Consider the following 222,523-nt stretch of genomic DNA (forward strand, 5'->3'; position numbering starts at 1 on the left):
GGCAGATAATTAAGGAACTGCCAGGACCTCTTTTCTATTCACACAGCTGTTTTATTAAAGGGGATTCTGTGAGGAAGAATATTAATATGAACCACCGCCTGTGTGACTCAGACGAATATAAATGGGGGGGGGGGGGGGGGATTCAGGGAGTGTTTATCAGGAGTGCAGGGGGGCATGTGATCGCAGAACAGGCTGCACCGAAGCTTCGGCTCAGCTGATCTCCGGAGAAGAGCCGAACACTCGTCATTAGCACACACACACTTACACTGCTGTAGGAGTGTGTGTGTGTGTGTGTGTGTGTGTGTGTGTGTGTGTGTGTGTGTGTGTGTGTGTGTGTGTGTGTGTGTGTGTGTGTGTGTGTGCAGTTTGTACTTCTTCCTACAAGTTAGAGGGAAATACTCTACTTTTTACTGCGTTTACTGTACTGACTGCTGTGCTTTAGAGAAAGTATGTGGTCATCTTCTAAAGTCTGATTAAAGCATCAATAATACACTGATGTAGTAATACAACACTCTATCACTCGTATTCTGCAACATACGTACTTCACATATGATACTTTAAGTATTTTTTGTCATGATACTGATGTACTTTTGCTGAAGTAAAATTAGTATCGTGCTATTACTTGATCCTCAATGAAGGATCAAAGTACTGAGACTCAGATGCAGTACTTGCAGTACTCCCTTTGTAGTACTTTTAGCGCTGACCTGTGTGAGGAGCCTGGACTTATATCTTAACTTAGCTTTACCTTAACTTAGACCTTCACAGTCTACCCTTCATTTGTACATTTATTGACTTCTACTGATTTTTCCAGCCTTTTTTTTCTTCTTTAGCAGCTTTTGTTCCATGACATCTTCCTATACGACAGCTGAATCGATCGATTGATTTGCCGATTGGTAGAAAATCAGCTGTTGACTGTCGGTTGTTTCGTCCTGAAGTTCAGACAGAAACACGTTTACATTTCACTGCTTTCTTTGTGGAAATGGAAACGCAGACCTTCTGTCCTCTCTGGTGAATGCACACACATATAGGACAGGTTAATGAGCGCAGAGTGTCAAATAAACTGTCCATCTCTGAACTTCTCACAGAGGACAGTGTCTTATACTACAGTGATGATTGTTCAGAATAATGTTTATTATTTATGAGTTATCCTCTTAATTATTGTCTGGATTAACCGATGAATCATGTGGTCATTTTGCAGATAAATTAACGTCACAGGGTCCACGGGGACGTCTTCAAATGTCACATTAGCTTCACAGAAGACGAACAAAACCAGCAAATAATGATATAAAAGAAGCTGAATCTTTTAAGCATTTCTTGTGATTATCAAAGTGAATTAAAGTCAGCTGTAACTATGATGAAGTGGATGTTATATTTCAATTATTAGCTCTTAAACGGTTGGTCGATCAAAGCTACATATAAGTGATTTTATACTTAGAAAACGTTTCTAATGTGAGTCTTTGCTGCGTGCTTCCATTTGAACATGTTGTGCAGACGTCGTCTGGCTCTGAGAGAATGTTTCATAAATATCTGAAGGTGGATTTATTGCTTTTTCTGCATCCGTTGTGTCCTAAAATTGAATAACTTTTGGCTTCAGCTGTCGATCAGAAAACAATCTGCAGATGTCATGTCGATCTGTGGTGGGAACATTTCACTATTTCTGACATTTATTAACTATACAAGTAACCAGTTAATGACAGAAACAATGGATAATGGGAACAATCATTAATGCACATTATAGGTCACGATAATTAAAGTGATTAGAACAGTGATTATTATAAATTAGTGTCGTAATTTTGAGCCATTTGTCAAGCAAAACATTTACTAATTCCTCCTGTAGCCTTACCAATGAACAGGAAGTAGATATTTCTGATTTTAAAATCCAGTCATAATTGATCGTCTCCTTAGTTTTTTGTTGCTGTTATTATTATATCAGTTATTTTATTTTGTTGTTCAGAATAATGGAGTAATGTGAAGATGTCATTCGACTCTGGCTAATGGTGACGAGCACTTTAACTAATGATTAATCAAATAATCTGAAAACTATTCAGACAGATGAAAGTGAAAATGTGGCTGCAGCCGTACATACTCCAGCAGAGCAGGTCCAGATTCCTGAGCAGGTCCAGACTGTCGGTGGCGTTCGAACCATCAGTGAATCACACAGGAAACAGAGAGCAGAGCAGAGAAGCTGCTCTTCTGTCATGCACGAGGTTGAAAGTGGTCGGTTTTCATTATCAGTGGAAAAGGCTCATCTGATGTCGGGCTTCTTCACGTGGAGGCACCTCTCCACGTGGATTTCAAAGATAAGTGAGCGGCTTGGTGTAATTTGGAGCATCTTTTTATCCATCCCACGTGACTGAACCTGCAGCCATTTACATGTTAGAGATGGATTAGCCAGAACGCGCTGCCTCAGAGTGCGAGCTGTGCTGAGATGCTGGATGCGGTTTTAGCTTTGAAATCTTGTCTGAACACAGATCATTGAGAAGGAAATGAGATTTCATTAATGATCCATTCAGAGTTTGAATTTCAAGCAAATTAATTTGAGAAAATTTCAGAAAGTGAACATGATGAGTTGATTTTGAAACATTTCGTGTTCACGTCTGACCCTGAAGATTTTTTTCGGACTTCAGATTAAAGGTAAATACATCACAGACACAGAAAATACTAATTTCTGATTGGCGGCCAGGTGTCAATCACAGTATTTTACATTTAATTTGGCTAAAATGTCACAACATGGTTTCAGTTTGGGAAGTTCCTGATGCATTAATCAAAGGGTCTTTCTAAATTCTGACCTTTAAACACAACATGACGTCGCTTTACATAGAAAGTGTGATATTTAGTACAGACGCCTCAAATTAGCAGGAAATCAGCCACAGAAACAAAAACATGTTTGTACCAGGCTGTAAACATGTTTATTTCTGCTGTACAGTTTTAATATGGGGGTCTATGGGGATTGACTGGAACCAGCCTCAAGTGCTGCAACTAATGATTATTTCCATTTTCAATAAATCAGTCTTTAAAATAATTAATTTGTCTTTAAAATCCGTCCAAACCTCGAACGTGTTGCTAAATAAGCTGCAACCAACAGTTTTAGCAGCTCTGTGTCACCAGTTTTGCTTCTCTTCTGTAAACGGCCGTGAGAGAAGCCTGATAATTCAGAGTGTCCTGATTAAATTGGCAGGTCCTTAATTAATCTGCCAATTTGCTCTGACTCTGCTTCATGCAACATTTTCATGTATTTTTTTGTTTTATAGTCAGTGGTTTGAAATAACTAAGTAGATTTATTCAAGTCTTGCACAATTTTGAGGTACTTTTACTTGAGTATTTCCTTTTTAAATGCTTCCTTATGCTTCTGCTACACTTGACAAACAGCTGGTTACTTCACACGTGACCAGAATATTAAGTGATCCGGCCAGAAATCGCCCTCTTGGACTGAATGTAAAGCGGTTAAAATTAGTCTCCGCTGGGTCTTGGATATTTAATCACTTGCATCTTCTTTGTTTTCTTTTGCACTCTTCAGCAGTTTACAAGTTTACTTTCAAGAACAGACTTCCCGGTTTTGGAAATCAACCTGCAGTCCCAAAATTTCTTCCCACCTCAAAGCTGAGCTGTAAAATATCAAAATCTAATCATATGAGGAAAGATTGATAGCGCTGGACGTTTGTCATTTAGCCTCCAGGCAGTCGAATGATGTCCACGTCAGTCACTTTTTCCAAAAAGTGCAGAATATCACAGACTGTCCTCGTCATAGAAATAATTTTAACACATCTGACGACATGCCAGATCACTGCAAACATGCTGCTCTGCTTTCCCCTCAGTCACACATCTTTAGGTCTTACCATTGTATTTTCTTTCTTTGCTAATTATAATGACATGTTACACTGCATGCCTTACTGCAGGATAAATATACCCATAGGAAGCACACAGCCTTGACCTTGTTCTTGTAGCATCATAATTGGCAACAGGCTGCTTCCACTCCTAAAGGAAACTTGTCAATATGTGATGGTGTACCAGCATCTATGGCATCATAAAAGGTCGTTTTAATGAGGAAAAGAGACGATGTTCAACTTTTTTTTCCATGGTCTAGTTTTTATTATTGGGTAAAATGACAAGCGTGTTTTGTCTATATAAATAACAATCACATGAAGGAACATACAAGACATGGCTATGGTGAAAGCAGTGCTTGTGATCACAATGCGCTTGTGTACAGGATGTTGGTAATGACAGCTGTGTGTTTGTCTAATTTCTTAAAAAGGAGAGTGATTATTGGCTCGGAAAATGACCAGAACCGGCGTGAATCTGTACATCGATGGGGAACTAACGGACTCACAGTCAGCCGCTATGTACAGAACATAAATAGAGAGAAAGGTCAGAGGTCATCATCAGCAGTACAGTCGGGGTTAAAGGTCGGAAAACGACGCGGCGGGCGAACGAAAGAGGATGAAGTTACATTAAAACCAAAATACGTACGAGTAAGATTCAACAGGAAAGACGGAATGACTTTATATAATCTGTACACATCAAAAGTCTGTACTAAATTTGAGATACAGTTGCCCATTGTGATTCACAGAGTCATAGAGTGCCAGGGTGAAAATGCATAGAAATGTGTCCAGCTAGGAAACTCTCATTGACTTGCCAGCTATATAACTACTGCAGGAGAATTCAGAAGGAGTCGTTTCTTAAATTCAAAGCCTATCCTCAAAGACCCTCTACACAATACAGCCACAGCTACCCCACTCCCCAGCGTGCTAGCTCATCATTACTTCACATTAAAACAGCCTCTTGAAACATGCTGTCAAACAGAGCAGACAATGCATGTTTTCCACAGTTCATTCTATTACGCTCTAAGATGCTTTTCTTCCCGTTTGGTCCAGGAATATTGAAGTTATGATAGGATTTTCAAGCATGAGTGCTCTATTGACTCATGGCTAAGGAACATTTTAAATTTCACAATGTGTCGTGTGTAAAGCTGGTACAATTTAACTGACACTGCCACTGACTTTCATTATTCTGCTTTGGACTAAAAAGAAAATATATATGTAGATACAATGACATATATCTACATATATATTTCAAAACCTTCCAACGCTGGTTATAATTTCAGATCAAAGGTTACAAATCGCAACAACCGTAATGAACCACTCAGTCTCAGTCTGACTTCAAGCAGGAGGGGATCACAGCAAGGGCTCACTTTAATTAGACCGAGTCGGCGGCGTTGGACGGACAGAGAGACGAGAGCAGTGGAACTGTGAGGACCCTCGCTCACCACGAATGCAGGGGTCAAAGAAAGAGGTGGAGTCTGCAGTCACTCTAGGAATAATTACACTAATTCCTCTGATGGAGGGGAATTTTCCTTGAAGGCACAGGAAAAAGTTGGGGATGGGTAAACTTAAAGTACAGGAATTATTCCGGACATATACAGTATATATATATATATATATATATTTATTTATATATGTATACTGATTTCTGCCAATTCACTTAAATATTAGTTTTGGTCAGAGATTATCTACAGCATTCCCACACACTGAATACAACCGATTGTGAATAATAATGCAAAGTTGCACATATTTACGGACTCAAACCAATTTTCCTGAAACGTATTACCAGCAAGCAACTTTATGTTGAGTTTAACATGAATTATTTTAACTTGGCTTGAAGACAATATCGATCAATTACTCGCTCGTGTTTTTTTCTTTTGTGGGTGACAGCCCCTCATCCAATGGATTTACAAATGGTCAATTTGGTTTCTGAATCTGTGGTGTTCACGATTGCGCTCCCACAAAATTAAAAACTCTGCAACAGAATTCAGTGCAACAGTACCTTTGAGGAAAGGAAAGCTCATTGGGTCTTGATGTTACGACCTAAGACTCCCCAACCCACACCACCACGTTGCCTTTGAGGACATCGGTGATCTCACAGTTGAGCTTGTTGAGCCGTCCGTCCAGGATGAAGAGGGACTCTCTGGACGGGGTCACAAGGTACTGTCCGAACAGTCCGCTGCTCGCCATTACCCTGTTCCTACTGCTCCACGGCCACTCGAAGGACTTGGTGGCCTCTTTCAAGCTCTTGATCATCTTGACTTTGCCGGTGCTCAGCTCCACAAACAGAGCGTCAGTTTGGCGCCCGGAGCTGCCGAACACGTTGTACTGGTGGACTTCCGTGAAGGAGCGCTGGAAGGCCAGATCGGACAGATGGAGGTTGGTGTGGATGTCGAAGGGCTCCTGGATCTCCCCCCGCTCTGAGATCACCTGGATCCTCATCAGGCCGTCGCCGTCGTCAACAGTGACCAGGTAGTGGCCATCTGGAGACACGTAAGGAGTGCCGGTGACGTCTCGGTTTTGACCAATCACACCATCGGTCACGCTGTCCAGGATGAGCTGGGGCTGCGTGGCGCCGGTGGAGTCTGGCCTGCAGTTGACGAAGTAGTAGCCGCCGAGGTGGGTGTAGGCTACAGACTTGGGGACGCAGTTATACTCCCGTAAGCTGATGTTTTTCACATAGGACATCGTCTCCAGGTCGATCTTGTGGAGAACAGGCTCATTTCGATGAAGGATGAGGCCAAATCTGTGGACGACATGGAGAGAAAAACAAAGCTTTAATCAATAACACATTCTGTCTCTGTAGAGACGGCAAAGTCCGTCCACCCCTTCAGTCCATCTTTGTTTTACCCCACCTTACACTCCTGGTTCTACTCACATTATTTACAATTACTTTAATTATTTATCTATTATGTTTTTTTGTGTTTTTATGATGTACTTTGTGTCATGTTGCTATTTTTGAAAGGTCTGATTGATTGATGCTAACATGCTAAACTAAGACGGTGAGCATTATACCTACTAAACATCAATATGTTAGCATTGTCATTAGCATGCTGATGTTAGAGCAGCTAACATTTAGTGCAACACAAGAGAAGGCTGAACCTGACACAACAAGTAGAGCTGATTACACATTTTTCACCAGCATGTCTGGATGGTAAAGACGGCTCAACGCTTAAAAATATTGAGTAAAAGTAATTTTTAAAGGTAATTTAATCAGTCATCTTTTTAGTACTTTAATATGCTGGTAAAGAGTGTCGATTCCTCTCGTTTCCAAGGTTCATGAATTCTCAAGCAGATAGTGGTTTCATAAACTTAAAGCAGCACAATCCACACATCAAGATGTAGAAACACAAATTGATTTGTACGGGCTGATTATGGAAATTGAACCGGCATAATATTTAATGTGTTCGGTTTAAAAAAAAAAAAGTGTCTTAGAGGTCCATTTAACCACTTGAACAGCCAAATTCTGGTCCCTGACAATCTTCATATTGGCAGTGCAGCATCATCCACACTTTGCCCTGATAGAATTATAGTCATTTTATATGTGGGGCATTGATCAGTGAAAATGCTCGTCATTAAAAACCCAAAGAATCTGTTAATGGCACATTACATTTTAACAGCTCAAGCGGGAAGAGGGGGAATATGCAAGGAGCCGCCTCAATTAAATGTGAGCACCAGCTGATCGATGCCGACAGGCACTTCAATCTTGCCGCCATTCATCATCTTTTATGCCATCTGAACACCAAGCTGCCAGTACCTGTGAACAGAAAATGGCTGTTTGAAAGCCACGGAGCACATTATCAACCCTGTGGAGGGAATCATTGATCCAGGGATCGTTTTGTCCACTGGGTTCATGCGCTGAAGTCATAACAGACGAGATCTGTCTGGCTTTTTTTTTTCTAAAATGGAGGGAAAAACTAAAAGTTAATGCTCACAAATATAATATATAAATATAATATGTTGGTTAATATAATAATATATTGTTAAACAAGCTTTAACGTATGTGTAATGCTGGGCAGACACTGTGCAGGTTTACGCCAATTTAAAGCCAGACTAGTCTCCTCTGATGTAGAATTGAGCCACATTTCTGCTGATTGGTTGTGGTTTGACGTTTAATCGCTGTCAGACAATCAGGTGGACGTCTGGCAGAGTTCCCACATGTCAAAAGGTCTGTTTTAAACTACAGTGGGCTCGCCTGTAGTCTTGATTGAGACTGTTGTGAAAGAAATAAAACTGAACTTTGCTGAGAAGAAATGAGCTATATTGTTCGCATCCTGCCAGCGATCTGCAGCTCCAGGGTTTAGTTTTTTCTGGTTTTGTGTCTACGTTCAGTGCGAGTTTGCACGTTCTGCAGCATGCAGTATGAGGGATATATGCAGTGTGTGTATATATATATATATATATATATATATGTTTTTTACTGAAAACGTGTAGTGTTATATTTCACACTAACATTCTCACTTTGAGCTGTCATTCACATTTGAATGAATCAAATCTCACACAATTTAACTGTCAATAAACAGATGACAAAAAAATAAATACTTGGTTACAAAAAAGCCCCTTCAACAACCCTTTCTAAGGGATCAAAACAGGGTGATACGAGATAAAGTTACAAAGTGCACATCATTGTAAACTAGGACTCAGCCTATAGTGCAGGGAAACCATAGCTTAAACTTTCCTTTCTTAAGTTTCCTTTGAACTTAACAGCATCCACATGCCTCTGTCGAAAGCCATCCATTGTCACCTGGTTTTGACAAGGAGGCGGCGGAGAATTCGCATTCGCCGTGTGTTTGGCCATCAAGTGGCATTTCAGACTGGATGTGCTACGTTGTTAATTCAGTTCACACCAACAATACACACAGATAACTTTGGTCTTGTCAGTTGACCCATCTGGCAACTTTTTGAAACTAAACTTTCCATTCAGAATCTTGTTCACATCCATTTCGGTGTTTCGCGCTTGACATCCACACAAACTGGTAGCCTACTCTTTCACAGCTAGCGAGCAGACAAGACCAAACACATGCGTGGGGCGTGTCTATTGTTTTGTTTCCAGTTTACAATCGGATCCTGTAGTTTTTCTAACATTACTAGCAGTGGCCACAGCTTATAAAAAACTGTAAGTTCACTAGGTCACAAAGAACATTGATCTCGTGAAAAAAAAATTACACCTTTAAAATTGATTTGCGTTAATAATGCAATATATTTGACAGCACTAATATATATACGTCCACATCTCTTGTTCCAAAATCAAAACTGCATTAAGTCCAGTCAGTCCATTCACTCCTTGCTCCTCTGCATTAACAAGCTTCACTGTACAGCTAACCGCTAGCAGCCAAAGCCAACCAATGCTGCTGAAAACAATGTAGAATCACAACTGTATGAAAGAAACCTCAGCCTCAGTTTCTGCTGCTGCAGTACGCTGAATTTTACTTCACTGCAAAACGTGTCTGTGTTTATTCACTCGTACTGTTTCAAGGATTTTGAATTTAATGAAATGGTCACTTCATCTTGAATTTTTTACATATTGTCACTGAATTTATCTCCACTGGAAACAAAAGAAGTGAAATTACCTGAACCAGGGTGCATTAATTTTATCACTTATTCTAGAAATGAGTCTCATGAAGACTCAGTTCTAGAATGAGTCGTCTCATTTAACAGCTGGGAGATCGTAGACCTCAACGTTTGGGCTTCATGTGACATAGAAGGCTAAATTTGTTAGATTAAAATCAAAGGAAGTAAGAAAAGTCAAAACATTTTCCTGTATCATCCACTGGAGACAGAGCTGATGACTCACCGAGTATTGATTTAAAATATCACCACTGCCTGTCAAACACGGATCAAACTGTTTTGCTGTGGAGTGTATTCAGTTCTGTCGCTCTTGTGACAGATCAATGCACGCGCGCGCGCACACACACACACACACACACACACACACACACACACACACACACACACACAGTGATATATTGGTAACATACTTGGAAGCTAAAGGTCAATGGTGCATTTATCCTGCGATAAAAATATTTTCACTGCCAGCGAGATATTTTTTCATGTAGGATAAATGAATCAGACATTGTTTGGCCTCGCTCAAATGTGAGCACAGCTGGGCTGCTTCACTGGCAGGCCCAGATTGCTCTCAGCCAAACTGACAGCTGCTGTTTGTCGTTTGTACTAATGATTAATGCATTAAAATTTCTCCCTGGTTCTGCACAACAGGATTACGTTCAACTGCTTCACATTTATCGTATTATCTTCGTGTCAATATTTCCAGTTTGGAAGTGACTCGGTCTCAACGCTTTGCTCTGCGGTTCAGTTGAGGATCCTGAGGGCAAAACTCATGAACATGGAACAGAACAATGAGCGCTGCACAGTAAAAGGTATCTATAACACAGCAATTCTTGTTCACCCATCCTCCAGCACAAATACATCAAATCAACATCTCGCTCGGCTTGTTTTGCCAAAAGGCAGTCTGGCAGAGCACTGAAGATGTGAGTGAAAATAAGGAATAACAGCGTTTTTTTTTTTTGTTTTTTTTGCTGACTTGCAGTGTTGCCTGACTGCAAGTCGATGGTTTAATGAATGACAGCTCCCAGAAGTTCCTGCTTGCTTTACAGTAGCTGCTGAGGGAATCCCCAGTCATTAAACAATCCCCGGAAGTCGCTGAATGTATGTCGGCTGCTCGCACACTGCTCATGTTGCTAAATCGACTAATCAATGCTGCGTTCCTGCCGGCAGACAAATGGCTGTGCCTCTGCTGCATCTAAATAAATAAATAAGAATAAATACAATCTGAGCCACAAGGCAGCAGTTCATCTAAACATTCCTAATATCTGTCTGGATAAAAAACATCCACACGCATGTACTAACCAAAGCTCTTTGTGTGCTTCAGCTGTTTGCTGACAAATACTCACAAGACTACATCACACCACTGCTACAAGGCTGAGTTATGAGTGTGCAACAGAAGTACACGGAGAGCCAGCAGCATCTGCTCTCAACCAAATGCAAAGAATCCAAAAATAATTCAAGTTTGAATTCAAATTTGTCAGAGAAATATTGGACAAAATATTAGAAACACACAAACACTGTGCCATCCAATAAACACCAGTATAAAATATGCACCTTTAAAGGATTCAGTGGATATCTGTCGTACAGACCGCAGGTTAGTGTATTGTACTGCATCACTTTGTACAGGTGTCTATATTTTACTGGTCACTGCACATTTGCATTTCTTATTATTTAACTATTATTACAAATCACATCGTCTAAATAGCTGCACGCACAGCATGGACTCAGCATCAGTCTGTCGGCTGTCAGTGACGTTTGCTGTCCCTTCATTATCTCTGGCTGCAGGCAGTGCTGCAAATCAAACAGCACGACTGCTTTATGGCACTACTGGATTTTTAAAGGGCTTCTGCATCGAGGAGATGAAGCATCTTAATCTGCGTCTAATTTGCTGGATTAGCAAAAAACTTTTTGACTTTTTCAGGGTTTTCTTTTTATTACAGAAGTGTCACTGTATCATGATATACAGAATATTTATATCACAATCACAGTTTCAGGCTACTGGTGCTGAAACAGGAACAGAATATTATTCATTATTGTTCAGATGATTTGCTTTAACTTGTTTCTTCTGAAATTCCAAAATTAATTTCAGTATTTTGGGATACTTTGATAGTACTGCAACCTGATTTTATCCATGTTGTCATGTGCTAATCTGTGTCAGCCTCAGAGCTGCAGCTTTACATCGAGAAAGCATTTTACGTAGCTTGTGAGCTGCACTACCTGCAGGTAATTGTTCAGGTGTTGTGTTTCACATTTTCTCCGCGTAAACAACATCGAAACAAGAGGAGCTGGCAGCTGCACGAGCCTACAGTAAGCTTCTTCTTAAGAGCATCAAAATGGTCGAGCAACTATTTGGTAAAGATGGCAATTTTCAAACACTGCAAAGAAATGTGGCCTCACTTTCCTGCAATCTTCCCTGCAGGTCTCAGTGGATCTAATTACAGCTGTGCTAGCAACCCCCACCCACAACACACACGCACACACGCACACACACACGCACACACACACACACACAGCTTTCTCCTCCTCTCCAGGAGACCGTTAACATCCTGAAATCCTCCAGACCTCCTGCCTGTTCCTGGCCTCTCCGTGACATTAATCAAGCGTTTGGGACCAGCATTTTCTCCATCCACCTGAAGCCTGAGTGCGACAACTGCTCATGATTTATAAAAAGCGCATCAGCGTTTGGACACACGCTGCATTCAGCATCACTGTGCTTTGCTGCTGAGTAACTGAAGTGTTGGAGAGGAGGTGAAGTCCCAGCTGTCTCCCTCTGGCTACTGACTTTGCAGCTTTATGCAGATTTTTTAATCTTGGTGAAAACACATGAAATAAGAAGAATAACAAGTCATCCGAGTGCAGGTGCCCCCGTGACTTCTATGATGAGTGTTTCTGGAGGAGCCTCTGACCGCTTGACACAACGACTCAGAGACCGTCAGTCCTGAGGAGGCGGCAGTTGTGATTGAATCGATTTCTTTCTGATTTGTCTCTGGCATTGTCAAAGAGAAAATGTCAGCAGCTCTAAAAATTGGAGCTGATTCAGTTGTTAAAGTTCACGTGGACTCTGTCTTTTTCAAAAAAAGCATTGCACACAACCTGCACGGCTTTTAAAACGAGGCGAGCTGGGTTAAGGTCGCGTCTGCTGCTCGGTGCGAATGATGGTCGTCAGAATTTGTTCACCATTCTGGATGCTTAGCAACATAATTACGCTGCCAACCCTCGCTTCAGTGAGCACATTCTCACAGATGAACTGATGTCCATCCGGCCAGGTAGAGCTGGATGATACGACCAAACGTTCCAGCAGTTTTCTTCATATTAACTGATAGATAACACATCATGAGATTTCTCTTGAGCTTTAAATTCTCTAGATGTAGATTCAGAAACTAAAGACAAACACAGAAACATTATGGTTTGTGTTTGAGGCTGTTCACTGGATGATATGATGCATGTTGTAGTAGTTCATTCATATTTTACGAAGCCTAACGCCGTTCTCATTTTAACTGAAGCGATATCTGATGAAACTGCAGCAGTTTTGATAATTGCTCAATTTTTCCAATGCGAGGATCTGCTGCTTGTCTGTATATCATCTGGATTCGGCCAAATCACATTAGAAAATGTCACCTTTGACTTTCTCTTTCTCTTTTTTGTCACCTGAATGAGAAAATAAATGTGGCTTAAAGTAGCTAACGAATCAACACACGGCGGCACAAGGTTACAGTGACTGTTGATCCGCTGCTCTCTGTGACAACATGAGAAAGTTTCCCCAGAGGAAACATTCGTCTCTCCGGATCTAATTATCCGACTTCTGAGAGCAAGACAACAGCATGTGGTGCGTTTAGCTAACTGAACCAGCCGTGCTGTGTTTGTTAGGAGAAATGGGCCGGCCACTCCCAAAAGTTGGAAAGAGCTTTGTTTATGGGATGTGATGCGTTGTCAAGCAATGCAACTTGTTGACAATATATTCAATATTTGTTATCAGAGGTCTGATCTTTTAGAAATTCAATTCAGCGGCTTTTGTTTTTCTAAATTCAGATCTGAAAAAGTTAATTCCACATCTGATGGCAGGGCTTTATTTTTCGACCTGTTTCAGGTGATCTGCTGTGTTCCCTGCAGCACAGATAACAACCGGGGCCTTCCTCCAGAAACCTCCATTAACAGACAAGCACACACTCTCACAAAACACTCATCCAAATCATCGTTGTAGTGTTGAGTCTGGGAGAAAGAAGTGAATAAAACGCCAATGGGGTGAATTTAATTTGCAAATCAATTTGCATTAGGAGTGTTCTTGGATCATACTGGACGTACCTGATGTGGCTAATGATGAGGCTGGAGGCGGGAATGAAGAAGTCGTCCACCCTGTCGAAGCGCCTGCCGACCGGCTGTGTGTGGACGGTGTGGTGAGAGACTCTTCCACTGGCCTGATTGATCACCTGATGAACACCATTGGAGAAGGAGGTGGGTGTTAAACGTAAGCCTGATTGAGTGCTGCTGGTTTCTGCTCTATTACTCATACTTATTTGTAGCTTACAACCAAAATACTTGTAATTCACATGTTCCATTTCATTTTACAGTGCCCACTCAAATAAATAATAATATACTGTTAGTATCTCCACTCTGGTGCTCTGATTTGGGACACAACTCTTCAGCCTCTTCCTTATTGCTGCGATGCTGGACCTTCATAGTGGGAGGTGATGTGAGCTGTTGTCACTGGTGTCTAAACAATGCTGGTGCATGCATGGAAGCGTGCAGAGATGTGCTTGTGTGGAGGCAGGGTTTGCTTTGATTTTGCCACAATGCACAAAGCAAATTGCCACGGACCAAACTCCGCATTATGAGTTTCTGTGCAGGCGATGACAAGCGGGATTGTCGAGCGAGTAAAAAACACTCAAAGCTCGAGATGAAGATGACTCCCAGAGAAAACAAACGATATTTTTACAAAATACCATCGCATTACACATTTGATTCTATTTGTAGCATGCTCTTCAAATCTGTGTCACTGTGACATGAAGTGTAACCACTAACTATTTTGGCAGTGACACATTGTGCTGTGTTGGTTCTGTATGAGTGTCGGCTTTCTAGTCCTTTGATTGTCCTGCTGAAAAATTAGAAAATATTTCTAAAAGAGGCCCAGATACCTTCACTGCTCACCTTATGTACATGACCAGAACTACACCGATAAATTGGCTATGCTGATAATAACTATTCCAGACACCATAAAGTCTCCTTTCTTTAGAGAGAACAAGGCTTTATTCTTATTTATTCTGTTCCTCAGTTAATGCAAACTCCAAACTTTATCCATGTTTACCTGTACTCTTGATTAATTGAGTGCATTTCCACAGCACTTATTCCATCAGTACAGCAAGTCATGTCAGGCAATCCACTTTGTTATTGTTGTTTTAATGAATGAAACTCAAGACTTCCTCCACAATTTTCACATTAAAAGCCTGGCACCCTTCCCTTTAAAGGTAGGATTTAATTAAGAAATCGGGAAGTGTTAGCTTTTGTTGGTGGCAGCTTAGCATCAATCACGATGTTAAGATGAAACAAGAAATAACTGGAATTAATTCGAATATAAAAACATCATCTGTTAAAAAACAGCCACTGAGAACAGCCGAGTGGTTAGAATGATGACTGTGTTGTATTTTACTACAATACATTATACTACATTGACCAAGTGAGGAGGCTACAGGTAATTTTAGTCTTTATGAGCAAACAGCCTTTGTTTGTTTGTGTTGGCTTTGCCCTGCCATCTGATGTGTTATATATCTTTTAATTATAGTTTTTAATTGCCAGCATTTATGAATGCAGCTCTGTGTGCACGTAGGGCGTGTTAGGCGGCTGCTTACCGAAGGTGTTGAACAAACACCAGCTGGCAATATAGAAAACATATAAAACATTCAACAGGAGGAGAAAGCACTCGAATAATGACCTCATCTGCTTTTGACAGATGACCAGCTATTATTTGAGACCTGGCCATTATTTGAATAACAGGACAGGGAGGAACAGGACAAGTTGGAGGAATGGAAATCCATCAGTGTGAAACTGATCATTGTGGTTTTTATGCTCTTGCCTTAGTTGACAAACTTGAAACATCTGTGATGCTCAGTGCTCTTTATGAAAACCTTTCATGAATGATATTTATTGTTATCAGCGCCAGACGGATTGTTCCCATTATCGCTTTGTATTGATGGTAATCAGATCCAAAGATGAAACAATTAGCTAATCAATGTCACTATTTCAATCATCAATTGTTTGAGTCAAATGCCAAATGTTTGCTGGTGTCAGATTGTTAAATGTCACTCTTTCTGCTTTTAACAGTTTTCTATCATCACAGTTACATTGTGTGCACGGGCAACACAAACGCATGCGCTGACCCTTTGCTAACTTTGGACCAAATCCTGACGACGCCTGCATGTCAACAAGGATGAATCTCTGCAGAGGAGAACTCAAACGTGAGGGTAATAAGCAGCGAACTGTGGACTTACCTGGAGAGTAGGGAAGTTCTTCTCCATGTCCCCCCAGCTGAGCAGCCACACCTGGTCGTGAGATTTGTCGTAGTGAAGTTTCACAGGATAAGGGTCGGTGCTGACCGTCTGCAAGGGGATGCACACACAACCAAAGCAAACAGAGCCTTTAAAGGCAGCAGGGCGGCAGAATAACAATTCAAGGCAATCATATGTGCTTTTGAAGAGATCCCTCTGATGTGCAGTGGTAATGCTTTTGAAAAGTTTTCCTAAAGACTAATGCATCAGCGATTGACAGGAGCAAGTCTTCTTTTAACAAGGCGGACTGGAGGTGTGCTTTTTATGTATAAGGTGTTTTTGGTGCTGAGCTGCATTTCAAATCAAGTGGTGACAGACACAATTGCTTTACCACACTGAAGTAATTGCTTTCAGTCTTTATCCGTTCCTTGACACTCAGCAGCAATATTCCAAGTCAGAACAATAGATGAGTCGTATGTGACAGAAAAGCGCTCCACATGCATTATGTCCACCTGAGCGCAGATAGACAGCCAGCTCAAAGGGAATAGAGGAAGCACAGAGGAGCCGAATGCATGCAGTCGCTACACCCTCAACAACAGCAAGAAAAAGCAATCATCTTTTTTTTCAAGAAAATTATTGCAGCCCTGTATTCCCACAATCCCCTTTGACTGCAGCTTACTTTCTATACTATTTGTTTTGCCATGGAGCCCTAATAGTATTGTTTACCTAGACAAAATATATATTGTTTCACTGAGAGAGCAAACTGCTCCTGAGAGGGTTGTTGCAAATAAGATGAGAATATCTGTTGAATCCTAACTAATCTCTGAGCATGTAGTCATCGGAGAAACAGGTGCTCGTGCTGTTCTTTTTTTCTTGACTAACAACTTCTTTCTGGCTGAGGAAGATTATGAAGATCCTCAGCCAATATGCTCGCATAACTCCAGCGCTGATTGCAGATCTGTCAAGAGATGACGCACGGAAAACATTACAGCGGCTTCACACATTTATGCGTGTGTACTTTGCAATTAATTGGCTATATAACGCACAAAATACAATCTGCTCATTAAAAAGTCTTCAGTATTTAATTGGTAACAAATTTCAAATTGCAATTTGCTCATTATTATTACTTTACACACGTCAATCTTATTAATGATTCAATGAGAAAATGGAGAGCAGGGAAACCAGAACTCGTATCTCTTACTATTCGTGACGGGTTCAGGTGGTTAATTAACAACTGCTAATATAATGCAATGAAGCTAAACCTCCAGGCAACTGAATAATGAGCTTGTGACAGTCTCTGGGACACCAACCTGCTTACTGGCAGGTCCCTGAGAGGCTGGCGAGCTGTAAAGAGCCATCACGGTGTCAGAAACATCTGCAGGGATCTGAGCAGCCCTGGATTAACCTGACACACCCAAAAACCCGCTGACACTGTTGATTTAACTCAACGCCGTGCAGAAATGTGCTCAGTGTTGTCAGGCAGGGGCTGTGCTGTCCTCAGCCTGCCTCGCAAAAATAAAACTCCCTCAGACAAAAAAGGTGCTGCAGGTGAGAGTTGTGGAAAGACTGCCTCTTACACCATCTGTGAGGAAGAAACTGCAGGGTTGCCATGTTACTGTATCTGTGAAGGGTTGCCATGTTACAGTATCCACGAAGAGGTGGGCCTCAGGGTTACTTGGTCACCACATCAATGTAGCAGCTAAGTGCAGGTCTTGACTGTTGCAGTATGGATGAAATGGGTCAGGTCAGAGGTGAGCGGTTGAACCGAAGGTGAGAAAACTGATATTAAAGCTGAAAGAGCAGCTCTTTAGACGCAGTGCCAGGGCTCTGGACAAGAAACCGAAAGGAAGGCGTCATGTCAAAACAGCACATGAAGGCTTTAATCTACGCTCAAACTACGAACTTCTCTCAGAGCTGCATTCTTGACCATCCCTTTTTCAAATCTAATGTGGATTAGCAACATTTGCAAGTAACTAAAATATATATAATTCAAAGAAAGACTTGAAATGTGTAATCAGCTTTTGTTGGCTGAGAAGTGATTAATTTTTACAACCTGACAGTCTGAAATTGAGTTGAGCCGCAGAGCAGATGAAATGTTGATGATCAGTAATTGGACAAAACAGAATAATAGGTCTTACCTACTTACTTATTTTTCACAACCTACTCAATCCAAACAATAAAGGTCCTGATTCAGAACCAGTAAAAGTTGTTAAAGTTAAAGTGTTGATTTGATATTCATGAAAAATCCAATGGGACATTTTGCTGAAATTGATGTGACACAAACAGCAGCTTGCAGGGAGCATGTCTCATTTTCGCCTTTATAGAACTGAAGTTTATTAGTTGCGTCTGGTGACATCTGAGGTGGAGATTTGTTCGTGTTGGAGCTTAAACACGAACCCAACCTTGAACCAAACCTTATTTTCAGCTCCTGGCGTGTTCTTTCGCTGTAATCAGGTGTTCATCGTTAGCTTTTTATGTTTTAAGCAGCAGGTAGACTGCACCATTTTTCATCAAGATGGTCTGATTGTTGCTTCCAAAGTGCCATTGGAGCAATTTTACAAAGGCTGTAATCACACAACATTGTACACATACTGGCTGTAAATCTGACCTGGCATTGTGATTGGCTGACAGATATCCAGTATGTCTGTATTTCTTAGTCACATTGTGCGCCTGTTATCAAGCCATTAAGTGACTGATTCCCCCCGCCTAGTTGCTGTTGCTGTCACAGTCGGTAATGCACAAAGTCTATTCAATTTAGTCCTTTACTGCAGTTTAACATGCACTAACTGCAGGCAAGTTAACCTAATGTTAGCTAATGTTGATCACTTACACAGAAAATGTGACTTCTAATTTTGCTTTTGAACAGCTGTAGGTCTTAAGTGATGCTGAGCCGACTGTGAGGTCTCCCTTGTGGCTTAAGACATCATTGTTTTACATTACTGACACAATGAAGCATCATTCAGAGTCAGCCGCCTGTGGAACAGGTCATATGAAGCTGATCAGGACCAGTGCTGCACACCACAGCGCTCTTGTACAGCAGTGTTAGGTTTAAATAGGTCTAATACACAAGCTGTTTCCTGCACAAGTTTACATGCAGTTTGGGTAAAAGTGGCACTCCAACACTCTCTAATAACTGAGTTTCTTGATGAAGGACGATGTGTTGTATCAAACTGAATTATGAGTGGAGCAGGACGACTTAACAAAAAATGTGTCCTTCATTCAAAAAAATCAATCACAGAAAATACCCATAAAGTGACGTATTTATCAAAACTTCTCATGAAAAATGTTGTTTTCAATCAATGTGGGAACATGTTGGGTTTTTTTTCAGATGACTGGCAAAATTAGTCAAAGAAAAAACCCTCTCTTGCAACCTTGAGGGTGTTTGGCACAGATGGAAGCAGATTTTCTGTCCTGTGAGGAAGATGTTTGGCTAACAGGAAAGATAATTTTTTTGCTGCCCTGTGAAAAACTGTTAACATCATACTTCATTGTAATGTTGCAGGCAAAAGCGACATCAACCCCGTTTTCCAATTTAGCCTGAAAACTACCTGGACAGCCTTCTGAGACTGGATGTCAACTATGAGCACTCGGTCCAAGGTCGGCTGTGTCGCATAAATAAACTTGTCCTTGATGTTGACCGCTGATGACCACACACACCTCTGAACCTCCTCTCCTGGTGAGGTGGGGCACACCTCCTCCTGGAAAAAACAAAAGCAAGCACACACACACACACACACACACACACACACACACACACACACACACACACACACACACACACACACACACACACACACACACACACACACACACACACACACACACATTCTTTCTTAACTAATTGTTTTTCATATCACAGCAAAATAATTCACATTAAAAAACAATTATCTTCACCCTGTTGTTATCCTGTGTTGTTTACTACTTGCAGACTTATCAACTATGCTGATGTGAGTCACGTTAAGTCGGCAACCTAGAGGAATGAGCTTCGCGGGGTTCTGAAAATCTCTAATGGCTCCTATTTGTGCACACAGGCCACAGAACAAAGCCTGCAGACGACGTGCGGCTGTTCGGCTTCCAGTTCTGGCAGCTCTCAGCTTCCTGGCCAGTGGGAGCCCTGAGCAGCCTTCTGTCTCTGGAGCTTTCCTCCCCTTCGCCCCCTTCCCGGCCCTCCAAGCCTCCAGGCTCTGCCCAGTCGTCTGTTCCAGACTGTGTGGGACGATTTAGGGAGCTGCTGGCCTGCAAGGATGAATGAAGGGCTCCAGCATGGTGGGATGAACTCCTTCTCCCATATTTACAACCGCAGAGTCAGTCCATGACAGGCGCCTTCCCACAGGCCAACTTCCCTCAGAGGGGCATTAGGTAATGTATGAATTTCATTGAACTCTATCAAGGATGAGGGGGAGCTGCAGCAGCACTGACAGTATTTATCTCGTCTCTAGTCCAGGCCCCCACTCATCCTGTCTCCTGTACTTTATCTGTCGAAACACAGGTTAATTTGGGCTGAGCTGCAACAATAAAATCTAGTAAAAATGTCTTTTTGTGATGCAGGATGCTAAAACAGTGACAGCGCTTTGGCATTTTTGGCATCATAACAAGGTTTTCAATTGTTTGTAGCTGCAGTGTCTTTCAGTGTAAAGTTGCAGCAACATCTGTCAGTGTTTTTGATCTGAATCGGGTTGGGAAAGTCAGCTTTTAAAAGGCAGAAATGCCTGCACTTGCTGAAGTAATCGTTGAGTCATTGGTATTGAACCCTGTGAAACCCCTTCACAGACCCACACTGTGGTCACTTTGTGCTGCAGATGCTGTAAATATCTTACTTATTGCACCTTTAAGAGGTGAGAAATCGAACATCTGATGCCCAGCAGAGGGTGTGAATGGGGGCGGCTGTAATCCTCCCTGTGTTTGTGTGTTGCATATGTCTGTATCTGTGTGGGTGTATAGCATGTATGCGATTTCTGTAGTAACTGACAGCTTCTTAAGACTGCAGATATGTTTTTTTTTCCCATTTATTATGTAAATGCCTACACTCATACAGAACAGTATATATTTTTCATGGATTCACTAAAATACTTACTGCATAGAACATTGCAGCACTGGAACCATGCCAGAAACAATAAAATACTGTATTTCTTGAACAGAAACTGTAAAAAAAAATAAAAATAAAAAATACTACAGCAGAATATGTTTTAAAATGATTTCCACTCTTTTCACTTGTCAGTGTGGATGATGACATTTAAAGAGCTATGTTGAGAAATATGAGGGCTCTGATATTCCCCAGTTAAGCCACTGGATGATTTGTAGAGCTAATATATTTGTGACTCAACATCAGCCGTCTGTGGGGAGGAAAACAGCAGAAAACTGTGAAGCTGCAACATCCAAAGTGTCAAAAAGAGGAACTTTGCATGGAAACCTTGTTTCTCCAAGGTTTCCATCCATCTGCCGCACACTTCCAGCAGTTAATGGTAGATAACGCAATCAGGCCTTAAACATTTACACCTACTAAAATCACATTTTCAGACACTGATTCACCAAACGTGAGGCGAAGCACATCACATACACATGAGGCTCACTGCTTACAGATTTTCACACTGATTATCCCCTTTGCATCACAATGTGTTGATCATAGCAGTGCACACTAAACAAGGTCGGAAAAACTAAGAGCTCAGGAAATGCTTCTGGTGATAGAAAGTGAAGTGAAAAATGGAGACAAAGTGCAAAAGAGCTGTTGATTATACCCGAGTTGCTTTAGGTACGTAGAATACAGCGAATGCCCTGCTAATGGTATTTAGAGCACTCAGATTATTCAATTAAAATCAGCACAAAATAAACAGCCCTATACACACGGCACACTGCCAATACATACCATAAAATTCTCCCTATGTTTAACACTAAAGAAAAAAAACATTCCACAACACAGCCGCACTTGACACAAGACTGCGGCAGCGAGAAAAACATGGACACTCCCTTTCAGATTCCTCTGGGCTGCAGAGGGACGCAAAATAAAGACACCTCCTGGACTGACTCCACTACAATTGGACATCACAGTGTTTCCCCAACTACTGTGTGCATCGCAGTAAAACTCTATATATGGTAGTTAAAGGTAATGGATAGGCTGTGCGATTACCATAAACAAATCTATCAATGCCCCTCTGCAATGGAGAAAGTGTGAGCACCATGCTGGGAGCGGCCTCGTGTGTTCACACTGCAATCCCCCTTGACAGCACTGGATTGATGGATCCTAATACAAACACACCTCTCAGAGGAATGCTCGGCTGATTGCTGCACATTCATGGCTTCGCTTTATGCATCAGCCATCCAATAAGCGTGGAGTTCCTGCATGGAAGGCAGCTCTGTCGGAGAACACGTGTAAATCTAACAGGTATCTATCAGCAACCTGCTTTGAATATTTTGCTGCTTGAAAGCTTTGGTGGTAAACGGCGAGTCAGTGGGGGAGGCTGGGTGGAAAGAGTCCGCTGAGAGTTGAAACCAGCTCTGACTGCACTGCATGTGGTCTGTGAATGAGCTAAATTAAACATACTGGCTCAATACTGGAAGGTAGCCTCCGTGTCTACTGGGTATCATTGTATGTAGCTAGCAGTGCTAGCCAGAGAAACGTGTGACTATTGATAACCCCTTTAGGGCTGCACCGACCCATACCTGTATATTACCAATAGAAGCATGTATTTGGAATATGGAAAGGGTCAGTTGGCAGTTTCCCTCAACTCTACAGTGCATTTTAGCATCTTTCAGATAATCATTTTGGTTTTATGGCCCACAACTTTACTATTGTGGTGCAGTCTGACTGCTCATATCCGCACAGTTTCCAGGAGCAGCAGGCAGCGAAAAATCTCTGATAAAGCCAGTGTACAGCAGCATATTTCCCCAAGGAGTGGGTCAAGCCCATGAACATTTAAAAGGAGAGTGAAGTTTGGAATGAAGGACATAAACATGACTCCTGACGAATGCTAACATTGCTGAATGCTAATAGTGTGGTATGTCTATATTGATATGTCTGCACTGTGTCTGTACCTATTCGCGCCTTGCTTTTGTGGCCTAAAAAGAAAACAGATTTTTATTACACTACGCATTTTTACTCTATATTCTATATTCTTTGTCACTGTTCAATAAAAACCACGCATCTCCAAAATGTCAAGCAGCACCGTTTCTCCATTTCTGACGTATCACTGACAGGATGAGGCGATGACATCACTATTTATCATGCAGGTGCTCTTGCTAGGACATATAAACATGGGTGGAAATCATATCTAAGCTGCTGGTTGGAGGCTGTGTCCTCTAAATTTACAAGTGCAACAGCAAAGGCTTCTCTGGAGCAGAGCATTGAACTTTTATCTGCTGATTAAGGATGTTGGCTAAATCCCAGTACAAACTATATTGAGTGCTAACGATCGCTTTCTGTAGCTGTTACTGGGTCAGGCAGCAGTATGCTACTACTTGAAGGCCAGAGAATAATGTATCACGAGTTGCATATTACACATTATGCCATTAGAAAACACAAACACTTTCCTATTTACTCACATGAGTTCAGTGTAAAAATACTAACATCATAAATGTTTTAGTATTTATTGCTTCATGGTGGAGAGCGTTATAAAGCTTTGATTTATGCCTGCCAAAGACTTGCAGCAGTATTCAATGTTCCCTTTAAAATGTCTATTTTATTACATTAGAACATCTTGTCATAGAACCAGATAATGTCATAAAAAAGATGTGTAAAAGAGAGCAATCAATCTTCATTTGAGGTTGTGTTTCAGGCCACCTGACAAAGTAAGTCCAATATTCACTCTCCTTTTAGCTCCGCTTTGCTGCTCTGAGATAAGACAAGATAACACTTTATTAATGCCTGTGGGGGAATCCAGGCTGTTTAAATGTTTGACTTTCGTCACCAGCTAGTTGCAGAGTTTTTGTGTCTGCTGTTTGGTGTGAGCAGGTGGTTTCTGCTGCAGCTGGAAACCAGGTCGAAGAGAGCTGCCTGGTGGGCCATAAAACCAAAACAATGAGCCGAAAGATACTAAAACGCCTCATAGAGCCGAGGAGAATATTCTCTGTGAGTTTGTTTAGTCCATTGTTAATTTAAAAAGAGAAAAGCATCCAATCAGAGCTTAAAAGCCGGTCGTGTGCTCCACTAACACCGGGCAGAAGATAAAATGTGATTAGTAAAAACCTGATTACAAAATGAAGCAGTTTTAATCCATTATTTTCATATTTTAAGTCATCTTTACACAAATTCATGACTGCATTTTTTTAAATTTCCTGCAACTTGATTCCTCTGCATAGCAGTAACAGCTGAGGATCATGGGTATTGTTCCAAACCACACTAATTAATAAGAAAATGCTTTCTCAAATAATTGATTGATGACGCACAAATTTACATTTGGGGAAAAATACTTTGAAAATCAGCGACTCTAAGTACTTTGCAACCCCATAGTGCAAAGTAAAGGATGATCTGTGCCAACAGTTAGGCCCAAGTGCTCCTCCTCACAGCTTCAGCTCACACAGATGGCTGCGATGGTCCAGTCCAGCTCAGAATCAATCACTATAAAAGTGAGTCACTGTAGAAAAAAGCTGAACTGGTGTTTTCACTCACCTGCAGAGCCAGCAGCTTCTCACTGGGTTTAATGTGTCGCTGTATCTCACATGCCACCGGCTGAATGACTTTAATACCATCTTCATAGAACACATAGAACATGTTGCCAATGCCAAGACCTGGAGAGAAAGCAAAAACAGCCCTGTTACAGCACACGCCTAAAATAGCTTACGAGACTGCACAGTGCGAGCATATGCAATGGAAATAAGCCTACAACACTGCTATCTACTTTCAGAGCATCAAATCATTTAATCCTTCTCATCACAGTTCAGTAACCCTATTACAAGAATTCAATTAACTCAGTTTAATGAATGCTGTAGTGAAGCAGAGGCAGTCTAGACGTACCTTCTTCTCGCCACAAAATGTTTGCCACTGTGAGGGAGAAAAAGAGGAAAGGATGGTTGGAAATCAATGTGAGAATCAATGAGGTCCCTTTGTGAGAGTTAACACCCAAACACTAACTCCTATTGAGGCAAACAGGAAAGCAGACCGCATGAAACTTTTATGGAAACTGTCTCTCTGACACCTAGTGCAACAAATAATCGATAGAGCCCTCTGCCTGGAAATAATTTGATACCAAACGCTGGAAAACCGAGCGCATTCAACAAACTGCAAGTACTGTAAAACAGTTTATGATTTTTGGACCAGAGTATGCTTAAGTGGAGAGATGTGAAATAAATATTGAAGAATAAAGTCTTACACAGATCGTCATCCAACAATATGAGTGTATGAATAAGCCGCCTCAGACAGTGATGAGTAGTCCGCATGTTTCAGGCTCGGATGACAATCAGAAGTCATTAGAAGGAATTACTGTGCTCTTTCTTCAGTGGCAAAACCAGTTTTGGCTCCTAAAACAGGTAATTTTTCATTAAATTCGCTTAGCGGTGACAAATGACGTGGACTGTGGAATGAAAGCCACAAAAGACCCTGAGTGCTTTAATGGGCGACCTAAAACACAAAGCAGCTGTTGGCTTTCAAAGCAGCCACTGGGCACTCCCAGAAAAGATGTCATTACTTAAAATTACGTGACTCAAGAATGATGTGGTAAGGAGGAAATCTAGAGCCATTATAAAGTTATTTTTCATGCAAATATCAGAGCAAATTCTGCTGCTCAATCATTCTTATCCTGCAGCCCACCGGCAGCACTGCTATCCTCTCACACCGGCTTTTTATTTGTGACCTTCTCTCTCATTGTTCATCTGTCCCCTGGTCTTCCCTCTGCTTCCACCCCATCTTCCATTTTCAGGCATTTTCAGTCTACAAACCAATCTCCAGCCCAATTCACATCCGATTCTAATCTCGCCTCTATTGCGGCGCTCATTGCCGCGGCCCCTTGCTCGGGTGGACAGATGCGGAGAAAGAAAGGGGGCAGACAAAGCCAAACGAGACACCACTGTGCTGTTAGTCAGCCTTAATCTTTCAAAAGTGCTTTGTCAAGTGCTTCCTGTGCACTCTTGCATACCTTTCAGCTCATTAAAAGTTGCACAAAAGGAGTGGGGTGTATAGTTAGAGGGATGAGGAAAGGACACGAAGGACAAAACAAAGAGGAAAACAATACAATTTATTTGAGATGTGCCAAAAAAAATGGAAAATGGAGAAAATGGAAAAGAGGAGTTGAGATGAGATCTTGTGTGCCCCAGTCTTTTCCAATAGCCCACAGTATTGATGCTATTCATCACTTGGCAGAAAGACTGTGGCTGTTCTGCGCATACAAGGGGCCCATACATCAACTTCATCATCCATATAACAAAACAAGCTGGCTGCCACTGTAGGCGGTGAGTTCACTCTTTCTGGTCGTAATAACTGTGTTTCCACTGGGCCCCAAACATCGGGAACGCCACGCTCACCAGCCAGCCTGGACTGTGCAGTTCCTACCCGTCAGCAAGGTTACATAAATTCAATTTGTTTACGAGAGCACGCTACCGCGACAGTGAGCCAAACAGCCTGTGGTGCTCACCATAGTGGCATGGCGGAAGACAGCCGATGCATAATATACGTGGAGTAATTGGGTCACAGTAGATGGAAATGCAAAATTTAACTGTGCCTTGGGTGTGCAGGGTTTCGCTGCTCTTTCCAGAGATTATCCCAGAAGTTTCTTGGAAGCACTGACCCCTGCAGTAAGTTCAGTTCTGCTTTAATTATAAGCAACGCACAAATACTTTATTACTGACAAACTGCAAGTGTGGTGAATGAGTGAGTGAGTGAATGAGTGCCGGCTCTTTGCTGGAGGCGGTGACGATGGGGAAGCGGAACAGGAATGCTAACTAAAAAACGATCAGATATTCTTGCTTTTTTCCTTCATCTGCACTTGTACAAAATAAATACCATGATTGATAACATGCAGGGCAGGTACACCAAACATCCATTACTGCAGCTGTGCCAGAAAGATTTTAGATGCACCTGCCAAACTCACTTACAGTACAGCCAGGCCTGGATTAAGATGCCTCCCTGCTTTTGGTTTTAGTCAGTCTGTAAACCTGAAGATCAGCAGAAATTTGTCTTAATCAACGGCGCCTCTAATGCGATCTTCAATCCTGCTCTCTCAAATGTTCCCTTTTTTAAGTAAGACGCAACACAACTCACAATTAGACCTTGAAGACTGGGTGCTTGCCAAAAAGTCAAGCTGGAGTGCTGCCGTAGCCTTAATTTATTATTAATTAGGCAGAATTTAAGCAGTTCTCCCTTTTCTCTAATACTAACTCCAATTCTGCGACCTCAAATGTTTCTTCATTAAATTTCTTGCTGCTGTTTGTGTATAAAAACAACAAAAGTTGGCAAGAGTTAAAAGTTAAAGCATTCTTGCTCAAAGAGATTTATGTATTTTTGTGTTTTTGCTTTCCTTTTATTACTCGCTCGAAGTGGGCGGGGCTCAGTTGGAAAACGATAATGTAGCATTCTTCCATGCACCAATGGGGACTGAGCATTTTTGAACGTGAGCTCATCTTGCCGGGCCACTGTCAATCAAGTGTGATCAAGCCACACCCACACAGCCCCAATGAAGCTGATCAGCTGAGTTTTTGAGCCTTATGGATGTTTTCTTCTTAACTAAGTCATGAATATTCAATGTGTCACCAGCCTTATGCTTTACAACATGACTGAATAAATACTTTACAAAGGGAAAACTTTCATTGATTCATTAAGAATGATTCAAATGTCACATCTTTCTTTGCCTCAGCTCTAACGGAGACTGAGCTTATAACTCTAGTACAGGGTATATTTTTCTTGTGTGATCAGTTTATACAGCCGGGAAAAGTCACGAGAGGTCATTTTAACCACGGAGATAATTCATGCCTAATTCAAAACTGATGGCAGCTTGGCCTTTCTAGTGTTAAAGTGAATACTGATGAAAAGTCTCAGTTTCGGCACTTTGTGCTTCTCACTTGGCTTCTTCACTCTGCACTCGGCACAGTTGTGACTCACCTAGTGATCAAGTCCCACTTCTAACCGAGCAAGAAGTCTTTCAGCTTTGATATTTCACCCATCCATTCTTCAGACAGATTTCTGTTGCTTTTGGCAACTTTGTGCTGCATATTCAAGGGCACTTAAAGATGGAGGGCTAACTTGAACAGCAAGGCCCCTGCAGTACTATTTACATTCAGGTAGAATAAGAAAGCTTTCAAAATAACGGGACGGGCTGTACTAGAATTAGAGCTGGAAGCCTGTGGAGGACTGAAGGCTGTATCATCTCTTTAAGAAGAAAAGTATTGAAAAGACTTAATCCATGGAGAGAAATCCATTCCAGGAAAAAAACAAAGTTACTGGTGAAAGCTTGAAACACTGAAAAATAAAAATAAAATTCTCTCTCGGTGTTTGCACTCATCACAAACACATGGGGGGGACACATGGAGAGATAAATAACTGTCCAGTGAAAATGAAGTGATGGATTATGCCTCATCAGATTTGTAATGGGTTGTACAGTCTCTTCGGGTGACTGAAAATATATAACCTTTTAGTCTTTTTGGTTTCTTAAATGTAAAATAAAACACTGAAATGAATTAATTATACATTCTTTTAGGCTTTTTTCGTGTCCTTGCTTTGTCCTCTCTGTTTGGAATCCACTCATTTAAAAACATCAGTATTCTTGCTACTAGTATTACTATTACATCACTCTTTTACAGAATGCACCATCAGAAATATTCATAAGCTGTCATGTTGTAACGAGGGCTTAAGGTGTTTAAACTCTCCACTGGATTTACAATATTCATTTCAGAAAGCCTTTAGCATGAAACGCAGTCGACAGGCAGTCGGGCTGCTGACACCCTGCATAGCGTCACTGCCTGGTTAGAGCTCACTGCTGCTGACAGCGTGTCCAACGCTGTGTGAAGGCCCACAGCGTTGGGGAGGGACACTGCTGATGGAAACATGGACGCTACTTTGGCACGAGCTGATCTTCTCTATTCAGAGGATGCGGAGCACACAGCATGGCGGACCGCATAGAAAGAAACAGCTTTCTGAAGACTTCTGTGATTTTCGTCCATATGACGTTGCTGAGCTTTGTTCCAGCCAATCACTTTGCCAGGAGATTTCACTGATTAGATCTTCCTGTCTGCCTGGATCTGAGAAATCAACAGCGCCATGTTTGATTGGAACAAAAGCCTATAAACTGCTGGATGTCAAGAAATGGTTGTGAGAGAGTAAGTTGAGAGGGTGAAAGAGGGCAGTAAAGGGGATTCATTAGTGCCATGATTTGTCTTTGAGGGAGGTGAGAGAGTTGCTCACCAAACAATTATTTTGGAGTTTTGGAGAATCTGTTAAGTCAGTTTGTGTCATGTGTAAATGTGTTTAGAGAAGATGGTGCCAGTAGGAGGAAACTATCCCACACCACACAACGCATCACATTCGGTCTCAGTGTCTTGACAAAGACAACAACAACCTGATTCAGGATTGGTTTTAATTTTTAAAAACAATGTGATTTGTTTTGCAAACAGGTGAAATAAGTTCACCCCATCTGCAGAAATGTGATTTTCAGACTCAGTAACTGACTCGTGACTGAGCCGAGATGTTCTGCAGTGCAACGCTCAAAACTCACTTTCCAGCCCACTAGAGTTTCAAGACTTTGTGTTCCTGCTGAGATATGTGAAGGTCATACATTACTTAACAGACCTTTACAGTGAATCATGAAGCACAGACTAAAGAAACCTGAATACGGAGCCAAGCACAGTAAAGAGTACTTACAGGAGTTGTGAGTGGAGACCAGAGTAGGATATGAAGCGATTCGAGTAAACATTGTGATGGGCAGTGCTGTCCTCGCTCCTCAACCTGATGCTTAAGATGGTAAGACTTATTACACCCTTACTGTATGTTACCTCATTCAGAAATAGGCTATAATGTAGCGTAGATTGAGCTGAATGCCAGTTTTACAGCCCACTTTAACAAAGCAGCGTCACAGGTGAGGGTTTGTTCCATTCATACCTGTTGGCTGTCTGCTTCTTTGAATCCAATGTTGTAGATCACTGTGTCCCTCAGCTTTTTGTCTGTCTGCCTTTGTCATTTCTTTGTAAAGGGCACCATCACTGAAAGCAATGTGGATCCAATTACAAACTTTATTTATAGTAAGTTCCATTAGCCATAGATAACCAGTCAGCTATTAGCCCATTAAAATGTTTCACCAGCTATGAGCGCAGAGATGTCCAATGCTGTGTGATGAAATCAGCCCCCAAATCTTATTAAAGCCTTAATTATTTGTAAGGGTTCAACGGTAACTGTTACAGTAGAACAGCCACAAATAAAACATTGTGTCCTCTATGCTACTTACCTTTCTAACAAGAGCCAATGAGGGAAATGGCCACACAGTTAAACCTGCAAACTAAGCCTAACTGCTCAGTACATCACCTACATAATAAGAACAGGAAAACTGAAATTGACACAATCAATGCATGCAGATGATAAGAAAGAAAGAAAAAGAAAGGTAAGGATGGAAAAGTGACAAGTTCTTCCATATCCAACAGAAACGACAGCACCCACCCCAGCCACAGTCTGCTTGCCCTGCTGCTGGCAAGCGATACAGAAGTATCTGCTGCTGGACCACCAGACTACAGAGCAGGGGCCTCATCCAGAAAAATGTTCCTGATTTATAGTTAAACTTAGTTTTAAGCTCATTTCTGATGGTGTGCTTACATTTTTTAAGAATCCCATTTGTAATTTACGCACCTGTGATCTATAAATCTCTAATTACCTGAAATTGACGGCACCTGCCTTTCCTGCAATTTCCCCTTAAAAGCTGCCAACACAAATGAGTTTGGTCAGAAATCGACATGGATCAAAAGAAAACTTTGTGTGATGGCAGAGGAGATTAAAGCCAGGGAACAAACATTATTCAGTGGGCAGACAAACAGTTAAACTTGCAGCTTGGGAGTTTGTTGCCACGACAGTGAACGAGGTGGGGCAGAAAGACAGAAGTATGGATGATAAGGTAACCGGAGGGAGGGGGCCTGGCACATCGGGGCTTCATAGAACTCATGCAAAGTTCACAACAGGCCAAACTGCAAAACCCCTCCATACAGAAACCAGCAGAAAAGTCCAGACTTTGCTTTGAGATGAGATCATTTCCACGTCAAAGTAAGGTTTTAATAATAACTACCTGTACGTGGTTTTCTGCTGACGTCGAACTTTGGGTCCACACTGATCGTAAGCCCGTCTTATAAATGAGGGTTTGAGACTCAATTCATCCTGCGCACTGCACAATAAAAAGTTTTATTTTTCGGACTTATTATTCGTTCATCCATTTATATAATTTTTGTTTTGTGATTAGCATAAAGGGATGTTTCGTTATACAACCATGTGTTGTAAAATGATAAATAAATTCACCTTGTGAGACACAACTGGCAAAGACGATGAGGAATAATTCTATGATTATTTCTTTATTTGGTCCAGAAGAGCACTTCAGCTAAAGAGGGCGCAGCGAAATCTGCTTGAGCCAGTATATCCGCTATACAGTTCCTGAGATGTGACATGAAGTGCAGCATAATGTAGAGACATAAAGTGGAGAGACTAAAGCGACAAACACTCGTTCTGAGCCGCGCAGATCGTCTGACATTGCAGAAATAATTGGCACATTGTGAAGGGCAGATATTTATGCCAGTTTAGCAGCAGACTGTCAGAGATGGATGGTGCTCTGCCTGCTGGTGACAGACTCTGCGTTAAAGAGATCTCAGAATAGTGACTGCTCAGGTTTTCCCAAACAACGAAGCGCTTGGGTAAATTTGAGAGAAAAACAATTCACTTAAGTGCTGCGCCTGTGAAAAGAAGGTTCTGACCTTCAAGCTGCTCCGTGGTGAATTCATCTAAAGAAGATCATTCATGCCTGGCTCATAAAATCATGTTTTTTAGTTCATCTCCTGCTTAATACCTTATGCAGCCCTTTGACAACTGGCTTAGTTAGTTATTCCCCTCTCCCTCGTTTGAGTGTCTCAATGAGAAGCCTAAGGCAGGTCATAAACACAATGCTTGCGCAGAACGAGATCATTACTTTTCCCACAAAGTCAGATTTCTAAAATATTTCCAAGCATAATCACAACATGTCATTTGAATCCGCGTCTGTTTCAGATCAATGGTATAAGATCAAGGCTAGTCTGGTGCCACAGCATGCCCACCAGCATCTCAACTTCAGTGAGGAACTCTTGGTTGAAAGAGTCCTTGATTCTGCTACTTAAAGGCAAATGTCACCCAATTTTATAATGTGCATATCTCTGCCTGAGCCAGAAGACAATTAAGTCAGTGCTTGGGAACATCAAATACTTATTGCAAAAGCTGCATAACCACAAGGACTGATGTTTGAACATAAACTAGGGGGGCAAAATAACTACAAATGTGTTCAAAATCATCTGACAGATGGAAGCAGTTAAAGGCTTTTTGGGGTCTTGTGGTGCAATGATCTGGGGTTAGGATTTTTTTTAGAGATTTAGTTTTACAATGCTTAAACGTGTGTATTATGCTGGATGTGAAGAAGTTCAGATGCTTGGGTTTGATTGTCATTGATTACATTACTTCCATAATATTTGTCCCTGTGGTCTCTGCTGGAATCCAGGATGTCAAACCAGATGCTGATCTATAGACAAGTAATAACTGGGCCAATGACTTTAGAGAGCCTCTCTGGCCAGAACATGATGCCATATGGAGCTAATCTGCTTTCACACTCTAGTTACACTCCAGCCTGTTGGTGTGAATGAGGACTGACATGACTGATTTATGTGACATGAGTGGGGTACACAGATGTTCTAAATTTCTGATTACAGTCTTGATGGGTCAAAAATCTGCACGTTAATAAATATTTCTGCAGAATATATCTACAGATTTTAGAGTAATCTCATGTACTTTATTGCTTTTGGACAACTGGCCAAAATATGTCCAAAGCATCAAGTGTCAAAAACAGTCAAATATCAAAACTTGGCATATGATTCTCGATATGGTACAATGTATTGGTCAAGTTGTTGTGTGGCTGCTTATGCAAAGACTGATACGTTGAAAAGTTTCTTCAAGTTGAATTATTACTAAATTACTTTCCTGTGGCTGTGGTATCAGCAGTACTGTCTTCATGTGAACATTTCTTGTGACAGCGTTCTGTCACTGGTGGACATGCCGTAAAAGTGCACTTAGGGGGGCTACAGTATACAGGGTAAAGTGGGCTTTTCTTTCATGTCAGTGACTCACTCAGTCTTCCTGCCATCTGACAGTTACTGCTAGGAGAGGCAGGGAGTTCACGTGGACCACGCTCTGTAGTCCACGCTGGTGAAAAGCTCTTAAAGCCAGCTTTCACCTACTGGTGACGGCTAATTTGTCCTAGGTTTGTCCTCTACCACGGACCTCATTTTGGAAGGAGGGCTTTCTTATTTTAACCGTATCAGTGATGGAAGACGCTGCGTCAGTCTGATTTTTTTAATCGCTGTGTGCATCACAGGACAGAGGACAAACAGATGGACAGACAGAGTGAAGCAAATGTGTCCGACTTTTAAAAATGCTGAACGTTCAGCAGCAGAAACAGACTTGCGTAGACTTCAAGGGGCTAGTTTTCTATCAAGCTTCCCTAATTGCCTTCCTCAACTCCCAGGCTTCTTGTTTTGATGTTTGAGAAACTATATTGAAGAAATCATAAGTGCATGTAAACACACCGAGTGAAACGAGGTACAGTTTGTGGTCATGAGACAGACGGATGACATCCAGAATAGGTGAAGTCTGGCCGGCCTTCCAAACTGCTGATGTTTCTGACTCGGTCAGTGAACATCATCGCTGATACAGGAGCTAATTCTAATGTGATTTTGAGTGCGTCGGTCGCGTTTGGCATCTGCTTCTCCACAGAGGTTTTACAAACGCAGGTTACCTCTGCCTCGTCATGGCAAGGTGCCATTTCCAGGAGGGTAGCTCACGGAGATGAAAGACAAGTACTGTGGCAGGAAATTGACCAAGTTATGGAGAAGATGGAAAGAGTGATAGACGAAGAGAAGAAAGTGGACAAATAAGTTCAATTGTTGTTATTGGCAAACCTGAGAGCTGACCCAGAATAAACTGCATTCGACAGCGCTCGAAGAAAACAGGCGGAGATTCATTAAAAGGTGACCTCGAACACAATCAGTCCTCCTCCTCGTTCTGTTTGTTATGGTCAGGTCACCCTGACAAAGACGAACACACGTAGGAGGAATCTTTCATTTGGTTTTCTATTAACAACTGCTGGTAAGTTTTGAAAATATGGAAGCAGACAAACGCAGTCTCCCTTCTTTTCAGTATTTTCTCTTTTGTTTTAATTACTGCCTTATCTTTATTTATTTGCAATTCTAAGCTTTAACATGATTTTCTCTTTGTTCCTGTTGGTGGGAAAACATTTCATGTGCTATTCTGTTCATGTGTGTTTCTCTTGGTTTTATGTGGTCGACTGTCACACTTTTGACTCTACAAGGTTTCAAACATTTTGTGTTAATTTATGGAATAACCAATTTTACAAAAAGCTTTTTTTAATCAACCACACTTCTAATGTGAAAAGAACATAAATACATTGAATCTGGGGAAAATGTGCACAAATCATTTTAGTGTGAGCTTCATAAACAGCGTCTCTCAGCAGGGCGAGTGTAAACTGCAGACTCAGACTGTGCTCTTAAAAGAAACACATCCGACAACTTCAGCTATACGAACAGCGCTGCGTTCACTCATCATTTGTTTGCACTAAGCAGATGTACCAGGTGCTGATCGACTGGTGTTTTTTGTTCTATTTATAATGTTTAATAACAGCCGTTTGTTAAAGCATGTTAATGTCCTCTAACAAGATGAAATTACTCAGGTAAAAACAGCTGCATCAAACAATGCCACCTCTGCCTGATGAAGTTTGCTGTGCTGGCGGCTCAGGTTCTCCTTGTTACTCTCTTCTTAAACACTGATGTATTGACGGCAGCTGGCATTTTTCAGAGAAAATATCACCCAGCCGCCCCCTTATTGGAAAGCCTAATAAAATATCTGTCCATCTCCAGTGGATGCCAAGATAATGCAAACGACAAGAGAGGGTCAAAACTCCAACCCAAAGCCTTCGCACAGACTTAATGAGTTTCATGTTTGTTTGTTTGTTGTACCTTCTTATATGAGCTGTTGCACAGCCATAAACAAAGCTGCACTCAGGCTCTCGCCTCACAACACACACAATTACAGGAACGTATATACAGTGTGGGGAAAAAAATCCAGTTTCTTTTTGTCACGCCTGCGTACATGTGAAGTTCATTTGATCAAATATTTACCTCATAATTACTGATCAATAAATGTACAGCTATTTCAGACAAAGAAAGAGCCAGACATTTCCAAACACTACATTTGTGAGCATTTATCTACAAACTGAAAACTCTTCAGGCTCTGAGTGCACGCAATTTGCTAAATAGTTTACAGCCTGCTTTGTTTGTCTCGCACACGCACACACACATGCACAGTTGTTAGCTGTAAAGTACTTTGTGATGGACCCATGTTAAAAGCACTTTAGACAACTGCAGCACTTTAGAGATAAATTTGACTTGACTTAACCTTTTGTGGCTATTTGACTAATTACACTCGTAAAGCTCAACAATCTGATGTTCCTCTCTCTGTCTCTTTTCCCAGACCTCTTGTGATTTCTATGTGAAAAGCGAGAGTTGGTAAACTGCTGTGAATGCATGTAAGAAGTCTGGTTTTGTAAGTACTGGCCTTTCCAGCTCCGGCTGAGAGGGTTACCGAGTTGATCCTTCGTTATTCTTAACATATATTCTGCTGTTCTATACTTAACATAATTTACAGGTAAAAAAAGTGTTACAGAGGTGAGTTATTTTAAATTCAGTGCCAATTAACAACATTGCTCAGCTGATACAGAGACCTGAGAATAAGTGTCTTCTTTCTTTACAAGTTTTCACAGCAACGTGAGACATCTAAGCTCTCCAAAGAGACTGAATCACATGTGATCAATGCTGCAGGAGCGTCAGTCCAGAAACCGCCCAAACGAATGCTAATAAATTAAAAAGCTCATTTTAAGGTAAAGAAAACACAATGGATCTTATTTTCATGTGATTGTACACTCACGAAAACATACTGATACACACAAAACAGCATCAATAACGCCAGAAAAGCAGTTATTTTGAGTTGATCATATGCACCATGCATACTAGCAACTGCAGCTGAAAATAGTCTAGAATACACTCTTCAGGTGTGAGAGTATTAAGAGACAAGCTAGCGCACTGTTTTTAGTTAATTAATGAACCTGTCAATCAACATACTCTATTATCATTAACTGTTTTACTAATTGTAAAAATTCTGGGATCTGCTGTTTTTGTTTGTCTAATACTCTAAAATATTTTAAATTTTTGATGAATATAAATATAGGAATATACTGAAATTCTTAATATCAAGATAATGTGATGTTGTTTCAGACGTTCTGAGCTGATGATTGTCAGGGTGTCTACTTTCAGGAGCAGAGGTGAGGGTCTCAGCGGCCTCAGATTCACAGAGGCAGCCAATCCAGTGCGAATGCAGTCAACTTCCATTTTCTCACTTTACAAGTTTCTGAATAAAAGTGCCATTCTCACAGGAAAACTAGAGTGGGTCAAGTATATTTATGCCAGACTACAACCGTGTAGTAGCGTCTTTTTTTCAGTCTACCTCTCATAATGTAGTAGTGGAGCCACGTCCTGCTGTCTGCTGACATCCCTTTGAACTCCTCTCCTGTGGGGTTGCTCACTCTAAAAAGGAGCTGCAATATCCAACTCCTAGCACCATTTTGGCCTGCGGTAGTGCTTCAAAAGCTTCAAAGCACACAAGTGACTTCTGACCTGGCCGAGCATGATCCTCTGATGCATGACAGGCCGGGTGGAGGAAGTGTCGTACCGTGGGGATGACATCTAAACATGCCGGGTCTGGCAGTGTACACGTACAGATATGTGACTCGACTGCTAAGTTGCTAAGTGTGCTGTTTGGGAAACCTAATTACCCACAGGAAAGTACAGCAAACTAACAACTGGTCTTGAACCCCAAAGACAGATTCTGACATTTCTGAGAAGGTCAAAGTTAATTACCGTGTGAGACTCTATTCATGGACAGTGTTAGAGGAGACTGTGTCAGAAAGTGCTTCCACCTCTCAATAAGAAGGTTACACATGTCACAACTCTGATGTCACACGGTCACATATTGACAGTTGATCACTAATATCAAATACCAACTTAATCAGTTAGTATGCGTGCTAAAAATAACTGGTGTGGAGGAGGATAGAGAGGAAAGTTTGGAGATGGTAGTGTTGAACGAGTCTATTAATCAGTTGACAATAACGTCGCTGTCAGCAGTTCTGATAATCAATTAAAATGTCAAACATTGACTGGTTTCACCACTGAATTTATATAATCAGAAATTGAGTATCTTTGGGTTTTGGACTGTTTGTGAGACAAACAAGCATTTTTCTGTGTGGCCATCACAATTTGCCAGCGCAGGGTGACATCTTCAAACGCCTTTTTTGTTGGACTAACAGGCCAAAACCAGAAGATATCCAATTTATCAGGATTAAAAAAAAAAAACAGACAAAAACAGAAAACCTTCATATTTGAGACATTTTTGTGATTCACTTTATTTTCTCTTGACTGACTAATGAACTATTTAACTTATCATTTCAGCACTAATAAAAATAATTCTTATTTTCAGCCTATGTGTTTCCCAGCATAGAGGAGATGAAACAGGAGACTTAGGAGGAGTCCTCCTAAGTGGATGGGGGCTGGGGGGGTGGGGGGTTGCATGAACAATTGTTCCAGCTTCCAAACTAAGAGACGAGGAGAGTATAGATAGTATCACCATTACTAGAGCGAAGGCTCTATCAATGCATCACGGGACAAAAACTATTAAGACCTCGAGGATAAATTATTGAGAGCTCCATTTGCATGGCTCCATTATCCCTTGAATAAAAACAGAGACAGACATCATGACTTATACATACGAGTTTTGCGCGCAGAGTCCTCCACAAATAGCGAAGAGATGTCCTCGTCCACACCAGCCTCATTTTTGGCGATGCAGGTATACGCGCCAGTGTCTTCAAAGTGCACGTTGCTGATGTGAACCTCGCTTCCATTAGCTTGAGGAACAACAGAGAGAGCAGACAGAAAAAAGACAGTTTGCCTTCCAGAAAGAGATAAAAGGCGACTTCCACGCTACCATCCTCTGCTGCCATTACTGTGTTGCATAACAGTTCTCTAATATGTTAGGAAGGAAGGTAAGAAGTTTGTTTCAGGGAGAATTAAAAAAGGTACAAGTTCAAAGTCAGAATATGGCACAAGTCTGCCACATACTGCTTCTGTGTGAGCACTGGGACAGGCTTCTGGTTTAGCGGTTTTGTGAACAACCCCAAACAAAAAGCATTTGGCTCCACAGTTTATTGAAAGAACTAGAAGAAATGTCCAAACATTGCCTCAGAATATGATGGCTGGAGCTGGACATTAAGCCAAATTTATCAAATTACCAACATTATGAACCACTTGATGACCTAAATTTACTCATAATGCAATTTTCAGCCAAAATATTTAAACTGAAAATAGCCAGAACAACCATTGATGTCTAAGCAGAACTCCAAGCCACCAATAAGCTCACAGGCCACTGCTCAGTAATTAAGCAGGACAAACATATCAGAAGTCAGACAACATGAGAAAGGAAATGCACGCATGGATGGACAAAAAAATGTTTATCTGACCATTTATCTTGATATACAGTGCAGACTTTAGGTCGTATCGCCCAGCCCTATTTTACACATATAAAGTTAACTGTTATAAGCAGTTACGGCATTAGTAAGATTGATAGTGACAGTGACATTTATTTTAGTGGTAGAAGCAGCAACTGCGGGAGTAGATATAACAGTAAAAGCACAGTAAAAAAATAATGGAAGCAGTAGTAGCAAAAATAAAAATATTCAAGTGTACATGCAGCAAGCAGTAAACTCTCGACTCCTCTGTACCTTGCAGGGTGAGCTGTTTGGACAGCTTGGCTGTGATGTCCATGCCGTTCTTCAGCCAGGCCAGCTGAGGGCTGGGAATGCCCTCCGCGTGGCAGCGCAGGCTGGCAGTGACGCCCGGCTCCCTGGCTTGGCTCTCTGGGTACACTCGGATGACAGGAGGAACTGGAATAAGGAGAAAAGGGGCAGAGGGAGGCGGCTGAGATGGAGAAATAAATAAACAAAGTACATGCCACATTGTTGTTGTTTACACTGATGCCACTTGAGGAGAGAAGGCAATGTTATTGATGAGGAGTTTTCAAGAAGATGCCAAGTCCTGAACTTATGGTTTGGCATTAGCATACGCTATCAATAGGACCGAGTGTATTTCAGCATTGCTGAGTGCCTTTAGATAAGGTTAACGTGCTCTGTGAAGCCAAACAAATCAGATAGATGAATAAGCAGAGGACCTCTGTTCGGACACTATTGATTTTGCTTGGTTGCCATTGATTTTATGTAGCCTTTTGTCAGGAAGGAGATGAGGGGATAGAAGCAGAGAAAACAAAATGTGTGAAGAAATAAAAAGGCACAAACTAAATGTTGCTTTCATCTACAAACTGTTCCAAAAGCTGACTTTACACATTGCTGCACATTGTGCCACTGTCATGCTGGAGTTTCACTTCTTTACTCCACCCTGAAGCAAAAACAAACAAACAAACAAACAAAAAAACTCTCCTACATACTGGACTTGCAAGAACCATAAATCAACATAAATCAATAAAACACACAAATATATTAATAATATGCATTTATGCATTGGCTGAGAATATGCCACGACACCCGAGGGCTAACTTGTTAGAGTCTTGCTCCACAAAACACGGGAAATATCAAAAGACTGAATTTGAATAATCCTTTAAAAGCAAGAAGTCTTCTCAGAACAGCATAACAATGATAAACCTTTTAAAAGGATAGTCGTATATCTGAGGACACTCTCCCACAGAAGCGGTGACTGAAACTTGGACAGTGGCAGTGAACTGTTTACAGAGTGACCATAAAAGAGCAGCATGACTCATTCCACAACAGCCTGTCACATATAAGGATGACAACCTGGCAGCACTTTAAGTAGGGACATCAAATTTCTCTATCTTGCCATCTTGTTTTGAGCAATCCCTCATAGCCTCTGTGGCCCAAATCAGTGTCCTCTTTTTTTCTCCTTTCTGAAACAGACTTCAGAGACATGAGCGGAGGATGGAAGCGAGAGTCTTGGCAGAAGCAAAGAAGGCAGACGTGCTGTAGAGACCATTTCCTGTGGGCACTGGGATAGAGGAAGTCTTCACTCAGCCAGGTGAGTGAAAGGACTGAAGATTGTTGCCACGGCCATCTGGTAGCCACGGCACTCCCGGGCATCAGAGCACACATCAACCTGAATGCCAACACGCCATCCGCAATGAGCCACAAGGGCTCTTACGGCACCCAGGTTACTTTAGCAATTACAGTCACAGAGACACTCCAGTTACACCGATGCCCCTCTGTAGCATCAAAAGGCTGACTGAACAGAACCCATGGAGACAAATTATTTCATGCACTCTTTTGAGTCAAGGTGATTACTCACACTTAATGTCCTCACATATGTCCATACAAGCATACAAAAGCTCTGGTCCCATTTCTTTGTATGTGCGCAGCTTGTGTTCTCTCTCTGGTTTTATTATCTGTGTGTTTACAGTTAGTCCCTTTGTGACTGCTGTATTTGCTGAAATTGCTTGTTTTAATCTATAGCTGCATCTGTGCATCAGCCTTCACACAATAAGAGCAGTGATCACAGAATTTTTAAAGGTAAATACTTACAGGTAAAATCTGTGATTTGTGTAACTTTCCCCAACAATGATGATGATCCTGCTGGCTACATAAGGTGTGTCCTTGTTTCTAAAACGTAAGGTAAAGTAGTTGGTAAAAGAAAAATGTATGTTAAATACGAGACCATCCATTTGTCCTGGGGACAATAAATGTACAAACTGACATGCTGGTGCTGTTTATTTTTCTTGTGTTTTATCCATCGACTGTCCAACAAATCTGCAGTGTGCTAGATAATGTTAGCCATGGTTAGCCTGCCAAGTCAAACTGGGTTCTTCCTTGACGGTTGATGTAACTCAGTGAGTCCAAAAATCACAGATGCAGGATGTGGAGGAGTAAAAGACTAACCTGCTCTGACGCGGATGATCAGAGACCTTGATAATCAGAATCATGTATAAAGAAAGCTGAATAATTAGGTTACTCCATGTTAACTTAAAATCTCCAAATTAGGGTACAAGAGTGTATGTAAATGTGCTAATTACAAAGGCAAGGCAAACAGTCAACACTCCCGGGCTGAAGTTAGAAGAAGCAAATTATGCCCAGTTTTGAATAAATTTACTTAATCCTAGTGTTGTAGATTTTATTAAGCACTATTTAAGTTGACGACATGATCAGATGAAACTTCTTACTGTGTAATAAAGAACAAGATTCATCAAATGGATAAATACTGAACAAACTGAAGATTAACAATGTAAATTTGGTTAACAGATTTATCCACTTTGGGATCTTTTTGAGACTGAACAGCAGGTCTGTGTGTGTGTCATGGTGGTCAGGGGGGAGATTCTGGGGTCACGACACACATGGCGTGTACAGTACCTTAGCTGCTAATCCAAAACCACAACAATCTATTAATCAACAGCCGAATAGTGTGAGCATGGATCGACCAAGTTCCCTTGAGCACCTCATTTAGAAAACCTCTCAGGCAATTTGACAAAGCTGCGTCAATTAGTGTGTTGGAATGAAATCAAATTAGATCCACGTGCCTTTTTATTCAAAAACAGTACTACTGCCACAGCAGTCAGGAAAAGTGGAATCTAAATTCATTTGTCAGGGACAGACACTTGAGTAAAAAGTTTCAGCACTCACAAACAGTTCAGTATATAAAAGTATAAAAAGGCAGGAGAAATGCATTCTTTCTGCTGTGATATGTGCCCTATTGATGTGAATCTAATGAGATGGTTTTACACAAACTGAAGATGAAGAAACTCATCTTACATTCAACACACTAATCAACCAGTTAATACTGATTCTCTTTGAGATGGTGAAAGGTAATTAGAAATACCTGAAGCTTACAGTCATGGTGTTGTCATGTTTAACTCAATAATTACACTTAAAATAATTAATTAAATGTGTTTATCTTTTATATATTTCTCTTTGTGTGATTTAAAAGATAACCTTCTGGATAGTGATCTAATCTGCCATAATCAGGATTTTCTTTTGTTTGGAGCCAGTACAGAATACAGAAATTACTTCTGATGCTATTGAGACTGTCAGAAAATGGACAGAATGATGTCGAGCTCGCAGCTCATCTGACACACTTTTTGGGGCGAACAGTACGTGTGATTTGTCGGTTCTTTGTGCTGAAGATGTCAGCCTATGAGCCAATCGCAGCTGAGAACACCACTACAGGAATCAGGTTAGAGTAAAAGCGCATTGTGCGGAGGTGTAATTACAGAGTATGCAGTAGGTCTGATCAGGGGCGTGAATAGGTGAATCGAGGTTGCCTGAGGCAGTGCAGGAGCTGAAGTGAGTCCCCTGTAGCTTTCATGAACCTAATTCAACCAAACATCTGTGATGGGAGGGGCAGATTGTCTGCCAAAACCTTAATAACCCAGCCTAGTTTCCTCAAACATCTAAGTGAGGTTTGTAGGCAGGTAGTCACCCCAGTTCAGCACGCCTTAATTAACTAACTAACGAGGTTAGGAAACATAGTTTAAACACTTGTATGAAAACTGAGCAAGCAAAGAATGTCTGAACTGATTCTTATAAAGATTTGGTGTTAGGAAAAGGGTACTGAGTAATAATAATGTTGAATAAATTAATGTTACATCCAAAAATCTAACTGTTCCTGATCATCTGGTATGTATTTTGGGAACATATCCACAGAAGGACAGACGTCAGAGACTCAGTGATACAAACAGGTCTGTTGTTGTGCCTACAGACGGCTGCTTCCCATGATGAGAGGAGCAACTGACCAATCAGAGCTAAACTGGCAGGAATGAAGCAATATTAATGACAAATAGCAAAAGAAAAATGGAGATGGACAAAGCTGTAAAGGCTGCTATCAGTCAACTTACAGAGATAACTCCTCAATCAGCACAGCAGCACCACAGCTGTCCCGTCAAATAAAATATAATTGGCAGGTCGGATACATCACACGTTATTGATTGGTCTGATGTAGACTGTTCTGTCAATTTCTAAAAAGTCTGAAAATTAGGTGTATTCAGTAAACAGAATGGTGTTTAAATGGATTTTGAACAGACTGATTTATGAAAGGGACAATAAGTGACCTCACAGCGTGGAGTGAGAGCACTAACACCCAATTATTTCTGGTGGGAGGAGAAAATCACTGTTGATAAACGTCAATGAATAAATGAATAAATGCTATCTTCACTAAGGGCTGAGTTTCCGCCTTTCATAACTACTGCTTAACAATGGAGCTCATCACTTCTCACCTCATTCTTAAGCCGAGAAGCTATTTAAAAAGCTGCAGAACCACAGTTTGCATTGTATTAGCTCCTATAGATTTTTCTGTCAGGTATCCACTCTGAATATCTAACTAGCTTATCTCTACTGAGAAAATGTGACTGCTGTCTATCAGTTACTGGCCCCCACTGTTACTCCAGAGACGGGAGGAGTGGGGGGGCTGTCAGAGATTTGTGTAGGAGGAGCCAAGTTCTATCAATGTTGCTGAAATCCCCCCTGGCTGCCCATGGAGCTCAGTAAAGGTCATCCCTGAGTTTAAGTCCCGTTATTTGGGAAAAAGCCAGTCAGTGAAATCCATATGACCGTGAGTGTGGAGGAGAAAGCACATCCTCCCATCTACTCATGCTGCTGCAGTCTCAACTATTCACATAGAGAGGTTAATAAAGTGTTGTAAATTATTTAAAAGGTAGAATGAAAGAATTCAAACCAGTGACCTGGTAAGCCAGTAGTGAAAATCTATTTTATGTGAAGACAGAGAAAGGTGAGAAGACATCTGAATGACTGCATTTATAGCATTAGACATAACTGGACGTTACACTTAATGTATGTAAGCATGATCGAAACAAATTCAACTTCATGATCATCCCAGTTTCATTAGATGAGCCATTCAAAATATTTTCATATTTTCCAGGAAAAGAGGACTTTTTAATTATGAATGAGTATGTTATTATTGTTAGCACATGGAAACAGAACGAAAAGTGTTTCAGAAGGAGCTGAAGTTGTTGATGAGCAATCAATATTACATTGACATCATCAACCATTCTGATGCAACTGACCAATCACCTGGCACGCCTGGTGTTCGTTAGCACTTGTTTCCCCTCCACTTCCTGCTAATGACAATTTCAAAGTAAAACTTGAGGCTTGAAACTGAAAATATGCATCTGGCTTTGTTTGAAGTGACTCTACTCACATGTTAATATTTAATGCCATTACACGACAACTTGAAAGTACTGATCAAATTATTGAAAGCAGTCTAAAAAGCTTCGGTAGCATCCAGTGTTTTGAAGATGTCAATAAATGTTCTTCCTTCTCTCACAGTAAATCTGCATCTTCTGCCAGCTCTCTAAAAGCCTTATTAGCTACAGAGAACCATGAAAGTCTTCTTTTCCTTCTAAACAGGAAAAGTGCGTTCTCTGCTTTTTGAAAATACCTCACTTACACACTCATCCAATGTGCATGCGTAAACTCAATTCCTGCGTGCAAATCACCATTTCCTTTGCCTGGACAGTCATGAAAATGAAAGGATCGAGCCAGTCGGTGGGATTTTTCCACTCAAAACTCAATTCGGACAAGATGAGAGAGAAGTTGCATTCTGATGTGTTTCTGAGAGTGTCAGGAGAGCCACTGCCAGGAGAATGCAACACAGCAGGGCTGACAGCTCCATCATAAAGCTCCCCAGCCAGTCGTCAATCACTCAGCAAGGCTCCCGTCGGCCATGGTGCTCTAGAAGATGAGCAGACGTGCAGACACGCACACACACATACACACCAGAGCAAAGAACACACAAACACCATGCCAGGAGACCACTTGGCCATCACACTACTGGGAGATTTCCAAGTAAGCCTGGCAGACTCGTTACAACTCTTCAATCAAATTGAACTTGTGGCTCTTGCTAAAACACATTGCGGCTATAAGCACTGGATTTTGAGAGGTGACCAGGTACCCGTGACCAACTCACCCTCAAAAAAATCACACACAATCCCATGTCCTCTCTATCACATGTACAAAAACCCACTCGTAAACCACCGTAGCATATTGTACACACAGACGCTCACAGACACACACCATGACAAATGTACACACAGCAGGATGAAAGCTTCCTCTCTGAGTTGTGATTACTCTCTCACCTGAGCCTCATGCCTCCAAGGGAGATGTGGGAGTAATCCAGCTCAGACAACAGTCTGGTCCAGAGCCTGAGTCCAACGCATTACATGTACATCACATAGCTGATGGAAAAGTACTTTTCAAGGGTAAAACAAAAGTAAAAACATAAAAAAAATACTGCCACTGTTCCAAAAAGATCTGGGACAGAAATTAAGAAGCATATCTGATCTCCAGGGAATGCCACTGTGCCGCTTTTACATGCTCTTTCTTTTCTACCTGGAAAGAAGTGTCACCTAGTGTGTGTGTTCACAGGTCGGGCTCCTTTTCTTCTTTTTCTGTCTGTTCATATATAATTTAATATTTACTGCAAGACTCAGTAGTAAAATTAAAATTTAGGCAATTTAGTCCACTGAGGATATGCTGCTTAAGAGAATCAAGAGCACTGAGAAAATAACTACAGACCATAATGTGAAATATTAATCATGTCTAAGAGAACTACTGTCAGAAATTAATGTTTATATACAGTGTATATAGTGTATATTTTATGTATAAAATCAAGGTTATGATATTGTTAATTCTTAGTATTGTCATACTAATTAATCGTAGTATGTTTAGGTATCAAAAAAGTAAGAGGGCAGTGCAAGATATCGAAAAAGAAGACATTCAATTCTGGCCATTAGTGTTGAACTGGGTCCAGTGCAGCTGCTCAGTGGCCTGCAGACCAGACTGGTTTCAAGGTATGAATATGAAACTGCATGAATGTGAGTGAAACTCTTCTGTGAGAATAAACGTTAAAATAAATAAGTAAATTAAGTGTTTATCTAAAGTGAGGAGGAATTACCGGTATTATGAAGAAAAGTATGTTGAATTAAAAAAAAACTGACTGGCATGTCTGCTGCTAAATACTAAATGTAGCAATTAATCTAATAAACACAGATGTCTTTAGGGATTGATCTAACGTATGTATGTTTTTTATCACTTGCAGCAGGAACAGCTGTGGTTCAGTGTTCCATGTGGTGAACATCTGAACGTTTTCTCTCTTCAAACAATTCTCCATCACATGTGACTGCAGCTCAGATTAGGACCACTCAACAGTGGCCCAAGGTGTCCTGCAACAGGTACATTAATGAGCTGCTTTATGCTTGACATGTTGGTCAATATAGTGAGACCATGCCTGAAAAAAAAGAAAAAAAAAACAGTAACAACAAAACGAATCTTCAACACTCAAAGTTATTATCAGGCAGGCTGTTCCTGTGAGGGCTGCAACTAATGATCATTTTCACTGATGATCAAGCTGCTGATTATTTTCTTGATAAACCGATTCTACCTTTTTTTTGTTTTTTGTTGTTTTTCATCTATTGACAAATCAACTGAGAAGATCATTTTGGACCCTGGGCATGAACTCTCTAGAAGTGCACCCTGACTCTCCACGTCAGTGAACTCCTTTTTCGCCACCTACGCACATCAACAGTCAGAGCTGTCCTCTGTAAGATGCAGTCACATGTGGGCAACCCTGTCGCTCTCCGGGGAAAACTCCAGCATGTGAGCATCCCCACAACAGCCCAGCAACTCCTGAAAAAGAGACAGTCAAGTCCCGATCAATTCTGGTTCCAGAGTGCTGCGGTGCATCGAGGTGAGCTCAAATAGTGTTTATCCACTTGGATATATCTACTTGTAATGGCTCCACCTCTAGCCCCAGCCCCCTCTCACTAGAAATATGACATTCCAGGGTCCTGAAGGCCAGTTTTGTAGCCAGGGATCAGCAAATCACATCCTTTGCCTGCCATCTGCAGCTAACCTTGCAGGCCTACATGGTGGCCATCTCATATTACTTCCTAACAAGCTCCCATGGGTATAGGCTCGATCGCTGGGCGCATCAGGTCTTTGAATCACTCTTACTGTGTGCCCTCCTCTCACTTGGAAATTCCTACTGGGAGCAGTTAACCCCAACACCACCACCGCCACTGCCAGGGTCACAGAGACAGGATAAGGTGGTAATTCTCAGAAGGGTGTAATTAGATGACTCTCAACAACAGTGAGAGGGAAATAACAGAATGACATTGACAAAGAACTGTGCATGCATACTGCATCAGTAATTTATGTGTTATGTATCAGTAATAACTGCAAACAGCTAGAGCCACCTTGTGAAAGATGATGCTGCCAGGCATAAGCAGGACCCGTATTGTTACATCTTACCCATCACAAATACCTTTATTTCAAATTATATTTTCAAAGTGAATGCAGTTTTCGAGGGTGGAAAACTACATTTATTTTTTTCCAGCAGCAGAAGTGGTTGGTGTATTTGAAGATTCAACCACGACTTTCATTAATTTACCCCACACAATGATTTGTTTTCTGCTAAAGTGGCTGGGAGAGTGGACAAACTTTGCAGCCACAGTACAAATTAGATGCAACTTTATTGATTTGAGTGGGTAAAGTGGGGTCAATGCAACAAAGAAAGAGCTATAGATAAAAAAAAACAAGAGCTGGCGCAACATGCTGAAGTTAACAATCACAACAAAATGAACATCTTGAAGAGTATAGTGTAAAGCAAAGAGAACATTAAAGTGCCTTCATCAAGATGAGGCTGACAACACAAAGAGGCTGACATAAAACGCATGTGTACAACCCATGGGGAATGATGAGTCAGTTTGTGCGTCTAAGTAGCAATCAAAGCCAAAATCTCCCGAATGATCCTCCACATACATTTACAATACAGTAACCTCTGCCTGCTTCACAGGGAAATCATTACTTTCTCCAAAAGAACCTCCAGTCTAAATTTCATCAGCTCTAAAACACTGTGTTTCTTGTCATTCTCGTGTTGCCTTGGAGTGATGGACAGCATTCTGAATCCAGTTTCTCAGAATGCCTCTCTTTCAGCCGTTTCTTAATTGAGTTTTAGAAAATCTCAGAAGTCTTGGCAGGGTGATAGCTGGTCTGTGGAGACTTCAGCCCGCCTAAGAAAGCAAAATTCATTTGCAGTAAAAAGGTCATGTGGAAGTTTCAGTATCAATTACAACCAAAGGTAATCGGTCTCACGAGATTCACTCTGTTTCTGTAAACACAATACTTATTGTATAATCATAAGACTTGTGTATCATTGAAATTAACCTTGGAGTAATTTTTTAGAAAACTGATAATGAACTGTCTGTCAAGCATAATGGAGATGTGGAGATAATTCACATTCAACTCAGGAGAAAGCAGGCTCATTCACACAAGCTCAATGCAGACGCTGCACCTTTGCCCTCCCCATACAGTCTCTGTTTCTGCATTCACAAGGCAGGTTCACCAGACTTAAGAAACATCCCAAAGCAATTAGCATAAAGTGGAATATAAATCCCCTCATAGAAAATGAGCATCAAGGCTGATCTACTGGTTCTCCAATGGCATCTGTATCTATTGGTAATTCCAGTGGTTTCTGTGACCTGTTAAATGTGACCTGCAAGTCTACCAGAGCCAGCCAAGATCATATCAGAACAGGCACTGCATTTTTGAATTCATCAGTCTTTTGAGCTTAAAATAAATAAAATTAATATTAACATACACTGCTGCCAGTGTCTAGGTCACAGGCTGTCACTTGCTATTTCTGATTTCTTATCAATCTCAAGAGGGCTGGTCTTATGTAACATGAGCAGATGCAGAATGTCTCGCTTTCCAAGAGAAACGACAAATGATTTTTTTTTTTTCGCTGAAGTAAAAGGCCTGGCATGGGCATGTTTATGGGGACGAGCTTGCAGTGATGACAAAGGCTAATCTCAAGGGTCATTGCAGATTGAATTATGTTAAACTGGATGAGCTGCAAGGACAAATGCACCTGGACAAAGTAAATGCTCCACAGTGGAATTTGGGTGCCCAACAAGTAGCTTTCACAAGATTGCATTCTGACAGACAAAGCATTGTGCAGGCACGTTTTGCAGTGAGCAAGCTAATAGCTAAGAAGCTAAAACCTAATTCAGAAGGAGAATTTGTGAAGGAGTGCCTTGCAGCTGTGGAGCTCCTGGTACCAGACAAAGTAAAACCTTTCCAAAGTGTCAGTTTGTCTGGAATAATTCATGGAGAAACCTGACATGGAAACTCAATGATAGCAAGTGTCTGTGTGATCTGGCCTTCATAGTGGACATTACCAAGAGCCTCTCTCAGCTGAACCTAAAGCCAGCCAGTTTCTCAGCTCTCTGCTTTCAAATGTGAAATTATTTGAAATGAACTTAGAGCTGTGGTGAGTGCTACTGGAAAGAAGAAACTCTGCATTTTCCAACTCTGCAAGAACAAAAGCTGCTATGATGTCTGAATCTGCTGCTGATGAGAAAACTCCTTCAGACTTTTGGTGAGAGGTTTCAGGTCATGAAATTAAACAAAAGGAATTGAACGAATTTCATGGCAAGGCCATCCTGATACAATTGCTGCCCCCCAAGGTGTGCACCCCATCCCTCCCATCGCTTATACATAAGCTCTGTGCTGTAGTTATGGTGACAACTGTTTCCTTAGAGCAGCATGGTGTTACATAGTTCACCCATTTATTTATAGCATCTCCACTGCTCAGGAGTGTCATCCACAGCTATTCACAGAGACATGCTGCTCTGGTGCCGCTGGGGAGGGACCCTTTTGGGAAGGGCCTTCATGTCCCAGAAATAAATACTAAAAGTAAACAAACATGCAATGCACCAAACATGTCATGGCAGCAATGTCAACCAGCAATGGTTAGTTTGCCAGAGCTGAAGCAAGGAGCAACTGTAGTGACAGAATATGCTACAGCAACTATGGTGGGGCTCATGGCATCCTAAGCATGTTGGCACTATTTGTGTAATTACTGTCATTGCCAGAAGGGGGAGACAAAAGTTCCACACTACAGATTTAAGATTGGAAAGAGACTTTCTGAGTTCCCAGATCCTCTTACCATTCACTTGAAGAGTGTGGGTCTGATAAAGTTTCTCGTAGCCGTCAGCATGACAGGTATAGTTGCCCATGTGGGTCGTGGTCACTTTGGTGATGTACAGCGAGCCATCGTCTCCAAAGTCCTAGCAGAGGAAGAAAAGCGAAAGAGAAACAAAACTCTTAATCCCTTAAAGAAAGCGATGTTGGTCTTGCTGCTGCAGTGCAGCAGTAATGGTTGAATGTATTTAAAGCTGGAAATGAACAGTTTCAATGGGAATGCAACAAGCCTGCAATGCGCCGATGAGATAATTAAAGTTACATAACAGAGGGAATGAAAAATATAACAATAAGGCACATCGTTGAGCAATGTCCATCAATCTTAGTCAAAAGTTGGAGCATTTCCTGCCAGAGAAAACAACCTAGGAAAATAACTGTCAAAATCCCAGTTAAGAAAAATTGTTTTCTGCTACATGTCATTTTTCCAATTATAGCAAAGTGATCTGATGGAAAGGGACTTAGGCTATAATTGATCTGTGTCAAATTACACAGCGTTAGCTGCTTTAAAACAAAAACAAGGAAATACAGCGCTGCAGACACACAGTCAGTCAAAATAACATCTGCTGCTCATTTCAAATATCATTGTCCCTGAAAAGGCCAAACTGTGAGATGTCACCCTCTGGTTAACATGCAAGTCCCACAAATACACAAACATGTTGCACTTCAGTTCTCATGTGGCCTATTTAAAGAAACACAAAAGATGTAATTAAACCAAAACCTATCCACGATGTTAACTTATGTAGAGCCAACTGAAACATGATTAATTCATGCTGTGTTGTGATTATTAAGCCAGTGAACACAAAAAAAAATGGTGCTGGACACGGAAAGAAGAATAAATTACTCAGCTGTAGCACAGATAAAAGCCCCCAAAGCTAATGAGCCCGTTGACGGTGCGCCGGTGTGATGAATCTGCCTGGCAAAGAGCGAATGTCTGCCATCTTGTTAAGATCATGCTGCAGTTAAAAGTCATCCTGACAAGTCACTTCAATGAGCTTTTTTAACATATGGAGTCTTAAGGTCTTATATTCTTAAACAGAGAATAAACTGAATAAAAAGAGGGGGTTTGATTGTTTCCAATAAATCATCAACCTCTTTCCTGTTCTCGGTTCATATTTTTCAAATTGTTCAAAGTTAAATTTTGGACTTCAAAGATAAAAGTGAAAAATCTTTTGCAAAGTTTTGCTGCTATTTGTGAAATTGCCTGTCGGGTCCTTCAGAGACATGTTTTGGAATGACTATATAGCATTGTTCATGATGAATCATTTGTTTTCGGAAGTAATACGTAATTCAGCAAAGTAGGCCAGGTTTTATTTCACATTACAGTCATTTCTTCACACGTTAGACTCTATTTCAAATAGAAAATCATCTCTGAAGTTGAAATTTGTTTTATAATTGAGAAAAACTCAAATCTACATTACATTGTATGATGATAGTATTTTTAAGCACACTTAATCAGGAAATTAGAATTCTTCAGGGACATCTTCCAAACAAAAGAACTGCCTGTGCTCACAATAGGCTTTCTCCACTTTCCAATTCACAGCGGCTTTTCAGACGAGAACGTGCTCCGACACTCAGCCTTCATTAGGGTTTTCCTCATTGCCCACTAACTTGATGAAGGCCATGTGCCAGAACGTGTTCACTGCTGATTGCTGTCTTGCATTAAAAAATCATTCAGATATCTTTTGGTGGTGTGAACTTTCACTCTGAAGAATGTCCATGAGTCTGCCCCCGCACTTCTCACTTCTTATAAATGAACACAGCATTCTTTTATTAAAAGAAGACTGAGCCCTAATTACCAGTCCTCTTTCAGGAGAGTTCATAACAAGAAAAGTGCCTTTTCTCGTTAAATAGCTTTTAACATTTCAATCACATCTTTGCTGGCTGTTTACATCCTGGTATTCAGCCTTCAACAGACAAGCGAGGAGAGTCGGCCATCGTGTTTACAGGCATGCAGAGCGTTTATCAGTTCGCTCTGGTTTGCTCCGATCTAACCTACGAGCTCGGTAACGGCTCGGGCTGAGTGAAGCGTCAGAGCTTCACAATATGAGGGGAAATCGATGGTGCGTTTTGGCCCCCATGGGCTGAGAGCATATTGTGTCACCTTCTTAAATGAAAAATGAATGGGGGGAGAAATGAAACTCAGAGGGGTGGAACGAGCCACGGCGGAGGCTGTCGACATGATTCCTCCACCTCACCTCACCACCCTCAGCTATCAGCAGCACCCAGCACCCAGCTCCCTGCAGACAAAGCAGGCCAGAGTACGAATACTCAGAGGGAGGGGAGACAAGGGCAGGCAGAGGTGGATTTACAAATAGGCCATAGCCTTCAAGAAACTATAATTAATAAAGCTGTCAGTGCCGGGTCACCTCTGAAAGGACACTAAAGAGCCACCTCTTTGGATAGCTAACCTCTGCTCGTGACGAGGCATTTCAGAAAATGGTCTTTGAAGAAGTTTGTACCAGGGCCAAATGAAACTTTGAGAGAACTTTGTGAGAAGAACATAATACATAGGGTGAAAAAACCCTGCGGTGTGTGCAGAAAGTGAGAGAAACGTGTTCCCCCGTAATGAAAGCATATTGAGGCAACACAACTAGAAACAGAAGGTAGTTTGGCCTGTAAGGTAAAGGCTAGTTCACCCAAATTACAAAAATCACATTTCCTCATTTACCTCTGGTGGTGTAGGCACACAAATTCAGTTTGCCAATGTTTTTAAACTAAACATTTCTGCCTCCACACCAATATAATGGAGTTAAATGTACATTTATTTGTGGTGCTTACAGCTTGAAAAAGCTACATTTAACGAAATTCAGCAGCATTTGTTTTCCGAAAAACAATATTCCCAACTGCTCTGCATCATCCACACAATTCATTGTCAAGAGCTTTCACAGAAACTACTTTTTACCAAAGAAACAGTCCCAAAAAGTGTTGGATTGCAAGCATCTGCAGTGCTTTGTGACCACAAGAGGTAGATGAGAAAATGTTTTTTTCCCTGTAATCTGGATAAGTCAACCCTTTAAAATCCAGGGAGGATTATGGTTCTGATGGGCAGAAACATTTTCCTTTAACTCTCGATTCTCAACTCATGCAAGTCACTTTTGAATCTTTGTGTGATGCTTTAAATTCCACTGACAAAAGTTTTTTGTTTTCTGGTTTAACTTTTAATAAATGCAAACTTTAAAGTCTGGCGATAATTAAACAATAAAGAATAGGAAAAGGCTAAAACCAAAAATGTACTGATCTTCCTAACAATAAGGGTCCGTGTAGCTTATTTCTGTGTCATAGACCTCCATCATTGTACAGAGATTTTAAGAACAAATAAATGGTTGACATTTGCCTTCATTACCATGACCACAGCCACTTTGTTTATTTTGTCCTGCTGTTTAGGAAATTATTTAGGCTTTCTAAATAATTAAGTACATATTTGTGACCAGTGTTTGAGGATTTACATCTTCAATAGGAATGAATGCGCTTGAGGCTGAGAGCCACAGACAGACTGAGGAAGTCGAAGCATTGAGTTATGGGCAAACACATTGGTTTCGGCCTTTTCACAGGATTTATTGACAAAAACAATCGTGCATCTTTTGTAGGCATGACACTAGCTTTGTAGGCTTTTTTGTGAATGGAACAAAAAGTGAGTGAAGCAATGTGAGTGTCTTGAGACTAAAAACGAAGCGCAGCCTACCTGAGACGGGATCTGTTGGGCAGAAAAACAGGTCAAACGTTCAGAGGTTTGGTTCAATAAAGGCATTAAGGCACGAGAAACAGGTTTGAAAGCAGACAGGTGACAGCTTGCTGTAGTGCACATGATACCATACATACAGTGTTTGTGAGTGTGGTTCTGGACTCCCAGAATCCTCCTTAATTCAAGTTAAAGACATAACAAAACAGGCTACAGTGATTCAGTAAGATTCATGAGTTATCTTTTATAATGCTGCACAGCTTCATCTATTCATCCTCTGGACACAGCACAGGAAGCATCACTCCAGGAGGCACACACTGATCTAAACTGAATGTACATATTCTAAATAATGACACAGGTGTAATTTTACATGTGGTCTATCTCCACAATGCAGAGATACTGTGAAAGCCACCAGAATACAGTAAGTCAGCAGAGTATTATGGGAGATAAAAAAGCACCTATTCCAGTCGACAAGATAAGAAGAAAGATTCAGTCCAGATGAACTTCTTCCTACATTATACTTATTCCTGTGGAAGCTGCAGTGTTCAAAAATATTTTCTATTTTTAATAATTCCACATTTTTTCCATGATCAAATTCAAATATTTTTGTGCTAAATCAGATAGATTTTTATAGTGACCTTGCAACTTGACTTACCAACAAGGACATATTACCCCAAAAAGTAGCTGATGAACACTGTACAAACTTCACAACGTTTCTCCAAAATGCACTTTCAAACTTTTGAAGAATTGCAAAATATCAAATGCATTTTTCATCTTTCAAACTACTTTTGGGACCACAGAATCAGCATCCCCAAATGCAAACATGAATGTATACACACACACACACACACACACACACACACACACACACACACACACACACACACACACACACACACACACACACACACACACACACACACACACACACACACACACACACACACACACACACACACAAGACGGCTGTGTCTTTGGCTCGGCCACTCAGGGAGGATTGAAATACTGACAGCCTTGGATGATGATGATGCAATAGCCAGCAACTGTCAACTTCATGGAATTACAGTAAGCTGCTTTGTCAAAATTTAGAGAGGCTCTATTGAACTCCGGGATACAAGCGCACCACTGGGATTAATGCGCGATTTACTAAGTCTGAATGTCGGCAGAATTTCTAAAATAACCACATTCTAAACTGGGAAGACCTGCGAGATTAGAATACATAAACCTCCCATGTGCACTCACGGGAATATGAGTCTAATTAAGGCTGGCAGTGGATACTGACAAATATTAACAGCCAGCAATTATACAGAAATTGTCTGCAAGGCAATTTAGAATTAGTCTGTGGATGCCAGGTGCAGACGAAATCCATTCTCCTTTCTGGAAGGAACAACAATGATTGACTGGAGGTCTGAGAGCCAAAAATAAATCTGGTTTAAGCCGTCGTTGGTGTGCTGCTCGAGTTCCATTGGTAGTTTCTCTTGGTGCTGCGTGGTTTGCACACAGTTTTCTGATGAGCCACAAGAGACCGTTAGCACTGATGCTGATTCACTTGCTGGTGGTGTTCTGTGTTAGTGCCGCTGCTCTGGAGGTAATCTGTGCAGTGGCAGAGGTTGTAAACTCAGGCTTTGTTAGACCTCAACAAAAAATCAAATCTGACAATCGCAGACCTCCAGGGTCAAAGTACAGCTCTCTCAGTCTGGAGAGACAGATTAGTCCCTGCAGAAGAAGAACTCGGAGTCTTGCTTCATGAGGCTGCACTGGCATCAACCCAACATGCTGTATGTACCATAGAGACACAGGAAGTGTTATTTTATGCAATAACATTAAATAATGACAATATAAAGGTCCTGGGGGGTACCAAAGTGGTTCATGCTTAATTAAAATGCAAAGTGTTAATTGCATTCGTCTTTCTGCTCTGTTCTATCTAGGCTATGAGTTCTGTGGACTGAAATCTTATTTTGATCTTTTCTCCAGGAGGATGATGGTTGCAAACCACAAAAGGCCAAGCTTTGATTGCTTACCAAGACTGTTCTTCTTTCTACTGTCTCAACAAAGGGTAACATGAAGGCTGTGCAATTCCTCAGGGAAAGGTGAAAACAAGCCATTTCTAAAAAGTTCTGAAAATTATAGCAATGCCAACAACTTTAAAGGATAAGTCAATTTAAGTCCTTGCTGTATTAGCTGTCGTTATTCCAGCGAATTTCACACTAAGCTGCTTTTCCACAATGGATATACTGAACGGCATTTGGCAGCAGAAGCTTTCATCCCTGAGCTGACATCCGAATTGAAAATATACCTGTGCAAGATCTGATATTAGTCACCGGGAAACTGATGAGTGTGTGTGAAGAGCAGACAAAGACCACCCCTGGTCGGGACACTGAACTCTGCTATGTGTCTTCAGGCAATATCAGGAGATGAAACATAAACTACTTCTATTGAATCTGCAAAAAAAGAAAGAAGTAACACTTCTTGGAATAAAAACTACTTGAAAGATAGATCAAAGCCTCACTTGACCTTACAAGACCTCGCACCTTTTTTCCTCCCATAAATCCCCCAAAAGATATTCAGAGCATTCTCAGGAAGTAATCTGACTTGACATTTCTTTTTTTTGTCACATCCAGCACTTGCATACATCTTTTCAGCCACGAATGGCTTAAAAGGAGTCATAATATATGATGGAAAATGGCTAAAAAAAGGCAAACGGTGGAGGAGCTGTTACTCTCTTACGCATGGCCTAAAAACCGTCAGTGCTGCTCTTTATGGGAATCACACATCACCGACAACCAGAACCAGTGCTCTAGTTTAGAGCCAGTTGATGGTGCCAAGGATGACTGGCGACAGCTGGGCGCCTCTTACTCATTTTAAGGGTCATCAACATTTAATGTTACATTAGTGGCTTCGCTGGGTCTCCCTTTATCTACTGCGACAGTGTTGACTTAATTATGCACAGCAGTATCACACTCATCTCGGTCAGCCCTGACACACACAGAGGAAAAAGCTAAGGCAAGAGAGGTCTGCCTTTTCTGTACCTCGCCACACAAGTGTCCTTGCCCCTTTTGATGTGGATGAAAGTGACACAGAGGGCTGTCTGGGGCCATGGTTCAGCATCAACACACATACAGAGACACATAAGCACATACGGTCTTGCACTGAATTGTGAAAGTAGGTCCTTCCTCTCGGGCTGAACCCCTTCGGTATCCCCCTTCATCTTCTTTCTTTGTCTGAAATCCCTGTCCCTCCCAGCAGTCTCCAAACACAGACACCAAGAACACAAACTGACATCCTGGATTACTGTCAGACCTACAATACAAAGCCAGCGCCAACAGTCAAATAAAATGTGCTGACAATCTGAGCCACTGCCAAAAAAAATGAAGTGGAAATATGATGAGGAAGAAATATCGGATAAAATTATCTGGAATTTACAGTGATTGGGGAAAAAAAAGAGGACGGCTCTGAAACAGTCGTTAAGAATTGATGATGCTTCACAACCTGAAAACGCAATGATTAGACCTGTGTACTCCAAGTGTCAGAGCCATTCTGCCATCAGTCCTATGTATCTGTGTGTCAACTACATATCTATCTATTCATCTCACCTGCCAATAAAGCTACCAATAAACAATGAATCAGACAGTGAAGACTGTCGGCTCTTACGTTGATGTCTTCCAGGTTCAAGGAGTTCAGATACTGATGGTTTCTCTTCCACAGGATTGGAGGTCTTCGCTCCCCCGTGATGGCACAGGTCAACACGGCGCTCTGGCCAACTGTCACAGTGGTGACGCTCACTTTCTGGTCATCTGGAAGGGTGAGCAGGTACACATCTGTTGGCGAGAGGAAAAAAATTACACAATGTGAGATGAGAAGGAGACTGACTCAATTTAAGTTTTGAGATGTTAAATTACGCTGCTGGCAACAACTTGAATTCTTTGTAAAACTTTTAATTTGAGAAAGTTAGCTTGGACAAAGGAAGAAGAGCATTCGAGTCAGAGTCTGCCTATACTTCATACAACTGAAATTTGATGGACCTCTCTTTCTTGTGACAGCTCGTAATTCAGAGGAACAAACTCAGAGACACTTCACAATGCAGGAGTTTGTGTTTTGCCCACATTTTTCTCTTAATGAAGTCTGAAAACAACAATACAAAATACAAGAGTGTCTCAATTAGCTGCTGTTGTGCTATAGAGGCAGATGTTTTTTTAGCAAAAGATGCTCTGAGGCAGCACAATTATTGCAATTTGCAAAGTAATGGGAAGGAATTAAGTTAAATGTTCTGTAAATACTTTGCATAATTTATGTAATGATACTAGAATGGAAGCTGGACTTTCTCTATCAGTGTCTCTAAGGACTGTGGGTCCACCACTATGTACCTCTTTTTTTTAGCTAACAGGTACAAAAAAAAGACACTTTTGGGAGGCACCAGTGCTGCTGGCCTAAGCGTGTTGCTTTGTGACTCCAAGTCGGAGTATTTTTAACATGCTCAGTGTTCTGAAGGTTTTAAACAAGCGAGGCTCTTCACGTTGTTGTAAAAGCCCCGGAGTGCATCCTCTCTGATGAAAGTATCATGGAAGAAAAAGCTTGCACTGGCAGAGAGGTTCCCCATGGAAACAGACCTGGACCTGGACCAGTGCTTTGCTCAATTCAACCTTCCTGCAAAAAGTTTTTAAAACATGTTTCTGGTGATAATGACGTGGTTGTGTTCTCCACGGTTTTACCCATTAGACAAAGAAAAACCGGGGTGGGTTAGTGAGAGGTCAGCATGGCTATGGTTGGTTAACGCCTTTTGTGTGTCCAGTATTTTGATGAGACAATGAACACAATGTACACTCCTCCATTCTTTGGTGGTGTTACGTAACGTGGCCTGTGAGAGAATGCTTTTTAATCTTTCTCTTGGGTAATGAGCAACGGGGCAAAAGGAAACAGAGACTCAATTTGTTCTGCTCCTAAGGGCATGAAATACAAAACCTAATGAAAGAGCAGGTCCAGCAGACAGCGTTCACTTGCCACAGCCCACAGAATGTGGATGAGAGCACCTTAAATTACAGCATGACTCCAGAGGCCCTGTACCAACGGCATCTGAATGCTTTTCTAACCTTCTCACTTATTTGCTGTGTTTGGTCCACTTGTTGTGTCTTTGAACTGTGAACTCAGCGAGCCCGTTAGATCCAGGCCAGTCGGACTGAAGTCGCGAGACAACTCATACTTCTGTCCAGTGGGAGGCTCCGAGTTAAGACTTCTAATCTATCATTTGGCCCAAACTGTGCTTAAGCCCAGGAAAATCTCTGCCAGGATTACATCAAAATTAGAGGATTAATAACAGCCATTTCTTCTTGAGTGGAGTGTAACTCTCAGTCTAGATGGTTATACTTTTAGTGGAGAGTGGATCCAGCTCTGGGGTTATTTGTGAGGCTAAAGTTTGTCCTACTGTTCTGTGGAGCTTAACAAAAATCCAGGACTGTTTGTTTTATTTAATGGGTTTTTGAAAAAACAATTTGCAGCACAAATACAGCACCTTAACCATGTCTTTTTTTCTAACGTGGGGAGCATAATCAGGATCCAAAATATATATTTTTCAAAAAAAGCTGTTGCTGCTTAACTTTTCTAACTGCTTTGCAGACAAAATTACACAAACATCCAATAATATTATACAATTTGAATGCACCACCACTAATATTGACCTGACAAAATATGTTTTGAGCCGACACGGGGTGAACATTGTCAGCTCCATGAAGCCAGCGTATATTATCAGGCTATTACACCTGACCATTTTGTTTTTAACTGTACTACTATGAGATAAGAATTTCAAAATAAAGTGTTTCATTGTTATTATGCATCCCTGACGCACAGGGAGAAACAGTTCATACATTCATTAATGAGCCAATCAGTCTTTCATTTCTAAAAAGCAAACATGAACGTATTCATTTGTTAGTCAGTCTCTTTCATTGGTAGATGATGAAAATGCCTTGTGATGGCCGGCACAGAGGGAGATTCATCTTGTCATGAACATAACCTGTTCCTTGTATTGAACTAGAAAAGGGAGGCTGAAGTGGTACATGAAAAGCAATAACGAACTTCATAAAGAAACTGAAACATTTCCCCTGTGGACATCATAATGTGACAGGAATCATTTGAAGGAACATGTTTGATCAGTTAAGGGCTGTTTGTATGTAATAAAGACATGACCACAGCAGTCTGCAGGGGTGACATGAGAGCCAACATGGCCAGAAAGAACAGAAATGACTGGAAAGAAATGAAAAATGAGGCTAAAGCGGGGGGAATTTATTTCTGTTCAAGTTCAGCAGAACAGTAGTCTTAACAAACAAAATGGTGGAGCTAACCTGTGATTTGAAGCACTAACACACAAGTAACTCGTAACATCTCCACAAAGTGGATCTGCAGCAGAAAACCTCAACACTGTAGAGTCAACCTACTCATCAAATATCAAATCTGGTGGACTTTTGTCATCTGGAAGGGTGGATCAAATTGAAACATAAGAGCTAAAGCACAAATTGTCATAAACTGATGTGAGTAAGTGCTCCTCTCAGAGGAAGTTTAGCTAAAGAGCGTAAGACTTTCTCCACTATTGTTTGTGGGTGTTGCTGGTAAAACACCACAGAACCACTGGGATGGCCAAATACAGTTTATTACAAATTGGGTTTTATTTTCTTACCTCTGGCTATCAGTTCCATCGGCTATGATTACATTGTACTTTTAGTAGCTGCTGTGAACTTGGAACATGGTGAGACTACAAAAAAAAGGTTCAGTGGGGGAACAAACGAGCTGTAGAAAGACTGTTTTGCCTGATAAGTTAGCACAGGAGGCTAAAGCTAAACCAGACACTCTCACTCACTGTCTGTAAGCTGTAATGGATGTTTACTATGCACAGTTTGGTTAATAATTTTACTGATCACCTCATTTTCTCTTACAAATCAAGTTGATCTGAGTTGAAAACTGTCACATCTTCAGCTTCAGTGCAGATTTAAAGCGGTTTAAGTTGAAATGAAGGGCATTATTGATCGCTACATACTGTAAGAAAATGCTGGGTCAAAATGACCAAAACAAATAAATGCAAACAAATCAAGATGTCAAGCAAACTTAAGCCTATGAAAAATGCATGAATAGGAAATAAGAGAACACCACCACGAGGAAAGTAGAACACAATAAGTCGGGCCTGATGCAGAAAGTGAAGAATCAAAGGAACGTGGATCTTCCACAGTCACACATGGCTAATTCATGATCCTCCCTCAACTCTAATAACACTACAGCCATCAGATCAACACACCGTGCAGCCACTTGGTGCTCTTCACGGTGCTGAGGTGGTGGCGGGTGGATAAGCTGACAAAAATCTCCTTCAATAATGTCCTCCCTAACCATTCAATTACAGCCCCCTTGTATCTTAATGCTTTCGGAATACGGTGCAAGCAACAAACTCGATTTGCCGCTGATCCCTTGGGGAATAGAAATGTGTGAAGTTATAGGGAGAATTTAAAGAAGAAAGTCAGCAGACAGACGGCAAGGCAGGTTCCATCATAGCTTTAGCTAGTGGATGGAGGACGGAGGGGAGGGAGGAAGGAAGCGGAGGCTAGTATCCGACCTGAATGAGAAACTCCTCAGAGAGATGGGAGTCTGGGCTGTTGGAGCCGACTCAAACTCTTTGAGTCCAGCACCTCCTCTGCGAGAGATTTATCAGAGGAGGAAGTGGCCTTGGCTCCTCTTTTTGGTCTGATTTGAGGCCTGAGGGGACTCAGCCCCCCGGGAAGGATCAACCTTCACCGTCCAACCTGTAATTAGTGATTAACGGTGAAGTCCAGACTTTTGATTTACTCTGCTCTGCTCCCAGAATGGGATGTTGGTCAGTGCCACGGCGAGAGGTAAATCACCTATTGCACTGGAGGCGACAAGCTTGTCAGGGAAAATAGCATGGGCCTGCAGGACGTTGCGAGGGGCCGGCTGCATGAAGACAAATTGCACCAAGGTTGCTTAGCCAACCCCCTTACTCCGTCCTCTATCATGCTCTGTAGCTCTCTTTCTCCGACACATGCTTGCTCGCTCTGTCTCTCCTCACCAACTCTCTCATTCCTCTAACACACTCCCTCTCTCTCCCTCTGAATGATGTTCAATATTGCCAGGGCTGAACGGTTGTGTACCCCCAATTGCTTTGAGTTTGACATTTTGAAGTGGAGATAAAAGTATTTTCCCTGATGCTGAGTATTCATAGCCCATATGCAAAGACTCAAAGGGGGGGAGGGAAACAACCGAAAAACAGAATACACATTTATGTGAACATTCTCTGATCTTGGATGGTTGAGTAGATTTGTGCGAACTCTCTCCCAAAGCAACAAGAATGGAGTTTCTGTTTTTGATACCAAAGATGAGCGACTCAGTGGACTTGAATGTTTGACAGAGAAAGAAAATAGTCTGAATGCAGCAACACACGTACTCCCTTTGTTTTCCCACGGAAAATACTGATTTTTGCTTTTAATGTTGAGCTGCTGTCACCAGTCGCACTACTAAACAAAGAGGATCCCTGTACAATACGGCAACAATAACAAAACACCGATCTGGTGATTTTCATTGCCCACAAAGACACACATGTTGACTGGGAGAGATCACACCTTTGTGTTGTTCCAGAATGTATTTCTACCCACCTCTTAACAGACACACAACTCACTTTAGAAGAGCAGAAAATATAATGTGACTATAATGTGACTGTGATGTTGAGTGAGGAAACTTGGGGAGGGAGCGCAAACGGAAGCATGTTAAGCCTCGCTGTGATGATTGTTTTGTATTCAGGAGAAGAAAAAGAGGAGTCTGCATGCTGAACTCCCATGTGAAAGAAAAGCAGACCATATAGAACCCTATTGCAACAGTGTGTAGCACATGACAATGTGTATCTTATAAAGGTTACAGCCCATTAGGAAATTATGTGGTTGTATGTATGCGGTAGATCATTTTGACATAATTACTGTAGCATGTGGTGGCTGCTTTTCTTTCACACAGAGATGTTGCCTATGTAAATATTAAACTTTAGAGAGTGTGCAATATTCCAAGTGTGGACTGCCTCACTGTTTCCTCTGTTAATGCTTTTGTCCTGACCAAACTGACCAAACCACATCTGTTGACATTATGCTAGTGAAATGCCTTCATAAGCCCATGGATTCTTTAATATAACCAGCAATTCTCTTGTGTATTAAGTGTTTATTACATATTAAAAAAAAAAACAAATGAAACTGAGAAAACAAAGCAGGAAAATGGAAAGCAGATGTAGACATTGGAGGCTTGTTATCTCAACATCACAGACTCGTAGTTAAGATCTTCTGAGCATCTTTGAAGGTAATGACAGTCATACTCTACACCTGCACAACTGAATTCATCAATGTAAATAAATTTATGTCTGCTGACATCTGCAGCTCAACTTTAGGTCAAAGAACTGGCATCATTTTAGGGGTGGAACTACCTTTGATGTGGATTCTGAGCTTTTCCACTTAAACAAGATTATTTTATAATGCTCTAAACAGTCCCAATCCAAGAAAATACCCTAGGCACGGCTACTGTGGCCAGTCTGAGTATCTGTCAGCATCTCCTGTCTCATCCTTCTACATCCACAGAACCAGAAGAAATAATTGTGTTTCTGCAGCATTTTTGCTATAACGAGTTTAAAAATTCAAAAATTACAGGTGTTAGGTAAAAGGCGAGAGGATAATTATTACCCTCCTCCTCTCTCCTCCCACAAACATTATACACATCAAGATGGCTGTAAAACATTAACAAATGGCCTTAGTGAGTGCATTACCTCTGGCTGATCAGCCTGAAGTCTGTTTCCAAAGCAGCTGTTGGGAGAGATCCTGAGGGACAGCCAGCATTAGTATGCAACAGAGCCTAAGAGGAGCTCTAATTGGATTAATTTTATCACAGCTACCTTGTGGAAAACAACTAATGAAAAATCCCCTATCTTACTGCAATAAGTAAATCATAGAGTACTTAAGCTATAGCATAGGAGAGGCCATGATTTAATGGTTCCATCGTATTTCACCCACATACGCCTGCATGACTTTAAACCACACCAGACTGTACTGTTTTTCATTTTATTGAGGGTTTAATGTTGAGCGATGCGTGTTCCTTCACCAGTCTAACATCAGAAACCTATTTGCATGTTTGTGTGCGTTGAGCGGGCAGTATATTTAGCAAATGCATCAATCAAATTCACCCATTATAAAATCAGAATGAGGTACAGTACAGTGCGCTTCCATCCAGCTGTCTGCACGTTCTACTAGTTTTACACCAGCATCAGCTTCACAGTACGCCTGAGCAGCTGCACGGCTGCAAACGGTACATGCCAGCACCTTCAGCTGGATGACAGGAGATGGCAAATATAAAGAAAAGAGGATGAATGCAGCAATCTGTTTACACTGAACTGCTAAACAACCGTGACAGCCTGAAAAGCACATTGAACCTCTCCAAGTCACAGGGGCACTAAAATATATACTGAGAGAGAGGGTTCCTTCCCACTGTGAATTTAAACCAGGCCCGTCAGTGGCGTGTGAGCACGACTGCAGCGTTCATTCACTGGAACACAAAAACTATGTAGACCTCTGTAACAGCGTCACTGCCCTGTCAGCAGCAGGACAGTGGCTGGATGAACTGTCTTTACCCCGCTGAGTAACATTAGAAATTCAAAGGACAAAAATAGTTTTCAAGAAAAGTTTACCTTCACTGTATCTCCATGGTAAAATTGCAAAGCTCATACTGAAAACTGGGGTGATCATAATCGACTTCATTCACAAGTTTATGGGATTTGCGTGATGCGTGCATGCCAGCGGAATAAACAAACACTTAGAGCTTGAAAAAGTGCACAGAGCTGCACAGTGATGCACTCCTCTTGGGAGTGGATGGGGATTGTTGGAAAGGCAGCTGGTGTGGACTGCCCTTTATTTGGATTTATTCTTCCTTCACACCATTATTATTTTCAGCAGTTGTATTCTCATCATTTAATTGTTTGTTGTGATGTAACACTTAAACTGCTCTGCTGTTGCTGTTCCTAAGAATGAAAAAGCACATCACTTCCCATGTTTTAGCACTTTTCGCACGACACAGTGGTGTTTAAAGCTGCTGGACATATGAAAGTTCCCTTCTACTTTTCATTGGTTTTCCCGTATACATAAATGCTTCCGATCACTGACCATTCAAAGACCTCAAACTCCAAGTGTCAAATGCTAGGTGTCTACTTCGCCTCATCCTAAGTACAAACTCTGTGTTGTAATTTGTCTTGCGTGGTGCATCATCTTTCTCTGCAAATCTGTCAGATTCAGAGCGATTCAAACATAAAGTAACATTTATACTCAATTCTATCAATATTTTATCTTAACTGCACTGTGCTGAACTGTAAATTAATACAGTTTATCCAACATAAATTGGTATTATTATTATTACCCTATAGTAAGAGAATACTTTGTTCTATTCCAAGCAAAAACACTGTGTTAAAAACACACAAACCCTTCACTTTGTCATCGTGTTCAAGAGGAAAGAACAATCCCCCCTTGACAATTGTTGAGAAAATTGGCCCTTGTACATCAGTTGCGGATATCGTAGAATTAAAAAAGTAATTCAGGTTCGGTTAAATCTCTCTAATACATTCTGGAGATAGAAAGTCACATGTTGGAAAATTAACCATGAATTATTAAAACATTTTAACACCACTTCTTGTAGCCTTTGAATGGAATGCTCAGCAGGGGTTTTGACAAGTAAAAGCCTGAGTATCCATTAATTGTCACTGTGCCATGCGTGCTGAAAAACAGCAAACTTGCCTTAATGGAAGGAGCCTTCCCTGGAGGAGGCCCGGCTGTTGGTTTGGATGTCTAATTATAATCTTTACAGAAGTACAGAGTGTAAGTCAACTTATTTTGGAGCTTGGCAAACTTTCTGCAAATGTAGGGATTACACCAGTCTTGGAAACACACGAGAATAGAGCTGTCTTGCATTAAAACAAAAGACAATGAGAAGGAAGATAAAATGAACAGAATAAAAAATAGACAAGAAAATGCAGAAATGCGAGAGAATCACAGCAGTACAGCCAAAACTAATATGTTCCCCCAAATGACACATACTCAAAAAAAAGCTGATAAATCAGTTCTGAATATTGTGAAGTCAGTGTGGAAAACACAAATCATAACCAGCAACAACAGATTCCTTTACCCACGCTTTTGACCATATTGACCTTTGAAAGAGCTATCGAGAAAATAATCTCACCACGAGGTTCATTTAATAGCTGTACTGGAGGTTTCAACATATCACATGTTGACAATTAAGACAACATGGAAGAGAAGTCTGGCAGTGCTTGAAAACAATGCAGGTTTGAACATCTACACTTCCATGACAACCAGACACAAGCTATCTGCTGACGAGGATCATGTGATGTGATGAAAAGTTTCATAACAGCTACAAAACAGGCCTCGTGCTGAGATACTCATTTGAATCAAGTAGCTTTAGTCGCCCAAACCTGGGCACACTTAAAAAAAAAAAAAAGAAATGTATTTAGCCTAGATACGGTATATTTGTGCCTTGATAGGCCACTTCCAGGGCTCATTTTCATCCTAATGCCACAGCCCAAGTGTGCCCCAGGTGCTGTTGTGATTGGCCCCAGGACCTGTCCAACATGCCCAAATGCCCTTCTGGTCAGTGTCACTGTGCTGTAATCTCAGGGCAACAAGCCATCAATTACTTACTTAACTCATCTCACTGAATATCAGAAAAGCATAGAGTTATGGACATGGAGGATCATCCCTAATCCAAACGTACAGTACACACACTGGTGCTGTCCTTAAAAAACAATGTCAGTCTCCATCTTCAACTCCTCAAACTATGCAAGGTCCACATCGACATTACAATACAATGGATCACATTACAGTCCATCTAAGTTTTCCACCAGCCCCTCAGGAATATAACAGGTATATAACAAGACATCTAGCCTCAGCAGAAATCAAAGAGCTGTGTCTCCTGGCTGTGTGTTCTGTCAGGAGGTGTCAGGGTTCAGATCAATATCTTGGCACCCAAGAAACAACAAGCAGGAGTGAGAAATGTCCCACAGTGCAGCACAAATAGCATTATCATTCTACTTGATGGAAAAGCACAATTAAGATCATTACTGTGATTCAGCTAAATGCGTACAGAATAAATAATCTACAGATACACTTTGGAGGGCAAATAACGACTACTGTAGTCTCAACAATGCAATACAAAGTACTCGTATCAAGTAGGACAACGACTGCAACTGCTATTGCCAGTGTTTAAATATAGCCTCTCTAAGGGACTTTTCATATGTGTTAAAAAAGTGTGTGTCCCCCAAGAAGAGGTTTTGTTGGGGATGAGACTTGAGCCAACAAACTGGCCTGAGGGAGCATTCAGAAAGAGGATTCTCTCCAAGCACTTGCACATTCATTTTCATTGTTGTCGGTGAAGCAGCATGTCTAGATGCTCAGAGAATGCATTTAGTAGGTGTACCCAAACTAATAACATTAAAGTGTGTGGTGCACTGGCAGAGCACCCTGTGATTGTCCAGCCAACTTCAAAGGGCTTATAAAGCACACTGGCACAAGGACGCGGTCACAGTCTGCCTCATGTGCACCAGCTTTTTAAACCCTCTGTCCCAACCTAGCCAATGTTAAGCTAACTCTTAGACACTGTTCATTGGTTACAGTGTCTGGAAATTGTGGCTGAAATCAAATATACTTACTGGTGGCTTTAAAATCGGGAGTGCAATGTTCCAGGCTCCCTTTTTACATTCAGGTTGAGATATTACTTGTGGCAAACTGTGAGCATGACCTTTTCCCATGTTCAGTTTGCAGTGACACAGATGCTGACTGGTCTGCTGCAGATGATAGACCTCCTTCACAGTACTGACTGCACAAAAGGGCTTTTAACCATCGTGTTTTGACACAGCTCCAGATCAAGGAAAGAAGGATATGTAAAAACACATAAAATGTGCTATCTGAGTGCATCTTTTTCCAACATTTCTTTCTGAACTAATGCTGCACCACTGTTCCACCCATGACATGTACAGTATGTTTTCTGTCTTTTCAGCTTTCACGTTTCAAATAACAGTGTGATGACCAGTTTGTTTAAAAATTTCTCAGTGCTTTAAAGGGCTTCTTCAGTTCTGAATCACTGGTGAGGAGTCCCAGGAAATTATCCTCTTGTGGCATCATTCACACCTGATCACACCTTGTTAACAAATGTTACTTTTCCCCACACTCCTCTGTGCACTGCTGTAACTAAAGGCAAGGACTAAGGAAAATAAGTACATGTTCAATTTTGAATACATACGGAAATGAAGAGCTGAGCTCTTATTCATGTGATGTACAATAAATATCTGGCTGTGCTGTGACATTGAGTAAAGTATTAAATGTAGCATTAATGCAGCGCAGATGAAAACATATAATGGTAAAATCAACACAGCTACACATGCCACATATAGAATAACTTTTACTTAATGAAATGCAATAATCATAGTGCAGCTACACTGACTGGGGTTCAGCATAAGGTTCAACTACTGTACTGTACTTTATCTACCAAAGCTCATATTGGTATTTGTAGACTATAACAAAACGTTACAAAACGTTTGTATATGCTTGAGTGAAACATATTCAAGGTCACTGCTGTGCCCACTATGCTGCAGCAGTGTAGGTTTCCTCATACAAACTCCACATTCGGTTTTTCTTACTGCATATAGCTGATGTTGATGTCTGACAGTCAATACCCCGATGTATTGGGACACTCTCCTACAAAAAGTTAATGACACTTTATGATAGATGACACCTTATCTGTTTACCCATGATGCACTAGGCCATCATTCACCAAATTATTCAACGATGACAAGGCGCTGACTATCAGTAGCATGGCAGACATCATTCATATCTGTAACATCATCTAATTAAAAGACATCACTTCTGCCAGACAGTTTCCTCACTGCTAGCTGAAGCAAATTGATTCTCAACCCCCTTCTAGTCTATGCAAAGGAGGAATGAATAATGCATGGACATTAGAGTCTTATCTTCTGTCCTGACAAACAATGTTGCCACGCTTTGAATATTCCACAAAGGTGTGCAAAGGGTCCTTATTAGCAGAGTAGTAGTCAGACAGGTGCCGTTTTCATGGGGAGTCATTCTGAATTTACTGCTGATGGTTCCCAAGATGCACCATAATTGTGGACACGCTGGATCAACTGACTTACTTTATGACGCTGCTCAGTTTATGATGGCGCTTAAGGTATTTGCATAGATTTTTATAGCTGCCACTCAGAGATTATGTCTGCCAATGAACTGAAAAACGATAACTTTGCAATGCATTTCTGCCTCAGGCACGCTGACCATATTCTATGAGGTCGAATCAATAAACAGATCTCTGTCCATGTTACTCCACCGCACTGCTGGTCTCCTGGCTCTATCTGCAATCTACAGGTCAGTGAAAAATGTTCAAGGCTACGACTCAAGTTACTACTGAAGATACCCTCAATTGCATTATATAAACAGCCATGGTGGGTCCATCATATTTAAAAAAAAAAAAAAAAAAGATGCAGCTCTAACTTACGTTATACAGCCATTTATATCTGAATGTGGAAGAACAGCAGCAGTAATAAAAGAGATTGGCCATGCTCAGTAAATCTGATTGACTGGTGTGTTTTTGTCGATCCAATAACATAATAAAAAATAAAGCTGTCTCAATTAGCATTTATTTCCTAATGCGCATCTTATGGATGATATTAGATAATTACAGACTGGTGGATGACACAGGTGATTTTTCACCTGGATGAGTGGTGAATGCTATGTAAATGTGAAACCGATACTATACCTGTTCAATCCACTGACACCACAACCTGCAACTCAATGCAGCTGATAAGGTTTCAGTTTGCGTGTTAGACCCTGATGCACAATCTACCCACTTCTGTCTTAGGACCACAAGACTAGTGATAATGTATTGACAAATCCTTTGTTTTTTTAAAGCTTCAACTCCTTTGCACCGTGACTATGTTATCTCTCTTAGTTAGTCCAGTTGCTGGTCTCTAGAGGAGGTGATTTTGTGACTTTTTTATGTGTTTATTTCTCAGCTGCCTCACACACTGAGGGCCTGTCTTTGAATCACCTCAGCATTTAGCAGAGTGAAGTAGGTTTAACCATGACACCATCTGAGAAACACAGTGACCTCCAAGTATGTGAAATGGTCCTCTAGTATTCAGGATCGGGTGAACAGAGGTGAAATGCCTTTAAGCGCTTCACTAGTGTGCAAAAAATTGTCCAAAGTTGAGTTGTTGACAGACACAAAAAATTCCAAGAATATTGTGTCTCGATTGAATCCCACACTTTTTTAATAGTCTCCTAACTACGAGCAATCTCCACTCAAGAGGTTTAATAAAATGGCTTATGCAATCAGTCGTTTATGTGTTTGCCCAGCTATCCATCACCGCTAAATAACAACAGTAAGTGGCACATAAGGATACAGAATGGAAAGAAGCAAAAAAGAGGAGGTTGAAAGAAACTCTGCCACAGAAGGGGAGATTTACTGACATTAAATATCCCATTTCCTTGTGAGGAGCTAAGCTGGAAGCTTGCAAAAAAAAAAAAGATCTGAAAAGTGAAGAGGAAATAGTTGGAGTTAGAGAAACTCAAGTCTTCAAGGAACCGCAGCTCTCCCCAGATTGGCTGGGGTTACTTTCTTTTTGTGATTTGCCAGAAGGGCTTCGCTCTCACATTCACGTATGATGTGGAGAATAGCAGAAAAGATGAGACTCCCTGGCTTTGCCATTTGCTCTCGTGACTTTGTCTGCTCTAAGAAATGCTTTAAAGACAAAGGGCCGATGAAACGAAGGTTGATTATGAATTCTCTCCCACTGCTAAATGTGTGAAGGCGGCCAAATGTCAGAGGATATTCTGTCAGAGGATATTGAGCTGACTGAAAATGTCAGACAGGGAGGAACCATGAAAGAGAGCATGAGGAGGAAACAAAGGGAGGAGGAGGAAAGTGGTGCACATGTGTTGGTCTAACTCAGATATGGCAGAGTGCCTGTCAACATTACTCTGTCTAATGAGGGGGGATTTGGTTTGAACCATTCTTTCACAATAGTCTTTACCTGCTTCATTTGGTGCCATTTCCATGTTGATCCATCAAACCGAACCAAACATCTGAGGACTGACAATACAGCAGCAATCTGGAGTTCAAAGTACGTAAACTTTCGGCCTGATATCAAACACTATTCCAAGTTTATCATCATCATAACTGTGTAATGACCCATGTTTCCAATGAAATGCACCAGACTGAAGATTCAGATGTTAACAACAATAGTTAGTTGCCAGAAAAATAAACTAAACTATCAAAACTTAATTAAACAGCATTTTTCTTTTATGGAGCGCTCAAGGTTTATACATTTTAAGACAGATGGCTTAGACTTAATGCCATGAAAAGAGAAGCAGTCGGAGGAGAAGCACATCTGTCAGTAGAATCTGAGGATTAAAATGAAGGTATGGATATTAATGATGTCATGAGCTCAAACTGATTTCTGCTGTTGTGGCTTCAAGTTACCCTTTCAGTTTAATCACTATTACTAACTGGTGAGACATGATGCAGAAACCTTTGCATTATAAAACATCAGGAGAAATTAAAAGTACTGACTGAAGATTAGAATTCCAGTTGTGACATCTTATTCATGTTATCTCAGATTATGTAAATGTGGGCACAAAAATATGAGATGATGCCTAAACCTTCATTTTTCAGAGACAGTCTTAAGCCTTTCAAACATAGAAAACTTGAAATGTGTTTTTTTTTTCTCTTGGACTCACCAAAAGCTGTGTAAAACTCCTCTTTTGTCAGGTGCTCGTCGTCGTTGACGTCGTTGTACTTCAGCAGGTCGAACAGTGTGCACTCGGAGACATCCTTGGACAGACCTTCTTGCTTGATAACCTTGAATGAGAATGTATTGATGTTTGGTTAAAGAAGGACAACACTTTTTACTTCTTTCTCCCTTTTTTATACCCATTTTTCTCAGAGAAATTACTTTTATATACAACTCACTGGCAAAAATAAATACATTCTGAGGGACACGCACACAACTGCTGAGCAGATGATGAAAAATTATTGTTGATTTATCGAATCTGAAGAGTTTCAAAAATACTGACTCAATAAAATGCTCACTGACAACATGTGTCGTTTGTTTTCCACATAATTATCTGATTTGGCAATATAATGCTGCTAGTAACAACTACAACACTGTTTAACTTTTAAGGCTATGTTCCGGCACTGCCAACATTTGGTTAAGATCACGGAAAGATTGTGGTCTGTTTTGATACAGAAAAACACATGACGTGTTTCTTAATGTGAAACCAAAACCACGATCTTTTCCTAACCTGAGTCCAAAACCTTACCACATGTATACGAACTCCAGACTCTGAAGTCCAAAACTTGTACGGCCACTATGGTGAGCATTTTGTAGCTTTGTTGTGCATGTTTGCAGATTACTAGTGAACTAAAATAAAGAAAGCTGTATGTTTATTGGTTAGATACATTGCCATCGTTTGTCCAAAGCACAGCTGTAACGTTAACCAATCTTGGCGGCGGCATAACAGCATTAGTTTACAGAATTTTAAATAAGATTTCGATATTTACTGTTTATTTTTTCCATTTAGACATGTCTGAAAATACAGAATGTTGTGTTGTAAATGTAATAAAAATGTTGAAATTCACAGTAAAAAGACAAATCTTGAGATCCTTGGCCAAGCTTTAAGACATCGCAGGAATTTTAGGAACCACTCGTCCAGGATCAGATAAAATTACTATCTATTGCCAATTACCTTGAAATTTTTGACGTCAATGTCTGTAACACAAACATACATTATTCATAATGTTTACAGTGGAGTGTCTGAACCCTGATGAAAACAAGTTTGTTAAAGTGTTGGTTGTATTCTAGTAAAGAAGGTAAAAATGTATATGGAATGTAGTGGAAAAAAAGCATGAAGTAGCTTTCAATGTATCTTAAAATTGTACTCAAGCACAGCACTTGAATAAATGTACTTACTTTGTGTACTTGATCTATTGTCTACATTGAAAAGTTTGGATATAATCTCAGTAATGTGTCAACATTGAGATAAATCTAAACGGTTTATCGTAGCCAAACTGAGAGTCAGTGAAGTTTTGTCTCAAAAGATGGAGAAAAGGCACCAAACACTGAGCAGGTTTTCATCATCCTGCTAAAGCATGATCCTACTCAACACACTCTACATGGCCCTGGCAGTAAAACATCCATCATATTAGATCAGCTGTCAAAATGCTGATCACAAGGGACGGCTTTATGCATCATGCCTTACCCATTGGATCAGTCCCTTCCCAGATGACTTACCCAAAATTTAGGAGTCACCTGTAATGGCATACACTTAGAGCGTCCTATAAACACTGCAAGTAATATATAACTGTGGCATGCACAATGAAACTGTCTATAGTGTGTGAAATTATTAGATCTAATTTGCAAAATGTTTTCCTCTTTCTTTCTCGTAAGCGTTTTCTAATTTATTGTTGATCTGCATCTAAACCATATCGAACCCGAGCGAGTGACAATCACTTAAAATGTCACACAGACTCCTCAGGAAGAATTCACTGAAGCTCAAAATATTCTCCACTCTCTGGCCCTTTTTTCTGGCTTGCTTTGGCTTGGAGTAATGTAGGTGTTTTGAGTGACTCAAACACCACTTACAGGACAAATCTCTGGGGTTTTAATGCTTTAACTCTAAATCTTAAATATCTCATGACATGGCCTTCCTCTCCACACACAAGCTTTTGATTTATCTGGTTACTTTATATTTTTGCAGTCACTTTTCAGTAGCGAGGGACTATTGAACCGCGGTAAAAGAGGACCATGGACATGTTCAGTGGCTTTCAGCAGACCCTGTGAGCTAAATGAACTGAGACACATCATTGACGGAATAACTGGCTGTAATGCTTATTGAGAATGCAGCTTCTGCCTGTTTCTAATCGAAGCTTAATCTACACAGCAAATAGAACATTGGCTGGTTAGTCAGATAAAACACCTATCTCACAATTAGCAGCTACACACAGACACTGTTAAGCTTTTACTACTTCATAAAATTTTAGCCATTTCAGTAATTGCACAGGATCTATTCTGGCAGGACAGACATTATGTTCCACAGCTACTTGCGCCAACATACGTTGCATTGGCAAGAGGATGCTGAAGCATCAGCTGTAGTGTAGAACTTGTCTTTTATATTAGAATATTTTCCAAGATTTGCACATTCATTACACAGATTCTAGTCAAGCTGAGGACATAATTTGCTCTGGTCTGATTCCTAAAATGCTGTAGCAGTGAGCAGGGGTCACCTGTTCTCAAACTTCTTTTTTAAATTAAAACACAAAATCTTTCCCAAAAGGTTTCCAGAGATGCATAACAAACTCTGACTATGACCATGAATTTGTTTTGATTATGTATTGTGTATTCTAATTAAAAAATGGTCTCTTTGGCTGAAAAGTTAGTTTAAAATACCTTTAAGAGTGCAAAATCAAACAACAGCAGGATAGTTTTGATACAAGACTCTGCTTGAAACATATGAACAACATAACCTTTTTAACATGTTTTTTAGACACAACACTTAGACAGGGGCTAGAGCAGGGACACAGTAGACAAAGTACTGTTTTCTTATACCTTTCTTGCAAAAAGGTGTAATTTTCAGCCGTTCTGTCTTTGGTCAAATGATGGAAAAGGACGAAGGAAAAAAGAAGTTTTGATTTGCCATTTTAAAAGGGCATCCACGACTAAAATGGCAGGGACAATTGCGCCCTGTGCCCCTTCATGTGCACATTCTAGCAAGTCAAGTAAGCCAGGGTGAGGGATTTCCATCCTAGAATTTCAAATGAGATCACAGAATGCTCCAATTATAAAGAGCACTTTAGGGCACAAGGGTGGCAGCTGTGGTTTTGGCACTTGGTACTTTCAATTGCTGATAAGATTGTGAATTTGCTTGTGCTGTGCTCTTTCTGAGGGTTTGTTCACACCAAAATGGAATTTGCTTAAATCTATTGGCTTTTTCCATGATCATCTTTGTCAATAAGGCAAAACTCCACAGTCCTTCAGTAGTTAAAGTAAGTGTAGTTAAGAAAACCATACAGATTGCCCTGACAATGCAACCTACATGAATCTGAACCTTTATGTATTGTGTGTGATATTTAAAACTCCCATCCTTTGGAGAGAAAAGACTATTAATTACTCTGAAATTACATTCTGAGGCAACATTTCATACACCAACATAGAAACTCATTAAAGACCCAGTCCATAATTACAACCAGGCGCCCTTACGTAGACTCACTGTCAACCCACAACTTCCATCGTTCATTAAGTGATTTATCAGATTGATGAAGCTATTTCGCTGACATTTATATGCAATTATTTATCATGCAGTAGACGCTTGAAAGATTTCATTCAACATTTTTAGGCTGTTGATGTGTGTAAATACTTATTTAGAGTGACAAAACATAAGAAGAACATACAAAGACATAAAAAGACTATGTCCAAAAAAGGCATGCAATGCCATGTGTATTTCAAAGTCAGAGAGGACCATGAATGTATGCATGCACCATACACCTTTAGATTTTGTTGAAAAACCTGTACCTGTACTCTACTCCCATCTCCTCTTTTCTCTGAGAATGTCTCCTGTGTAGCTGACACTTTATGAAATCTGCCAACATTCTCATATGTGTCAAGGATAAAAAGGAGGGGGAGGGCTAAAAGCAGCCCTTGAGGAACCCCTGAAAAGAGCTTCTCCATCTGGATGTTTATTACTGACTAGTTTGTGTCATTCAAACACCTGCGGAATCATGGAGTGGTTCAGCCTGGCCTGGAATACAAGAAATGGGATCCCCACGAGGTTTGAAAATCTGTCCAAAGTAATGTTCAGTAGGTTTTAAGGGCATATTCAAATTTACCTTCAGAGCATACTGACAATACTATTCCATAAAACACAGCACAACATGGTTTGTTGACTATGCTTTTCATTCACTAAGCACTGATTTCTCTCATGCTGGCTTGAGGCTCCATGTAGATGTAAAAACATGGAAAAATATGTAAATCATATGAAAATATGGCAAAAATATCACTGTTTTTGAGGAATTATTTAGATGCTTTGAACTCAAAATATTAAAATATATTCAAATTAATCTAATGAGACCTCCCGCATCGGGCGAGTGCAATGGCAAAGCTGACCAAGGTGACCCCTGTACAGATGGGATATCCTACTGGATCAGCAGGAAACTGACCTACGAGCAGTGGCTGGTTTCATGGTTTTGAAAACCACCGCAGGTTGCTTACCCTTTCAATTATTTAAATACTTTCTATACTAAATCAGTCTTCGGGTACTGGGAGACTTTATTTGTTATGCACAGAATATCTTTTTTCCTCATGGCATCCACGAAAAGCTCTTTTTACAACCATCACTCTTGGCAGTGCTGGTCAAAGGCTGCAGTCTCCCATGAGCACAAGGCTCCTTTGACCCACATTGCTTTTCAAAAGATTTACCTAGAGGCACGCACCACAGCTACCAGAGGGAAGCATAAGAGGAGTAAAATGGACACAATTAAGGCAGGCATCAAAGTAGCTACTTTAAACACCTGAGCACACAGATGGTTTGTTCATTTGTAGTCTCCTTTTGGATGGATATTTACATAAAAACGACTGTGCGGTTTTGACGGACTTAAGAGGCGCTGCGGGGTGTCTTGAAAATTGAAGTGCAGTTACAAAACGCTAACATCACAAGGTCTCCAGTACCTATACACATCTTCAAATCTGTCAGACGATCAGTGGTGGCTTAGTCAAGGTTAAGTTACTGCACTCTACCTTTATGCCAGTAATCGACTGAGTGAAGTATGCATGGTTTCTTAGTAGATATTTTATTGCGTGTTAAAGCTCATGTTGTTCAATACCCTTACCTGTGAGAGTTCGCTGGCGTCTATTTTGGCATTGTTATCTGCATCAAAGCGTTTGAACATCATATCAACCAGTTGCTTCCTGGCAGCCATGTTGTCCTTGTGGACCCCATGGATATTAGGCCCCATGTATCGTTTGTCATGCAAATCCAGAATCTTGGTTTTCAGCAGACGGTAGTCACTCAGTCTGCAGTTATCATCTGGAAAGAAAGGGAAAGGGAGAAGCAGAATGGTTAGGAGAGGAAGAGAATATTTCTCATGAAACTGTAACAATCACTACTGTCAGAGATGAGAGGAGAATATGCTTTTGCTTGTTTGGATGACTAAAATATCATTTAAATATGAAGGGGATGTTTAAAAACAGATCATAAATATCTAACAATTCATAAATACCTAAATGTTTCCCAGGTGCTGAGAAAGGTGCATGATTAAAAGCATTGAAAGTATTCCTAAAATTGGATGCAATGTTTCAAATCTCAGCCAATTAGTACCTTTGAAAACTAGAATCCCCCTGAAGACTCACATCATTAAACAATAAGCTGCTGTTTAGATTCAGCAACCCCTAAATTTGAGCATGTCTGTGATTGTCTGCACCACAATAAAAATGCTAAGGATTATTTTCCCGAGAGGAGCACAAACAGTGACAGTCACGCAGCATTTCACTGCCTCAAACTAAGAAAGCAGCAGCCCCGTCAACACAAAGAAACTGACGAACAAATCCATCAAGCAGGTGTCAAGAGCTAACCCTGACAGCAACAGAAAACATGATGATGTTGTATTTACAATCCACCATCAAAGGCTCTAGATCAAAGAAGTCAACTACATGAAAGATTCAGCAGAGTAGAGTCAAGGCAAAGAGAAACTAATGACTAGAACTAGCGGTTGACATATGTCATATCAACTTCTCATTGTTAGACCTGGAAGCGTTTCTCCTCTAATAACAGATATATTAGCTGATGTCAACCAACCCACAAGAAAAACTTTGTTGTTCACGGCGATGCTTTTTAAATCTCGGGGTAGGAAGGTGCCACCTCTGCCATATCACACCGTGTGATCACATACTCTGGAAAAATATGGAATAGTAGCTGCTGCATGGTGTCTTCTGCATGACAAATGAACTTTGAATGATTTAGTGAGTGCTGTAATGAGATCTCCACTCTGTAGAACTAGGTGCTCACTGCGAGCTGATGACTAGTTAAGCAGTATCAGAAAAAAACCCAGAAACCAATGAAATGTCATTATTGGAAGCATAGGGTCTCATTTTTGGCTTAAAATATCTTCTAGCATTCCTTCAGCAAAACAACTTAAGCAATCAGCGAACATTTAAATGAGATGCTTGGTGTAATCCTGACACTAACCATCATTCGGGCATAAGAGGCTGAATAAGTTCTCCTGAAATCAGCGGGCTTCCACAGAGGCTATCAAGTTACTTTCATTTTCATCTCAATTCTGTGTGACCTTGTCTTTATTTCCTGGCACTGAAATATTTAGTATTGTGACTGTGTGTGTGTTTTTGTGAAGGTGTGAGATGCAACAGAGGATTTTTTATTTAAATTTAAATGTACTGGATGCATTGTGTGTATCTTTCCATATTCTGCCAGGTACAGATCAAGAATTAGTGTAAACAAAAGACTTGCAAGATCGTTAGAGAGCTTTTTAATTTTGATTATACTAATTTTCTACAAGAAAACTGAACATATTCTTTTAGGTGCAAACAAAGGAAAACAGCACGAACATAATGTGAATCACAAACCATAGTCTTAGCTCTCAATCCAGATATACACCAAAGGGATTTTTTTGTACCAATGCTCTGCGTCACCTTTATCAAGACACCAAATGAGGGAGACCACCTTAAAAAGAACGGTGACTGTTCTCTCAGTAGGATCGTAGAAGTAGAGTAGTATAGACTGGCAGAATATGTGCCTAAGAGCACTGAAGCTTACCCGGAAACTCATGGTGTCCCAACACCTACAACATTTTATGTTGCTTTTTCTTTTAATTTGTCACCCATCTGTATATGTGGTGTTTTAACAAGGCCTCTGTTGTTTCAGCTTGGAGAACTGAATAATTGAATGCTCACATCGCCAGGTGGAGAGAATTAAATATAAGCGAGGAGCTCTGAAACAATGCTTCAGTTTGTTTTAGCAGGCACACCTGTCAGTGAGAGACATGCAGAGTTGCGGACAGATGTTGGAGTTGCAAGCTCAGTCTGAAGCTTTCTGCAACTAGCAGGGTGTGAACAACGACAACAGTGATGGCTGGTAAGCTTGTCTTTCCTACCAGCCACGACAGACAGCAAGTCAACTGGCGGATCTGTTGAATTACAGAATTTGTTTTGGCTTTTAAAACAGGAAAGTGGTTGGTGAATTCTTGGGATTGGAACCAGTAAGTTCTTGCCCTAGAAAGGCATCAGCTGTTAGAGCAAATGCTGTTCAGGCTGCAGCTTGCTGCGTATCATGGGACAGGGTCTGTTTTGACAAGCGTCAGTGCCAGAGAAGCTGCCTCGGTCACAAATGGCAGAATGAATAAAAGATAAATGGCTGCTGGCGTAACCAGGGGATATGAAGGTCAGCAACGTCAAAGGGACATGCACCCCCCACCCCCCCCCCACACACAGTGTGCAATGCAAGCATGCTCTTACATCCAGTCCCCACACCCCCAAGAATCCAAACAGTACATGTCTTCACAGGAAAGTGTCTGTATTAATTGGACAATGGCAATAATCTGTCTCAAAACAACCAAGACAAAACACCTTAGTTAAAACAGGCCTTTAAGGAACTAGGAACAACTCAGCAGAAATCTACTGCAGGTTTCAGTCCAATCACATCAAGATGTACTGATAGGATTCTCAGTCTTGCAAAACCCAGCCTTCGGTTCTGTGGGTGTCTCAGCCAGCCAAATTGCTTTCGAACTGTGTGGGACACATTAGAATTCAATCAATCAACCAGCAAAAACAAATTCAATGACTTTATCTGTGATGCTTTTTGACAAACTAGGGCTGCCCCCTCAATGTTGATTACTCAAATCATCAGTTGAGAAGCCCAGATTTAAGTCTCACGTTGTCAGTCAAATCATTTGCTTTGTGTAATTGTACACAGAGAACGCAGGAAAACACGGTGGCAGTCTATAAACTTGTGCAAATCTCAACTCAGGGTGCCATCTTGGCTTAGGGGTTTAGACATTGACCATAAACTACAACATCCCCAATAGGAATCCTGTCATCTCTTCACTGTGACATTTAATAATATCTAAATATTAAATGGTAAGGTGTCCTGATGAAAAAACATATGCAATGTTGTTGTCTGAAAAACAAAACATATATACAGAGAGGTTACCAAAAGACCACAAAATAAAAGCAAGCTCTTTGAATTCTAGCTGCAGCTGTTTTAGGTTAAATTTGTCCATTCACACCTCTCCATTTTAAAACGAAATCTAAAAATCTAACAGTGGACACAATGGATGGTTTTGCAGGTTTGGTATTTCAGCTGTGTGAAAGAAAGCAGAACATGAGAACATCACTTTGCATGTTGACTGTCATAGACTTCACATCTTCTGGTACATGGATTGTGTACACTTGATGGAAAAGTGCGAAAAACATGACCAGGTCTTCTTCTTTCCCCCAGTGGCATCTTAGAAATATTCGTTCCTTGTCAGTCCGTTAATTTCTAAAACATACTAATGGCAACATGGCCCATTGTTGCATCATCCAATAACAGTAAACACTGTTGAAGAGTAACAGTGTTGAAATAGAACCATAAAGAGTACGACTCCCACTGGACCATTTTAGTGTAATGCTGCTTCCGTCAACATTATTCATGGATGAAACGTAATATTTTCCAGGGCCAAAAGGTTTTGCAGAAAGCAGTGGATATAATTGAACTGGGTGGAGAGGAGTCAGGCTGTGAAACTTTTTAATCCACTCACAGGAGCTTTTACACTCAATATTTCACTATCTGTTTCACTATTTTGTGAGATTTTAAAAATCTTTCGAACAGTATCATTTCATAGTGGGTGTTATTCTGTCAAAGAGGCTTTTAGTCAAAATGTGGTGGCATTTTCATGGTAGGTGGTGCTAAGTTTTTAACATCGTTTGGTAATACAGCAGCACACAGAGAATGAAGACTTGTCATAGGTTGCTTTACTGTTCGGCTTTGACTGCGCAATGACCTTGTTTGTGACAAATGTCCTGGTCACGGGCTCCATGTGTGGCAAGTGGCTGGCCAGGTTCCACTGTGAAAAGCCATTGCCTCTTATTAATTGCCTTGAACTGTTCGTATAATGTCGAGGTCAAGTCTCCAATACATGTCAGAGTGCGAGGACTCATATGCGTAATATCGATTGGGGGCAAATGATTTATTTGATTAAAACTATTTGTCAAAAAGAGCAACACAGCAGCAGAAAGCCGCCCTCCTGCCAGTAAAGCTTTGTTAGTAAAATGCAAAGCCAGGAGGTTTTGTTGCCCACTTTCACTTTTATTGTTTAATTACTGCTACTGTACACTCGGAAGAATCAGGCTTTACTCATTAAATTCATTGTTGAAGGAGGAGTTTAGTGGCTTGTGACTAATAGTGTTTGAAGAAAACTTTGGAAGTCCTTGATTTGGCAAGAATGGGTCTTTAAAATAGCATGCTGATGGACTGGCATTTTATTTTGAAGGGGAAATCCACCAAGTTTATACATCAATGTCTGTTTACAGATCTTGGGGAGCACTACTGCATTTGTGGAAAAAAAGTTGTATGAAGACTTTTGTGGCTCCAGAGGGAGCTGTCCAGGAGCTGTCTGACAGACTACGAGCTTGAAAATGGGGACACTGAGTAAGAAAGAACTGAGCTTAGCGGACCTCTGTAGCCCAATCGATGGTAGAGATGCATTGTGTGTAATGTAGGTGCCAGGTTTTGACAGAACAAAACAAGATGTCTTTGGTTTGCTGCACCATTTTGATCTTTTTTCCCAGACTTTCCATCATGAGTCCGACAATGCTATAGGAGTGCAATACTAAATCACTCAAGTGCTTTTTCTAAGTGCCACTGATGTAAGAAGAATACACAGACGAGTCTATTTTCACTGCGGCACCTAGACTGGTGAAAGTGACGTGAATATAACCATATGGTATATTCTTGACCTTGAAATTCATTTTGCCCATCTGTTGGTATTTTCGTATCATTGTGAATCGGTGGGAAAAGAGGCAAACAGGTGGGACTTTAATTGAAATTGTTGGTCTCTGGTGGAAATTGGGACTTGCAGGCTGTCTACACTTGATGCGTTTCAGCGGCGATTCGCTGGCATCTGGCAGAGCAAATACTTGTAAGTTTTAAGCTGTCAATGACTGCCAAATAATGGCTCGCATTTCACTTGCTTTATGTGCGCAACTGCCACCCAAAGTTATCCAAGTCCACTTTCTGTTTTAACAGGCAAAACATGTACTAAACAGACAGCTGCTGATGTGCTACCTTCTCTACACGGTCAGTATACACGAGTCTCGCTGAGAAAAGTTGTCTCAGAATCAGGCATCTTCCTGGCACCACCACCCACAGCTGGTAATTTGAGGATTTTGACAACAAAATGCAAACTAACACCATTATGACAGAATTTGTAGATGCAAAACAACCCTACTTGATTTAAACACAACTCCAACCTGTAGACACACTTAAATCAGCAGCACAAATAAAGGTTAATGTGATTATAAGATGAACGTAGGAACAGCAGCCAGTACTGATCTGTAATTAAGCTGCTGACTCCTCTGTCATCCTGCTTTAAAATGCACACAAGACTTCACCTTTAGTTAATTAAATCCCTGCTACCATTACAAAGGCCAGAATAGAGCCCAAAGGTGGATTGCAACACTGCTGTAGTACATCTGTAGATCCAGATCCAGGGTCCATTTGCAGAGGACGTAGACCAAACCCCTTCTGTCAGAGTAATCATAGTTCAAACAAGAAGCCTTCAAGGTCAGTCCAAAGGCAAATGGTTGAGCTATTCAAGTAATTCAAAATTCAGCAGGAAGTTTTTCTTTGTTGTTTTTGATTTCCCTTGATAGTATCAATGGAAAGCTGAGTCGCCCATGAATTACTCCAGCAGCATACCCACCAACAGAAAGCAAACTTTTAATCACATGCTGTCAAATTCCATGTGTAATCAATAGCTGTAGAGCTAATATTAGATGACTTTTCATGCAATACTGTCAGCATGTAGCTGTGCAACCTGCTGGTTAAGAAATGAAAAACATTCTTTTTGTCTACAGAAATCTAGACTCACCATTTGCTAACAACTAATCATTCAGTGCAAACAGACAGTTGTAACTGCAGCTCTTGCCACGATCCGCAACGAAGTATATGCTGTAAAATTACATTGTGTGGTTTTTTTTTTGTGTGAACATTGACCTTGTGTACTGCTCTCATACAGAAATCATACCACTATATGCTGTATTTAGCTATTTGTTTTGTGTGTGATGTATAGTTTGTCACTCACAAAGTATAGTGTATATAGGTTAGTCCAATGTCTTATACAAAATATAAAGAGCATATATAATGGTTTGAAAACTGTATCGTGGACGAATAGATAAAATTTTACAACTAAGTTGAAAGCATAAACTTGAAAGTGATTTGTAAAGAGGGGTCTGTGTAGATGAATGTACTGCTAATATGTGACTCATAGGTTATGTATGTCTTGGGCATTGTCTTTATATCAATCATACTTATGTTCACTGCTGCACCCACGATTACATGACAAAGTCTATCAAGATTATGTGGCACTGAAAAATTTTGATTTTTTCCAAAAGGGGAACAACAAAACTCGGCAGGCAAACCAGAATATAATGACGTTCTCCTGGGTACAATAGCACACATCTGCAGGGAAATGCTGGATAGTGATAAAAAAAAAGCTAGATGAAACATTAATGCTAAAAACAGTGCTTGCTTTTCATGTTTTTGTTGTTTTACATAGTTTTTTCAGATATGTGAGTAATGAAATGGTGGTGACATCCGCATGTAGGAGAACATTTTGCATACTGTGGAGAGAACACCTGTTCTCCAAGCACCTGAGAGGAGTGCCACTGTGCAGTGTACAACAGGAATCTACAGCTATTGTTGCACACTGTGCCAAATGGCATGGAGAAACAACTCCTGCATAAACAATCACTGTATATTCAGGTGGCACTCAGGAGAATCACAAGTTACTTTGTGACTTAAGAAACCACTCAGGAAACTAACCAGGACTCTTCTGGAAGTTGCAGATCTCTGCTCATATTATTTTACTATTCAAGTCTCTTTTTGTTTGAATCCAGACCTGAAAGAACACACTAATCATTCTCAGAATCGAAGAAAAAGAAACCCTTCTCCATCCCATCCACTGTTTACTGAGGCCATAGCCACAAGTGAACCTGCCACCCTTGCCTCCTCCCACTCCCCTTTTAAAAGCACTACTGTTTTATTTATATACAGGAAAAAGGTAGCTCAGCAGAATAGCTGGAGTCAACTCCACTGAAACTGTCCCATCTTTGCCTTGCGGACTCGGCCCCCACCTCCTTCTCCAGCTTTTCCATCTCTGTCTCCGGGGCCCTGGGTACTGCCACTGCTCACAATACATCAAGACAGCACAGCGTGACAACTGGGTTACCCAAATCAGAGGTCACTGATTGCAATCTTTAAGAGCAACTAGAGGTGTCACTGCCGCAACACCTGGCTGAATCTGAAATGGATATCTGGGCAGTAGGGCTGCAAACTCCTCCCAGCCGCTCTGCCCAGGCTGATACAAATGCAAAAAACCCACAGCAGACCCCAGGCACAGAGAGCAGACTTCTACTAATACTCCAGAGTTTAGGATAAAACTTTAAGTCTCTGAATGTCATGCTGAAGAGCTGTGCATCAATATAAAATTGGAGAAAAATTGAGGTTCAAAGTTCATAACCTGACACGCCATCTGGAAGGCACAAAAATACTTGGCATGTGATTGGATGACCCTCTATCTATCATGAGCTAACTTCAACCAATCAGACCAATGAACCATACAATGTTAGTAGAAATTCTTTTCCATGGAGAAAAGGCATGAGTGCAGTTCTGTGCTCGTCTTTCAAAGAAGAAATACTCCCCAGTTCTGACACATCTGATGCTACAACAGCATCTAAGCGAATCTCTTCACGAACCGCCATTGTTGTTTTTGAACGGAAACAAAGCCTGCCCGTAGCTGCCAGTAGTTTTCCATTAGATGCGAGTTGGTCTGAAAAGACAAAAGTTTGGCCACAAATGCTCACTGTTGACCTTGGAAACAGCAGTTGAAAAAATCTTACCACAGGGTATATTTAATAGCTGTTGTGCACCTTTCAATCGCAACACATGATCCATTTTTCATTATGTCTACCTACACAGTGGGTCATGATGCAGACACTGTACAGTGACAGCCTCTAGTAGTGATGGGTGGAGCCATCAAACCTGATGTCCCACACCTGGGCAGGCTGGGGATAGGAAAATTAACTCTCTTTCTCCTACTCTTCTGGTCTGCTTTTCCTCTTTGTTTTGTCACCACAAGCCCAAACAACTCTGTGTTTAAGGTTTGGTTAATTTGAGGTAACCAAAATTTAATTGAGAGAAAGATTGTGTTCATGGTTTCAAGACACCAATGAAAAGTGTCGGTAGGAGACGGGTATGAACTGTGGTCTCCATACCAACTCCAAAAACCCACCCAAAACCTCCACCGTGAGAGTACATTGCCTCCATCTTTGCAACGCAGAGAGAACATCACCGTTTGCACAGAGACAGGAGGCCACTTAAGGAAATTGTAAACTAATGTGATGGTCAGTGTTTGAACAAACAAGTGAGGACAGTCGCTACGCAGCGAGGACAGTCGCTACACAACCATTTTATTGGGAACTTTACTTTGTTTGAGGACAACATGGTAACTTCCTGGGTGTTTGGTAACTGCTCAAGACAGATTCTCTCCACTTTATTCAGTCTCTGTCAACACTGTTTCCTCCCTGGATGCAGGTGAAATTCTCTCCCATCTTTCATCAGGGCCACTGCTCTTCTTCATATCTTAATCTTTGATGTATTACACTCCACCCCTCCTCTCTCACCTTGAAGGGGATCATTCTCATCCAGGGGACCTGAACCTCACCACATGCACCCAAACCACCCCTCATACCTTCACCTTCTTCCGTGGGCTCTGACAGAGGCCTCCAGAGATGTTCGGAGTGTCCAAATTTCCTTGTTATACAATCTCAGCCTCTGTGCCATCTGCTACCATAAAGTAGAGTACCCCCTAACTGGATAACTTTGAATGTAATGGGCTTTTGTTCTAACTCATCTTGGCTCCTGCCCTGAATTTACAGCATGGCATAGCAATGCTGTGGGCCGGAGCTTGTATTAAATTACTACGATGCATGCATTATGCAAGCGAGCAAGGCTGTAGATGGGAACAGAATTCAAAGCTTTTTGTGTTTTTTTTTTTTGAGGCTTAACTTATTTATAAGCCTTGTTTATGTTTTTTAGTCATTTTCATGGAAACTACCCAGATTTTTGAAAAGATGCAGATTGGTTTAAATTCATTTTCCATCCGACCACACACCCAAAAGAGGCCGATACCGAGGTAGACTGAGACAGAAAGCCAGACAGAGAGAGGAAAAGAGGAGGAGATAACAAGAAGGGAGGGCTTTGTTCACTTCTCAAATCTGATCCCAGTAGAGTTGATTACACAGTGCTTACTCCTTCAGTGGCAGGTCTTGTTGATGACATGATAGGGGACAGTGACCAAGGGACTGAACACACCTAGGCAGAGACATCAAATCAACACACTGCTGCAGGTCTATATTTGGACCACAGCACTCAGACTGAGCAACATTATTGTTCCACAGTACGTTGACAGACTGGGGTTTTACAGGAGGCATGGAACATTTTTCAGATGTAGAACTGGGGCATAGCAATGATTTAAAAATTTAATATGTTATACTGAAGTGGAAAAAGAAGGGGAATGAGAAGAGTCCAACATTGTAAATCACATTTCTCTTGCTGCTAACAAAAAATATGCAGTCTTGCATTGATGAATTATATGGATAAACCCAGGTGATGCTCTGAGTTTCTAAACTGCTCACACTGGCCTACAGTGTGAGCAGGTTACCTAGCCTGAGTCAGTGGATGTGAACTGCTGGGATAAGCCTCCAATTTGCTGACTTTATGTTCTGCTTCACTCTGCTCTCCCCCTCAGGGCTCTTTTTTCACATTTCCATGGAGGGAAAGTAAAAAAAAATTGCTGCTTAACGGAAATTTTTCTTAATTGTCCTAATGGTTATGCAGTATTTCAATCAGCATTGTGCAAAACGTTCAATCAAGCACATGCCCTGAGCAAAGCACTCTTCGATGACAACTCAGCATCCATGAATGAGAACCAAGTGATATGGTGGAAAGCTCTCAAACAAGTCAGTAAACAGACCTTGAGTTAAGAGTATTCCCTGAACTTCTGTTTCCAAAGTCAGGTATGACCTGTCAAAACCAACACTGACAAATAGTTTAAACATCTACAGTCCCATGACAACTGAGCAGAAGCAACTAAGTGAATACTGATTTGAGAATGTTTTGTCATCCCAGGAAAGTTTATCATTTATACTGAATAATATCTGGTTCTGATAACCTGCTGTATTGGCACAGATGCTGTAGTGTGGAGTACTAGTTAGCTGTTCAAACAGTAAGAGACTAATGATATTTACATTTTACCCAGGTAGCTTCTTTGCACTCAGAAAATGTTTGCTTCTTCGATGCTGCATACAGTGTTTACTCAAATCAATGAACTTATTTTGGTCCCTAGAGAGGCTCAGCCTCTCAGAAATGTTTGTACTGCATGAATAAAATTTCTGTCTGCCATAAGTCTGTTTGGTGGTCTTAAGAAGTACAAGAATGTAGCTTTATGTAGTGCGTAGTATTATGACATAGACATGAATGGGCACAAACGCACACTCACAGTCTCCCACTCAAGGTACAAAGCAGACCCTTCTACTGACCAGGAGTAATACTGATTATCACAATTCCCCCTGAGTCCTGCTTTTCATACAACAGTGGGGTCAGCATTAGGTTAAAGGACTCTATTATCATCTATCTAGAAACTCGACTCATAGCTGGGAACCATAAAGAGTTGAATTCCTATAGATCTGCTGCCCTAGATATGGCATACTCCACAGCCTTTATTGATTGGGTCATAAAACATTCAGGTTCACAAACAGAGATGGAAACAGGACTGTTTTGTCACAACATTCACCTGCCACTATTTCAGCATCCACACAGATGTGTTTTAGAGTTTTATGCCATCTCCAAATGATGTCTGGTTACACTCCAGCACAACTGAACTCCAGCCAAAAATTAAGCAGCATTTTCCCATTATGGCTGATGTTAATAATTTGGGATTTTCTAACCGTTGCAACCTTGCGAGATCTACCATTTCTGGGGCAGGAAATATATAACATTACTTTGACAAATTTTCATCCATCTTGCATGTTCTGTTTCTTTGTGGAAGTGCACTGTGATCACCTTGGCCATCAGCAGGGAGAAAAAAACAGGTCCAAGTCAGCTGGATTGTAAAGCATTTCTTCAGTGTCCAGAACATGCATTTTTCTTGCTGATGGTTTGCCAGGAATTGGAATGTTTTCTGATGTATGGGGTAATCTGCCATATTGGCAGCCAGCTCAGTCATTACTGCTTTTGACAGACTCTCATTCAAACTGATAGAGCTGTGAGCAAAAAGAGTTCCTCAACTAAAAAAGAGGAAGCTTTATGTGCACTGCCCTGTATGTGCTGAACATTTAACTGAATTAACGACATTCACTGCTGCAATTTCCAAATCAGGCGATGCAGAAAGGCTTTAACGTTTTACCAGAGCATCACATTTAAAAAGTTCAATCAATAATGTCTTTGTAAGGCTACAGTAACTACATTAGCCTTACAAAGGCATAATTTAGGTCATGTAATGCACTGTGTCTTCCTCATTAAACTTTTGACATGTCACTTTTTGGAGAGTAATTCAAAAAGTATAAAGCTTGAAACATCGGACCAAACATCTGCCATACACTGTCGGCTACAGATTGTCCAATTATTAAACAATGCTGTTCACCATCACACAGTCTTAAGCATCAGATGCAGTATGCTCAAAATAACAGAAGGTTTAAAGCAGTTATAATTGATATTTCTATAATAATGTGCCAAATGACAATGTGAAAGTGATGAACCTACAGGGAATCATCACCCAAATCTGTTGCTCCCCTCAGCTTTACAGAGCTTTATAATGAATCTCTGCTCATTTTTGGCAACTCGTGGCTCATTGTCTGGCCTACAACTCTACCATTATGGTTCACTCTAATCTATAATTGCACAAAAGACAACCTTTTTTTGTATAATATTGCTGTTTTGCTGTTCATGTGTATACTAATTGTTTGGGACATGACCTCAAATGTTTCATTGCCAAGAGAATTTTTTCTCCATTTTCCCTTTTCCTCCTCAAAAGAAATCCATTGCTCACTTTACTGCACTGTCCAGCACCTGAAACTCCAACACGTTTGGCACATCATTGGATTAGATGACTTGTGCTATACATAGAATGAAGTCAACACTTTGATATTAGACGACGCCCACAACACTGCAACCCAGTCAACCCCCCCTCCCCACACTCTCTTCTCTTCATCTCTGTATCTATGACTTGCTCACAAACACACTGCTTCAAGCAATGTTGGCAGCTATTGTTAGCTTTTATTTCACCAAATTGTTCAAAGGGTTGATATCCAGGATGGACAAAGTGGGTGGAAACAAAAGACAGGGAGGAAGCAGAGAGCAGTAAAATGAAAAACTTTCAGGATAATGGCTTGCACAGGAAAAGGGCATTTAACCAATACTTTAATGGAAAGCCATCTTATGCAGACTGCAAAAATGGTTTTGGAGCCCATTCACTCAAAGTAAACACACTTGCAACAGGATTAAATTCATCAAGTCTAAAGAGTTTTTAAGGGTTTATATAAACTTGCATACTTATTTGAAAGTTTTAGAGGACAGAACACACAGGGAACAAAATACACTCTTCATTTAGGCACTGTATTTGTTTTATTAAATAAAGAAACAAAAGGTCATTTTACAGAGAAAGCTGCTCAGTGGAAAACAGTAATACCTCTAGTTCAGGCAGTGATTCTTCTGCAAAAACATGCAAATGTGCCACAAAAAGTTGGCAGAAAACACTCTGGAAAAAACTAACCTTAATATCAACATCAACTTAAAATACTTTTTAAAGTAGCTACTCATGTTTTTCCGAAATTCCTCTTGTGAACATCAATAAAATTAATCTGCACACTGTCACGCTCTTGTTCAGCACTACAGGGGGAAAGAACATCAAACATGTTTAATTGGCTGATTTGTCATATGATTGTTTGGGATCCATGGCCCAGTCTTCTGCACACACCTCTGATGGAATAATTGGCCATTTTAGGCACATAATGAACATGCAAATGAATATAGGATGCTTTGAAACTGAGCAAGCTATAAATACACCCATCGATCAAAGACACCAGCTCCTTGTCTTTGAGTGTACAAACCTGCAGGGGTTTTGGCCTTGACTGCATCGGATTGCACTCTAAAAAAAAGAATTAAACTATACAGTACCAATTAGTTTCAACCTATAAATAGATGTGCTGCGTCTGCAGGTGTAGGGTAGAGGTGCAACGGATCATAAAAATAATTGTGTATATAATTTTAGATTCTCCTCCGGCAGTATGAGGTACTGTGGATCAAAAACATTTTATTCAAACATTTCTTTCAAAAGGAGCATGTTCATGTTTTTATATCAAAGCCAAGCTTGCTGTCCTTCACATCAATGCAGCACAACGTTTTTATGTAATATTTATGATTTTCTTGTGTTTCTTTGAAAACATATCAAAAATAAAAATAATGACTAACTTTTGACTGCAGTTAAACACAGTGTTTGGTTGAAAAAAACAACATATATTTTCACTCTAATGATTAATGCAATAATCGATTCAGTTAGTGCAAGAAAAAGTAATCTCTCCCTCCACATCATGTTTGTTTTTGTCTTGTAAGCTCAATTTTTTACAATTTCAATGTTACTGTTAACAGTATTTTTACAGTTCTACCTCACACGGATATCCCTCTTTGTCTTTTAACTGACAGTCAGGCTTCAGGGCATACCACAGCACCAACACTGTTCTCACTAAAATAATTAGCAACTAAGACTAAATTAAAGTCTCGATCCTTGTCCTGATAGACATAAGCAGAGTGTGATACGACGGATCATGACATCTTAATCAGTCCTCTTTAACAGTCAGTTGGTCTGTCAAACAGTTAGTTTGACTGTGTGTCAAACTGATTTAAAACATGCTTGGAGATTTCAAGTCTTTCTGTTATCCTAGATTCAGATCTAAGCTTCAAGTCTCACATCAACAGGGTGACAAAAACTTCATTTTTCCACCTTAGATTCACATAGCTAAAGTATGACCGATTATAAATCGCAAAGATGCTGAAAAACTGATTCATTCCTTTATTTTAAGCTGACTCATAACACACTATTTACTGGCCTTCCCCCCCAAAAAACACAGAACTCACAGAACACAAACTCTGCCGCTCAGCTATTAACCAGAACCAAGAGGAGTGAGCACATTAGTGCAGTTTTAGCTGCTCTGCACTGGCTTCCTGTAACATTTATAATTAAGGTCTTCCTCCCTGTATACAAAGCGCTTAATGGGCTTGGACCATTTTCACTATTTGCTTTGAAGAACAATGCAATCATCTGCTGCTGGTGTACTCCAGCAACAGCTGAAAGAAAATCTGGAATGCATCCTTTGTCAATCACACCCCAAAGACGAAGAAGAAAGAAGAAACGTATTTTTTATTATCACACACAGAGTTTACTTGCACACTACACGCCATGCTTTTGTGAAATTATTATTCTCTGCATTTAGCCCATCCTTGGTCCGTCCTTCCTCCGCGGCAGACCAGGAGCAGTGGGCCAGCTGACAGTGGCGCCCAGGGACCCAACTCTCTGTCGTCACCATTGGTCAGGTGGTGATCTTCTTGCATGTTTTTAGTGGGGTTTACTTAGGGAGGATATCCCGGGTGAACACGGGGAAAACACGCAAACTCCACACAGAAAGGCCCCCTTTTCCTCAAGCCCACACTGAAGGCATGGTGGAGGACACGCCACCAGCAGCCACGGCAGGATTCAAACTGGGACCTTCTAACTGTGAGGCGACAGTGTTACCACTGTTCCCGAAAGCTCATGACTTGCCTGATACAGGACTGAAACTTTTGCGCTTTGCTTCACTCTTACATACTGGTGTACTTCTTCTAAATTGTTGTATTTCAACTTGATCTTATGCATTCTATGTATTTTTATGTAATTTTACATCTTATGTTATTTATTGTCTTTATTTTGATCCTTACTGTACCTTATTTTTACTATTAGTATCAAGTGGGTTTTATCCATCATCTTGTCTAAAATTAATTTTGTTAACTTTTTTTTATGTTTGTATGTTTTATGTTCATGTTATTTTCTATGTGAAGCATGTGATTTCTTTGTGGGAAAGCACTTTATGCTCTTTTTAAATTCTTGTTATTACTGCTATTCAGTAGGTTTAAATTTCTTATGTTATTCATTCACCTAAAAAAGACTGTGGTGTGTTTTTTTTAACCACACAGCACCACAGCAGGGTGCTCTTTTCTGGGACAGCTTCGGGCTGTCTCACCCAGAGTGAGGTTAAACCCGTGGGAAGACTTTCTGGGTAGGCTGAAATAGGCTTATTTCGGTTAATCAGGAACAGTGGTGAATCTGAGTCCATCGGGAATTTGGTAGACTCTGTTATGCATGTTTGCTTCAGAGGCGCCGATTAGTAGCGTGTGCACATGAGGTGAAAACTTTTTCAGTGCTTGTCTATGAGGTCTTCAGTTGTTGACTGCCATTGTATAAAAGGAATAAGAGAATTTGGAGATCAATGCTTTGATATTGATCCTTAGTTTTATCGAATTTTTGTTATTATGATCAAGTGGGTTGATAGTTTATTAGTATTATAGTAGATAGTATTATTATCATTATTGTTGTTGTTGTTGTTGTTGTTGTTGTTATTTTTAGCGCTTTGGTGGGACTTTTTTTGTGCTAAACAAGCCTGAAAATTGAATTGTGGTAATGGTTAATAATAACATGATCTACTTTTGTTAAAGTTATATATGGTTATTTCTTTCTGTCAGGTCCTCTGAGACATGCTTATAATGAAGGCCTCTAAACCAACAAAGTTATACTTTCACTCATCTCTTCCACGAGACTGTATAGCAAAGCACAATTGCCCAAAGAATAGTTGTTTTTTGTTTCTTTTTTAAACAATGCAAAGCAGCTGGTGCTAATTGTTCTCATAAATAGGGTAAATCAAGCCTCAGGTGTCTAGACGGTGTACCACTGAGGAACACATACAGATAATAAAGAAAAGGACGCACAGCACCCATAAATGCACACTGAATAAATTAGAAGTCTGTTTGTTGGAAAATCCTAAAGGGTTTTTCTTTGCTAAAACAGCACCCTAACATACTTATTAATAGATGCACACAGAGAGATGAGGTACGAGGTGAAATTTAATCAAAATTGTAGAATAATTTTGATAACACAGTGGGCATTCATTCCCAGCCTGAGCCCCACCTCTTTTTTTTTTCTTTTTTTCTTTTTTTTGGAAACAACTTTTTTTATTTCTGATTGTCATGATATAGGCAAATTAACTTCATATATAGCTGTAACTGCTGTGAAGGCAAACAAGAAAGTGTAGGAACATAAGAGGCGACCATGCTTTGCTACAGACAGACAAGAGGAGAAACTATAACACTGCAAAAAAAATCAGCAGAACTTATTGAAAGTCACGGAATAATCACAGTGTACGATTGAGCTTCCAGCTTGCTGCACAAAATATGTTGTTAAAATAAACAGCAGATAACACAGTAGCGCAGTACTGTGATTTAATCAGCCTGGTTGTTGTGTGTTGTAGATGTTACAATCAAACACAAATTAATAACAAGCTTCAAAGTGATGCTTTCCTGAGCCGAAACTCCCTGAACAATTGATGCAGGTGTTATCACTGTCATCAAATCAACTTTCCTCTATGAGACAGTGGAAATTCTCTACCGAAGGGAAAAATGAACTACATACACATGACAGATCAAAAAAAGAAAAATCTATCAACACTGAAAACAAAAAAAGAGCAAGAAAAGAGGCATTTAGGCGAGATGAGATTAAAATCACATTAGAAGAACTCTTGGCAGTAGGAGCCCATTGTGTTTCCCAGATTCAAGGGCATGCTGACAACTATGGATCTAATTAAAGTACGGGATGACATCGCCAATGTCCAGTGCCCTACATGTCTCTTCATCACGGTGCCGTGCAGTCATCATCATGATGGCTGTGCTGCAGATCATTACTTTATGGTTTATGATACATTTACAAACCTTTACTGGATTCAAAGCTGATGTGATTCATTTAATCGACCTCAACCTTTTCTTTACTCCCACAGTTTAGCTGATGCACTGCTTGAAAATGCGACGGTATGATACACGTACCTGATCTCAACAGTGTGGATCACAAACCGAAACTCATCATTACCCACAATGCTGTTTGGGTGTAGATCTTTTGAATGGGCTGACTGGAGCTGGGTGGAAGTTTTGTAAAATGATGCAGTTATGTTAGCGTTAGCCTCTGGGTGGTGCCATACAATGTGAGCCCTCAGGTTTGTAGCATTGCCAAAATACTTCACCTTTGTCTTTGTAATAAGTTTAAATCTTGTATGAGTCATGCCAAGCTCCTTCTTCCTCAGGAGACTGTAAAATCCAAAATGCACCCACACATTTGCCTTAATTGAAAACAAGGTTCACTACAGCAAATTTTCCTCTTCCATACTATTGGAGGCTACGTGATTATTGTGTGCACTCAGTATACAGTTCACTGTATGCTGCCAATACACCTCCGCGTTTTTTGTGGGTACTAACCCAGGTCAGTGGAACTACACTTGTTCCAACACTTTGTTTCTTAGCCTACGAGTCAATGTAGACTCAGAGAAGAATATCGACATAAATTACATCCACTGCACTGATGCATTTATTTAAAAAAAAAAGTTATTTCCTTCTTCTAAACAGTGATGAAGAACACCAGGAGCAACTGCAGGGGTTGAATATAGGGGAAACACTGCACTCAGAGAATATGCAGGCCTGTGTCAGCCAGGGGACTAAGCTATGCATTATAAGGTGACAGCGCTGACCACTGAGCAACTATGTGGCACCCACTATTAAAGGACCTGTCCATCAGTGCTGGAGTGACAGCAGGTGCTAACTCTGTGCTTTTGAATTTTGGGGTCAGGCCTGTCCTTTTACATTTCTATCATGGTCATGTGACCTCAACCAGCATTTGGGAAACATGCATTCAATGTGAAGAAGAGGAGCAGCTCTAAAGCTGTAATTTACTGTTGCGACTAAAGGTATCCCACCTGTAACAAAACCCACTTATGACAGGAGCTGCCATATAAACCTATAACCAATGACTTACCAGCTAATTTAGGTGACATGCTGGGGGTTCAGTGTTTTGTCACTTTGACAGGAGTCAGGGCTGTGAATAAACAAACTGAACCTGCAGCCTTTAAAATTAGACCACTGTAGCAGCTCATCCTTGTCACACAGCGCAGGGCATAGCTGCTCCAGGCCATGTCCTTCAGTAAATATTAACTGTCCTCACCATCTGCAGTGACTTTCGCCCCAATTTTCCCTTTGAAACCTGTAGAGCAGGGCTCCATATGTCGTGTACAACTCTGCCCATGATTGCAGGTTTCAGTAATCTTGCGTTTTGATCAATAACACAAGTAAGACAAATAAACCCGAGTTCCACTGGTGACTGTGTAGCCCTGAGCTGGAAACTGGAAATATTCTGTCATGCAGAACAGGCAAAGTGTGAAATAATGCTTTTACTCAGAAAACAATTAGAGCACAGACTGTCGAATGTGTTCAGGTGGGGAGTTTTCATTCACCTCGCTAACACCTCATATTTTTCCATTTCTACACAAATTGCTTATTTTCAATTTCTACAATATGTGAACAACATAAATGTCTACTTGAAAGCCACAATAACAAGCCCTAAACCACCCTTCTTTCTTGCAACATCCAAGCTACTTTGATTACACAAGACAAAAGCTGAAATAGACCGAGTGACTGACTCTGACTTCCCTTCTTTGATGTGTCTACATAAATATGCACCGGCCAGTTGGGTTGATGTCCCACTCTATGCCTAATATATCTTAACTACCAGTGTACGTTTCAGGGGGAATGTGAGAGACATGTCCCCATCAATGTCAGAGGTGGATTGATTTTTCAGGTTTTGCATGTTATCATTTTTCATTCCCTTTCCTCCTACAATGCATCCTTCCTGACTACTGCATGTGAAAAGCTATTCCTGCAAGCAGAGAGACACAAAGAGTGATGACACCATTGTGCTTTGAAATTTCCCTGACCATATCAGTTTTCAACAAATGGGCCAGTGCCACTCCCTACAGCTATGTCATACATCTACACTGTTTTTCTACTGCATCTGTCTTCATTCAGCTATAATAAGGGAGGCTAACAGTGCCATGTACTCAGTGATATGACTATCATTAGCAGACACCCGTGTCAGAGAAAAAAGCTGGAAAAATCAATGAAAAAATGTGACAACATCTTTGTTTCATTGTAATGCTCCAGCGCTGATTTAGCCTGCCCCAGACAACAGACCTTTAGAATATCTCCGATTAAAATATGGCAAAGTGAGTCAAAGATGCACCATTCATCCTGTCCCAAACAGTAATTTCACTGCTTTCTTTCAATTATTCTGCCATGACCCTAGCCTTGTATTTCTCTATTTGCTGCATTATGTCAACATCAATACTCCTACTGACCACTGAAAATGGCACAATGATGACTGACACTGAGCGTATGCTACCTGAAGATTTTCAAGGCTGAGGATATGCTGCTCTCTTAGTAACTTTATCTTTCATGTAATGGCTTGTTTGCCCTCATTTTGTCTTTTTCATGACTGTGATAAGGCTGTTGTTGAGAATATCCATTTTCAGAGTAACAAACTACCAAAAATGTGTGATAGCATGGAGGCTTGTTTTTTTATGGTGTCAATTTACACACACCAAACACACTACACCTGTGCATGTGGCTCTTCTTAGCTAAAATTCAATTAAAAAACTACAACTGTATTAGCTGACCACAGATGAGCACATAATTTGGACAGAATGAACTGGAACATAAACTCTTGTCCCCTGAATGCTGCAGAACTCAAATGGAGTTTTGAGATTGTATGTCCAAAACTCTGAATAATAACGGTAATAATAGTAATTTCTAGTAATCAGTATCTCCACAATAAAAGATTAAACAGCCTAAAAAATCACCACCTTTTTAACCTCAATAATTAAGTCAGTTGCCACTTTTTGAAAAAGTTTGATTTTTGTGTTGTGTGAGTTGGTCTCATTATCAAGACGTACACAGATTTCAGAGGTGACTGGCACCAAGACTCTGCAGCTGACAATGGTTTGGACGTCCTTGCAAACTTAATGATCCACAGGTCTAGTTTTTAATGAGGAGCTTGTTCTTTGGCGCCGCTGACGATGACAATGCCAGGTCTTGTTCAGAGGTCGCAGCATTAACGGCGCCACAGAGTCATCAAAAGAAAGCAAGAATGCACAGGAGGTTCTGAAGCCCTTTACTGTACACAAGCTGATCTCACTGGAGTGCCTCTCCGGTGGGAAAGACGCAGACACATCGCTAAGTCAGAAGGTCTCTGGAGGCCGTGAGCTATGATGCTTCATGAGCATGTTTTTCTTGGCAGAGCCCGGGGGAGTCGTCCACAGAGAGTTTGTTCTACTGAGGTGCCAGGAAAGCAGCTAACAACAAAAGCACAGTAGTTCAACAAGCCCTACTTTTACAGACACAGCCTAATTACAGATGTTCATTATTGCTGTGCGGCATATGTGCCTGGGTTCGTGCAAAATATGAAATGCATCTGTGCTGCAGTTCTAAAGTTGTTCTAATTTGTTTGTATTTTGCAACAGACCCAAACTACAAATTAAAATAATGCTCACATCATATAGACCCACGTGTCTGCACATATTTGAGATCACAGACATGCTGTACACACGATTTCAACATTAGCTGATCACCAATTGTACACTACGGATTAACAAAGACGACAGTTTACTTTCAATTTTCATAACATATAAACAGCATCCCTACACAAAGACCAAATAGTGACTTACTTAAGTGACCCTACTTCTTGTTATGGTGCTGTTAATGCAAATGTTTAGTGAACAAGTATGACTGACAGACAGACAGACAGACAGACAGACAGACAGACAGACAGACAGACAGACAGACAGACAGACAGACAGACTCTCAAATCAGACATTTCTCAATTTGGTTTCTCTAGTTTTAATGATAGCAAATCAAGTATCTTCGGGTTTTGAAATGTTGGTCTGCAAACAAAAGCATTTCGAAGATGATGGCTTGGGAAGCTGTAATGGGCATTTTTCACATTTCACATTGATTTACTGATATTTAGACCAAACAATGAACTGATTAATCAAGACAATAATCAGCAGAATAACTGATAATTAAAAAAAATTGCAGCCTTACAGGGAATAACTGCTAACACATGATTCTTTGAAGCTCGGGCTGATGCCATGGAGACATGAGCAGCAAGGATGCAGCTGAGATCATTAATATAGCAAAGGTAGTCAAGCAGCTCCAATGGCATTGTAATTATGCAAGTGAAAGTACTAGACGAGGCTCTGAGATATCAGTCATTAATCACGTTTTGGCAGTAATTCTAATGTATATTCAGCAACTCATTCCTGAATGAAAGCCTTACTGCAATTAAAAATAATACATTATTGCTCTACCCATCCTGTCACACATATGAAGCATCACAATACATCGTATTGAGTGCTAACTTTACATACTTTACATTACAGCCATTTATCTATTCAAAATCTAGACACTGTGTGACTCATAAACCTATCTTTTAATTTTCAAAACATGCTTGACTGTATTTGAATAAGCAGTATTTGTATATTAATTACAATCAAATGGCAAAGTTACTACTGGGAACAACCTGAATGCATTAGATAATCTTTAAAAACTGGGCAATCATATCTTAAATATTTCTTCTTTAAGATATGTTTGGGATTTGGAAAAAACACACACACAAAAAAAAAGAAAAGAAAAAGAATTTGTCCTCCCCATAATGTCCAAACAATGTTTTATGAGACTACATGACATCTGCGGCAGGCCATTTTACTTTATACAGGTATGACGTAATGTAGCAACACAAACCCATCTTGAATGTTGAAACAAAGCCTGCGTAAAACTTTGATCCATTTTCCCCAACATCATGATGCAATTGCAAAGTAAATGATGCAGTGCAACTGTACAGTAAGTAGTAAATAAAAAATTGAGAAGCTCTGGCACGGAAGGTTTATTGGGAGCCAAATGTCTGAAGGTTTTCTAAATGTATGATCTCCCAGATAATTGGATGTGCTGAATGCACTGAAACCACTTGCTTGATGCGCCTTGCAACCTTAGCCCTGATTGTCTCATGGCAATTGCCTGCTGCAGAGATTGCTCGCCTTCATGCACACATTTCCCTCCACAGATTGGACAGGCTTTTGTGCACCACTTAATTTTCAATCAGATCCGATCCAGGCTAAGTTGTCATGCAGTGTGAGGGGTAAATGATGGGTCATATGCTCTCCCCAGTGCTAATGAGAAGCTTCAGTCAACACATGGCTGTCATTTTTTATCCTGTCTTCCATAGCAGATGAGAGGCACTGAGGAAGTATGGCTGACAAGGCCTGTCCATTTTCAGTATAGACCCATCCAGCTGGGACCAGAACCAATAATGGCTCAACTTTTTTTGCATATGGGTGTCAGTTCAAAAGCAATCATTTCATTTCCAACGGCTCCAAGTTTGAGTTTGCCCAGGGGATTAATTGTCTATCAAATAAATATGAAGCTGAATCTTCTCAGCAATCAAGAGATGCCCTGGACATGTCTTTGGTGTGGCATGGTCTCATTAAGACATCATGCAGACATCTGAATAGAGCAGATAATGGTACATCTCACAGCTTCTGCTGAAGTATATATCAATGGCACCACAAAATCATATTCTACTGTAGCACTATCATTCCACTTTAGAAATTGTTAAATGCATATTCTAAGTTCTAAATTGTAGGTTGGTACAGGACTGGAAGGTGTTGTTGGATTTTAGCTCTGCTGAACACATCTGGGTTCAAAATAAGATGACCTGCATATCTAGAATTAAAACTTGATTTGCTCAAGTTTTTTTTTTTTAACTAACTATGCAAATAGTGACCACCAGTGACCATAGTCCTTTCATTATACCTGTGTACTGTATAACAACAGGGAAAGTATTAGACTATTGCCAGTAGCTCCCGGTAGCCTTTGAGTGGTACTGTGAATTAAATATTTCTTACCTACTTAACATTAATCATGGAAGATGAAGAGGCAGTAAAAAATCCTTTCATTCATCATTCACTCATCTGACAATTTCTTTATTTGTGATGCATTTGCAAAGAAACATGGCAATCCATTCAATAGTTGCTGAGATATTTCAGTCTCGACCAAAGTAATGGACTGACCAACCGACCAACAGACCAACTGACAGTGCCTTCCCTGAGGCCAGCCGTAACCAGGGCTACAAAATCATCACTTGCTTTTTGGCCCATGGCCTGACTTTCTAACAAATTCAACTGAAATCTGTTAAGTGGATATCGTAGTACATAGCAAAGACCAACAGAGAGAGACACAACTGAGACCCAGCACATAACCTCCTTTGCAGAGGTAACTAATACTGAACTGAAAATTCATTATTGTGCTGTGATAATGAGTATATATCTCCATATTGCTAGGTAAATTGAAACCATTACCTGGAGGACAAATAATCAAGTGACACATTTAACATCCCTTTGAGAGCACATTCCATTTTACCCACTAATAACCCCTGAATCATAATGACATCTAGATTTGGTTGTAAGCTCTATTACATTCGCTCAATTATCCATTTCTTCTGATTGCCACAGTGCCTTTTGTAGTGGCAACAAAAGAAGAAATCCTCTGCAGCTGTGTCACACTTAGGCAATCCCTCTGTTTGCCTGTGTGAAGATTTAAAACGCTAAATAACATTTTTATCATTTAGGGTTTTATTTTTAAATATCTGAAAGAGCTAAGAAGAAAACAATGCCTTTATCAGAGATCACTAGGTGCTCCAACAGGTTCCAGTGATCTTCCAATGAGAAATTGATTACATATCAATCACAGTAAAAAGAAAAAAAAATCTGGAATGAGCAAGGGATGAGATCAGGAAAAAAAAAGAGGGTCTGTGTTTTTTTATTCCTTCTTTTGGCTCCTGTTGATCTGATATTGATTGTCTGACATTGGTCAAATATCCCACTCTGCATTGCGGGTGGATGTTGATTGGGTGTTGGTGTGGGGGTTGTCTGACGGGACAGGGCACATGAGAGAGGCTGATTAGGACTGTCACCCAACAGGGATCTATGATTGATCTGAATGCCTATTTCTGTGATTGGGATGAAGCAGATGCTTTGATTTTCAACACTGGCTTACCCAGACTGTTTCGGCACAGGCTCCTCTTAATGTATGCCAAGTCATGAGGCTGCTCTTTTAAGACGGTTTGTATGTTGGCTCTTGTACAGTGTAGGGAATTGTTGAAAACGCTTGTTCATTTTTCCTCCCTGTGAGGCTTTGTTCATCTCTAAATTGAATATATATTCAGAGGTGGAAGAATGCATAGTTGGTGAGAAGGATGTGTGGTTTGTTTTTGTTTTGGTTTGTTTTGGCTTTACAATCCGATGATGTTGCCCCAAAACTCTCTGTAAGGAGGACCACAGAGAGTTTCATCAGCAACAATATATAGATCCAAAGCTATTCCCTGCGTCACATGAAGTTACTTTTCAAAGTAAACAAGTAAGCTATGAAACCCTGCAAAATCAATGCAGAGACTCAGTCAATTGCTCATGAATATTATGAATATGGTGTCTGCGAGCAGTTTGCAATTCCCCTTTGCCCCGAATGAAACAAAGGTGCAGAGTGTCAGGAGCTCTTACTTCACTGATGTCTTGCTTTACAAAAGGGTGAGTAGCCTTGTTTGCAGGGAATAAGAATAATTGGTGTGTTTATGCAATCAATGGTGGAGAGCAGTCAATCTTCTCTGGGGAAATATGAACACTACAGTGCTACCACCTGCTCCTGCCTCTAAACCAAGCTGTGCATTTCAGAAAGAGTTATATGACTGCTTTCAGATTGTGTCCTTTGTTATTCATGTTCAATGCATTCACATACACCACTGTATTGGTCAATATTTTTAATCACATGGGTTCATGGCATTGGCTCCTGTATGTTCTACAATATCTTTTGCGTAAGCTCATTCTGTAAGCTACATTATGTCTAATATGTTCTGTGAGATTGGTATGTGTTGTCGTGTTATTTGATGTACTGCACATGTACTTGTATGTTGACATTAAGTGTCTAGATTTACAGTACAACATGCATCTACTTCATAATGGTAATTGTTTTGCTGAGGACATCAGAGACTTCCCTTGATCATGATACTGCTTTTCATGTTTTTTTTCCTTGTAATACTCCCACATGGATTCAACAACATTATTTTCTCTATGACAAGATGACAATGTAAATGCTAGAGCAGATTTAGCAAACAGGAACCATGTGCTGTGTAGCAGAATCTTAAGTTAATAAACCACTTTTCCAGTCAGAGGATAATGAAATCCACCTACTAACACCTCTAAAATCTCACTAATTACTGTAACATATAACAAGTTTGTTCGCTCTGTATGAAACCATAAAAGTATAAATAACAATTCACTGGCTCAAAATGAGTTATGTGTGAGTATTTCTTGGCTGCTAACAGTAACTACCTGAAGTCTCCGCTGGTTGCCTGGCAACTCCTTAATTAGTGAGCTTCAGAGATGGTGGTAGGCAGATTTTGTCATCTTCAGACTCTGCCAAGCTAGCTGTCCCACCCCCCACCCCCCCGTGTTTGTGCTAAGCTATGCTAACTGCTAACTGGCTGCTGGCTGTAGCTTCATATTTAATGGACAGATGCAACTGTCTTTTTTCCCCAAAATGGTAATCTATTCCTTTCAGTCCACAGTTTCCAAACTAAATTCAACAAAAGCTGCTCAATCTCCACACCAGTCCCATAATTTGGGTGTCATTTCTGCAAAATGAGGAAAATCTAGCTTATTTATCTTCCTTGGTGTGTCGCTGTATTTTTTACATCTTTCAATAAGATCAATCATTTGGATCTCTGGTAGAACTTTGTATGTCTATGAGCCAAAATTGAGGTTTTCACTGTTTTACCAACCAAATAGCAAAAGATTTGAAGGGAACTTCCACATGACGGATGGTTTTCAGTTACTCCTTTTCATCTACATCGAAGTGTTCTTAATTCGCATTCCTTCATTCATTTTTATCTAAATATTTTTAGTGCCTGTCGTAGCATAAGGTTAACTCAATCAGACTGAATGCCTAAAAGTTACAAGGCCAACAGGATCTCACATACACTGCAAAGGGTATGCTGCAAGACATGCAGAATGAGAAAGATTACATGGGCTCTTACCTTTGTAGAAGCACTCCTCACTGTGCATGATGGTAATCCTGTGTCCTTTGAGACAGGAGGCCCGGTGGAGCTCACAATGGTTCTGGTACAGCTTCCCATCTGAACCACACACTGGTTTATAGTGCGGTTTGCAGTGATCCAAGCATTTACACTCCCCTTGATCAGTCTCATGGTTGACCACACAGTGACGCCCCAAGCCACAATACTTGTGTTCACATGGACCTGGGTAGCCATTGTGTCCCATAAAGCCTGCAGAAAACACACAGGAAAAACAGGTAAATTTTTGTCTGACCATAACCTGGTGATCTTTATGTATATCTGCCAGAATTGATGGACAGCTTTTGTTACAGGTTCAGTCTCATTTAGGCTGTTTTAGCTCCCTCAACCCTCAAGAAATCCCCCTCTCATTGCAAAGTACCCACAGTGGGAATGATTTCAAAAAAGTCTGTTCACTTCAACCCAAATATCACTGGCATTGTAATGCAACACAAAATATCTCCTGTTTTGCCATTTGCTACTTGCATGCACTGAGTTAAGACTGCAAAGATGACATATAAATGTAAGTACAATCATTGAATTAACTAGCAGAAGGAAACATGTGAGCATGTGTAACTATTACATGAATATGTAAGGCTGTCTCAATTCAGGCTCAACTCCCATTCCAATAAGTAAACACTCGCCATATCTTCCCCAACTCTGACTGTGTATTCACATGGAGGCGTTGCCATTTTAAGGGTTATTCCACTGAAGCTGAAGAAAATGCATTTTTTCAGCTTCTGACAACAAGTGTGAAACAGTGTCACTTAATTGAAGTATGGATGCCAAAAAAAGAAAACACTGAAAAATTCTGTGTTGCTACATTGTCAAATACAATACAGCCTTGCTACAGGTCCCTTTCACTGTCTATTTCATGGTGAGGTTAGGTTTCACACAATGTGTGGTGAAGTTAAATACAATATGTCACTTTAGGCTGCAGTATTTATCTATCACTGAGAGTGCAGATTTTTTACTGGTATTTATTATTTTATTTTATTGGTTAACAGTTCTTTTCATAAAATATTAGAAACAAAGAAAAATGACCATCACAATATCCTAGCATACAAGGAGACACTGAATGGTGCACGGTTACAGTCTCAAGTGTATGGATACAGGTAAACTATGGGATCCCATAGTTTACCTGCTCATGCTGTGAGCAGGTAAAGGACAAGATTTTTCTTCATGAAATGATCAGTGTGATTTTCTCTGAGAACAGGATCCTGTTGTGGTCTTCCATTTCAACCCATATGAACACTAACAAGTCCTGACAGGCCACAGATCAGTCTGTACAGTAACCCATGAACGACATCAACCACATCAAATACATCAGCTTTGTAAAAGAAGCTTGCTCACGCTTAGATTGCCCTTTGGAATAGTCCTCAAGGGGTGGAGGGGTACGATGAGCAAAGAAAAAAAAATCTTCACAACCATCAGAGTGAATGTTTCTCAAGGCTTTACTGTTACATAAAGTTATGAACATAAGGGACTACTGGCAATGACTAAAGAGAAAATGATTACACGTTTGTCTACCGTTTATTCTATTTGTGAAATGTCACTGTATTCATAAGTGTAAACATCCTTTAGAAAACTGCCAAAGTAATATGATTATAATAAAAAAAAAATCACATCACAAGCAGCAAATCCAGGTTCAAGCCCTTTTGCGCTCAATAGAAGGAAGCAACTTAATGGGCCAAAATCAAAGCTGCAAACAGCAGCAAGCAGCTTTCAGGATTCACACAGGTGAGCAAAGTCATTTCAGCTAGTTTAATTCTGTCTAAAGAAGGAGTGAGACCAATCACGCATTTGTTACATCGCCACAAAACCAACATTTCAATAACTACACACTCAAAGATCTACCATGTGCCCCTCCTTCAGACGTGTGTATTGTAGGGAGGCAGCATGGGATGTTTCAAGTAAGTTTAATCAGATTGGCTCATAGGCATCTTGAGTCATGAGCAAATATGTGATAGGCCATGCCTACTTGCACCAATCAAAATTGACTCATATTTTAGTTACTACTTGCCCTCAGAGCATGCACTGTCCACTGGTTTTTGAGGTATGCATTTTTCGTGTTTGTGGCACTTCCTATAGGGCAGGCTAATAATGCTTTGGCAGGCCTATTCCAAATCACAGCTTGAAGAACTGTACTCAGATTTATGACTGAACAAATTGTTAACAAGTTATGGCCATTTCCCTGCTAAGCCCCATGCCTTGGAAGTTCTTTCGTTGATGGCAGCCATGTTTTTTGACCAATCTTTCTTATGACAGAAATGTGTACCTCAGTCCTGCGATACTGTATACCCATTTTTGTGTTGGTACAGTCAATTCATATTACTGTTTTTCAAAAAGTCAAAATCGCAGAAAACTCATCATGGCAGACATTTATGGTCCAGGAGGCTTTTTTGTTGAGCACACTGAGCTGGACTTGTGAGTCCAATTTCAGGTCAATCTGACGAACAGTATGATTGGATTTTTGGGCCTTAATTACAGCACCACCATCTGGCTGATTGGGCTCATATTTCTTGGGAAGGACACGCATCATTTCCAGTTGCTGGGCCAAGTTTCATGTTTCTTATTCCATCTCATGGTAATTTGAACCGATGCAGCAGAAAAAACAAATAATGGTAACAATAAAATGGCACAAACACAACAGGGTTATGTCCCTTCAGAGCTTGAACCCTAAATATATCTCAGCTGTTATTTTATGAAAAACATAATGTTCAAACTACACCAGATCAGGGTTGATGAATGAAAGACAACAGACTGTGCAGCACCACAACAAAAAGCCTCATGAAACATTCTGGTAAATTCTTTTGTCAATGAACACAATATAAATCAAATAACACATGGAATACATGTGAAGTAAGAAATGTATGATTTGTCATTATGAGAGGATTATGCAGAGGAGACCAGCCTAAAAAAAGACACTGGTTTGATAGTGAAACTGAGATCAGGGAGTCATATGATTGAATCCCAAAAAACAGCAAAGACCTGTTTTACTAAGAGTCATTTTTATCTTTTCCAAAATTGTATTTAACAATGTCCAAAGCCTGACTCTGGTCTAACAAGAGTCCACAAAGATGATATTTTCTATAGTTTAAGATCATGCCAGCCATAAAAACCTTAATAAGATAGCAGTATGGTGGCTGCTATTTATCAAAAGGGTTTGTTATATTTCTCCCACCTAGTGGCCAAAATGGTTTAATGCAGCTTCAACTCAGCCTCAGTCCTAACCTTTACCCTATGAAGTTGTACACACCTCAAAATCAACCCATGAGCTAAATTTTAATATGGTGCTAAGTAATGGCATCATTTTGTGTCACTGTTACATGACAACTATTGTCAGTGAGTTACGGTAACAATCCTGGCTTTTAGCAGTTACATTCAATATGAATATTATTTCCTTCAGAAATAAACATTATGGAGGAAAACATAAAGACATCCAGATAATTCTTTCTGACAACATATAGAAGGAAAATTTATGATTAATGCATCTGCAGCACATTTCCGATGCAACACATTCATATTGAAAACATCCTTAAATGTTCATGTCATTGTTTTCCACTTATTTTCTCTTTCATATTCACGTCTGAAAAGGCAAGATTATCTGGTTGTGTTTAAAAAATCCAAAGCAAGTTATAGCTGGAGAATGATTGTGGTTTTTGATAAATACTGATCAAGTCAATGCTGATCATATTATTGCAATCATATTGAATACATAAATTATAATAAAAAAAAAAAGTAACTGTAGTCTCTGGTGTTCAAGGCATTTACTTTCTAACCCAGCTTTCTACGCCAAACTCCTCCTTCACTGCATAACAATGTCACAATATATCCATGTAAAGGAACAAAATTATTCCAGAGAATGTTCCTCCAAAACATACTGCCAATGCAAATTAGTTGCACATGATCATAATTTGTGGAGCACGGGGTAGCACTGCATTTACTCCAGATAAAGAATAGAACTTTACAACTGTCATGGAAAAAAGAAAACCCACAAACACCCACATCAAGCCTCCACAAACTTTACTTTCACATTGCACACAATTTGCTTTTCACTACTGACCAATAAATACTGACGAGAGGGTGGTGCTCACAGCATTAATTGCAATCTACGATGCATTTGGCTCTGAGCAGAAAGGTCTCCTGATATACAGTATAAACTCACATGAAAAGCAAGAGGAACATCCAGTGTTCACAGATACACCTAAGCAAATAGTTTTGCTTTAGTTTAGGCCAGATGCATTACACATTGCAAAGTTAGTATCACTGTTAAAAGCCAAATTTCAAACAGTAAACACATTGCAACTCCTGTCTATATCTACAGAGCCTTGTAAACTCTGTAACCAGCTAAGAGCCACACAAATGTAGAGTTTTGTTTTTCATGTAGAAGTCAGTGTAATCACGTGTAAGTAGAGACTTAAAAAACATGTTTTATAATTTCAAAGCTTCCTGTGTACCACTAAAAAACTGGTACATAGATAAGTGGCTTTCAGTTAAAACGTGTCCATGAATATCTGAGCTAAGTTTTAGCAGCTGGACGGGTAAACAAACTGACTTAAAGTGTTAAGCCTCATTCACATCCCTAACATCTCCGCACACACAGTCCGGCATTATCCTCTAGCCGTCACAGAGGATTTAGACGAGATACAAGTGTGTACACTGTGACCTGATTGGAGCCAGTCAATTTGCTAGTTTATTAAATCCCCGCGGTGGCCTGGCATAATGATTATTTAGTGAATTTGTGTCGCACAGCCAGGCATCCTCTGCCACCAGCAGGGTCAGCGAAGGGCGCAGTCATTTGTTATCAGTATGCACATCCAACAGTCTGGTCATCAGCTGACATCAGAGACAAATGAGGGATTGTGCACAGCCATTCATTTATTGATGACCTCTTACTTTTCAGAGCATGGACAGAAATACATGATGTTCAGTGTTCATTGTGAACCAGAGGGCTGTTATGAGTATTTTCAACTGCAAATGTGTACATCTAAACACCTGCTAGGAGCACAGATTGTGGTATAGGTGGGCGCAATGTAATTCAGTGTATTGCTCAAGGACACTTAAGCAGGATGACACAAAGCAGTACAATATATTACAGCATGATATGTTATATAGTACATGAGATATGATGATATAGGATATGATGGCAGTTGTGTTTTTCTGCTACATACAAGAGAGAAGCTTTTATCCCAGTGGCAGCAGATTCGATTGTGCCAAGCATTGTGAAACATTTATCTTGTTTTTATATGAGGTTATTATTTTTGATTGATTGATTAAGATATCAAAGAAGTGGCACATTACTCAATATTATTCAAATGTAATCATGACATTAAAACAATGCGTATTATTTACTGACAACAGCTGCGTAACTGGCCGGTTATCAAAATAATAACTGTAGATAATTATGCCCGACAATGATTTGATATGACTGATGACATCTAATAAAGTTAGCATGTAGTTAACACAACTGTTGACAGCAAATGTAGCTTCACCAATTGAAGGGAAGAGCTGTTTGACAACACCAAAAACCAGAGATCAGTGCTTTTTAAGTGATAAGCTCAAATGTTATGTTTAAAACAAGTACACTTGAGATATTCTGAGTCTGTTCGCCAGCTACCTGTCATTTACTTGATACTTGACAACTTGATGCATCACAAGTACGACAGCGGTGTCAGGCAATCATCTCGATTATGTCAAAAAGAGAGTAGCTGACTTCATGACTAAAGTCATATAAAAATAGGAAGATATAAATACTTATAATATTGCTGCTCATAGATAATTCAACATTTACATTATTACAAGTCATTCACTGAGCCAAGAGGCAATTAGCAAATCTCTACCCTCATTTGATCGAGTTCCTTAATAGCAATAACAAATCGGCAATGCTTCATTGTGTAGAACAGCTTTATATACAAAGAAATTACTGTGAATTGTCTCATTAAAAACAAAGCAGGCAGAGAATGTTGACCTTTACTCAGAGCATGTAGGCAACACCAAGGGCTTGACATATGTGACTCCAGTGTGCATCATCTGAAGGGCATCCTCCTCCAATGCATGCATAATGAGGTGAACAATGTGTAAAAGGAGAACACACATACTTGGACATGGCCAACAGGATCAGATTGTCACTGCAGATGGATCAAAGCCACAGAAAAAGACAATCTCGTGGAAAAAAGGCAATGTAATGGAAACTGCCATCCACAGTTGTGTAACAACCTGTTCTCTTTGTAAAGCCATTCAAGCTGCCTTCTGAGATCTCTGCGGCTCATGCTGAATCTAAATGCTCACAACCACTTAAGCAATATGTCCCAGTGTTTTGAAGCACATTCATTCTTGGACATCTCCTTTTCAACAAGCAATACTGCATTTCCTATTTTTGGCATGGCTTTTTCTACTCATTTTAAACTAACAGTGTTCGTCTGGTACCCATCTGATATTTTCCATTACAGCAGCTCGGAGTCCTGAGGGAGAGAGCAGAGTGTGGTAAACAACAGAGGCTCAAAGCTCACTCGGTGCACAGAGTTAAGCTGGCCCACAAGGCCCATGAACAAGAACAAGGGGATGCAAATCAGAATAAACTACTACTAAAACAATGCTAAAACTTTACATGGCACATAAACAATGTCACATTCGCTCACACCAGCTGACACTCTGCATAAATAAGTTCTTTGAAAGTCTCAGCAGGCATTGAGCTGGTACGTAAGGCTGTGTGGAGACCTGCTGACATCGGAATACAGAAGAATCTACATTGGCAGCAGAAGCTAAGTGTTTAGCCACCGTGTCGTCGTGCAAACAAAAACTGCATTGTATTCATGGCTAAAGACCTGACGTCATTCCATTTGCATCCACGCAGGGTTTCCCCCCACAGTGACTGAAAGCATCTGTGACCATTAGCAGTGTCTGAGGAACAGCAAGCTCCTGAATGTCACCAATTTGTTGACAACGATTTATTTGTGACATATTTATGGAAGAGAAAGCAATCTAATGGCCCGAGGCACGATTTGTTTTTCAGCCAGCTTGAGATGTAAGCATGCACGATAATGTTTATTTCTTTTTAGGTTGCAGTAAGGGAACAAGCAGTGGTTTAGTTTTGCCTAGAGATACCTCAACAAACCTGTCACCATCAGACAGCATTTTGAATAAGTACGAAACCCGGATATAATTGATTTGTTGCATAAAAACCCAACAAAATTCAAAATTTGAGGTTATTGGTCATTAGGCTTCTGTCCCTTTCATCTATTTAAAATTTTGAAATGATTAATTTTGTTTTGTTCGTCTCTGTGTAGTTATCCTTGGGCTATCAATTCAATGTCGTGCCCAAACAAAACTAACTAATGATGCACCAGTTTATTACACAGAACCATCTTAAGAAGTCGCCCTTGGAAACTGAAAAGGGCAACTTTCAAAACAAAAATTCAGCAGGTGACTGGACAAACCATCAGTCCATAGTTCTTCATCGATGCTGAGTGGTACAAACCTCTGTAGCTCAGCCAAACACACATAACTTAAAGCAAGATGGATTCTCACATGATCTCACGAATCGACTTCTACATTTTACTTTGAGAGGCTACTTGATGGATTATTCAAAATCTGAAACTACCCCTGCTTTAAAACTGTACAACTCCTGGCTCTAATGGAAAGTTTGCACAGCCTGAGTCTATCCCATGTACACAAGCATAAATGTGAATAATTATCACTTTTTGACATTCAGCTGTCAATTTAGAAAACTCCTCTGTTTTGAAATATGGAGATATATGCAGCGACTTCACCAGAAGTATTCTTGGCAAAGATCATCATTTGGTTGAAAAGTGTGGTCTGGTGTAATGAGTGCCAGAAAGGCAGCCAGTTGTAACTTAGTAACTAAGTTATCTTCAACTTTACACATGTCAAGTCAAAGTCTCCTTTTTGTCTGCCCACAAGGTGCAGACCTGCTGAAAGTCTTGTATCCATCAGCAACACCACAGAGGTGTTGTCTTATCACCTGCTGAAATGCACTTCCTCTCCTTCCTCCACCATATGCTAATTGCCGCACTGTGACAAGACTTTTACTCCTGTTGGCATAAACAACTCGTGAACATTTTATGAGAAGCTATTTGAGGCATAAGAGCTTTTTCAACCCCTTGGAGCCGAATAACCCACTATGTTTAAAACATTGATGACTTCCTTTCCACCTCAATGAGTCTGTTCCATAGTCCTTCCCCTGACATGCCAAGCACAAGTTCAAAAAAAAAAAAAGAAAGCGTGTAATGCTGTGTCTTATATCTAGTGTGCTGACACTTTTTTACACAATAACTCACCACATCACTGTCAGCGAACAAATGAATCTGCAGCTTGGTTGGACTGTTTTGCTTCTAATTTTGGTGGCCCTAGTTTTGTTTTTTTTGTTTATGTTTTTTTGTTTTTTTTGGGGGGGGGCATTTTGGTTGTTTAATGAATTCAATCTAACCATACATGAACAAATTCTTGGTAAAATTATTGAAGGGGAGGGCCTATTCCTTTTTAATGAAAACTGAGCTGTGCAACCTGCTAACGTGAAACCTTGCCAGTCTTACATTTCTTCTTTTCCAACTATAAAAAATGTAAAACTCATGCTGAAGAGAGAGCATTTGCATTCACATATTTACCTCTACTATGAGATGACTGAACACCAAAAACGCAATTTCCTCTTTAACAGTAAAAGTGGCCACTATAAAGTGCAAGTGCAAGGGTCAAAGCCAAAACGTGCTGACAAGAGTAGCAGCAAAAAATAATTCCGTGAGCCTCAAATTATGACATAGGATAGAAAGGTGTAAGATAAAGACATACAGCAAGGGGAAATGTATTACATTTAAACAAGACAGGAGCATTTTCACTGCAGGTATAGGAAGCAGATATGGGACAGAGGGGTGTTTACTACTGAACATCCATCTTGTAGTTCTCTACAAACACAACTGACAGCACATGAAAAGACTGTGCTGGTTGTTTGGGAAGTCTAACCTAACAAGCAAATCAAGTCACGTCCAATTTATTCATAAAAAGCTGTCTGACACATTCATCATAAACTACTTTGCAGAGTACAAGGGACATAGTGTAAATACAAATTAAAACTATATGAATTAACTGCATGTGGAATATTCTCCAGCTTGTCAGCAGTTCACAAGGGATATTAACAGCAACACCACTGCTGTCCTCTACAGTGCCTATTAAAAAGACCCCCTCCCCACTATTTCCTTTCTTAAATTTTATTGTTTTAAAACTATGAATCACAGCGGATTAATTAGGCTCCTTTGACACTGATCCATGTGGAAAATGAATAAAAATGTCAAATCTTTGTTTTAACCACAAGATTTTGGATTTATGGTCTGTTATTTATGTAAACACTTTGTTCAAGGACATAAATTACACCCATTAATCTCTCAACTATGACTTCTGATGTTATTTTTCTGTTTATACTAAAGTGCACATGTGGTTCATGCTGAAAATGTTGATTTGTTTAGATTACCCTGTGAGTATGTGCAGCGTATAGTACAAAGATTGTTTTGTTTTTTTCCCCCCATCCCCAATCAATGGATATCCTGCACTGTAAACCTGCTGCAACAAGAACACCTTACATCTGGTCAGGTCATCAACCTCACCCAAAACAACTGAGACAACTTTGCTTCAATCTACTCTTAAAGATGGTTGAAAGCTCAGAGAAAGAGCTAGTAAACAGATGGTACATACATTATCTTGTCAAACATGCAGGTTATGTAGTTGAACGAGATCAGATTGGACAGCAATATGAAACAAGTCATATGGCCCATTTTGGACAGTGGTTAGGATTGAGTTCCTGCAAAATACAGTTCCTGCAGAAAAAAAGGAAACTTTTGGCTATTGTCTGGTTAATGAGAGCACTGAAAACGCACTGTACTCTGCAAGACAACATGAATAGTCTTCTCTAGCAAAATGATCAGCTAATAGCTGCTAATTTCAAGATGCCAGTAAAACTGTTATCAATATTTTAAGCTTATTAACCTAATAGTCTTAGATTGTGATCTCCAGTATTTGGAACAAGCGCTTCAGCTTTTGAAAAAAAGTGTGCAGGAAAAAAAGGGGTTGATACACTTGATCACATTTCTCATTTCGTATAGCTCATGTCTTTTCAGATTGTATCTATAGGTTGTGAAAATAATTAGGCTGCCTGTCATCACTGCAGTGTTTCCACCTCCTCAGCCAACAAAACGTGATTACAAATGCTAATTCAATATCCAAGTGTTATTTAGAACTTGAGACACTTACAAAAGTTAAAAGCCAAACCTTATTAAATTCAATAAGGGAGCGAAGGCATTCAAATTAAACAAGCCAATTCAGTGCATCCTTTTAGAAAGGCATGACAAGGCTTAGCTTGTTTAAAATCTAATCTCTCTAGCCCTAAATTAGCAACGATAATACAATTTTCCATTTTTGATTCAACAGTTCTGTATATCCAACTACATGTCATGCTTTATTACTTTAAAGCTGCAGGAGACATAATGTGGCAGAGACATCAGCCACTGGAATAAAATCTACACTGCATATCCATCACTCTAATGCACCAGCTTTTTATTGAGTTAGTGAACTTGTTACTCTCTACTTTCAGGTTTTACAATATACTGTTATAAAGACAGTGAATTCAGCACTTACGTGCGCCTCAGCAGATGCTACAATATTTACAAGTATTCAATTTTTGCAATTCCTACTTAGAGGTTACACTGCCACCTCTGTAATGGATGCAATATAAAGTGCAGTCATGTGAGATGCTTGAGTCATTATCAAAAAAAAAAGAATACAAAAATGTATTCAATTGCAGTAACAAGACTAAAAGAAATGTGTTACTTCCACCCTCTTACAGTATGTATGTGTGCTCGGTCCTGGCTGAGTGCATGTGCTAGAGAGTGAATATGAGAGCACCTGGCAGCCACTTGGCAACTTTCCGCCCCATTTCATTCCCTCGCCTAATGACTGAACGTGGGCCCAGCTCCTCTCTCATTCTGTCCACATCAGGATGCAGCACTGAGAGCGTTTCCACCAACAACCCCATTTATCAGAGATTGCAGACTAATTGTAAGCACCCCACACTACTCCCATTGCTACTTCACATTACAGTGAGCTGTCTGGTTGGTAGGCAAATAGCTCAAAGCTGAGAAGGTCCTCTTTGCATTTATGATATTTTGGGTTAGCGTCCTCTTTTGTTTGGTAGTGGTTTTAAGATAATTTTGTGACTGTGTGTTACCGGCTTGTGCCAATTAGCAATCGGAAGGGATGATCAGCGATTGGCTGTTCCTTCACCAAAATTAATTTCTATATGATTCCTGAATCGACTCTTTGATTGATGACTGCCATGACACCAACTACAATCCAAGTGACCAGTGGATTTTATATATACATATATGATTTTTTTTTAGGGGCTCTATCCAGGTTGGCCTAACATCTTATTTTATGTTATTTATTATTTTCCTTTGACATTGACATTTTGACAAGGAGTGACATGTGATGTGCATTGTTTTTGGAAATATGACATGACATGCAGTCTCTAGAAATGCATGATTCAACTTTTTCCAGTGATTTGTGTTAAAAAACAAGCAAAAACCTCAATAAATCCTATCATTAAAGTGCAATACTGGTAGAATCAAAATACATACAGAATCGGCACCTGAGTATCTTGATAGTATCTAATTGGAAGAAGCATATATTCCCAGCTTTAGTTTCTGGTGGAACAGCATGTTCACCCACCGAGCCCTGTTAATTAGCACAAGTGAGGAGTGGATTTTAAATTCTTAACTACAAACCAGCTTGCTGTCTCTTTTCCATGGATCTGACAACAGACATCTCTGTTCATCATATGCCTGCTCACCAAAACTTTGCCCTGCGCTCCATATGAGTAGTTAACATTATGTATATGATTTGGACTGTGATATTAAAGATGATGTTAAATGGAACATGATGCTGGGATACTGTTGCACAGAGCACACAGAGAGACTTTCTTAAACAGAAACGATGGCCCAATCCTTGTGTGTTACTTTTAAGGATCAATATTAGGATAAAAAGATGAAGGAACTCTCAGAGAGAGAAGACTTTGAAGAACAATTCATATTTAAGCGTTTTATTTTGGTTGGTTTGGAGGATTAAGAGAATGTAGGCCTTTTGTTTATGGCTGAAATCAGATTTAGATTCAGGTCTAAATCGAGGACAGGCCGTTGGGTTTTTTTCTGCATATTAAATTAGGCTAAGTATTAGTTTAAGGTTATTTTCCAGCAAAGATGTAGGATTAAAACCAGATTTAGGATGACATTTATCTAGGGAGAAATATCTGACTGTTGGCTGAATAATTTATTTATTTTTTCTGCGCAGTGAACAGGTTTAGTTTGAAAATTCATCTTCCTTTTTTTTGTAACAGCTGTGATGGACACCTGGCTCTTCCTGCTCTGGAGCAAGCACTTTCTCTGGTTAAGACAGTATTTGACCACGCAAGGACAGAGTATTTTCAGAAGAGGAACTCTAAGACATTCAATCAGAAAATAAATTGGTTTAAAACACCCCTGAATTTATACCTATGGGTTATGGTTACCTGCATAATGCCTGTTGTACATTTTTTGCGAGTGGCACTTAAAAACAACTAGGTAATAATTTAGAATGTTAGACTGAGGCTAAGTCACAATGACAACTTTATTGTGCCCATCAATCAAATACAAGTAGTTGTAATTTTTTTTTCCAAAGTCATGGCTATTTCAGTTTGTCATGAAACTCTTAGGGTGCTTTGTCTCTGCCCCAGGTTGAAAAGCTAAATAGGGGGATCAGGGCCTGTGTTATATAGTCTTCTGAGGGTTATACCGTTTAAACCGAATAGGAGCCTATTTGAAAGCGAAAAAAGAAAAAGAAACCTAGCGTCACCAAAAAATAGGACATGAACTGAATAGTGAAGAGATTAAAGCACACACTCCTCCTGTCTGACAAAAAACAACAGCAAATGGGATTTTTTTTTTCCATGATGAAACACACAAAAGATCATCTAAGATTTCAGCTCCAAAAAAAAAGAACAGAAGAAAACAAAAATTGTAGTTGTGTTTTTTTCTCCAAACTGCAGCGATAAGCTAAACCCCCACTGAGAACAAGACCGTACAACAAGTCTACTGTCAGTCAAACCGACTTTATATATCTCACCACATGCAAACAGTGATACTAACAGTGCAACAAAAAGGAGGCTTGAAAGATAATCCGGAATCTGAGTGTGTTAGAGACACTAAGACTTTAGTCGTTTTCACTTATCTGGTCTGTTCATGCTTCCTGCATTTACCCGAAATGCTGTCTTAGATACTGAGGTTGTTGTCACTCATGTGAGGCGATTAATGTCAAGCTCCAGGAGGAAGTTGGATAAAGACTTCTGAGAAATTTCTTTTTTTTCTTAGATTAAAAGCCTCAAAACTTAAGAAGCCACTTTCACTTTGGATATGTAATTATAGCAGAACGAAATAAGACAGCTCTGTGTGAATGGGATGAGTGGCTCTCTTATGGAGTTATTTCATGTTTGGACACGGATGCGGCCCGGCCATTCAAATAAAAGGTACATTAAAGTTAATCTTGGCTGAGAGCAGGAACCGTCCTTCAAGATAATGTTCCTTACTATGATCACTGTGTTGACCTTCAGATGGAAAAAAAGTACATCTATTGCCAAGCCTTCATCATTATCCACTGTAAGTACCACGGGTTCATGCAGATCACTTAGAATTATTGATGAAACTCAATTAGATTCGTCTCACTCCATTTAATTCTACACATTCACGATATGGTTTGCCAAAAATTATGGGTATCAACATCCTGGGAGTCATTTATATACTGAAGATGAGTGTTGATGGTAATATTGTTGATCTTGCTAAGTGCGCAGCACGTTATGCTTCCTTTGGCAGTACTGATGACTGCCATGACACCTATCACTCTCCTTTTTACCCTTGCGTGTTATTATTTTCAAATAAGCAGTTTAACGTTCTTTGCAAGTTCATTAAGGTGCACAAAGACCTGAAAATAAATTGCATGCCATAACAGTTTACTAAGGTATGCCCCATAAACATATTCTTATGGTCTAGGACTGTGAATCAGTCAGTGTTTAGCAGCATGAATAACACTCTCAAAGCCAGGGGCCAGACAACTATGAACTGAACCTTTTGTGCACTCAGAATCTGTAGAATAAAAATCTGTTGAAAAGACAGTACCTCACCTTTGAACTGCCTACATCAGAACTGATAACAGTATTTCACCAATGAACAATGCAACAGGAATGGAGTGTGAAGCTCATTTGGATTTCAAAGAAAGCAAAGTGTCCACAGACTCAGTCTTCCATTAATTTTGCGTGGAACGGTTCCAAACTACTCAAACAGATGCATCTCCCCATTGCTGAGAAAGACTTTTTGACTTTAAAGCAGAGAACAAAGGCAGTCAAACAGCTAACTTGCTGTTAGAAATGTATCTCCAGGGGTGAGAGCGGCAGAGACATCTAATTTAATCGGCATTTAAAGAAACACTATTTGAACAATCATTTCTCACAGATAGTAGCTCATTAGAAGTCTGTGCTCAGGCAGGAAACAACTGAGTTGTTCAAATTACGGTTCACAAGCAGCAGAGTTCTGCTGGTTTACATTTCAGCCATCTAAGTACGAAGTGACATACACCTGGGACACAAGGTGAGTGTAGTTATGCATCACCCTATTCAATAATCAAGCTAATTTAGGATATTTACTGACAGCTCAGGGAAAACGTCTTCAGTGTTTCCCATGTGAGCACACAAAACCCAGTTAACAGCATTATGCAGCATGAAACTGAGACAGTTAATTTAGCCAACAGGTATATTTTGATGGTCATAAGAGGAAAAACTGGACTGGATGCAGAGCATCAAGGTCTTTGCACTGTCAAAAATAAATTGAGTGGAGACATCATTAATTTCGTTAGTTAAAGTTGTGTTTTATTAGTCAAAATATCCACTGTGAGTTTTTAGATTGTAAGCAAGTGTATTAAAGGGTCAGTTCACCCAAACAGAAAACCAGAACAAACGTCACATAATGTTTGAGCTATATCTAACGATTTGGACGCTCATCCACAAAAAACAGATGAGCAGCAATTCAAAACTGTGCATGAAGACCTGCAGTGCAAACACAGCCTAAAACTCTTTAAAGTGCAGTGTGACCATGAAAGGTATGGCGAGAGTGTATGGTAACAGAGTTTTACCGTACAGTATTTAGGCCAGACACAACTGTCCTCTTATGACTTAGTGGGTCAAGGAGCATAAGTGGCCTGTAAAGCTAACTAGTAAGTCCTGTGGGAATTCAAAAAGAAAATCCTATAGGCCTTTTTTTTTCTTAACTCGGCAACTCATCTAAGCCTATCAGTGGTGCTCACAAGCAGATGGTGCAGTGCAGTCCCACAGCCTGTCTTTAAAAACTACTTCTCTCCCTGCCCAGAGAAAAAGACTGTGCACTCTGCATGAAACTACACTAACTTGATTAAGATTTACTGTATGAAAGCTATTACAAATTAAATTGTGGCAAAACAGTGAAAGGTTAGATGGAACAACAGGGAGTCTTCCAATACTTCTGTCTGAGAAAAGTGCAGTGCAACGCAGCATTCACTGCTCCTCTGTACAGCTGTGACAAGTTATTAAAAGTGTAACCCGGGCCCAGGGGGTGGTGTGTAATTTTAGAATTAATATACAATTTAGAGTTTGCTGTTTGCAGCCTCTGAATTATTCAAATGTACTTCTGCTATGGGCTTGGGTCTGGTGGGGGTAAGGCAGCTGCTATGCATACAAATTAACATATTATGTCAGTATATGAAAGAATGGGAGACGACATAGATTAGAGGAACATAAACATTGGTGCCAGGAAACAAAACAAGATGTTTGCTCGTGTGCAGAGTTCAAACCTGAAAGGCTGTACAGTACTGAGGGGAATAGTCTAAGGTGTTCAATTGTTATTTTAGATTGATATTACAGTCTGTCTCTGGGGAAATCTTAACTCAGTAGCCATATTTACAGAACATGAATTTATTCATCTGCACTTTCACGCACCTACACGTCACCACATGTATTCCAGTCAGGAGAAAGGTGATTAAATGCTAGATTTAGCCAATATTAAACAAAATCTGCCCTAATCTGAAGATTAGAAGACAACCAAAGTGTTTTTGTCTTAAACTGTTTGACAAAACATAAGAAAACTACCTTAAGAGCCACCGAAGTCAAAAAACAAACAGAAACCCCTGAAGAAAAGTTGCTAAAAAGCTGTTGAAGTCAAGTTAATTTAAATAATGGCAGCAAAGCATTTAAGCGATATTCATGAACCATAGGTATAGTTTTATTCAAGATTTATAAATAACAATTTTGTTGTTCTCAGCATCAAGTAAACTAAATTCTATTCCTGTTAAAGCTGCAATTGAAACAGCAATACAAACACAAATAAATTATTTATTGAAGTGATAAGGTTAGACTGTTCTGGCAGCATCCACTGGATAGATGTGATCCGAGAAACTTGATCAACAACTGTCCACAGCAGATTACTGAGAGCATCTTCTGATGTAGGCACTATGCCAGTTCTAGTGCTGCACCACCCACCACCACACCTGTAAAGATTAATCTTAGAAGTATTCATGTATTAAAAAAACATTCTGAATTTGAGCTTTTCAATAGTAAAGCTATATTTATGCTGGTCCCCATGTTGTTCTGTTAAGAATTATGTGCTGTTTTATTTTTAAATATTGTCTGTGGTTTCAGGCTTAAAATTCCATAAATATCACAGTGTAACAAGTGTAATAAATTTTTCTTGAAGCTTCTTTTAACTGACACAAGCATAACAAACAGATTTGTCAAGTGTTGACATAACAGAGGTTTGCTACACTGAAGTAAACACCAGCAGTAACATTAGTTTTTCGTTTGCATAGCATACCAGCAGGCATCCTTCATAACGGTTTTGCCACCACTAACTGACCTTTTACATGAAATGAGGAAGGTGAGATTATGTCATAAAGTCCCATCAGTTATTTCATATGGCTAAATCAGCCTATTTATTCCATAAAATTGTATTTCACCGGCAGCCCAAGGTCTTGCTGCAACCTGCATAACAAGCTTGGTAAGTGTGGCACATGCTCATTTTGGGACTCCAATTACAGAGTTTCCTGGAAAATGGCTGGCATTTTTCTGTTTTTGTCTCTTACGTGTTGACATTCAGTTAGAGTTTATAGGGCGGTGCATTCCCTCAGTCTATAATTATTTTTTTGTTTTCTCATCCACATTGAATGTGGTAAGATAATATCCATCCATCCATTTTCTAAACTGCTCATCCTGTTCAGGGTTGCAGCACACATTAGGTGAAAGATTGGGCAGGCGACTCCCTGGACAGGTCGCCAGTCAATCTGGCGATCTGTCCAGGGGGCGAAGAATATTACAGCCTCAGACAATTGAACACATTCAATCACATATGTATGAATGTGGAACAAGACCTAAAGGAAATTCACCACTCTATAATTAATCAACTTATTTTAATTTTGAGGATCAAACTATAATGAATGTATTCTGAGGAAGTTTTAAAAACACAGACTGAATCCCTGCCTGTTCTCTAACTGGAATTCTTTTGCACCTTTTGGTAAATATTGACTGGATCACTGTACTCTGTTCATTTGCTCCTTTGTCCCCTCTCATTTTGGCTTGCTAGATGTCCATTCAAAATGTAGACGGTAACGTAGCTTGTAAAATTGAAGTTTTAATGCTAAATTGACCTCAGTTGCGTAATAATGAGAAGCCTCCAATGTACGGGGTGATGCCTGAATTATTTATGATTTTCTCTACAGTTCGCTTGCCTTCTCGTTATCAGGGCTGGAAATGAGTTTGCTGAAAACTAGCCAAAGTGAGATCTCCCCTCTCGGCTTACAGAACATGGCGCATTAAAGTGAATCACAGCAGACAGCTGGGGCCGCCCTTTATGGTAATGCACCCTCTACAATTACTGCTTCGACCTTCCCTGCTGAAGAAAAATGGGGAGACGTCCATTTAGCGGCCCTTTCAAACACTTAGTGGCAGACATGTTGGGCAGCAGGACCACCTTTTGCCTGACATTGACTCTTGTTTAGAGGAGACACAGAAGACATTAGAAAGGTGGCAGGTTGACAGATGACATGCATCTGTCAAACAGCAAGTGGACTATGGAGCATTAATGCAGCCACATCGCCCTGTACCACACTGGTAGATTTAGCTGCTCAGGGTTAATGGTGCCAACTACAGCTGCAACTACTGTCTCCACTATGAATCAATCTATCTACAAATTATCTCTCAAAGTAATCAACTGTTTATAAGATGACAGTATATAGTGAATATCACAATGGCATTTTGAAACAGTTTGATTTGTCAAAGCAACCATCCAAAACTCAAAGATATTCAACTCTACAATCGCATAAAGTCAAAAAACCCACAACTCAGAGCTGAGAACTGCGTGAACAGAGACCTGACCAATATTGAGGATGTGGCTGGTAAACTGATAAGTGTCCCACAGACCTCCCTGATGGCTGTCTTTGACCAGCAGGCTCTGAGAAAGGCCAGGTCTGTATTGGACTGCACAAACCACCCCGTTCACTTTGAGTTTGAAACTCTTGCCTCAGGCTGTAGATTTAGAGGACTCCAGTTCAAGTGCAACAGGAGTAAAAACTCCTTTGGTCCCTGTGCAATAATCCTGCTAAATCTGCTCATGTAGTTTAGGATTTTAGAGATTGTTTTGTTGTACTATTGCATTCTGTATATTGCATGTACAGGAAACGTTGTACTTTTCGATTTTGGGCTTAGGTTTTTCTGCTGTACTTCTGTTGTTTTACTGTAGATGTAAATGACACCTGACACAAAAATCAATTGTTTCTATCACAAAGCAAAAAAAACTGAAATGATTTGAAGGTTAGAATTAGTCTTAATCCTCCACAATAGCAAAGTGAATATCTTCAGGTTTTGGACTGTTGGTTGAACAAAACCTGATTAATCAAGTAATCATTGGTTGCAACCCTGATGTAGTTCAACTCTCATGGAGGGATGTAATGAGTTATTTTAGCAAAATTTAGCCAAAAAAACAAAAACATCTGCATTTACCAAACTTAAGTAACCTGAACAGCAATTCATTCAGGGACAGAAATTGATTGTTGATGTTTGTTGATGTTTCATACATCCACCAAGAACTGAAGGAATTCAGCATATTTGTTCATTTGATAGATTGTTATGTAATTGCTGTGCATCTCCCTATGGAGGGTTCGGAAGCTCAGAGACAACCTCTGTCACATTAGCACAGATTTGTTTCTTGCCCACCACCAAACTCAAATGCATATTATACATTGTTGCAGCAAATGGATAATACATTGACACACCTCCATTCCACAAAACGCTATCGAAGCAGGACAACAGTAGAACAATAACTGCAAACTTCTACTAATGCTGAGGGGCACATACATTTAAAAAGATGCTTCAAAGCACAAAAACTGACTTCAGGATGGACAAAACATATAAACTTATAGAAACCATGCTATGGCAGTGAAGACAGACATACAGTAAATCCTTCAAAGCGTCATGTAAAAATCATTTTTCAGGTCGGATTTCTTTCCCACTCCCTTACTTTGACTTGCTTCACACCCCTGCAGACTACGACCCATCCTGAAGTTGGCATATTTTCTATCACGATTTTGACCCACACAAGACCTGGTCAATGCATAATTGAGGATTCTCCTTTAAAATATGATATTGATGTTGAGGGGTTAGGTGGCTTGAACTACAGCAATAATATGACTCATACAGGTTACATCACAATGTATTACTGTGGTCCTTTGCACCACAGGAAGTCCAAAAGATCCCACAGCAGATGTGCTTGAGCCATGCTGTGGCCTCCGTCAGACAACAATCCTACAGCTAACCTGCACAATGTACAATGGTATTTGTATACATTGCATGTCAGGAGAGGAAGGAGAAGGAATAGGATTGAGAAATGAAACTCACCCTTTATCCTCAAGCTCTCTGGGATCCCATCCTGTTGGAACAAGAATAAAGAAAAAGGAGAGATCACAGTTATAATAAACCACCAGATCACACAGAGCTGTTTTCATTTTGCTGAATGAGTTAAATCCTTGTTGCCCATACCATCAAAACTGTATACTTCTACAGACCACTTAATACACTGAGCAACTATCTTTTCAAATGGCTCAGTGTTCATTTGAAATCATAAATGTCAATGCAGGCATGGCGTTCACGTCCATGGATTTCACTCTGACCACAACAACTTGTCTGACACAATGTAGTGCTGTTTGAATTTCAATTAATGATGTAGCGATAAATCAGAATTTTATATGCCACTACATTAAGTGGTCATTTGCCTCACTTCCATGCAAAATGATAAATCTTCAACTGGTTACCTTAGTCACATTCCCTATGATTTTATTTTGTGGATTAAGGATATTTTAAGTCTGACTGTTTTCCCTGTTGGGATCTTGTTCATGCTGTTTTGTTTATCAGATTTGTTGCATTCTCTCCTTTTCAACTTTCTAGTTACATGCTGTCTTCACATTCTGTTATCATCCTTTCTTTCTAAGATTGGATGTCCCTGCAGTACAACATACAACCAAATTTGCAGTTAAAATTTTTCTTCATTCACAGCAAACAAAATATAACTGCACTGCACTGGACTTGCTCAAAAATGTATGTATAGAGACATATATAGAAGAACCATGACCCTTGTGTAGGAAATCAGGTGCATAGTGATGCTGGTTGTAGAAAATGCTGTTATCAGACTACTATTCTGAGTAGCTGCTCTCCACAAATCATGAATACGAAAGAAAGAAGCATAAATATTTGATTTCTCTACAGTGAAATCTGCATAGCTCATCCTTCTCATTCTTGTACAGAAAATCCAGACTCTCTGTCTACCAGCTCAAACACTGTGGTGTTATGGAGAAGATGCATTATGCAACAAGTCTACAGTCAATAATAAACAGTGGTCCCTGATGGCCTACTGAAAATAGACGATTACCCAATTCCTGAGTTTGCACAGAAAATCTGAATACTGTATATTTTCTTGCTAAAATACGCTAAATTGATTCCAAGTCCATTACAAGAGTATGTGATACAGTATTTTACACATGTATGGATAACTGTATATACTATGCTGAGTCCTTTACTCGCATTAATAGCTGCTGCTGCTAATGAGACCCATACCAGCACAAAGAACACCCACATGAGCAGTAACATACTTGGAACAAGTCCTAAGTTGAATGTAGAGACTTCATGTGGTAACTCAGCTACTGTTGGTGCTTATGCACTGCAGCTGAAAAGTGACACAAAAATACTACCATATCAGTTAGAATTACTAAATCATCACAAACAAGGTATACGCATGACGACAACTGCCTCAAGAACACACTTTCATAAAAATTTTTGGATTTTTGGGAACACTACAGGGCTGCAACTAAGTTTTATTGATTACTCTCTCAATTATCTTCTTGATCAACGGATTGATCAGACCATTATAGGTCAGAAAACAGTAAAAGAGCCCAGGGTAGCGTCATCAAACTGCACATTTTTCTGATCAACAGTCCAAAACACAAATGTACAGTGCACTATAGCGAAAATGGGCAAACTCCCACATTTGAGACAATGGAAGGCTAACATTTAGAACTTTTGATTGATAAATTACTTTAACAGTTAATGGAGAAAGGCAACTTGCTTGATTGTTTGTAAATTAGTTGTCTGTCAATTAACTTTTTGTTTGAGCCCTAAAAAGAGTCCTGTGGTTATAGTGGTTGTATATGTTTGAAATGAAATGCTTATATATGATGACTATGATGTCTGGAAGTATCCCCTCAGGTGTAAAGCCACCAGTTACCAACTGGCTCTATATGTTGGGATAAGGCTGAGATGATAATTATGCATATGTTCCAACTTCCTGGATGTTTTACAAAACATTGTTGACTAGCGACCCAGTAGACCAAAATCACTGAAAACACCTGTGGCTCTCTGACATCCCTCGTATCCTCCCCACCCTCTGGAGGAGGTGACATTTCGAATTGCACTACAGGTAGGGAAGATATCAAATGGGGCTTATTTGCATATGGCAGACAGTGTTCACACTTCATTTGTTTGAAGAGAGTGATTTCCCCAGGGCCGTTGGCAGACCTGTCTCTGCTGCTCTGAGACTCTGGGGACGGTGAAGCACCCAGCTGTACAACCTGTGGTTCATCTGCCCCTGTCACAGCTAGCTGGCTGACCGCCCACATCTCTCTCTCTCTCTCTGGCTTTATCTCTCAACCCCCTCTCCCTCAAACTATACCACCCTCCTCCTTTTCCTCTCTCTCTCCTACTTCAGATCTCACATCCTTCACTCCTCCACACCATCAATTTTCAAGTGCACTTCAGCTTGTAACATATAACTGCAAATTGCAACATATCTGTATGACAAGTGAGTAGAATACACGGTACAATGCCCTATCGGCAAGGCAGGATCAACCTTTTAGGCCGAGTTCAGACGAGCAGTGCTGCGTGATAGCAGCATCATTTTCTTCAAAGTGACCACTGCTTTGGGACAGTAGAGGTGCTGATGCAGATGGCTCTGGAAAAACTCTGTACCTGACTCAACATTTGCTGCGGCCGATGCAAGCTAATCGAGCAACAAACTGCATTTGAAAACCGTATATATGGAAGTTCATAATCCTCGTAGATTAGGTTGAAATGTGAATATTGAAATTGTACTGACTGCCTCATTGATATGATCCATGATAACTTTTAAGAGCTATAAAATCCTTTCTCACAGTATTACTAACCACTCTGCTGCTTTTTGGTATCTCATACAACATTTTTTGGATGCTGTCTTTCATCTTGCACCTGGACCCAAATGGAGGTCACACTAATGACGGTCTTCATCCGTGGTGACTGGCAACACACCCACATCAGCCCAGACCCTTTCATTTATTTAACCCTGCAAAAAGCATAATATCAATAACAAGTAGCAACTAAAGTAAGTACACGCTAAAGAACACTGACGATACATGAGCATGGACACTGACATCTTGTTATTGTTATAGAAGATTGGCTCCATACAGAGTCTGCCTCTTCAGCCCCTGTGGAGACTTCACAGAAGCTGGTTACCTCAGCCTCAGGCTGGCTGCCATTTGAAAGTAGACAGCTCATCAAGATGAGTGACAAGGGTTGGGGCTAAAACTGACCAGCTGAGGAGGAGGAGGAGGGTGGAAATAACACTGATTGTACTCATATTTAAGCCAAACACTGCTGACCGAAGCTTTAACTGAAGCTACTATATATGAAACTGTTTTCCGTGTTTTTTATTATTGTTAGTTCTCCCTTTTCCTGTCTCTTTATCTTAATCTCATTTGCCCAACCCTCCCCCTCCCTCTCTCCCTGCCCCCCACCCCCCTCTCTGTCTCTCTCTGCTTATCCCCTGTTAATCTAGATTTGCCATGTGGCCAAGCCAGTGCTGGATGGATGGGGCTTTGCACACAGTTGTCCTTGCCTCCATTTTGTTTGTCCTGACATAACAGCTTGATGTCAGAGCGACAAACTCTCAGACACTGATTTTGTCCTTTGTGTCGAGCAAGCTCGGCCACTATTCTACAAATTTCACAAACTGCACAGTCTCTTCATCACTCTTACAGTGAGAATCATCATAAAAGATCTTAACTAAAATGCCCAGCAAATATGAGCCTGACAACAGTGAACCATCACTTTGAGTAGTATTCCCATTATAATCAATTCTTATTAGGGCTGGATTCTGGTGGCTAGGATCTGTGTCCTATAACTGACCGCATGAGGAGGATTTCACAGTGACTTTCTGAAACAATACCAAGGGAATCATGGGTGGAGCACGTGACCAGCTGTTTATGGCCGAGTGCCTGCTGGTGATTGAAGTCTTTTTGAGGAAAGCTTATAAGGTCGTCACCGATCCTGTTACCCTTGTCAAACACTGTCCTTCAAAGTAAAGGAAAAGGCACAGCATTTACATGACCAGCGGAGTCTCACAGCTCATGGCGGTGAGCTCAAAGGATGTTCAGTACATTTCACTGAATGTGCAAATGAGGAATTAAAGCAATTATGTCATTTAGAAAAATTCTCATTGTATTGTATTGTTCCCTTAATGATGTGACGTGAGAGGAATTTAATTAAAAATCTTAGGCAAACTATATATTTTTGTTATTTAATTTCTGTAATTTTGTAACTAGGGACTTTAACTATCTATTATCCTTTAAAAAGTACAAACAAAATTAAAAATTTGAGCTGTCACCCATGCTCTGAAACTTGATATTGCTTTCCAACAATCTGTGGATATCTCATTTTGAAACAACTGTTCTTTAACGCTGCTCACTCAACTGTATTGACAAGTGGATGACCCTGAGCCTCTCTGCAATCTAGCCGACAGCGGAGAAAATTCTCTGAGCGACAAAAAGACCGTTGACATATTTTGGAAAAGGCCTGCAATGTGGCCATTTTTCACCAAAGGGCTGTAAATTTCCACAGCCTCTTTTGACAGGCGGATAGATGAGCAGAGTTTACCTCTGTCCTCTCACAGGATGAATGTAATGGTATGCAGATGCTGTAATGACATTCCTCTGCAGTGTAATCACAGCGCCTGGCATATTAATTTCATTGGAGTGGAAAAGCACATACATCATTTTTGTAGCTTCTTGTCAAATTCCCGCAACATGTGGACATACATTACTTTAATTACTAAAGTCAGTGGTTCTAAACCAGGGCAATAAAATGAGAGAAAGTCAAAACTAGCCAGTTTCAACAAGAGATAACACACTGTTCCACACGAAAGGAGGTAAAGAACTATTTACACCACCCTCAAAATGTGCTGTTTGTTGAATTAAAGCTGCTTCAAGACAGAATGTCTGCTTTATTCAGACGATATGGCATTACAATAAAAAGCACATAGCACACTCAGTGCAGTACAACAGAGAATAATGTGAACGCAGGAAAACCTAAGACTGTGTTAGGGGTACACAACCGAGAAAGGTTTCAAGTGATAAAAAAAATTGCAAGTTCCTCTGAAACTCTACAGATTTTAGTTTTAACAATAAGTTTGAGGATATAGCCATTAATGAAATGCAAGGGATGATGCGTCTGGGGTCAGTTAGTGATAAAGAATGTAAAAAAAAAAATGCAGCCCAATTACAGGGTCACTTCAGCCCAATCATTAAAAAAAAAAAAAAAAAAAAAAACGTTCTCAATTGAAACCACTGGAGTTAAGCCCGGGAGACAGTTTGGTTTCCAGTACCAAGGTTTTAAGAAACAGTATGCACCTGTTGTGTTGTGATGTAACAAATAACTGCAAATTGTGCCACTGCAGTACAACCTTAGAAGTAAGAGTTGATAATTATTGTGCGTTTTGGGATTTGGGCAAACTGACCTTCAAAAATAATTTCATCAATTCACCTTCTACTGCAAAGTGGTACTAAACTTCTAGCTCACTTTTTTAACATTTAAACAAGCTTCACTTTTCAATTTGTGCCCCAAGTTTCTGAATAAACCTAACATGTCAAAGGGCACCCCATCCTTCCTAAAGGAGACACTGTAGATTCACTATAACTTTAAATAAAATTCTGGTACCAGGACACTTCTCTTCCTAGATCAGTCAAACTTGCTGATATAGAAACACTTCATCTATCCCTGAAATCTTACACCAACAGGGATGAACACAAGCAAAGATACACTTTATCCTCCAGACTTCAAAGCATTCCCCTCACAAGATGAAACTGTGAGACACTGATATGAGAGAAACATATTTTTTTGCACAGCCCAGGATATGTCGGATCTGGAGCGGTTGTTATAAAGCATTGACAAAACAATGGTGCGATGCCACATTCTACATAGACATATGGTTAAAAAAACAGTGATCCAGTCCTTTAAGACTGAAATCCAACACTGCCCAGGAAGCGACGTTGGATCATTCATCCTATCTCTTTCCTTTGGTGTAAAGCATCCGAGCCTGGCAGAAGTGCTATCTCTGCAGTTTACTGGGATCTATTTACAGGATTTTGGGGTACTGAAGTTTAAATATCATTACTTCCTTAACACATACAACTTCCAAGGTAGCCATGGCTAGAAAGAAGCAGAACTGTTGCATGGCTGATATCTGAAGCCCATGTGTTTAGAAAGCATCTCTCTGAATAAGTCTTGTTCAAAAGGTCAAAATGTGTTTGACCATTTTGTCAATTCAACAGCTTTGCATCGCTCCCTGCTCAACTCTGCTACAGTCCAATGATGCTCCCACCATCTGCTCCCTCTGTCTCCCTCTCCATCTTCTCCATCTCCTTCTCTTTCTGACCACCTCTCACCCCACCCACCCTTTGGTACCACTGTGTTTGCATTTCATTCTCCCACAGACAAGACTAAAACGGACTGAAGCGAATCTTAAACACAACATTTTGTCTGAAGATGACAGATTGCCTTCAAGTAGAGGCAAACACACACCATTTCTTTTTCTTTATTGTCACTACTAATTATTATCTTGGATTGGATAGAGGGGATAAGTGTTTAATAGTGAACATAACTGGAAAGGGGGCTTATGGGAAATGTGTACTGAAGGACCACAATCCGACTAATGCCTCTTGACAAAACACTCTGCTTTCCTCAAGTCCCCATCTGCCAAAACAGTCAATTTATTTCCCAGTCTGGCTCTAATTGATCCATCTCTGCTGCTCTGGTGTTTTGGAATGGAATCAGACATAACCAGAGTACGCTACTAGTTTAGAGGGAAAAGATTTTAAATATTCCTTAAGATACAATGACAGATATTAATAAAAGTGGCAGATTTTGCTTGTGGGGCCTGCCCTGTATAGCAGGGTCAATAAGCATTAAATTACATCTTTTACTTCAAATGTTAAAATGACATGCGAACTACCTCCCTTCATTCAAAGCTCATCTTCATCTTTGCTCAGCTGTGCCTCGCATTAATCTGATGCAGTCTTTGAAAAGACAGTCCCCTGGCACAGAGGGAGGGATAATGATTCATCAAGTATTTTTCAGTAGGCAGAAAAACAACAACCACGGGAGAGTCATCTGATGCAGGAAAGAAGTGCCACTGTAATTAGTTTCATACTTGGCAAAAGCACATAGTGCCTCTTCTTATGGACAGCAAATGAAAAAAGACGGCGATCAATACCTTGTGTCGGAATCTCACGACAGGTCGATAGGGCGGCGACCTGAATCCTTCCTTGTTGGGTCTCCCGTCGGCACCAAGCACAGCGAGCCCCAACAGTAGAATTGCCGCCGACCACCATCTGGCTGTCTTCATTGGTCTTTTCCTGTCAAAAACCAAACAAGAATGGTGAGTGCTCTTCTCCAACACACTGGAAGTTCAATACCGGTTGGCCCAGACAATACATCAAGTCCACCGTAATTAGTGTAGACAATGGGAACCGCAAAACTGTCGCTGGTTTAAACTAAAGCTATCAATACGTGCCTTACACTCAGCAAAGAGATTAGATCTCCTTTTGAATCAATTAAGGGGAAATAGACGTCATGAGAAAATCAAGATAAAGAAGACAAAGAGCCAATATATTAAGGCAATTAAAGTGAGGGGCTTTGGATTAATTAGGCTGAGTGTCTCAGTCAAGCAACTGTGATGCAGCAGAGAGATTACATCTTAAACAGTTTCCTCACATCCTCACAGAGATGCAGTCCAAATACATTTGTTTAACGGAGTGAGAATATTCACTTTTCACCTCCAATATAACAGCATCTTCAATAATTCATTGCGCTGTATAAAAACGAGTTTGACCTTTGCATGACATGAATTAAACAAAGCAGTGTTCGTGGGGAAAAAAACATGCCCTGTGAAAATGTCTGTGTGACAGAAACTGCGATGTTCAATAAAATAAAAATGCAGGGAATACACAGAAAAGAGGATATGTGTTAGCCAGTGCTCTCGTGTTGCCTAACACAAGGTTTAACACACACACACATGCACACACAATACACAATAAGACACATGCACACAAGCTTTAAGATAAAATCTGTTATGTGTTTGCTCCTTCTTATTTTTATCCCTATAGTCTTTATCTGTATTTATGCGTCAGTTCTTTGTGCAGCACTTCGCAAAAGATCCCCTTTGTTAGACACACTTTGTAAATAAATTTGACTCAACTCGACTTGTTGATTTTCACAGGCAAACACTGTGCTGTACTTTCTAAGCTGAGTCAAACCTCCAGTGCCTGCTCATCATCCTCCAGCGGAGGAAGATGACTGACAGCAGGATGGTGACCCTGCTTCCTTGTTCTTCTGAAGTGACATAGAGTCAGACAACAATGGCACTGTTGTGGCAGCTCTGTGGGCCCACATGCTATTCACTGGAGGTCAGGAGGTTGTGCCGGCAGAGCGGCATGTCACTGTGATGTGCCGGACAAAGAGGGGACATTAAAACTTTATTTTTCTGACTTTATGTGACTTTTATTGCCTTCTTGCTCTGCCTGACACCTGCAGAAGATTTCTTGCACATTTTCTTTGAAACTCTTTTCATGTGTACCAAATTTCTTCTTTTTTTTTTTAACAGATGTGAAGACCTTTGTCTGTATGTGTATGTGATCCATGCTGATGGAAATATAAACTCTCAATTAGAAGAATAAATATCAACAGCTGGGGTATGCATATAATTGTCAGCCAGATTCAACAGCCAGCTTCCAGACTCTTTCTTAGACCTTGAGAGACGCTGGCATTTAAAATGTAGGTTCTTTGTCAGACTGCGAGACAACTGAGACAGAATCTCCTTCTACACAAATGACACCCTCCAGCAGCCCATGTACCAACCAGTCTAGCTGGTCCCGTTCAATTTACAGACACGTTAAAGTCCAATTTTCACAACTGAAACACACAAACAAGCTAATTAGAGCAGATATTCAAAGGGAATATCTACAAAGAAAACAAGGGGTAAGTTAAATGAAACATACTTGCATAATGCTGCTGCTTTAAGCCTTGGTCTTTAGCCTATGTTCCTTCAGAACAAAGCTTTTAGCTTTTGGACATGAAAATGTCTCATCATGCCAGTCACTCACTCATGTCTCTGGCAGTGTAACAGTGAGGGGGCATTGAAAGTGCCTTGATAATGTAGTGGGCAGGGAGCTTTTATCTAAGTATGAGTCTAGAAAATCAAAAGATTTCAGAACTTAGCAACATAATTGTTCAACCGCCGATAATGATCAACAGCCATACCAACCCCCTGCATACATAGTCTGGTCATTTTGTGCTATGGGACAGTAAAAATCTCACTTATTGCCTCTTTAATGTGATCATATTCATTCTCTGTGTATTTCTACACTCTACAGATCCAGGTAGGAACCCTGCCTGCAGCTGCTGCTGCTCCACTTCTCTACTAACACAGTCTTTTAGCCACACTAGGTGGATTACCATATCTGCTAGCACAATCAATCAACTTCTTTGTGGCGTCCCAGTGTTAAATGGTTTATTAATGGACTAACTTTTGGAGGATGCTGTGTCAGAGACAGAGACATATGCACAGTTTTAAAAAGTTTAACTGTGTCATAAAGCACAGTTCCTCGCAGACATTTAACTCATTATGGTCAGTCACAACTGCAAGACATACAAAATAAGTTTCAAACTCTACTTCTACTGAATCATTATTAATCTTAGTGGGAGGTCAGAACACTCTGTGCTGTTCTATATTTTACAAAAAACAGCAAAGTTCCTAAGAGAGGAAAAATATTTTTTACTGTGGATTGAACAATGCACATTTAAATTCTAACACCAGACCACACAGAGATTCTTCTTGAGTTTTTGTGGCTATTGGTGAGTTAATTTTCTTGTCATTGAGTACATTTTCTTTTGATCTTGTGCATCATTATTGTTCATCGAGCTTTAGCACAATGACAAACTACACAGATCAATGTGAAGGAAACAAAACTGAAGGCGACAAGTTGGACAAAAACAAAAATGCCACTGCAAATATCATTAACAGCAATGCTGGTAGTGATGTTGAATTGTATTATATTAGAGATAAGTGTTTCTTATATTTTGTTAATCCCAATTATATCAATGAGGATAGACTAAATATTATAAACATCTTTAAGTAAAACAACTCAGTAGCACTACAAACTACAGCTTCAAAATAGCCCTAACATTCAATCAACCCCATAATTGTTTTAACAAATCTGAACATTCAGTACAACCTGCATGAACACAGGACTACAATGATACTGTATTAGAGTTGCATTGGTTTAAGATAGCACTGGAAACTCAGTGTATTATTCATTCTCATCATTTATCCAAAGTGAAACAGAAGCTATAATAAGGTTTTCCTCTAAATAAATAAACGAACATGTATTTGAGTCAATGATGTTTTGGAATTAAAAGCCTAAGATACAAATAAGAAGTAAATGTCCCCTCCTGCAAAGAAACCCAGTGCACACGTCAAGAAAACTGAAATGTTATTCAACAAGAAAGGCAAAATACAGATGTATGTTTGAAAACGTAGGGACTTTTCAAGTACATAGTCCCTAATTTAACTGACATCAATGTTTGTGTGAGCGTGTCACACTGAATATAATTGGATATGGTTACAGTGTACAAGTGTTTGTGTGTGAGTAAGAGTGTGTGTTTGAGTAAATACTTCAAGTCTTATTTATTAGCCTTTAAAGCTCAAGAGACAGAAACAGTCTGGAAGATTTCCCTGGACCCCCTTAGGGAGTGCCATCATAACTTTGGCTTGTGGTTTTTAAATTCCCCGAGGCACGTCTAAGCTTTGGCATTGACTTTCAAATGAAGACTACCTATTTCCCACTATGTACACAATGCATCATGTCTTGACAAGCTCACAGCCGCTCTCCTCTAACCCCCCATCGGTCTCATTCAGCAGATTTTTGCCATTCAATGCACTGGGCAAGCATAACAACAGAAATGTCTATACAGCCTCTCTTACAGATACTATGTGAACAGCATGTATGTCACCTGACTGTTACATACTGGGAATTAGCTGGATTTGAGTACATGCACACATTGTAATGTACTATCAGCTGTCATGCATGTTTAGGCGGGTCATAAGTCTGGAAAATAGGAATGCATAATTAAACTAGCCATACATTTTCCTGACATTATGCATAATCTACCCCCCTAAAGACCTGAATTCAAGAATACTCATCTCTCACATGACTATTTGTCAACTTATACTAATTCTGACTTACTGCTGATAACTTTATTTAAAGCAATTTACAGCTTTCCCATTACAGTCAGTTTGTCTCAAATGTAATTAAACAAACCCCTTGAGAAATCAGGAATTCTGAATATGGCCGATAGTCCACTGGGAACACAAAGCTCCCTCTGTTTTTCCAGTAGGCAGCAGAGTATGAGGTACAGTACAGTCTAGAGAAGACTGAGAACATATAGTTTCAAAAATCAGAACAGCATATGGTACAAGTTGAGATATCTCAGCCTTTTTGCAAAAGGGCACCAAACCTTCTGGCAGAGTGTTCAACATGTTATAGCAGCAAAAGCTGCAGCCAACGCTTCTCCGAAGCATCTGTTTTGCAATGCTACCTCCTATGTCTTCTACAAAGTTTTTCACAATAAATTTAGATCTTTGCTAATTTTTCAACAAAGTGAAAAACAGCAGCCCTGAACCAGAAGTGTAATTTTATAAGAATAAGAACCAATACCCTGAAATTTTGTTTCTGACAAGTTATAGGATCAAATTTCCAAACTAGCAGGGAGTCACACTTTTCTCTTGACAATGTTAGATGCACTTGAACAAAACATTACTGTCATCCCTCACACTTTATGTAAAGTACACCTGTTACATCTAAATCACAGTATGAGGCAGCAACAGAGAAAAGTATCCAATCAAGAATGTGAGAAATTTAGAATTAAGATAGAAATTCAAACAACATCAAACATTAAGTCCGTGTTCGACATATTTTCTTCAACTTTCCTCTCCTGTGAATATATTGCCAACCCTCAAATTTATTCTGTAATCCAGAATCCAGAGAAATCTGATCTGACTAATGTTTGAAACTTTTTGCCACTCTCAGTTTGCAACATATATATGCTCCATGCAGTTTATAAGCATTACAATATCTATGGCTTACTGCTATTCAAAGCTGAAAACATTCAAGGCCGCCAAGTTCTACCTTTCAGCTCCAAATGAGTTGTTCAGAAACATTAGAGATCTATGGTTGTACTTGGTTGTACTGCACAGCTCCAGATTATAAGTGGTGGTAAACATCTATGAATGAGGTACACAACAACATGAATGCTGTCAAATGACCATGGCCAAACAACCACCATAAAATCAGCGTGAGGGATAAGAGCTCTTCAAGGTCACTGTGCCAAGCATGTGACTTGATCATTCTGACAATTAACCTACTGGACGTACAGATGTAAACAGTTAACCATTATTCGGCTAACCACCAAGACAAACACTCTACTGACAGCCTAGCCTGTGGCTAAGTGCAGTTTTAAAAGCCTATAAGGTAAAACAATGAAGTGTGCCTAGTGAAGCTCTGTAAGGAAACATCTCCTCCAGAGAGGCAACAAAGTCAAATGTAAATTGTGTGATGCTGCTCTTCAGTTTGGTACTCGCACTATGCACATTGAGAACAAGCACCCAGCTGGCAAGTCCCAGGATGGCTTAGAGCTGAAGATCATGTCGCTGCTAGTCTGGGAGAAATAAGAAGCAAAATTAACCAAAACTGATCTCTAAATCAATATGTTAAAAGTTATATGTTAACACACTATATTTTTGGAAGTTTTTCGTTCACTACAAACATTGGTGAACCAGTTAATATTAATTTGTGTCTCTGGGCGTCACATCTTTTAGACATTCCATTTATGAAATACACAAGGTCACATTCCTGCCATCTTATTCTGATGCTGCCACAAACTGATAACAGCCAGAAGAGAAAGACATAGCAGAAAATGTTATGAGCTTCTCTTGCAGATAATTTAAAAATCAAAGTCTGTTCTGCAAGATGGACAATTTTCTTTTCACTAACATTATTCTGAGTAGTTTCTTTAAATGCCATTTTTGCAAACTGTGTTTGAAACCTGTCAAGTGTTGAAATGACATTTGAAGAGTCATTCATCATTTTACCGTGGCAGCAACTTTTCAGCCCTTTGGCAGGTATATCCTTTTTTTTTAAGTATAAAATGCAGAGTGTACACAGAGGATTTTTTATTTGCTCACTGTTATTTATCCACTTTGCTGAGCATGCATGCAGTCATACTGCAATCACCATGCTTCAAAGTAAGTCAGTCCTGCAGATTTAGACCAGGGCACACTCCATTACAATCAGGTGTTCTACAGCTGATCTGCTTCCCAAAACTCAAGTGCCTTGCTTAACAGTTTCCCTGCAGTATGATGGAAGACAAGGAGACATCTCTTTTCATTGCATTTAAGTATTGGATTCTTCTATTTTTTTATATATGTTTTTATCAAAATTCTTTTTTTTTTTTTCAATATTGTCCATGTCATGTGACCCATCCCTTGGTATCTGCTCAACTGTCACATTAAAAGCTCTTCTCCTTTGTAAGTCTTGTCTTCACTTTTTCCATCAGGCTCTGTGTCCTCTCTTTGTTTATGTCCCTTTTCTTTGTCAGCCCGCAAGCTGGTAACCAAAATGTGATATCAAGATTTTTTTCACCTAATTGCACAACACTCTAAAAGGTGCACTTCACAAACACCACTCATGTTCTACGGGCTTAAGTGTCTTTGTCTGAAAAAAAATCCCAGGAAATCCATCATGGTCAATGTCAGTATAATCTATTGTTTTGTTCTACAGGTGAGTGCAGTAATCAAATAGTATTGACTATTATCTGCACTCATAGACATTGGATACAGGGGTGTAGGGGTTGCGACAGCTTTCCCTTACTGCACCAAACCTTTCTATTTAATATTTTTAGCTGGGAATGGGCACATGGGGAAGGGGAACATAAGCTGTACTGTGGCTCTCCATTGCTCCAAGCCATGTCAGAATGGCTGGGGTGAAAGCATTACACTCCACTTGAGTAACATACCTGCTGCTGCAAGAGAGCGGGGAGGACAATATGACACTGTATGAGTCCCAACATGCAACTACAGAGGGAACTGGAGGGAAAAATAACTCACTGAAACATGAATTTGTGACCAGAAGAGGATATTGCATGACATGTGGGTGTGCACGAGCACACTTACACACATACTCATACACACTGAACTTAAGGCCGACATTACGCCATGTAGGAGTCTCAAAAACTTGTGCAAGTAAGTTACGAGAGAACACATGACAGATTGTAGCGCATCTATTGGCTCTCTGCAGTGATGGCTGTGTGTGTAACGTGCCCACACCTGACAGTGTCTCACTGCTTGTCATGCACAATTAATACTGAATGAGTTAGAGGAAGCTCAGACACACCATACAGATAGAACCATCCCTCATAGGAGAGCTGTACAAGAGGATAAGGCAATGTAGGCACGGATACCCGGCTGGAGGTCTTCCCCTGCCTGACCCTATACTAGGGATGTCCCCACGTTTTTTTGCCCCCCGAGTCTGAGTCATTTGATTTTGAGTATCTGCCAATACCGAGTCCTGATCCGATACTTCTATAAAACATTATGAAACGAACTATGAGCAAAGAATAAGATCCAGGATGTCCCTTATTTTTATTTTTTTACCAATGGCTCTTATATTAACATGTAACACTTATGCACAATTGTGCATGCATGCAGTGCAGTGTATTGTAAACTTCTATGAGGTAGCTTGAATTACAGTCTCAAGCCAGAACAGAATACAGAAATAAAATAAAATTTTCTTCACATTAGGAATAGTACACCATTAAGTAAGAGATAATGCCCGACGAGGTGTCCATTATCAGAAATGAATGGACGACGCGGAGGCATGGACTTCGCATTCATTTCTGATAATGGACACCTCGCATTATCCCGCTTATACCATGGTCACTTACGAAAGAAATAAACATTAAATCAATTATTAATACATTAATGTTGTTTTTTTCCATTAAAATAATAAGTTTTTCACAAGAAGCGGCTGAGTGGACTATTTAATATCTCTCGTTGTGACGCATTGCCAAGGTAACCGGCTCTGGCCACAGAACCTGCAGCTCGGTCGGCCGCAGCTGTTATATTAGGCCTAATCAGTGGAGGGAAGTGAGATGATTGCTTAACGTTATGTTACAAGATACATATTATCATTTCAGAGGGCAAGTGCACCTCTTACCGCTTGTGTGTCCTGTCTTGCCGTTGTGATAAATAAACAGTGAAACAACGTATGTTAATGCATGTTCTGAGTTTCTGTTGCCACAGTTACCAACTAGCGTTTGAGCCAGCGCAATAATTTAGAACAATCAGGCTATATGACCGGAACTTTTTTATAGGTGTCCACAACACTTTTTAACAGACACCCTGCAGCCAATCAGAACCGAGTATTTACCCAGACCATGGTATAAAGACTAAATAGTCTAGTATTAAAACAAATAGCTGCTTAACTTAAAATAGGCATCAAAATATCAAATGCAAACAAATGAGCAAATAAAAGTGACTGTTATCAAGTAGCCTAAGGCCAGTATTGTGCGTTTTGGAACTGTACTCCTAACTCATATTCTCAGTGCATTGTATTGTTAACTACAGTGCAGTGTATTGAGGTGTCGTATCAAGTTTGCGGTGTTAAAAGCAGCTTTGTCCTTCCCACCTCTCGAGATCCCGAGCTTCAAAACAAACTGCTGTGTGCTGCCGTGTTCCGCACATGCCCTGTTCAGTGGCGACTGTCACAGACACAGACCTGGCCTGTAAAATTTGGTAGTTAATAAATACTATTTTATTCTCATTTATTTTTAATCACTAGCCCATATATTGTAAATGTGATTAAAAATAACAATAAATATACATATGTATATATATTATTTATCCGATACCTGATCAGGACATAACGTCCTATCCGATCGAGTCTGCAGTCACGCGTTCGGCGCCGATTTCTGATCATGTGATGGGATCGGGATAACCCTACCCTATACCCTATGTATACTGTATGTCAGTGTCACACAGCAAGAGAGCCAAACACTGTTTTTTCCAGAGGCTTCCCTGGAATAAGGTTTTTATTATTTAATATTTCTCTTCAAGGGCCAATGATTTGCATTTTCTTTTTGCTATTTTTTTTTTAATATCTGAGCATGCATGACAAGGCTATGCTATGAACCATTTTTAATATAACAACAAAGATGTTTTATGAACATCAAAATCTTACTTTCTAGTTTTCTTAATAGCTCTATACTTTTCGAATTATTTGAAATTAAAGACCTGAGTCAGGCTTAATAATAGCTCAGTCTGATCAGCACTACTCTTTGAGAGGTTAGTAGACCAGAAAAGCTCTAAAAATTCAATCCATTCATCTATTAAAGTAAAAATCAGACTTCCCATAAATCGCCCATATTTTCAAGCTTTCTTAAACTCCTGTATCATTGACATAATGATGTGCAATATGTAGTGGTGAGAAGTCATAGACTAAATTGGCACCCATCAATAGAAGAAGAAGGAACATGAGAGCAATAGAGTACATGCCAAAAAGGCTAAAAGTTTGTGCAAGAATCTAATCAAATGGCAGGAGGCTCATCCATAAGAGCAAAGTCAGTCAGAGTTCTGATTTTTGTACACTGATTTTAGTATATCACACGGATAGAAAAATGACAGATCTGCCAAGCATAAGCACTCCCAAGAGCCACAGAAACATGCCTTGCCAATGACTACATTTACACTATCTGTGCCATCCATTTTCATAACCACCCTCTCTTACCAATTGTCTCACTTGCCTGTAGCCTCTCTCAAAATCTGAAGCATAATATGTAAGTGATGTGGACATATCCTTCAAGTAATACAAAAATAAATGCTGAATACATATGCCCTTTTGTGTTTTCATTTCTATTATGCAGGGGTGCTCACAGCGTTTCACTTTCAACCAGGTATCTGATTCTGACAACCAAATTGTACCCACTCAATGCAGAAACTCATGAGAGTGAGGCCAATCCTTGCTACTCTGATATTTTAAAGCAAGTGGTTGCCGAGTAGTGATTTTAGGAGTGACTGTGTGCAGCCTTGTCTTAATGTAAGGGGTGTGTGGACATATGTGGTAGAGTGCCAGAAATTGTCACTCTTTTTCAAATCACACTGTTGACAGGTATAAGCTACACTACAGTGCATAAGTACTCCGTTATTAGTAAACATCTTGCATTCAAGTGAAGCACAAAAGTATTAGCATAAATATATACAAATATGCATTACCTTACTGGGTAACTTGTGAATTTGAAGGTCAATAAAATCTTATTGGTAGAATAGAACGATATTTGATGTGACTCTGTACAGTAATGTTAACTAGTAACTAAAGTTATCAAAAAGTGTAGCGCAGTTAAATGCATTACAATATTTCCCTCTGAGCTGAAGAGAGGTGGGAGTATAAAGCAGCAGAAAATGGAAATACTGAAGTACAAGTACACCTCAAAGTTGCATTTAAGTTCAGCACTTTAGTAAATATACTTTCTACCATTAAATGTGCGTGACAACTGGATGCTAACGCTTTTTCATTTTTGATGATTTTCAATGCAGGGTAACATTAAATGATTTCACTGTTGATTTATACTGGTTTGACAAATAAACAACTTAGACCAAGTTACTAATGCCTTATTGCCATACATTTGACCATGCTAATATCCTAAATAACGTGACTAATCATAACTTTACTGTATGCTAAAACGTTAGCATGTACACCGGACAGTTGGCTACTGTGAACTTACCGAACGAAGTGAGGCACCACTGTCAGCCACTCGGTGTTAATAAACTTGCTTTTTTGGAAAAAATGTGAAAAATAAAAGACCACGGGAACGCAGGTGAACGTCCAAAAAACACTACAGGAGAATTCATGTCGACGTCTTTGGTGCGTTGAGTAGCAAACACACCGGGCGCAGGTAAATTCAATTAAAGTCAACCGTTAAAATCCAATATGGCGCAGAATTTCTTCATCTATGACTGACGGCGCTGGAGTGGTGCTCAGCAGTTCTGTGCTCGGTGCTGCCACTGGTGGCCAGTCGTAAGCATAGCACATCTACAGTATGAAATATACAGTACATAGCGGATATATACTTCAAAAATTCTATTACACATACAGTGTAGGTCATAGGTAGTGGATTAAGCGTCAGTGGGAACTGAAGTGACAAAATCTAAACATACAATACTTAATATTTCAACTATGCATATAGAGCTTCTTCTGTCTCTAAAACAAATTCTTTTCAAATTGGAAAACAATGCATTTATCCATAGAGTATGCAATATTTGTCAATAAAAAATAAACTCTAAATTGACATAGTAATAGAAGGTTTGTCCAATATTCAATATTCTCACCTTTCTATTCAGTATCCTCAGACTTTTATTCAATTCTATGAAGTTTCATTCCATTTTCTCACAATTTATTCAGTATTCTTACATTTCCTATTCAGTTGTGCATCCAGCAGGGGCTTGTAGGTGCAACTACCTGCAAGCAGAAAGGTGTCATTTTAGAGGGGCTTGTTTATTTTGTATTCTATGCTGCAGCCCTTGTAAGCATAAAACGTGTTTTAAACAAGGGTGAAATTTAGAGCAGGGAGTTTTTTACTGAATAAATTGGATTTTTTTTTTTTTGTCTTTTGTTTTTTTCATTATCGTCGGCAAGGGAAGAGCCTGGTCATGTATTCCACACCCTAAATTCTTTTGCAAATTATGTTTAGTGACACGTAAAGCACAATGTGCTTAAAATTAGCAGACAGCTAAAGATTTTTTTTTTTTTTACTGTTGATTTAGTGGAACTTGCTCACGGTGCAGACTGAGACTTGTTTTGCAGAAGTTCTGACTCTGTACACTAAATTAAACAATGTCAACTTCAGACCAGATGAGACTTACCTAACCTTACCTTAAAATACGAACTTCACCAGACCCATTTCCAGTCAAAATGAAGCCCTCCTGTGCAGCTGAGAAATTGGATTTCAGTAGGGGCACACGCGCCTGTTTCAACCAGCGGGGATGCACTGGTGCTGCCAGTTTGCTCTGTAAACCAATGATTTCCTAGAGAGGCTTGTTTGAAATTATTCAAATTGTCAGCGAGGTCACTGGAGGGGAACTTGACGTCAGCAGATAAACTGCTCTGCTCCCCCCCGCCCCCCTGTCTCTCTCTGTCTCTCTCTGTCTCTCTCACACACATATGCTGACACATCCCTGACCTCCTGTGGGCAGATCTCTTTAAGCATGCTCAGCGGTCTTTCTATGTGCAGATCAATTTGGTTGGAGTACTACAGTTTGTCTCTGAGATATCTGGAGAACACTGGAGCATCTGCTGTGTGTTTGCTGCCCAAGTTTCCCTGCTGCAGCATGTCTTATTTGGCAGAGTTATCATGGCACTTCTCATACTCATACATCCCCAACAGCACTGTACACTGATAAAGGACTCCTTCAAGTTCAAAGCACGTCCAAAACCACAGGCGACACACTTCCCCCTAGGGTGGCGCTTCCGTTTGGTCCTTGTTCTCCCCTTACAAACGCAGAAAACGCTTTGCCAGTCTCTCAGATGGAGCAGTTCCTTACAACAAAGGAACAGAAGGATGACTTTGAATGTCATACATGGCTAAATGAGTTCTTCATATAGTATTCATGTTATGTCCCTACATGGTGTCAGTATGAATCCTTTTCCAGAATTCCTTACACCCTGCGACTGGTTTGCTATTATTTGGAGGAATCAAGCAAATGTCAGCTGGCTTTGTAGTCCGCACCTTTATGATGTGCGTGAAAATGAAACACTTGAGGTTTGAGAAGGATATGCTGAGAATGTTTTGCATAGGGTGAGAAAAAGCATTTCACTACGCTTTTCTGATGGTTCTGCGGGAGCAAAAAAAAAAAAAAAACCTCCATCTCAAACAGACCATGCCACATTTCTTTCTGCAAGACTTGCAGTCAGTGAGTCAGTTAATAAATGGCAAAGTGGGTTCATAAAAAGGGGCAGCACTTGCCTAGAGGTTAGAGAAGTTGGATGGTGGTTGTAAGGTTGTAAGCTTATATGAAGCCCATATAAGCTCAGAGAAACCGTGGGTTTGAAGTAAAGGGGTAAAAATCGTTTTTCTTCAGAAAATACTGCGGAGGCTCCTCCTGAGCAAAGAACTCAACCCCAAATATCTACTATGAAACTACAAGCTGGTCAACAGCATAAACAAAGAGAGTGACCATTCCCTCTACATCTACAGTCATGTGATATTGATCTGAACATTGCAGACAGAAAACAGGTTGTATATTTGTACAATAACAGATATTATTTCACATATCTCATATTTTCAAAGACATGTCTCATAACTTTATGCTATAAACTGTGCAGGTACAGTATGTAGGCTAGAAACCGTAAATCAAAGCTGAACTGTACATTGGCTTTTGAAGGAAATCTCATTTTCTATTCACCTTTTAAGAATGAAGCCATCATCAGAAGCTTTAAACATATCTCAGCTCACTCGCAGGGATGCTCCCAAAACTCTCTGATTCTCTTTCAGACCGTCTAAATCAAAGATGTTCATTTGAGCACTGATAACCTGTGCTAATCCATTAATCCTACAAGGCAGGAGATTGTTTATTGTTGATTTCCAGGACAACTGCCAAACTGTTCCGAGTGATTCCACTTTCCCTAAAAATGATGGAATGATTTCCAAAACTCAAAAGCTGTAGAACACAGTCACATTTATTCCCCTTTGTTTCATGCAGAGCGTTCAATCTCTTATTCAGGCGTCTGATTGGCCATCGCGGCTTTGGGGCTAGGATCATATCGCCACCTGTTGGTTTGCCATGCTCTTAACAGCACCTTATTTGTGTTTTTTGGGGTTTTCGTAGGGACGGAGAGTTTTTTTTTTTTTAAACAGTGCATGTGTGGATGGGATTTTTTTGGGAGAATGGAGGAGGAAAAACCCATTTTAAGAAGTAGCAGTGCACGTGTGGACGTGCTTAACCAGGTTTTTTATGCTCAGCATCTATTCTAATTCGAATGTTAGCAGAGCATCGAAATGACCTTGAATCCATGTATTGAAAAATTCTAGCAACAAACATAAAAAGAATCCCATCTCAAAGTCGACTTTGAAAGCAGCTTTTCCCAGAGCTTTCGATGGTTTTACATGGTCTTCCACAGCAGATGTGGACTTGGCTTGGTTTTCATGGAGATGGACTTGTTGGCATGCAGCTCAGTGGCTGCAGTGATTTCATCCTTAGCACGTTTCAGGCTTCACATGCATGTTGGCTTAGAAGCAGGACTGATTTTCTTTTTTTAGAAAGTCCTGAAAGAGCTGTGGATTAAATGAACCGTGTCAGGTATGGATGAAAAGTCCAGAAGAAGCCAGAAGACATGATTGAGTTTGATTTGTTTTGTCAAACCATTGGCTCTTCCTGTTTAAACTTTGATGAAGAAAAACAGATTTGTCTCCAGGTCACCTTTTGCATTGATGAAGTGAAGGTAAAAGTGCATGTATTGTTTTGTTACTTTCAGTCCTTTTATCACCGTGTTTTATCGCCGTCCTGTAAAGTATAAGCACGATGCTGATCTGCCATCTTTGTTTTTGGCAACAACTTGGGAGCTTCATAATCTTTGTTGTAGAAATTTGGCACCGCGCTGCCAGACATCATTTGTCTATTAAAACTGGCCAATACACATCACATCTTTCTCCTTTGAGGTTCTGTTGGTGTAGCTGTGCTGTTTCATCTATTCAGACATGGTGACTATCGCTGCACATGATAACTGCCCAGTCCTTCTGTTTATTCCAAGCTGTTGTAGCAGCTGGAAACATAAAGCACATTGCTTCCTGTGTGCCAGGGGATTTTTCCTAGGAAAAAAGAAAAAACTATTATTTTAGATGCTCAAATGTGAAAGCCGTCCTGAATGGGATATTCTTTGACTTGTAGTTCTGTGATATTAATTGGCAATACAGAGTCAATATTTTCCCTTTTCAGCAGGACCTTTTGCATGAACACCCCCGTGTGCAACAGTGTTTGCCTGTATGGGAGCTGCTTTTGTAATTGGTGTATAAACTAAAGTTATACAGCTGACTTTCCAAGTAGTCTAAAATTCTAATCATGAAATTAACTTGCAGATTGTTTCCAAAGCAGAAAAAATAAATTGAAAAACAATTTCCGCCTTGCAGATGGGAGCCTTGCTTTTCTGGTGAGTTCAAAGCCCCTTTCTACCTCTGCACATCTAATTTCCACTGTTCTTGAGATGCTGAGAAAGCACATTATGTGAGTTAGTTCCTGGGTTTAGTTCCGATACTGCTTGTCCAAAAAGCCCTGAGAAACACACATTTTCTGATCTAAATATTGGATTATGACTGAACTGACCCAGAACTAAATATTGAGCTGCTGTTGATTTCAAACTCTGACAAGAAGCGTCTCATCAGCACTTCTTTTTTTCGGAAGAATGCAGCAGCATGAGCAGTCTTGTCATCTACCCAGAATTAGGTGGTTCAACGCCACCTCCTGACAAAACCATCATTGTGTAATCACCGGCCATTCATCTCAAATGACATGGTGACAGATGTTTCGGTGAGAGGATGTGCGGCATCTTTTTGCTATGAGAGCACTTCCTCTGCAGACGCCCAGCTGTGCTGGCAGCTGTATCTGCAGCGTGGATCTGCTTTGTGTGCTGCCTTCCATTTTCCTGTGAGCACAGTTAAGTTCAACATATTTAGCTCATGTTTCTACACACACCACCTTATACGTGACCTTCAGGTTATGCTCCAGTCTTTCTAACAATAATGCTCCCTGCTGATACATGAGAAAATATTTTTGACTGACTGTTGCTTAACTGTTGAGTGAAACATCTGGGTCAATGACAACTGAGGAACTGTAATAATTTCCCTTTTTATTTGCTTTGCTTTTAACTTCAGAATGGAAGAGATCAGTATTGTCATGACAGACAAACTTCAGTGATTCAAGCTCACCTTTATGCCGCCTTTTAACGGCAGCCCACTGTTCAAATGTTCAAACGGGTAAAATGCCAAATCAAGTGTAAGACTTCATTAACTGTATCCTGGTTTATACTATTCACAGCAAGCATAATGAGCAATAGTGGTTATGGTATGAGAAAAGAGCTGGAAAGAGCTCCTTTTAAAAAAGTATGGATGTGCTTCTTTCTTCTCTTCATCTGACGAGAAATTTACAGAAAGGGGATTTCTTTGTGGAGCTTAAATTGGGTCCAAATAGTTGAGCCAAGTCTGAACAGGCCCCGGAAAGCTGAGGCCCAAACCTGGCACAGCCTTAATCATCTCTCAGATATTCTGGATCAGGTCCAAATAACAGCCACTTGAGCTGCCTAATATCCTTCCATAATCACCATGATATATTACATATGATCAGTTATACTAATGAGCTAATTCATTAAGCTAATTAATGAGTTACCTTAATGAATTAGCACTGCTATACGTAGATTATTTGTCAATATAATCACCATCATATAACATGTACGTGCCAAAATATCAAGTAATATGAAGTTTGGAGTTAAACCAGTTTCAAGAAAATGCATTTTTTGTTTCATTCATACATTCATTGTTTTCTGGTTAAAACAGCTGTGACAACAATCACAATTTAAAACAACAATGCATCGAAGGACAATGTGAAAACAATGATAATGTGAAAAAGGGTACTCGTCGTGACGAAGCTACAGAGATTTAACAGCTGAATTTACACCTTCCCTCTGCTTTATGGGGCGATATAGCGAGTTTTAGCTCATTGTTTAGTAACTTTACTGTTTTGATTCACTCTCACTGCTCTTCAAGCATCGATTTCAGCTGCAACAGGCAGCTGTTTTCAGTGAAAAGGCTCTAAAAGCTCACTGTACACTACCAGCTCAGCACCAAACAGCAGACGGACACACTTAGCGAGTAGATGGTGAACACAGTGGAGCATTTAGCAGCTAAAGAGCCAGATATTTCCCTTGGGAGTTGGAGGAGACCAAAGTCAGAGCTAAACAAGTGAATGTTGGACTTTTCATTCACCATGTGGACACGAGCACAGCTTTAAATGAGTGATAATGTTGCTCCATAACTGCTGGATGTGTAAATAAAACACCGTTTGCTCAAGTGAAAAGGGTGATGATGTGTTAATGTTGTTTTCACAACCTGTTTCCGCTGCCCCCAAGTGGCCAAAATAATCTGTTATTGCAGGTTTAAGGGATGTGGATAGCAAATGTTCACAGATGTCTCTTTGTGACATGAAGACAACAGAAAATGAAAAGTACAAATTCTTCCCTCTCATTTCCAGCAGAGGATTTTCTTACTGAGGTAAAACAAATCTTATCCATAGTGGGGATCTTTGTTTTCACCTCTAGCCGCCCAGGGAATGATCTGCTGAGAGTGTACGCAGTGAACTCCATGTTCGCTCACTTTTACACACAGTTCCACCTGGAAGTTGTCCACTACAGCCACAGTCTTCTGCAGGCCACTGAGCAATGCCAAACAAATAACTGGGTTTTAAAGGATTCGCTCGGGTGCACCACAAGGTCTGTTGTTGAGGAGTCGAGGACGTGTCACTCCTGAAAATTCCCTAAAATATTCCCATTTAGTTAATAGATTTGGCATGTCTCCAATGTTAGCCCCATAGTATAGAAGTACTAACAGTATCAGGCTCATATGTTCATTTTATTAATTCTCTGCACATTTAATTTCTCTGCCTTTTTATTTTCATCAAGATGATACTGCATGGTTTTGTTATTTAACTCTTCCAAGTTAATATATTAAAATGTTTGAAGGGAAGCTGTAACAAGGGAGAGTCAATGATAAGCCAGTTTGATTCAAGAATCTGTCAAAATCACTAAAAAAACAAGCAAAAAATCTGAATGTGATTGACTGAGTGGCTTGTTTCTACCTCATTACCCACTGTTAAGGTGCACTTAACCCCCAGTTGCTCCACTGGGGCTGCTCAGTGGCTACTAGATGAAAACTGTGGTTGTTCAGGGCAGCCCTCAGGTGTGACTGCGAGTTGTGAAGCATGGCGTTGCTGATAATTGCACTTCTGCTCAGCAAACCTTGCATGCATAAGAAAATATACTACTGACACCAGAAACTTGAGAATCAAATGATCAAATTCAAAATATTCAGGCGAAAAATGAACCACAGCTGCAGTCCTTCTGGCTTGGCCTGGCTCCACATTGCTCAGAGCAGGCAGTAATGTATTTGTGGGTGGGAAGAAGGTGAGGGACATGCCTACTCACTGTACTTGCAGCAACATAACTTGTAAATGTTCTTCTGCTCAGTAGCTTCCTGTCAAATCCTGATTCAAGTCAGAAGCATGGGCATCTACAGAGAAATGATTCCATGAGGTGAATGGAAGTATAGCAACACTGTCCAATGACAGTGAACTAAGGAATGGAGACAATGTCAAGGCAGAGTTTTAACTGGGAACCATTTCTGTGTCCATGCCACTTTTAGGTGCTGTCCAACTGTCCCCATTAGGATTTCACAACTGCTGGTTTTATGCAGTGACTCACAGCAATGCCAGTCAGTCAGTACTCACGCTGAGGGAGCTCATAATGGTAACCTTATTGTAAATTGTACATATGCAAATCGAACGTTGTAAATTTTAGTCTATATATTATTGATTGCCTCATCTTTCTTTGCATATATTTTATATATATATATATTTTTGCACTACTTAACTGCAAGTTTGGCCAATAAAGCTAATTCTAATTCAGATAGTGTGTAGATGAAACGTGCTTTGTGGGTGATTGCATGACTTTGGTGCTTGTTTAAAATGCTTCAAATACATCAATCCAAGCATGTATGTGGTGGCCATGTGGGGATTTGTGTGCGTGTGCACTTTGATGTATATATGCTTGGTTTGAGCCAATCTTTATTCATATATTTAGCATTTAATATTTCTCTAGTATTGATTTTACATGGTTGCTTTCTTGTTGGGTAGTTTATAGCTAGTTTCTCTGTCCCTACAATATGAGGTGATGAGGTGGCTGTTGTGAGTGCTGGTGTGATTAACCCAATACTAATAATAGTATGATAGTGTGACAGCCTGATTGGTAGTTATTTGGCTTAAACATGCAAAAACATTGGTGTGGTTCTTTGAGGTTATTGAACAACAGCAGAAAAGAACTTCAGGAAAATTGGTCTCATCATTTATAACCCGATCAATCACATCTCAGTCGCTACATTAACGTGCTGCATAATTAATTCAGACTTCTTAGGCTTTGTGGACTTCACATCAGCAACTTGCTGCCTACAACCCTTCAGGATACCACCACTCAGATATCACTGACTCATTAGACAGGATGCATGGCTCAAATGCCAAGTGGATAACAGCAGTGCATCCCCTGCCACCAGATAGCAGATAAAGAAGGCGATAGGCTCTTGTGTAAATTTGTTGGCTGCATTGTTGTGATGACATAATTCATTATCCCCCATCCTTTTTATGAGACCGTTATCTGTTTCATTCAGATATCTATCCAAACGCATAAAATGTGATTACACTGAGCTTTGAACTTATGCTGGCGTATTGTGTCTCCTCACTAAATCCCCTGCGCTGTTACATTTTACCGCTGCAGGAGGAGCGTCACAAATGCTCTCTGGGAGTGCATTTATTGTGTAGTATGTGTGTGTGTGATTATACAATGCAGTGCTGTGCCTCCTCTATATTTATGCCTACATGACTGTCAATCATCTCTTTTTACACCCAGACCTCTAATTAAGTTTTGATATACTCCACTGCCACTATTAGGGTCACACAAACAGATCACATTTTGCATGTTTGGAATATTTAGTGAACGTGGGAATATGTGAGCCAGTAAGGATCGCAATAGTGGATGAGAAAAAGTTATTTTTCTGCACTGGTAGCGACTGCAGAAGCCAAGAGCTAAATCACTTTCAAAGTTAATCTGCTATAAATCCTGTCAGGCAGTCCAAATCTAGGCAGAGAAACTTTTGAAATCAAATGCAGAATTTCAATGATCCTCGCACTCAGAAAGTAGGTGCTTTACCAGAATTCAACAACAGTATCAGAAACAAACCAGCCAGGTATTTCCCTTGTTGAGAATCTCATTTAAGTCTTGCATGACTCTAATACTGTATATGAGACATGAAAGGACTGTTTGAATCACAGTTATGTCAACTGTGTGAGAATGGTGCACATCGAGAAGAGGCAAAGGGATTTAGAGCAGTGAAAACACGAAGAAAGTCTTGAGGGTAACGAGAGTTCAGCTGGTCAATCACTGGAACGTTAATGAGTCTCTGATGTGTTTCTAACTTAGCAGCCTGCTTTGTTCTCAGCAGGGCGATGGATATTTTCTGTTATGGACTGTGGGCTTTCAGCGATGCCTAAGACCGGCTGAGGGATCTAGCAGGAGATAGACATTATTTTCTGAACTTGCTGACAGGATGTGTCATTGTGACTTTAAAATTTTCACATTTTTTATGTTTCAGCTTCCAGATTTTTCTATTTTTAAGACATAAACATAAATGTAATATATAACATAGAGAAACAAGCGTGTTTTGCAAGCTTGACACCCAAATGTGCCTATGACAGATCCTCTGTTTTAAATCACTGGATGCGAATGATCTCACAATCTCACTGAACTGACTGACAAGTTTTTAAAATTACAACATTGATCGAACTGTCAAGAACGAATGTTCAATCTAAACTTTGAAGCCAGCGAGCCAATGCCTCTTTGCACTGGCATGTTGGTTATATCCAAACTAAGAATAACAAAAGCCTGCTAGTGGTGGCTTTATATTTTCTGCACAGGCATGAAAATGATATCATTCTTCTCATCTAACTTTTGGATTGTGGAAAAGCATATTCTGCAAAATATCTCATAAAACCTTTAAAGTGCTCCTAAAAATGGACATTTCAGCATCTTCATGACAAATCGGCAGAGGAAGATCATGCGATGCAATTGAAAGCCCCAGAACAGTGATTGTTTTATCAATAGCAAGCGTTCCATTTTTGTTATTGGAAATTTGAATCACTCATTAATTGCTTTGTATATATTCAGATAATTAAAGAAAATAAATCTAATTAAAGTGAATGAATGTAACTCTGTGAAACACTAGAATCTACTCAAACTTGCAGGGGAACTGTGGGACTGTATTTTTGGCTTCTAATGACTGCACGAGTTTTCTCAGAGTATATGATTTGCCTTTGATCCACCCGAGCAATCCTCTAAGAAATGCCAGATAGCACACTGTGACCAGTACCCGGCTGCCAGTTTGTACTGTATGAAAATTTGAACTACTTCATCCTCAGAGAGCGAGCCCATTATTCATCACAGCTCTGTATAACCACCCAGTGAGAAAATGAAGTGATTCTAATATAGCTTTTGTCATGCACAGGATTTCTGTCTAGCTTGGCACAACATCTCAGAATTATAAACAGCCTCCAATTGTACCTTTCAATTCATCCAAAAGCCACAATTATTGACAATTATGAGCATGAGTGAGCATCGCAACATATAAATTACTTCCAACAGCCACTACGCACAGCAGAGGTTTCGGGTGCAGCAACTCCAGAGTGCTCCCATAAGTTCTGTATGACAAAGGTTTGACAATGGGGACTTGCATTATATGGTCCAGGTTACACTCATTTATGACCGCAGGACTCTCCGCATACGAGGCAGTGGCAGGACAGACCTTGACTTTTCTTTTATAGCCATTTAATTTATAGACCATTTCAAATGTCATGAGGTGCAGGCTGTCTCTACAATTCTGCAGGAAAAAGCCTGGCAGAGGAACACTGTCTCTCCCATTGTTAACAATCATTACATAATCAGACCGATCTGATCTACTGTACTGTGCCCGGAACAATGCCGTCACACTTGGCCACAGCGGCAGTGAACAGGGAAGCGCGACCTGCCATGCCATTAAAATGCAACGCATGGCCAGACCACCCAAACACCCACCCCCCCAAGCGCCATACGCTTCCAACAAACAGCACACAACAGCATTATTATCTCTGAGACGGACTGTGATGTCCTCTATCAAGCTTTGGCCAGCACGAACAAACACCCACACCCACTCAAACATATTTCACAAAGCCTCAAGCCACATTTGCCTTCAGCCTGCTCGCAGCACACTGAGAGGATTAGTGCATGAACCTAGAGCCTGTTGACCCTCACCCTGAAGGTTTGTACAACTTCTATTATGGTCTGCCCATCTGCCAAAGAGCACTGAGACAGAGAAAGAGGTGTCTCAATATTTCACCCGGCCTCGCCTTTAAAAGTAGCCACAAAAGCCTTGTTCTGCTGTACTGTATGAAATGGGTTGTGACAATAACAATTTAACAATCCACTTGGAGTTCAATCAAGACATGGAGTGGAGGAGGTCATGCTTCAGAAATCGAGAGCTGTTTGAAAAGTCAGGAGACAGAGCCTCATTCTGTTGCCTTAGATTGATCCACGAAGCAAAGGAAAAAGAAATACGAGCCAGTGGAAACGCTTGACTTCGCTGCACAAAGAGCAGGCATCCTCATACATAATGACAGCAAATTAATCATGTACCAATAATTGAAATTATATCATAACTTTTCTCATCTGTAACTGCTGTGCGTGTGATAAAAGGAGCCTTTCTGTTGGTTTGCATGATTTTACCTACAGCGGACTCATATGAAAGAGAAATGCAATGTGCACAATGGAAGAGAAGCAGGTTTTCACATCATCAGCAACAAAATCCCTCCTCGCCGGGAGACATAAGAATGTCTCTTAAACATGGCAGCAGGAAAACACATCTCAATGTGTGCGGGTCTACTGCACAATAAAGGTTCCATGTATTGAAGAGGGGAACAACAAAGACAGACACAGAGACTCAGATGGGAGTTGGCAGCAGTTACAGCCTCGCTCAGAGTGGGAAGCGGGGGGATGGAAAAGGGGAAAGCAATGTTAGAAGTGTTATTGTTGAGGTGGGTTGGGGTTGAGCTATTGAGAGATGAAACCTTAACAACTGGTGTATCAAAAAACACCGAAAACATTTGAAATCTAGATTCTCACAGGACGACATTAAGCTGATTTTGATTACTTTAATTTTTTTTACATTCACAAGTGCTATATATAATTTTATTCACCTTGCGTACAAAGATTTGCCGGTCAACTGCTCGGGGAGGGTTCAAAAAGGAATGACCATACAAATGGCACTGATGGGCCCACTATAAAAGTGCTTTACTCTCCATGTTGCCCCAGCAGAGCCACTGTGGCTATAATGGGCATCTCCCACCAGTTAATGTGTGTATGTGTGAATGTGAAAGCAGCCATCGCTTAGAAAATCTTCTCTGGATGAATAGACCAATTCAAGTGGGTTCTTTCAGTGTAGGCAAATTCAAACCGAGGATTGTTTTGAATCTTACATGTTTAGTTTGATGTTTTGGTAAATACACTTATTCACTTCCTTTGAGACTTAGATGAAACGAAGGATTCCACTCTGAGTGCTTACAGTTTCAATACTTAACTGCGTGTAAAAATGAGATTTTGTGCTTTTTTTTTCATCTTTGTTAAAGTGAAGTGCTGTAACAGTTTCTTGGTGAACAACAGCTGGGTGCAGGGACTTCTTGGAGTCTTGTCAGCACTGTGACTGTGCCAGGCAAACAGTGGAAACGGCGCACAGACGTGCTTTGTCGACAGACAAAATGTTGCTTGTTTATTACACAACTTCCTCTTAAACCACAAATTGCCATTTTGCCTGTGTACAGATTAAACAAATGGGATGCAACATGTCAATTAGTGAGCTTTAGTGGTGCTGGTTTTTGAACTTTGGACAGAGTGAGGCTCGCTGTTTCCCCCTGTTTCCTGTCTTTATGCTAACCTTGGCTAATCGCCTTCCAGCTTTTGGCACAAACATGAGAGGAATATTGATCTCCTCATCTGTCTCCAAGCAAAAATTGAATAAGCGCATTTCCCAAAAGGTTGAACTATTCCTTCAAAGGTTGGGTTCACCCAAATTACAAAAGAACATATTTCGCCCCTCAGCTCCACTGATATTGAGCTGTGCTGATAGCTTTGGTTTTGTTTGCCCAAGTTTTGAGATATCCATCTCTAAAATTTCTGCCACTGCTCTAATACAGTGGAGGTGAATGATATTTCATTGCTTGAAGCAGTGAAAAGTTACCAAAAGAGTCAACATAAATGCACCCATTACTCTGAATAATCTGAAGAAATGTTTTCAGTGGAGCTGCTTTCTACCAAAGACATCTATTTAAGGAGCATATTTATGATCATTGTATTAGGGTGGAGGCAGATTTTTCAGAGATATATTTCAAAACGTGAACAAATCAAACCATCTGCATGAGAGGATACCAGCTGATAATTGTGTTGTTTGTTTTTTTTAAATGAAATTTCAAAGATAACTTTGAAAATATGTCCAGCAGTGTGAAATGATGATGATTTCAGAGGGGTTTCCAGTGTAAAAAGTCTGTAAATCTCCTTCTGTAACTGTGATGTGTCTGTCACTGAGTAACAAAGAATAAATGCGATAATACTGCCATATACAATATACTGTAAGCTAGCACAGTATGGCAGCTCGTTCCATTATGTTCTGTTCACATCTTAGTTCAGTAATTCCATGATGGTTGATGTTGGAAAAACACCTAAAAATAATGGATGGCCTAAATCCCCAAGGAGTGCAAAGGAAGCTGGGAGGCTTGCAGTATAGTTGTTTGATCTCCCATGTGTGTCACAGTAGAAACCACTGAGATTAGAATAGATTATAGGGGCTGGAGTAAAATCCAAACATTAGGGTTGTAATGTGCCTTTCAGACCTGACTTGGCACCAAATAGTGAGCTGTTGCATTTGAGGATGCATCTGACATTTGTACAGAGAGCCACAAAATAACACTGAGAAAAATGTGCTTCTTATAGTGAGTTTGATCTCTAAAACAGCCCCATAAAGACATTTCAGAAGGTGACTGGTTAATATTTTTGAACCTGCTGCCACACCAGGACACCTGAGATGATTGTGAAGACCTTAAAACAGTGCCTTTTTAGAGCTTGCACAATTTTCCTCCCCAACAAACAGCTTTATTGTCCTATCATTCAAATCTGCCCCCTACAACCAGCTGCCATTACTGGGCACCCACACCTTCACAAAGAGTGCCTTTCCTCTCAAATCTGAAATGCTTTGATCAGTTTCCTTGCGTTTTTTCTTCTTTCAAGTGAAAAGCATTATTGACTGAAAAGCCTTTGCCTCCCCGCAGTGCTCGAAGAAAGTCATTGTAATGAAAAGCAGAGCAGCTCCATTAACTTCGCTACCTGCTCAGCTGGAAACCATCTCCTACCTGTTGTTAAATGGCTTAATTGGATCCGAGTTGGGAAAAAAAGGAGAGGAAAGACTTTTTCTGGTTTTGGTGTGATGGAGCAAAATGTTTTCCCTGTGAGAATATTGCAGCGCTGCTGTTTGGCTTTGTTGGTTTTTGGTGTTGGTGTGCTTGTGGGTTTGAACATAACTGTTTGTATCAGTATCATTTCAGTGCAGAAAGCCTACAGAGTCATTCTGAAAATGTGCACTGTATTATCTCTCTTTCCACATCCCTCTGCGGCTGGGTCTGTTTTTATTAGGATGAGCACGTTTATCAAGTATACTCACTGTACTCTGCATAACATATACTGGTGGGAAAAAGCATTTATCCCCTTATGATTTTTGCTTATTTGTCAGACTTAATTGTTTCAGATCTTCAAATAAAACTTAATATTAAACAAAGGCAGCCAGCTTTAAAACACAATGCAGTTTTTAGAGGATCATTTATTGATTTATTGAAGGAAAAAAGTTATCCAAAAAAAGTACTTTCCCCCTCAGATGCTTATTCAATCAATGAACCAAATTCAAAACTGAGGTCAATTATATCGAACACAATCAGCCATGGTTACTGTACAACATAAACATCACTCACATTGAACCTTTCCAGCAATGTGAAGTTAGCTGGCAGGTCTCAACAAGTACAAAATACCACAATCTGGGCCTCCAGCTAGTCGATCACATCCAAGATCACATCCAGGAAGTCTCATAAGATCCCGGATGAACATCTACAGTATGTCTGCTGGTCTCACTCGCCTCGGCTAACGTCATGTTCATGATTCCATCATAAGAAAGAGGCTGGGCACCTATGGGATCTCTGATGGGAGAGATGCTGGTCTCGCATTTGCATAAAAACATACCGATGACCCTCAAGCCTTTTGGGATAAGATTCTGTGGACTGAGTCAGAAGTGGAACTTTATGGTGTGAATCTGACACAGAATCCCACAATAAGAACATCATGTGGTGCTGGTTTGATACCAGGATGCTTTGCTGCTTCAGGACCTGGGCGACTTGCCATAATTGACAGAATCAGGAATTCTGCTCTCTACCAGAAAATTCTGGGGGGGATGTTCGGCCATCAGTCCGTGAGCTGAAGCTCAAGCACAGCTGGGTCACCCAGCAAGACAACGATCCGAAGCACAGGAGCAAGTCCACCTCTGAAGGGCTCAAAAGACACAACATTAAGGTTCTGGAGTGGCCCAGTCAAACGGGAAGTTCATGCTCGAAAAGCTTCCACTGTGGCTGAGTGAAAACAATTCTGCAAAGAAGAGTGGGCCAAGATTCCTCCACAGCGACGTGACAGACCATCCACCAGTGAGCAAAAACGTTTGGATGCAGTTGTTGCTGCTGAAGGTGGCACAAGCAGTTCTTAAGCTGAGGAGGGAAACTTAGATTTCACATGGGTGATATACAAATGTGTTGAATAACTTTTTCCCTTCAGTTAATGAAATTCTCATATAAAAAGCCGTATTTTGTGGTTGATCGGGTTATTGTTCTCTAATATTCAATTTGGTTTAAAGTTCTGGAACAATGAAGTGTGACAAATATGCAGAAACAGACGAGGGGGAAAATACTTTTTCACGGTTCTGTATATAATGCATAGCCTATATAAATGATGCATTACTTGGTCCCTGGTTCATATTGGAGAATCAATTAGTGAGTGCAGCCTTGAAAAACAGATGCACTCATTCATCTAATGCACCACTGGAAATAGATTATATCTTGTGGTTTCAAAGAGCCTTCAGAGATAAAGTGAGTGCATTGTGGGAATAAAGAGACTGAAGTTGGATTGTAAAAGCCTACAGATGGCTGAACGTTCAAGCTGCATGGTTTCTGTAGCTTTCACACTTGCTCGACAAGAATGTATATTACTGCTGTAATTAGAGGGACGTGTTGGGATCGTTAGTGTCTGTGTGCCTTGTGAATCACAAAGAAAGTTAAATTTGTGCAGGAAATGCTATATACAGACGGTAAGGATTTGTATGAATGAGCAAACACATTGTTTGTCTTGTCCCTTTTAGCTATTACTGTAAATTAATCACCAGACTAAGCAGGAGTCAGGCTTAGTGGTGCCCACAAAGGTAGTTAAATAGCAATACCACATTATAAAAATACTCTGCCTCAAGTAAAACTCATCGAATATGTTTGAAAGTGTTATTAACAAAATGTACTTTAAGTGAGAAATGTAGTACTCAATGCAGAATAATGGCCCCTGTGAGTGCTACTGTCATATTATTCAATCACTAATGTGTAATTAGCATATTGTTGCCAGGGTGAAGCTAATTCTAACTGTTATACTGTGAATACAGTTTAATATATAACAAAATATCAGAAACCCATTATATGTTTTGTGTCATTTTTACAGTAACTAAAGCTGTCAAATCGTAGCTCCTTTGAAATGTAATCGAGTAAAAGTCTCAAATAATGACAGTATTTGAATTGATGTATTTAGTTACTGCCCATATTTAGTTATTATACTGCACGCACAGTATAATAGGTAGAATTAGGTTCACCTTGACAACAGTATGCTAATTTCACATTAGTGATAGAATAATATGACAGTGTAGCACTCACAGGGGCCATTATTCTGCACTGAGTACTTTTATTTCTCACTTAAAGTACATTTTGTACAACATATTCAATGAGTTTTACTTGAGATAGAGTATTTCTAGAATGTGGTTTTGCTATTTTACTAAAGCAATAGATGACTGTATGATTGTACACATATTATGGGTAATTTTTGGCTTCATTACAGTATTTGAGTAAATTTATTTAGTTACAGTCCACCACTGTTACCAGATAGTATGATGTTTCTGTTTATTTATTGTTGGGTTTTCCAGCATTTATCATGTGATAACTGTCAAAATGTACTGGTTTTGGTGTATTTACTGCCCTATATAGGTGATATGTTTCCTGAGCTCACGATGAGGCTACTATCCTCCAGCAGAAACCCCTTGAAAGGATTCCAGGCTGTAAATCTGAGTCGTATCGATGGCAGAACTTAATCTGGTTTTAGGTTAGCTCTAACTCCATCTGTGGCACCACGGAGGCGATTAAAAAAGAAAAAAAAAGTCCCCAAATTCATTCGCAAACCACCACACAACAAAAGTAATGGCCATCCCCGACGCGAGAGCCTGTAATATAGTGCCAAATGAGTCAGGCGCAAAGCTGAGGATGAAAAACAAAAGTATAATCCCTCTGCTGCTAACGGTGTCACTCAAGGATTAGCGTGCCAAGGAAAAAAAATAACGCACTAAGTACTACGCGGATAAATTAAAAGCTCTGGGCAGCGTGGCGTGTCTCCAATCGCTTGAAAAACATTGATTGTGTTACAATGGGGAAGTGTTTGCGCCGAGCGCGCTGACAGAATAACAGCAACTACAATCTCAACTTCAGATATCCTCATATCAGTTGATTTGAGCCTCCGAGACCCGCTGACAAGTAAATTGAAACGCTGAAAGCTTAAGGCGGTAGATTGGGAGATATTTTCGGAGTCAAGGAGAGTGACCTGGCGGATGATTAGACGGGAGTTGTGGCGCCTCACCGATGATGAGGGTTAAGCTCGCTGTCTGATCGCGAGTCACACAGAGAAGAGGACTTTTCGTGGATGGACTGTGATCGGATGGGCTCAAACAATTAGCCCACAACAAACTCAGCACACAAACACACTACAATCACGTTTTTTTTTTGTTTTTTTTTACCTGTGTGTCCAGACGTAAACCATCCAGGAGGATAATCCAAACGAGATTGGTGGTGAACGCAGGGAAGCAACACTTCTCAACAAACTATTACTAATGATAACCAGGCGCTCCGGTCAAATCCACGGCTGGTTTACTGATATTTCCGATGTGCAGAGAGAGACAGAGAGATGTCCTCGGGAGAAGTTTGCACCTATCAGCAGTCAAAAGGGACGTTGTTAATCCTTTCTCAAAATATCATCAATGCACAGCAGAGCCGGGAGAGGAGGGACGTGGAGTTCAGCACCACGGCAGAGTGGACAGCTCCGACGGCGCAGCGATCTCACCTCGGCCGCTCTCGGGTCTCGTGTGCGCCACCGAGGCAGGAGCCACCAGCCCCAACCTCACCTACTGGCTCAGTCCCGACCGGATTTACATACAATCACGCGGGAGGGAGGGAGGACAGGGAGGGGTGAACCAATCGCAAATATCCCGTAGTAGGCAGTATAAGCAAGAAAACGGGGACAGACGCACGGAATGGATGTGGAGCGGTTCAGTCCCGAGCGAAACTGCCCTTGACTGAGGAGGGAGGGAAAGAGAGAGGGGGCGAGAGAGTTGGGTTTCTTTATGGCTGCCCCACTCACTCACTCACACACTCACACACACACACACACACACACACACACACACACACACACACACACACACACACACACACACACACACACACACACACACAGCTCCAGCGGTGGATAAAAACACGCTGGATCCACCATTTTATTCAGTACATCACCATCCTGTACCGTTACTGTACGACCTCCAGGTGAACAGCGTGAGGAGAGAATGACCTCTAAAATACAACAGGATTTTCTCAAGTGCATTTTATTTATTGATTTACTTTATTTTTAAGACATTTTTGGTCGCCATATAAGGAAAAAACAGTGTCTCCTAAGAGGAGTAAACAGTTGAAAGATGGATGTTGTTCTCAGGGAAAAGGGTTTTGTCATTTTTTATTGTTATTACTATTAGCATTTGTAGTGAAAGTAACTAAATACATTTACTTCAGTGGGAAATATTGTAACTTTTAGTCCATTAAATTATGACGTATAGTTCCCGTTACAGTTTCAGATTTTACAGACAATAAATATGACATAAGTTCATAAAACAGGATGTCTTGTTAATAGATTAAGCTACTCATCAAAATCACAATACTTACTGTTAATACATAGAATAATAATATGCAATAATAATAAGGACAATAGGCAACAATAGACATGTAGCATTTTCGCTGAAGCAGGATTTTAAATAGCTTCTATCAGGTCAGTGATGTGACTGTGATGCGTGCATGTGTGCTATATTCACAGTGCATCAAAGCTCTGTTTGTCCTATGTGCAAACGCAGTTATTTATGCATTTTATTACTTATTCATGTCTTTATTTCTGTTTAGCTTATTGTTTTGCCTCATTTCTGTTCAAATCTATTTTGCGTTCTCCGTTTACACTTTCAGACATTAGACTCTTAGATCATGCACTGCACTGCAGGCTGCTCTTAGCGCATTACATTTCTGTAATCAATGTATGGCTCTACACTTTTTATACGTGCCTTTTTGATCTTGTGCATATTAAATGGTACTTTTTTCTCTTTTTTTCTTGTTCCAAAATATCCTAAGTATGTTGTACTAAGTGTTGGAGGTGTGCAGACATTTAATTGTCTTCTCTTCATTGCACCTGATGAATTTTTCTTCAGGCAAGCCAAGATTTCTGATTTGTTCATCTGTTCAATCAGTAAACCATGACTCCCCACTGAACTAAAGACAGGTTTGAAGCTGTGTGTGTGGACGTATTAGCGTACACATTGATGGTCGTCTATTCAAAATCATTTCACCCACTACTGCCTGGATGCTGAAAACCAACTCAACTGAAAGACAAAGTAAATGTTGGAGGATTCTGCAAAAAATTTAAATTAAAATTTCTCTTTCTATATTATCTGCATATAGCAGTTAAGGAAGGGTTAAAGTAGGGAAAGACATGTTAACTATGTTTGAGGGATGGTTACGGTCAGATAACTGAAACAGTTGGTCAGGGCACTGATGCATAAAGGGGACACTACTTCCTGCAGTGGAGGCATGGAATCATCCAGCACGGATGTTATTTCAAGGGATGCACATCAGTGTCTCTCTTTCACACAGATGGCACAATATTAATATCTTGATATGACTCAGGTGGCTTTCAAATACATATTGAATCCTACGATTCAAAAAATGATTTCTGAGTATGCTTGATACTTTATTTTACAGTGGACATGTATGGCATTGAATGTCCAGGGTGTCATGTGACATGTAGTTCCAGCAAAAATATTTATCAATCATGCATTTAATCAGCTGTCAAGTCAGCTTTGAACTAAATCTGGATCATTATTTTTCATATATCTTTTAATCTTTCTACCTAATATAATAACTGTCTCTATATGGTCATTTCAGTGTTGGTGTTTCTGTCTGCTCTGTAGACACATCTCCATCATGGAAGAGGGATCCCTCCTTCATTGATCCTCCTGAGGTTTCTTCGGGGTGGAGTTTTTTTTTTTTTTATCTGGTCCAAGGACACAAGCTGTTGCATGCTGTGCAGGTTGTAAAGCCTTTCAATGCAAATTTGTGATTTGGTATTTTGAAATCTTTGAATAAAATTTAACAGACTTGACTTCATCCTCTACATCTTCTAGCTATTCATTAAATCATGTGTATGCCTATTCCTACTGTATGTAATAGGTCCTCCATACAAAGCATGTCAGTGCATCCAGAAACCAGAAAATAAGCGACTCATACATCTATCTTTGTCAAAATTGTGTGGGCCACTCATGAACGTCCGATTCTTCACTTTAATGCTTAAGGGAAGGTTCAATTTGGGCAACTAGAGCTCCTGGAAAGGCTGGAAAAACCTGGTCATTGTTATAAGAAACCAACATTAAGGCATGTTCAAAGCAGGAGCTTTCCCAGAACCTTTTAAGGAACTTGGAAACTTACCCAACATTTTGACCGAAGGAGCCACCAAGGATCAAACTGAATTCCTGTGGTGGATGGTTTGTCAAAAAAGTCCTTAGTCAGGGTTTTTCAGCCTGTGATTTGTTCATTTTTAACAGGGGAATGGCCCAATGGGGGCACCCATGTGTACACCTCCCAAAGGAGGAGAGGTGGCTTGGTCTGGACGTTTTATTTTATACTGTTTTCAGCAGCATAGATGCAACTGAATGATCATAGAAATATTATAGGAATACTACAGGCAGCGGTGTGTCTCTATGATCCTCTCATCTTTCTGAGACAACATGTTGCAACTTTGATCATGAAGGTGACTCTGCTCCATGGAGTCACAGGCTACAGCATAGCATAAAATTAAATATTTACAGCACATAGATTAGAGAATATTATAGATCCAAGAAGAAACTGATAGAAGGCAAGGCTGAGAGAAAAAGGCACAATCACGAATCCAGCTGCTACTTCAGCACCACTGACAGCTCCAGGGATTTATCGATACACAACACAGTTAGACTGCTGATATTTCAGAGCCGTGGTCGGCACCATAGATTCTAACTTTCACAAATCTCAGTCTGATAAAGGATCAATGAGCCCGGCAGACTACACTAACGCATTCAACTGAACAACTCCTCTGCCCCTGGACGCTCTCTGCTATGAGGGGATGGAGGGTTAACAAGGGGGATGCATATTGGTCATTTTGCTAACAAGGGAGATGGTATCAAATAGCTTACTGTGGGTAAAACTGACTGTTGGGAGGAGACGGGATGCGAACCATGGTCTGCACTGTCTACAGGTTTTTGCGGTGTCACTGTCCCTCGTTTCTTGCTTGAGGCAGAGGACACTCACTGTTTACCACAAGAGGTCACTTGTCAGGAGAGTGTAAACACCGGGCATTTTAAGCATTTCAACAACCAGCCGGTGCTGTTGTTTTCTGGTGAGGGCGGTCGTCTTGGGTTAGACAACACGAGCCTGACCTGAGACGAATCCCAGTGAGTCTCTTTGTTCCCAGCCTCATCTGTCCCCGTCCAGCCAAAGTCCATGACTTTTATGTGATCTTTATATCAACACAATAGGCCTTTCAACTGCATAATAACCTTTCTACTCCACACAAGAAGTGAACGAACAAAATGTAGAAATATGCAGTGACACCACAATAATGATTACTTAGCGCAAAGGATGTTGCTGAAAATGAATGAAAAGCATTTCCTCAGTATCTAACAAGCTTTTGTGTAAAATTCTGAAAACAAGTCATGTTCACGCTGGATGTGCTAATATATACTGCCAGAGTCACATCACCATAATCAAGCATGATGTACATGCTGATGCTCATTCAGCACATGTGCCAAATGTGTTGTTGCTCCTGCAAAATGAAGTTATAGCATGATTCATTAAGGCAAATCAGAGGAAGCACTCCCTTGACATTCTCCCTGAGAATCCAGAGATTATGCTGCCACATCTGTGCTTATAAACAACCCGCGTGTATATGTCACATGGGTGCCGCTGAGATGTGCTATAATTCATCATGCAGACAATTAATGTCCCGCATGTTAAGTAAGGAAGAGGAGGAAGGGATTGTCTGAAGCAGGCTGTAGCTTTGTGTACGGTCTTCACAACTTGAGGGTTAAGATTTGGTTTTAAGGGTTAGGTCAGGCGTAGGCATTTAGTTGTGATGATTAGGGTAAGGGGCTAGGGAAGACTTATGTGTCCTCATAAGGAAAGAAGTACAAGCGTGTGTGTGGCTGTGTATTTATCATGTTTACACGGTGACATTGTGGGGACTTGCCCTTATGGGGACAAAACTCAAGTCCCCAAAATGTAAATCATTAAATTTTGCAATGGAGACTTGTATTTATGTTAGGGTAACGTTAGGTTGAGGTTACAGTAGGTAAGTAGTGGTTATGGTTGTCGTTAGAGTAAGTCTCCAGGAAATGAATGGAAGTCTATGTAATGCAAACACAACTGTGTGTGTGTGCGTGAAAGAGAATTGTTATTTGCATATATTGGTGTGTGCAAGCTGCCTATTTTGTGTGCATGCGTTTACAAAAGAAAGACAGTGAGACTAATCCGTGTGTGTGTGTGTGTGCGTCTGTGCGTGTGTGTTTTGGTATGCTGTGCAGAGTGTAATAGATTGTGACACATTGTATGGGGAGCGTCGGCAGCAGTGCACTCACACAGATGTGATATGTGGCCAGTTTCGCATCTCATTATCCAGTAAACTGTGCGGCGACATGCACGGCTCCAGATTGCGATGTCAACTCGATGTACATTCACTGCGACTGCTGTGTTAGGACTAAGCATATGGCTCCCACTCTCCTCGCCCGGCCTCTGCTCCAACAGAGTGACATTAGTTTGGATCATTCTCCCCGAGCTGAGGCTTTCCATTTGACCCCTGTGAATTAATGCAGCAGTTGGAATCAGCACTGAATGTGCTCTATGAGAGCCAAGAAAGACTTCAAGAGCTCTGTTTTTAATTGAGATTTGTAATGTTTGAAAAAGTGACAAACTAATTATAACAAGTGATGGAGAGGGGGCTTTTTTGGCCAGTCATTTACAAAATGGTAGAATTTCTGGAGAGCAGATCCTTCAGTATGCTGAAGGGAAATTAGAGCAGACAGAAAATTAATCAACCCCAATTTTGACTGATTAATCATAAAAGTAATTTATCAAACCTTTGCTGGTTTATGCTTCTCAAACGGATGGTTTTGCTGCTTCTTGTTTTCTTTTTTGTAAACTGAACACCTTTATGTTTCAGACGTCTTGTCTGACCAAACAAGGAATATCAAGTTGGTAGCTTTGCTCGAGGAAGTTGTGATTTGCATTTTTTCACCATTTCCTGGCATATTGCTGAGACCGCGCTCAGACTAAACTTAGCACTTTGTCAAATTAAGGCAGCATTCTCATTCCCCTCTGTGACACTGCATTAACACAATGAGGGTCCTGACTTAGCTGTCTTGAAATGCAGGATTGTGCAGAAGAAGCTAAATCATGGAAATGCATTGGTCAGTCAGTTACGAATTACGTGCAAATTCACATTTCTGGTAGAATATTTTGTAAAATGAATGGTTTAATTCTACTTACTCGCCATTGTCAAAACAGAGGATCAACTGACTGTTGCTGTGGCAACTTTCATGAGTTGTGAACCACTGTGCGGTGTTTTGCAACTCATGAGCCGTCAGTTCATCTTTTCACTGGTGGCCACAATACGCCAACCTTGGCTTCGGCCAATCACAGCCTAATGAGGAGGAAGGTGTCCTGGTGACAATTTTATGCATTAGAAAAACGAATGTGACAGAGTGTTTCTGTAAATATTTTCTGCTTTCTGCTTTGTGTGTCTGCCACAGCTGATGTGTTTCTGTGCTCTTGAATGCTTTCAGCAGTTCTCACTCACCACCGTTTCGCTGTAGTCATTTAAGAGATACTTTGAAAATGAGTCGAATACTTTGCTGAGTCAGTCCTGATGGAATACTCTGCTGGCACATTCATAATGCAGCAGTCACGGCACTTTGAGTGAAAGCTTTTGTCTCTGGCACGGAGGTCAGAGTCCAAACATCGCTCTAATATCAGAGGACAGAAACCCAAACAGCCCTCCAAGTAGGACATGCCACCGTGCTGCTTCAAGGCCACCCTGACTTTTATCGGGGCCAGTGTTTGCTACACTCAAATTATTGCGTTCTGCCAAAGGCGTCAGTCCAGTGTTACATTGAAAATGAATCTGTGTTCAACAGACTGAATCTTTATTCTAATTAGAAAGCATGGACTGTAAAGGGAAAGAAACAGACAGTTTACATGCTGCTTAGTAATTACGATGATGATGTTGGCATCTTTTATTACTGTTGGCCATCCTCGTGATGCAGAAACATTTGAAAGTAGTTCCCGAACATCTCAGCACCTACGACTGTAGCCAAACACTGCAGATCAAAAAGTGGATCACCGCTGATCAAAACTTTTTGTTCTGGGTGTTGAAGCCTTTTGAAGTGCTTCTTAGCATTGTTTCCCAAAGGAGGTGAAGGGAAATTTGTCTCAGCAGGAAGAAAAACATGAAACACTTCTTTGACATGAAGAGTCAAAGTCCAGCTCTAATGCAGGTCTCATGAGATCACTGTCAGGAAGAAAAACACACGGACAAGCTTTGATTATATTTGAACGCTGTCTTGTCACATGATTTTACTGAAATTAGATCCCTAAAGTCATTTGTGGAAGTGAGACGACTCGCACTGCAACCGGACAAGCATAGTCTGTAAGTGGAGTAGTCACAGATTTAAATAAATGTGCACAACTGCAGGGACACATACAATAAAAGACATTTGACTTGATCGTGTGTCGTGTGTCTCTATTGAGAGTGTGTTTAGTTAGAGTATAGACTTCATATAAAGAGCATAAACCCATAAAATGCACAAATAAATGCACTCACTGCCATCCAAACAACCTATATATTATGGCATTAGACCACATTACCTACAAAGTGGAAATGCAGTAAGTCCCTAAAATCAAAATGTACAGCAGAAAAATATGAACACGAGAACAAACACAATGCAGCTCCAGCAGCGAGCGTCGCTGCTTGGACCTCGAATAAATATGGTTCCAAAATGATGCAAAACAAACAGGTGACAGGCTGTCAAGACTGTTGCATAATGGTTAGAAAGGAGCTGTCAGAATGATTGAGGACGGTGAAACAAAGCAAGCTGTTAAATTTAATGAAGGAAAGAGTACATGTGCTTCTCGCTGGAGATACTTTTTAACGGTGAATGTTACTGAGGAAAATCATACCAAAAGTAGTGATGGAGGAAGCATTCAGATCCTTTACTTTAGTACCATCAGCAATGCAAAAGATATATAAAAGTCCTGTTTTTAATATCCTCCTAAGTGAACATGGAGAAGTTGTCGGCAAAATATATTTAAAGAATCAAAGTAAAAGTCGTCATTCTGCAGTAAAATGTCCCCTGTGATGACATTATTAGATTTTTCATACTGATGCAACAATGTATGAGCAATATTTTACTGCAGCCGGAGGTGGTGGAGAAAGCTTTAATGATTTTGTACAGTCAGATAATTTAGACTAGTGGTTGCCAGTGGGGTCGGACCCCCTCCAAAGGGTCCCAAGATAAATCTGAGGGGTCGTGAGATGATTAATGGGTGAGGAAATTAAAAAAAGAAAAAGTTCTGCTACACAAATTTGTATTCTTTTTTTTATACAAAAATTATATTGAAACCATCTTAGAGGATTAGAAGGGAAATGTCTCTGTTAACAACTCACAGATGACATAAAGCCTGAAAGGTTTATTCTATTGACAATACAATCATATGTTTCTTCAAAATCTTAACCTGAATCTGAAGTAGAAGAACTTTAAAGCAGCATCAAATGGAAACCTCAAAACTGTGTAAAATGCACTTACTTACTCTCCACCACTGCAAAAAAGTGACTCAGATAGTGAGTGCATGTTCAAGTCGTGTGTGAAGCTGGAAACCAGAGGAGGAGGAGAAGCAGGGGGTGGGAAATGGATGTTTGAGGAGGTGAAGAAGCAGATTTGGATCTGCACCAAACTCTGACAAGAAGGGAAAGGGATGAAACATCTTCCTCCAGATGGACAAGTCAGATAGAAGAAGAAGAGAAAATCCCATATGGACAGACGTGATAATACAGATGGAAAAATATTCTTTATTGAAAGTGCTTTTATAATTGCGCCGATGTTAAATTGCAACAACATTTACACCCCCTCAGCACAAGGCAACATAATCACGCTGTGCTGAGTAACAGAGGGGGCTTGCACACATAGCAACACAACACACACATACAAAATGAGAGAAATTTCGGCCTGGTGCCAAAAACTGGAAGCCGAGATAAATCTGAGGATTGTTTCAAATGGTTTCTTTTGTACAGCACATTTGAAAATGTGTAACCAGACCAGCTGCAGCATTTTAGGGTCATAGGTTATCTTTTAAATCTGAATCTAAGTAATTAATTTGGTAATATCAGTATATTTGAAATCAGATTATCCACATGACCTTAAGGCCATGGAATATATCTGGATGTGGCTAATGAACAATCCAATCATGCCTTTACGCTTACATGTATGATTTATATGCACGCCTGCATTCTGTCCATATTGTGATCAGATCTCATTATGCAAAGCAAGCGAACACGACAGCTCTTGCTGCACAGCCTGGACTTGTTTTTGCTTTTGCTGCAGCCGGTAGTCATCTTTTATCCCAAATGAGGCAAACAACAGAAGTGATGACAAGACTTGTCCAGTTTGGATATGTTTTTCTCGTGGGAGAGCAGCGAGCAGCGAGCAGAGGCTATGTTTGACGATGTTTCCAGTCGTACATTTTAAAGAGTAGCTTCGCACCAGCCATCTGTGGGTGAAGGTCTCTTTCACCATCAGAAGTGCGCTGGAAACTGAAGCCAGTGCTGAAGTGCCAAAAACTGCAGTTCCTGGAATGGCCACTGGAGACTGGTTAAAAAGCATGTCAATCCCCATAGACCCCCATATCAAAAGGCCCACCTTCACAGCACAAATAAACAAAAACAGTGTTGGTCTCTGTAGCTAATTTCCCCGTTCATGACAACTACACGGGGGTGAATTTGTAGGTAACTCACTCAATGAAATCATATTAAGGCTTGAAGTTAGGCAAAATTATGGGCATGGCTGCTTTGAGTGACAGCTAGCTGCTAGGTTTCAGCAACCAGGCTTTATTCGGCCCATGTCAGCTCCACCCACACTCCACCTCTGGTGGAGTCAGGCGCTGCCAAGATATTGACGGCTAAAGTCACTGATACTGAGCTTCACAATGACTCTTCAGAGACCTATGTCCATGTTTTATACTGTCTATGACTGCACCTGCAACCACACCCAACAGTGATGTCACCATGTACCTACACGCCCTGTAAATTCAGCCTTTAACCTGAAGATGTTTGTATGTCTGATGACATTGCTTCAAGCCATCTTGGTGTTTCATGGTGTTTATGTCATTATGATTCAATACTGTACCATTTACTGCACTACATTTATTCCACAGCAGCCCATGCTGGTTACTTTGCAGACCAATTTCTTTGGTCTATATAAAGCATGATTCATTCAGATTAAATAGCCAACACTGCATAAAGTAATTTAAATTAGCTTCACTTTAACCAGTTACAACACTAAAATGCTGCTGAAAGCACAATGCATCAGCATTTACGATCCAACAATACAATATATAATAAAACATCAGTCACAAGGACCATTTTTCTCTATCAAAAGTCTTTTCACTGTTAATACTTTAAGGACATTTTGCTGCAAACACTTTTGTGCTTTTATTAATGTAGGATTTGAAATGCAGGCCACGTTTGTTGGTCTTCAAGGCTTGTCTCTAAATAAGCACCAGTGCCAGGGCCAAATATTCAAAACTAACTGTGCGATAAACAGAATATTTTTTTTTATTGTTATTTCATTTTTAACTTTTGTTGGAAAAGTAGTTTGATAAGAACTTTTATATGTCAGTGATTTACCCATCTGTAATATCCATTCTATTATTCAGTAGCCAATATATCCAGATATGTAATAAAGAAAAAGACAATGATGATAAAAGAAATTATGACAGAGATGTCCACATTTAAAAGCTCTACGAGTTCAACAAAAAAGAAATTATTGCTGCATTCACATCCACACTGACAACAATTTGTTTGAATGTCTAAAAGTGTATAAAAATGTTTTTCTCTTCCCTTCATAACTCAAGACACGGTCGTTTATTATCCACCAGTTTCCTCCCTGTCCCTGTGGTTAATTTTCTCTCCTCCGAGCTGGATCATCTTCACACAGAACAATCTGATTAAATAAAGAAGATATTAAGTAATAAAGGAACCTGGAGAGACTACTGCACAATTAATTTGACAAACATGTCCCGGCTAAGTGTGACACCAGAAGAAAAACTTGTGGAGTTAATTAACAGGAGACAGCCAAATTTCAGTTTATACATAGACTCGTAATGAACAACCAGAAATACGTCTTTTAAAGTGGTGAGAGGTGTGAAGGGATGTGTACGCTGGCTCATTTGTAAATGCTGCTTTTAGTATTTGGCTCTTTTGAGTTTCAGTAATGGCTAAAAAGCTTAATACTGGTGCTATAATTCTTATTCTTAGTTCGTTTGACACTAAAGGAGTAAAGTGCAAACGTAACATCCTTAATCAGTTCTCTCTGGTCTCTTTACAGGAAATGGTTGGTGCTGCCCATCATTAGTTTCCACAATAAATTCAGCAAAACATTGTTAAATTAATGCTTGTTTTAAATAATTTTGTTACTGCTGCGCTCATCTGGCAGCATCTCTATCATGAATATTGACTGTCCTTTGAGTTGACCCAGGACCAGCAGGCTTTTAAAATGTTTTCCTTCATTTCTTAATGATTCAATTCCTTTCATTTCCTCAATTATTTCAATTATTCATCACAGTTTGATTTAGCTGATCGAGAGAGCCGTTCACAGGTAAACCTACTGAGATGTCCTCAAAGGACAGAGATGATTAATATGATGATGAGTGAATGAGATTAATAAAGTTATAGAGTTGCTGCTGGAGTATCTGTAATGAATAATTCAATCCCTTTTTCAAAACAAAACTGCTGACCAAATATCTTCTGAATCAAATTTGCAACAATTATCTTTGTACTTTACTGCTTAAATCGAACATCACTTTGAATAAAGACTCAATTAGAATTAATCTAATGCACCCGCTGCTTTTTTTAAAGATTATCTGTAAGAAGTATTTATTGATTTTTTTTTTGTTTTGTTTTTGTTTTGACTACTGAACAAACACAGAATAGGCTCATTATCAGTGTATCAAGTTGTTATGTGTCAGTAAACAATCATTAATTTCCACATTCAGCAGAACATTAGCCTTCATTTGACTTCATATTTCCAGCCACCTGGTGAACTTTAAGTCAAATTTCCCCTCTCTTTTAGCTCTGTTTTGGTCTTCACCGACTCAATCTGGCTCTTCAGCTGCTAAATGCTCCACTATGTTCACCAGCCAGTGGCAGGGCTGCTGAATATGTGAAAAAACTTATAAACAGCTTGCTGAGGCTCCAAAGAAAGGTTCATGAAATCTGATATATTTCCTCGAGTGATGTCACTTGAGTCAGCATCAGTTGGGCCTGAAGACAAAGGTTAGCAGACCTCTTCAGCCCGCCCCTTAGCTTCGCTTAATACTAGCTGCTTGAGGCTATGCTAACTATAACTAGCATAACACACCGCAATCTGCATGGTGGAGTGAATTGAGTGGAGTTGCATTGTGGGTGAGTCTGGCAGTGTTATAAGAGTGCAGAGCTAAGTTAGCTAAGTGAGCAGTATTCATTTAGCCCACAAACATATCAATCAGTGCCGTTTTAAATCAAGAGCTTCAGTCTCTCAGCTGCTGAGCCGACAGCATTTATTTTCTGTCTGCACTGCTTTTTTCTTTTTCCTGTTTCTGTAGATGATGCACAGCTTGTTCTGCATCTGAGCCCTTAAACTAAACTCTAACTGCAGCTGTTCTTGATTTTCTCATAGACATTAATGCAGCAAGTTTTCGTAAAATAGGTCTGAAACTGCAGCTCACTTGAACCATCAAAGCTGATTTCTGGTGATATTTGTCTGTAAATGTCAAACCTCGGCCAGAATCCAGGGTGTTATCTATTCACTGTTTCTGACTCTGAACAGAACTTCAAAAATAAATATAAAACCTTGTTTTATCAGTCAGAAAACCTTTCCAAGATAAGTTTCCTTTTTATCTTTCTCTTGGTAAAAGTCACATCGCTGTTTTTTTTTTTCTTGTTGAAGTGTGTGGCTTCTCCAGCGCTCTTTAAAACAGACAAGGTCTGCAATTTAGTCTTTTCTTGCATGCTAAATGTCCCTGAAACAGCCACAAATTCTCGCATTCTCGCCAACCTTTTGAAAGTATTGCACACAAATGTTATATTTCAGCTTTCCAAAGATGTATGGAAGTAAGGGACATTTCATATTTTTAGTCTCTCTGTGAAAGAAACTAAGCCTCAGAAAACTTTGCTTTTATTGTATCATTCTTGGCCGCGACCAGCAGCTCAATAGCTCGCTCGGCCCACAAAATTTCCTTTGGCAGCCACAGTTTTTGCCCTCTGAGGGTAAAATTTGGCATGGAGGTCAAGAGCGTGTGTGTTTGACATTTGTGTTCATGCCAGTTGGCTGAAAGAGGCAATGGTAGTGGTGTGTCCTAAAAAGGCACATAACCAAATGGATTCACAGATTTTGTGGACGACCTACCGCAGCCATAAGTTTCTATCCGTGAGGCTGAAACTTGCCATGGAGGTCAGTAGTGAGGGTGTGTGTATGTATGTTATATCATATTAAATCTCCTGTAAACGCTTTAGAAAATAAGCTTTTATTTGTTTCACACCTTGATGCCTCCTTTACCGCTGAGGTGTAAAATCACTCCACAAACACGTTTTAAGTTCATCTATGAAGAAACTGTAATTAAAGAAAGCTTTTTCATCACCTAATTATTACAAATTAAACAAGCCTCATCGACTAAGACACGGTGTCGCGAATGAAACAAAAGAACACGCAGATAAAAGCAGGTTTTGCCTCTCTGAAGCTTGAAACACTGTGATCTTGTGTTTTACTTCCTAAAACAAGTTAATCAGAAGAATCAGGTGAGCAGAATATTAGACAGTGATGTGATTTTTGGGGCTTAATTAATCATAACTACAGTGTAGACAAGAGGCAGCAGCTGCTGGCACTTTTACAGTACGCTCGCTTCCTTTCTTCTCCATCTTTAAGCCCAAAGTCCCTGGCACAGATGTATCAATCCCGCTCTTGATTCTTCCCCAACTCCATCTTGATTGTTTCCTCACACCCATGAAAGTGAGACTTCAATAAGCACCTGCACACGGTGGTGATTCCCTGGGATTTTACTTCCAATCTCTCTCTAATCACAGCTTCACCCTTCTGTGAAACCACTCTTCCAGCTCTCCCTCCCACCGGGCACTACAGTATCACACTATCACTTTATTGCTTCTCCACGCTGATCTTAAGTCTTACTCCAGGCAAGCTCTACTTTTATCCTACATCAGCCACCGACGTCTCTTCCTCTGTCTACCAACAGATTATCCCGACCACTCTTTTCCTCCCATCTCTTGCCCCCAGTAAACATCTGACACCAATATTACTTTCATAATCCACTTTAGGGCAAGCTGATGTGAGATCTGAGACATTACAACCCCCAAGCTTCACTATCTAATCCTCTCTGTTCAGATCACCAGGCCCACAATACACAGGGTTTTGTTTTCAGAGTCCACACGCTGTCTCCAGGCCACGGGGATATACGATCACGCAGCATTGCCCTGCATTTAGTGAGGGTGTTTAGCATTTTATCACCCGTTTGCGATGTCTGCACACATGCTCTAATCTCAGCGTAATCTCTTCATTTGCTTCTACATTATATGCTCCTGAAAGAAAAGGCACAATAAAAGACATGTGTAAGATGATCTGAACAGCGCTTTGACACAGGCTGAGTGAAACGCCAGGAGCTCGAGCTGTTTCAGTTTTATCAAAGGTTCATGGGGACATCTAGTGTTGACTGGAGAAAGGAAGAGGAAGTCTTTGCATTATTTTCCCTGCATGACGATTGGACTCTCTCCAGCTGAACCATAGTTACAGCTGATGTGGAAGTGCTAAATCCTCATCCAGAAGAAATAAGACACAGATTTTCCAGGCAAGCTGCAGAGGAAAGTCTGAGGAGGACAGGTTCATGCACATGATCATCTTTAAATAGCCAAAAATGAGAATTTATTGTTTATATAAGAAAAGTAAGAGATCACAGACCAAATGTTGCCACGACAGACTGAAACTTCAAGATACAGGTGTGGTTGAAGATGAATAAGGTGGAAAACAAAATTAATTTTCTGCTATTTAACCCATCCTCATTGATATAGATTTGATGGACAAAATAATAGAAACACCTATTGGTGTAATGGAATACAGTTAAACTGCAGCCTTCAAAGTGATCATACAGTTGAATTAACTCTTTAATAAATTTCCAAGATGTTGCTTAACAGAGAGTGATCATTTGCCAATGATTGCTTCATTGATTTTTGTAAATATATGCTTATTCAGAATTTGATGAAGCTGGGACAGGAGCAACAAAAGACTGAGAAAGTAATGGACTGCTCCAGAAACACCTGTTTGGAACTTTCCACAGGTAATCAGTTTGATTGGGAACAGGTGAGAGTATCATGATTGGGTATGAAAGGGGCATCCTGGAAAGGCTCAGTCGTTCACAAGTGAGGATGGAGCGAGTATCACCACTTTGTGAACACATGATTGGATGAAGGAAATTACTACATGAGTTCAGGAACACTTTGTACAGTTGTCTGTAAGAAGAGATTGTTTGCAAATGCTTGCATTCAGTTTTTATGTACACTTTACATTGTATTGCTGTATTATGATGTTCATGAATGCAGGTTTTTCTGCAGGACTGCTGTATTAGCCTGCATTAGCTTTAGCTAGCTGTCCCTAAAAAACTAGAAACTGTGTATCTCAGACCATCCAGCTCCCTCTCTATCTCACTCCTGTTATCTTTCTCTCTTCACTGCTCCCTGCTTCCCTCTGCTTTGATTAGTTCCCATTAAGAATCCACTCCAAGCTGCTCAGCTACCCAACACATTTACAAATCATAAAGCATTGCAATCAACAAAACTCGCACCAGGCCGACAGTCTCTGGCGCCCATTAGCAGGCCGCCACAATGAAACAGAGAACTCAAACAGCAACAAAGTGGTGCTTGACACAGCTCGGGGATGAATGGAAAGGCTGCTGAGGATCTACTGTATGTGTCAAAGGCACATGAGAGAGACACCCTGGGGACGGGATGGAGCTATGTCCTCTGTCAAGACTGAGGTCCAAACAGTTTGGCTGGATGACGCCAGCCGCCACAGCCAGAGACCCACATTTGTCAGTGGTAAAGAAGGGAACTGTGGCAAACTGATTTCACAGGCTTTCATCCACAACAACAGGAAATGACAGGAAGCAAACGCAATAAATTATATTCACCTTGAATCCGCTGCTGTCCGATACAGTAGATAGTGATTGCACAAGAAAACATTGTTTCAGAGCAGAAGGAGATCGATTTCACCTCACTGTGTTCTGAATGCACTGAATGAGCAAAAGGACGTCCCAGTAAATTGATTTATGTACAGTTTGTAGAACATGCTGTGAAGTGGAAGAAGAACTCCTCCTATTTACACTTTAAGAGGTGTTAAGAGGTGGAAGAAGTATTCAGATGCTTAAGTAAAAGTACTAATGCCACACTGTGGAGTGAGGTAGCAGTATTAAGTTGCATAAAATGGAAACACTCAAATAGAGTACATTGAATGTGTACTTTAGTAAATGTAGTTAGTTACATTTCACCACTGGTTGTGTTTTAGTTTTATTCATCAATCTGATTTTGTGCCTTGTGTTCGTTTTGCAAGCCCTTTGTTTATTTGTTCTAAATAGGTGATAAATCAATAACCTTTATGGACTCACTTATCTACTTACGATGGGTCACTGAGTAGCCTGATGAGTATTTATTTTTATTTATCTGTTTATGTTCAGGGACAGTGCACATCGATCAGCATCACTGTAAATGTGCCGGCATTAGCCAAAAGGCTGTCTTCCCTTTGGCCAGGTGTGAAATTAGCCATTATAACAACAATAAAACAGCCAAAGTGTAAAATTAGGAGAGAGGAAAACATGAAGCAGCTGAACGGTACAAAAAGCTTCGATGGGTGAGGCGGCGGCGGCACGTGAGGCAGGACATGACACGATGCAGGCAGTTAAAACATCTCCAGAATCTCCAGATCTCAGCCCACCAAAGCTGTTTGGACCAAAACACCAAATCATGGAATATATTTTGTAAAAATGTTGTACTTTCACAGACTTGTTGAATCTGGGACGTGTGCTGTTTTTTCTTTTGATTTGTGAGCCGTGCGTAACCTTTGATTTGTTTGAAAGTGTGAAATGTGCCATCACATATTTTCAAAAGCCAGAAAGCCACATTTCATAGACAATCAGTGACGTACCTGAAGCCACCTGTCCGACCAGAGGCAGCCGCCTCACACAGCTGCCGGTGATGAACTGACTGACACTCGTTGAGTCGATCTTGAAGCTGAATCCTCCTGATGAGGCGCAGCAGGAGTTGGACACTTTACTCCTCTGTGCTGAACATTGAAATACATTGAATTAAAAGAGCATCCCGTTGGATGTGTTTGTGCCAACTCTCTGTTTTGTACTTGTGGGAAATCACATTTTGAAACAAGGCTCCACTTGTCAGCAGCAAACTCCAGCTTGCGCCTGTGCCGCTCTGCTCAGATTTATTTCTTTGTTTTGTATCTAGCTATCGAATCTGAAACCCAGTGAACAGCAATGTTCTCCAGCTGAGTTTGTTTACATTTCTCCTTGCAGCAAGTGCAAATCCTCTATCTTTACATCCATTTGCAGTCCACCTATCCAACATTCATCATGCAATAGCACCATAAGCTCTTTATGTTTATTAGCTGTGGGGCTAAATTTCTATAATATCTAAAAAATTGATGGTATCCCCCACAGAAATGATAACCTGACCTTTCCTTGAAGCTTACAAAAACAGTTTAAAGGAGAACAATGGTATTGTTAGAAACACCACAATGCTTGAGGTGGATGGAGTCACAGTACAATGAAGTTCAGCGAGTAATGTATGCATTAAAATGTATGAGTAATGGCTTTATGCATAGCAACAGAATTTATATACAGTATAAATCCCCTCTGGAGGCAGCGGTGTGCTCAAACATGCGGAGAATACCTTTATAAAAGATAACAGTGCACAAATACAACTGTGATTATGTATTTTCATGCGTCATTTCAAAAACAAATAAAGTGCTGCACCACTAAGATAAATGCACAATCATAAACATTATTCAACAAAATAAGAGGGCAGAACAGTAATGGCAAAGACATCTAAAATGTTAGGCTAAAAGAACACTCATTATGCTTATGGGTGAGGTGAGGAAGGTTAAAACAAGCCAGCAGAGTGGAATGAAAATGAAAATTACTTTTGGAAGGTAAATATGTAAAATGAGTCTTTAGAAATAGTTTGAAAGCCTGAACTTCTTTGACAGCATTTTCTGAAGGTTAAGCCGGGCATTTGGTCTTTCTCGGTCTTGAGTGCAGGTTTTTACTGGATTTACTTGGTGAAGTGCTCCTGTTGTGGGATTTCAGCGGGTCAGAGATAAAATGATAAATGTTAGGAGCAGTTAAGTGCTTGTGGACTCTCTTTGTTTGATCAGATGGCAAAAATGTCACCTGGACACCTGAAATTGTGAGGCTCTGTCTGCAGCCCGCAGCTCAGTGAGGAGTTAGAACAATATGAAACACTTTTCAAGGACCTCAAAGCTTAAAAATATGGATTTGACATCTGACCGGTTACTCGTCCTGGGAGTCAAAGGCATGTTTCAGTCTGCACTGATGCTTTGGTTTCAGCGGTTTCTTCATGTGTTCTCATTTGCATCGACATCATAGAAACAGACAGGATGACTGTTGAACATATCAAGCTCCTGTTTAGTCATTTGTGACCTTTAAGTGGGTTACATGCTTGTGGTGTTGAACCCACAGAGAATTATCACCTGACTCTGCGCCGCGTAGCTGGAAAGCATCTTTTAGCTCATTGTTTTGGTTTTATGGCCCACACTTTTACTGTTTTTCTTCAGACAAACAAAATTACCTACTAGCTGCTAAACGTAGTGCAGCATTTAGCACCTGAAGAGCTGGATATTTCCTTCTGGAGTTGATGTCAAATGAATGCTAATGTGGCCAAAAAAGAACGAGCTCCATTTGTATTTAGCATGTTGCTCCAAACTTGACTTCATTTGCAGGTTTTGGTCATTTGCAGTTCATATTCGGGTTAAGATTGGATTAAAATCAGTTGCCTCTCAGTTACTTTATTTCAGTGTGTAGGTAAGACCTGCTTCACACAGGGGATGAAACAATGCTCATACCAAGACGTGAGAAAAATTTGATCTATAAACCATAAGTTAAAGACATGTGGGAGGCCTTGAGATTTTTCGATTTGGGTGATAACACTGACAGCTGCTGAAGTTACACCTCACATCTGAAATCATAGTCAAGTCGAAGAGCTTGAGGATAAAAGAAGGTGGGAGAGGTGCTTACAGCTGTCACAAAGATAAAGCCCACGAGGCTGCTAGCAGGGACAGAAGCTGGACTCTAACACCCTCTTCTCACTGGAAAGTGTATATGATGAGGAGTCCAGACTCAGACATATTGTCACTGTGAAAATTTCAATTCCACCTCCTTCAAAAACATCTGGGGATGTTTAAGTGATGAAGATGTGGAAAACTATCAAGGATATTTACATTTCAGAGAAGATACTCATCACCATCAGGCAAAACTTTGCATCCTTGATCCTGATTAAGCTCCATGCTCAAAAACTCCTCTGCTGTTGGAGGAGCGGAGACTGTTTTCACAAATTTAGAGTGCTCCAAGAAAGGCACTGCCGAGAAACAGAAAGACATTATCATCCTGAAAGCAATGCCCAGCATGGCTAAAAACGTTGGTGAGTGCAGCTTTGAGCAGCAGCTAGTGTTTCTTTTATTGCAGACATCAAAACAGAAATCTGCTAATGCAACTTGCCATGGCAAACAACTTGCGATCATCGGTCTCTGATTTATTTTTCTCATTTCCTGGTCCAACATTCAAACCAGTAACCATCACCACTACAACAACTGCTGCAGCTGAAGTCATCATTGTGTCCGCTTCACGGCGTGAGATGCTGAGCTGCTGACAGATACTCAGCCTGGCACAGATTTCTATGGAGCACTTATAATTTTGTGTTTGTCAGCTGTCAGAAGCCCACAGGAGGTCTGAAGCAGACAGCGGGACATAATTATTGTGCGTTCCCCGGTACGTCACCCAGCTCTCGAGGAGAAGTGAACCCGGTCAGCCTCACTGACTCCCATCAGCCATGCAGCTTCTCCTCATCTCACACTCTGAAGAAATGTGTGTGTGTGTGTGTGTGTGTGTGTGTGTGTGTGTGTGTGTGTGTGTGTGTGTGTGTGTGTGTGTGTGTGTGTGTGTTCCATACCTTTTATCCAGGAGATAGGAAGGCGAGCTGGAAGGGATGGCACAATACTTTTGTTTACAACACTGGAAAAAGTGAAAGTGTGTATTTGTCTCTCGCTCTCTCTCTCTCTCTCTCTCTCGCTCTCTCTCTCTCTCTCTCTCTCTGTGGGTGTGTATGTGTGGATGTCAGACTAGACAAACCAAGCATTTATTCCCCGTACGAAAGTGTGTGTCATATCCAGGTGAGTGTGACAGATCGGGGGCTTCACTACAGTGACAGGGGAGCCAAGGCCATCTTGCTTGTATTATTCATGAGAGCCGGGGATGTCTCGCTGGCATGCTGCTTTGGCGCAGCACAGATAGCACAGCGGCAAAATAATAAGATGCTGTAGCTCACTGCTGTGTCATCAGCATCGCAGTCTCACAGCAGCACCTAGTGCTCACTGCATGAAAGCTAAATGTTTGGGAGAAACATGGCCATACATTCATAAGGTCCTGAGCAATGCTTCTCAAAGGCAAAACTGAAAATAACTGGTGTCCTCCTGCCCTTAATTCTCTTTAAATAAAACATTTACTGCAAAGAATATGTGTCCTTGGTCGTTTTTATTGTAATATCCACAGTTCTGACAAGAACACATAAATTTCACACTTAAACTTGAGCTGCTGTTGCTTATTTCACCACTGTGGACTGCAGCAAGTGGTTCACAAATCAGTGAAGCCTTCTGCTTAACCAGTGTTACAGTAATAACCACTAACCTATAACAGCACAGCATGTATACCTGCCCAGGTTCTAGTTTTAGGTTAATGTCTCTCTCTGCAGCGTTTCCAGCTCAGGTTCAATGTCCAATGTGTTGCCAAATCACTGATCCCGAGCGTCTGCTGTTGTTTGAAGTTACACAGACCTTTGTCAAATGCAGAATCATAAAACAACCTTCTCAGTGATTAGTTTAATATGCTTTTTACCCTCTGCTGAAGCTACAGTACATCACCCCTTTACATGGAGTTACATTATATCTTTAAAATGATGGTGGTGTTATTTTGCAGTTGTACCGGTGCCAAGCTGTCCAGAAATTCTGTAGTAAACTATGAACTGTTACTGTGTCGGGAAACACGGACTCAGAGCAAACTAACTTTTCAATGTTTTTGTTTAATGTTGGAAGTTGTAACTGCAGTACTGCTCTCCACAAACGACCTACTTTTAAGAATAAAAGTCATGTGAATGGGAGTAGTTGACCAAAGCATCTTTATGTGCTTGTAATCAGCTCAAAATGTGGTTGACATTATTCATCATGTGATTTAATTTGAATTTGGAGATTTTGCAAGTGACAGCCAGATATTTCTCTCAAGAGTTGGTGGAGACCAAATCAAAGCTAAAAGAAGAGCAAATATTGAACACATTAGGTTCTCAGAGGACACCTCCAAATAAATGATAAGGCTGTCCTGTGTCTGACGAGTGTATAAGCACACAATTGTTTGCTAACGCAACTTTTATCTGTCACTATTGTGTTTACAGATCATTCCACTGCCTCCAAGTGGACAGAAAAGTCAATGAATACAACTTTGGTTTGCTGGATGAGCCAAAAACAAACTCTACTGTTATTTTTCCCAATCAGTTTCTCAGAAAATTCCCATTATATATTAATACAACATCTAAAGAGACATATACTGTGATCCGTCCTATTTAAAATAGTCTAAAATTAGCTCCACCTCAACCAACTACAACAGTAAAATCCTGCTTTTACAGTAATACACGAATAATGACAAATTAATGATATGATATACAACCAAATTAGTGCTTTAACTTTTAATACAGCAGTAATATTGATCCACAAACATCAGATATCATAGTAAAACACTGGCAGGGACCATTTTCCTGCAGAATGACTGTTTGTGCCTTTGATACTTTAAGTATTATACTTTCACTTAAGTAACATTTTCAGTGCAATGCAGGACTTTTACTTGTAATGCATTTTTACACTGCGGTATATTAGTAGTAGTTTTGCTAACATAAATCATGTTAATTCTTCCTCCACCACTGTGGATAATGAGGCTCATATGCTGCCTGGTTCATCTTGTAATTAATCATGGTGTGTCCGACAGTCTTTGAAGGCAGCATTGGTTCCGCCAACTTGTTGCGCAAACAGAGTGACGCCCCCTCCTTTCTCTCCGTCACTCCCCGTGTATTTTAGCCGGAGCCCGGCCACACTTCTGTCACTGCTCGCAGGCAATCGCACTGGAATCATGGCCGCTAACAGGGTGATCGTGTACGGCGGAAGAGGCGCCCTGGGCTCGCAGTGTGTCCAATATTTCAAATCCAAAGGATGGGTGAGCGACACCAGCTTCCACTCCTGGATGCTAACACTGTGCTAAATGCTAAGCTAGCTAACGTCTCTCCGTGTCTGTCTGTGTGAAATCCACAGTGGGTTGCCAGCATCGACATGGTTGCAAGCGAGGAGGCGAACGAAAACGTGATCGTGAAGTTGAGTGAATCTTTCACCGAGCAGGCAGCACAGGTGAGCAGGTAGCACAGGTGAGCTACAGTTGATACGATGAGTTAAATTTCATGTTAGATGTTCCTGCACCCGCTAACAGGCACGCGAAAACCCTCAACACCACCAAAAAAAGTTTGCCATATGGTGTGATATTAAAGACAAATATAATTTGGTGCGTTCAAAGACACATTGGAAAAGCAGCTGATAAGCGGCTTGAATGTAACACCTCTATGATATTTATCCAGTTAATGCTTAGCAAGATAAGTTAAAATCTAAACAGTACAATACAATACAACATTTTAGGTAATTACTATACTCTTACAGCATATTGGGTAGTGTATGCCACATTTATATATGTCTCTATCTGTCTATCTAAGTTCAGCAGCATAGAGTCACTTGAACGCAGCACAGGACTATTCCAGCCTCCCAGCTGGTGTGTGAGCTGAAAGTTTGTCGACATTAAACGCCCGTGGCTCTATGAGAAGGTGTCAACGGTGATCTCTCATTTTGGGCAGGTGACGGCAGATGTGGCTCAGTTACTAGGGGAACAGAAGGTGGATGCCATCGTGTGTGTGGCAGGAGGATGGGCGGGAGGAAGCTGCAGTTCCAAAGGTCAGAGTTCAGCTTTTGTTTGCTGTGACATTAATCATCAGCCATTTATCCCCTGCAGCCACTCATGGTTAAATTTAAACTCCACATAAATAAATTGCAGCAGTAAAACTTGTATTCCTGCAATTTGAGGTTGCAACACTATGTGGGAAAAATAATCTCGGCTCAAAGGCCCACTTCTTAGCTATTCCCTTACTTTGATAACATATTTCATTTTGTGCGTCCAGAGACTCACCAAGTCTTTATTCTGCCAGTTAGATGAGTGGATTTATCTCACAGCTACGACCAGAATCGATATTCACTGTGCAGCTTATTAGTGTTTTGGGGTTGCTGTAAATCCTTTCAAGGTCCATTTTTAACAGAATATTTTTTAGGAAATCCCCAAATTGGCTTTCTGGCAAAGATGAAAAGATCGTTAAGATCATCATTAACTAAGAAGTAAGAAGTTAGCCTGAGCAGCCGCTTGGCTTAGCACAAATGTATGAGATTTTAACAAACAATAATCATCTCAGAAAATATCACAGTGCTGTACAATTAGTATCAGTTACAGTGACACTTAAAGGAATAAAAATGGAGAGTGTGAATTAGTTTTTTTCTTAATAATACGAGCCATCAATGTTCATAGGACAGTATTCTGTGAAGCTGGTATGCGGCTGCAGCCTCAGAGGTGCTGGTAGGCTAACTGTTTCCCCCTGTTTCCAGTCTTTGTGCTAAGCTAAACCGCTGCACACAACCTTCTGCTTGCACAACACTGATCAAAGATGTAACGCAGCAGCTGAAACTGGAAAACCTTTTCATTGATTATGTAGAGGCTCTGCAATAAATATCCTGTTGACTATAAGCTGCGATAAGTAGGTTATAATGTGAGATATCAGTCCCCATATAAACGCCCTTTGAGCCTCGGTTAATGTTAAGTGTACATGTACTGTGTGTGTGTTTATGTGTCTGTGTATTTAAATCCTGCTCTGTTTTTGTAATATTAGATCATCTGTGCTTACTGTCTGTGAAATAAAATGCTGATAAACAAATGTAAAAATAAACTAGCTGCTGGTGGAAACCTTATATGTAACAGACAGACGTGAGAGAGCTTTCAGTCCTCTCATGTGACTCTGGCAGACAGCAAATAAGACTGATGATAGATTACAACATGTCTGCAGATTGATTTTTCTTTGAATACTTTCCCATGTTTCTCTCAGATTTATACAAAAACACAGATCTGATGTGGAAACAGAGTGTGTGGACCTCCACCATCTCCAGCCACCTCGCGGCCCTGCACCTAAAACAAGGCGGACTGTTGACTTTGGCTGGCGCCAAAGCAGCCCTGTCAGGCACTGGAGGTAAGGCACACGCCTCTCATCACAGTGACCTGGTTTGGCCGAGTGTCACGTCAGCGTTGCAGGCAGACGGCGATAATAATGGAGACTTTATTGCACAGATGTGTTTGTTGTCCAACCTGCCAATTCAAATAATGTGAGTAATAGAAAACGCTGCGGGGCTCAGACGAGGGAATTGACACACTGATCAGAGGCACGAGGGATCTCACGCAGCTCACAGCAGCGTGAGGAAAAGGTGTCGATAAAATGGATCCGGGAAACAAAACGAGGTAGAAGACAGAATGGCTGATGAGCTGTGTGGAAGCGGTGGGGCTCAGTGGTTCCAGTGTTTCATAAACAGCGAGTTTCCCATGATGAGCGGTTTGTCCATCAGCAGCTCTGAGCTCTGTTAGTCAACCCTGACCTGCTCGCTCATTTTAACCCACTCGATACGCGCCAGGTAAATGATTAAAGCGTACTGACTGGGGATCATTAAGGCATCTGAGGATTACGTAAATTAGAATGAAACGTGATCATTTGCTAATTCTTTTTGACATATACTCAATTGAAAACAGTGCAAAGACAATATATTTAATGTTTTCTCTCATCAGCTTCATTGATTTTTGTAAATATCTGCTTATTCTGAATTTGATGCAGCAACACACTTCAAACACGTTGGTTCAGGAGCAACTAAAGACTTGGAAAGATGTGGAATGCTCCAAAAACACCTGTTTGGAGCGAGCTTCACCTCTGTGTGAACACATGATTGGATAAAGGAGCATCCAGAGTTCTTTGGAATCATGGTTGTTCAGTTCATATGGTCTATATGTTCTTTTGAAAGAACATAATTGATAATACTAAATTATTGCTCAGCTCTAGAGTTGAATGAGAGGCTTCCGCAGGAAATCTCATCAACGTATCTTGGATGGCGAGCCAGCGACTTTCATTCCTCCTATAGTTAACCATTGTTAATGTGACCCCAGCCGGCCTCACATCAGCCTCTGTGGCCCGGAGAGGCTTTGGTGTGGTGCCATGTGATGTCCAGCCCGCCTCCTGTATCCCAGCCAACCGTGTGATGGGCTGAGATCCAACCCGACACTATAATGCCCTGGCTCAGCAGTCAGCACAAAGCCCACAGACCCATTGGCTGCTGGCTTAGCCGGAGAATGAGTCAGCAGTTGTGGCTCCACATTGAGACATTATCCACATGGACAGAGCAACTGCACTGATAGACACTGTTTCCAAAATCTATTGTCCTCTTTTGACTTGGCTTGCATTTACTCAAGAGGATGCCGTCTGCAGAGCTGAGGGTGTTTTAGGTTAATTCTGTTGAAGGTTGTTCTAAAAGGTTTCATGAACAAACCTCCAGGTACCTGCTGGAAACATCAGACTTCTGCAGGTTTCCCATCAAAGTATCATGTCAGCTGGTGAAGTAGTGAAAATGCAGATTTTGGGAGTGACTTAATGTTCTGGCTGGTCAGCAGCAGATTACTTTTACTTGAAACTGAAGGTAAGCGACCAAGAAGGTTGTCAAACCGCGTGAAGGGCGTTTTGATAATCCGAACCTTTTGATTCAGGATTTGAAACCGAGGTTGAACCCCAGAGGGAGTTAGTGCAGGGGTCTTCTCCATGTTCTCCATGTGACTTATTGTTTTCATAATCCCTCAATCTGATTATCCTTTAAGATATGCAAAAGATAGCTTTCAGTGTTTGGCTGCAGAAGATGTTTTTCATTGTATTCAAGCAACTTATTGCCCGTTAACCTCCAAACAGAAGCTCGGTCCAGGTTTCATTCCTACAGTTGATGAAGTGTGACACATCAGTAAACCAGCGTAGTAATCAGTACCTACTTTGAAGATAAGAAGAACTTTACACACAAGCTTATTGATGGATTTCTGATTATCATCGTCTGTGTGGAGGTTTTTCTCCAGCGCTCTCAGTTGAATCAGAATAAACTTAGTCGTTAAATGTTGTTTCCTGAACGTAGCATCCACACGCAGCCTGTAGCCTGCATTATTTCAGCTAATTATGGCTTAGTGACCATTTGCCAAGACATTGCTCAAGGTGGGAATAATCTTAATTAATAACCTTAATTAGTCTGATATTCATCACATTTACATGCTGTTGCTCTGGAACGGCTTACAGTGAGGCCAGATTGGCTTTCAAGGACAAATTCGATAATTAGCAGATCTAATTGTTGACGGATGTGCATTGGCCGCAGCGTGGAGTGAACGTGTGACCTGTGGGTTGCAGCATGTCTGAAGCTGGAGGCTGTGCAGCAAATGAAAGCAGGGTTGATTTCGCTGTCTTTGGACTCTCGGCCTCCAGAACCCGTGCTCACTTTGATTTTACACAAAAACAAAAGCCTGTGATAAAAGCCACCCCTTGTTCCCATTGGTCAGACCTTTCTAAGCCTGTCATATGATTGGTTTAGGGGGGTGTGCAGATGCTTAGCATTCTTTTGAAGCCCCTTCAGATGTTTAACGGGGGGAAGGCACATAATGCTTCCAGATGCTGGAGCAACAAAACATTCCTGGGACTCATCCAAGGCGAGAAAAATGGTGTAAAAAACAGACAAACCACAGAGAGGAAAACAAGCAGGCATGTTTTCTATGTAGTTTGAATGTGTCTGCATCCAATCCTTCATACAAACAGTGAAGAACTGCTCTGCATTGTTCCTGGTCACTCCTTCAGCTGTGAAAGTGCTCTTTCTCCTCTTGACCTCTCTACTAAATCAGTGTCAAACGCTCCCGGGCGCACTATGTGTTGCATTCATCTACGTTGCTCTTGCAAACCGAATTATTCTGTCTGTGCTCCCCAGGCATGGTAGGCTACGGCATGGCCAAAGCGGCCGTCCACCAGCTGTGTCAGAGCCTCGCAGCGAAAAACAGTGGGATGCCCTCAGGAGCTGCTGCTGTGGCTATACTACCGTGAGTACTGCTGCATACACACTCGGGCTGCACATGCAAACTGCACACTGTTGCACGCAGGATGCATAAAATTGGGACATGCTACTTTGACCCTCATACATCTGTTGCATCACACAGCACCAGATTTGAAGTAAAAATAAAAAAAGTGTGTCGACAGAAGCAACAAAAGGAAACTATTTGACTTCCCTGAACCTTAATATCCTGAGATATTGTAACATGAGGCTAGTAAGCTGCACGCAGCACGTTCATGTTTACCCTCCTGGATGGTCTGTGATGCTTTATGACAGGACGAGAGATGTTCTGCCCTGGGTTGTGGTTATTGTTTTTTTTTTTTGTTCTCCTTCATTTTATTAGTTATTGTTGGCAGCAGATTTTTATGAACCAAACAGGATGAAAATGCCGCTCTCAGTTTATGTGGATGGGGTTCTCTCTCCTCTCACAGCCTTGTTTTGTGCTTTAGGTTGAAAGCGGCGCTGTGTATTCGACACAAACACCTTTAAACACGGCAACAATGCACGACGCCAGTAAAAGGAGCGAACATGAAGGCTGTTGTGCTGTAAAATTAGCTGCGCCTCATACTCCTTTGTGATGCTTGATGGATAAGTTCTAGGTGAAGATAAGCTGCGGGGATAAAAAGATGGATAAGGCTGCCAATTTCACCGGTTGGTCTCTGGTTGTGCTCTGCTTTTAGATGAATGACGCACACAGTAGCCTTTGCGTGATCGCCTCCTCTGCGCGCTTATTGAATTTAAAGCCAGTGTTTTTGCAGTGTCACCGTGAGAAGCTGGAAATGGCTTTTCAGGGGAGTATGCAGCTGCTGTTCCCTCTTTGGTCGTGTTTTCCGTTAGTATGAGGCTGGACTGAGTCTGCCTCTCCTGCATGCTGTCACATCTGTTCAGCATTAGCCCCATGACTTGGATTTCTGTTGCAGCCTGCATCCCCCAACCCCCACTGCTCTACCATCATATACCAACACTATCAAGCATTTGTGGAAATTCATGATGTAGTGTTTCCTGCAAAGCCCCCTAATGGTTTGAAAGGGTTTTTGTATGTTTTTAAAGGCATACACAGAAAGACAGTAAGTAATTATAGAAATGCCCACCTCAGTCTCTCTACAGTCAAATGCTACTTAAAGGTGCAGTCACTTTGTCAGCTTCATTAGAGTCAGAAAATATTATGTCCTGGAAGATTTCAACTTCCAGGACAATAGAGAGCGCAGAGAGCAGCGGTGTTATTGTTAGTCTGTTAAGTTCAAATATCAGCCATCTTTCTCCAGCTAAAATCCACTCTTGCACTTAAATGTTAAATGACGATTCCCCCTTAAATACCACAGGACACGAGGTCAGGATGTTGTGTTGTTTATAAGCTATTCCACGGGGACGTCGCATGTCCGTATTAGCATGATTGCACTAAAGGTTGCATGAAAAGCGTGCTGCGTAATTGAACACAGTGATATTTGGAGTCATGAATATGATAATAGAGCAGAAACATGATGCAAATGACTTGTTGGACCCAGTGCTCTCTGTGTGTGCTCTGTGTGTGCTCTGCGTGCGTGTGTGCGTGTGTGTGTGTGTGTGTGTGTGTGTGTGTGTGTGTGTGTGTGTGTGTGTGTGTGTGTGTGTGTGTGTGTGTGTGTGTGTGTGTGTGTGTGTGTGTGTGTGTGTGTGTGTGTGTGTGTGTGTGTGTGTGTGTGTGTGTGTGAGATGAGGGGGGGTCTGCTGCAACTCCCTCCTTCCTTCCTCTCTCCGCCTCTCAGACGCTGGCGCTCACCCTGATTGTCATCTGCCTTAATTTGACAGGGTTACCTTGGATACGCCAATGAACAGGAAGTTCATGCCTAACGCGGATTTCAGTTCCTGGACACCGCTGGAGTACATTGCAGAGTGAGTGCTGAAGCGAATAATGATTGGTTTTGTGCTTTTCTGTCTTATTTACAGGCTGCGGACGGTTGACTCGCTGTGTTTCTCTTGCTCTGGAGGTTTATTTTAAACTGCTGCGTTCGGCCATCACAGAAATACATCATAAAAACACCACTCAATGATTCATTCCTTTTATTTTCATTGATCTTTGAATAAAGATGTTTGCATTTAAAGCTTTATATTTTGGAAAATTCCACCCTCCAGTGCAATTACAACATCAGTCTGCTTCAGTGGTCTTTGCTTTGTTTTGGTGCTGCTCTTCTAAACCTGCCACATGATTAAAAATGATCTTATGTGCTCAGTTTAAGGTGCACTGTCCGTGGCTTACAGATGCAATAAATCAGCTTTTTGACTTGCTGTACATATCAATGTAAAGACTCTGGTCTGAGCCCAGAAACAGTGACTTCAGCTCCATTACGCTCAAGTGAGTCTGAGGACATAATAGTATGTGTCTTGCACTCTGTGTTCAGGTGGGGCAGGAGTCTGTGTTCCACATGTCTCTGATCACGTTCGGCCCCCGCCAACACAGAAACATGTGATTTGCACGCCATGCTGTTAAAGCCACTGTGGGCACATTTCTCTCTGTCAGTCCAAAGAGCCTTTAAAGATCATATTTAGATTTTAGATTTAAGCAAGTTGTACACAACAGGATGAGAACACACTGACGAACAGAATGCAAAGTACATGGCCAGGAGATTTTTCCCTTTAGAAACACACATAAATCACAGTAATTAAACCCTCCTGGAGTAAAATGTCCTCTTTATGGTATAAACAGACTCAGGTTCTCGATGTTTGGTCGTGCACGCCTGTCAGATTTATTGTTAAATAAAAAAGAGTGACAGTGGAATGACAATGACGCATTTCACCACAAGATGGCAAAATAGATGTGCAGGGGTCTGCCAGTGCCGGATGATTGATGGCACAGGTGTGTGTGCGTGTGTGTTTCTGTTTGTTTTACCTGTTTGCTCATCGCTCTCGCTCATCCAGGGTTTCTTTGTCGTGTGTCATTTCTGACGTTTATTCTCTTTATGTACGTCAAAGATTGAAACGTGCTCTGCACCATGAACTGATGGCTTCATAATGTAGTTGTTTTTCATACCGAGGAGCTCCAGTGCTGTTTTTCCTGCTGTCAGATCTAATGCAAATCACATAAAATGCTTATTTATTGATCTTTTCAACAGTTTCAGAATGGCAGCAATGCCAGGGAAGAAGAGGAGTTTCACTTAATTCATTATTCATATTTATGAATGTTTTAAAATACAAGGAAAAGCCATCCAGTACTGGGACTATGTTGCTTGATCCTTAATTCAGGATTAGTCATGTCTTAGAAACGGTGTTTCCGGTGTCGTGGAAACATTGGAAACATTGTGTTCTGAGAGTACTAAACTGTGTTTGCGTTCACGCTCTGTGTAGGCCAGGGGAGATTAGATGAGACTTGATCCAGATTGATAATCCCTGAGGAAACAGATGAGGGTCTGAAGACAGAAATAGAAATAATCTGGGTGGTGGGAAATGAAGCGAGGTGGCTATCAGCGCTTCACTCAGTACAAACTTCATTCATAAAACCTGAACAAGAGGCTTAGTTAAGATCTTATTTCTAGTGCACCTCATCATTGTATGTATATGTATATAACTAGCTTCAACAAGCAGCACTATGAATGCGTAGTTGGCACCCTCTGTGATGAAGCTATCTTAGATTAAACTGATCCAAACAGTTTTTTTTTAAACAAAAAACACATTTTTTGTTAAAATGCAGTCACTAAATAAATCCCACGTAACTATACGTGCTGCACATGAATGGGTACGTCCACTAAAAGTGCTCCTTTTTGCCACTGATGGGCTCAGATTGGTGTGATTTGGATCCAAACACATTTGTTTGGATTAAAACACCAAAGTCGCTCGATAACACAGCGATAGACAGCAACCTCTGTGTTCTGGAGCTAAAATGATGTTTTTGTCAAAGGAGTCTGGTGACTGTGGACGGGGCGATGTCGTCTGTTTCTGGTTACGGAAAAAGGATCTTACTCTCTTTTCCATGATGATTTGAGACACTTAAAATGACAATCTGAGTCTTGTCAGTGGCAAAAATGAACACTTTCACTGGACGTACATCGACGAAAGGATCCACGAAAGGATTAGATCGCAGCCATTGCTGCCCGTTTCACAGCTCCCAGCTGAGGTGATCTACTGGACCAACTGCAAAAATTTATACCCCCAAAATATGAAAAAAATAAGGAAAAATACTGGAATTACCCTTTAAGGTGCAACAAAGATCCCTGTCAGAATGGAAATGAGGACGCTGTGGTGATATGGAAATAGCAAAAATGAATGTGGACATTCACTCTGATGGTCTTGAATAGACGTACAGGTGGCTCTCTGTGGATAAAAGGTATCTTAATACTACAGAGAAGAACAGACAGGTGTGTAATCATTGCTTCCATTTCTTTGTTTGCCTCCAGAATGTTCTTCAACTGGGCCACAGGGACGGAGCGGCCGGCTTCAGGAAGCCTCATACAGCTGCTGACCTCCGGAGGCGAAACCCAGGCCGTGCCCGCGCAGTAGAGGACAGAGAGGAGCTGTGGAGACGGTGATGGGGGTTGGGAGGGAAGGAAGGAGAAGCAGGGAGGAGGGGAGAGATGAGGAGATGGAGAGTATAGAGATATGGAGTGGTGGAGAGGAGGAAGAGGAGGATGCAGGGAAGGAGAGTTAGAGAGATAGGAGGAGTGATGAGGGTGTAGAGGTGAAGAAGAGAGATGGTGACAGAAGGAACTGAATAAAATGAGGAGGTGGAGAGGAGACAGTGAGATGGGTTTTTACTGGAGGAGGAGGAGGAGGAGGAGGAGGAGGGGTCCTTTCATTGCAAACGTAGCCTCACAGCGCCATCTAGCTCTAAATCGCTACAGTTACTCTAACAGTCAATCAGACAGGGTTAACTCTCCAGTGACGGTGAAACACTATTGGCCAGTTTAGGAGCCACTCGAGGTTGCACTCGCCACTCTTTGAAGACTCATAGAAGAGGAAGTATTCTTCCAACGATCAGTGAAGTGTAAAAGTGTAAAAGGAGAAGTTTCAGATTAAAATGTGTGTGTGGCTCATGTTTGATCAGGACTGGAAGCTGAATGCTTAATAATTTGTCATAGCAGACGTTGTAATTCTGTGTCATAGCAATGTTACTGAATCTATAATGTATAAAAGAGCTGAAAAGGATTGAGCTATCTTGACTTTTTCAACACATTTTCCCTAAATTACATATCAGCAGCTTCATATTGACATAAGTGACAGTCATTTTCTTAAATTTAACACATGAGCCACTTGAGATCTGTGGACGTTTCTGTTCGTGCTGTCTGCCGTCCCTGAAGGTCTTCTGCCACGGCGGGACCTCCGAATCGAAGAAAGCCGCTGTCTTCTCCAAAACGGACAAAAGTTTAAAGTGGAGTGGCCTTATTTTTTGTCTGTAGCTCTCAAAGTGTCCTTGGTATCCGTGGTTTGAAAAATGGTGCTCCGTTCCTGTTGTGGGTTTTCTAAGTCGTGTGTTGTAACTGTCACATTCCCAATAAAACAACTCAAAATAAAGAATTGATTTTAGGTTCAAAGTTCATTCTCGACCTCGGAAATAGCAGTGGACAAACTTGTCTCACCTTAAGGTCTATTTTATTAGTGGTTCTTGAGCTTTTGAGTATCACACATTTGAATTTACTGCATATTTACTGTGTAGTTCACTTCCAAGTGCTTTCCAAAGGCAGCTGGACTTACTTGAGGTTCTAGAGGACGTTTAGCTTCTCCTCCAAGAGGCCTCTTCTGTTAACCCATTAACCTATTAATGCCAGGACTGACGTGGTTCTAACAGCTCACATGATGGCTGGGTGGGTCAACAATCCTGCAAGAGGATAAATGCCTGCCCCTCCCGACCAGTCAGTCAGAACTGAAGAAGCACTGAAGAAGTACTTGGAAGTACCATGACGTGGACGAATGAGAGTCTTCACGTCCTCAAATATTCCAACAATGCAGCAAAAAAAGTAGTTTCCATGACATGTACACCACTCTCAGATAAATTATAGCTAAATTAGAACTAATGAGTAAACTTGAGTGTGTGTTTTATAGGACATATTAAAGCAAATGAGTGAACGTGGGATTATTTCATATGCAGCCCTGCTCTTCATAAGTTTTTTAAGAGTAATTTTTCTGAGCACTTAAAAGCACAATATTTAACATTTCTGCATTAAAATGTCTAAAAACTGCTAAACCTATGTTATATTGCCTCCAACAAGGTTCAAAACTAGAGAAAAATATAGTTTTATTCGAGGTAAAGGTGCGTTTCATTCGGTCGCCTGTCAGAGGCGACAGGAAACACCTGACGATGCGAGCAAATGTAATTAGACATAACATCAATGAACTTTAATGCACGACCTCATGATGACATCATCAAACTCCCATCTTTTGTTTTCATTGTTTTGATTGAGAGACTCCTGGAGGCTTCCATCAGTCCTAAAAAACACACTGGATATTCCTTGATTTGAAAGGATTGGACTGGTGATATGATGTATTTTGTACCCATCTTTCTCAGTACTTTTCAGTTTGTTTAGCTCCCAGCAGCAGGTGAATCTTTAGAAACATGAATATGTGCTTTATTATTATTTATTTATTTTTAAAGCTTATTTCCTGAAACAGCTGGGACTGTAGCTTTTAGCAAATATCACTCAAACAGGAGTAAGTAGTGCATTTTGTTGGGACTTGAGCTGCAGGCTCTTTCACATTTGATGGAGTAGTGAGTACTTTTAGCAGCAGGACGGTATTGGTGGGATCCTTTCAAAATAAACTACAATGACCATATTCATCATAAGTACAACAGTGAAGCTCATTGAGGTGCTGCTGGAGCTCAGTGGCACAAAGGAGTAAAGTGCACCAGGGTTTGGCTACACAGACACTGCAGCACGTGTTAAAAGGAGCATTTCGTTGCTGGTTTTAGTATCTTAATGCTGACAACAGGAAAAATACTGAACATCACCGGCCTTATCCTTTAAAGACCTCTGCACACAATCTACCACTAGATGGTGCTCTGTAATAAGAGTCGCACTGCTGCCCTGTCTGCCTGTGTTTTTCAGTGGATTTCATATTAATCTGAATATGCGCCGCCATGCATACACTGTATAAAAATAACTTACAGAGGGGCCCTTTAGCATTCGCCCTCCTGCACTGAGCTGATTGCTGAGCATCCAGGCCTTTCACCTTGACAAATGCAAATCTCTACAGCGGCGACATCTGGGAAGACATCAATTTAAAAGTTGGATTATGATGACGAATAGATTATTTTACAGCCCCATTCCTCTCTGCACAAAATGTTGTTGTTGTTCAACCAAGCCATATATTCACCTTCAGCGTGGACCAGAATGCACATAAATAGACTACAGGGCAGCTGCTGGGCTTTAGTCTTAAATTCCACTATTTCTCTCGGCTGGCCACAGTTCCTGGGGACTATATGGCTGTTGACAAGCACACTGCAATAAATCACCATGCTGAGGATTAATAGGAGAGAGCAAAGCGCCCCAGCTCACTGTAGCTGATATGTATTTATTCTAGGTGGCGTAGCAATTCATCTCACTGTGTGTATGCCCTATGTGTGTGTGAGGGCCTGAGGCGAATTCAACACGTCTGTGCATACATTACCTCCCACGATGCCAGCACTATAGAGTGATTGCCCGTGGGGATCGAGTCAATGTTTATCACAGAAAGCGTTTCAGCTGATCAAAGATTACCGCTGAGACAGAGCATGTTGTTCCTGTTTCAGCTGGGGCAGATAAGTTGTCACCCAGCGCCACAGATGCTATTGTTTTGTGCAGTGTGAATCTATGAGAAGCAAATTATTTGTATGTCACAGGTGCAGCGGCGTGCTAAAGAGAATTTATCTGTGGGACTCTTCTTTCAAGCTGCAGCAGTACGTTACACACACCTGAGTCTGATGGTGGGTATGTAAATGCAGGATGACTGATGTGATTTGAGAGTGTGTCTCATTCACTCTGGTGGTGAACAAGCAGCATAAGGTCAACAGAGCCATTTAGTGTAATGCAACAGTGCAACTAGATATTGGCAATATGGATAAAATCTGTCACAATATACTTAATTATCCATATATATCATGATATGGGAAATATTCTGGAAACTGGTTCAAATCGTCCTGGTGCCTATTGCTGCATGCCATCTTTATTTTATGCCTTAAACACTCCAGTTAAGGCATAAAATACCCGCACCTTAAAAAATGTCAGATTCTTAAAGACCAAAAATGTTCTTAGAAAAACATAAAATAAAATACTTGACCACATTGATGCAACAACCTTGTAAATCCAATATTTACATAGAGCAGTGCTGCTCAAGGATTTACATTATTTCCGGCAATGTCACAATACAACTGGAGATAATAAAGGGGCGCAAGTGTTCTCAAGGTTTGCACAGTTTTTTCATCTCATCTTATAGTACACTGTACACACACACACACACACACACACACACACACACACACACACACACACACACACACACACACACACACAAACATATTACATATTTGTGTTTTTTTATAACTCCATCCTTCCATTTTGCACATATTCACCATTAACTAGTTGTTTATTTGCATATATTAGCAGCAGATTGGCTCTTTATTAGTCATTATAAAGCTCTTATTAATAGTTTATGATGGGGGTTAGAGTTCTTTTGGTTTAGACTTTGGTTATTAAGATTATAATTGATCATAGGATATGATCATGCAGAATAAGGCCATAATAACTGCTTTATAATGACTAATAGAGTCAATATGCTACTAAAATGCATACAATAAGCGACTAGTTAATGGTGAATATTTGTACCTTAATATAAAGTGAGACCCCATTTTGCTGATTTTCTCTTCCAAACTATCTGCATCACAATTAACTAACAACTAATGGAAACTTTCACCTTTCTGGTGGCGTGCTTTACATTTCCAGCAGCAGCCTTAGCTGATTTTTGGACTAAATGCATACTGAGTATATATTTTACAGTAAGTTTAAGTCATCCTGTTCCTCAGATGATCATCATTAACCTGAGCAAAGGTGATCATCTGTTCTCCTGTGTATACTTTATGATTTATGAATCCTTTTTGGCCGTTCATCTCTTGGAAAAGCATCTCCTCCTCCGTTGAACCATCCTGGTTAAATAAAGGTCTGATCACTGAAAATATAAATAGATTCAGGATCCGCTGTAATGAGCTGATCCAAAGTAGACATAGTTCCCTTAATGCTCTGATATTTACTGTCAGACGATGCTGTACTGTATATTGTATTATAATGAGGGAAATTGGCTCCCAGCCTTTACTTTCCACCCTTTTTATTAAGCCTGTCACAAATGTCTCTAATGTTTGAATTTCATTGTTCAGCCCATAATTATATTAAGTAAAGGAAGGAGCGGTGTTTCTGTTCAGGTGGAGTTCTAACGGCACAATAGCTTCATAATTTCTTTGACTGCTACTTCTAGACTTACTTACTTATAACAATAGCAGTGACAGCTAATACATGAGACCACAAGAGACAAGCACCTCTTACAGAGGTTTTAGTTAATCATCAGACATTCCAAACAAAATGACGTCAATGTACAGATTTAGGAAAAGTGCAGTAAATCCAAAACATAAAACTCATAGCCTGCTACACATGCAGCTCACATGGCCTGCAGTGGTGTTTTGCTCAGTTTTATTTTCACAGGGTTTTGGTGTCAGTAAACCATCAAGTTCAGTGTGAAATAACGGGAAACTGGTGCTAATTTGACGTCAAACCTTCTCATGACCTCTTACATTTCATCCTTTCCCCTCAGTATATTTTTCTTTATAGGTTCAATAAAATGCTTCAAAATAAACATATTAAAATCTTTGTTGCAACTCCCAACCACCATTTGTGTTGACTCTGTATAATCAGTGATGGTAGTTCTCCTCTCAAACACTGCTGGTTTTTCCACATGCTGCATATAAAACCATATAATAGATTACACTGCACACAGAGAACCTGTGATAGCATTAGTTTTATTGACAGCGGATTGAGGCTTTCAAGCACAGGCTGTCTCAGTGATTCATTGTGTGAAGCAGGGAGAAGAGCAGCGTCCAGTCCTGCTTACATGAAACCCCTGGAGGTGAATTTCCTGATTAAAGCCCCCCCCAACCCCCCCAATTCCAACCCACCCCCGCCTGCCTGAAACCCCTGCAGTTGTGTGAGCGGATATGTGTGTATGTGCGCGAGCTGGCATGCGTGTGTCTTTGAATGAGCATGTGGGTTGTGTGTGCATGCTGTTTTCTTTCTTTTTTTTTTTTTTTGCATATGTGAATTAGCGCCTGTGACTGTGTGTGTATGGGAGTGCATATGTGCATTGTGTCTGTGTATGTGCATGCGCTGTGGGTGGATACGTGCTTGTGTGCACTGTGGATGGTTATGTATTTATGAAGCTAAACTTGTGCATGTTTCAGTGAAGAATCTTCATTTCTTGATCTTACAATGTTAGATTTTGCGATTTTTGTCTTGTTTATCTCATCTGTTGTTTTGTTTACAGTTTGTAAAAGTATTATATAAATGAACTTTATCAAATGTGCACATGTATATATTATTTGTGCATACATGTGTATGTGCCTGCAGGGTGTGTGTGTGTGTTCCTTGTGTGTGCATCAGTTTTATGAAAGTGTACTTGTGTGTGTTTGTGTGTTGTAGGGGTTATGTCTGAGATGGCGGGGCGCCATGTGGAAGCCATTGAGACCTGGAGCAGCAGTGAACATGGAAGGTGAGGCCAGATGGTAGTGGTTAGCCCTTGGCTGCTCCGGGTAACCTGACCTGCAGGGGAGGACCCCTCTGCCTCCCGAGGACCAGCCGCCACATGTGTTGCGTGAGAGTAAGTCACCCAAAACCCAGGAACCGCCTCACGGCTTCCTGGCGGCCTGTTCTCATAGTCGGGGCTGTTTTTTTAACCGAGGATCTAAAACAACAAACCAGAAACGGGATCAGACGGGAACAGTTCAGAGACAGGATCATGGAGGATCCTGAGGTGGGATGAAGGTGTTATTAAGAGTGTGATTCATGTGTTTATCCTGCATTAGCGCTTTATACAGTTGGCAAGAATATCCTCGTCATGCATTAGTACAGCAGACACTTCTACCTCTAACACAATACTGTGGAGAGCAGCTGGAATGTGCCCAGGTACATTTACAATGCTGAGGTACTTGTATACAAAGCATATATTCAAATTGGAAAATAGTACTCCTTGCTATAGATGAAAGTACCTTATTGCACAATTAAAACACTGCTTACAAGTTAATGCATCAGTAAAAATTTGCCAATATAAAGATAAATAAATGTAAAAGGATATTACTTTTGATCTTTTAAGTGCATCTTGCTGACAATATTTCTGTATTTTTCTGAATAAGATTTTAAAAATGAAACATTGGACGGACTTCAAGAATGAGTCATTGTCACAGATTAATCTACCCAGCAGTGTTATCTCCGGCTGTACTAATTACACAGTCTAATGTTACTAATGCATCTGGAAAAATAATCCAGTAACATGAAACATAACAATCACAGGAGATGTTTGTCTGCCTACTTTTACTCTTGATGCCTTTTATTTATTTGTTTGCGCATAAAAATTCAGCTGTGACAAAAGATATGACAGGAACACAAACACACGCGCACACTTGTATACAGACACACTTATTGTACCCACACATGAATTAAAGGTAAACAAAAGCCTGTGCAGGAGATGTAGGAAGCTAAGAGCATACGCACAGACCTCTCCTATAAACTCAAGGTAAGATATATACGATTACATTAAATGAAAATAATGAAGGATGGAAAGGCAATTACAAAGAGAAAAGAAAGCTGAAATACGTTTTGCTGAGTATAAATCTGTACCTGAGTAAGATTTTGAATGCAGGACTTTTACATGAAATGGAATATTTTTACACTTTGTTTATTGTTACTTTTATGCCTGGTCCTAAAAGTTAAACTCTCTCTTTAGAAATTTTAATAATTAAATCTGCTCCTTCTACCATTGAAAAATCCACTGAAAAAAATTAGGAATCACAAAAACTTTATTGTCCATAATGTGAAAATTTGCAGAGTTTCACCATAAGACAGACCCCCAAAACATACAAACGACCACACACACGAAAGAGGAGATGCAAACAAGGAACACACCCACAACACACCAATTTGTAATATACACAATATACATGTGTATATTAAGCCATATGCAAAAAAATGCAGTGAGTCTCAGGAGCACCACCCTGTATCACAGTCTTAGGTGCGGATCCTAATTTTATTTATTTTTTAGTACTCGGGACAGAAGATGTCTCCTAGATTGCCATCAGTAGTTTATAACGTCTTCCTATTCGTATGCAAAAAATATGCAATTATTCTTTTAACTGCTCAACCAGAAGATGTCTCCTACTTCACAGTGAAGTCCATTCTCAGTGTGGGTAAACTGGAGGTTTAGGTTTCCACATCACACACGTTTAAGTCGCATACTGGACCATGATTGGCTTCTGTAGTTGTGATGTCACAAAATCATGCTCGTATGTGCACCCAGATTTTAAACTTTCTCCCTTCAGCCAGTGATTGTGCAGGCAGCCTTTAGTGTCTGCGGAGGAAAAACATCCAAATGAAGAAACAGTCCGAGAAAACACATTTGAGTGGCAGAAATACTGACGTCTGCAGTAGTTACACTATATGTCAAAATGCCATTACATAGACTGGAATGTTCCTACAGTGAACTCTACACAATTAGGTGAAAAGTGAAGTTTATGTTTCCATTAATGTCCTGAATTTACCCTTTTAACCGTCAGACTCTTTCTGTTAATGCATAAAGAAATAAGGATCGTCCAGTGTGTTCAGTCATAATAAGCTGTGTTGTACATAATGAAGAATAATGTTGCTTTCTCCTGTAAAATCAGTGTTTTTAGTTGTACCCACCTCGGTCTCTAGATGGCACTAAGTCATAAGTGAACGTAAGTGAGGTATATGGGAGCATAATTAAAATTTGAGTGATACGTTTTTGATTTAATTAAATGGCCCTGAAGCCAGTGACTCACAGCACAGGGTTGATGCGGATTGAGAATTTCTCTTTAAAATAGGCAACATCAGGTCCAGTGTCTCTCAAGATCAAGGCAGCTCGAGATGGTACTCAACATCTGCTCAGTGAGAGGTGAACCACTGTTTGAAAAATCCATGGCAATGAATAAATGATGGGCTGATGAAGACCTGCTCCAGATATTCTTTCAATGTGCACAAGAATGAAATCTCTGAAATTACTCAACTTCCGAGGAAAAAAAAAAAAGCTGCAAGAAAAATGGCAAAAGTGAGAAGTTTGAGGGATCCTGTTGCTGATCACATGGAATTTAAACACAGGCAGGAAGAACAGAGGCTTCAGTGCCTTTGGAGTGTTTTGATTTGTGATTACACTGAAGTTATGTGGGAACATGCTTCCCCGGCCTGTCAGGAGCGTCGCTTTGACAGTAACTACAAGCTGACAACGACGGCTCGGTTTGCACGTAGTTTCTGTCAAACCTCGACTGTATATATCAAACTGCGTTCTGTCTGGGCTGTATAGACTGTCCTCTGTGAGTCACGCTGGCAGATTTTGACCTAATTTGCTGTCCACTCAGAGGACACTGTGTGACAGAGACTGTTTTAAACAGCAGTGTGATGGTGTCTCTGTGCAGAATTTTGGCAACTGAGAAAAGTGGGATTAAAAGGGGCAAAATCTGCCGCTGTGTACAGATTACAGATAATGAAAGTGAAGGTCTTAGTGTGTTTTACTGTCACGTATCACTCCAAGAGTAGCAGCATCTTTGCACCACCCTGCTGTTTTTTGCTCCTCTCGTTCTGCACATCTCCATGCTGTAGCTGTATTTAAATAATGAATAAATAATTTCAATAGTTTTTAATCTCACGTATGTTTATCCATCCTAAAAATATATGACAAATCACAAGTGAATGAACAGCATTTATATGCATTTATCATATTTACCCTAAGCACTGCAACATGCCTTTGTTTCAGCCATGCACACACACACACACACACACACACACACACACACACACACACACACACACACACACACACACACCAGCATGGCACAGACTTGTCATGCACGGCCTCACCATCAGGAATTAGGGTTCAGCGTCTTGCTCATGGACACTTTGACAGGCGGACAGGAGACACCGTGATCAAACCACCAACCCTGCAAATTAATGAACAACCCGCTCCACCTCCTGAGTCACAGCCGCTGCACACTACATCAAATATACCATCTAAAATGTTTTAATTTCAAAGTAACTCTGTGCTCTTATGCCTTTAACTCCGACTTTCCTCATCCAGTCCTGAAACTCTTCGCCTCTCACTGCTGCTCTGCTGCTCTTCTTCTTCGTATTTTACTTTCTGTTAACTCTTTTTTAACTATATTTTATTACTACTATTCAGTGGCTTTATCTTGCATCTTATATTATGCATTCTCTTTATTTTTTTATCTTATTTTTACTATTATTACCAAGTGGGTTTTACTCTCCATCCTCTTTTACATTCATTTTGTATCCCTGTTTTTATGTCTAGTCTGTTCTTTTTATGTGGAGCACTTGGTGCATGAGATTTCTTTGTTTTAAAGTACTTTGAACTGCATGTCTTATATGAAAGGTGCTACACAAATAAGGTTTATTATTATGATTATTGTTATTATAATTAGGTTTAATTGTGCTGAAGCGATCAGTCAAGCAAAAATGGCAAACACTTGCTGCACCCAGCTTCTAAAATATGCAGATTTTGCTGCTTTTCTCTGTTTCGTATCATTTCAGATTGAGTATCTTTGGGTCTTTGACTGTTTGTCGGTCAAAACAATCAATTTGAAGGTGACACTTTCTGCTTTGAAATTTGTTTTGGAGATTTTATTTCCACAATTTTCTGATGTTTTGCAGCCTAAACCTTCTAGTCTGACCCAATCCTTTTAGATCCTATCAGTTCCCCATCATCAGCACCACCCGTAGTATTCCAGCTGTGGTCATAATTAAATACTTTTAAACAGAGTAAACTGTTATTTAATGCTGTCAATTGTACAAAATGGATACTGTCACAATAATGTTTTTAGGGTTAGACATGACATGTTGAACTGTCTGTTTTTGTGCTTGGTGTCTTTTTTATTTACTTGCATTCTTCCTGCTGTGGCTTAGAGTGGCAGAAGCATTTATCTATTTATCTTTGCTCTTAATTAGAGCTCTCAGTTTCAGCAGGTGGTGTTCAGGTTGGTGCAGGCGTGTCTTATGCAAACGGTTTATTGTAACTGGTCATTTGCTGATCAGAGATAGATAGATAGAACAGTACTCGTGTTTCTTTCCTCCCCCTCACCCTGCTGTGTCATCAGGGGAGGAGGTGACGGAGGAGGAGCAGACCAGGAGTCTGGGGCCCGGGGCCAACACTGACTCCACTTGTCTGCCTTTTCTTCCTCAGCTCATATTTCCAAACAAGCGTTTCTTTGTCACACGTTTCAGCCACTCTGGCGTGTTTGATGCTCTGATCCTGCACGTTCTGTCCTGCTCGTAGTTTGAGCGTCTCCACGTAAACGCTGAAAATGTAAATATACTTAAACTCTGGCCAGACTAGATTTAGTGGCGACAACCTGCACCATCAGAGAGGATGAAGGCAGGCTGCCATTAAAGGTAACAGCCTCGTTATGAGGCCTCAGTGGGGGCGGGTGAGGGTGTGGAGGGCCGGCGTCACATGTGACCCATCTAATCCCCTCTGTCACTTCTATACACAACAATCTAACAGCTCCTTGTCCCTTGTTGCTTTTACCTCGTCACAAAGCAGGTGGAGCATTTGTTTTCACATTAGGGATCGACACAGGTGTGTGATGACGGGAGGAAATCGTTAGAAGAAGGAAGCGCAGACCTATAGCAGATAATCTGATGGTACATGATACATGTCACGTCGTAATGTTTCACGACATCCTCAATGTATGTCGAAGAGGGAAACAGCTTTTTGATGTCTGCAACATCTCCCCTGAGATGCTGGTGTCAGCACGCACACACAAGCACACATACATCCTGCATAAATAGTACATGTCGTTTCTACACAGCGAAAAATCACCCAGCTGTAGATATTTTGTACACTTGATTTTAAAGTTGAAAAGGTTATTTATGCACCGTGGGTGAGTATTTAGGCCTTTGGGCTCTCAGCATGTTTAATAAATTGTGTACAGTAGCCTAATCAAAAAATAGAGCAACTGGAAAGTAATCATTTTCTCTCCAACAGTGATTCTTATTTGAAAACAATGTGGAATATATGCAAAAGTATGCATATATTCAGTATGCCAGTTAATCTGCATTCATCAGGTATGTATTCACATACTGTAAAGCAGATAGATAGATAGATAGATAGATAGATAGATAGATAGATAGATAGATAGATAGATAGATAGATAGATAGATAGATAGATAGATAGATAGATAGATAGATGTGCGGCTACTACTACTGCTACTCATACTACTCCTGCTACTGCTGTAGTGAGCCAAGACCTTGTTCTTCTATAAAGGCTACAGAGCATCAGCATGACCATTATTACAAATTTAACTGGCTCATAAACAGCCGTTTTCTCATGTTTATATGCGGCGAAGATCCAAACTACATGTTGATATATCTCCTTCTTCTTCTTTGGACTGATCCCCTTTGGGGTTGCCACAGCGGATCATCTGTTTCCATCCTGTCTGCAAAGTGGACCCCGCCCAGCCCAGCATGGAAATCTGATTTTTATGATCCGCATATTTAATTTGGCGTAGGCCTCTTATGCTGGATGCCCTTTCTGATGCAAACCTTCCCATTTATTTGGGCTTTGGGACCAGCAAATAGGAAAATACTGGCTTATATGTGAAGCCTCCCTATGTGTACATCTATACATGTAGATTGATTTGAAAACTGCTTCAATACAAAATTTAATCTGTACCAAATTGAATACATTTAGTTTCTCAATATTGACGTCAACATGTTCAACCTGCTTTTGGTGCTCAGTATCACGGAAAACTTTTAACATCTTACATTCCAGCCATCTCAATCTGCTGATGAGGACCATGGGATACAGCTGAAAGCTCCAGAACAGCTACTAATGAATCAGCTCTTGCTGCATCTCATTGTTCCAATGAGTAAAAATACTACAGCTAATACTGCCATTACTACTATTAGCTACTACTACTACACCCATTACTGCCTCCACTGTTACCGTTACTTCTAATGTGATTTATAATGTGACCTGTGATACTGCTTATGCTACTTTTACTTACATTTTCACAAATGCTCAGACTTTTAGTGGTTTGTCTTCCATTAAAACAGCATTTCTAAAAGAACATCAGTAAAAGAGTTATTTCACTCTCAGCTAAAACATCCAACAGCCTGTGGGCCCGTCAGAGTCGATGTGGGTGGATACCGCAGGCAGCAGCCAGTCAAATCCAGGTCAGTGGTGGTGGGGGTGGGAGGGTGTGTGTGTGTTTGTGTGTGTACGTGTGGGTGAGGGGGGACTATACACTGGACGAGCGATGTGACCGAATTGAGAGTTTCCATACAAGCAACAGGATCTGACCAAGATAAGCCTCTTGGGAGTCGTGCGGTCCTCTCTCTCAGGGTGGATTAAGCAAACACACACACTTCTCTCTCTGTCTACTGTACACACATCTGTCCATGCGCCTGTCCGTCAGTCCCTCTGTATCTGTCTCTGTTTTCCTCCTGTTGACTTCCCAGGACGGCGCCCCGTGCAGAGAAACAGGTCCAAAAGATCCAAGTTTGGGGATTTTCTGGTTCTTCTAAGCCTTAGGTCTTTGTGGAAACATAGTCTCCTCAGCGCCCACCCCCCCACCCTCCTACACATCTGTTTCTAATTTACATCCTGGGTCTAAGTTCAGCAAAAGAAAGGGGGGTGGGGGGTGGGGGGGGGGTGGGGGGGGGTTGGCAGGGTGTTGGAAAGTGAGGGGGGGCTATCAGAAACATCTTAAGTTTTCCACATGTTTTTCTTTCAGTAAAAATAAAGACTTTGTTTCCAATATGTGAGATCCAGCATTTTAAAAGCATGGACGCCTACTCTAAAGGATGAAAAGCATAAAGCATAATAACATAACAAACGAATGCGGCTTTTAAAAGGTGACGGCAAATGTTGGACTTCTGTTGACAAAGCAATTACACAGGAAGGTTGGTATTTTCAGGTAATTATCATATAACAAATATTAGAGTGGGGACTAGTTGTAACTCACATTTCAGATACCTCCACTTTAGTTCTGACTGGTCATGATTTCAATCAAAGATATCTAAATAATCTTTTCTGTCACCAAAGGTAAGAAGGTAAGAATTTAATGAGAAAAATGCAAATGGCCATTCACTAAGCCCCGACCCCTCTCAGCGACTCTTGCTATGCCTGTACATATGTGCAGTTTACAGGTGGCAGATTTATAGACCGAAATTCTGTATTTTTATTCTAACAATAATGTGAAAAACAGCTTTTTTGCCCACTGAAACTGTCTCTTGCAGCTGTTCGCTAACTAGCATGCACCACCAGATTAAGCTAACGTTAGCATCATGAGTTGGTTGAAAACGCTTTCACCACATGACTTTTTAACATGTGGAAATGAGTCGTCTTAAAATGAAAAACCCACAAAGACGTCTTAACATGCACTTGATCACTAGCTACATACATGCTACAATGCTAACAGACTGAATGCTAAAGCTAATTCAGCTTAGCTGTAATTGCAATCATCAACTCATGATTATAATGTGACCAGTAAGAATGATAATTCAACATACCTGCAATTAAAATCTGACTTAATTATGGATATTATCAGAAGATTATAAATATCAGTTGGCATACGTTTTTATCTACAATAAGTATTCACAAGTAAGGAGAGTAGATATGTTCATTTTGTCAAAATGTCATTTCTAGATATCTGAGCCCAGAATTGTGACTAAAACAAGTCAGTGGCGTGTGACCTGACTCTGATGTAAGCTTTTGAAAGACCTGCAGAGAAAGACAACAGTTTGTTTTGACCGCAGTGATATTAAATGCAAAGAAAATATTGGGGAAAAGCGATTTATAACCAGTGAATTCTTCTCTGTTGCAGCTGAGGAACTTGTAGGCTCAGGCTGAGCCGACACAGCGGTCGCTGTTGGCCACACCGCTCGATTTTTACTGCCTTTGTTAAATATAAGGACCACCAAGCCAGGTTCAGGTGGTCTGAAAAAAGTGGAAACAGCAGCAGCCTGTCTCTGTGCAATGTGAATATCAGGTGCATGTGTTTGTTGTCTTTGAAGGCATTTTGGTGAGAAAGAGTTAGGGTTTAACTCTAATTGTGTGAATGTGTTCAAACTATAAAACACATTTGGATACATCCCCAACATGATGAGGACAGGCGAGATCTGCCTTGTGACAAATCTCTTTAAAGTTACTCATAACATTTTTATAGATATTGTAAATGTGACTCAAAAGATATCTCTATTTAGTTTTTAGCAATTTTGAGTATTTAGTTTTAAACACTCATAAATCCAGCTCAGTATGCAGTATTTGCAAACTGGTAGCTTTAGATCTCAATATTTATCTTTAATGTGATGAATTAAGAATATCTTTGATTAAGAATATATTAAAACTTAAGTTAAAATGTCATGAACTGATTCAATTAGGTTCAATGTTTAAACGTGAATTGTGCTATTGTACCAAGGATTTGCTGTACAAAATGTAATTATGGGTGGCTTCATTGAAACAAACATATATATATTATATAAATGGCTTAATGATACATGTTTTGATATTTTAAATAGGTATGTTGACTTGGATGTTGGAAATAGCTTAAAAGATGATGCTGATGTTGTTCTACAGTGCATGTTTCTTCCGTGAAAACACTAAAACCATCAATAGCTGTGTCACTCCACGCCAAGGCCACTGGTTCCTACTGAGGACATAAATCTTTTTTTTTTTTCTTTTAAAAGAGTCTCAATAGTCTCCCAGAACAGCTGAGCACTGTAGTTTCTATTAAACATCACCCAAACTTGTATAAATAGTGCATTTGTTGGGGACTATTTTCAGCTGCGGATTAGTACACATTTGGGGCTTACGCTTGTATTTTCACATCTAAGTCTGTGAATTTAGGGATTTATTTTGACCAGACTGACTTTTATTTTGTTTTTGTTGCGTTTTAATGAAATGAAGAATTTTAAACATATCACCAGACCCTAAACCATGAAGAAACACACCACTGTGAATAGGAATAAACCATCAGGCTTGGATACACAGTCGATACTTACATGCTGTTTATACTGAAATTAGACATAAAATCACAACATCAATCAGTGCAATATGTTTTCGAACATAAAAAACAATGCAGCACAATAGCTATCTACACATAACACGTTACATTGTGTGTGCCGAGTATATTTTTAGCAATCACTACAGTAACTACTTGTTAACAATTCAGTTGTTAAGGACTCGGTGGCCTATTTGACCACACAAAGACATTTTTCTCTTATGTTCCTAAATGAGGGATTTCTTTGAATCACGACATTAAAGGAGCTCTCGTCCTTCATTATTGATGTTAATTTATGCAACAGAATACCCAGCTAATAAAATTTTGGAATATATAAGTGTGTCTTGGTCTGGAGTAATGAGATATGCCAATAATAATATGTAAATTTGCTGAATTATTGAATAGGCATGACTGAAGATTTCTTATTAGTTTGCATGTTTATCTCAAAAAATCCATCAATTTTTCAGAGCGCTTCTCGTGCCCCATCCAATAGGTAAATCTAATCAAACACTGAAATCAATAATTCAAGTGTTTATGTGCGTCTGTGTGCATGTATCTGTGTGTGCGTGTAGTACAGTGGATTTAGTTTTGTCTGGTCTTCATTTACAGGATCCAGTCTCCAAACTTTGTGAGTGGGCTGCCTTTTTGTTGACTTGGCACAGATTGCACTGTAATAAACTCATGACTGATCTGAAATCAATACAGTTTCTCAACCACTAACGGCCGATTATTGCTAAGTGCTTATTTTAATTACTCGGCCCCATCATCAGCTGTTGCAAGAGTACGGCAAAACACTAAAAGCAGACAGAGGCAGCAGTAAATGCATGCCGGTGGGGGATATTTTACAGCCTGTGGTGATCTGGTGAAAAGCTGTGCCAAACGTATATATTTTTTCTTCCTCCTCCTCTTCTTCCTCTTCTTCTTCTTCTTCTTCTTCTTCTTCTCCATTCCCCTGCCTCATTTGCAATGATTGTGTTATCAGGGCAGCCAGGCAAAAGGGTGGAGCAACCATAATTTCAGTGCGGGATTAGGCAGAAATAACGAGGTCACCAAGTTACAGTTGCCATGGCAACGACACATCCAAGAACACAGGATGCCATTGCTTAAAAAAAAAAAAAATAGAAGAAACAGGGCCCAGGATTTCTCCTCTCCCTCTCTCTCCCTCTCTGCCTCCTTTTTCAAACCCTCCCTCCCCTCCCTTCCCCTCCATCTTTCTCTCTCCCATCCTCTTCTTCTCCCTGTCTCTGTTTTTTTTCTTTTCTTTTTTTTTTTTTAGGCGGTAAGGAGCGGAGGGGAGCAGTTCACTTTCACTCCCTCTGTTTTCCAGAGCCTTTTGTTTCTGAACATATTCAGAATAATAAATTCACTGTTGGGTACATTTGCATCTTTCTGGTATTCATATTTGGTGGGAGGTCTGTTTCCTCTCATTTTAACGTGGCTGTACCCGTTCTATAAAGCTCATTAGAGAACACCCCTCTTCACCCTCCTCACCCCCTCCCCACAAACCCCCCTTTACCTCCCACAGTCTTTAAGAAAAAAGACAACACTCCAAGTTCTCTGCATTTTGTGGGCAGATTTTTGTTTTAGGGGAAAACTGTGTGAGGTGATCGAAGTCAGTGAAACTTGGAAACAAGAGAGAATGGCTCCCTTTTTGAGGGGAAACAATTTATCTGCTGCCCTGGCCTGAGCATTGATTTGGATTGAAGTTGCCAGAAGCTTTGGGCTTGCATTCAAACAGATATCCATTCCCATGTTACACCTGGCTGCTGGTAAGACCAGAGCCCAGCAAACCAACTCAACACTATGCAAAGTCCAATAATGGTCAGGCCTGGAGATAGCACCCAGTCCAGCACTGTAATTTTGTAGCACTATTGATCGTCTTTGGGATGATGCCCATTACACAAAGCCTAAAGAAAAAAACATTGTGGGGGATTGTAGATGATACAAGGACACTGGCTGAACCTAGCAAGGTAAACACCAGGGATAAATTAAGCAGTGATCTGTGATGTTTGTGTCCAGTTGGCTGTAGGCTGTTAAAAACTCTGAAACAGAGTGAACGTGAACCACAGTGGATGTCCACAACTCTAACACAAGACCTGCTCAGCTACAATTTGCACTTTATGTCACATGTAATTTAGCCTGCAATAGGGTATCATATACACATAATTATATTATATACACATACTGCATATTATATGATGTGCACATAGTAATAGATCCTTTCTTAAGTAAAAGTAGCAAGAAAAAAATGTGAAAATACTCAATTGCAAGTAACCATCCTGCATTTAAAAGGAACAGAAATATTTTCTACAAAATATATCAAGCCAAGTGTCCAAAGGAAAAGTACTTTTTATGCACAATGGGCCCTGACAGAATGTTATACCATTTTATACATTATATGATAGGATAACTACTGATGCATCAATTTGCAGCGTTTTAATGACATTTGGTAAATGTGAACCTAATTTTAACACCGGGGAGTTAACTGTATGCTAATGAGTCATATTTTACAACCTGAAAATATGTAAAAATATTAATCTGCTAAGCAGCTATAAGCTGTCAGATAAATGCAGTGGAGTATAAAGTACAATATTTCCCCTCAGAGGGAGCTTAAAGTAGCATATATAGCCAGTACTTGAGTAAATATACTTACTTTCCATCACAATACACAACATAATCATGTCATCTTTACTGCCATATTATACACACGTCACATATAAACAGGTGAAGCCATACATTGTCCTAATCCATAATATGATACGGTGCAATACATGACACATTTATTCAGTCAGTTCACCTGAGCAGCATTTTTCTGGACCGTAGCACTTTTAAAGTAAAACTGAAAACAGATCCAACATATTGATGAGCCTATCATGTGTTCCTCGCTCATAGCAATAGATGCCGCATTAATAGAAATAACAGCAATTATCATCACAATACCTGTGTTGTAGCAATAATAGTGAGAGCTGAATCATACATAAATATATATGTATGTCTTCATAGTATAGAAATAATAGAGGTAATGACCCTATTCATGGTAATTACAGTGTGCTGATGGTCTTGCACTATTGAATATTATCATGAGGTGTTGCAGTAGAAGAAGTAATGCAGTAAGTAAGGCTGTTTTATGAAAAGTACAACTGCTGATATTGCAGTAGTAGTGTGACTAGAGGGAGCAGTTGTTGCAGTAACAGAAACCTTAAACCTCTTTATATTATCATATATACACATATTTACCATTAACTTTGTGCTTATTAGCATGCATATTAGTGGCATATTAGCTCATTATAAAGCAGTTAGTAATGCCTTATTCTACAGGATCATGTTCTTCAACAACAACAACTTTATTCTACAACTTATTGACAGTAAGTAATGACGTTGTTGTATATTAATTATAACCTTAACCCCCAGAATAAGGTGTTAATAACTGCTTTATAATGAAAGAGCTAAAATGCTACTACTATGTTTGCTAATAAGCAACTGGTTAATGGTGAATATGTGTACCCTGATATAAAGTGTCACCATCCAGGGAGTAATTTGAAATATATTCATATAAATGGTTGTATGAAGAAGGCTGAATGAAAAGAGTCAGGTGTAAATTGAACTTTTGCCTTTAATTTGTTTCTCAACTCTAAATTCAGCATGTAAGCTCCTGCTATTCCTGTTTTTTTGTATGATGCTGGTTCTTGTATTAGAAAACTTCAATCAATTTTGGAGGAACAGCAGGTTCTCTTGGCAGTGCATGGGGCTCTCCTTTCATTAACATTTACATCCTGAACTGTGCTTTTAACTGAGATTAAGTATGGCTGGTTCAGGGGAAACCAGCCAAGAAACAGCATCATGGAAACAACAAGCAACAATACTTGCATGAAAATATAATCAAATTTAAATTAAAGGTAAGTGCAACGACAAAATGCAGCATATAATCTCCTAAATGGCAGTCCAGTACTCCAGCAACAGACCTGGCCACACCTAAAGACAGTGGTGAAACAAAGCCGAGACAGACCCTCACACTGAATCTGCCTCACAGCCTCATTATAGCCGCACTGTGCCTCTGCAAATAACCACCTCTGTTTGAATGGATCTTCAAATGCTTAAAACATCTTTGAAATGAACAGATCTCATCAAATGTCCAAGATATAACCTTGTGAAACCAAAAGGAATCAGCCCTGAGCTGCTGTGCGAGTATTATGAAGGTGCAGGGAGGGCAGCAGGACCACCACAGACCACCACAGCTGCTCTCCGCCAACACTTCAAACACTGTTCCAGTCTGGCTCTTAAAACACTTTATTTATTCAGCACTGAAGCTACACCATAAACTTTTCTCCCTCCCCACTCTTTTTTGTCTCCAGTGGCTTAAAATTGATCCTTGAGACTAAATAGAGCTGCTTTAAATACATGCGTGGATTTAATTTGAATTAGCGGCATCGCAGCGTGATTTTTCCGTTGTGTATGAATAGCAGAGGAACATTCATTGTGTTTGGTTTCTGGAATATTCTTTCTGCCTCACATCAGGTAGCAGAGAGAGATGGGCTGTACGTGTGTGTGTGCATGTGTGTGTGTGTGTGTGTGTGTGTGTGTGTGTGTGTGTGTGTGTGTGTGTGTGTTGTGAGTGCGTTGATGTATGTGTGCTTTGTATGCATGTGTATTTGTGTGTACGTGTGTCCATGAGCAAGCGTGTGTGTGTGTGTGTGTGTGTGTGTGTGTGCAGGCGCATGTGTGCGAGGCTGCTGCCATGCCTACGAGATGGGGGATGGTAGCAGCACAGCCAGCTATTTTTCTTTCTTTCTCTCCTGAACATCAAGTTTGGTCTCCCATCAGCCTCATCCTCTACAGAAAATGGTTTTTGGTTAAAGATGTGGTGCAAACATCTATTGATAAACCAGCATATTAGACAAATGGTACAGATGTGTATTGATCCATGAAAATATAATACATGTCAATTAAGTAGCTAAAAAGATCTATTGAGCCAAGTGGCATGGATACAGATGTTTATTAATCAGCTAATACAAATATGAATCTGAGCTGACTAAGATGTGACGGGTGCAGATGTTTCTTGACTAAAACACACTTGATGCAGATTTTAATTGACTAACGTGTTGATTAGCTCGCATGTGAAAGACACAGATGTTTCATTCTTGAAAATCAGGATGCAGATGTTTCATGACTAAGTAAAATACTGTGTGTTCAGGTTTTTACTGGCTAAGATGATTGACGCTAATTGTCTGCTCACCCTTCCAGGTTGTAGACAGTTCCCATCCTTCGTACTGAGCTCATATGTTCTTAGTTCACTGGGATGCTGCACGGCGATTTTCTCAAACTACCTGCTCCTGACATGAAGGTAAACAGGTGAGCACACCTCTCAGGTTCAGCATTTTTGTTCGATTTTGTTCAATGTGCTGAGTTTGACGGATACCAGATGGTGATTGGTTTTGATGACATAACTATTTCTGGATAAATGAGCGCTGATAACAAACCTGTGAAAGTAACAAAGCAGTGAAGAAAGTAAAAAACTTGCACTTCCTTACTTGAATCCCACCAGCTGCTTACATGTAGACATGAATACATGAAAACATCATCAGCGTTAACAGCCATCTCTGTTCCAGTATGTGTGTTATTTCTTCCCCATCACAGTTAATTTAACACTTTCAGATAGTTTTGAACAGCCTCCAGGCTATATCTGCTCTGAGTGCATAATCAACACTTAGAGTAATTGTTGTTGAACAATCAACACTTATGAACACTGGGAGTTTTTAGTGTGCGAGGGGAAAACTGGGAAGTGTGTCCTCTATTTTGTGCACAACATTTTTTTTTTTACACCTGAATTGTTGTGATGCCTTGCCACAGAGCAGGCGAGCTAATGAGCAGGCTGGTCCATCCAAAACCCAAACTGAACCTGAAATCCCTTCAGCAAATGTTTGCCTCATTGTGTTGTAAACCCCACAAACACTGGAGCCCTGTGTGCAAATCAACTGCAAATCAACCCAGAGATTGGCCCATTTATATTTATTGTGTTCTCTCTCTAATCACTTTATTCATAAAACGAATCTCCTGACTTTGGTGCACTAATGCTAGCAGGTTGGATAATTAGGATCCTGCTATGTGCACATTGGCAGCCATTGGCGCTAACCTCTGCACGACCTCTCTCTGTCTGTGGAATGTTGGCCGCCATTCACGCTAACATCTCGCTCAACCAGCCACTGGCCAGCACCACCGCCGCTGCACCAGCGACTGCAGGAGACGACCGAGGGGCATTTTGTCGGCACTTGGTGGTTGGCACAGCTTCCTCACTAAGAAAACATATCCAAAACATCTGCAGCAGAGTGAGCAGAGAGAGGAGAGGGGAAGGAGGTTGATGGGGGAGGAGGCGGGAGGGGTGGTGGTTAGAGGGATGGGGAGATGTGGGGGGGGGGGGGGGGGGGCAGAGATGTGGGGGCGGTAGGCAGCAGAAGTACGTCTGTGCTGCAAATCTGACGAGGACTTTTGAAAGGCTAAATCCCAAAGAGAGCGCTGCTGCCTCGGCTTGCTGCACTACAAACAGCCAGAGCTGAGACAGGCAGGGCTTTTTCACTGGAGGTGCTCCACGAGAGAGAAGAACAAATAATTATAATGATAACCTCTGTATGCTATACCTGACAAATGCTGCAGATGGAAAATATTTACAGTGAAAAAAGTGCAGGAATATTTTATATGTAAAGTGTTATTATTTGAAACGTTTTCATGGTGTAAATGCTGCCTTGGCTTCAGCATTTCATGGAGAGACGCTCATTGAAGGTTGCGGTTGTGTGTGTGCGTGAGTGTGTTTGTGTCTGCATGGTTTGCTTTTTTTTTCATTCCATTTCCACAATTTTTTCCACCACTGTCATGGTGTATTTGGGGATGGAGAATAACATTTAGTTAAAAAAAAAATAAAAAAAATCTCATTTACAATTAGGGTGTGTGTATTCACATTACAACTCATATCACCTCCTTTATGAATATTATTTTTTGTGGATTACATTTCCTTGTTGAGGCAATACAGGGGGAGAAAAAGTACGGATTGTCATGTTCATGATTAGGTCCAAACCGCACTGAACACAGCCTATAATTGCCTCTTATTCAAAGATGCCTGACAAGCCAAAGCTCTCCCACATTTTGTTTGACAGTGAGGAAACGGGACGGGGTCTTGTCTGTGAACAATTCAATCCTGCAGCGACACTGGTTTACAATCTGTGTGACTGCTAATCCCATTGGAACAGTGGAGGTAATCTACGCATGAAGATGGCGGGATCTCTCAGACCGGAGATCCACCGTCCAGGCTGCACATGCCAAGACCACGGAAAAAGGGATTGGATCCTGTTCCTTCCTTCAGTCAGCTAAACCTTATCAACAAGAGAAAAGCGTCATAATCACTGAGCTTCCATAACTGTGATTACATGTGGACAATTTGAAAAACACATCAGCTAAAACACATCCCCTGCTCTGCTTGCATATTATGTGCATGTGCAGACTCAATGCAGTGAGTATTGTTTTTCCTGAGTAAATACGACCCTGTTGGAGGCATGAATCATACTCAGCATCGCTGGGCAACATGATTCATCAGACCTCTGTCATTTTGTCCTGAAACTACACAGTCTCTAAAACCAAACAGGTCACATTTAGAGACATTCTGAATAGCAAAAAACATTTACCAAACCAAATTAAGGGTTAAAGGTCAGTTTGAGGAGACATTTATTTCTTTTTGCTCCTGTGCCATTATGTGTGCTTATTCTTCCAACACTACAAACATGTTTTCACCCACTCTCTTCATTCACAGCGAAACCTGTTTGCAGCCACTCTCTTTAATTTACATAAAACGTGAAATAGTCCCTGCTCGCTGGAATGGTGATTACGGCATCCGACTGAATCCCTTCCAGTGGTTCAGTGTTTACTCTCCATCGCCTGCAGACTTCAGCACGTAGCGCAGGCACACCGATAGATGGAGCTGTGGGTTTGAGGAGGAATGCAAGAGGAGGAGGTGGGGAAGGAGGGGGTGGGTGACTTTCTCAACACTTGAAGTTGAGACAGAAGTGTGGAAAAGCCACTGTTTCTAAATCTATGGGGCAACTCATTAGGCACCGTACCCACTGATGTCCCCGCGTTCGTATCCGTGCGTGTTTACATTTGCTGGAGTGAAATGGAGGCTTTTGTGCTGCACACTATCACTGTGTGTCCCCGAAGACTGTGCCGCCATTAAGTTAATGATGGCTTCTTGATGATTCAGGGGGAAAATAAGTGTTTTTCTTAGGTACTGGTCACTTTACTTAAAGGGATGGGGAGACGTCTCAGGAAACACACTCTTGGGACCACTATGTTTGTGTGTGCGTGTTTGTGTGCTGATTTGCAGCACGTGTTGGCTTGCATGCTTGTGCATGTGTGTGTGTGTGTGTGCGTGTGTGTCTGTCAGGTTTCCTGCTGCGCGGTGCGGCTGGGAGCCCTAGCGAGGGTAAAATTCCATTCTCTCGGCGGAGCAGCATTCTGCATGAGCCAATTCCCAGGAGACACTGCTCTGCATGTCCTCCAGACAGCCAAGCTGAGGCACAGGCTCAGGCTCGCTTATTAACTGACCTGAGGGGGGGCGGTGGTGGTGGTGGAGGAGGAGGAGGAGGAGGAGGAGGAGGAGGGAGGGGAGGGGGGGCAGAGATGGAGAATGGAGGAGGAGGAGGAGGAGGGGGGGTGAGGGTGAGCCCAGGGAGGCAGGAGGAGGCGGTGGGTGAGGAGGGAGAGGGGGAGGCGGTGTTGGGAATTATGGGTTTGTGTGTGCATGTGTGTGTGCGTGGGAGTGTGCGCGAGTCTGAGTGTGATCAGGGGTGATGGGTTGTGGGGATATGAGCGTGTGTGTGTGCTTGCGTGCGTGTGTGTGTGTCAGAGGCAGAACTGGTTGAAAATATTAACCCTTTGCTCGCTGAGCTGCTTCGCAGCAAAAATTCAGCATAAGAAAAGAAGAGTGTGGATGTCTAACAAGTCGCACTGTGTGTTTGTGTGCTTGTATTCAACACAAGGACGTGTTACCACCTTGTTAAAAGGGCTGCAGGTTTCACAAAAGCCTGTTTAATCACTTTAAATATGTAGTTTGCCTTTTACTGAACTTGGAAATATGTAATCTTCCCAGCTATGTGTGTTGTCTCCAACATTTTCCTCAGCATTTGGTGGCCATGCACGCGCCATAATGGCTTCATGTCATGTCTCTCCACCACCAGAGTTCAGGGTATTGGTGCAAATATGATTTTAAACTCCACTTTTGCACACACAGACTATTTCTGAAATAGAACTAAAAGCCTCTACTTCCCATATTAATCTGTTTACACTAATTCGTCATCCCTGTGTGCAAATATTAGTTTGTACTTTTGTGTGTCTTCCAATAATTGCTTGACACGACTGTAAGACTCATTTGTCACCGGTATGAGGAAATAGCATAATTGAAAAGTGCTTTTCAATTACAATTTGTTTAACTTAAATAATGAAATAAAATATGGTGCTTCAAAGTTTTACTTCTTTTTTTTTATTATTATTCCATCCAGCAGTGAAGAGGAAAGAGAGAGAAAAAAAATCACTCACGGCAAAATGCAAATGAGCCTGGAAGCTATTACGATGCTAATGAGATTCCACCATAGAAGTTGCTACTCCGGCATCCGGGGTATATTTCATCCATATTTGGAAAACAATTGCGTGCTCAAAATAGGGGACACACTTCCCAGTGTTCACAGTCGAGTTAGTTTTTACTTTCAGCGGGGTCCACAACAAGCTGGAATCTGGTCAGAGTTAGAAAGGAGGTGGGTTTCCTTAGCTTTACTGAGCTGCCATTGAAACAGCAGGCTACAGCGGTTTATTTGCAGTCCTTCCATCGTGTTGCACTGTGAAATTCTGCTCTATTTTTAGCTCGTCGTGTTTCTTCGTTGCTTGTCAATCACCAGTAAAATCCTTTTATTAATATCACAATCAAACTCTTCCTTCTGGCTTCAAAATATCACAAACAATCTGCATGCTGGCACATGTTTCCCTCAAAAAGAAAGAATAAAAAAGGCAAATGAGGGTGATTGTTTACACCAGCAGCACCTATCAAACACAGCTACAACTTTATATTGTCAGGCTCTGCTGTGGAACAGGATAAGATGTGTTCCGGGTTCTTCCGAACAGGAGCAGCACCGGTGCGTTCAGGTGCAAAACCTGTAGCACGGCTGCTAGTTTGTGCACTAAAGGCAGGCAGGCAGGTAGGTAGGTAGGGAGATAGGGTATGTTACCATAGTAACACCAAGAGGGAACCCGGCAGAAGCAGACTGTCTATATGTGTCCTGACCCATTTCCATTCTCATCCACAAGTGTTTTGTCTCCCTCACCTTGCTGGTTAACAACTAAAAGCACCTCTCCTTAATCCTCGATGCATTTTCTGCATTTAACAAACGGTCGAGGCTTGAAACGTTCAGCTAACAGGCGCAGATACAACACTGTAAACTTTCAAGGTGCATTTGGTTTCCTTTTCAGTTCTGCTCAATCCAATTCAACTTTGCTGTCCCTGAGGATAAAAAAGCCCGATGTGAACAGAAACACAGAATAAATACACAAAAGAGTGGAAAACAAAGTAGAGGATACTGAAGCAATAAATAAAGAACGTTTTCATCCCTTGACCTGCGCTGAAATAAGCCCTCCTCCACATAGAGAGCACAGACTGGACTTAAAATAATTAATAGCTGCAAAATTAAAGATTTCTTCACTCTAATATTGCTGTTTAGTGACTAAACCTTCTGCAATAAGACAAACAAACCCACAATTGTGAATGAAGGTCAGAACAGATAACGCTTTGACTCCTGCTCCGTTCAGCAAAAGATCATCAGTGATTAACATGCAAACAGCTTTAATTGACTGAGCCACATTTTGAAGTTAGTGCAGTATTATACATGATGTATTACATTCAGCACTGCTTCAGTTATTGAATATAATAAAGGAAGTACCCTTTTGATGATTGGTGAGGCATAAAGGGATTAAAAGTTGGGGGCATCAGGAGAGCCTTCACAGCTGAACGGTGAACGGCGGCGGTTCGATTTCAGATCGGGATCTCTCTGCCCCATTTCCTGTTTGCCTCTGCTGTCCAAAAGAGGCAAAAAATGAGTTAAATAAAGGAAAAGTTGGGATCGTCCAAGCAGTTTTGATCAATACATTATGTTATCCCAAAATTCAACCATGCATAATGATTGACATCTGCGTTCTTTGGGTGTAGCATTGTCTCCTAAAGCACACACTGCGTTATGTGGTTAATCCAAAAAAATCTTTCAAGCATAAGTTGTTATTTTACATTTTTCTTGTTGTCAGCAAAATCCCATGCAACAAACAACATGTGTTAGTCCGTCTTTCAATACTTCATGACCTCCTATTTTTAGCTGCGGATTAATACACATTTGGTGCTCCAGTGAGTATGCAAAGCAGCAGGATTGAGTCAAAAACAAACTACAGTGTCCATGTTCATATTAATGAAGGGACATATCTGCCAGTGCAACACTGTGGCTCACTGATGTCTTTTTAATAGTTTTTTGGTGATAATGGAGCTCAATAGCACACAGGAATAAGATACCTGGTGGTCGGATGAATTCATCATTGCTTTTTGGTCTTTTCATTCAGACCAGACTTATCCTTTGGTAAAAATATCAAGTGATCAGTGGGTCAAACTTCCGTGTCACTCTTTTGTTGCATCATAGTGATTTTACCTGTGACCTTGGCGGTGAAGCAGTTCATCTAAATCTGTGTGGTTTTAAATGGAGGTTTTGAATGTGGCTGGTTTGTGTTTTTGTGTGTTTTCAGTGTTGCGAGCCACTGCAGGCTGAAGAAGAAAACCCTCTTGTCAGTCTGGTCAGTCTGTTTGCAGAGAGACACTCTGCTGTTCATCACACTAATCAGCGGAGAGCCTAACCTCGCACACCTATAGGTCCTGTTTACCATCCTCTGTACAATACAACCAAATTTCTATTGAAATCTGTTAAATGAGCTGTTCACTTCAGTGTACTGTACTGCAGCCACACTTGAGTGGTAAGCGCTTTAGGCGAGCAACCAAATCCTGTTAGAAATGTCAATTGAAAAGGTCTTGAGATATTAAAAATGTAGTTTTTAATTAAAGGTTTATTAATAGATTTTTCAAACTTTTTTTTTAATTACCCGACCGGATGCCTGAGGCATTTGGATTACAACTTTTATCTCACTCGATTCAGACTGCCTCTCCCCATTCAGCCATTTTGGATTAAAAGTCAGACTTCATAAATGCTGTTCATTAATTCCCAGTGCGGGCAGTTAATGTGAGATTCGGTTGCAACGTTACGGCCAGCCTGAGTGTCTGTTTATTTTTAGATTCTTGTGGCTACTTTGCAGCCCAGGCCTAATCTGTCACAGAGGAGAACATGGAGGAAATCTTAATCGCTGTGCCAAAAAAAGATTTTCAATGCACGCTGATGTGACTGGTTTGGAAATTCAACATGTTAGTGACACATACTGTCACAGTAAATGATGTTATTGACATGTTTTGCAGGGAACATGGTGTAAAATTGTTGAAATAAATTGCAACCAATTTGCTGTTTGCATGCAGTGATATTAATGTGAATGCATGTCCATGTGTGGTAATATGCAAACTGTAATGATTTGATTTTTGGAGGACTAGTATACAAACTGAGGACACAAGTGTTTTCAGAAACAAATATTTTTCTGATTTTAGATGAATAAACGTATTAAAATATGTCCATGTTCATTCAATAGTAAGTATGCAAGCAAGAAAATCATACCAGAATGAATCATGAGCAATTTGCAAGATTTGATGATGCATAATTAAAATTCAAAAGACACTGGCGGATACAACAAGTTCAGGTGTTCAAGTTCAAGGCATTCTGGGAAATGAAGAACATAGGAAGTAGAAGTAGAAGGCAGACATGGCATGTCAGGGAATCCAGTGATTGCACTGAATTATCTCACTCTTTGAAAATGTGGGTATTGCTCTGCACTTCCCAGAGATCATCTGCCAATCAAACTGCGTGGAAGGTACTTTGACCTCTTTGGCTGTCTGTGTGAGTTCCTGTAGGTGGCGCTCTTTACTTTGCATGATCGGCCATAGCGGCTAACGGATATGACTAACTTCTTCATTCCTAATAAAGTTGTGATTAACAAAATTACGACACAGATTAACACAAATTAAGCATTATTCTAGCCTATGAATCCTGGTTTTGCTGGATTTAACGTGGAGGTGGCAGAATGCACATGCACATTGCACAGTGGGGAGTCACAGGGGCCCAGCAGCAGATTTTTGCCCCAGGGCCCCTTAACAGGTTTATCTGGCCCTTTAATGGGTTAATCATTATTCATATGTGTTTATACAACCTGTTCTCACTCCAAACTGGTCACATAAGGATGCCTGGTCAGGACCCCTTAGCATCACTTTTTAGGGCAATGTGTATCCCTTTTGTGTCATTGTTCACACGCAAGGTCGTCTAATAGACTTCTATAGACAGCCCATTCTCACTCCCAGTGTGTCACATGATGGCTCGAGCAAAGGATGTATGTCAGGGGTATGTGTCCCACATGAAACCAAATGGAATGATTGATTTCTTTTGTGGGGTAACGTAACATACAGAACTAACGTACTTATTTTAAGCCAAACCATGATGTTTTCCTCAACCTAATCAAGTAGTTTTGATGCCTAAACATAATGAAAGTGTGACTGTTTCTCAATGTGAACCATGTGTTTATTATTGTTCACAGCAGACTTTATTTTGAAAGTCTCACTGGACCTGCTAACTGGATGTTGCATATTTATTATTACTAACTTGACAGCAGAGCCCTGATTGTTGAAAATGAGACTAAAGGCTTAGCCAGGGCTTTAAAAGGTGGCACAAAGGGGTCCTGGTCAGTAGTGTTGCTAGGGTCTCTTTGGGCTCCATGCAAGAAATCCCTGGGGCCCCCACCCCACCCGTGCACGCTGCAAAAATTTGGTTTTTGCTCACATAAATGTACAATTTCTGGGACATTTGAGATGAATACTGAAAATATAGATTAGTGGTTCTCAAAGTGAGGTCCAGGGAACAACAGAGGTCTCTGAAAGCCCAGGCCTCAATAATCGTTGTTGTAAATAAGTGGCCAGGGCCCCTCTAGTGGCCGGGGGCTCCAAGCAACTGCCTGCTTGCCAGTCCGCAAGCCCCGCCCCTGGTCCTGGTCAATCATGCCTATGTGACAAGATGGGGGAGACAATGTGTTGATTCATATCGAAAAGTTCTGGTTCATTACTCATACTTTAGTTTGCATATTGTTGCTGTGCTATCATATCTTTTGTGATACTACCACTGTAGGGCACTGAAACCCAAAATTTTCAGATCTTAGTCTAGCTCTAATCACGGTGCAGATGTCACTGACTTAAATGAAAAATCTGTTTTAAATACATGTTTTGGCTTGTAAACATTCACAGTGACACAGTGGATTGTGAACTGCCACTACAGCAGAGACAGCAGCGAGTACCTCCCCTCCCTCAATCACAAATTATACCACTTGGTGCATAACTTGCCAGGTACTAAGATTCTGTCATTAGCAGCATTGACCGCGGGCAACATGATCAATACAATATTATGAAATCATGCTACACATAAAATGGACTGTTTACGAGTAGAGCCTCATCAGATGTGCTGTTCAGCACGCTATCATCGGTGATTGTGATTAAGCACACCTTTAACTCTTAGAGTGTAGATGCAGTATCTTCAGACCAGAGCTCCATTCAAAACCAGCCAAGGTCAGGCAACATTTTATATTGAATTTCAGACATAAAACATGTAGGCTTTAAATGTAACCTCTTTCCTTTTTCAAGACAAACTTCCTGAAAAGTGTTTTTATTCTGTTTTTTCAAAATCATGAAAGTGACTGAAGTTTTTTTTTTTTTTTTGGTCAGTGGCTGACCTGGTGGCTTCCTCTTAGTGTTTCCAATACAAGAGTCAGCTTGCTGCTAGAATACTAATATCTCCTGTTACTGTAAACACCAATGTTATTTCAATCCAAACTGCAACAGGCTCTCACCTCTTGATTCATGATTAACTGTGTCTGAAAGCACCAGAGGCGGGTAATTAATGCTAAATTAGTGCTGATGTGCCACAAACTGTTGTTATTCTGATCAATATATTAAACCCATGTATTCAGATCAGGCATTGCAACATCTGCGTGAGCTGTTTGATGCATCTGCACCCATCTGAACACTGTTCTTCACCATAGGGCTCAATCAGCATTGTCAAGTTCACGTTTCATACCCTTAAAACCTCTGAGATTCTTAAAATA

The 222,523-nt window shown here is 40.5% G+C and overlaps 2 protein-coding genes across 3 annotated transcripts; one reads left to right on the forward strand and one right to left on the reverse strand.

The window, feature by feature from the left end:
• Window positions 1-5,697: 5,697 nt before the first annotated feature.
• Window positions 5,698-159,949, reverse strand: fstl5 (follistatin-like 5). 2 transcript variants are annotated; one of them, XM_070962486.1, is made up of 16 exons: window positions 159,564-159,949; window positions 130,717-130,858; window positions 123,546-123,576; window positions 103,511-103,759; window positions 76,814-77,010; window positions 71,671-71,791; window positions 57,503-57,669; window positions 50,138-50,258; window positions 38,887-39,048; window positions 37,879-38,013; window positions 24,810-24,836; window positions 24,465-24,583; window positions 19,411-19,560; window positions 15,866-15,973; window positions 13,686-13,810; window positions 5,698-6,564 (listed from the first exon to the last, which is right to left on the reverse strand). In XM_070962486.1, the coding sequence occupies exons 1-16, from the start codon at window positions 159,584-159,586 to the stop codon at window positions 5,862-5,864; spliced, it is 2,580 nt and encodes an 859-aa protein (XP_070818587.1). In that variant the 5' UTR covers window positions 159,587-159,949; the 3' UTR covers window positions 5,698-5,861. The 2 variants fall into 2 exon arrangements, with proteins under 2 accessions (XP_070818587.1, XP_070818586.1); XM_070962485.1 differs by having other exon boundaries at window positions 50,138-50,255; window positions 57,488-57,669.
• A 21,840-nt stretch (window positions 159,950-181,789) lies between these two features.
• qdpra (quinoid dihydropteridine reductase a) lies at window positions 181,790-192,482 on the forward strand. Its single transcript, XM_070962551.1, has 7 exons — window positions 181,790-181,965; window positions 182,061-182,153; window positions 182,648-182,744; window positions 183,938-184,078; window positions 186,876-186,984; window positions 188,784-188,867; window positions 191,363-192,482. The coding sequence occupies exons 1-7, from the start codon at window positions 181,882-181,884 to the stop codon at window positions 191,463-191,465; spliced, it is 711 nt and encodes a 236-aa protein (XP_070818652.1). The 5' UTR covers window positions 181,790-181,881; the 3' UTR covers window positions 191,466-192,482.
• Window positions 192,483-222,523: the final 30,041 nt, after the last annotated feature.

The sequence above is a fragment of the Chaetodon trifascialis genome, chromosome 5 (assembly GCF_039877785.1).
Source record: "Chaetodon trifascialis isolate fChaTrf1 chromosome 5, fChaTrf1.hap1, whole genome shotgun sequence".
Taxonomy (NCBI): Eukaryota; Metazoa; Chordata; class Actinopteri; order Chaetodontiformes; family Chaetodontidae; genus Chaetodon; species Chaetodon trifascialis.

Bases quoted from the DNA above. Each gene is read 5' to 3' on its own strand.
- fstl5 (XM_070962485.1), bottom strand. From the start codon at position 159,586: ATGGTTTACGTCTGGACACACAG. The intron at 130,859-159,563 runs GTAAAAAAAAAC...GGTTTTTGACAG, and splicing joins GTTTACGTCTGGACACACAG to GAAAAGACCAATGAAGACAG. The intron at 57,670-71,670 runs GTGAGTCCAAGA...TCTCGCCAACAG, and splicing joins GGAGTTTTACACAGCTTTTG to ATGTGTACCTGCTCACCCTT.
- qdpra (XM_070962551.1), top strand. From the start codon at position 181,882: ATGGCCGCTAACAGGGTGATCGTGTACGGCGGAAGAGGCGCCCTGGGC. The intron at 182,154-182,647 runs GTGAGCAGGTAG...CATTTTGGGCAG, and splicing joins TCACCGAGCAGGCAGCACAG to GTGACGGCAGATGTGGCTCA. The intron at 186,985-188,783 runs GTGAGTACTGCT...TTAATTTGACAG, and splicing joins GCTGCTGTGGCTATACTACC to GGTTACCTTGGATACGCCAA.